Genomic DNA, 288,358 nt, shown 5'->3' with positions numbered 1-288,358 from the left:
CTTCATCTCCTTTGATGCTTTACCAGCATTTTGTTTGTAAGAGCATATGGTGTGTGTGTGTATATATGTGTATGTATACATAATATATACATATAAAACATTATTAAAGCAATTCACAGCATCTAAAGTATGATGTCCCCTTTGTCCCTTCATAATCCTCACATAGGTGGGCAAACAGTAGATCGCCAGATGTTGCATCAACATTTAGAATGGCCAAGCATCATGGAAGTCATACTTCTACAACATCTGGGAATTTATGGTTTTCCCACTGCTGTTCTAACACAACATGGACATAAGGCATGTTGTGCCCTGGAACTCCTATCATTGTGATATAAGATCACAGTGCATGTACCCCCTTTATAATATGGATTGTTCTAAACTGTTATTCCCTAACCATAAGTCCCCTAAAACCTAACAACATAAGTTTTAAGAAGGAGAGTACATATCACTGGAGCCAGATAAAAAAAGGCATACCAACATGCAGTTTATGAAATGTTTAAGTACGGCAGGAAAATTAAACAAAGAAAAAGAAAATATGCTACATTAACAGAGTAGTGAATACTGTCATTATTTTCGCTGTCTAGCAAACCCAAGCTTTTTACATAGCTGGAAAAACTCAAAAATAGCTGACTTAAACAGACCTCTGAACAGAATAACATAGTGCCAGATAACCTTTGGCACTCCCCATGGAATGTCAAAAGTTAGCTATCCTTTAAATAAACCTTGCAGTATTTCATTAAACAAATCATATATATTCGTCAACTCTAAATATCACATCCGTATTACAGAAACCCAAACATTAAACTAACTGCTGTCTGGGACACCTGTTTTTCAAAAGAGATTTCCAGCACAAATAATAGAAGGTAAAAAATAAATTAACGTGATTCTCTGGCTACATCAAATCAGCAAGAATATGAAAAATGTAGGAACTGACACACATGCAGGCATACAAACACTGACACTCATAGACACAGACACACATATATAGAAACACGTGCTGGGTAAATCAGGAACCACACAGATATTTGTAAGATGTGTACAACACATAATGTAGTTAAAGATGGAGGGGTTCAGTAATATGCAACATAGTAATGTCCATCGGTCCTAATAGTATTATATTTATTATGTTATATCTAACATAAAGCCTGGTTCTTATCTTACCATTGCCCCAACAGCTGACTTTTGTGTGCATCGTGTACAAAGTGATCTTTAAAGGCACACTATAGTCACTAAAACAACTTTAGCTTAATAACACAGTTTTGGTGTATAGATCACGCCCTGCAGTCTCATTGTTCAATGCGCTGCCATTTAAAAGTAAAATCACTTTGTTTATGGAGCCCTAGTCACACTTCCTCCATGTGTGTGACTGTATTCAAGTTATCTAGTGGCAGTCATACTTTGAATTAGTCTGAGAAAATTGGTGAACACATAACTGGTTTCATACACCTCCCCCACCAGCCACCATCGGTTTTAATTTGCATTTTATATGGTGGCAAACTAGATGCATTGGACAAGCTAAATAACTTGGACCTGTACAATGTTACCTAACAAATATGTTGTCACCTTAACAAATAAAGTAATTAAAAACACTTGAGAGTTTCTGTGCACACAGGAAACCACATAATCCAAAAATAAACATAAGAGCAATGAATTATCCATGTGGCACAAAACATATGGTATGATGAACAAAATAACATAAATGTTTAACCGACCTGTGTATCAAATATAGACAAATATTTTAAATGACTTACAATAACTATCTGCGCAAAAATATCACAAATTGTCTTCTTATGTCAGGTAGAAATAGTGTGGTTGGGTTGGTGTTTTGTATCATTGTTGAGGATTGACCAGGAGGGACTGGGGCTCCCTGATACATGAATGTTTTAATAGACTGTGCACCTTCAGAATGTCTTGGAGTGTACCAATATCCTGCCTAATAAAACATCAGTCTGGTGATTGCAATTATTTCAATTTGAAATTCTCTTTGATGAAACAGGGATACATCCAACTATCAGACTGGAAATGTGGGGTGCACTGCCTGGCAACATTCCTCTCCGGACACTTATAAGAATCCTGCCTTCTCTGGGGATATCTATTTACTTGGAGAACAGGAGAACCCCTTTCCTTAACATAACATACAGTAGGGCAGGGATAGGCAACCTTTGGCACTCCAGCGTTTTAAACTACATCTCCCCTGTTACTTTGTCATCATAATGGCTGTAAGAGCATCATGGGAGATGTAGTGCCAAAGGTTGCTTACTCCTGACAAAGGTCATTGTCCCTCAGCATCTTGTTATCTAAAGAGGAATTCGTGTTTGGAAAATGTAGCACAGAAAGTTCCCTTCCAATTCATTGCATCTTCTATATAGCTACATTGATTATAACCCAAAGGAGCTCCCACTTCTATATCTCACCAGGGCGTATTGCTAGGCCCACCCTTACAGAGAATGATTGGTCCAAAAATGCAAGTTTACTCACAAGCCATTTCAGAAAAAAATAACTCAATAATATAACCCCTCCCACAAACTTTGTTTTTTACCTAGGAATACCGAGTCTCTCTACTGTAACTGTAGTGTGCCATGGGTAACCTTGCCATATTTATAGTAATCATGTGCTTTCATCCAGCTGGTTTGGCATGTGTAAGTGTAAGTGTAAGTAAGTGTAAGTGTTGAAATCAAGAGTACATTATCCCTAACGATACACAACATAGGCCTTGTTAGCACATCACACCCCTTCTTTTGTGGAGTCTTACCACAATTTCTCAGATACATTTAATTAATGTTTGTAGTTTTATATATACTTTTTCCGGGTAAACATGGGTGAGGCGAATAGAAGAAATCCGTCACCTTGAGGAGATTAAACTTTGTGCCACAGATAGATAACACATATATACAGGATCTCAAGTTGTTTCCTAAAACCCTGACTCAAAGACTGCAATTTCTCCTGGTATCTGAATTCCTCCACATAAGTCAGGATTCATACCAGTAGGGAAGCCTAAGACAACACTATTAGGGTTCTTGAATTGACCCATATGATCTTTTATAACCACAGAAAAAGCATTCAACTAAGTTGACTTGAGTTTGATGATGACCACCCCAGAGATGGGCTTTGGTCCGCATGACAGCACTGAGTCTATGGAGGATCCATGAGATCACGGGATTCTCCATAAAAAGAGCTAATTTCCCTGCAGTCGCCGCTGTTGACTGCTGGGTGAAATGACAAGCTTGATGGCTGTAGCTCCACCGAGTGTCAAGCTTTGTCAGGTGGAGAAAAATACTGAGACAAAGTAGTCTTTAATTTGTCTCAGTATATCTTTTGACTAGGTGAAATTCCAACACAGTCAATATGAGTATTTCCTAAATTCTATCTTTACCAAATACTAATTTTGGAGGGGATGTGGCAGTGCCAGTTTGGGTAATAAAATAATTATTTTTACCTAATCTTAATTGTTTAAAGAAAATGTGTATTCCCCCTAGAGAAGTCATTATAGCCTCTTTATTCAGAAAAAGTGTTTGACTGGATTTTTAGACTGAAATATTTGTAGTGTATTTCTAGCGTTCTTAGGGATTGTGAATTGTTCTGTCTTCACCTATGAGCCACATTCTTCAGACTGATTTCACAGTTGTATGCACTTTCACAAAAGAGAACTCAGGACGTTAATAGAGGGATGATGTCAACAACCTGTATTTTCCAGGATAGGAACCGTAATGGCTGAAATTCAAATTAATTTCAGGCTGCTTTGGAACTATTTAGAAGCCAAGTGATCTCTACCACATGGAATTTTGGGAGTGTAATTCCGGATGGAGCATTTTTATTTATTTTTGTAAAAATGTTTTTATCCTGGACAAGAGGACAGAGAATGACTAAGGCAGAAATAGATTAAATACAGGGAACCATAGTGAAATAATAATTTGGGATAGGGAGGATCAAGAAACTGTTTAAAAAAATGCTGGATGAAAATTAGAGGAGAAAATCTCAAAATTATTTATACATTAATTAAATACAGAAGAAGGCTGCAATTAAGTTTAAAGATCTGTGACAAAAAACGGCAAGTGAGACAGGCAGGGTTATTCACTACACTCCATATTTGAGTTAATTAAAGCCAGATGTCAACATTTAAGAAAAAAATAGATGGTTTTCTAAACTCATCTGTTTATCTCAAATAAATAAATAAAAAGTGTAAACCCTTGAAGGTGAGGGATAACATGACCCTAAACCAGGGCTTGACAAATTTGTTTGGAATCTAGGAGCCAGCTAAAAAAGTTAGGAGCCAGTTTTGTTTAACGGATACTATAGTCACCAGAACCACTACAGATTAACGTAGTTGTTCTGGTGCCTGTAGCCTTTATAATGTAAACACCTACTAGCCACTAGAGAGTCCTGTGTCAGTGCTCTGCATGGAGGCGCTGAATGTTACCCATAGAGAACATGTGTAATATCCTCCCAATGCTTTCCTATTGGAAAGCACTGGCTTAGCTGAGCTCATTAAGAACTCAGCTATGGAGGCACGGTGTGGGAAAAAAGGTGAGTAAAAACACCAATCATGTGATCGGAGGGGGTACCTAAACTCCCAGGTATCTAAACAGACATACACACGCACACACTCACACACTCATAGACAGAGACACAAACACACATACCTATACACACACAGACATACACACACACACACACACACACACACACAGAGACATATATATGAACAAGGGGTCAAGTCCTGGGGAAAAAAGTGTGGGAACTCACCCAAGATCCCCCCCCCCCTTAAAAACAATATACAAAAATTACACTCCTATGCATATAGTGCAGTGCAGGGTGTGTATTATGAATGTAGTGTGTTTGTAGTGAGTGCAGAGTGTGTATAATGCATGTAGTGTGTTTGTAGTGAGTGCAGTGTGTATAATAAATGTACTGTGTTTGTAGTGAGTGCAGGGTGTGTATAATGAACGTAGTGTGTTTGTAGTGAGTGCAGTGTGTATAATGAATGTAGTGAGTGCAGAGTGCATAATAAATGTACTGTGTTTGTAGTGAGTGCAGAGTGTGTATAATGAATGTAGTGTGTTTGTAGTGAATACAGAGTGTGTATAATGAATGTAGTGTGTTTGTAGTAAGTGCAGATTGTGTATAATGAATGTAGTGTGTTTGTAGTGAGTGCAAAGTGTGTATAATGAATGTAGTGTGTTTGTAGTGAGTGCAGTGTGTATAATAAATGTAGTGTGTTTGTAGTGAGTGCAGAGTGTGTATAATGAATGTAGTGTGTTTGTAGTAAGTGCGGATTGTCTATAATGAATGTAGTGTGTAGTGAATGTAGTGTGTTTGTAGTGAGTGCAGAGTGTGTATAGTGAATGTAGTGTGTGTAGTGAGTGCAGAGTGTGTATGGTGAATGTAGTGTGTTTGTAGTGAGTGCAGAGTATGAATAATGAATGTAGTGTGTTTGTAGTGAGTGCAGAGTGTGTATAATGAATGTAGTGTGATTGTAGTGAGTGCAGAGTTTGTGTAATGAATGTAGTGTGATTGTAGTAAGTGCAGAGTGTGTATAGTGAATGTTATTTTACAAAGTTTTGTGTCATCTGCAAACACTGAAACATGACTTTCAATGCTGTCTTCAAGATCATTTATAAACATGTTAAATAGAAGGGGTCCCAGAACAGACCCCCAAGGGACACCACTTGCCACCTCTGTCAAGCTTGAAAATGTACCATTAACAACAACTCTTTGTACTCTGTTTTTAAGCCAATGTTCTACCCAAGAACAAGCATTTTCATCTAGACCGATTTCCTTGAGTTTGAACACTAATCTATACAGTGAGTGCAGAGTGTGTATAGTGAAGGTAGTGTGTTTGTAATGAGTGCAGAGTGTGTATAATGAATGTAGTGTGTTTGTAGTAAGTGCAGATTGTGTATAATGAATGCAGTGTGTGTGCTGGATGAAATGTCTGTGTGTGTGTGTGTGTGTGTGTGTGTGTGTGTGTGTGTTGGATGAAGTGTGTGTGCTGGAAGATGTGTGTGTGGGTTGGATTGTGTGTGTGTGGTGGATGATGTGTGTGTGTGTGCTGGATGATGTGTGTGTGTACTGGATGATGATGTGTGTGTGTGCTGAACATAGGCGTGCGCACGGGGTGTGCCGGGTGTGCCTGGGCACACCCTAATCACACCTCCGTGCTGCACTACCTCTGGGCAGACTGACATGTCGGGTCCTCGGTCTATGACCGAGGACCCGACACAGGAGGGGGCCCGGCGGGTTGCCCACAATGCCGCCGGGTGAGAAGCCCCTCCTGTCCGTCTGCCCAGAGATCCGGCCTCAGTCTGCAGCTCCGCCGGGAGTGAGCTGCAGACTGATGTGTCTCGCGATCTCCAACCTGTGCGTTGCCGCGGCAACGCTCTGCCTGGAGATCGCGAGACTCACCGTGTGGTCTGCAGCTCACTCCCAGCGGAGCTGCAGACTGAAGAGAGAGTGCGCCCACTGGACCACCAGGGAAGGTATTTAAACCCCCCCTCTGCCCCCTGTCACTCACTGCCCCCCCACCCTGCCTCTGCCCCCATACCCCCCAACCCCTGTCCTTTTACCCCTCTAACCCCTATCCCTACCCCTCTAACCCCTGTCACTACCCTCCTAACCCCTGTCACTACCCCTCTAACCCCTGTCACTACCCCTCTACCCCCCTAACCCCTGTCACTACCCCTCTACCCCCCTAACCCCTGTCCCTACCCCCTTAACCCCTGTCACTACCCCTCTAACCCCCTAACCCCTGTCACTACCCCTCTAACCCCTGTCACTACCCCCCTAACCCCTGTCACTACCCCCCTAACCCCTGTCACTACCCCTCTACCCCCTAACCTCTGTCACTACCCCCCGCCCCGCATTCTAAATACACACACACACACACTCGCTAACAGAAACACACACACACTAACAGACACACTCACAAACAGACAAACACACTCACTAACAGACACACACTCACTCACTAGCAGACACACACACTCACTGACATACACACACACTCACAGGCAAACACACACTAACAGACACACACAGTCACACACTAACAGACACACACACACACTAACAGACACAGACACACACACACACTAACAGACACAGACACACACACACACTAACAGACACAGACACACACACACACTAACAGACACAGACACACACACACACTAACAGACACACACACACACACTAACAGACACACACACACTAACAGACACAGGCACACACACACTAACAGACACAAACACTGACACACACACACACACACTAACAGACACAGACACACACTAACAGACACACACACTAACAGACACAGACACACACTAACAGACACAGACACACACTCACCCACCCACATTAACACATTTTTTTAAAAATTATTTTTAACACATTTTTAAAAAAAAAAATGTAACACGTTTTTTTACATTTATTTGTAACACATTTTTTTAAAATTTATTTTTAACACATTTTTTTTGTATTTAACACCCCCCCCCCCCCCAGCCTCCTTACCTTTGGGGATGCTGGGGAGGGGGGTGTCTCTTCCTCCCTGGTGGTCCAGTGGCTGCTGGGCGATCGGGCGGCACTGCCTGGCGGGCGGCCGGCGAGGGAGCACTTCCCCTGAGCTGTCTGCTCAGCTCCCTCGCGCGCCTCAGAGTGAGGCTGGGAGCCGGAATATGACGTCATATTCCGGCTCCGCCTCCCAGCCTCACTCTGCGGCTGGCGAGGGAGCTGAGCAGACAGCTCAGGGGAAGTGCTCCCTCGCCGGCCGGCCGCCAGGCAGGCAGTGCCGCCCGATCGCCCAGCAGCCCGCCGGCATGTCTGTTAGCCGCAAGGCTAACAAGACATTTGCCTTGGGCATTTGGGGGCGGCTTTTTTTGCCGCCCCCTGGAAAATGGCGCCCAAGGCAAATGCCTTGTTTGCCTCGCGGCTAATACGCCCCTGGGTGGAGGGAGCCGGCCGCTGCACACAGTGGCCCAGCACACACTGTGTTCCCTCTCTAACTCTCGCGAGACTCGCCTGCGTGCTGTGCGGAGCGTTGCCATGGTAACCCGGGGCAACGCTCTGACAGCTGCGGGTCTCGCAAATGTGAGACAGAGCTGGAGAGGGAACACAGCTTGTGCTGGGCCCCTGTGTGCAGGTAGCAGGGCAGGTCCTGCAGGATCACTAGCGGGAACGGTGTTCCTGCTTTGGAAAAAGTGCAGGAATGCCATTCCCATGCGTTCCTGCAGGACTCGAGCCCTCGATATATATATAGTGTTGCACAGATAGTTGTAGGAACCGCACTCAATCCCACCGGTGCTCTGGAGCAGGACCAGCAATCCCAACAAGCCAAATACAAAAAATAAGTTTCCAGGCACTCAAGTGTGGAAGCCGCAGGCAGAATTTAATGGAGCAAAAAGAGCATCAATGTTTCGACCTTCACAGAGGCCTTTGTCAAGCTTTTCTAGTCGCCATGACAACCTGGTGCCCGGCATTTGTCGAGCCCTGCCCTAGACTGCAAGGATCAATGTGTTTGTGGTATAGATCCTACCCTTCTTTTGCGCTGATATATGGGCAAACACAAGGCATGTGACAGCTGACACCTTGCTAGGTTCAGCCCACAGATTTAGATGCTTGCACAACTGACCACGCATTGATTGCCTAAAAAGACCAAAAGGCTGGTTGTCAAGAATCCCAGCAATGGATGAGTTAGTAGGGAAGACTCAAGGTCAGTCCATTATTACTATTCCCAGATATCTTGCCAACAAGTATTTTAAATTAACAGGTAGAGTAGGAAGCTATGTCATAAAAGTAATTTGTTTGGCAGATGTAAAGCTAAGGGGGCATGGCTTGGAGGGAGCCGAGAGCGGCCGCATACTCATGGAGCTGCGGCACTATCTCGGCTTACACCGGCAAAATACTGCCTAAAACTCAGCAACCCGACCTTGCAACACACTCTGATACCGGGGAAACCATGGAGAAGCGCTCCAAAAAGCTCAAAAACAATGTCAGGTGAGAGGAATCGGAGCATTGGGGAACTTTCCACCACGCGGCCTAAATCCAAGATGACACCGCCGCCCAACATTTCCTTCTCCTCATCCCCCTCGAGGACCTAATGGATGCCCCTGACCCTATACCAGAGGCATCATTGCTGACACCTAACCTGCAGACAGAGGACCGGGGTGTGCCGGACACCAAAGATGACATTATGGACCTCATGGTCAATATCAGGGCCTTCATCCACGCAGACCTGGCGGTGGTCCAGGAGGAAGTGGCAGCGGTCACAGATAGGGTCAAGGCGACGGAGGAAGACATATCCACCCTCTCAAAACGCCAAGCTAGCTCAATTGAGCAGATCCAACGATTGCAGACCTCACTCATGGCAATGCAAGCAAGGCTGGACGCACTTGATGATGCATGCCGGCGCAATAATCTAAAAGTCAGGGGCATAGCGCAGTCCTATACAGATGGTGAATTACCACACTTCTTCAGGCGCCTCTTCTCGGCCCTACTGCCCCAATGGCGCACTAAGCACGCTCCCACCAACAGTATACATCGACTCCCTAAGTCCCCAAGGGCACCGGTCGCAGCCCCCAGAGACGTTCTGCTCCACTTTCTAACTTTTCAGGATAAGCAGGTGATACAAGAAGCGCTCAAATCCAATACCCCACTTGAGTTTGAGGGGAATCAACTTACCTTCCAACAGGACCTCTGCAGGGCCAAATTGGAGTAGAGGCGCTCGGTTCAAGGTGTCACAAAAACGCTCAGAGAGGCAAGAATTATCTACAGATGGGGACCATCCCACACCTTAATCGCCACTAAAGACGGCGCTATGTACCGGCTTACAACCTCAGAGACTTCCATCTTATTTCTCACGGAGATGGGCCTCATATAGCACCAGACTCCCAAGCCTGCTACGTGCAACAACTGGGATGTGCAGAACATCACCCCCAACCTCAGAGGCTTCCATCTTATTTAACCGAATGTTTCTAGTACTTAACCATACTCTATCGCCTGGAACAAACACCGGTGCTGCCCTTCTACGTTTGTCAGCGTGTTTTTTAACCAGCGTAGAATTGTGCAGAAGGATTTGTCGAGTTTGATCCCACAACTCTCTTAAATTGGCAACATGAACATCCACCGACGGTATCCCTTGAGAAGAAGACTCCGAAGGAAGGATGGAAGGATGAAAGCCATAATTCAAGAAAGGGCTAGAATGCGTAGAATCACAAGTGAGATTGTTATGTGCAAACTCCGCCCAAGGAATCAAACCGACCCAATCGTCCTGGTGTTCTGAAACGAAACAACGTAAATATTGTTCAACTTTTTGGTTAGTGCGTTCAGCAGCTCCATTGGACTGAGGATGATAGGCAGAGGAGAAATTCAATTTGATGCCTAGTTGGGAGCAGAATGATCTCCAAAAACGGGAAACAAATTGGGAGCCTCTGTCAGAGACAATTTGGGAAGGTATCCCATGCAAACGGAAAATCTCCCTGGCGAATATCTCCGCTAATTCGGGCGAAGATGGGAGTTTAGGTAAGGGAATGAAGTGAGCCATTTTAGTAAATCTGTCTACCACAGTGAGGATGACAGTCTGCTTTTTAGAGATAGGCAAATCAACAAGGAAGTCCATTGCCAGACAGGACCAAGGCTTTTCAGGAACCTCTAAAGGGTGCAGAAATCCGCATGGAAGCAAATGGGGTAGCATGGTCTTGGTACAAACTTCACATGCCCCGATGAATTCTTTAATATCCTTGCGTAAGTCAGGCCACCAAAAATCTTTAGAGACCAGCGCATAAGTCTTGCGGATGCCAGGATGCCCAGCCACCTTGCTGTTATGGAGACAGCGTAGCACCTCCAGTTGGAGAGCGGCAGGAACGAAGTGTCGATCCCCAGGAGTCTGTTTGGGTGCCAAATGCTGAAACTTCATGATCTCAGAAAGCAATGGAGAGTGAATCCTGAGATTCGTGTTCGCGATGATATTCCCCTTAGGAACTATGGAGGACAGAAGTGGTTCAGTTATAGTGGATGGTCCATATTGACGAGACAAAGCATCGTCTTTAGAGTTCTTAGAACCAGGTCTATACGTAAGTACATAATTAAAGTGAGTGAGGAACAAAGCCCAGCGAGCCTGCCTGGCGGACAAGCGCTTAGCCTCCCCAATATAAGACAAGTTCTTATGATCCGTTAGGATAGTAACAGGGTGTAGTGTCCCTTCCAGTAAATGTCTCCACTCCTTTAAAGCCTTAATGACCGCTAACAGTTCCCTCTCCCCGATGTCATATCTGCTCTCAGGCCCAGAAATTTTTTTAGAGAAGAAACCACAAGGGTGTAACGGTTTATCCACCCCTAACCTTTGAGACAGAACAGCCCCAACTCCTGTCTCAGAAGCATCGACCTCGAGAAAGAAAGGCAGAGTCGGATCAGGATGAACTAGAATGGGAGCTGAGGCAAAAAGTTCCTTGAGAGTCTTAAAAGCACCAAGAGCTTCCTCAGACCAGAACTTAGTATCAGCCCCTTGTTTGGTCATATTGGTAATAGGCGCAATGATAGAGGAGTAACCCTTAATGAAGCGCCTATAGTAGTTGGAAAAACCAATAAACCTTTGGATAGCCTTGAGTCCTTTGGGCAAAGGCCAGTCTAAAATAGATTGGAGTTTACCAGGATCCATTTTAAAACCTTCCCCAGAAATCACATACCCAAGAAAGTCTACCTGATACTGATCAAAACTGCACTTCTCCAATTTGCAGTATAGACCATGTTGCAGAAGTTTGTGTAACACCTTTCTGACCTGTCTATGGTGAGTCTCAATCTCCTTAGAGTGTATTAGTATGTCGTCCAGGTAAACAATAACACAATCATGCTGAAACTCCCTAAGTACCTCATTAATCAACTCTTGAAATACTGCAGGAGCATTGCATAGTCCAAATGGCATAACAGTGTATTCGTAATGGCCATACCGGGTATTGAATGCCGTCATCCACTCGTGACCTTGCTGGATTCTCACCAAATTGTAAGCCCCTCTGAGATCTAACTTGGTGAAGATTTTGGAGCCCTTAAGACGATCAAATAACTCGGTAATCAGTGGGATGGGATAGGCATTTCTGACAGTTATTTTATTCAAGCCTCGGTAATCGATACAAGGTCTCAGGGTGCCATCCTTCTTCTTAATGAAAAATAACCCCGCCCCGGCCGGAGATGAAGACCTCCTGATAAATCCCTTTTCTAAATTCTCCTGAATATACTCCTCTAGAACCGAGTTTTCCTGAACAGACAAAGGATATACATGGCCCCTCGGAGGCATAGTCCCGGGTAGAAGCTTAATTTTACAGTCAAATGACCTGTGTGGCGGCAAAGAATCGGCATTCTTCTTGTCAAACACTGCCCTTAAGTCTAGGTAAAGGTCTGGTATTTGTCTTTCTGTGGACTGAGTAGGATTCTCCTGTATGTTAATATTAGCTAATGGAGAAACCTTGCACAAACACCGATCCTGGCAGCCCTGGCCCCACGAGAGTATCTCCCCTAACTCCCAATCAATAATAGGGTTATGTTCTTTCAACCATGGGTACCCCAGAACTATGGGAACGGAAGGAGACGAAATGAGCAGAAGAGATAAATTCTCCACGTGTAGGATACCAACATTTAACTCAATGGGTATGGTCTCACGAAAGATAACAGGGTCTAGTAGTGGTCTACCATCTATGGCCTCAACGGCCAAGGGTGTCTCCCTTAGCTGGGATGGGAAATTGTTTTTACTAGCAAAGGCTTGGTCGATAAAATTCTCAGCAGCACCGGAATCTATCAAAGCCATAGCCCTTACTACTTCCCTCCCGCAAGTTAAGGAAACTGGTAGCAGAAGCCTGTGATCTTTATAATTAGGAGTAGAGGACAAAATAGAAACACCCAAGGCCTGTCCTCTAGAGAGACTTAGGTGCGAGCGTTTCCCGGGCGGTTAGAACAGTTTGAGAGTAAATGACCCTTAGCTCCACAATACATACACAAACCCTCTCTTCTCCTGTACTGTCTTTCCTCCTCAGAGAGGCGGGTATACCCTATCTGCATAGGTTCAGGAAGCAAAGATACCGTGGAGTCAGGACTTGGAAAAGCGGGGGCTAACCTAAAAGAAGGTCTCCGGTTCCTCTCTCGAGTGTTCTGTCTCTCTCTTAAACGTTCATCTATACGAGAGATGAACGAAATTAAATCCTCTAAATTCTCAGGGAGTTCTCTGGTAGCAACCTCATCAAGGATTACTTCAGATAAGCCATTCAAAAATACATCCATATACGCCTGCTCATTCCACTTGACCTCTGATGCCAGAGACCTGAACTCTAGTGCATAATCCACCAGTGTTCGGTTCTCCTGTTTCAGACGCAACAGTAATCTGGCTGCATTAACCTTTCTACCTGGAGGGTCAAATGTTCTTCTAAAAGCAGCTACAAAGGCGTTATAGTTATAAACTAATGGGTTATCGTTCTCCCATAATGGGTTGGCCCATCTCAGAGCTTTCTCAATAAGTAGGGTGATAATAAATCCTACCTTTGCCCTATCTGTAGGATAAGAGCGAGGTTGCAATTCAAAATGGATACTAATTTGGTTTAAGAAACCACGACACTTCTCAGGAGCCCCACCATAGCGTACTGGGGAGGTAATGCGAGAAGCACCCACTGTGGCTACCTCTAGACCTGAACCGACAGGAGAAACAGGGGTATTACGTATCTCCTCTGGTGGGTTATTGGCACGAGATAATAGAGCCTGTAGCGCAAGCGCCATCTGATCCATTCTGTGATCCATGGCTTCAAACCTAGGATCAGGAGAAGCAAGCTGACTGTTTGTACTTGCAGGATCCATTGGCCCTGTCGTAATGTCAGGATCGGGACAGGGATCCAACACGCAGAGTACAAACAGTAGCCAGATACGTATACCGGACCTTAGAATGGCTGGACTAACGTAAGTAGTACAGTATAGAATGGTCAAAGACAAGCCGAGGTCAAGGGTAACAGAAGACAGGTAAGCGAGAGACAAGCCGAATCAAGGGTAACAGAGATAAGCAGAGTAAGGTAAACAAGCCGGGTCAAAACCAAAAGGGATAATAGAATACACAAGCACTGAGTGACTAGAACAAGCTAGAACCACGACAGGGCAATGAGCTAATGAACGAAGCTCTGTTAAATACCCTGTTCAGAGCAGTAACCACGCCTCCGAGGCGTCCTGATTGGTCCTGCAGCAATTGAGTGACAGGTCGTTCCGGAGGAGTGTCCTGATGACAACTTCCTGCCTAGATGCTGTAAAAGGCAGTCACTCCCTCGCGGCCGGCCTTGCATGACCGGATAGACCGTGGGGAAGGGAGCCATCAGGCCGTCTGGATGGAGGAACAGCTAAGTCTCTACCTCTTTCGGAGGTAGAGACCGCAGGTACCCTGACACATCACCCCCTTCGTACCTCGCCCAAGAGTGGACACTGGCTGAAGCACTTGTTCCAGTGGGGATCCAATTCATCGGACTAAGTGCAGTCCCATGGTCTCCATATTCACCTACAAGTTCTAGTTGTCGTCTATAAGTGCCTGTATTACATGTATCAGTATAGGTACTGGTATTCTCCCTTTTATCAATGTAATTTTTATCTTTATTTTAATTATTTTTTCTTTTTCTTACTATGTTCTGGTACATATGCCATGTCTATGATGCCTGCTCACACTACGCCTAGTGAGGACCTCAGAGAATCTGTTAAGCAAGCTTGCACTACCCCCCCCCCACCCCACCCCACTGGGTGCCCAGGGGACACTGGGCACTATATTTGTAACTACCACAGCCCCCACCATAATATGGCAAAGTGACGCACCACATTCTGGCATGCATTCAGCATTCCAGTCCTTAAAGGACCACTATAGGCATCCAGACTACTTTAGCTCAATGAAGTGGTCTGGGTGCCAGGTCCCTCTAGTTTTAACCCTGCAACTTAAAACATAGCAGTTTCACTGTGAAAATCACAGTGAGAAGACACTGATGTCCATAGGAAAGCATTCAGGCAGGAGGAAGAGAGTTCCCCAGCGCCGAGGGAGCCCGGCAATGGAGAAAGGTAAATGGCTGAAGGGGTTTTAACCCCTTCAGCCCAGTGGGATGGGGGGCCACGAAGGTTGGGGGGACCTAAGGACTACATAGTGCTAGGAAAACAAGTTTGTTTTCCTGGCACTATAGTTTGTTTTCCTGGCACTATAGTGGTCCTTTAAGGGAACTACCCTGCTTACCACACTTAACAAGGAACTTTAGGAAGTGGCGCCACCCTGGGCATCAGTTACCTATATCCCCCCGATAAGTTGGATCAATAGCCAATACTATGACAGCCACTGCCTGACTGGTATTACAGCCGAGGAGCTCTCAGCGTTTGTTCTAAAGTAGTTACACCCAAGTTATATCTCTGTTATACTGGTTGGCTCAGCCAAGTATTATCGTTAAAATAATTTATCCACGATGTAATCTCAGTGGCTCCAACATGTTATATCCCAACTGCTATATCAATACGCTACCATACCAATGTCGTTGTCCACATTAATACCATTAACCCAAAATTGTGCCACATCACTAAGATGCTGACCAATAATTTTTGAAATGTTGTCTTCTGTGTCTGTATATGCTGTTGGGGCATTGCATGCTAAAGTGTCATGACTTTATGCACAGCAAAAATAAAGAATTTAAAAAAATAAAATACTAACATTCTAGGAGACTGTTGGAGGATTAACCGAAGTGCTCACAGATAAACAAATAATATTTATTTGTGGTTGCTGGCACAGGTGGAACAAGAGTAAATTGCTGGCCTCGGAGTAAATTCTTGGACTTGCAGGACCAAATGCTAAATATTATTCAAGGATACCTTAAATCAAAATAATTCAACCAGTCAACTTCTTTCTTGCACGATGCCACCATTGCCATTGAACAGCACAACTCCACCTCTGGCAGTGACACTGGGAAGTCATAAGCCAGCCTGTAATTAGAGTTCCTGGCTGGATAATGTCAATTCTGTGCAAATGTTTGCTTTTTCTGTGAAGTATGTCTCTGAATTTTTTAATTCACTGAAGATTTCTCTGATGAGCAATGTCCCTTCATGTTTCCCCTATTAGAAAGACAGATGGATCATGATTAGTCCAACATCCTGCAGAGACCTTTAACTATGCTGCCATGCACAATAGTGCCCCCTATATTAAAGGGACACTATAGTCACCTGAAAAACTACAGCTTAATGTAGTTCTTCAGGTATGATCTATAGCTCCCTGCAGGCAATCTAATGTAAACACTGTATTTTCAAAGAAAATACAGTGTTTACATTGATTTATGGGAAAACCTCCAGTGGCCGTCACTCAGACGGCCACCAGAGGGACCTCCTATCATGCAGGGCCCTAAAAAGGCCCTGTACACGTCAGACGTATTAAAATACGTCTGACGTGTGCAGGAGAGAGAAGGCACTGTGTGCGTGCCTTCTCTCTCCAGCCTGTCAGCAGAGGAGGGGGGCGGGCAAAGACCGCGAGCTGAGCTGTCAGTCAGCTCGCAGCCGCGCACACCGCGCACATGCGCGGTAGTGCGCTCAGGACTTCAGAGGGCGTCATGGATGCCGCCCTCTGAAGCATGGGCGCATGCGCACAAGGGAGTTGCTCCCTGCTCGCGCCCGCCTATTTTGTCATTTTTACGAAATAGGGGGCGCGGCTTTACGAGGCTCCCGGCGCTGGAACGAGGTGAGTAAAAGACTCTGCCTGGAGAGTCCCTTTAATATTTTCATATATAAAGTGCCAACATATGGCACTGTTTTTTACAAATGGTTAGACAAAATATACAAGTAAGCAATGACAAACGGAGCCAGAGGGTAACAGAGGTGTGTACACAATAATAATTATTGCCCAAATGGGCGTTCTGAGTGGATGAATGCTATGTTTACATTTATTTTACTTTGCAATTCTGCATATCACATGCGGAAATTAGATCTGTAGACATAATTTTAATAATTTATGTATTTTTATTTTTTTCCTCCCTCAGCGAGGTTCCTATGCAGTACAAGCACAAAGAAGTATGTACAGGAGAGGTCTGTCAAGTGTGTTCTGAGCTAGTTGGGGCACTTTGAGTGCCAAGAAGATTTTGGCTGCTATCTCACTGGGTCATGTGGCTTGCCCTGCAATCTGAAATTAGCCAGCCCTTCTTGTCAAAGAGTTACTTTGTGTTTGGATGAAGATAATTTTGTTTCCTGTTTTAGCAAAACAATATCTGTATAGTTTACAACATTCCTGACTCCTGTACTACCCTACCTTTAGCACATCCCTACCAGAGCCAAAAATACATTTGTAATGGATAAAATCAAATACTGAGCATGGTTTTACTCCAGTGACTTTCAGCAGCGTGGGAACACTTTTATAAAAGGTCTGATGCCCCCAGGGCTCATGGCATCAATGAGATACAGAAGATTGTGGCAGACACAGCACAGACAAATTGAGGTCAAACTCAGACATAGGGACCTAGATTGTGATGAAATCGAATCGGCCATCGCCTGTCTAGTTTGAATATCAGGCCACGTATTTAGGTTATCCACAGGAGTTTTGATTTCATTTACATTGGTATAAATTGCAACTTTTATTGGCTTATTAATTAATAAGGTAATATTTCCTCATAATACCCTTTAACCCCTTAAGGACCAAACCTCTGAAATAAAAGGGAATCATGACATGTCACACATGTCATGTGTCCTTAAGGGGTTAAACATTAGTACATCTACTCTTTCTATCATAGGGTTTGGGGTCTCTTTTATTGAAAACAGTCGAAATTATAGTTACCAAGGTAAAAGTTAATTTTAAAAAAATAAATAAGAATTTGGATGAAGAACAAAAGTCATAAACACTGCCATTCTCACCTTTTTTTTTTTTTTAACAAATCTGTATTATATTATGTCATAAAAAACACTAAATGGGGATTGACGCTAAAGGCCTGCTGATTCAAATACGTAGATAATGTATAATATGGAGATGACACAACGATTGATGACGGAATGTTTGTACTTAATCTGCATAAATAGATTTTCTACATACATCCAGTGCTTTCACAAAGAGTTATGTAGAGTCCTTGCTGTGCATTTTGTTTTTGATAAATATCTTATGTACTGACATTAGCATGTCCCATCCCGCCATGTAACCTGTATGGATCACATCTGAACTCTGCACTCCTTCGTCCTGGAATGACATCTTACATTCAGATTTTGCCACTGCACGAATATCTGATGCCAGATTCTAGGGCGTCAGCTAAATATGCAGTAATGGTAACTGGGGTCATTCTTCTTGTAATTGGACTGTTGTGTCAGTTTAGCGTATTCATGCACAGACCTTCTGGCAATACAGAAATGACACACTGATTTTGCCTCATTAAGCCCCTCTTGCTAAGTGATCATTGCCCTGTTGTGTTTCCTGTTACCTGAGATCGTGTTTTTTGATTGTGTATTGATTACTGTTTTGTTTTTGTTTATTTTTTATTTGTGTTGGTTATCATGATTTCTATTATACAATTATTTAGATGTGTGTTTTCACCTTAGGATTTTGGTTTTCATAGTATGTCTTTCAGTCAATTTCTCCCAAATACAATTAGACTTAAAAAGACCTTTAGGAAGTCCTTGTGGTTTTATTTAATAAAGTTTTGGGCTATTTTTTAGGATTGGATCTATAGTGTATCAACTGTTTGTTGGGAGTAAAATAGAATTGTACTTTCTTTTTGGCTGTATTTGTAAATGGTGTGAATTGGAAAAGGATTTGGTGTGAATCCAGACTAGCCTCATGTCTGATTTAGTCTACATGTTTACTGACAAGGTAAAGCCATGAGTTCAGTCCCAATCCTATTAGCGGCATAGATCATTTATATATTAGGTGAAGTTTACTATGCAGACCATATTCTAGATTTCTGGCATCCATTATTGTGATCATTATTGTTACTTTCTGTATCCTTCAACTTTTTCCTTTGATATGACTATCCTTTTTCTTTTTCAGGCTCAGTAGAGTAATTATGTTAAAGAACCACTAAACCATAATATAAAGTCACAATAAAGTGGTCTGGATGCAATGGCCCTGTAGTTTAAGTCCTGAAATGCAAAACATTGCAGTTTTGTACATTTATACATTGCAGGGTAGAGTGGCCAGACTTAACGAAAGAAAGATGAACACAAAGTCCCAAAAAAGCCGTAGATAGGCTTACAAATATTCAGATTTTTCCACGTCATCTCTGCGACTCCGAAAGCTATAATAATGGGGTCTCCTAAATGAGATGGTCACTTTAAGAGCAGTTGTGTCGCCACATCATTTGAGCTTCAGTAGGACATGACTAATAAGCGGACATAGTAGGCGTGTCAGCAACGGGAATGCAAAACAGACTGTAGGAATCATTTGTGATTTGTGCATGTGCATACTTTCACAGTATCAAAAGTTATTTGATGTAAATATTATATTCACCATAATTAAGTAATTTTGAAGTCTGGAGGTCCCAGGTACAGTCTTACCTTAAATGAAAATAGTGAAATAGTTTTTAAATAACTTATCCCCAAAGTTCTCTTGACAAAGCTCATCCACGTGGCCCCGACACTAAGGCAGAAACTGTTCCCCTGGTCTCTGGTGATAGGCTGAGAGCATTGCCCAATGAGAGAAATGTTTTAGTACCTTTAATTGACATAATATATTTAATTTATATATTCAAAAGAACAGTTATAAAAAAGTGCCAAGTAATAATGTGATTTATTTTCTGTAACACTTATTATCCTCACACGATCAATGGCATGGAGTTGTGAAATATGTGTCATAAAATAATACCTATTATTCAGCCTTCATCTGAAATCAAAGTAAAACTGAGCTACAGTAATTATCACATTCTTAGCAGATTGTTGCAAAATAATATTTTAGCATAAAAAGCACAATAAGTTAAATTAAATATAATCTTTTTAAAAAAAAATGAGAACAACATTTGATTACAGCTGTCTTTAAAAATATGTAGATTTTCTATTTGTTTAATAATTTCACTACAAATAAATAAACAAATTTTTTTAAAAAACCTGGGATAACAAAAGTTTTCTGAACTTCAACTAGTTTTATGTGTTTTTTGTGCTCACAGTCATAATTAAAAAAAATTATTTAATGCAGCCTAAGTTACAAATCATTGTCAACTTATCAACCAGGTAAATTGTTTATGGTTGTCATTAATCATACAGTATTGAGATCAATATGCACGATTGTGAGTTTAATAACAAATAAAATGGCAATTTAACATGCTTTACAATTACATTGCAGTCATGATGAAATGTTCCATTAACCTGTTCCAAATTCTAAGTTAGAATGTTAATTGCTGATTGTTACTCTATTTAAGTCAATTAATTCATTATATTAATTATATTCAGTAACCCTTAATCAGGCTCTAGAAACACAAAATCATTTTATTTGCTACACAAAGTAGGTATGGCAAAATCTTTAGGTAAAAAAGAACAAATTCCAGGTTTACGGGGATTTAATGCATCCACTACACACATTGCATCCAGTGTATACATATTCTGCATCCACAACACACACTGCATCCACAACACACACTTTACACACACTGCATCCACAACACACACCTTAAAGTCATCAGAAATAATTACCCCTGGGGGCGGGGCCGGACCGCCATGCTGGCAGGTCGCACAACTGAAAGGCTCCTGCAAATTTTGTCAGTTTTGTCCGAAAAACACGAATTAAATACTTACTAAAAATTACTGAACTTAGCGGTCCTGCATGAGCAGACATCCTGGTTCCGAGGAGAGGCTTGCTGCACAGCTCTAGTCCCTCGGCGGGCTGCACTCTGTCTTTGGCAATGGGGAGCACTCGGGCAGTGAGTGGAGTGGACGGCCGCCACCCTGCTATCCTGCCCACCAGAGGTCTGAACGAAGCATGAGGCTAAGGGAGTCCGGCCCTGTTCCCCCCCCTCTGGGCCGGCGGGGAGTGATCCCGGTCCCTACCCTGGGCCCACCAGCATATGGATACACCAGCGTGCCAGGCGGAGACAGTTCAGACCTAACACTCGGAGGCCGCACTAAAATGGCGGAGACCGCATGGGGAGCAGCCCGAGCTACAGGGAATAAGGAAGTACCTGCCTCACACCAACAGACAGCCGACATGGGCCACGAGGAAACCGGCACATACCTGCTGAGACCAACTCCGGGTCCAACCACACAGTGCATGAGCAGCCGGAACCACGCTGACTCAGGGCTAGCGGCAATGCATAGGACCGGCGGGGGCCGGCAGCAACGACCTATCGGTCCAGACCACCTAAGCAAGCTCACAGAAGGAGCTCCCCCAGCGACGAAGCCCGGTAAGCTGAGCCTCTCAGAGCAACACACGGAGGCCGACGCACTCAGACCTGCAGGGTCCTGGCTCCCACCAGAGGCAAGCACATGACTACAAATCGCATGTACACATCGTGGGGACTGTCTCCAAGCCACTTGCCTGGACTGAGCCTAACATGGCAATACCTTGGTTCCCGTCCCTCTGCTGCCCACATACTTCACAGGCAGAGCCCACAGCGAGAAACCTCTGACTTTTGTCTGGCGGCTGGGGGGTTAACCTAGGGTGGAAAATCCCAAGCATGACTGCAGCTCTCATATATTGTATCTCTAACCTAGTAAGATTGGTCCCCTAAGCATAGTTTGGCAACTAGTAAGCTCAGTAGAATATAAAGTTGGAAAGTACAACTGGATGTAGGCACTTACCTGCCATTAGCATGGAATTTAAGCTAGCGTATAGTCTGCAGCACTTGGTTTAATTGCATGTGCCTATACACGTTGTAAACTCATCCTTAAACCTAAACTTAGCTTGCATTCACGACTAAAATGTTCAGATATGTATTAAGACTGTGGTTTTGATGCTTCGTTACTTTTACTACTGATCGTTCAACTTGTTAGTACAACTATGCTACACCTTATTAATATAAAATGAGGCTGACACTCATAGGAGATGCTATATTGTGTTATCTTGCTCCCAACCTGTACACAAATGTGCATTCCCTACTCTTTATTCTGTACCCCGTCTTATCAATGCCTCAATAAAAGAAAGATTGAAAAAAAAAAGAAATAATTACCTCTAAATCCCTTTCCTCATATGTTAAGGTTAGGACTCTATCAAATATTCTGTACTCTGCCCTTGGGTTTTTACGTCTAAGATGCATTATCTTGCACTTATCCACATTAAATGTCAGTTGCCACAACTCTGACCATTTTTCTAGTTTACCTAAATCATTTGCCATTTGGCTTTTCCCTCCTGGAACATCAACCCTGTTACATATCTTAGTATCATCAGCAAAAAGACATACCTTACATCAAGATCTTCGGCAATATTACTAATAAAAATATTAAAGAGCATGGGTCCAAGTACAGATCCCTGAGGTACCCCACTGGTGACAAGACCATGCTTCATATATACTCCATTGACTGCAACCCTCTGTTGCCTGTCACTCAGCCACTGCCTTACCCATTCAACAATATTGAAATCCAAACGTAAAGATTGCAGTTTATTGATAAGCCTTCTATGTGCAACAGTGTCAAAAGCCTTACTGAAATCTAGGTAAGCAATGTCTACTGCACCACCCTGATCTATTATTTTAGTTACCCAATCAAAAAAATCAATAAGATTAGTTTGGCATGATCTCCATGGAGCAAACCCATGTTGTCTCTGATCTTGAAATCCATGTGATTTTAGATGTTCAGCAATCCTATCCTTTAACATGGTTTTCATTACTTTCCTCACTAGTGGAGTAAGGCTTACTGGCCCATAGTTGCTCAACTCCTGCCTACTACCTTTCTTGTGAGTGGGCACAACATTCGCTAACTTCCAATCTTCTGGGACTACTCCTGTTAACAATGATTGGTTAAAAAAAGCCCCCCCCCCCCGGGGCGGAGCCTGACTACCGAGCGGTACAGACGCATCTGACATGAGCTCCTGCCGAGCGGGCATAATCCGGGGCAAAATCAGCGGCTATATAGCCCCAAAGTCACCCAGGGGTGCGCCACTCACATCGGGGGTGCCCCCCCGAACCCAACGATACCACCCCAGGGCCTGTCGAGGCCAGGAGCACGGAAACTCAAATGCGGCCTACTGGGACTGAAGCCGGGGAGAGGCGGCCGCTCTCCCTAGCGCGAGAGCCCTTAAGCGATGCCACTTCAACTCACCCCCCCCTTTGGACCGGTGATGGAAAGCAGGCGAACCAGCCACATGACATATCGGGAGAACAAGCACACAGGGCACAACCAAGATGGCCGCCCAGCATGAACATAGAGAGCGGAGCACCCGCGCCCAGGTCCCCCCTGGAGACATTTGACATAGTCATCAGGGATACTCTGCATAGCAGAGGAGCTAGTCACCACCAAGCAGAAAGAACGGTGACCTTGTGGATACGGCCTGCAGCACGACGCAACTATTACAGGCAGATACCACAAGCATCCAAGATGGCCGTCCGGCAACACAGATACCGAAGGGCCCTAAGAAGGAGAACGGCGCTATGTCTACCGGGCGCGCACTTCCACCCGCGACTTAAACCAACCGGGAATACAAAACAAGCAACGCAACAGAATAACACAACCGACCAAAATCCCGACATGCTGCGCAGCAGGAATCGACTTTACCCAAAGAACATCGCCACACAAGTTACTGTGCAGCAAAGCCCACAGCAAAAGGTCAACATACCAGCAGCACCAAAGGCCTTAAAATGGCGACGTGGGGGAACACATCCACTGCCCCAACGACAGGCAACCCAGACACCTGGAATCGCAACAGGGCATGGGAGCACCCCAACCAAGATGGCAATGCAGATGGTCAGCATGATGCTGACATTTCCCCAGCTGGGTATAGGCTGAGGGGGAATTCGGCGACAGGGAAGGCCCAGCAGACCTTGCTCGCACCCCTCCCTCACAATTAAGGACGCATTCCAGTTCCTTTTGCAGCCTCCACAGCTTGATCTCCACAAGACCCAGCACAGGCCGGTGTACCCCTTTATGCCTGACACTTTTCCTCTCCTGCTATTACTATGCTAGTTATCTTCTATGTATATACAGATCATCCTCTAACCTAGCTTGTTTCACACTATGACTTATGTTTTATATTGTAGGATGTGCCACTAAACATATAGTTGCTTTATGATTCTGGCAAGCATGACATATTAAGTCACCAACAGTGTATTGCACCTCCTAGTATACACTGAGCTACATCCTGCACTTACTGCTAATCTTAAACAATAAGAGGCACATCATAACATACACCCTTTAACTTCAATGATCCCACGCAGACGACACACAGGCAAACAATGTCCTGCATAATGTACCTGTATGGCTGATGCTCTCTGTTGTACCATCCACCAGGGCCACTAATTTACCTACGATACCTACTATGTTTATGTTTTTTCAGCCACATCATTTTAATCTACTCAGGTCGCCTATATCTAAAATGACTGCTTGGTTTACTCGTAATTACTATGTTATGTTTAACTGCTTAACTAGCTACAATACCTTAAATATAAAAATTTGTGCTAACCCCTCAAATGATGCAAAGTAATGTCTGTTTTCAATGCTACTCAACATGTATCATTAAATGTACTGCAACCCTCGCATTCGCTGTCGTGGCGATGCAGGATCCACTGTAATTTTATGCACGAGCAAAAATATATAATAAAAAAAAAAAATCCCCCCCCCCTAAAAAATGGCCCCATGGTGAGGCATCTATTAACTAGTGGGAGGACATGTCCCCCCGAGCCTCCACCCGTGCCCCGCAAGTGGGGGCTATGCAACTAAATGGGGCCAACTGAGTGGCAGGTGGGGGCCCTGAATCAAAATGGGGGGGGACGCATGTTACCCGACCCCCCCAGCCCCCACCCTGGAGCGGCAGGTGTGGGCCTTGAATGAAAATGGAGGGGGTCTTTTTTTTTTTTTTTAATTCTTTATTTTTATTGCGCAGGTGAGTACATACATAGCAATAAACGCCACAACAGCGCACATGTGGGTATATGCAAGTAAAACTGTGGCAGAGACATTTGCGCATTTTACATTTTTAAGTGGAAGCTTTAACAAAATTACGTTGGTAACAGGTGAATTAGAACATAATGCCGCTTAAGATCAATGGTTATACATTCCAAATAATGTTTAAGTATATGCTAACTAAATTTTAGTGTAGATAGTTTGTTAACCTGTGATGATGTTCTATGCTTATAATGCTCTATCAATCTTAACATTTAAGGGGGACAAGCTTAGTCTAGTGGTTAGTCTCCCTTCACAGGGATGCTGGTTAGTACATGCTTAAATTCTTAAGTTGAACTATATTGCAAAGTGAGGCAACTGACATGCAATGTACATTAAGCTAAAGGAACTGAAAAACAGAATCTAATACATTTGAAATAATACCAGGAGCTTGTCATTAAGAATCGCATGCTCCGCAGGAACCTCATAAGCTCAGCTCTGCTGTCGCAAAGTTCAGTGACCATTCGTCCACCGTTTAGAGGTAGCCTATGGGTAGTGTCATTTAGCCATTGTCAGTGGATGGGAGACCGACAGTAGGTGGATGCCCATGACCTGAGCACGTAATGATGGCCGTGTGGCTGCTCCTCCTCCCATCCGATAATGCAGCTGTGGGTTAAAGAAGCACTTAGGAAGAAGTGGATTCGGTAGCAGTTGATCAGTCCTGGGTTCAGATCAGAGCCTTCATCCTACTCCCAAGCACGGAAACTGGAAGGTATTGTCCAAGGGGAGAGCCTGGCTATGGCTCCTTGTAACAGCTCTCTCGCCCCCGACCCCGTGAAGGGTCCGAGTTGTACATCCATCCTCCATTGTGTAGATCTCTTTATAGGGAGCTCGGGAGTCAGGGAGTCCCGTGTGGTGGGTGGCAGAGAGGGGGCGATGGGTGGGCTCACCCTGGCTCAGGCGAGAGGGATAGATGGCGCTCGAGGGGTTTGTCGCTTTTTCCCGCCAGGTCCTTTTGCGGTACGTATGATTTGGGTCTTTGGTTGCTGGGACCACTGAGTGAGGGGTAGTTTGGGTCTTGTTCTGTGGCTTTTGATCGTGCATTTCGGTTTTCAAGGGGCACAGCGCTGGTTCTCGCCTTGTTGAGCCTCGGGTCTGTTGCAGACTGGAGGCCGCCCTGGTGCTGCGAGGGGGGTTCCACTGTAGGGTGCGTCGGGTGGTCAGGCGTATCCACGCCGCCACCTCTCTCATCGCCTGCCTGTAGGGTTGCCTCCGGGCTTTGAGTAATGCCCAGAAATAGTTGCGTAGCCGGTCAATGCAGGCCCCTGTGTGCTTAGGTGGTTTAACAATTGCATGCTGGAACTCAGCCCTCGTCCGCGCCGCCATCTTGGCTGGGCCTACAAGGTCCCGCTGGATTGAGGGTTGTGTCGCTCGGTCAGGTGTGCTTGTGGGGGTGATCGACCCCTGCGAGGACCGGGATGACCCCCGCCGGTCCAGAGGGGGGGGGTAGCAGGGCTGCGATGGGCTTCCGTTTAGGAGCTTGACCCACACCAGGAGATCGGCCGCCTCTCCCGGTCCTCAGGCTCGGCTCTGGTATAGGCCGCACGGTCAGTCTAAGTTGTGCCGCGGCACATCGGTACCGGACAGATGTCATTTTGGTCCTGGTGCCTTCCTGCGTTTGGTACCGGTCCCTGTTTGCCGGTAATGTGTGTGTATCGGTCGGTAGCTTAGCAAGTTTGCTCTTTGCTGCAGGAGCTCTTAAAATATGCGACTGGCCATGTTGGCTGTCAGGCCCCGCCCCCGGAGGGGGCCTTTTTTGAGGGCCTTGAATGAAAATAGGGGGGGGGGGGGGAGGGCTTTTTGGGGCTGAAAAAGTTTTATGAAAATGAAGACATCAAATGGTGTTTTATTTATTTATTTACAGGCATTTAGATTTATGGCCTCCCCCTCACTATTTTTAAGGTGATGGGGTAGGTAGTACTTTATTTTTTTGGGGGGTAGGTGGGGTGACTAGGGGCTTGGTGACCCCTAGTCACCTGGGTTTTGTTTTCTTCAGATTTAGCCCCCACCTGTCGCCCATGGGTAGGCGCTGGGGGGATAGGACAATAGGTCCCCACTTTTTTATTTAGGGCCCCCACCGACCGCTCAGGGGTAAGGGCAGGGGGGAGGACAATAGGTCCCCCTCCATTTTCATTTAGGGCCCCCGCCCAACGCTCATGGGTGGGGGGTGGGGGGAGGACAATAGGTCCCCCTATTTTCATTTAGGGCCCCCCACCCGCCGCTCCCCGTTTAGTTGCATAGCCCTCACTTGTGGGGCAGAAGTGGGGGCTCGGGGAGACGACACTATGTCCCCCCCCCCACTAGTTAATAGGGGCCTTTTTTTTTTTACATCAGTGAGCAGCAATTTTTCTTGGGCAAAGGACACAAGGAGCTAGATATGAGAGACTAATAGGATAAGTAGATGAGGTGGCAGGTTCATCACCTGAGGCTGTAACGCATTACTCCAGTGGTATCATATATCTCAGAAGCATAACATTATGACAACATGCCTTTATACCTACACTGCCATTACAGCTGCTAATAATGTGATTTGTATGAAGTGTTATATTAACACCATATTTTAAAACACTGCTACATTTTGTTTTGATTTTGTTATAGCTTTTCAGTCATAAAGGGTTATAGATATAATATATATATATATATATATATATATATATATATATATATATATATATATATATATATATATAAATAAATATGTTAATGTATTGACTTTATTTAAATTTTGTAAAACTTTTTTTTAAACTTATTTTTACTTTTTCACCAGCAGGGAAACTGCCAGTCAGTTCAGGCAGTCCCCCTGCTGGTAGCACTGTGGACATCTATTGTGGCCATGTGACCGCTCTAGGTCACATGGCCCCTAGGGGTCCAAAATTGCAGTGGGGGGGACTGTCTGGGCTAGCCCCCCTCAGAAGAAGACCGATCTAGTGAACCAGACTGTTTCAGGCCTCTTAACCCTGCAATTGTAATTATTGCTGTTTTTAATAAACTGCAATAGTTTGCAGGGTTAACTCAAACCCCAAAGGAAAGCATTATCCATTGCTATGGGGGAAGTCCTGATGTGAGCACGACGTTTGCCATGCATGCACATTGGGTCCCCCTGCCGGCTGATGTTAGCAGATCCTGAACAGGTGCTGGAATAAGGTAAGTGACTGGCGGGTTGCAGGGGGGCATAGAGGAGGAGAGAGGGGGTCACTATAGTGAGCTATGTGACAGGAAAACAACTTTGTTTTTAAAGCACTATAGTCTCCCTTTAACATTGCCTTTACCTATAAAGTTAAGTCTGCAGCATTATAATTCCTAGCATACCCAGAGCTTGTTTTAGTGCTTATTGAAAAGAAGTCGTTAAAGGAAAGTGTGGTAAATAATATCCCCTGTTTTTTCGATGCATTATAAGAAAATGGTATGAAAAACCAAAACACAAAATACACATAGCATCAAAGCTTCTCTTCCTTCACTGTTTATATTCTTTCACAAACCATGAAGTTCAGTAAAATCAACCAGAGAAACTAGAAGGTAAAAATTATTTCTATTCTTTTTTTTTAAAAACATTCTAAAGATCATGCAAAAAAAATAAAAAAGATAAAGACACATTCCTGCAAAGTGTTCCTCAGTGCACTGTTGAGTTTATGTGATAAGTAGTTTATCTCCAAGAGAAGTTTCACTCACACTTTGAATGAGATGAACTGCTCTGAACAATGTTAGTTTCTCCATAGTTATCCATACTGTGAATACTATGAGTTTACACTTACGTTCATGTATAGTGAACCAGACTATGTTAAGGTCTAAGCAGAGCACGCTACTCACGGCCACATCTACTGACTGGCCACCACTTACCATTTACTGTTTTGCAAACTCAATGAATGGACAGAAAACTGCAGATTTTCCAATTGATATACGTAGTAGGCTTTAGTCATTAAACATACTTAAATATATTATTTTGTAAATAGAATGCATTGTGTACATTGCAAATGTCAGCTTTAGTCAGACAGGGGGCACATTTTACTGTCTAGCATGGAAACCTTCAGTGAGAATTGCCAGGAAGTCAATGTGAATTTTTAAATTTAGGACAAAATAGCCAATAGCCAATTTAAATTCCCAGCAATTCTTATTTTAGTGAATAACCCTGCTTGTTTTAGCTACCTTAGCTTGTTTATCGTTGTTAAGCTCGTTTACCGTTTCCAATGAATCTCTGTGGGAGGCGTTAAAACTTTTGGGAGCCACTAATTACAGGTCCATAGAGGTTACATTTTGTAGCATGGAAACAAACCGTAATTGCTAATGACAGACATTTTGGTGATTGCAAGCTTGTTGCTTAATAATTTTAAAAATTAACTCTCAGCCAGTTCACAGTTAGGGAGAATTTTATTCATTGGTAAAACATTCTTTATGTAGAGTGTGTACAGATCTTCCTGTAGAACCCTAAGATAGTTAAATAAAATATTGTTCACTGATAATTCATAGATATGGAACCCCAGTGGTCATGTCACCGTCAGGGGTCTTTGCAAATTATGCATTATCCCCAGATGATTATGGTAGGGTGTGGAACTGCACTCTGTCCCTTTAAGTAGTATGTAGCCGGGTGCAACTTGGACAGTCTTATCCCCAGATGGTAACAGTTCCACTTTAACCCCTTAAGGCCTAAACTTCTGGAATAAAAGGGAATCATGACATGTCACACATGTCATGTGTCCTTAAGGGGTTAAATTCCCTTTGTAAACTCAAAAACATAATTTCAGAAGTAGATACAGATGAAAACAATAGCAATCCTACAGTTCTGACAGATAATTTGGGAGGTAAATGGAACTGCAGGTTAAAGGGAAACTCCAGTGCCAGAAAAACGATCCCTCCCACCCACCAATCCCCGGTTACTGAAGGGGTGAAAACCCCTTCAGTCACTTACCTGAGGCAGCGGCGATGTCCGTCGCCGCTGTCTCCGCCTCCGCGACGCTCCTCCTTGTGATTGCGTCGGCCGGTGGGCGAGACTGATCTCGCCCACCGGCCGAGGAGACCTAATGCGCATGCGCGGAAATGCCGCGCATGCGCATTACGTCTCCCCATAGGAAAGCATTGAAAAATCATTTCAATGCTTTCCTATGGGGTTTTGAGCGACGCTGGGGTCCTCACACAGCGTGAGGACGTCCAGCGACGCTCTAGCACAGGTTTCCTGTGCTAGAAACTAGGAAGTGACCTCTAGTGGCTGTCTAGTAGACAGCCACTAGAGGTGGAGTTAACCCTGCAATGTAATTATTGCAGTTTATGAAAAACTGCAATAATTACACTTGCAGGGTTAAGGGTAGTGGGAGTTGGCACCCAGACCACTCCAATGAGCAGAAGTGGTCTGGGTGCCTGGAGTATCCCTTTAAGATCTAGTTGAACTTAAATTCCAGGGATATGCTGGGGATGCTCACAAAATGTTGGTAATTCAGAGTCAGTGAGTATCTCTGATTCTTTTAATTTTGTAAAATACATGTTAAAACACCCCAAGAATCAAAGGTCTGCCTAATTTTCTCTCCCACTCCTTAAATAACTGTCTTTGACAATACTTGTGTCCTATGCATGTAATTATGAAATGTACAGTGCATTGTTATCCTTTTAAAATAATGGCCATTTCTTAGAACACTATTCAAAAAAGCAAATATAGAGCAAGCCACTGTTGTCATGTATCAGTATATTTCCTCAAAATATTTTTTTTTAAATGTAGAAATTTTGCCAAGTTTTTGCAGACGACTTTTTTTTTTTTTTTTTTTAAATTCTTTATTTTTCTTGTGCATAGTTGAACAACGAGCGTGTAGAGCCACGACAGCTTCTACATGCATTTTCATAATATTACAAAGTGTGGCAGGTTAGACGGCACATTTTTTTTATATTACAAGAAAATATCATACGATTAGACATCATGTTTATAGTATAACTTGCTAGGCTAACCATGCATGTAACAGAACTAGTAGCTCTTTAGGTGATGCGTGAGTATCTCAGTTGTGGTGTGACATATAGGCATTAAGAGCCCAGGGATTGTTTTAACTAGATATGAAGTTAGCAGAGGTAACAGTGGGTGAGACGACCTTTTTTAAAAACTAAAAATAACAAATATTACAAGCAAGGAGCAATCACGTTAAAACCAAGAGTACACAAATTTTTCTAGGTCATGTAATCCCTTTCACTCTCTTTAATTAGTACACAAAATTTAAATTCCAATGAGAGTTCATCCTGAATTCTATCATAATGAGTTTCTACCTGTTTCATCTGCTGTGGGCTTCTCTTACTGCATATTGAATTTGACAGGGTCTAAAATGATAAGGGATGCTGTTATTGTTTGTAGAGGTTTACCAATTAAAGGGTTTCTCCAACCACCATGGCCACTTCTGCATCTAGAAGTGGTCATGGAGATAGGAGTTTTAATTAGCTATATTTTAGCTTAAAATGCTGCACACCCAGAGATATTTGCACTTTTCGGATTAATTTCGGAAATGTGGACATTTGGATGCTTCTGAATGTCCGAAGTGCCGAATTTCGGAATGCTGCACCGAACCAAATTGCCGAAGTTCTGAAGTTCCGAATTTCAGAATGCTGAACTGAAACGAATTTCAGAATTGCGGAATTCCGAAGTGCCGAATTTTGGAAGTGCTAAAGTGCTTTGGATTTCTGAAAAGTGTCAAAACAGGAGAGGGTTGGGGTTAGGGGTTGGAGTAGGGGTAGTAGTTGGAGTAGGGTTAAGGGTAGGATTAGTGAATTGGTAGAGTAACCCTAACCCTATTCCTAACCTTACCTCTAACCCTACCCCTACTCCTAAACCAACCATAAACCAACCCTACCCTTAACCATACCCTAACCCTACCCCTAACCTAACCCTACACTTACCCGAAGTCCTGAAGTCCCAACCGAAGTTCCGAAGTGTTGAAGTCCCGAATTTCGGAATGCCAAACATAACTGAATATTTTTCCCATGCACATCCCTAGTGCCAGGATCCAGTGGCCTTTTCTTGCACAATTCTATGCAAAATGTTTGTCTGTCATCAGCATGTACAGAGCTTCTACCATTGAAGCATGCATTTCCCCTCCCTCCCTCTTATATCTAATGCCTCCCGACTGTCCCCACTTCCTTATACCCTTAACTTACTGTTTTTTGTTGTTGTTGTTTTTGTTAAATATACCCTGCCTCCCCTGTCTCACACTCCCACACTCCTTTACCTTACTGGCTTAGAGAACACACTTGGTCTCTGAGTCAATGAAACGGTTCAATCAAATGCTTTTCTATCGGGGCCATGTCCAGCCGCCCCATTAGATATGATTGCACTGTGTAGCAGGCACAGGGATCATTCAGGAGCGCTCCCAGCATGGCTTGGAAGGAGCCTGTCAGTGGGCAAGTCATGTCACTAGTGAAGCCGCTCTTGGGCCCTTCCATGCAGTTCCAAACCCCCCAACCCCTCAACAGGTGAGAGGTACACATTAAAGTGTGGTGGGGGGGACCAAATCAATAATACTTAATAGAGCATTACTTGTTAAAATAACTGAATACTTAAAAAGTGTTGTTTTGAAAAACAAAGTGAAAAAATATTTGTGACCTTATCTGAAAAATTGCAAAATAGGGAATACCATATTATTTATAAAATGTTTTATTCCCATCTGTAAATGATGAGCATATAATTGAAAAATAAGATTGTTGTAAATATGTGTAATCTTATTTTTTTCAAACAAACTCCTATACCAATCTACAATCAAAAATGTTTTTATATGTCAATGCACTTCCAAATAAATCTCATGCTATCTTTCTTACATAAAGAACCTGGTTGTGAAGGGGATAACATTATCCATTGTATCATCAAATGTCAACAAAGGGTCAATTGCTGGGTTGTAACTTCCTCACTTTTTGAAAATCTAAACCAAACAGGCATCTCTTCCTTTTTTTTGCCCTCTTATAATCATGTGACTTTCTCATCTTTCAGAGTGTGTGGGAAATGTATTTTACTCTGACATACAGATTTCACAATCCTTTCTGCTGTGATTACATCAGTAATGAGCAGTGACGTCTCTGCTTCCGTATAGGACACATCTAACTCTCAAATAATGTCTGTCCTTGTTACTGTATTAGGAACTGAGGTTCAACACAAGAAATGAACGCAGTTCCAATTATGTGATCTTTGGTTCAATATAATTTTAAAAGCCTATAACACTGTAGGACTACGGCAGACACATGATCCCCTTAATGGCTAGATATTTCTTAATGGTTATAGAACTCTGGACAAAATCTGGAAGTATGAACCTGTCTCAAAGGCTCTGCATAGAATTGTGTATAACATATTAAAAGAGAAACTACCAACAATGAACAAGATTCATTATACCTGAGTAAAACAAACTTGTCACAAGATTTGGACCCCATGGCTAAAGTATCTCTTCTTCTTAAAAGAACACTGTAGGGTCAGGGACACAAACATGTATTTCTGACCTTATAGTATTAAACCCACATCGAATGGTAAGTTATTTTTTTTTTTTTACAGGTTCTTAGTTAATGGTCCCCCCCTCATTATTTTTAGGGTGAGGGGGGTAGGTAGGGGGATCATTTTTTTTGGGGGGGGGGAGGTGACTAGGGGTTTGGGGACCCCTAGTCACCTGGGGGGTAATTTTTTTAGGGCCCCCACCCGCCTCTCAGGGGTGGGGATGAGGACAATAGGTCCCCCCGCTATTGGTATTTAGGGCCCCCACCCGCCGCTCAGGGGTGGGGGCCAGGGGGAAGGACATTAGGTCCCCCCCCTTTATTAGTATTTAGGGCCCCCACCCACCGCTCAGGGGTGGGGGCCAGGGGGGAGGACATTAGGCCCCCCCCTTATTAGTATTTAGGGCCCCCACCCGCCGCTCAGGGGTGGAGGCCAGGGGGGAGGACATTAGGTCCCCCCTTATTTTACTGTAGGGCTCCCACCCACTGCTCAGGGGTGGGGGCTAGGGGAATGACATTAGGTCTCCCCCTATTACTATTTAGGGCCCCCACCCACCGCTCAGGGGTGGGGGCCAGGGGGGAGGACATTAGGTCCCCCACTTATTAGTATTTAGGGCCCCCACCCGCCACTTAGGGGTGTGGGCCAGGGGGGAGGACATTAGGTCCCCCCCTTATACCAATTTAGGGCCCCCACCCGCCGCTCAGGGGTGGGGGCCAGGGGGGAGGACCTTAGGTCCCTCCCCTTTTTAGGATTTAGGGCCCCCACCCGCCGCTCAGGGGTGGGGGCCAGGGGGGAGGACATTAGGTCCCCCCCTTATTTTACTGTAGGGCTCCCACCCACTGCTCAGGGGTGGGGGCTAGGGGAATGACATTAGGTTTCCCCCTATTACTATTTAGGGCCCCCACCCACCGCTCAGGGGTGGGGGCCAGGGGGGAGGACATTAGGTCCCCCACTTATTAGTATTTAGGGCCCCCACCCGCCACTTAGGGGTGTGGGCCAGGGGGGAGGACATTAGGTCCCCCCCTTATACCAATTTAGGGCCCCCACCCGCCGCTCAGGGGTGGGGGCCAGGGGGGAGGACCTTAGGTCCCCCCCTTTTTAGGATTTAGGGCCCCCACCCGCCGCTCAGGGGCGGGGGCCAGGGGAGGACATTAGGTTTCCCCCCTTATTTTACTGTAGGGCCCCCACCCACTGCTCAGGGGTGGGGGCCATGGGGAGGACATTAGGTCCCCCCATTACTATTTAGGGCCCCCACCCACCACTCAGGGGTGGGGGCCAGGGGGGAGGACATTAGGTCCCCCCCTTACTAGTATTTAGGGCCCCCACCCGCCGCTCAGGTGTGGGGGCCAGGGGGAGGACATTCGGTCCTCCCCCTTATACCAATTTAGGGCCCCCACCCACCGCTCAGGGGTGGGGGCCGGGGGGAGGACAATAGGTCCCCCCCATCATTTTACTTTAGGGCCCCCTCCCGCCGGGGGGGGGGGGCTATTTTTTTTTTTTTTAAACAGTGAGCAGCCACAGGTTGCTCACTGTTTACTAGACATTCCCCTACTCGCGGTATAGCAAGTAGAGGCAAAATTTACTAATACTAAGTCATTTTACTTAGTATTAGTAAATTTGTCTGAAAGACCAATTTAGATCTTTCAGCCTTTTGGTAGATAACTCCCTAATACCGTGGGAATTAGGGAGTTATCTACTAAGTGGCTGCAATAGAAGTGCCGAAGTACCGAAATGCCAAAGTTCCGAAGTTGCCGAAGTTGCCGAAGTTCCGAAGTGTTGAAGTGCCGAAGTCCCGAATTGCCGAAGTCCCGAATTGCGAAAATTCAAAATTTCGGAATGACGAACCGAACCGAAAATTTTCCCCATGCACATGCTACTGAAAAGCGGTAACACAAACAATACAAAATCAAAACAAAACGTAGCACTGTTTTAATATATGGTGTTAATATAACACTTCATATAAATCAACTTATTAGCAGCTGTAATGGCTGTGTAGGTATGAATGCATTTTGTCATAATATTATGCTGCTGAGATATTTGCTGCCACTGGAGTAATGAGTAACAGCCCCAGGTGATGAACCTGCCACCTCATCTCCTTATCATATTAGTCTCTCATATCTAGCTCCTTGTGTCCTTTGTCCAAGAGAAATTGCATATTTGGAGTACAGCCCATATAAAATATTGCAGCCAGGAGGAAATATACCTGGAACACAACCAATCAAGTGATCTTTGAACCTGTGAGAGCTCATTATCTATGCAATTTTGAAAAGCTTTTTAAATTCATGGTTCATATGAATAACAGAACTAGCAGCACAAGTCAAAATAGAGAAGCATTCAGTTGAATAGATGGAATGATTTCTGAATAGTCTACTATTGTAGTAAAAATCTGCACGCACCTAATTAGGGCAACCAAATAGAATTAACAGAGAAAGGAAAACCGGATGGATTTGCTCGCGTTAATGTTATAATACAGTGCAAGACAAAACAAAATCAGGAACATTTGCTCAATTTGTAGTTCAGGGGTTAAATTAGAATTATAAAAAAAGATAGTGTTTGTAGGTATAGTTAATATTTGAGAAACTTAAAGGACCACTATAGGCACCCAGACCACTTCAGCTTAATGAGGTGGTCTGGGTGCCAGGTCCAGCTAGGATTAACCCTTTCTTCTATAAACAAAGCAGTTTCATAGAAACCAGCCTCTAGTGCAGGGTTAGGCAACCTTCGGCACTCCAGATGTTGTGGACTACATCCCCCATAATGCTCTTACACCCATAATGCTGGCAAAGTATCATGGGAGGTGTATTTCAAAACATCTGGGGTGCCGAAGGTTGCCTATGCCTGGTCTAGTGGCTGTCTCATTGACAGCCGCTAGAGGCGCTTCCGCGCTTCTCACTGTGATTTTCACAGTGAGAAGGTGCCAGCGTCCATAGGAAAGCATTGAGAATGCTTTCCTATGGACTGGCTGAATGCGCGCGTGGCTCATGCCGCGCATGCGCATTCAGCCGATGACGACGACAAGGAGGAGGAGAGGAGGAGAGGAGGAGGAGAGTCCCCCGCCTGGCGCTGGAAAAAGAGGTAAATTTAACCCCTTCCACACCCTAGAGCCCGGCGAGAGGGGGGCACCCTCAGGGCACTATAGTGCCAGGAAAACGAGTATGTTTTCATGGCACTATAGTGGTCCTTTAAAGCAGTAATATCACAGCTGTGATTTTTCCACAACTTGATAGCTTAATTGTAACAATTTTTTTAAGCTCTTAAATATTTTTTTTTTTTTAATGTTCGTCTATAACTAGCTTTCCTGGCACTGACAAAGCATACTACGCAAACTAAATTAACCTTCAAAGTGCCATAAGTGTGGGCGTGTTTGTGCATCTGGCATTTTGGAAGAAATGACTGAGAACAAAGTGGCATGTACAGATTTCTCTGCAGATACTTTGAAAACGACCAAAGCTTCATGGGGCAATGACATTGCCCTATATACAGAAGGTCTGTGGAGGTCAAGTGTGTTATTTTTTTGGGTGGTAAGGAAATAAGAAACTGTCATAGTTAGAGAACTAATAGTAAAACTTAATAATTATATATAAGGATTTAATTTTATTTAAAAAAAAATCTTATTATGCAGATCTTGTTGATGTTCTAATTGCAAAACGCTGTTACTGTTACATTCTGTCAACTTGAAAAATTGTACTCCATCAGTTTCATATCTCTCTCTGTATCTCTCCTTCTGTCTCTCTCTCTCTAATATAGTATAATATATATATATATATATGTATATATCCCATTGTACAGCGCTACAGAATTATATATTAAATATATACACAAACTAATGGCAGTAATCATTTGGAACCACACGAGGCACAGCTGAGGAGACAGTGATCTATTGATTGACAAATTGAAACATATCTGCTAAGTTCATCTAAAATGCTTTATAAGCATACTTATTAAATCAATATGCATGAAATATATGCTCTTTAAATATATACTGATGAGCATATGGTTAGACTGGCTCCTAAACATATTTTGATGGACACTTAAGAGATAATAGAATTCAAAATAGCCACAGATACATTGTTAAAACCAATTATATTTCTCCTTTAACAGAAATATTTGCAAATCATATGATGCATGCTGACCATTGTAGGATTCAAACACACTGGGGCATGTTCATTAAACAGTAAACCGAGGCAGGGTTGGATAAACATAGGGGCTAACAGAGCTGCAGCTCCAGGCACATAAGCCCATTGATACGAAAAAATACAATTTAAAAAAAATATATATTGTGCAGAGGTAATGGAGAATGGTAATTTGGGTGGGATGCAGGGGGAACAAAATGTTTGACTAGTTGACTAAAAAACAATGAATTAAAATGACTTATTGCACAATACAAATATTCCTGCTGCTTTTGTCACTCCAACAGTCCAACATCCTCCTGTCATCATGTGACAGTGTGGCATATCTCCTTTTCTGTTACACTCATTCCATTTACTTATTTCTCTGTCCCAGGCTGCTTACCAGGAACAAGCTTCTGCCTGATGGTAAGAAAGGAAGAAGAGGAGTGGACAGCCCTGAACAAAGAGGATTCAAAGTTTGTAATTAGTGAGAAAGAGGAGACAAGGTCTGTGTGGCTGGTAAGATGGACAGATAGACTGTGTTGAGAGACGGAAGAGAGAAATTGACATAGTGTCATGGCAACTTTGTTGCAGCGCATTCCCACAAGGTCATGGGAATGCCGCCAGCCACTACCCTTACCTCAGTAGTGTCTGCATTTGAAACGGCCTGTCTACAGCTTTGTATGGCTCCATAAGTCTCCCTTGTTTTTGATGCCCGCAAACATGTGTACGATAGCACGCACATTCTGACATAATATGACTACTGTGGGCAAATCAGAGCCCTTCTTAGGCTATTTAAACCCAAAATAGCACATTTTCGGTGCCCTGAAGTGCTTTCCAGTTCTATTTTCGTGTGTTTTGACCTTGGCTTGTTCTTTGACTATTATGATTTCTGTATCCCTTGACTTTTGTTGTGTGGGCATGGCTACAAAGGAAATGCCCCAGACCCATAAATACTTCAGCTTTGCATTTGCACATTGCCCTGTTGGGGTTTCCTTGTGATCGCAATAGTGCATTTTTTGGGGCGTGTCTGACTACTCTGATCTGTGTGCTCCTTGACCCAGCTTAGCTAATCAATACTGTATATTCTGTAATCCATGAACCTTACTCGTTTTTCTTGAATCAGATATATTACCTACTAAATGCATTGTTCTAAGCATGGCCACTCTAAGGTCTTATAATACGCTAATAAACTTTGCTCTTCTCTTGATAAGCGTAGGTTTATGCACTGCATGTAGGGTGTACATACATATCTTGACAAGTTGTCCTTTTTTTTTTTCTGGTGTCCCAAAATATGACATTAAATATGCTTGGACAATGGAGGGAACTGTAGCCCTGGTTGGTTGAAATGCAGGGGACTCATGATCCTGGGGCACATTTATGTCCGGTTGAACCCCTATTCCAGCCTACTACATGTCGCTAGTGATACACATGTCATCACAGGCACACCTGTTTTGTCTTTCCAAAAATAGGGGGTATACTCATGTACCCCTGACAGAAAACCTTGTCCAATTACATAGGTCAGTAATGTCGCCAGTTCAAGACAAGGCTCCCTTCACTTTCAAAACATTCCAAAAAATGTTTGTCTAGTATAGTATGGATACAATCCTTACGCCATATTTCACAGGCCTTCAAAGACTCTGGCATTTCATAACTGGTCTTACAAAGGGTAGAACTCATTATAAGCCCACTTAACTCACCAAGACCAACTCCTTTTTGCAGATCTTAGGACTCTCTGCACAAATATGGTCTTTAAGAGGAATTGTTCACGTACATCTGGTGGTATAGGATATAGATCCTACTTGGTCTAGTACTCCATACCTATGGTGTCTTATGGTGTGATTGCACCTGCTTGACTGCTCCGACTATTTCTGTTCTTACGTTATCTGTTTTCTTTTATTGCTATTTACTTTGTTTGCGTATCTGCAGAGAATGTATGATGTCATTTCTCTCCTGAACTCGACTCAGAGGTTATTCAGTGATTAATTGCAGCCATGATATTTTGCATTCAAAGGTCAATAGGGGGCGGAGCCTAGCAGCCGATCTTACTGGTCGCACACACAGTGAGCTCCGTGAAACAAACCTTGCATAAAGATATAAGCCTGAATTTTTCATGACAAAATCGACGATCCAGAATCAGGAGACGACCAGCACCCAGCCCGGTTGCACCCAGACGCCTCTTGGACTTATCAACGCTACTACGGCCTACTTATTGGAGCGGTGTGGGAGACGCGGCCGATCTCCCCGCCGGCCCATCTGCTGCCCAAGTGAGCGCCGGAGAGGCTCCAGATCCCCCCCCCGCCAGTGGGGGTTATCCTGGCCCTAGCATACAGGCTCTGCGTACCTGTTAACAGTGAGCAGACGACCAAGCTAACGAATCCACTAAAAGAAACTTGTCCCTACACAGCAGCCAAGATGGCGGAAGCCAAGCTACATACCCTACCACGAGGCCTGATAGACACCACGCTAACCCGTCTGGACGCCATCTTTGCGGCCTTCTGGGAAAAATTGGAGGAGAGGCAATGTACAATGATCGTGCCGCAAACCTCACCCCTTGAAGCAGAGCACAGCATGCCTACCACACTGCCTCGAAAGAGAGATGGAGGGACAGCCTGTCCTCCACACATGAGCCTGACCCGTGCAAAGCCCAAGACCCGCTCCCGCATCCCCGGTAAGGGGTCCTTGAGGGAGACAATCCCAAGACTCAGTCCACAACTGCGGAAGAAGACAAACAGCGGCTACCCCGCGACCACATTGCCCACAGCACCAGGAGTGCTCGAGGAGGGGGGAGCCGCACAAGGGACCCCAAGGCAGCGGGAGACCGACAGAAAGGTCAACAGCGGACCAGCATGCGAAGAGCCTGTAAATCAGGCATGAGAATCTCTTACCAGACGGCAAAACACACCGGAGGGCGGGACACATCCCTCCACCTGACTTACCATCAAGGTATCCTCTTACCGGGACTTACCTCACCGGGCAGGACAAAAATCAAGAAGAGCCTGTTCCCATATCCATGCCGAACGACAAAGAGAAACGGAGTTCCGACATATGGCTGTTGGAGACCGGGGCAGATGCCCCCTGAGGAACATTTTATTTGGCTACCGGGACTTTACCTGACTGGCATAGGCTGAAACTAGTGCATTCCGCAACCTGTCAGCCACAAGGCCTCGGGCTATATGTGCCTACCAACCCATTAACACCCAGCGGTACTCTCCTCAGTTACATGCCCTTAATATGTTTATTCATGTCTCGCATATGTTTTTTCTTATGCCTATCCTAGGAGCCCCAATATATATGTATGCATTATTATGATGTGCTGGACTCCTGACCCACAAGCTTCCCCATGGTAGCAAACAGGGAAACATGGAACCACTCCGAACACTGCCCACTTTTTAATGTTTATAATGTTTGAAGTTTACAAGTGTAAGGGCACCCTCAAGCACCAGGGAATAAAATTTCAACCCCTCCTAGGCTAGACAGGGGTAACAAGCTTGCCGTTAAAATGGTGTTCAGGGGCCTCGCCCTAGCCTCTCTCGGCATGATTAGCCTATATCTAGCAGCATATTAACACCCACTACACGTTCCACAAACATGTATATCCTGATGTTAACATGTACTTTACTCTCGACTATCAATCGCATAACTCCACATATAAGTGTCACTTTAAAATAGTGTTTAGGGGCCTCATCCTAGCCTCTCTCGGCAAGATTAGCCTGTGTCTAGCAACAAATCAACACTTACTACACGTTTCAAAAGCATGTATATTTTGATGTTAACATGTACTTTACTCTCGACTATCAATCGCATAATTCTACATATAAGTGCGTCTATGATCAGTATCTCTTAAAAATGCGCTGTTTCTCTAATATAAAAATGTGCATCGAATTCTATGCCACAACTGTTAAATATTGTTTCCCCCAAGCATGTCCCTGCCGTTGGGGCACGACATGAATGAATGTTATGTTTAAACTCATGCACAAAAAAAAATAAAGAATTAAACACAAAGGTCAATAGGCCTAATAGTTTTTTATTTCTTGGGAAATATGTTTAATACATCCCCTTTACTATTTTTCTTTACACAGTAGCTACCTACCCTTTATAGTTATCCCTTCTACTTTACCAGATAACAAATAACACTTAGCATACAAGTAGTAGATGTCCCTTATATGATAATTGATGTTAAAGGGACACTATTATCAACATTAGCTTAATGAAGCAGTTTGTGTGTATATATCTTGCCTCTGAAGTTTTACTGCGCAATCTACTGACATTTAGGAGTTTAATCACTTTTGTTTTTGTTTATTCAGATCTAGCCACACCTCCCCTGGCTGTGACTCACACAGCCTGCAAAAAGTGGCTTCATCTTCAATCAGATGTTACTTCATTAAAAGTTTTTATCTCCTAGTTTGTAATTTAAACTTTAATTACATACATTCAGGCAGGGGCGGCTCAAGACTTTGCGAGGCCTTAGGCGAAACTCAAACATGAGGCCCCCCCCCACTAATATCATTAGTGATAAAAAAAACTAGGGGTTGCCTCTTATGTGCATAAGGAGCTGTACATATATTGAAGGGCGAAGCTTTGGATACAGAGATGTAATCTCTGTATTCATCTTCAGAGGCTTGCATTGTCGCAGCTCCCTATGCTGCTGCGTTGTGAGCACTTTGACTGTAGAAATGGCATAATTTGCTAATCATTTATATACGATTGCTGGGTATGGTTGTATAGTCTGGGGGGCTGCCTGTGGCCTTTGTGCACTTTGTCTATGGTGAAGCTATGTTTTATAACTTTATGTGTATGATGATTGTCTTCAAGGGTGACTGTGACAGGGTGAAAAGGGTAAACTTAGCAAGGGGATGACAGAGTCAGGGAGGGAGAGGGTGACAGGGGTCAAAGTGAGGGAAGGAGGGGGTGACAGGGTGCTGAGTGAGGGGGTGATAGGGGGCTTAGTGAGGGGGTGACAGGGGACAGAGTGAGGAAAGTAGGGGGTGACGGGGGACTGAGTGAGGAAAGTAGGGGGTGACGGGGGACTGAGTGAGGGAAGGAGGGGGTGACAGGGGACAGAGTGAGGGAAGGAGGGGGTGACAGGGGGCTCAGTGAGGGGGTGACAGGGGGCAGTGTCAGGGGGAGAGGGGGTGACAGGGGGCAAAGTGAGGGAAGAAGGGGGTGACAGGGAGCTGACTGAGGGGTGACAGGGGACAGAGTGAGGGAAGGAGGGGTGACAGGGGGCTCAGTGAGGGGGTGACAGGGGGCAGTGTCAGGGAGGGAGGGGATGACAAGGGGCAGAGTGAGGGAAGTCAGGGGTGACAGGGGGCTCAGTGAGGGGGTTACATGGGACAGAGTGAGGGAATGAGGGGGTGACAGAGTGAGGGAAGGAGGGGGTGGCAGGGGGCTTAGTGATGGGGTGACAGGGGACAGAGTGAGGGAAGGAGGGGGTGACAGGTGGCAGAATTAGGGAAGGAGGGGGTGACAGGTGGCAGAGTGAGGGGGTGACAGGTGGCAGAGTGAGGGGGTGACAAGGGCCAGAGTGAGGGGGTGACAAGGGCCAGAGTGAGGGGGTGACAAGGGACAGTGTCAGGGAGTGAGGGGGGGACAGTGTCAGAGAGCGAGGGGGTGACGTGGGGCTTAGTGAGTGGGTGATAGGGGGCTTAATGAGGAGGTGACAGGGGGCAGAGTGAGGGGTGACAGGGGGCAGAGTGAGGGGTGACAGGGGGCAGAGTGAGGGGTGACAGGGGGCAGAGTGAGGGGGTGACAGAGGGCTGAGGGAGGGGGTGACAGAGGGCTGAGGGAGGGGGTGACAGAGGGCTGAGGGAGGGGGTGACAGAGGGCTGAGGGAGGGGGTGACAGAGGGCTGAGGGAGGGGGTGACAGAGGGCTGAGGGAGGGGGTGACAGGGGGCTGAGGGAGGAGGTTACAAGGGGCTGAGGGAGGGGGTGACAGGGGGCAGTGTTAGGGAGGGGTGACAGGGGGCTTAGTGAAGGGGTGACAAGTGTCAATGTCAGGGAGGGAGGGGGTGGCAGTGTGAGGGAAGGAGGGGTAATAAAATAAATACAATTGTATCCCTGGTGGTCCAGTGTCCTGGCTCCCTGGTGGTCCAGTCTGCAGCTCCGCTGGGTGTGAGCTGCAGACCACATGATAGGAGTCTTGCGATCTCCAGAAGTCAGAGCGTTGCCGTGGTAATCTGCGGCAACGCTCTGATTGGCTGGGGATCACGAGACACTTCAGTCTGCAGCTTAGACCCGACGGAGCTGCAGACTGCAGGCTCGCTCTCTGAGCAGACTGGAGGGGCCTCGCACCTGGTGGCAGTTATTCTTGGGGGGCCAAGGCAGCTGCCCCATGGGCCCTGCTGCCCCGATCTATTTATTTCCGTTCCACTCACATGGGCCCGCTGGTGCAGCCGGGGGCCCGCACACTAAGGAGGCCTCCTGCAATGAAACGTCAACACTACAAACAAACACACCTCATATTGAATCAGAAAAAGAGATGTCCCCTATTGTTCCAATGAGTGCATCATTGCTTCCATTGTCCTTTCCTTGTCATCCCCTTTGCTTTGTGCTATGGCGGCTCAATCCTAGGCACCTTGCGGGGCATCCAGGCATTAATAAGACCATTTCTGCTGTCTCTAGATTTTTTTGGTGGGATTCACTCAGGAGGGATATCAAGGAATGGGAGGAGGCCTGTTCTGTGTGTGCAGTCTCTAAGGTTCCTCATAAACTTCTGTGTGGATTGTTACAGCCACTTCCTATACCTAGTGTTCCATGGTCCCACTTATCCATGGTTGACCGCTTTTCCATGATGGCTCACTTTGTTCTGCTGAAAAAATTGCCATCCTCACAAGACCTGGTTCTTATTTTTTATACGAGAAATTGTCAGGCTACAAGGCATTCCTCAAAATATTGTTTCTGACAGATTCTCAGTTTGTGTATCGGTTTTGGAGGGCTTTTAATAGTTGGGCATTGAATTGTCATTTTCTTCTTCTTACCATCCCCAAACCAATGGGATGGCTGAGAGGGTTAACCAGTCATTGAAATTGTATTTGCATTGGTTTGTTAATAGCACACAAGATAACTGGTCCAAACTACTACCCTGGGCCGAGTTTGCTAGGAACAATGCTACCCAAGACTCCTTCGGACATAGTCCATTCTTTGTTAATAACGGTCGTCATCCTACTGTTCTACCGGCTGTTTTCTCTGACACAGCTATCCCTGCTCTGGATGATCACCTCACTGCTATTCGTGATACTTGGACCAAAGTTCAGTCCGCTCTCGAAACTGCGGCTGCTCGTTTCAAATTTAATGCTGATGAGTCGGTGAGAGGATGTGGTTATCATCGCACAACATTAAACTAAAAGTTCCTAGCATAAAGTTTGTCCCAGATTACTTAGTCCATTTTGTGTCATTCGGAGGATTAATCCTGTCTCCTATTCTCTGGCACTTCCTGCCACCTTACCTATTCCCAATACCTTTCATGTTTCCTTGCTCAAACCACTTATTTGCAATGGGTATACTGTCCCAAGCATTCCCCCTCCCCATTGGTTGTTTCTGGACAGGTGGAGTATGAAGACTCTTCCATAATTGATTCCATGTTTTCTCGTGGTTCCCTGCAGTATTTGGTTGATTGGAGGGGGTGTGGGCCTACCGAGCGTTCTTGGGTTCCGGCTTCTGACATTCATGCTGGTCGCAAGATTCGTTCTTTCCATGCCAAGTTTCCTCTCAAACCTGGTCCTGCCCCTCCCTCAACAAAAACGGAAAATACCCCCTGACATACAAGCAACTACTATGCATCTGTTGAAAATTTGGGATAGTAACAGAGAAAGATTATGCTCGGCGCATCCATGGGCATTAGCAGCCCCAATAAAAACTCTACACGTTTGTAATAATACTTTCCCCTATCAATTTTGGAAACAAAAGGGAATAAAACACATTTTTCATCTTTTTACAAGTAATGGGCTAAAATCTTTTTTAGACCTGCAAGCAGAGTTTGCACTTCTTTTACAATTCATCTTTGCATATCTCCAGATAAAAGCACTCCTCTCTAATAACCAGATATTCGTAAGGCATGAAACATTTCATACTTCAGTTACGAAATTCGAACAGTTATGCGCAGCTTTATGTCCACCAAAGAAAATATTATCTATTAGTTACGATAATCTGATCAAGTCACAAGAACCAAAGGTATGGAAATTTATGTCAGAGTGGCAAAGTGATATTCAAGAACCTATAAATCAGGAAGAATGGGAGAAAATTTTCACAATACATGAAGGTTTATCTTCATGCGCTTCACATTTCGAAACATCACGCAAAATTCTGTATAGGTGGTATATGGTACCAAGCCGCCTCCGTTCAATATATTCGGATGCAGAGGATACATGTTGGAGATGTCACCTACACAAGGGTACTATGCTGCATATATGGTGGACATGCGATAAAGTAAACAATATGTGGAAAGATATTGAGATGATGATTCAAGAGATTACAGCATGTAATCTAGAACACATGCCAAAGTCATAATTCTTAAAGCTTTTCCAGACAATATATCCAAGTCAACACGGAAATTGATTTTTCTACTTCTATCTACAGTATCCACTTTAAAGGACCACTCTAGGCACCCAGACCACTTCAGCTTAATGAAGTGGTCTGGGTGCCAGGTCCAGCTAGGGTTAACCCATTTTTTTTTATAAACATCGCAGTTTCAGAGAAACTGCTATGTTTATCAATTGGTTAAGCCTTCCCACAAATCCTCTAGTGGCTGTCTCATTGACAGCCGCTAGAGGCGCTTGCGTGATTCTCACTGAAAATCACAGTGAGAGCACGCAAGCGTCCATAGGAAAGCATTGATAATGCTTTCCTATGCGACCGGCTGAATGCGCGCTAAGCTCTTGCCGCGCGTGCACATTCAGCCGACGGGGCGGAACGGAGGAGGATCGGAGGCAGAGAGCTCCCCGCCCAGCGCTGGAAAAAGGTCCCCCTTTTCCCCTTTCCAGAGCCGGGCGGGAGGGGGACCCTGAGGGCGGGGGCACCCTCAGGGCACTATAGTGCCAGGAAAACGAGTATGTTTTCCTGGCACTATAGTGGTCCTTTAATCGCTAAGAATTGGAAATCCTTGGAGCTGCCTTCTTTACAAGAAGTTAGGACTTTAATGACTTCAACGGTAGATTACAAACTCATTATGTGGAATCAGACAAAAAAAGGGAGACTGAGTACGGCTGAACCCCATAATCATTCTAAACTATCGACATCTACAAGAATATAGAACAGTGAGATAGGAAAACATCTTTTTAATTGTTTTTTATTTATTTCTTTTTTTACATTTCTCCTCCTCTTCTGTCTCCTTTCCCTTTTCTTTCCCCCCTCCCTGTTTTATTATCAGGTAAGATTTTTGGGATGTCCTCATGTAGAGCTATGATTTATTACTATAACGTTCAATAAACGAAGTAACAGTAGAGAGGAAAGCAAGAATTGCTTTCATACTATTGATTATTCTTACAAAGTAGTAATCCTTAGTTAAAAATTTTCATTTAGACCAATTTCTTTGAGTTTGAACACTAATCTATTGTGTGGGACTGTATCAAACATCTTGGCAAAATCCAAATAGATCACATCCACTGCAACACCCTCATCTATACGTGTACATACTTGTGTAAAATTTAATTAAGTTAGTTTCACATGACATAGGCTTCCTAAAACCATGCTGATTTTTGATCAATGAATTCTTGAATATTATCCCTTAATAACCTTTCAAATACCTTCCCAGCCACAGAAGTTAAGCTCACAGGTCTATAATTTCCAGGCAAGGATTTTGAACCCTTTTTGAGTATAGGAACCACATCTGCCTTCCTCCAATCCTCTGGTACAATTTCTGAAAGAAAAGAATCTTGAAAGATTAAATACAGAGGTTCACTTATTTCTACACTTAGTTCCTTAAGTACTCGTGGATGAATACAGTCAGTACCAAGAGCTTTGTTTATATTAACTTTCTTGAGTTGCTGCTGCACCTTGCCTTGAGTCATCCAATTGCAATTTTTCTGCAGCAATTATTTGCATATGTATAGCCAGAGGTTCTTCCTTAATGAGGAGAAAAAGTTGTGTAAAATTTCAGCTTTTTTCCTGCATTAACTAATACCCCCATCCTGGTTTTAGTGTACCTACACTTTTTTATTTTTATTTTTAGAATTTATGTACTTAAAAAATGCGTTGGGATTGGTTTTGCTCTCATTGGCTATCACTTTCTCACTTTGTAGTTTAGCAAATTTTTGCACGCATTATTGGCTTCCTTATATTTATTATAGGATGCTTCTGATTTGTCCGATTTAAAGGCTTTAAATGCCCTTTTCTTATTTTTAATTCCTTGATTCACTTTCCCACTAAGCCACATTGGTTTCAATTTGTTTCTTTTATATTTATTACCCAATGGTACATACTGAGAAATGTACCTTTTTGTTTGAAAATATGCTTATCCTCAGTGTTCTTTTCACTAAAGAGTTTATGCCAGTCAATAATTGTAAAGCTGCCCTTAACTTATTGAAATTGGCCTTTTTAAGATTATATGTTTCATTATACCCCCTGTGATTTTGCTTTTTTGAGTTTATTTCAAAGGACACAATTTCCCAAGTGCTCACTAACTTGAATGTTGGTCAAAAGATCAACATTGTTTGTTAGAACCAGGTCCGGATAAGCATCCTTTCTAGTTAGTGCTTGTACAAGTTATGTCATTTAACATGTTCAAAAACCTAATTCCCTTTGCTGAACTACTAGTCTCTGTCCCAATTTATGTCCAGGTAATTAAAATCTCCAATAATTAACGTGTTACCTAGATTTGCAGCTTCCTCAATTTGCTCAAACAGCTGTTGTTCCTCATTAATATTAACATTAGGTGGTTTATAACATATCCCAACTAATAATTGATTTCCACTCTTATGCCCCAAGCAGATATTTACCCATAAAGCTTCCACATTTTCCTCATCACATTCCACTTGCTTGAAATTTGACTTTAACCCGTCTTTGACATACAAACATACCCCACCACCTTTCCTGTTTTTTTCTATCCTTCATAAATAGTGTGTAACCATTTAAGATAACTGCCCAGTCATGTCTTATCCCACCATGTTTCTGTTATGCCTATTATATCATGTTGTTTAGTGTATGCTATTGCCTCTAGTTCCCCCATTTTGTTATTTAAGCTCCTTGCATTAGTAAGCCTACATTTGATATTATCACAAGTCACTTGTACTTTTTGGGAATTTTTATTAATATTACATACCTCCTATGTTCTGTTCTTGCTCCTACCCCCCATCTCCAACCCCCTTGTACTGATCTTAAGCCCATCTCCTTTCTGTCCTGTCTCCATTTTGTAGATTATCCCCCCCCCCCCCCACCACCACCACCACTAGTTTAAAATTTCCTCCAACCTTTTACCCATCCTGTACCCCAGCACTGCAAACCCTCTCCCGTTTAGGTGCATTTTTGCTTACACTGTCACAGGCGTACTCTTCACACTACTTTGGTATCAGTTACACCTTTTCATGTGCGATTCAAGAGTAGTGAAGCGAGGCTGTAGTGTCGCATCTTGAACATAAAATAAAGACAGTAGAAACAGATTGAAACACTCTACGGTTGTTGTCTGTGTGAAATGTCACTGTCTGTGATCTAATCGGACTTTCACTTTGCTTTCTCTTTATAGTTTAGTCGCGTGTTCTATTTAGTGTACATATCAGCTATTGTGTAGTATACATCAGTTTTTCTTAAAACAAACATTGATACGTGATCAAGGATTAGCTGTGTTTTTCTGTAGCTTTGTTACATCACATCATTAAATGAAAACAAAGTAAGTGAGGAGGCAGTTTGAGAATATAGTGGAAGGTTATAGCACTTTATAGCACTTATTTGAATGAAAAAGATAAGGATATATGCTGATATTGTTAATATTTAACTTTCTTTGTATTAATAGGTGTTTAATTTGAGATGTGGAGTAATTTAAAACAAAGGTTGAAACTCAGATCCGCACCTTCAACATGCGCAAAGAAACTGTCTATCTTATCATGAACATCTCTACATTATTTTGTTTGCTTGTGTTAGGATCTGCGCATGCTTTTATCCTATCTCTCGTTTCGTTTCTTGTTTGTATTCTTTTGTTACTCAGTTCCAACTTCCTGCTCTGTGTTTTACTTCCCAGCCTAGGTCTCTTTCAATCTGTCTACTCTCTTCCTCCCATATCTCAACTGTACTGCCTCCTAATCATGTATGTCCCAGCTTCACTACTCTGTCAATCCCTCTTATTGTCCCCAGTTTCTATTCTCCCCAGGTCTTACTCTTAAGATCCTGTCACCAGTTTCTCTTGTCTGTTTTTAACTTTTTTTTCCCATCTTTTCTTCTCTCACTTTTACTAGATTCTTTTCTCTCCATGTCTCAGCCTTACTGTCACCATTTTCAGTTGTCTCTGTCTCACACGGTCACTAGGTTCCTCTCTCTCCATGTCGCAGCCTTACTGTTGCCAATTTTCAGTTCTCTCTATGTCTCCCATTGACAGGATGTTGCTAGGCTATTTTGCTCCTTAGGCAATACTAGCTACTTGCACCCTCGCCCCAAAACTAAAATGGCCAACTTTGTGTTTATCTTTCTCCCCTAACTTCTTTGTATGTGTCTTTCTCACCCAATCTATTTGTGTGTGTCTTTTTTCCACTTACCCAGCCTCTCTGTGTCTCTTCCCACCAGCCTATTTGTGTGTTTTTTTCTCCCACAGCCCCTTTTTGTGTCTCTCCATTCCAGCCCCTTTGTGTATCTAGCCCCTCCAGCCTGTTTGTCCCCAGACCCTCTGGGTTTCTCTGTGTCACCTTTCTTAGCCCCTCTGTGTGGTTTTTATTGTCCCTCCCGGCCCCTCTATGTGTCTCTTTGTCCCTCCCAGCACCTCTGTGTGTCTTTGTCCCTCCCAGCACCTATGTGTGTCTCATTGTTCCTCAAGCGCCTCTGTATGTCTCTTTGTCTCCCTCAGCCCTCTGTGTGTCTCTCTTTGTCCCACCCAGCCCTTCTGTGCACCTTTTTATTCCCCCAGCCGCTTTGTGGTTTTTTTTTCCTCCCTAAGCCCTCTGTATGTCTCTTTGTTCCCCAGCCCCCTTCTGTGTGCCTCTTTGCCCACCCCCACCCCTCAGTATGATTTTGACCTACCCAGCCCTTTTGGGCACCTTTTTGTCTCCCCAGCCCTTCTGTGTTTCTCTTTGTCCCCCCAGCCCTTCTGTGTGTGTCTTTGTCCCGTCCCCCCCCCCCACTCCATCACTTTGTGATTTCTTCCCCACACCTGCTTAACTTCATGTAGCATGGCCAAGCAGACCACAGTAGAGGATGTTTTGTTTCCTCTACCCAGTCTAGTCACCATTATCAGTTCTCTCTCTATCTCACACTGTCACTAGTTTCCTTTCTCTCTGTTTCAGTGCTATTGTCACCATTTTCAGTTGTCTGCACACCTCAGTCTGTACTATCCAGTTTCCGATCTCTGGGCTAGATTTCATGCAGGCCAGTAAATCTCCAAGTATTGTCTTTCACACTTTTCATTTAATAAACATGCACCTGTTTACCGTAAACAAGGAAATGTGTCAAGTGCAAACTCGTATTTTCTATGGTTTTGTTACATTTAAAAAAGAAAAAGAAAAAAAAAAGCAACATGTGAGGGAATCTGAGAAAATAATTGGCAAGGTAGAAAATCTATACTTTTATCATCTAACAAACTTGAAAAAAAAAAGTACAGTAAACTGCATCATAAAGCAGCTCTGTTATAAATTGTATAAAGAAAATTAGTCCCTACATTTCCCTTGTATAACTTTAAAAATAAGCATGATTAAAAACAAAACAAAAAAACAGGGCTGGGGGTATTTTGGACATGCCAAAACAAAGAATAAGTGGCAATGCCGTTTTAAACATATATTGTATAGTTACATGGATATTCTAAGCACCAGAACTTAGTTTAATGAAGTGGTTGAAGTTTTGGTGTATAGATCATGCCCCTGCAGTCTCACTGCTTAATTCTCCATTTAGTAGTTAAATTACTTTGTTTATGCAACTCTAGTTACACCACCTCTCTCTGTGGCTCAGACAACCTCCATTAAAAAGTTATTTTGTTAGCTCAGAGTGTTTACTTCAGAAGTTTTTATCTTCTCTGCTCTATTAAATGAACTCTAATCACACAAAATAGGCTGCTGTAGGCTTTGGCAGGCAATTAACATAGTATGAGATTCTAAATTAATGCATATACAATATACATATACATATATAATTTGTGCATATACCGTATATACTCGAGTATAAGCCGAGTTTTTCAGCACATTTTTTGTGCTGAAAAACCCCAACTCGGCTTATACTCGAGTCAGAGTCTGTATTATGGCAATTTGCATTGCCATAATACAGACAGGGGGAGAGGGGGGCTGGCAGAGCTGTACTTACCTTTCCTGCAGCTCCTGTCAGCTCTCTCCTCCCCCGCGCCGTCCGTTCAGCACCTCGGTCAGCTCCCAGTGTAAGTCTCGCGAGAGCCGCGGCTCTCGCGAGACTTACACTGGGAGCTGACAGAGGGAGCTGCACAGACCGCGCGGAGGAGGAGAGAGCTGACAGGAGCTGCAGGAAAGGTAAGTACAGCTCTGCCAGCCCCCCCTCTTCCCCCACTGAACTACCAATGACACTGGACCACCAGGGAAGGAGCCCCCCTCCCTGCTATGTATCAAGCAGGGAGGGGGGACGAAAAAAAATATAATAAAAAATTTTTTTTTATAATAATTCCATTAAATAATAAAAATAAAAATATATAATAATATTAAAAAATACAAAATAAAATAATTAATAATATATCAAAATGCCCACCCCCACCAACACATACACAAACACACACTGCATCACACACACTCACACTTCATTCATATACACACACTGCACTCACACACACACACTGCACTCACACACACACACTGCACTCACACACACACACTGCACTCATACACACACTGCACTCATACACACACTGCACTCATACACACACACTGCACTCATACACACACACTGCACTCATACACACACACTGCACTCATACACACACACTGCACTCATACACACACACTGCACTCATACACACACACTGCACTCATACACACACACTGCATTCATTATATACACACTGGAAATAAATATTCAATTAATATATACACACACACTGCACTCATACGCACACACACTGTACTCACACTGCACTCATACACACACACTGCACTCATACACACACACTGCACTCATATACACACACTGCATTCATACACGCACTGCATTCATACACGCACTGCACTCATTATATACACACACTGTAAATAAATATTCAATTAATATAATTTTTTTAGGATCTAATTTTATTTAGAAATTTACCAGTAGCTGCTGCATTTCCCACCCTAGTCTTATACTCGAGTCAATAAGTTTTCCCAGTTTTTTGGGGTAAAATTAGGGGCCTCGGCTTATATTCGGGTCGGCTTATACTCGAGTATATACGGTACATTGTGCAATAAAGGAAGCCAAAAAAGGTGTTCTCTTTTTTGGGACGTTTGTAGAGAGGATGTATGGGTCACAGCCAGGGGAGGTACAGCTAGTACTGCATACAAATGTTATTTAACTCCTAAACAGCAAAACAGTAACAAAGGGGCATGATCTTTTAACCCCTTGGGGACCCGGCTCTAAACGCCGGCGGGCGGCATATCACGTGCACGACGTCCAATATACTTACCTGCTTGCCGGCGATCCCAAGCCGGTTGATCGTGATGGGGGGACTTAACTGCCATCCCAGAGAGTCCCCGTGCTGCCGATCCAGCACTCCTGAGCCATGTGATTGCGAGGGCAGTGTGTGTGTGTGTGTGTGTGTGTGTGAGGGTGGCAGTGTGTGAGAAGTGCAGTGTGTGTAAGGGGGCAGTGTGTGTGTGTGAAGGGGCAGTGTGTATGAAGAGTGCTGTGTGTGTGAGTGGGGCAGTGTATGTGTAAAGGGTGCTGGGTGTTAAGGGTGCTGGGTGTTAAGGGTGCTGGGTGTGAGAGGGGCACTATGTGTGAGAGGGGCAGTGTGTGTGAGGGCTGCATTGTGTGTGTGAGGGGGCAGTGTGTGTGAAGGGTGCTGTGTGTGTGTGTGAGGCTGGCAGTTTATGTGTGTGAGGGGGCAGTGTGTGAAGGGTGCTGTATGTGTGTGTCTAAGGTGCAGTGTGTGTGTGTGTGTGTGTGGTGTAGTGTGTGTTTGTGAAGGGTGCATAGGGTCTATGCCGTGTGCTGTGAAATTCCAAACTACCCACTAATGAGCGGTAGGAATACTTACCTTTTAGTGATGTCATGATTTGTTGGACATCTTGCACAGGTCACACCCCTTTGTGTGTTCTGTGCAGGGTGTTGATGGTGTCCAATAGTATTCTTTCTAGCTCTGTATAAGGTCCCACCATGCTGGGAATCATTGCCCTGTTGTAATTCTTGTTAGCCCGAGAGTTTGTTTATTATTACTCTGTTTTCCCTGTTGCTGACCTGGTTTCGTAGTTTGATTATTCTGACTCTCTGTATCCCTTTGACTTTGGCTTGTTTTCTCGTTCTTGTGTACCTCTGTATTCCTTGACCTAGGCATCCTTTATTACTAAGATTTCTTGCCTTTTTAGGCATACGTTAAGTCCGGCCAATCTGAGGTCCGGTATAAGTATACTGTTCATCCTTCTATTTTGGCTAATATCCTTCTCCCTGTGTGTAGGGGTTACCCCAATCCTGACAAACAGCCATAGAGATATGCTATATATATATATATATATATATATATATATATAAAAAAAATATAAAAAGTTATTAAAATAAGTCTTTACTTGCCTTGAATCCAGTAGTGCTGGGCAAAGCTTCCAGTACTGTTTTCCACACCCTCTTATGAAGTGATGGGAGCTGCACAGAGGTCCAATCAAAGGCTTCTCATAGAGATTGGACCATTTAACCATTACAGAGCGCATGCACATGCTCTAAGCCAGCAAAGGGAGTGGGAGAGGAAGTGAGGAGGGTGGGAGAAAAAATATAGGAGAGTAAAGGGAGGAGGCTCTATCTGCAAAGGGAGAAGCAGAGAAGATCTGTCGCCAGCGTGCAGTGTGCACTGACAACATATGTAAAATATGCACAGAATTGACATTTGGCAGTCCAGACAGAGTTTAAGGCTGCCAAATTACATGTGCCATCCCCCGGCACACAATTGAAAATAACACTGGATGTGCAGCTTTTCAAGCGGAAATGCTTCACATCCAGACTCCTACCACCACGACCACTTCTAAAAGCTGAAGTGGTTGTGATGGTTGGAGTAACCCTTTTAGCATCTCCATGCATAACCTGTAGACTCTAAACATAGGTCCTGCAAAGATGGCAGGACTGAAATATAGAAGGACTTCTAGTGATGGGAAAAAGGCTTTGTCTTTGGAGGCTCCTGCGGTGTAGACATCAGTGTTGCACATAAGCAACAATACAATACTTACGTGGGCTACTGGCAGATGAAGCACCAGGAGCTGAAGAGGATCCCACAGCAAGAGACGGCAGCAGCCATGAGGGACAGGTTCAGGTACTGTTAGTAAAATTATCCTTTCCGTGCATTCCCTGACCTCTGTACTGCAAATGGCAAAATATGCAAAGACCCCAGAAGTTGACAAAACCGCTTTAAGTTTATATTTGCTTCTTAAAAAAAAATTTAATAATTTAAATCACAAAAAAGCATATATTAAATTGTGGTCGTGTTATAGTAGTGGAGGTGTAAGTCAGTTGTGGTGTGCTGAAACCGAAGTTTGGGTAGGCATGTAAAAAGAGGGCCCACCAAGTGAATGGTTTAGTAAAGGGAGCGGTGGGTGAACTAACCCAGGAATTTATAGGCCGGTTAACCCTTCCTACAACTACAGGCTTCGCCTATAGCTCAGCCTTCTCATTTACTATGTTAAGTACTATTTAACACACCACAGTGTGTTCTCTGCTAGTTAAACCATTACTGTTTAAAGGTACATTGCTTTCTAGTGGTTGAAATAGTTTGTGAAATGGTTTAATATATCACGTTAAATTCACCAGTTTTCTAGAGTTCTCTTTTAGACTTTCCTTTTTTTGTTTGTTAATGCAGGGGGATATTCCATAGTTTATCCTATATACTAAATTGTATGTCTTAATTTCTAGTCTAATACAGTATTCTCCAAAAATTACTTCTGGACCATTCCCCATTGGACCAAGATAATACCCTACATATCCACTGGTGGGGATTATACCATCTAGGCACAATAAGTTGGAGTTATTATAAGCTCCACACACTGTAAGTGCAATTCGATTTCTCTTTTTTTCTACTCCACTACAAACATACTACACTATGTTAGCACTCTGTCCTCTTCTTGTTACATACTGTCACAATGACCCGGATTTTCTCCGAGGCGCTCCTTCCCTCCCTCTACACAATAATATGTATGAGTATAATAGGATATTATAATTGAAGTTTTATCCTTTTGTGACATCTAGTGGCTAAACACTGTATTACGTATTTAAGTCCAATATTCTCTGATGATGAGTAGCAATATAAGCCTGTATGGCTATATTATTATTTGGATGTTACTAATATTTTGATGGCGATATAGATATTTAGTGTTATATCTCTATTCATGAATACAGTCACTAGCTAGTATGCTTCTTGTCAAGTAACAGAGACTGTAAAGATTTTTAACAGTAGTAGTCACTAAGGAAACTCCAATCACAAGATAGAAATCTTTCACTTTCTCCTTAATGGCATTTTCTGTTGTCCACCGTTTGGTATTTTATTGATCTTAGCTGGCTAAATAGATTGTGTTCAGAGCAATGTGCACTTGTAACAGAGATCCATTTGTCTTATGCCTAGTTAGTACATAGCCTGCCAGAAAACCTCAGAAAGCAGGGCACATTAAGAATCAGATGTCTGTCTTAGAGACAGTGTAACTCAAATCTAAAAAGGTAGTTACCAATTTGAGGTGTATGATACTACAGGTAGCGATGTTCACATGATCAGGAGAGGAGTACGTGGAGTTAAGTGTAACTCTACTCACCCGGTCCTCGAGCCAAACAAAACCGATCCTCCTCTAAACAAGCCGCATGCCGCTTGATCTCTCTCCTCCTCCTGAGCAGGACGCGTGCTGCTTGTATCATGAGCACGCTCTTTTATGAGCAGTAGGAACCCCAAGTGATTTTAGCCTCCCATATGTCTGTGCCATTCCGTCGCCCCATGCACACACATTTGGGGGCGCAGACATGACGTGGCCCAATCAAATGTTACTTAAAGGTATTTAAACCTCCCTAGCCCTGTACACTGTGCTTTATGTCCCAGTATCGTTTAGTGCGTTCCTTGAGCTATTGTATTATATTCTGGCATTGTTACCAACTCTGCATTTGACTTGAACCCCTTCCTGTGTTGTTTGCCTGTTTGCCTGTTTACCGTGTATTTGACTCTGACTAGTTTTCGTTTTCGCTGTCTCTCTGTTAGCCTGACTGTGGCTCTTACTGACAACACTTCTCTTTCTGTCTCATGTTAAATCCAGCCATTCTAAGGCCCGGTTATACGTTATTTCCTTGCTGTCCTAGACTCTGCATGTTGGGTTATCACACCATGACAGCATATACGTGAGAGACGTTCCTACCGGATTATTTCTATTGCCAGGTATCATCTCCTCATTGATCTATACAATAAATGTTTATAAGTTTGATGTCAGTTTTTAGCCTTAGTTTATAATCCAATTTGTGCACAGGTTAGTAGATCTTCCTGATTGCAGGTGCACATTTGGGGCTCTTTATTGACCCTCACCTGCAATTACCTGTTTTCATTGGTATGTTTTACTTTGTCAAATGAACTTTGACTTTGATTTAAAAGTTGTGAATACTAGTGTTTTATATCACTAGGCCATTTGTAATTATTTTTAATATCTGCAAGATTCTTCTATGCAAAATTCACTACTCCCGGTCTGGTTTAAAATTTTTATGCAGGTTTTCAGTGCACTGAAGTTGGTTTAGAATTTGCATTAGAATGAATTGAATTTTCCTTAAGTATAATCTGTGCTGTTGGTTTAACCAGTATTCTGCTATTTGATCCCTTGTGGACCTTATGTTTGGCAATCCCTTTAATGTTTATCACGGATGTCATTCTCTTGGTTCTTAAGGTGTTAGGGATCAGAATTTCCCACGGATTCCCCTATTGCAGCGTTTCCCAATTGGTGTTCCACGAGAACACAAGTGGGGTTCTGCCGTAATTTTGGCAAACAAAATGGCCACCACGATTTGGGCCGGTCAGGTGCCGCTGATAATTGAGGCGGGCGGCGAGGGAGCACTCTCCCCTGCTCAGCACCCTCACCGCAGTGATGCTGGAGTCGGAATATTATGTCACTCTGGCCCCAGCATCACTGAGGCGTGCAAGGGAGCTGAGCAGGAAGATCACTGCTCCCTCGCCGCCCGCACGCTAGCCACTCAGCCCAGAAGCCACACTGGACCCCAGGGACCGCACACCAGCCGCTTAGTCCAGCAGCACCACTGGACCCCAGGCCGGCCGCTCAGCCCACCAGCCCCACTGGTCCCCAGGGAAATAGAGATGCAATGCCAGCACTCCCAAAAGTAGGGAGGCTGGGTGGAGTGAAACTTTAAAAAAGAAATAAATTGTGTGTGTCTGTTAAGGAGTTTGTACGTGTGTTCGGCAGTGAGTGTGTTTGTGTATGTGTGTTTGTCACTAAGAGTGTATGTGTGTTTGTCACTAAGAGTGTATGTGTGTTTGTCAGTGAGTGTGTATGTGTGCTTGTCAGTGTGAGTGCATGTGTGTTTGTCACTGAGCGTGTATGTGTGTCACTGATAGTGTATGTGTGTATGTGCTAGTGTGTATCAATGTGTGTATGTTTGTGTCTGTGTGTGTATATGTCAATGTTTTTATGTGTGTCTGTGTGTTAATTTGTTTGTGTACGTACGTGGCATACTTACAGCAATCATATGTGCATACATCCCAGCAATTAAACATGTATATGTGCATACATCCCAGCAATCAAACACCAATACAACATGCAAACACAAACATTACATACAAAAGCCCCTGGATTCAAATTTAAAATTTATATACAAACACTCAAACACATTTACTACAAATAAATGTCCATCCGCATTTAAAAGCTAACACTACATCCAAACGCACCCCTACATGCAAATGCAAACATTACATACAAACACACCCCTGTATCAAAACTTTAAAATGATATACAAACACCAACTGTACACACAAAAGCACACCATTACTAAGTACTACTATCTGTTTACTACGGCGGCAAAACTATTTTGGTGTTCCATGTTGTTAGCGCATTATGTCAAAGGGTTCCACACGAAAAATGAATTGGGAACCCCTGCCTTATTGTATGTTTTGTCAGGTGGAACAATATAATTTATTTTCTGTAATAAGGTTTTCTCTCTTAGGCTTATATTCACCATGTAATATTGATGCTGGGTATTGCAAGTATTGTAATTGCCAGTGGAATGTCAATTTAGTCCCCAAACCACTCTACCAGGTTTATTAATACATGGAATATTTAACTTGATACCAGAACAATAGGGGAAATATCTGGACATGAAGTCACACTACTTCTTGCAAGTTCTGATGTTAAAGGGAATTCATCTGGGTGTCCTACTATCTTGACTTTACAGCCAATATGTGGCTTTAAGTTGAGGAGTCATCCTGTTTAATATAATATAATATTGTAGCCTTTTTGTGACAAACATTTGGCTGATATTTTTCACATGGTCTCTGTACCTAGATCCATATAAGTGACGTTCATATCCTGATATTGATGCAATATTTGTGAATTTTATGCTTGGACTGGTGCCACTATATTTACAGATTAAAACAGGCTGCACTAGGATTTTAACATCAATAATGACTGCCGTAAGTCCTTCTGCACTATCTGAAGGTAAGGTCGGCGTAAGTATGTGGGGTTGTTTTGTTCTCATAACGACAGTTGAATATCTTTGGCAATACTGCTTATTTATGTGTCTGTTGTCACAATGTATCCCGTTCCACTGGTTACCACCTTTTTATTGGTGTCCTGCATATTGCCTGCTTATATTAAAGGATCACTATAGCGTCAGGAAAACAAAGCAGTTTTCCTGACACTTTAGTGCAGGATCCCCCTCCCGTGGCGCTGACGGTGTTAAAACCCCTTCAGCAGCTTACCTTATTCCATCGCCGGTGACCTCTCCACCCCCGACTGGAGCGGAATGCGCATGCGCGGCAAGTGCCGCGCGCGCATTCAAACAGTCCATAGGAAAGCATTTCTCAATGCTTTCCAATGGACGCTTTGGATACAAAATTTGCATCCAGCGTCGCAGATGCGCCACTAGCGGCTGTCAGGAAGACAGCCACCAGAGGTTGGCTTAACCCAGAATATAAACATAGCAGTTTCTCTGAAACTGCTATGTTTACATGCGAAGGGTTAAAACCTGAGGGACCTGGCACCCAGACCACTTCATTGAGCTGAAGTGCTCTGGATGACTATAGTGTCCCTTTAATCATCAGTCTCTTTATTTTCATTCTAACGTGTTATAATTTCTACTATTTAGACCTTTGAATGTATGTCCTGACGTTGTTGGCCTACATTTCCTACTCATATTAGTAGTTGCCACGTTTTCTATGGTTCATCATGGTATTCTTTCACAACTTATCTGAATTATGTGCTCCTTCTTGCCTTTGCCTAGTAATATCTAATATTTGTTTTATTGGATTCTACCTCTCCTCTAATTTACATTACTGTATCAAACAACCCATTTACAGTATGAGATGAAGGTGAGAGTCTGATATTTGCAATATGCAGTTATTGTTGCAGTGTTTTAATAGCATACTCTCCTATTTCTCTACTAGGCTCTGCCTGTTCTTAAAGGCAGGTATTGTTTTGTTGTTTGCTGTAGCTACAGATAAGTCGTTCACAAGACGAGACAAAGCAATGAGAATTCTGTCTTTAATCAATACATACATTTCAGCTCCCTGTTTGATAGCCGGATATGACTGTTTTCATTCAGCAATGTCTGGAATTTCAGAGCTTGTTCCAGACTGGTATCTGGAATTTATGTCTTTAATAAGGTTCTGATTTTAAAGTGTCATCCATTGGTTATTCCATCTATATTTCAGAAAGACACTTACTTCTGTCTTTGCCAAAATATGTTTATAATTTCTAGGCTGTGCCTTTAGGTTTTGAGGAGGTTCTCCATAGTAACACATACTTATTTCTTACAAAAGTTTGTCTTGTATGCGTCTAGACTTGTTCCTGTTATAGGTTTGGTTATCATGACCTTAATTCCAACCTGACACTATAATTCTCTAGGATATTCCCTATATTTAAATACCAGGGGGTTGTGACCAACAGTCTCTGGGGTACAATGACTTGTATGAGCAGATATTATGACAATATCCTATTGATTCTTTTTTGTCTTTTGATAAGGCTTATTTGGTTTAATTATGGTCAATTATGTTTTCTATAACTACTAACTGTATTTGAACTATGCCCCTCCCTCTATATTTATATACTGCTCGGGTATTGGGTAAATGCTACCATGTTCGATCAGGAATATGGAAAATTGTTTCATACTTACCTTAATTTTCTTTTCCTGATCATTACGTTCCAAACCATATACTATGTGAGTTGTGAAGCTAGTTACAAAGACTGCCTGATGGGAAGGGGTTGGGTCTATTTATACCAATTTCAGAGTTCTATTTCCTGTCCTTTCTGCTGTAAGGGGAGGCGCTAATCCATGAGTAAATGCTGCCATGAATAATGTTCAGAAAAAGAAAATTACCATAAGTATGAAACAATTTTTATTAATCTCCCTCCTCCCCAAAAATGTTGGACATGAAGAGTCATGACAAGTCAATAGAGCTAAAAACTTACTTCCCATGCTCCACATTTTAAGAATTACTTTAATTTAATTAAAACGTAAAAAATAATTGATTACATCTTGTTAAAATTACTTTAAAAAATATAATTTCAAAGAAAAAAGCAGCAGCGACATCTTTGAACATTAGAGTCTTTAACAGGAGCTGACAATATGAATCTCCCAGTCAGCAGATGCATCCAGAGAAAGACTCTCCATGGTCAGAAGACCCAGCTTGTGGCTGTAGGTGAAGGTCACTTGTGTCTTCTCCTTTCCTATTGTAGAACACACAGAGGTGAAACATTGGTAAGTAGTTGTAAAAACATTGTGAGTAGAAGAATGCAAGTGCGACATTTGTAAATTATTTATATCTTTATTAGAGAACAAAGTAGTGATGATGTACTTGGTATCACCTCACTTGGGATGAAAGCCTATGAATGCACCGCCTTTTCAAAATAATAGTACTTCTCTTAAGAGGATGCCAGTCCTTATATTGCATTGAAAGCACTGTGCAGTAATTCTATATAGTTCACATGAAATGAGTAAAGATCAGGAATGGTACTGTATGGGATGGATTGTCAATCCCATTTATTCATTTAAATCTAAGCTTCCTCGGCATGCCGTCAGAGAGACAGATTGGGTGTGCTCATAACAGTGTCCCCTTGGGTGAAGAAACATCACAACCAACCAATGCCACTCCTCATCAAAAGAGACATGCAGAACAATGTAATGAACAAACCCTCAGGATAGTGCATATGAGAGAAAATGTAGAAAGGAGATGCAGCCCAAAGGCCTAAGCATGAAGGGAGAACAGAGTACAGGAAAATGATAGCAAATCTGAACTTCACAAAGCAATCTGTTCCAAGGTTTCTGTGTTTACTGCAAATCCTCAGAACCTACATATTCTTTGATGAGCTTTCCTCAAACCAGGAAGTGAATAAAACTTCTAAGCCAATCCTGGCATATTGATGTCACAGATTCTGCTGAGCCTATTCAGCAAACCCCTACATAGAGGATTGTGGAACATGTAGTTCGGCACTAGATGGGAGTTCCAAACATTTTGGAAGTGCTCTATGTGTTAACAGTGTGCCCTCTTTTACAATTTATAAAAATGTTAATTTCAAGAGCAATCAACCCATTTATATAGGTTGTATATTTCACCTCGCAATTGTCAGTCAGAAATACAGGTGAATGCTCTTCCTGATTGCTTTTTGACTCCGCATAAAACAGAACGAAAAGCTACTCACAAGGATCATGGCGATTGCTACGTTTACACCCTGTCCCCAAATCCTAAAAGGATTGATGGCACTGCTGATCTCTTGGAAGACAGGGTTGTTGTGAGTCACCCTCTTGCCGCTGATTTAGAGATAAGTTAACCTTGTTTTTTTACAGAAAGGTTCCAGATTCCAAACACAAAAAGCACCTACGGACACACTTCCTCAGCATGCTTTAATCCTTAATCACAAGAAATGTCTCTAACATTTCAGGATGGATGGAGGGAGATAGTTCACTTGATGAAAAGTCTTTTGGAACCAGGAATAATTGATATTTACATGCTGGTTCCATTTGGGCCTTTTTGTGGACTAATGGAATCTTAGGAAAAGCAATTAAATCTATATCATAAAAGAAAACGAAAATGTGTATGTGTGCTGTTCCTCAACACTAACCCAATCCTCCTCTTCCACCTCCCCAAGCTGTATGAGCATATCACTTGTGCCTACATAACATCATCTATCGTTTGTGCGTCCTGTGATTTATACACGTGTGCAGGAGGTTCCTTCATTTTGTTTACTCCCTCCATTAATAAAGTAGAAAAAAAACACCACGTGTCTTCCAAAGTATTAAAATGTTTCTTTGATGTCTTTTTTCTGTTTCTACTGTTTAAAAAAAAAAAAAAAAGCTTTATGTCTCTGTGCTGTAATATTACCTGACATTTGAAATCCTTATCATTCCGTTCAAAGTAGTCACTAGAATGCTTACTCATATTCGAGAGCACTTACACATGGCTTCTTGCTCAAGCTTTCCAAGCATTATTACATCCAAGGATAATTAAAGGTAAAGTACATAATTGTAATAACCCATTTACTTACTCTTATAACAGCAATGTCCCATAAGATAGCAAAACAGAATTCAGGCCATTGATCTTTCAGGTGAGCTGCCTTTGTGCTATAATTTCCATATATACGTTCTGCTGGAGGTTTGTTAAATATTCAGAACACTAAAATAAACTGGCACAAAAAAAATCCCCCCAAAAAACTCCAAGATCAGAATGCTTTTTTGAAAGCCTTGTAAATAGGAATTTCCTACCTGGACTGATGATGTTGACCTCAGAAGGCATTTTCTTTAGACCCATTACCAGCACCTTCTTCAGGATACACTCTCTAGAAAAATGCCCCGTGTTTTTGGCAGACCTGATAGACATGGCAAATGGAACACAGGTTTTTTTTTTTTTTTGTGACTAGAATATTCCCAAATATTTTAAAATGTGCATCACTGTTCTACATGTACTTAAAATATCAAACACTTTGCAAACTCTAAAGATATTTCTGTGTGCCGACTTCCCTCGTTCCCAGCTGATATGGGCAAGACTTTAGGGATGTCTAGGTGACATGGCTTTGCACAAAGCAAAAGGGACTTCATCCCCCATATGTTAATATTAAATTTAATAAACTGCTCCAGATTTTATTCAATACCCAGAAGCAATAAATGAGCTAACTGGCCATAAAAATTAACTTGTACTGAGGGGGCAAACTGAATAATGAGTTTCCTAGTCACAAAATGGGAAGGTGCATGCACTGATGGTGCAATAAAGTTTCTGTTACCCTGTTCACTACTTGTGAAAAGCTCTATATAACCAATGGCCAACATTGCCATGTATGTGTGAATTAATGACTGTGTTGGCCACTTGTTACATCAAAGTATTGTAAAACAGAGCTATAGGTATTTTACTAAAGATATCATGTGCAGCAGAGCCTTAGAATGATTCAACCAACTAATCCTTGATGTCCCAAATGCAGTATAATAAAAAAGAAAGTAATGTAAAACTGGGAATAAACAAACCAGTCTTCAGGCTTACTATTTTTGTAAACTGCAGGTCTGTTCTCTGCTGGAGATGTGATTAACTGCAGCCAGACTGTTACTGTAACTGTTTGAGCTCTGGCTATATAGTTACATTACGTATATGGGGAATTCATCTTTGACACATATGGTGATATGCCTGTAAAATGAATCAATTCAGTGATATGATTCAGCATGGTTTACACAATAATACGTGAGTTTACAAGTTAACAGCATACAAAATAAGGTGAACTAAAAACTAGTTAAACAACTAATCAAGGTTGTTGCACTTACTTGCATGACAGGACATTTTTCTGGAAAGTAAAATGCCTGTAAATGAACATTCGATCGTGCTGATACTTGAAGGAATGTCCATCATCTACATAGAGCTCTCCTGAAGCTGAACCCTTTGAAAAGAAGAAACATACCATGTTAAAGAAACACTATAGGGTCATGAACACAAATATGTATTTCTGACCCTATAGTGTTAAAAACACTATCTTGTCCCTCTGTCCCCCACCCCACCCCTCTTTCAACCCTACATATAGCTTGCCTTATTTCCATTCTGCTGGTGCTGGCTCTGCCCCTTATATGTCTCCTTGGCTGACATCATCAGAAGTGATGATCTCAGCCAATCCAAATTCTTTCCCATAGAAAAGCATTGGAAAGTGTGGAGATCAGCACTGCCCCAGGAAGCACCTCTAGTAGCCATTTGAGGAGTGGCCAATGGAGGTGTCCCTAAGTTGTAATGTAAACAATGCCTTTTTTTCTAAAAAATACAGTGTTTACTACAATAAGCTGTAGTTGTTCTTGTGACTATAGTGTCCCTTTAATGTATTTTGTGATTAATTCATTTATAGGATAGGCATATACAAAATGCAACGTATACAATATGATGTTTTAATAACACATACACAAACAGACTTGTTATAGATATATTACACTACAATGCAAAACAGATCTCAGTCAGCTTCAGCGTGTCTTTTGAACCTTTTTGGAAATATGCTAACAACCGTTTATCAGCCACAGGTCAGTTACTGGGACAAGTTTCAATAAAAATGACATTTATGTAAATGATGAATTTTACAAGTACTGTAACTAGGGGCATTTATGAACAACAATGCCCTGGTTCCCCCTGTATATAAGAGCACAGTATAACGATTACTATATGACCCAACACGCACAACTATGTAACACAAAATGAACAAGGACAACGTATACCGGGCCTTGGAATTGTCAGACTTAACGTAAATAAGAATGGTCAAAATACTAGCTGAGGTCAGGGACGCAGAAAGAGACACAACAAGGAAGCATGCCAAAAGTCAAGGATACCAGAATACGGGAAAGTCAAAATACAAGCCAAAGTCAAAATACCAAAAAGAACTAGAACACGAACATACTCTCTGACAACCAACTAGTGGAAACCACATAAGGGCACTGACAAAATGCTATTTTTGGTTTAAATAACCCTTTTGAGGCTGTAATTGGCTGTACCTGGCCTCTGACCCCAAAACATGCGTGTGCGTCTATGACGTGATGTCGCACACACGTTGGCGCCATCTTTGTTGTGGGTGAAGGTAAGTTTTCTATTTAAACCGGAATCGCAGCGGCCGGCGTCCCTAAGAACGGCGCACTTGCTGGGACTGGAACGAGAGGAGATCGGGCAGTGATCTGCCGCAACGCAGGTAAGTAGAAAACATTTCTGTTGGCGTGGCTGCTTAGTTTATGTGCAGCCACGCCGACAAAAGAGCCAGGTTCCTTGACAAACAGAAAGCAAGAAAAACGTGAATTGGTTTATATTTCGTCCCATGAGAAAGTGAAAAGCACTGACTGTACATCATGTTGTGGTTTATTTACAGTGTAACCCTGGTTTATGCACTTAAAGTACTTTATATATTTCACCATTAGTCACATTGTTGTATATTGGTGTTGAATTGCAGAGGAAGCTCACACAAGTGTCTAACTTTATGGCAGTTTTTATTATTTATTTTTAAATCTAGTTCTATCAACGTGTAATAATCACTCTTGAGCACAAAATATTTTTTCGTATCTATTGTATCTTCCAATGATTGCCTCTTTTGGAATTTCTGCAGCAGTAAGAGCTGATTCAAAATTATTGCTTTGTTTAGGACATTGATCGTATCAGAAAAAGGGTAACATTTACCTTTGAGTTCAAAGCAACATGCAGCTTATATGGTGTTTCCTCCATCCAGCCTGTTGACTTGCCTACAGCTGTGTGCATGGGAATGATGGAGCCACCTCGTTGATAAACTGGGATCTGCAAATCAAGGAAATGGTTTTATAGCAGGAATGCCTAAAAGGTAAAACCCTAGCCATGGCATTCTAAAGTCGTGCAAAGACTGGTCAAAGCTTCATGGAAGTTGTAGTTCTACTACGTCTAGGGATCTACCTTTTGGGCACGCCAGCATTATAGGAACAAACACAATAAAACTAGTCTAAACGTAAGGGTGCATACATCATACTTCATATTGTAAACTTAATAACTTGTGCTGTTTACCTCATCACAATAGATAATCATTAGATTTAGAATACTAATGTATAATAATCAAACATTCTAATGCAATTAAAAGTAAAAATGTGTTAGCCTCATTCACCTCGTCCAGTGTTACACCCACTTTCTGTTTACGCTGCCCCTTGATGCACTTGTAATTTCTGAAGTTATACCAGAGCTGCAGAATGACAAAAAATAGAGGATAAAAGAGTGGATCAGATAAGTTGTTCGGGTACCATATATCCTTGTTAATCTCTTTATTATAGAGTTAATTTAAATAAATATACATTTATATGTATTAGGAATGCATATCTAGCACATTAGCTTAGGATAAATTAAAGGACCACTCTGGGCACCAAAAGCATTTCATGTGAACAAACTGAACTTGATTGACTTTAGTCTTTTTTCAACCTTCACTACTATGTAACTATGAATTGATTATGTTGCTTGGAGTTCAGATATAATGCTTCAGAAAAGTATATATTTTCTAAAGCATTACTCGCTATGAGCTGCTGAGTGCTTCTGCATTTACAAAGAATATGAGACGAGAACTCCACTTAAGTCTTAAACCGTTACAAAACGGATCAACATTTAAAGGTAAGGAAGTGCCACTGAGCTCAGGGCACCGTAACCATATCATTGCATTGCAAATTTACATGATTTTATTTTTAAATCTAAATAAATAAAATTAAAGCAAAATCCACTTTTTTTTCTCATAAAACAGGTAATGAAAAAAAAAACCCGAAAACCTTTTGCACAGTTCCTGTTGTTACAAACCTTAAAATGCATTTCTTAATAGTGATGGTGCTGTCGACATGGCCAATTTATACAAAACGCAAACATAGTAAACTGTGTGTATGTATGTGCACAAGGGCATTTATTATAGAGTTGGAATTGTTGGGAATTTGGTGTAAAATCAAATTTTACACCAAAATAGCTGAACAAAAATACAATTCTCCAAGTTTGCTATGTTTTTAGTTTTGGCTATTAAAAGTTGAAATTCACTTTGAATTCCATAATTTGGTGAATAACCTGGACAAGTATCCATTTGTGGTTTCTTGACTTTGCACAGAAGCTCATCCTTTCCTTGTTATACCTTGAAATAAAACAATTTGTCCAGCTAGAGTGGAAGATCTCCAATTTAGTACACCCTGCTTCCAGAGATTCTTTAGTAAGCATCGGATAGGATATCAACATCATACCTCTTTAGGGCCAGGAAACAGCACATCTAAAGAAGAAACTCCAGGAACCAAAACTGGGGCAACCATCAGAGCACTACCTGCGAGAGACATGCTGTGTGTTCGATTAAGTTTGTCCTTTACTTTCTATTTAATAAAATTGATTTTTACATCATAGAATTGAAAGTTGCGAAAATGGAATTCTTGTCTAGTCCTATGTACAACTGTCTTGCTCCAATGAATTCTATTCTTCCATTCAAATTACAGAGACTACATTTGACACAAGACACATCATCAATTTCTCAACAAGGACTTTAGATTATTTCACATGCAAAACAAAGCAACACCCACCGGAAACAGAAATTCTCCTCTCTCTGAAGTTATTGGCAGGGACTTTATGGTCTTAAATCCATTACATTGTTGTCATTTCTTTCCTACAAATCTTACCTAACATGTACTGGGTCTCCACTCCAAATGTTTCCGGATTCTTGGGAAATTCTACCCAAAAGGGTCTGTGAGTAATGCAAAGAAACAAGTTATTTTACGGGGGGGTGGGGGGGGGGGGGAAGGAGGGCAGTTGTAGGAGACAATGCTTTAACTAACGGTACTAGTAGGGAAGCTCACCTCATCACCAGTTCAGCAGACACATGTGCCCGGTAAAAGAGTAGGTACAAGTATGGAAGCAAAGTGTATCGCTCCTCTATTGAGTTCCTTATCAACAAAGTATTGCCTTCACCAAATAGCCAGGGCTCACGGCGCTTGCTGTCACGAATAGCGTGAGCACGAAAAAATGGTTGGAAGGAGCCAGCCTGATACCATCGGACAAGGAGCTCAGGTTCTGGGTCACCAACAAAGCCGCCAATATCAGCTGTGAAAATAGCAAGAAGCATTAGGAATAATCTTTATGCTGCTTGTTAATCCATGGAATGCACGGCAGACAGAGCAAGAACTGTCTGAGAATTGCAGTATATGCACAGCGCTTTAAAAGCCTACATCGACAGAGCTGTACAGCAACTCTACATGTACATGGAAGAGAGACTAATACGTAGTGTGAAAACCCTAATGAATAAAATTTGTCCAAGTTATTACAAGCTGCTTAAATGCTTCCGTTAAACTTGGAAAACTAGCTTCATTCACATTCTTTTGTTTACTTATTCAAAACTTACTATCAACCAGGTTCTATAAGCAGAGTAGAGCTTTTAACAATAAGCTGAGAGCTGCACGACATTTCCCCTAAACTACAAGTTGTGTTTAATATATGTCCCATATCGCACTGGTTCAGCATTTATAACAATGGGATGACCTGGATTGGCTTAGAGGTAATTTCCTGGTCTCTGCTGAAACAGCCAATGCTGAGGGTCTGTTTCGTAAACAGGACATTTCGAAGTATGCGTTTTTCCTCCTTATTAAATATATTTCAAGGCATCTTTTGTATATAGATTCTTGGGGAGAGGTGTGGAAATATTTGGTTTTGAATCCTATATTTTATATTAACAACAACAAAAAGTAAATTTATGTACACAGATGGAACACATTTACATATGCACTCATATACATATGTATATTACAAAATATACTAATCTCGTCTCCCACTTATTTCGCATAACTGTGACATTTTCATTGAGCCTGCACTGTTTGACGTTGTGTACAGTGAGTTTACAGGCTCGGGTGCATGTGTGCGAATGTGAAGTCTTTACCCATAATCCTTTGTTTGCACAGTCTACATATTATCAAGAGGTACGTGTGTGTCTTTTACCTCCACAGAAGGAAATACCGGCCACACTAAGGGAGAGAAGCATAGGAATCGAGATTTTAAGATATTCCCATTCTGCCTTGTTGTCTCCAGTCCAAACCGCACCTGAAATATGTTAAATCCGGTTTGGGGATTTCTTTCCATAAACAATTAAGAAAAAAAATAATAACTATATAAACACAGAAGACATATGTTTTCTAAACACAGACATAAGGCAGATACATGAAACAATAAAAAGTAAGGAAAAACAAAACAAACAGGTGTGACATTTCATCTCCACCCCTAAAATTAACATTTCTTTTACTCTTGCAAACATGTCAATATGTGAGTCATATTCAGCTGAAAAATTCTGTATTTAGACAGAGTCTGATCAAAGAACACAGAGTACATAATTCAGTAAGAAACATTTATTTACTGATTTTTCAATAAATCTGTGAAAGAGAATTGTTATCACACCCGCAGGTACTCTATGAAACTATATCACAGAATCTGCACTGCAGCTCACATATTGCTCAGCACTGATAGAATCTCTTGCATTTCTATAAAAAGATTTGACACATATACAGCATAACAAAAACTCATTGATCAGCTCCATAACACTGATACACACTCTGATACGGTGTGAGAACCCGGTCATGAAAATTACCATCTCTCTAATCTTGCTAAAAACTGTCCCCTTAGTGACTGCCGCTCTCTCATCCCAAACCCCCTTCCTGCTCTGTCTCCTTGCTTCTCCCACCCAGTCATTCAAAATCACTTTCTTTTTTTCCACATCGTAAGTCTCAGATTCTATTTAACCCACACAGTTATGTAATATCCAGGACAGACCATTTATTCTTGACATTTATGCCACCTTTTCCAGTACTGGTGCCACCATGTCATGAGCTATTTCCACATATTATGTGAAAATGGTCACACTCACCATATCTCTGTGAACCCGCAAAAAAAGATCTTGTCAGTACAAAGGGTCGTTCCTGACCTCCAGACCGCCGAATCAAGCCCTCTGAAGTGGACATTTGCTATTGAGCAAGAGCTTTAAGGTGAGTTACATATGCAAATTTGTTATTTTTTAAATGTATTGTTGTATATCCATATTTGTGTTCAATAAATGTTTATTGTATTGATGATTGATACAAGAGGTAAAAATAAACTTAGCATAGATACAGTAGCACTGTATGTTACATGACATTAAAATAACATACAATGCAGACAAATCAACAGGTTGCATTAACAAATCTTACAATCCACCCCATAGATAATTCCACATCTCAAATACAAGGTATATATATACATATACGTTAAAGACTTTGCAATACAAAATGTAGGGGGGATGTACTTAGATCAAATATCAGTCTGACCTATTAAAGCCTTTAATTCAGTGATGAGACTCAGAATGATTTGAACGCTCAGGTCATGTTGCCTATTCTTCTTCCTCAATGTTCTGTCCACAATGGCTAATCACAATGGCTAATCATACAGTTATTAATATCACTCTGCTATATTTCGCTGTGGCTTAGCTTATGTGTGTAGCACACATTATAAGAGTGAATATTGATCACTCATTACTGTGCCTTGCAGGGCAATGCAATTCCGGTGTTCAGTGTGCCAAACAATTACACAGAAGAGCATAGGGTGTGGAATGCCTGTGACACGTGGCATGCACCTAGCCATGGATATTCTGATAGGCATGCTTTTGCTTATAAGAAAGAGATCTGAAAGATGCTTTGTTCAGAGGTATCTTAAAATTCTTTAAACGGATTAAACACTTATTACATAGTACAAGCACAAAGTTTAAAATTTACTTTTCATTTATTTTTTTGTAAATTGATCATAGATAATAGATCATATACATTGTGTGGATTTTTAAAAATGAAACTTAAAGAATCAGTATAGGGTCAGGAACAAAAACATGTATTCCTAACCCTATAGTGTTAACACCACCATCTAGCCCCTCTGGGCCCCTCATGCCCCCATAAATATAGCAAAATCCTAATGTATTCAAGCCAGAAGCTGTAACTCTGCATGCTGTTTGCCTAAAAAAAAAACAAGCAGTCTGCTGACATCATCAGAAGTGGTAGCCTGATCCAATCACAATGCTTCCCCATAGGATTGGCTGAGACTGACAAAGAGGCAGATCAGGGGCAGAGTCAGCATGATTCAAACACAGCCCTGGCCAATCAGCATCTCCTCATAGAGGTGAATTGAATCAATGAATCTATATGAGGAAAGTTCAGTGTCTGCATGTAGGGAGGAGACACTGAATGTTTGGATGCATTTTAGGCAGCCATGACCCAGGAAGGATCTCTAACAGCCATCTGATGAGTGGCCAGTGAAGTTATCACTAGGCTGTAATGTAAACACTGCATTTTATCTGAAAAGACCGTGTTTACAGCAAAAAGCCTGAAGGTAATGATTCTACTCACCAGAACAAATTCAATAAGCTGTAGTTGTTCTGGTGACTATAGTGTCCCTTTAAATAAAAGTATTTATTTATTTATTTTTAAATGCACTTCTCTTCCATGCACAGTGGAATTCGGATATAATCAGCGCAACTGAACAAATCTTTCTTCTGAGTGGCTGCTGGCCATACATGTTTTCTGTAGCATTTTATTTTGCTGTAATTGCATTTAAGGTTTTAAATATTTAAAACTAATTCTAAAATGGCTATCTCCATGATGAAAAACAATAATAAATTCAAAAAGAAATTATGGCTCAATTTACACAATTTTGATTAATTGAAAATAATAATATGCTCTAAATCATGGGTCGTCAATCTGGGAGTCAGAGTGGGAACTCTGTGTTTCAGGATTCTATGTGGGCGGTAGTGATTTCCTCATTTGGAGAGATTGGGTGGGCGGGGGGGTGCGAGCCGGCGGTACCCCAGCGACCGGGTACCGCCATCACCATTTGCGGCCCCGGCGGCAAACCACCGGGGCCGCTGTCCAAGGGGTCCATCGGGTGGCCCATGCTGTCAGGGCCACCCGATGGATGTGGATTGTGAGGGGGCCTGGTCAGCGCTGGGCGCTTTAACAGCGCGACCGGGCCCCCTGTGATTACATCACAGAGCTGGGAGGAAGTGACTGCACGTCACTCCTCCCAGCTAACACTGAGAGCCGCGCAGGAGGAAGACCAGGGAGTCAGAGTGGGAACTCTGACTCCCATCCACCTGAGCCACCACTGGACCCCAGGGAAAGTAACCCTCCTGCACCTTAAAGGTAGGAAACAGGAGGGTGACTTAAATATAATGTGTGTGTGTCTTTGTATGTATGTCTTGTGTGTGTCTGTATGTGTGTGTGTGTCTTTGTATGTATGTGTGTCTTATGTATGTATGTGTCTTGTCTTTGTATGTATGTCTTATGTATGTGTCTGTATGTATGTGTGTGTGTCTTTGTATGTATGTCTTATGTGTGTGTCTGTGTGTATGTTTGTATGTATGTGTCGTGTGTGTGTGTATGTGTGCCTGTCTGTTTGTGTGTATGTGTCGTGTGTGTGTGTATGTGTGCCTGTATGTATGTGTTTGCCTGTCTGTTTGTATGTCTTGTGTGTGTGTCTGTATGTGTGTCTTGTGTGTGTGCCTGTATGTGTGTCTTGTGTGTGTGCCTGTCTGTTATAGTAGGCTATAGTAAGTGGGCTACCTAGCTTAGCCTTCCTACTGGGCATTGCTATAAGTAAGGTTAAAAAATAGAAAAAAGGAAAAAAAAAAAAGGTGGGGAGGGGAATTGAGGAGGAAGAGGAGCAGAGCTGACGCACAGATGAGAAATCATATTATGCGCAAACAGAGAAGTCGTCTGAATATCACCGAAAGAGGAGACCTTCGTTTGTTACTTACGAAAATCGAACCAGATATCAAATATTTAGTCTCGCAACATCAACCTCAAGGATCTCATTAATCACTAGTAAAGGTAATTTAAATTTACTTTATTGTTTTCTCATTAAACTTTATAAAGTTAAAAACATTATAAACATGCATTAAGTAGAAATAAAAATTGAAATATATATATATTTTTTTTTAAACGCCCTCCTTTCTAAAAAATATTCCGCACTTGCGCGAAAACTGGTGGGCGGTAAGGAAATTTTTCCATCAAGAAAGATGCTTTAGTGGGCGGTAGGAAGAAAAAGGTTGACTACCACTGCTCTAAATAATGTGCTACAATAATAATTTATTAAGAATTTAGGTTGCAAACCAAGTTTAATGCACCTTTTAGCCGATGTGTTCAGAGCCATGTACACGGTTTATTTTCTAAACTAGTCAGTCTTACCTGATAGAAGCCATAGAGATTATGGACATCCCGGTGCTCCCAGCTCAGGTGATGCACTGCATACTTTGGCATGGTCATCTCTGGAGACTCAAAGACAGAGGGCTCATTCATATCATTCCAAACAAAAAGAGCATCAGTGGAACCCTGGGATAAAAGCGGTATAGCCGTAGTATTAAATGAAATGCAGCCTAATGTCCGTGTTAGGTTTCAGCTTATAAACAGACATGAAATCTTCCTAATTCTATCAGCATTTGCAAGCATTCTAAAGCATTTTCCAATAGTAGGAGAGGACTTGTAACTGCGTGTAGGGCCGACTTGTTGACATGGAATAGTGCACTGTACACAATGGGGTTATGTATAAACAGAAATTCTGGGTCAAAATTCTAAAAGTGGAGCAATATTTTGCCGGTTACCATGGTTACTACTCAACTTTGAAAACTTGCTTTTGTACAATTACTTTAGCGAATAACCGAGTGTACGTTTATTTTATGAAGGTGTTATTTACACAGTGGGAATATATTGGGCCAGAACAGCATTTAAAATTTCTCTAATTAAGCTAATTAATTTTTCCAGCTTGGCTATTTTTGTTAAAATTTGTAACAAGACACAATTCCTATTTTAGTAAATAAACATTTGTATATTTATTATTTGCCCTACTAGGCAATGTGGATATCTATTAAGGCTGTTGAAATATTGTTCCAGGTTTACAAATAATAAGCATACAAAAGTATGGGCAATGAATACATTAATAAGAGAATATTGCTTGAGACATTTCCGAAATTTCTATTGAAATCAGCCCGTTTTTTCCAAAATGAAATAAAGAGGACACACTCTTCGCACATCAAGCTTTTCAGCAATCTAAAATGCTTTATGGGTTCTGGAGTGCCCCTTTAAATTGTAAAAGTGAGCAAGTTAGAAAATACAGATATATTTTCTGTTGCTCTGTGATATGAACATAACTAACTGAATGGTGTATCGGAGATTTAAAAAAAAACAACAAAAAAAACCCCACCTTTTTCTCACATTTAATTTTAGGAAATGCAATATATATTTTTTGTACTTACTCACATCAGTGAACAACTTAGAATACAATCTGCTGGTGTCCAGCTCCACCTAGTGGAATACTGTGAATAACCTAAAGGGACACTATAGGCACCCAAGCCACTTGAGCTCATTGAAGGGGTCTGGGTGCACTGTCCCAAGTCCCTTAACTCTGCAGTGGTAATTGTTGCAGTTTTAATAAAACTGCAATAATTACCTGCCAGGGTTAACTCAACCTCCAGTGGGACATCGGCGCTCGATAAAGGGGTATTTAACCCCTTCTGCACTACAGGGGGACGGGGAGGGGACTATAGGGAGCTTTGTTTTCCTGGCACTATATTTTCCCTAATAAATTAAACAAAAAAAGCATATATAGGTGTGGCCCAAAATAGTATATGGGATAATTAAATCAAAGATTTTAAATTATATTCCACTGTTCCAATTGTATAATGTTATTTTTATATAGATAGACACTATTTAGCTCAGCTAGTTTTCCTTTTATCAGCAACCTTATCTTACGGGATTCATGCTGTCAACATAGGCAGGGTGCTGAATGGGTTTAAATGATGGACCCATGTGCTGTAGGAAATTGTTGGTAGAACTTGATGAGCACCTGCACACTTGTATACACTCATACTAACGGTTTACCAGAGACTTTCTTCGCTGATTTCTAATTTATTTTATTTTTTATTTAATCAGAATTTGAGCAAAAGAAGAAAAAAACAAACAAAAAAAAAACTATATCAAAACCCCAAACTTACTTTATAGGCATCTAGTGCAAATTGAGAAGAGTACCAGTCTCGGACGGCAGGGTTTGTGAAGTCCAGATAACTAGAAGAACCTAAAAATGAATAAATAAAATAAAAAAAATAAATCAGATATTAGTGCAGCGCTGGAAAATCTGTTAACACCGCTGAGAAGAAATGAACAGAACTCTGCCTCTCCTTGATGACAATATTCCCTAATTCTACCATCCGTAAGACTGGCAAACCCTGTAACTTTTCAACCTTTGCTGGTGTTATGGTCAAGCTCCATCAGAAGGTGAAAACAATGCCATGTTTGTCCTGGCAGCATTGGTTCTGATGGACTTCAATGGTTTTCTTGGACACATTTCTCCTTTCAAGTTCATTACGTTAGGACAGAGACAGAATCTCACTTCAGCAAATAAAAGAGGAACCACGACCACAGACTTGAGGGGCTAAATACAACAGACTGTTTATTTGCATCTTACAAACTTGTTAATTACTGAGCATTCTTAATAATTGGCACTGCACTGTATGTGGGTTTTTATGGCCTTTTTGGTCATGTTCAGTTAGCGGAATAGACTTTATATCCGTCAGGTGTAGGGTGTTTATAATATGTGGTGTTGTTTTTTTTGCAACTTTAGTGTGCTCTATGTTATTTGTTCACTACTATTGTTAGATACACAGTGTTATAAAGTGTTTGTGGTGCTGTAGAAGCTATGGGGTATTATATCCTGAACAATGATTTGGTATGTCAGAAAAGAAGAATGCTAAATTTAGGGAATTGATTGATGAGTGTGTGCTATATGAAATTAATATAATATTTTGGGTAATTCTTGAGGGCACCGTCATCTAAACAGTTGCCATATTTGTATTGATATATTTTTAAAAAGAGGCTATGTACTGCCACTTTTATTGATGGGACTTATTTTTTTATTTTTTTATTAAGCCAACCTTATTTTAGCAGATTGCATTAGGTCGTCTGTGTTAGGTTGTTAAATGAACACTTTAACATTAGGAACTATTTATATTCTCAGGCCCATTCATGCACCCACCCCACCTCTGCTGGCTGAGATCATCAATCTCACAGGAAAGCACTGGGAGGCTATGTGCCTGTGCAGCAAATCACAACAATGCAACTATCAGCATTTCCTCATAGAGATACATTAAACCAGTGCATCTCTCTATGAGGAGCATTTAGCATCTCTATGCAGATCATGGAGACGCTGAACATTGGCCCTGCATTATACACTGCTTTTAAGTGTAATAAATGATTATATATCACAATGTATGGTATTATGAGTGACTATATATCAAAATGCACTGCTTTTAAGAATGATAAATTACAATGCATAACAAGGCAACACTATAATTATCCTCATTTATAAGGGAACCAAAATTTAGCGATAAATATATTTAAAAAAAAATAATTTAGGTTAAAAGGGAACAATGCTGTGACTTGTGACTGCTGCTTTACATCCCATTTTTTTCCATTTGTAATAATACACTTTATTATTAACAGTGATGCTGATTCGCATACAACAAACAAACAACCCAACTCTAATTCCAGTTCCCCCTAACAGGCTTCAGATTAACAAGCCTAATAATGGGTTAAATCTTCCTCTGCATCTATCATATCTCGGTTTGACAATCATCATGCTATATCAGCCCTTTTACAACCAGCTGCATGTCACGTTTGTTACCATAATAAAGGGGCAGAGCCCATGTTATCTTGAAGGAGTTAAGAAAAATCTTCTAACTGAATCTCTGTTGTCAATCACTAGAACAATCCACAGGCCTAAAGCACTTTAGCTTGATGATGTGCTTTATGCGTAAAGAGTGTTTCCTGGTAGAGACTTCACGTTGAGCTTTTTAAAGCTGTGTTTAGATCTACCGCCAATAAAAAAAATGCATTATTAAATACATACATGTTTTCATTGGGGATATATCTACTAAATAGTGTGTTTTTTTTCCATTTTGGAACTGGAGTGTCCTTTAACTATACTAAACAGCAGAATAGTTCATGTTTTATTATATTTTTTAACTAGTTTTAAACGGCAGAGAGATTTAGACCAAAAGAACTGAGCGGGAGTTAATTCTCCAACTAGGCTATTTAATTCAGCTATGGTATTTTGGTCTAATATTTTCAATTCCTTTGCCAATTATTCTAATATCCTGGCTTAGTGTATAATTCCCAATAGCTCACAGAAAACTGACGCTAACGTCTTATGCATGCTCTTTATTGTCCCTGCTAATCAAAGTAAATTAATATAACAGAGTTTGTGGATGTAAAATAATTCTAACCTGGCCAGCAGGTTCCAACAAAGTCTTCCCCATTTCTGTCCTTCACAAAGAAGCCTTTTTCCTTGGCTTCTGCATACAGTGAATAATTCGGATCAACTTTAATGTGAGGGTCAGAAATGACGACTAACTGAAATAGAAAGAAAATACTTGAAGTAAATGTAAACAGAAGTAAAACAATATATTCTGTATGGTAATGGCTGCAGTATTTACCACGGCAGATCTCTGTGAGGTTACAATGCCGTGTTACTGTGTGTTCTACAGAACCTTACACTTCAAGTCTACCATACCTTGCGTTTCTTTTCTTGTAGTTTCTTCTGCATCTGAAGTGGATCTGAGAACTTCACTGGATCCCACGTGAAGTATCTCTTCCCATCAGTGTGTTCAATGTCTAACCAGATGACATCGTAGGGGATGTGGTGTTCATCAAAACCTGAATCCACTGCTTCCACGTCTGCTTCATCCTCATAGTTCCAGCGGCACTGGTGATAGCCCAGGGAAAAGCGAGTTGGAAAAGCCTGGGTCCCTGACATTGCACACAAATACATGACAGATCTTAAAGGATTACTCCAAGCACCATAACCACATCTGTGTTTTGAAGTCATCATGGTGCAAGGACCCTGTGTGTGCAGCATTTCAGAATGAAATGGCGCACATACTGAGATATTTCGTTAGCCTAATTGGAACAAGAGTACCGGTAGGAACACCCTGAGCTGCAGCTACAATTTGCTTCTCTTCTGATGATATCCTGGCAGAGAAGCTGGGGAGAAGTAACTGCACTTTTTCTGTTTCTTCAGCTCCTGTCCTCATTTGTAGATGGCTGAATTAGAATGGCAGCAGCTGTATACACATAGATCTGGAAAACCACAAAGTGGAAGGATCTCTTGTTCCTAAGAGTACATTCTATAAACTAGGTTTCAGGTTTGGTGGGACGGAGAAGGACCACAGACAATTACCGCCTTTACAGAGTGCTCGATTTTGTTATAAAGGTCCAAAGTACACAGCCAACAGGATCTCAACCAAGATGGAGTGATAGAGGCATCCGGCTGTGTCCAGCAATGTCTCTCACAATCACAATTATCCCTGCAATCTGTCCTTCTAAGGGGTATTAATCAGTCCTCTAAATCTTCCAGTAAAATTTACTGGATTAAAAAAATCCAGTAATCACATCTGATCTTTGGTTTTTGATATCACATCACGCACACAGGATTATTCACTAAACTCCAAAAATTGTAAATATAAATGGCAAAAGTGAGGCAAAAAAAAGCTGATTTGGAAAATAAAATCTCTAACTCAACCATAGTCATAACTTGGACGTATTTGCCTCAGTTTTCCGGTTTGGATTTAATTTCTGAAAATGATGAGCTTAGTGACTAACCCTGACCGTGTTAGAAGATTGGAAATTCAGTATTAAGTAGAAATACGGCAGGCTTTAAAAGCAGCAGCATAGAAACTTGTGTTCTCATAATTAATCTTCCTGTCCTCATTTGTTCCCTTCCATAAAACCAACAGATTATTAATGACTCTGGTGTGATTGAACACACGCTCTTACCCTAATGACTTTGATAAGTATATGGTTGAACAAGCTACCTACATGTTTTTTCTCTCACCCTCCAATAAACTATGAATTAAAGAAAACAAACAGCATGACTATTACCTGTGAGCTGTGCATACTGATTAAACACATCCTGAGGAGCAGGACCCAATAACAAGAACACGTCCACTATTCCGCTCTCCGACATCCATCTAACATCCACCATGGGCACAGCTTTCTTCTTCCGTGTAACTGGAGCAGCTTGGGAGAATTCAGTCTGAGCAAGAATCATAGAAATCATTCAAATATAAAAGGGAAAGCAAAAAGTTATTAAAAAATAATAATCTCACACTAATGTGTGAACATGCTTTATAGAAAGTGAGTTAAAGGGTTCCTGCAAGCATCATAACTCGTACAGCCCACTAGGGGTTATGATGTAAAGAGTACCGTGGCCCTGTATCCCGGTAAAGGGACTAATCGTTTTGCCTTTTTACCTGGGTCCCCAACGGGTGTTGTGGGTCCTATCTACCCTGGTGACACGTATCCAGCTTCTGAAGATCTGCAAAAATCGGATGTCCACTCCATTCATTGACTGAGAGCATCAGCTGACTACTCAGAAAATAAATGCAATCTTGTGCATAGGAATATCCACAGAATTTAGATTAACTGGCTGATGACTCCTCAGTGGCGCTGCTGGAGATAGACTTACACCTCTGGCATCAGAGAGGTTCAACCCTGTACAGTCTCCAGACACCATGACCGATTCATATCACCGCAGTGATGCTTGGAATAACCCATTTCTCATACCATGTATTGGTATTGTAAAGGCTGTAAATGTCTAAACTGGGTTGGTATATTTCTATTTTAATTTGATGCTTGTCTAGTTCCAGATTAACACATTTGTTTGCGTTTACATTTTTCTAATACTGGTCAAATAGTAGGTTCTGCAATGCACATAAAGAACATCAATGTTGGATTGGTGAGAATGGACTATTTGATACTAACAAGTCTATCCCTTTGTGCATCAGCATCCCATGGAAATGATTATGAAGCCAAATTGTTTTAGGTAATATCTGGCATGTTTTACCTGCAGAGCCGCTTTATAGTGTGTTTCCACCATCGTTTCCGAGGAGTTGAGCCAGAAAATCCCGCAGGTGTGGGAAGGTTTGTGTGCCAAGAGCAGTGGCACAGATCCATATATCCCCATTTTATTACAGACACTGTAGCCAAACACATCCAGATTGTACAGACGGTATACCTCGCTGTCCCTGGGATAAAGATAGAAAAGACATGGTTTTATTTATCTCTATAGTGTTGGTAGCTTAGGATTGACGATTTGTACATTGTACAGCAGTAAGAAGATACTGTCTAGGTGGCTGGTGTCTTATTACGGTTGTGGGCTCTCCTAGTTTGCCGAGCTTTATTTTGTGTTTCAAACTATTTTATCGCAATAAACAATAATTTTTTGTGTGTCCACCCTTTTGAAGACATTTGTCTTTTAGGTTCTTAGCTTCACTGTTGGACATCCAACAGAATCACAATGCTGCAAGTAAGGGTCTCTTGCATCCATAAACTACGAGAGGTGGTTTTAGGTAGGACATTTGGGAGCTTTTGCATGAACTTTTTGGATTTTGAGTACCGTTATTTATATTAATAAAGAGAGAAGCCCCTAAAATTGTTTTATTTTGCAAGGTGTTTTTTGACAGAAGAACTTCCACGACACTTTTTAAATAACCAAAATGGTCTACATGAAAAAAATAAAGTACACAGTGTAATATGCCATGTCCTGTTGTTAATCTGAAGGTTAATCTGAATTGTTAATTTTATGACCTGCTAAGGAACAGATGATTGTTATTATGTCCTAATATGTAAAACCACAGAATTTAAAGAGGGTGTACTTTCTTTTTTACATGACTGTATGTAAACATATAAAAATAGGGAGGGGGGGCGGAGCCTAGCTTCCTAGCAGAGTGGACGTGCAGCACGTTAGCTCCTGCAAGCCAGCCACTAAAACGGGGGATATACCCCAAATCACCGCACGCACACCGCTGGGAAGGTGACTACAGAGTGGGGGAGACCCAGGAAAACGTTTTGATACCAAACTTGTACCCGCAACTCACCGGGTCCTTACGATTCCAACTTGAGGCCTAGCTGCGATCGAGCCAGGGAGAGGCGGCCACTCTCCTGGATGGTAACCTTGCAGATGGCAACCTCACCGTACTCACAGCCGGCCAGCATTGCCTCCGATCACCATGAGGCAGCAAGGTACACCTAAGATGGCGGAGGATGGCGGCCAGCACAAGCGAACACAGACCCTATGCACCAAGCATCCCCAGCACAGCCTGAGTAGGCCACCTGCACCAGGGGTAAAGCCAGCTCGTAGAGCTCACACACGGAAAATCCCTGCCAGAAAGAAAACTTGCCGACCTAACCTACCCGCAACCAGCTCAAGCACCCAGGTACTCCAGCGCCCTACGGAACGTCAAAGTCACAGCCTGACCGTGGTGAGGAGGGACGGTAGCGGTGGTTGTTGGGGGACAGCGATGAAACACACAGCCTGTACCGGTCCTGAAGACCCTGACAGCCGGCCACAGCGTGACCTGCTGGCGAAAGGCATCGGATGATCACAGGACTGAGAGCCCAGTAATCTTTCTAGTGCTGCGCTATTCCCCTCCTTTCTCCTTATGGAACAAGAAGCCACTAATAAGCATGCATAGCTTGTAGCCAGTGGACCCTCTCGGGGTGGTGATACTCTCAGTTATCAGCATGTTTTTAGCATGGTTTTTGTCTATGCTTTTCTTATGTTTTTTGTTTACCTTTGTGCCGTGATAAGTAGCAATTACAGCACCTACTAGGCAGCAGATCGGATAGCCTGTTACTAAATAATCTCTCAATGACATACCTGCTAGACGAACAACCTACTTGTTTATTAACTGCTTAATGCAAACACGCAAGACGCATCAGCATGTCTTAAGCATTACACTCACATACCCACTCATGTCCATACCTTACATACAAGTATAGTGCTGTACTGCACACACCAATCACGCTCTCAAGTAGCCTGTCATTTAATCACCTAGAAAAGCTGAGCCCGGCTGCCTGGTACTCATGTAATACTCTCAAATGTTTAAACCGTATTACACACTCAGTAGGCACACGAGCAAGTTATCATTTTTATTTTATTTTAGTTCCTTGTAGACTTTTAAGAATCGACTATACGTGGTAACAATGTTTAAAATATGCCTATCTTTTAGCCTGTATAGTGTTACTGAAGTAAGCATGACTATTATATTACAAAAAATGTGCATTCCTGTAATATGCCTTGCAATGGAAACTGGTATCTACCATGTCTGTTATGTTTGTTATGCTGCTGTGGCACCACAGACCAGCTTGTTATTCTTGTTACATAATTTGACTCTTAAAAACAAAAAATGTGCTATGTTATCAATGCCATACCAATGTTATATGTATACGAAGCTGTCGTGGCAGTGCACACGTGTGTATTCCTATTAAGCACAAATAAAATAAAGATTTAAAAAATAAAATAGGGAGGTAGCTGAATTTTGTTCTACTACCTACAAAAAAGGTTATTTATATATTACTATGCACAGTCTATTTAAATGTAACAAAAAAAAAAAAAAAAACAGTCAACCTGTGATGAGTTGAGTTTCTCAAAACATCACTTTTTTACCATACAAATTGCATCTGATTGAGTCAAGGCTCAGTAGCTCTACTGATCCTCTCAGATTTGGTGAGTGGATAGGCTACTACCTATTAAGGCCCAGAAGTGTTTCTGTTTAGAGCCTATATCGCTAAAAGGCTGTGGCAAATGTGAGTTTTACATACACTCACCTTATGGTTTAAACAATATTGCACTATTTGTATTTCTTTTTATCTTTACTCTATATGTACATGGCGATAATCCCTTGAATATATGAGGCAGGATAAGTGTTCATACCATAAGTGCTGCACTCACACTTTTATGTTTTATGTGGTGGGGTTTATCACCTAAAGATTGAGTTGAAGTTTGTTTGTGTTTTTCTGGATTTTTCGGAGTGTTACACAGCTGCTCTCTTTTTTCACATATTGTTTTATTTAAGCGCCTTTTTCAGCACACCAGTTTGTTATACAAAACAGTAATAAATTTCATAAAGAAGGTATCTTACCAGAGACGGTGAAACAGCAAAAGTAATTTCATGAATCACTACCCTAACTCATACACACACAAATATATAGAACCACACTATAATCTCACCCACAGTCTTGGAGTCTGTGTGTATCTGCATGTTCCGGTATCCCATACACATGCTCGAAGCCATGAAGTGAAAAATCAAGGCCCACAGACGTTAGACCTGTGAAGAATTAAGATATGACGATACATTTTGGCAGTTTAAGGAATCAATATTTGATTAATTGAAACAAAGGATGACTTACTACGGTCTCCAGATTCTTCTTTCCAGAGTCCGAACTCTTCCTGTTGTTGGAATAAAATTGTACGAATCAATAAAGATGGACCTAACAGTGAATACATGCTAAAGTGAGACACAGTGATGATCAGATGAAAAAAAAAATGTTCTGGAACAAATGTCTGAGGGGCAGGGCTGGTGATGAGTAAGAGAGACTTATTCACTAAATTGAGAAATCCAAGTTCATTCAAAGAGAATTTCAGATTTTAGGTTAAAATAGTTGAATTGGAAAATATTCTCTAAGGCAGTCAGGATGCCAGTTCTGCTACTTTGGCCTGAAACTTGAAATTCACTTTGAATTCTAACTTTATTCTAACTCATGTCGTGAAGTTGGAAAGAAGGAGCATAGGGTTAGAAGGCACAAGAGGACAATCTCACGGACAATATGGAAAGTATGGGAGAGGAAAAAAAAAGCTAAAAGGCTGGTGGGATAAAATGCTGAGAGGAGATGGAAAATGCTGCAGATTTAAAGGATCACTCAAAGCACCATAACAACCTATATTTGTCGCATACACGGAAACAATATAGAGTAACAGACTCAGCACCTCTACCCTGCTGCAAGATGAATTCCGTGTCTGAGGAGTCACTGCCAGACCCAGGAGAAATTTGTCAAACTGTTCTAAATTGGTTTGACAAATTACACTGGGATGGCGCACAGGTACTCCTAGCACCATAACCACTACAGTGGGTGTGGTGGTTTTGGTGCTTGGAGTGTCCCTTTAACTATGGCCAGTTGCTACTATAATAACAATTAAAAACATGATGAACAATTCACTATTGAATTAAGAAAAATATATCACCCCACTGAATGTATAAACAAATAATTTATATACTTGGTCATAAAATTACAGATGATAAATATTACAGAAACAACGGGAATCCCTAACCTGGTATCAGTCCATAGTAGTGGTAGCTGCCCTGGTAGTGAACTTTACCTTGGAAGAATCTTGTGGTGCATCAATATCACCTTCTGTAGCCACGCTGTTAAAATATGAAAAACAAATAAAACAGCAGATTAAGAGATATAAATACGCCTGTATCAAGTCCCAGAAAGTCTCAATACAAAGAAGGCAAGTTTCCTGGACAAATAACGGAGACAAAATACAGCACACGCATTCAGACTGAGCTCTATTTCTCTGGAAATAAATGTATTTACTCACAGGTGGGCTGTGGTCGTTCTGTATTTTTCTAGCAGTCATATCTTATTTACCCAGCAAATACATTCTATATCCTTCTTAAACGGAAAGTCACACAAGCAGAACTATGTAACTCTGTTGTGCTTAACTGCACTTCCCTACCTTCCCGGTGGTGATGAGACTCCAGACTCAAAGTACAAAAGGCCCTGGGAATTTATACTGAGCAAGGCCTTTTCCTCCTGTGTTACAGTGACGGAGAACGGGTGGGCGGCGATATGCAGCTTATACAGGCCATTCTGGTAGTCCAAAACCACGTTGTCTGATTCCTGTTTGGATACACTAAACCTGAGGATGAACAGCATTACAAAACATTACCACGCTTTTCTTGCCATGATCTCAAGTTTTCACATAAAACACCTGCAGGTAACTAGTAAACTATCACATTTTAACTGCAAGCAAATAAGGCAGTGGTTACCACTAGCATGGGGAGGCCTTGAACATGACATTCGACATCTGTCCACATAGTAGCCATCAGTGCTACTTTTAAATGCCAAGACAGTAGATGAGCACTGGCATAAATAACAGATTAGCTGTCACAGCTGAAGCTGGTATCAGAGCACATCAAGTATATAGTGGCAGCAGAAGAGAAACTAGAAAAGCTACAATTTCTGGGGAAATTGTGTGAAGTGTTCTTGCCTCCACCAGTAGTCTACAACTGGAGTGGGCGTAGTAACTGTTATAATTTATATAGCACATGTAATTGCAACGTTGTTGCCCAAAGTGCTTCACAGTTACATTAAAACATACATTTATAAAAACATTAGCAGGTGACATCACCTGCTGCTCCAGCCTGGCACAGGTCAGAGTATTTTGGCGGTTGCCATCTTCAAATGGTCGTACATCCTACAGTGAAGAGCTTTATATTGTGAGAATCACAAGACCCAGACCTATATTTTGATGCATAGTATGTCTCTGAAATATTAAAAATGAAGGCACAGTCGCAGTTTAGAAATTGCCCTTCAAATTTGAGCTGGCTAGAGTGGAGGTTCAATGAATGTCAATGGACGGCGTGAGTTGCAAACAAATGGTCATATTGTGAAAACTATCAGGACTATGGCTTAGCTGTGGACATGCTTAGTGGCAGCAGGGATAGCTGAACGTTTTGATATAAGATTTGTGTAGGTGGGATTGAAAATGAGGGAGTGGTGGTAGTTTAGAAATCATGTCCTGATTTTTCAGCTTTTGCCAGCTCCCACTCTAGTTTTGAACATTCTGCCATTCATTCCTATGGGACCAATTTCGCCAGCCAGTTTCCTCTGTGTGCTTCTCATAATCCTGCTGCAAGCCAGCTGTCAGGTGTGCGTCGCGGCTCTGTCAGGGCTGGCTGGAGGGAGTTGTCTGGCAGTCCGATAGGGGTGTGCGGCTCTTTACCTTGGGGACCATTTCTCTGTCTCGGCTGAAAGGTACGATTTTGTCTGCGGAATATCGCATGCCTTTACTGCAGAGCGAGTGGTGGCTTGCGAGTGGTGGCTCGCTGGCTTCTGGCCCGCTAAGGCGCTATAATGCCAGCTGGTACCTGGTAAATTTGCTGTCAGTCTTGTGCGCGGGGAGAAAACTTTCCTTCCCTCTACCTTCAGCGCACATGGCATCTGCCATCTTGGACGAAGTGCCCAGGCCGCCGATCAGGGTGGTATCGTTGCTGGGCCTTGGTTGTGTAGCAGCGGTTGGGGTCCCAGGGTGAGGACCGGGATCACCCCCACCGGTCCAAAGGGGGGGGGAACAGGGCCGGTTCCACTCAGGTTTGGGCCTCAGGTCAGGCATTGTTAGGCAGGATAGTGGAGCAGCGGCCGTCCGCCCCACTCACCGCCGGAGTAGGCCCCAACTGGGGCATCGAAGATTCCTCCTCCAGGGGACTGAAGCTCGAGGAGCCAGCCTCTCCCTGGATCCCGTGCCCCCTTTGCACCAATGACCATTGCTGTCGGTCTGCTTTTAGGTCGATATTCTTAGATTTAGAGGGTTATCATTCTTGTAACTGTCCAGTTCGGCGGTCCGGCCCCGCCACATACATTTATTTTTATTTTTTTTAATTCTTTATTTTTGTTGTGCAAGCGGTACAAACGAGCCTGTTTTGCCACAACAGCAGTCACAGGCGAGATAAATTCTTACAGTTGCAAACATGGCAAATAGATAATCTGCACAATTTTATATTAGTAATTAGTCATTAATCAGACGAGGCAACAATAAAAGATATAGCGACATTAACTGAAATAACACAAGAGTCTTCAAAGCATGTTAGATATCCCATTTTCTCTTTATATGTAACTAGGCTTAATTTAAAGAGTATCTCGTGAGAGTGAGACAGCCTGTAAAGTATGCTTGTGTTGCAGGAAGATCGTGTGTGCTAGGTCAGTGTCAGTACAGGCTGAGATAGATACTGAGCATAAACAAACTAAATAAACAAATCAACGTTAGTTATACTTTAGCTGCTTGTCTAAAGATAAGTCATAGGGATTAAAAATTAACGCAGGCATAGAACGATAAACGATATACGACAAAGACCTTGCGAAGTAGTCGTTAGCCCTTAAACAAGGTCAATAGGCCTGATTAAGTTTCGTGAGGCTTACACATTGCATATGCATTTCGTTTCGTTATTTTAAGAAGGTGGTTCAATGCAAATTCTGAATAGCATATAAGCTTTTTCTAGGTTAAACGCTTGCTGGGAGGCATTGTGAAACAGAAACCAGGACTGCTAAGTCGCCTATGCTATGGTAGGTATAGCATGAACCCATGTTAAAACAGAGCGGTATCAGGTTACAAAATAGAGCATAGTAACGTTATGTTATGAACGGTTAGACTAGGGAGCGTCATATATTGAATAACATTGCTAGTGTTTGCCTATATTGTAGGTCTACAGCACTATCCTCTCTAGGCATGATCGGTCTGTGTTACAACTGGACATCACTGAGTAGTAAGCCACTGGGGACGAGTGTATTCAGACATATCATGTTAAACATTTCTGTGGCATAGGAGGTCGCACCTTCTACATATATACATCTATATCTAGGTAACAAGCTTGGCTGGCTCTTTATATTATTAGAGTAATTTTGTAAGTAAGTCACATTTAGTAGTGCTAAATTGGCTATGCCATTGTGGTTATGTAAAGAGTAAACTGTTGTGCCAAGGGTTAACTGAGGCATTAAGTCACTGGTGATTGGTGTCGATATATATTCGGCTTTACCATACCGGTAAGGGTGATGGTGTCACGGGGGCATAGTCTGCCGGAAAAAAGCTTCGAGCCTCTGGGACTGGGTACGTAGTTGGTGTGGGGGCTTGGAACAGTCCATGCTAAAAGCCCAAGTACCGTTCAGCCTATTCCCAGCATCGGTAAGTCCTGGGTGCTGTTGCTATCCGTCTCTCCATTTCGGCCCTTGGGATCGGTGTCCTGGCTTCGGGGGTTTGCTCCTGTAGTGCTCTGTGGGGTGCATGGTCGCGTGGTTACTTGCGTGGAAGTGTTGCCTGAGAGGAGCTGATTTTTGCTGCGCCAAGTGCCGGGATTACGGTCTGGTAAGGAACTTGCGTGTGCCACTTGTTGTGTGGTCCCAGGATTGCCTTTGTGCGAGTGTGAGCATGTGTCCATCAGGTGTGTTGTCGTTCCCCACCTCGTGGCCCGACTGCTTTGCCGGGCGGCCTTCTTGGAGGCTTGCGATACCCATCTGTAATTGCTGCGTCGTGCCGCTGGTCGTATCCACGAGGCCACCAATTTGTCAGCTTGGCGGTGAGTTACACCCCGGCTGTGCAGGGCGCCCCTGAGACTGGCACAAAGATGGTCAAAGGCCTCCAGAGTGGATGTGGGTGGTTGAGCGCGGGTGCTCTGTTTTCCAGGCCTTGGCTTGGCGGCCGTTTTGGCTGGGCCGTGCTTGTCAGTTGCCCCCATATGTCGTGTAGCGAAATGCTTGTGTCTCGAGCTGGTCTGTATGTCCAGTGGGGACCAGGATGTCCCCCACCGGTCCAGAGGGGGGGGGGGGGGGTAGGTTATCGTAGAGTCGCTTGCGGGTTACTACGACAAGGAGAGCGGTTGTTCCTCCCTGGCTTCAGCCCGAGTAGGCAGCACATGTGTCTTTGCGTCTCCGGCTCCGACGAGCTCCAGTGTGGTCTCGTTGGGTTCAGCAGGGCACCCCTGACGTGGGAAGTGTACCCTCGGGTTTCTGTGGGCTGTGTAGGTGCCACTTTTTCCAGGATTCTGCCCGTCGGGCCGGAGCTCGTGTTCGGCACGTCTGCACGGCTCAGCAGTCAGGCTCCGCCTCCCCACATACATTTATTTTTTAACACATGTGTGTTCCTTTTTAGTTTTATATTTAGAGATCACCCCACATATTTATAAATGAAGTAAATTCACCTTACTCCCAGCAGTCAGAGAGTCTCCATGCCACAAACTGCTCATCCCACTAAGATCATTGCAATCAAAAAATCCTAATCTCTTGTTCAGTTCAAAGCTGCCCATAGAGTAGTAGTGGGAAACTATGGGACATGGAGACACCAAACTTTCCCCAAAGAGATATAGTGATTCAATTAATCTCTATGAGAAGATGCTGATTGGCCAGCAAGATGTTTGGCCCCCGCTTGGTTGAACTCATCAATTCTGATGATCTCAGCTAAGGAAGTGGATCGGGCGCGGGGCCAGTGCTGGCAGACCCGCACGGCGCTGGAAGAAGGGGAGTTTTCTACTTATATAAGGGGTACAAGGGGGGCTGCCACCTAAATAGTGTTTTAACACTATAGGGTCTGGGATACATTTGTATTCTTGACCCTATAGTGTTCCTTTAAAGAATATTGTAGGTACAGTGTTACTAATTGCGTACATATTATTCTTATGGAACGCTAAAAGTACAAGACCTCACATAACATATCCCTAAAAAGTGACAGGCTTGGGATTTAGTATACATGAGACTTAAAACTGCCCATAAAAGGCAAAATTCACAACTTGTCTGCTTTTCCAACGTGGACATTTTGGCTTTAAATGAGCAATTCACTAACTAGACAGTTCTCCACATATCCTGATTTAGCGAATAAACCCCACAGAACAATAAACCTACTTGGAAAAACGAAAGTGTCACCATGTGTATCTTTATAAGGAATTCATTTTTTATGAGAACAGTATGACTACAATGTTATGTGCTAACTAATCCTATTAGGAATGCACTGAGCAAAACATCTGAAAGAGTGAATCATAATTAATATTAAGTTTAATATATATTTATTTATATAATAATTACATATTGTAACAGACAGAGAGATGCATAATTAAATAAGCTAGCACAAAAGCAGAAACCCATGGGCTTTAATCTAATTGTGACGAAAGTACCTTCATCACTGGGTTTTCGAGAGGCCTGCTTGCCAGCCTCTTGCCCTGTGACTATTGCCCCTTTAAAGTATTGGGTCTTAAGGCACTTGGGACAGAACCCTCTGTTCCGGTATTGCATCGTTTGCCTTAATTGCTTGGATTTTACATTCTCCCTGGTGTATTCGTACATTGGTTCGTGCAGTTCTAACTTCTATTATAGCCAGGATGATGTTGTGCAAACATACAAACAAACTGCAGAACGACCGACCACCTTGCATGGGGAGTGTGTGGCTTGTTAACCACCCAGAAGCTGTGGTTAACTGCAGCTTAATTGGCGAACGGCTGGGTGGTCGGCGTTCGTATGAACGAACACGTGGCGGCGGCCATCTTGTTTAGCCGAACGCGCTCAGCAGTGTTTTGCCGTCGAACGCCTGGAACTATTTTCGGCTACTATTTCCACGAACTGAGACTTCTACCTTCTGTGCGTTCGGCTAAATCCATACGAACAGAGCGCTATTCTAGGAGAATAAACTAACGAATAAGACGATTGCAATGAAGTTATCCGTTTGTGCAATTTGTACCTTATTTGAAGGAGAAGATAGACCGACCGCACGGCTTAAATCTGTGGAACTATTTTGGGCAGGAAAGCCATGCTTGCGATCAGTCAAATGTGACTTCCATGGAATTTGTGAACCCCTGCTCTGATCTGGGTGATTTTTGGATATGTTGTTCGCCCAGATCAGAGCTATACAGGGATGTAGTTGTAGGGGATATGTTGTTGTTGTTTTGGGGTGTTTCTGGACTTTGGGTAAAACTGTATATTATCTGCCTGTGATAAATAAGTTAGTCCATTGAGTTTGGCAATTGTATCACAGGCAGAGGGGAGGGTTGTGGTGAGGGTTGTGGCTGTGGTGACTTTGTGTCCTGTGTTCCACAAGGTCCACGTGGGTGGTAACCTTGTGGGGAAAACTGTATTTAAGAAATGCCCTTGCACTCAATAAATCAGACCCGTTCTACCCTTCATGAAGTCTTGGCTCATGTTTGGGGGATTGGAAAACTACCTACACTCTGGGGATTGCTATAATCACTATACTCCCCAGAATAAGCTCTTGTAAGAGCTTGTTCCTGTTCCTGTTCTCTGGATTACAAGAGAGGTCTACCTACTGGATGATGGATCCTGGTCTTGGGTCTAGAGTGGGTGGTAGACGGCGAGACCCCAACCAAGCTGCGGTGGTTCGTGGGGTCTTCAGTGGTTATGGTGTCTAGTGGAGTGCTTGGAGGCCTCGGGAAGCATTAGGAGCATCCGTCAGCGGAAGGTGCCCAGTTGGGGTGCCAGGCGTTCTGTTACACTAATAATATAGCATTTTCCTATTAATATTTTTATTAGTATTTATGTAGCGCCCAGGACATTACAATTATAATGTTATTATTATAACGGTATTATAGCATGATTAAAATAGGATTTAATTGATAACAAGTAATTTCCCATACTGGGTATTAACAGGGATAGTAAACTTTCTGTTCTCTTTATATATGAAGACTTAATTAGATCAAAATACCAAGATTATTTTTCCTTTGGTTATAGTTAATGTTACAGCAAATACGACACACAAAATGTTAGTATTTACAAAAGTGATCGAGAACAAGCCAATATTTCCAGAGCAGAAGTGTGTACCGCTATACAAATATAATAATGTTTTGGTCTAACCTTTCAGTGGCTGTCTCTTTAATTAAGACATCAGAGACCTCGTATCTTGTCTTCAACGGGGAAAACTCTTTAATTTTCAGCCTCACGATACCACCTTTCAGTGCAATGACTTGTAGCTGATATGGAACCTGCAAGAAAAAAATAATAATGTTTTTGGTCAGTGCCCCTTATAGACGCTTAATGCTTGTGGTTTAAAGTGTTACAGTTATGCTTGTGTATAAGCACATTTATTGCACACTTACGTTGGTGTCCTGGTGAATGATTTTGAGGGAAGCACCTGCATCATCAATCTTAAAAGTGTCCAACTGAGCGTGATATAAAGACTGGCCAGGGAGTAGGAGTTTCTGCCGTCTGTATGAAAACCATTTATTAATACTGAACATATCACGAGTAGTATTGTTTATTCATCACATATGACTGCTCAATGAGCAGGAAAACAATAAAATCAGAGAGCCATGTTGGAGGACCTATTGCCACATACACTAAAATGTCCGATACTACATCTAAAAATGTCATCATTAAATAAAAATAATAAAAAAGAAAAAGCTTAAGAGACACCCACCAAGATTAGCCAAAAATGGAATTCTCACTCAGAATGTCTATACCATCTGCAAATGAGACTGTCCACAGTCTAGAACCAAAATGCCATACAGGTCCCTTACCATGAAAGATACAGCCACCTGAGGAACTCTTGTTTATCACAAGCTTCATCAGTGAGGTACTGCTGCTAATCCTCTACTTGCTAATCCCTAAACAAGTTGTCCATGTCTGGTCGGAAGCAAGTTAGCATTTTTTTTAAATTTATATACATTTGCTTATGGATCTACTGGCATAAAGCCAATGTCTTTACTCTGCATTCATACTGCTAAACGGTACTTATAAACCCGAGTTGATTTCATTCATCAGTAATGGTACAGAAGATGGAAGTTACCAAGACAAATATGGCAACAATATCGCTCCTAAATTACAACATAACCTGCAGTACAATGCAGTTTTCAGTAGTATCTGGGAAAATTCGAAATATATTCAATATATATTATTGTAGAAAACAATTTACCTGTAAAATCCAATCTGATTTGGTGTCTTGAATTTACTTTTGTTCTCGGTAAGCACTCTGGAATGAAATAGATAAAGCTATGAAAGTGCTGGATTTATACTTAGTATAGTATTTTGGAATTGGGATGTAGTTAGAAAGTGTAACTTTATATCTAATGATAACTCTGAATGTACCATGATTTCAGTAGACTCCTGTATACATTATTGGGCTCTGTAAGAGTGAAGACATGTGTTTGAACTCTTGTTATATTGCAACTTTTATTCTAATAATATAAGCCTTTGCTATTACCTTCTGAATCCCGCAGAATTATGCAGTGGAGTTCAAGAAAAGAAAAGGGTTAAGCAGATCAGCCCCGCAGGATTTCGGTGGAGGCACCCTTATATGCCCCTTACAACTTGTGAGTGTTACGTTACTTGCCAGTATAACGTATACTACAGGGGTGCCGAATAGGTAGATCCCCAGATGTTGTAGAACTACAACTCCCTTGGAATAATTTTAGAATGATAAAGCATTATGTAAGTTGTAGTTTCAAAACATCTGGGGATCTACGTTTTGGGCACCTCTGATATACTATAAGAGTATAACACTATTGTATGCTTTTTTTTCATCCTCAGCTGTATCTTCATCTGTTTCTATTGATATTCACTCGATTGAAAGGTACAAAGGGCAATACTGTCAACAATGATTAACAGGTGCCAAGAAGGTGTCACTCAGTTTTAGGATACAGCAGTGTAGATTTCTGCATGTAATTTTATTTGCTAAACCTCTCAAACGCATATGGAAAGCTCCAAGCATCAAAACCACAACAGCTTCATATAGTGGTTTTGGCGCAGAGATGCTGTCCCTTTTCGCAGACAATGTAAAAATCCTGCAATTTCTGAGAAACTACGGAAAAAGTGCAGAAGAGCTGCTTGCTCCTTTTAGACCTTCGACTTTTGAAAGGTCTTCACGTTTGTGAGATTGGTGGAGTCTGGTGATTACCACACAAGGTCCATAGATCTCCAACACTTCTTTATGAAATGCATCTTATTGGACAATACATTATCAGGCTTGGTGATCTTACATTGGGAGGATCAGGCTGCTGAGTAAAGACTATCTTAGCACTGGATTACAGGTAAATGTATTTATTTATTTTTCTTATATTTATTTAACAAAGGACGGGCAGTAATCTGCACTGAGAAAAACAAAATCTACTCCAACATAAAAGACATATATTCAAAATTAGAGTAGATAAGTAGAGGATAAGTAAAGAAAATATTAGATATCCTGGTAAGTGACAACTTACCAGGATATTCACATCAATTACAAATATTTTTACATGTGACTGCTGGTGTGCAGATAATTGTTCAATGGTTGGCTTATTATTAATAATTGACTATATTTCTCTATCCAACACTGAAAAAAATTGAGAACTGGAGTATGCTCAATAGAAGGGAATCTTTAAAAAAGAAAAGCTATTAAAAAGTACAAATAAACTGTAGATTATAGCCCAGTGAGAAATACATGCTATTAACTTCTAACTTTGAAGACCTCGGAAACAAAATAACACAGTAAAGCTGTTTTGCAAACAATTAAAGGGTTAAAGGTTAACCGTTGGAAATAAAATGTAGAAGTGTTAAAGATTAACCATTGGAAATGAAATGTTTAAAAACAATAAAATTTCTATATAATAATCGTACAACTTCCCATTCCAAAATAACTATAACTCATAATGCACTTACCCCTGAATAATGTCATCGGCTTCAGAGGCTTGAGGGGGAAGTGGTGCAGACTCCATGGAGCTCATAGTTCAGTGAACCCGTTTAATGGTTGCGTCCTCGTTCTTCTAATATCAGCAGTGACACCTAATGAACATGTGTGATATAACACTTCATTATGTCCCTTCTCTGGGTGTGAGCCACATTAAGTCAGACAGACTAAGTGGTCAAAAGTAAAATAATGAATTCCTATGCTATATCATAGAACAAATACTATTGTGCATCACTGCATATCACACATTGGACTTTAGAAAGTTCCCAATGTGCACAGAAACTGAAGAAATCGTGTTTCCACAACTATCCCAGAATTCCCAGCTTGACATGCAAATGAGCAGAGATGCACTGCGTTTCAGACTTCATCCTGCAAAAGTCCTTTTCATCAGGTTGATGATAACATTTCTAGCAATTAACATATTTATTAATCTACAGCTGGAAAGCAGATTAAAACTTCTGGGATACACAGAATAATAAGGATCGGATGTTTCTGTACCATAATATCTTATGGGTTACTCCAACCATAACTGGTGTTTTGATAAACCCTGTTTTTTGTGAAACGTACCTGCAATTCTGTGCTGAGGCCATGTTTTCCCGACAGACCAACCCTCTGTTTGTGCCATCATTCCACAGCACTGCAGGGGGAGGCATGGATGAGAGAGGACTTAAGGTGACACAGGGAGCGGGGGCTGTTTCCCCATTGGTTGTCTGTCACCAGCATGTTATCCATACTGACAACAGATGACAATCAATTCAAAGATTTAGGAACTCTTGCTCGGGATTGAGAATGAAGCAGCTGGAGGTGGACTTTTAGCTCCAGTATCAAAGTTAATTATTACTGTATGTGTACAGTTTCTTACTGAAACACTGAACATGCAGACTCGAAGCACCATGACCACTTTAGTGTAATCCCACATCCCAAACACTAACTCTACTTTGAAGGCTAGGGTTACTGAAACAAGCCATATTTTAGAGTATATGGTTAGTGTATAATTCATGGCATAGAGTGAGCTGGTATTGGGAAGATAGGTGTATGAGTTTCAATTTAAAGGACCACTATAGTGCCAGGAAAAATAACTTGTTTTCCTGGCACTATAGTGCCCTGAGGGTGCCCCCACCCTCAGGGTCCCACTCCCGCCGGGCTCTAAGGGGAGGAAGGGGTTAAATCTTACCTCTTTTCCAGCGCCGGGATTCTCCTACCTCTTCTTCCGTCATTGGCTGAATGCACATGCGCGTCAAGAGCCGCGCGCACATTCAGACAGTCTCATAGGAAAGCATTCTCAATGCTTTTCTATGGACGCAGGCGTCTTCTCACTGTGAAAATCGCCTCAATGAGACAGCCACTATAGGCTGGATTAACCCATTTGTAAACATAGCAGTTTCTCTGAAACTGCTATGTTTACAGCAAAAAGGGTTAAACCTAGATGGACCTGGCACCCAGACCACTTCATTTAGCTGAAGTGGTCTGTGTGCCTATAGTGATCCTTTAAGATCTGGTTACGGTTTAGGTAAAATCTATTTAAAATTGAGTATTATAGTGAAGAAGCCAATTGTTTAAGTTTGCCTTTGTTTTTAGGTTAGTGATTATTAAACCTACTTAAAGGATCACTCAAAGCACAATCACAACTTTACATTATCTCTTAGAGAGGCTTGGAACTACAGAAATTTGTAAAAAAAAAAAAAAAAAAAATGTTGCATCTCTAAGCCTGTCAATCAGGCAGCCGGGAACAAATGTTCCTACTTGCCCATGCAAAAGGGGTAGTCTAAGCACCAGAACCACGACATGTCAGTGTAGTGGTTATGGTACTAGTAGGCTGCAGATAAAATCTGCCAGTTCAGGGTCAAACTATTTTCAAGATTTTTGACTGAAACTGGGGGTCCCTGATACCCCCCTCTGCCCAGCCCCTGCTTGCAGGATCACTAATGTGTAAGGTTTTTTTTTTTGTGTTACCTACTAATCCTTAGAATATTTCTATGCTAATCACCAAATGTATCTCAGTTAGTTGTACTCCATAATTATGATGCTGCAGCTGTTGCCTGGCTTAAATCAAAGTGAGCACGCTGTGACTTCGCTCTCTTCCGCCAGTACGTCACCATCATCCGCTTTCCACTCTTTGTTTCCTAAAGTCATCAGCCTTTGATATTCCACCATTCTACCGTAGCACCTCTTCTCTTGGTAACTTTATTAAAAAAAAAAATCTCCATTCTTTATTACTTTACTCAATGCTTTCCTATGGACGTTCTGCATGCTGAATGCAATTTTCGCATTCAGCGTCGCAGAAGCTCCTCTAGCGGCTGTCAGGAATTAACCCTTCTCTGAAACTGCTATGTTTACATCTGAAGGGTTAAAACCTGGGGAACCTGGCACCCAGACCACTTCATTGAGCTGAAGTGGTCTGGGTGACTATAGTGGTCCTTTAACCCCTTAAGGACACATGACGTGTCTGACACGTCATGATTCCCTTTTATTCCAGAAGTTTGGTCCTTAAGGGGTTAAGCAAGTGGCTGCATAACATTTCTCATACAAAGACAGCAGAAGTAGCCATGGAAATAGACAGCATATAGATATATATATTTATATAAACTTAGAAGTGAAAAAGTGGCAAAAGTGTAAGATTGACACAAGGTACAGGAGAGATAGATAGATAGATAGATAGATAGAGGGGGAGAGTTTGCAGATCTAAGGCAAAACAGTAGCATTGAGTATTACTAAATTGCATCACGGTGGGCGTTTCTCTGCCACAGACATGCTGGGTCCCGGCACAAAGGGCATAATAGTGGCAACATTCCATTGGTGGTGCTCTTATGTCCAATGACACCTGAAACTATAAAAGTGAACTAATAAACTTCTGTCTCTCCACTTCCTCATCACTTTCCACGCACTCTTCTTAGTAACGATATTACCATTTCCATAACTAACCAAACGTATTTGACTTTATTGGTTTCAATCCATAGTTTTGAAGCATCATCAGTTACAGGCACATCTACCTCAAACCTAGCATTTTAAACCCTCCTTGTTCACAAGAAAAACTAACTCATTACCTTATTTACTGTGATGACAACTGAAACAGTCTACTTATCTATTTACTGTATTATTTACCAAAACAATCTACTTATCTACCTTGCTGTCAAAATTGTAGAAAAGGTGCAGCCACCTGGCTCATCTTACTTTCAAAAATCCTCATCTTTTAATCTTTAATTAAACCATGCCACTCCCGTCTGTAGGATCTTTTCTCAAGGTACCTCTAACCTCTGGAATCCACGGCCATACAATTTTAGAGATTCTCCCTATAAACAAACACTCCCTTGCAATTCCTCATTTTAAAGAGGCTTACATGTCCTTCCACTAATCACTATTAACAACTATGGGATAATAATTACTCATTATTTGTAATGCATTATAAAGATAATGCCTTAAAAGGACACTCCAGGCACCATAACCACTATAGTTCACTACAGTGATTCAGTGAATTGAGGTATCTTATATTGCTCTGAGCAGAGCAACAGTCTATAGCTTGAAGTTCTCTCTCTTGTGAGAAGAGCTCAGCCCAAGTTGTGTGTGTCATGTGTAGACTCTGCATGTAAAATTCCCATTCTGGGCTATCCAATCGACAGCTCTGAGAAAAAGGCTTAGAGTTACAGTGATTTTAAGGCTCATGTTAACCTCTTAGTCCCTGACCATTGGGAACATGCATGTGACGTCAAACGCACATTCCAATGTCACCTGCTCCCCTGCAACCAATCCTAGAGTATCTAAGGCCCCTTACGGACACAACTTCTGGAATAACATGGAATCATGACGGAATATATCCGTCATGTGTCCTTAAGGGGTTAAACCTTTTTTGACCATTTCACAGTGCCCTGTTGTGGTTTCCATTGTGGTTAACTGCGAGCACGTTCACGGTATTGTTTCTTGTGTATTTTGATTTTGGCTTGTTATTTGACTATTTTGACTACTGTATTCCTTGACCTTTGGATCGTTATCTGACTATTCTGACTTCTTTATTCTTTGACCTTTGGCTTGCCTACCGTTTACATACACTCGGTATTCCTGACCTCAGCCTGTCCTGCACTCCCCCCCCCCCCCCCCCAGGTAAAATCCCGCCGTTCTAAGGTCCGGTAATACGCCTTAGGGTTTTCTTTATTTTTACTTAAATTCTGCATGTTGGGCATATTAGTGTATCCTGACATTGGAGCACTGCCAGTATGAATGGGTCGGGCTAGTAGGAAGTGTGTAGGAGCCAGGGACACCTCATTTATTATTAAATTGCTAAAAAAAAAATAAAAAAAAATGGTTGAACACTGAATAAAGGGACAGTGCCAAGGAACTCCAGGCACTATAACCAATAAAAATACATAAAAGGGTTATAGTGACTACTTTGGCCCTTTTAGTTCCTTTATATCAGAAATCTAATCAAATGACTTATTTGAATAATCTAATGCTTACCTTACCTTTCTTTTGGATTATAGTCTTGAGGTCAGGGCTATCTTCCCTTCTTTTCCAACAAGAAAGTACTGACCTAACAAGCCACGTATGTCACCTGTGAGTGGTGGAGACCTCCACAGAGAAACACGCTCTATCCCTTGCAGAGCTCCAGCTGGAAGTGCACACTTTAAAAAAACAGCAAGCACTCATAGAACAGCATTTTGCCAGCATGGAGGATACTAGGCGCCATAGTAATTTAAAAATCGGAGGACACTCCTATACACACACTTACTGCAGAGGCTGATGGGGGTCTTACTAACGCCCAAACAAGCAAAGAATATAGCCTTCGACAGACTCTTCATAATCCCAAAAACCCAGAGAGTACCACCAATGGTACAAGGTGATATGCTTGGTGATACGCTTCCGCAATGTTGCTGACAAGATGATGGTTCAGGCTGCTCTCAAGGGGAAGGCCCCATATACATTTGAAAACATGGCTCTTACATTCTATCAAGATCTCTCGGCAGATACCTTGCTTTGGAGAAAATCTATAGGACCTTCTACTGCCCAACAACCTTCGATATAGGTGGAGCTTGCTGCGTTCCCTACAGATCCAGCAAGGAGAAGCTACTCACACAGTCCATGATCTGCAAGTAGCAGGAGTGCTCCTGAGCTCCTTAGGTCTGCCAGAGGGCTCACTGCCGCAACCTGACCTCCCCGGATCTTAAGTAACACCCAGATGGGACCAGACTAAGATCAAGCCGGGCATACTCCAGGGGGCTGTACCAGACACTTATGCCACGGCCACTACATAAAGCTATGGGCCACCTGATTGACACCAGATGGTTCTTTATATTTGAATGAGTAATATGTGGCGTTCAAAGTTTGCTTCCGTTTTTTTTTATTATTAATAGTTTTTACACTTATACCTTTTCGCTTTGAATTATGCAATGGAAGCCTAGAAAAGGCATACCCTGCTTCCATACGCTCTGGCTCATATTTTCTCTCCCCCGCCTACTCACTCGTCTTAGACGAAAGGCACTTACTAGCGGAACTGACAGGCGTTAACAAACGAGCTATGCCTGTTGCCTGCAGTTCCTTGGTTTCCCCGTACTGCTGAGTAGCCGGACAGTCAACACACCCATATTCATCCTAGTTTCTTATTCTTTTACTCACTTTTTTCTTTTATTTTCTTTCTCACATGCTGTGCTTGGTTTATCACTCTGCATGCAGAGTTTGTAATTGTAGTGCAGTTTTTCCCAAGGCTTACTGCCACTCATTTTAATAATATAAAAACTCGACTCAAGGGTTAATTTGTATAGACATTTTTTTATTATTGTCTGCACCTGCATTTTCTTCTTGTATTTCCTTGTCTTATGTTTCATTCATAATCTGAACATGATTCCTCACACTCATGAGTTGATTATAAATAAAGAATTAAAAAATATATATATGCCTTTTGAAACACCGTGGGTTGTCTTCTTTAAGAAATGGTATGCCGTTGTGGTGTAGTTGGAATAAGCAACCTGCTAAAATACTCCAAAATGGGACATGGACAAGTGTCAAAATAACCTTAGGTAACTAGCCTGTGATGTCTACTTTATATTATTATTGGTATTAGTATAGCGCCAACCTATTTCACATCGCCTTCCAATATTCTGAATGGGGGAGATTTAACAATTAATTAGACATTTACAAAATGATACAGGAACAATAGGTAGATGAGGACCCTGCTGAAACGGGCTTACAGTCTAGAGCAGGGGTAGGCAACCTTATAGTAGTACTGTGCCAAAACAGAATCTGGAAGTCCCTTTGTGTGCCAGTCCTAGGTTTTTAAAAATTGAGGTGTGTATGTTGCTGTATTATTATGGGTGCTGTAGTTACTTTGTAACCTTTTATTTGTGCTTATGCGGGCTTGTAATAACATATTGTATAAGTTCATGAGTAGTTTGTGGTATTGTTTGGATTGCCAGTAGTGATGTGTTGGTGAGTACTGTGTTTGTGTGTGGGCTGTTTGTAATATTTATGTGAGAAGGAGGCTTCTTCTGCAGCTCTGTGTATATCTAGGAGTGTGGATGGCTTCCCTGGAGTCTATTGGGCCCAGGCTGGCTATGTACAGATCAAGGGCAGGAGCTTCCCATTCACATATGCAGGGAGGAAGTGAGATTACTTCCTGTAAGTGCTGCAATGTGTACATTGAGGATTGAACCTCATTACCTGCAATCACAGGTTGGTTGGACTAGTGAATATCTGAAGTCCCACTGGGACTCCTTATAGGCCAGAGCCTGTCTGGCTCTGGCAGCCTTGAGTGCCGTTGCTGACCCCTGGTCTAGAGTATAAATATATACTTTCAGGTGGCAATTTTGTTTTCTGTGATTGCTTTTAAACTGATAAGACTATCATACCAACTTCTAAAGTTATTTCACATAGAAATTTTATTTTAGGCATTTTGTGACCTGTAACTTTCAAAATAAACTGAAATCCTACATTTATTATGTACTCTATAAATCAAGACACAAATTAATTTATTTTGAATTATGTTTTCTAAGCTGGACATATTATACACACACATTATTATCGCCAAAACTTAAAAAAATAAAAATAAAAAATTTAAATAAATGAAAATTTATATATGTATATGTCACATCAAATTAAAGCCCTTTTTGTCCTCTAAAGAAAACGGTATATAATATGTGTTAGTGCAATAAATGAGAGAGATGCAAATTGTGGTTGAACAGCAAGAAATGCAAAAATTGCTTGTGTCCTTAAAGGTAAGTCCAGCTTCTGAAGCTGTGTCCTTAAGGGGTTAATTGCTTAGCTTTAAAACATATATTTTAGATACCTGTACTTGTATTACCAGTCCCTTGCACGGCAGGCACAAGAGTGCTTCCTGCTGATTGTTTTAGCAGCTTTGTAACCAGGGGTTCCTTCACTAAATGGTAGAGAATAGAAAGTTGAGTTGTTAAAGGAACACTATAGGTTCAGGAACACAAACCTATATTTCAGACCATATAGTGTTAAAGCCACCATCTAGCCCTCATGGCCCTCTCTTGCCTCCCTAAATAAAGTATAATTTTACTTGTATTCAAGTCTGCAGCTGCTGGCTATGCTTGTGAACTGCCCATGTCTGCTGACATCATCAGAAGTGTTGTTCAGAGCCAATCACAGTGCTCCCCCATAGTATTGGCCGAGACTGTAAATGAGGCAGATCGGGGCATAGCCAACACAAGTCAAACACAACCCTGGCCAATCCGCATCTCCTCATAGAGATGAATTAAATCAATGCATCTCTATAAGGAAAGTTCAGTGTCTGCATGCAGAGGGAGGAGATACTGATATGTTGCTGTTGCTCCTGCAATCTCACGCAAAAAAAAAAAAAAAAATCCTGCTGAGCAGAACCGGTGACCCGACTTCTTTTGGCTCCTAAGCGACTCAGGACACAGAGACCTACGGGATGACACCTCTTCCGAGGTCATACGCTCGGGTCCCGATCATCCAGCCATTGAGGCCTACACACGAGGCGGACATGGGGAGACGGCCGCTCTCCCGCCGCCCAAAAACACTGCAAGGCACAGCTTGAGCCACCGTTCCACCCCCTATGGACCGGCGGGGGTTATCCCGGTCCCCACCAGGCTGAAACCACCCCTGTACCTGGTGCCTCTCGAGCAGAGCCGCAGAGCACAACCCAAGATGGCGGAGTACCCAAACAAACCCACGCTAGAGGACCACCTAGCGGCCACACAAGCAAAGCTGGACCTGATCTTCAATAGATTCTGGGCGCAACTGGCAGAGCGACAGGCGAGCGCACCGAACCCAGACCAGCACATGACAGAACCAGCAAATACCCAAACCGGCTCGTGTGGACCCGCAAACTGCCCCAAGCTACCAAACACCCAGACAAACCTGCGACACCACCGCAGGAGACCAAGACCGCGGAAACCACGCGGACTGGACACCCTGCAGAGGGCCGCTAAAACCAGCAGGAAGCAGAGAGCGGGTTGAAACGCCGGTAGGCGCCGACCTCTGGTGACTCCAACAACCACAGCCCCTCCAGATGGCAGATCAAGATGGCGGCGCACCACGAGGCGCCCAGATGAGGTACAGTCTCACACGCTCCCTAAACGTAGTGCCTCACATAAAACAGGTCCATGGCAGGGAGTACAACAACCACCCCATAGACTGGGAATTGGATAAGCGGATAAAAAGACCCGGACTGCCTGCTGGCCAGCTCCGGTGATGACGCTGGCACAGATGAACCCTCAAAATCCTACTTAAGCTGGCGGACTCCTGTAAATAAGCCTGCAACTATGGATATGGACTTATGCCTGTAAATAATTGCACCAACACTGACTCAAACTATGCTTAGCCAGGCACACTACCTAAAGATAACATAACAAGATATACACAACGCACTAAGCCTGAAACACACTCTAATACGCTACACTAGCAAACCTTAGGGCACAGACACCCACTTCAAGCAATGAAACACACTATAATACTTCCCCCTAATGTAAAGGGGTATAGAACGTTAAACTTGATGCATACCCCTAGTCTGCTACTACACTTACGCTTGTTCACTCACTCAGTGCTCACTTGTTCACTCACTCAGTGCTCACTAAGCCAAAGAGATTCTCTTACCTACCGATACTTATCGCTATGTTACCATTACACGCTTGTAAATATACTAACAAAAAAATGTGCAGTTCCTACTAATGCCATGTTACTGATATCCTATACCTGTCTTGATATGCTTGATAGAGCGGTTGTGGCATATGAAGCTTGTTTGTTCACATTTGCACAATAAAAATAAAGAATAAAAAAAAAAAATTCAGTTCACTACAATTCCAATTAGGTTTATTCCTTAGAGTTACACTTTAGTACTAGGAATACAAAAATGTATTCCTAACAATAATTCTTTTCTCTGCCACCGTGCCCCCCTCTGGGTCCCCGCTAGGGGGTTGTAAAGGGTTTAATAACCCTTCATTCACTTACCGGATTCCAGCTCCGATGGTCACAGCCTGTCTCCTCATACTGGTGGGGGAACCTAATGTGCATGCGCGGCAAGAGCTGCACGCACATAAGGTCTTTCCTATAGAAAATAATTGCCTCAATGCTTTCCTATGGGGTTTTCTCCCACGCTGGTCTAGCGCCGTTTCACAGAGTCAAACTGTGTAAAATTCCAGGAAGCATTGTATAATGTTTCCTATGGGGGAAGTCCTAATGCAAGCGTTGCCTTTGCCGCTCATTCGTATTCTGTCTCGCCCGCTGAGGAGTAAAGTTGGACGTCGATTTAGTGCTTTTTAACCCCTTCTGCGCCACTGGGAGCTAGGGAGGCACTATAGGGAGGTGTAGTCCTAGGAAAACAACATTGGCTTCCTGGAATTATAGTTTCCCTTTAAGGAGTGAACTGTACTGAATTGAAAGCCAGATCCAGAAATGTAAGCTACAAAGTGATTTAACTCCTAAATGGCAGAGTATTAGGTAGTGAGAGTGCAGGGGCTATGACCTAGGCACCATAACCACTTCATTAAAGTAAAGTTGTTTTGGTGCCTATAGTGTCCCTCTAAGTATCTCTGTATATCTTGTTATCAGACAGCCCTGTCTGTGTCAGTGACTGCCTGTCTATGTCCCTTGACATGTCTGTCTGTCTCTCTGAGACTGTCACTTGCCTCTGTTCCTCTGCCAGTCTCTCTCTCTGTCTCTGGCTCACACAAACACTGTCACACTCTGGGAGCAGCGGCTGCTTCCGGTCACATGGTGCTGGCTGTTACCGGAAGTGACGTGTGACGGTCCGGTTCGGTTGCAGAGATGGCGGCTGTGGGCAGCCGGAGTGTCATGGTTCTCCTACTGACAGCTGGGTCCTGGCTGCTGCAGGGAGCCCGGGGAACCGACCCCTCCCGCTGGAGGACGGAGATACACACGGTCAGTGCTTACAGGGGCCCTTATTATAGGGCCAGTGTATAATAATAATAATGGGATCTGACCCAGCAGGCAGGGCAGTATAGTGCTTACAGGGGCCGTTATTATAGGGCCAGTGTATAATAATAATAATGGGATCTGATCCAGCAGGCACGACAGTATAGTGCTTACAGGGGCCGTTATTATAGGGCCAGTGTATAATAATAATGGGAGGGTAGTATAGTGCTTACAGGGGCTGTTATTATAGGGCCAGTGTATAATAATAATGGGAGGGTAGTATAGTGCTTACAGGGGCTGTTATTATAGGGCCAGTGTATAATAATAATAATAATGGGAGGGCAGTATAGTGCTTACAGGGCCTGTTATTATAGGGCCAGTGTATAATAATAATAATAATAATGGGAGGGCAGCATAGTGCTTACAGGGGCTGTTATTATAGGGCCAGTGTATAATAATAATAATAATGGGAGGGTAGTATAGTGCTTACAGGGGCTGTTATTATAGGGCCAGTGACATAATAATAATAATGGGAGGGCAGTATAGTGTTTACAGGGGCCGTTATTATAGGGCCAGTGTATAATAATAATAATAATAATAATAATGGGAGGGCAGTATAGTGCTTACAGGGGCCGTTATTATAGGGTTAGTGTATAATAATAATAATGGGATCTGACCCAGCAGGCACGGCAGTATAGTGCTTACAGGGGCCGTTATTATAGGGCCAGTGTATAATAATAATAATGGGATCTGATCCAGCAGGCACGACAGTATAGTGCTTACAGGGGCCGTTATTATAGGGCCAGTGTATAATAATAATGGGAGGGCAGTATAGTGCTTACAGGGGCCGTTATTATAGGGCCAGTGTATAATAATAATGGGAGGGCAGTATAGTGCTTACAGGGGCCGTTATTATAGGGCCAGTGTATAATAATAATGGGAGGGTAGTATAGTGCTTACAGGGGCTGTTATTATAGGGCCAGTGTATAATAATAATAATAATAATGGGAGGGCAGTATAGTGCTTACAGGGGCTGTTATTATAGGGCCAGTGTATAATAATAATAATAATAATAATAATGGGAGGGCAGCATAGTGCTTACAGGGGCTGTTATTATAGGGCTAGTGTATAATAATAATGGGAGGGCAGTATAGTGCTTACAGGGGCTGTTATTATAGGGCCAGTGTATAATAATAATAATAATAATAATGGGAGGGTAGTATAGTGCTTACAGGGGCTGTTATTATAGGGCCAGTGACATAATAATAATAATGGGAGGGCAGTATAGTGTTTACAGGGGCCGTTATTATAGGGCCAGTGTATAATAATAATAATGGGAGGGCAGTATAGTGCTTACAGAGGCTGTTATAATAGGGCCAGTGTATAATAATAATAATGGGAGGGTAGTATAGTGCTTACAGGGGCTGTTATTATAGGGCCAGTGATATAATAATAATAATGGGAGGGCAGTATAGTGCTTACAGGGGCCGTTATTATAGGGCCAGTGTATAATAATAATAATAATAATGGGATCTGACCCAGCAAGGAGGGCAGAATAGTTCTTGCAGGGGCCATTATTATAGGGCTAGTGTATAATAATAATAATAATAATAATGGGAGGGTAGTATAGTGCTTACAGGGGCTGTTATTATAGGGCCAGTGATATAATAATAATAATGGGAGGGCAGTATAGTGCTTACAGGGGCCGTTAATATAGGGCTAGTGTATAATAATAATAATAATGGGATCTGACATAGCAGGGAGGGCAGAATAGTGCTTACAGGGAACGTGGCAGCAGGGGCCATTATTAAAGGGTTACCACTGGTATTATAATAATAATTGGAACTGATCCAGCAGGGAGGGCAGAATAGTCCTTACAAGGGCCATTAGTATTAGTATAATAAAAATGGGAACTGACCTAGCAGGGGGGCAGAATAGTGCTGAGAGGGAACGAAGATAAAATGCTTAAATCAATAGCTTTAAGGCAACAGCTTTAAGGAGCAGTTATCTGGTTTGGACTGAATTTTATCTATTTAAAGCAACATTGACAAAGGGTTATGTCGTTTAGGGTAACAGGTAGAGAATGAATACATTCTGATAGGCCACATAAATACATTGAGGCAAGAAGCAATGAATGGCCAGTCTTGTGATGTGTTGCAACAGGAGAGTTATGTTTGGTGCAGCAGGTAACAGAGGGTTAACACTTGGTACAGCAGGTAGAGAAGGGTTAAATACTTGGCACAGCAGGTAAAGTAGAGCTTAGACACCTGGCGCAGCAGGTAAAGTAGAGGTTAAACACCTGGCAGAGCAGGTAAAGTAGAGGTTAAACACCTGGCACAGCAGGTAAAAAGGGTCAATACTTTGTGTAGCAGGTAACAGAAGGCTAACATTGGTGCAACTGACACGGAAGGGTTAACCTTAACCTGGTTCAGAAGGGTTAACATTGGTGCAGCAGGTACTGAAGGGTTTAGCTTAGGATATTGGCCACAGACAAAGAATAGGGTTATTGTGTGCACAGCAAGGAGAGGAAGCTTCTTCTGCTTATTGGGGCAACATGCGTATCAGAGTGGAAGTGGTTTCATTTTTAATTTGGGTCAAACAGAAAAGAACGGGTAGATTGTAGGTAGTCTGCAAATCCAGTGAGGTATGCACCCTTTTCTTTTTCCTATTTGTTGTTTCATTAAATTTATGCTTAATTCACTTTGTGCTTTTTCAGCTCCGAATTCACCAATATAATATTTATTCTTTGTGCGTTATATTGCCCATTGTAAACGTTGTAGTTTAGGTGACCAACATCTGTTAACCAAGACAATGCATCAACTTGTCTTCATTGTTGGGTCTTTATGTTTCTGCTTCACATTTTGTTTATTTTTATTTATTGTTTTACACCTTGGATGACTGGAATCTACATCGAGTGCATTTCTTGTTTATTTGCAAATATTGCCCGCATGAGTTATCAGCTATTACTAGTATGTAGTAGGCTTTCAATACATCTAGAAGTACAGCTCAGTGTACCTGGAGGGGGGCTGTTTTGCATCTTGGGTATATCAAAGTCCTTTGTCAATGTGAGGATTGTTTTACCTCTATGAAATAACCCCACATCCTGCATGCTAATTCTACATCTTTATTTTCCTTTTAAGGGCTTACATCAGGAGTTCCCAATAAGTAGATCCCCAGATGTTGCAGCACTACGTTTCCTATGATGCTTAGCATGCCTCTAGAATACCTTTATAATGGCAAAGAATCATGGGAGTTGTAGTTTTAATTTATCTGGGGATTTACCTTTTGGGCAGCCCTGGCTTTACATGGTTTATAAAGCTCACTTTCTTTACACTGCTGTTCTAATATGGCTATATAGTCGAGAGGAAAATGGTTAAATGAACAGTAAGACATGCATTCAAACAGAGAAATGAATCTTTACAAGTAAATGGAGCAATAAAACTTGCCTAATTTTGTATATAGCGGCTAATAAGCAGTGCGGGATGAAAACACACTCACACCCAGAGATATTTATTATGAGTTCATTAAAAAAGAAGAAATTGGGAAACCTAACAACATGAGTGAAATCAGAGGTTTGTTTTTCCCTATTGGAAAAGGAAACTACTAGACATTATTCAAATAGATGTGTTAACCTCTCGTTCTTTACTCCTTAATTTCTTGAACTGTAATTCACTGAGTTTTGTTATACTATTCAGTTATAGAATAGTCATCCTTACAGCATGAAGGTGACTGCCTGTGTTCATGATAAGTTGGTATATCTAAAATCTCTGGATTGCTATGCCTAATATTGTGTATTTTTATCTCTTGTTGACAACTGATGTTTTAACCCCTTAAGGACACATGACAGAAATATTCCTTCATGATTCCCTTTTATTCCAGAAGTTGTGTCATTAAGGGGTTAAGACTGCCTTGATAAAATGAGAATTGTCCAAAGGGCTAAAATATATTCTCTCAATATAATCCCTTTATATAGGTGCAGCATGCGCGGCTACCCAACTCCAAGTATCCCTCAATTCAGCGCTCATCTCTGTAGTTGTTCCTGTTACAAGGAGAATTTAAATACTTTTCCATAAGGAAGTTTTTTTGTGGGGCTGTTATAGGGTCTTTCCATTATTTGATCCTTCTTACTAATGCGGTCTGGCTTGTTCTTGGAGAATAGGCTGTAGTCCTGTATGTTCTTTACATACCTCTTGTACTTTGTGTGGGTTAGTAGATATGTTTGTCGTGAAGTGGGTACTCTGTCTGGTCTGAACCCAGTAATCTAAGGAATGGTCTCTTGCCTTTTGTTCATGCATGCATGTGTACAACCCCAATTCTCTTAACTGAATGAATATTTCTTAAACTATGGAAATATTGACCTCCAAAAGGAGGGGTTTACTTTTTGTATGCTGGTTGGGAGTAATTTCGCTTCAATTTAAAAACCAACCACTTTTATTAATTAATCCAGTATTGTATATTTGTATAATTTCTAATTATAATTTATATAAAAACATTGTATCAGTATTTTTTGCCATCAAGAGTATCATGGATTGTACTTGTTTATGTTCTTGCATGCTATAGCTATTTACCAACTGCCAAAATGAGTACTCACTCTCTCTTATTGTATTTATTTATTTATTTGCAGAATGAGTTTTTCAGCTTTGGGAAGATCCTTTTTCGGAACTCCACAATTTTCATCAAATGTAAGTACATAGATCCAATGATTTATATGTGGGTTTATGCATGCATAGCGGCTTATGAATGTATCATTATTAAGTGTCGTACAGACTTCTTTGGGTCTTTACTGATATTCTTTCTTTGTTTTATCTATTGTTCATGGGGAGGAGATGGATTATGTTCTGCTACATTGTGCCTGTATGTGTTGTCTCTTATGTGTGCATAGGGGCCACATCGCAACACATATAATTAAAAGAACAGCTCCTTAACTCCCTAATTGCCATGCCCCTGGAGTATTCCCTGCAGTTAGTTCATATTCTCCAAATAGGCATTTACTGCACGTGGAAATTTTTATTTGACAAATTTCCACAGACAAATACATTTGAGCAGGTTTTCTTTGTTAACATATGGAACAAAATGAATGTGTTTGTTTTGTGCTATCCTCTTTTTTTAAAGTGAGATTAAACTTGTATATGTACGTTTTGCTTCATTAGTAAAAGGGCATTTCAGAGGCCAATAATATGACTTGTATGTTCCAATGTTGAAACCCAGATTTCACCATCATATGTATTTTCAAAATATGCAAAGTCACAAGTAGGTGACAGATACTCTTTAAAGGGACACTATAAGCTTCTAAACTACTACAGCTTTTAGGGTTTTTGGGGATATATTGCAAACAGTCTGTGTAATGTTTCCCCCCCCCCCACCCCCCCAAACCATTTTCATGCAGTTTTAGGAAGAGGAGAAAAAAAGGGCCCCAGTACCAAAAGTCTAGCATCTTACATTATTTCCAATAGCATAGAACATTCATTTTCTTTTGATCTGCTCATAGCCTAGTGCTCACATATTATTGCTGTACATAAGTTGGGCTTTGGATGCTGGGAGAACATAATTTTTTGTCAAATTGCTCAAACTGTTTGACATGCAATGGAGGGAAGTACAGTGACTAACTTCTACAAAAAGCTGTAGTGCCCAGAAGACTACCCCCATGCGTGCCCCTGGGGCAGCGACCGGGGATAATACTCAATCTCGACTGACTAGACTCCCCCCTGCAAACCCCCCCCCCTTTTTTTCTCCCCCTTCTCCCCCCCTTCCCTCTTTCCACCTAAACCCAATCCTACCTGGCCCCCGACTAGACCACGATGCGGTCAAGCACCACTAGCATGGCACTCACATCCGATACCCACTCCAGACCTACGCAACTCTGCACCACAAACACCTCACAACTTAAAGGACCACTATAGGCACCCAGTCCACTTCAGCTCAATTAAGTGGTCTGGGTGCCAGGTCCATCTATGATTAACTGATTTGTTTACAAATGGGTTAATCCAGCCTCTAGTGGCTGTCTCATTGACAGCCGCTAGAGGGGCTTCTCACTGTGCGCATTCAGGTGATGACGACCGAAGGAGGAGGAGAGTCCCTAGCGCCGCGGGAGCCCGGCGCTGGAGAAAGGCGAGTGAGTTTGTTTTCCTGGCACTATAGTGGTCCTTTAACGTACAACCCACCGCAGACGCAGTTACATGTCAAGCCTATTCAGCGGAAAACTGTCATTAACGCTACTACAATGTTACTGCAATGTACGTCCCCCAGATCCAACCACACATGTTAATTCAACTAGATACACAAAACCCCAAAAGAGATCCACATACTCTACTCAATACACTGACTGCTACCATCCTCACAATTTACTCTAAACACTGACATGCCCCCATTCTCATATCGCCCACAAGAGTTTGGCACACTGTTGCCTCCAGGGGCTATTTATTACACTACTGTAACTTGCTGTCTACTTTTAGCCCCATACTAATTTACCATGGAATAACGATGTTTCTCGTTTTACGCATACAATTAGTTTTGCTGTAAGCTTTATCGCTTTTCTAGATAGGCATAACTTAAATAAGTTGCAATGTAAAATGCCTTTTCTAAACCTAGCAAAAATGCAGCTGCCCTACATGCTTAGACCTAATTAGGCGCTGTTATACTGCACCCATTTAAGATTTATTACATGTCTGACCGCTATATCACCTTTGCCATATATGCCTAATACAAAAGTGTTATGATTTTGCTTTCTCTTCTTAACGTAATGTATAAATATATGGCTCTAACCCTTGCTACATGCATACACAGAATAGATATCCAGATGTTGCGAATAGCGTACCATTGCCCATGCCGAAACTGATGTGCAACATGTAATTGGCAATTGGCGTGACTTTTGCTGGACATACTATGCCTCTGCGCAGGCACCAGAGTTTTAATTTGTTAAACCCGTTTTATGTCTGCTATAATTCTGCATGCAAAATAAAAACTATTTAACACAATAAGCTGTAGTGGTTATGTTGCATATAGTCACTGTTTAACATGTGTTCCTTACAATGAATTTTACAATGAATTTTCTCAATCTTCTGCACACCATTGAGGCTTGTTATAATGGAAGCTTCTATTCGTCTTCCTCAAACCCCACTCACTGAAGTAATTTACGCTAATCCTTAGATATGTTTGAATGTTGTTTATATCTTCCCTGTAAATCACGAGCTCTGTTTCCCTCCTGGCTGTAAGCCAGTCTCAGGACCTACCGTAATCATACAATACTTCTTGATAATTCATGCTTGATTGCAGGTTATCCGGCTGTTCCACGGGTCTCATTTATTTATTTATTTACTTTCTCTCTTAGTTGAAAATGACCAGAAGACATGCGATCACTCTCTTCGTTATAACATCAGTTGGTATTTACGGCAGTGCAATTGCTATAATGAAATCTCTAATTTTGGGGTAGGTACCCAAGACTGCCAAAGCATTGCTGGTACAAAATGATATATAATGCCTATGTTCATGGAAAGTAGTAACCTATATTTTAAAAAATGAACAAGATGGAGTATGACAGTAGGGATATGGAGAGGCAGCACAAAATATCAGCGACAGCCTGTACCAGACCAATTTAGCTTGTGATACACAGCATCCATTATTAGTACTTACTACAGCCGTGTCATGTACCATCAGAGTCTCATTTACAGTACTCACATGACACCCATAAGATAAGCAACCCCTGACTTAAAACCTTATTATATACATTGACAAAACATAAAGCTTTAAAATTCTACCCTCTGCATAGAGTACCCAAATCACATAGCTCTTACATGGAATCCATGCTAACTTTAGTATTTAACTTTTACTGAATTGCGAAAAAAAAAGAGGATGTGTTGCAATTAAGTACATACTCTTTATTTCTTGAACAACACTTCATAAAAGTACCGTATCTTCATAGATAAGAGGATTTATCGAGACATATAGATGGGACATGGGAGGCAAGGCTGTAAGGACAAGGTTAGGGCTCAACCAGTTAGAATTAGAATCTTTTGTAGTGTGCTGTTATAAGTACATTGTTAGACTGTGACTCTTAGTTTGCTAATGTTAGAATGTAACTGCTGTAAATGTAAAACCTAGCTGTTTTTGTTTTGTTTTTACAGAACTTGTTTTTGTTTTTTAAAGGAACACTATAGTCACCTAAATTACTTTAGCTAAATAGTGTATAGATCATTCCCCTGCAATTTCACTGCTCAATTCACTGCCATTTAGGAGTTAAATCACTTTGTTTCTGTTTATGCGGCCCTAGACACACCTCCCCTGGCTATGATTGACAGAGCCTGCATGAAAAAAAAACTGGTTTCACTTTCAAACCGATGTAATTTACCTTAAATAATTGTATCTCAATCTCTAAATTGAACTTTTTTTTTTTTTTATATATAAATCTTTATTTTCATTTTTTTTTTTTAAACAAATTCATTCAAGTGACGACACAGCTTACAACTGTATAGTTTTTAAACACGGTACAAGAAATTATTTTCCAGTGACAGAACAATAAATAATAATTATAAGTACCAGTCAGACCTTGCATTAGTAAGCATCTTCATTGAACAGTATTCTGCTGTATCTTACATCCTTGCATTCATACAGACATACATATCATACATATCTCCATAACCTTAACCATACCTCCTGCCCATTCTCTCATCTACGGATAGCTATCTCTGTGGGGGGGGGGTTATATTGTGGTTGATAAATCTAACCCAAGGGGCCCAGACTTCATTATATTTTTCTCTAGATATCTTGGCTATCCCAGTTTCCATGTTGCGTTGGTATTCCATTTGTATACGTATCTCCTCCCATTTTAACCCGCCCATTTGTCTCCAGTTTCTGGCCATAACTATTTTTATTGCCATACAAATGTGAATCCAAAGGATTTTTACTTTTGTATTGCTTTTTGGAAGGTCTAAGTGGAACAGGAACATTTGAGGGGTAATCTCAGTCCGAACATCAAACATAGAGTCTGCCAGTTCCACTACGATTGATTTCACTGGTTTCAGCTCCTCACAGTCCCACCAGATGTGGGAGAATGTACCCAGCTCCCTACCGCATCTCCAGCAATCTGGTAGGAGTGTGGGTTGAAATCTGTGAAGACGAGTAGGGACCAGGTACCAACGGTATACTAGTTTAAAGTACACTTCCTGTATATTCACCCCATGTATGTATCTTTTTACTGCTTGTAGGCCCAACTGCCAATCCTCCACTGAGGATGAAAAATCAAGTTCTTGCTCCCATTTATACATTGCTGGCGCTTTGTCTATTTGTCTTTGGCTTCTTGCGAATTGATTGTATCTGGAAGCGATTTTTTTTTTATAATGAGATGCTACAAATTGGTCCATTGGGGAGCTTTCTGAGAAATCCTTCCCCATAGTGAAGGATTTTATTCTTAAATAGTTAAAAATTTCCTTCGCTGGGAGATTATATTTAGATTGTAGTGTTGGGAATGGCAGCATTTTATTGTTATTTAAAAGTTCCGCTATTCTTTCTACGCCACCGTTTTCCCATTCTTGTATATTTATGTCCTTTATATAGAATTTTAGGATTGTTAGTGGGGCGTTTAATGATATATGTTTTGTTCCATATTTCTTTTTCAAGTGCTTTACGGTGTAAATCATTGTATTATTCATTGGGTTGCTAGAACTTATATTTTTTAGAAGTTCACTGTCGCACCACCAGAGTGATAAAGGTTCCAAACCACCAAGATCTGATTTCTCAATGTCTAACCAGTTTGGTCTAGCCGTTGTGTAGTTGTCACACTTAATTAGGTGTGCCACCATATTATTCATATATGATTTCTGTATATCTGGGAAACGGATCCCCCCTTCTTTCCAGTCTCTCTGTAGTATTTCCAGTGAGACTCTAGGTCTCCTATCTTGCCAGATATAATTTGATAGTTGCCTTTGGAGACCGCGTATCGTCTGGTATGTCACCCTCAGCGGGAGATTACTAAATAGGTATGTCAACTTAGGAAGGAGATAAAAGTTTACTGCTTCGATCCTACCCAACCAAGAGAGTTCCAATCCCTGCCAATTTTTTAAGGTGTTCCTGAAATAGGTGGAAATATCAGTGTAGTTGAGTTCTCCAGTTTCTCTATAATCTAGAGAAAATTTTACCCCTAAGTATTTTATATTATTTGTTTCCCAGTCGCATTTAAAATCTTTTTTAAGTTTATCTAGACCTGGTCCGCTCAGGCCTTTTAACAGAATCTGTGTTTTCTTTATATTTATTTTATAACCCGAGTGTGTACCAAATTCGTTGATAAGCCGAAATACGGCTGGGATAGATCTAGTAGGATCTGCCAGGGTCAGTAGGACATCATCTGCATATAATGCAATTTTATTCTCGATCTTATTCACCTTTAACCCGCTGATGTCTTCATTCTGTCTGATCGCGGCTGCCAACGGTTCTATGGACAGGATATATAGCAGGGGTGCCAAAGGGCATCCCTGTCGCGTCCCATTTCTAATAGGGAACCAATTTGATTGAAACATATGTCCTGATACTTTTGCCTGCGGATCCTTATATAGCGCCAATGTGCTCTCCTTAAAGAGACCCTCGATGCCGAAGGCCCCCAGTACTTCTTCCATGTACTTCCAGTTGACCCGATCGAAGGCCTTCTCGGCATCGAGGGTAACCACCGCAAAGGGAGACAAGCTTTGATCTGCATGGTATAGGACATTCAGTAGTTTCCTAATATTATCAGATGTGCCCCTGCCCTCTACAAATCCACTCTGATCTATATGTACAATATTAGGTATAATTTGTTTTAATCTGTCAGCCAAAATTCTTGAGTATATCTTAATATCTAGATTTATGAGAGAAATTGGTCTGTAGTTTGAGGTATACGTAGGGTCCTTATCTGACTTAGGGATTGGTATTATAGTGGCCTGGAATAATTCCGTTGGGATGGCTTTATGGTTAGCGAGATCTTCAAATGTTCTTAGTAAATATGGAGAGATTATGCCGCTTAGTTTTTTATAAAAAATTAAAGAAAAGCCATCTGGGCCTGGTGCTTTACCTGCTGTTAAAGCTTTAATGGTATTGCTAATCTCCTGAATGGAAAAAGGGGCATTAAGTTGGCTTAATTTCTCCCTTGATATGGTTGGTAAACTCAATTTCTCCAAAAACTGTTTTGTTTCACCCTCGGATGGCTCGTCAAATTTTATATTATATAAGTTTTTATAATAGTCTTCGAATGCTTTAGCAATTTGAGTTGGAGAGATCATTTTTTTGCTTCCAACGGTTATATAATTTATAGATTGAAGTTTATTTTTGTTTTTTAATTTATTTGAAAGACTTTTCCCTATTTTATTATTTCCGTAGTACCATCTCTGTTTTAGAGTTAACATGGCTTTGTCAATCCTTTCTTGAGTTCTAATTAATATTTTTCCCCTAATCTCTTTAATGCCCTCCAAGATTTTATGGTCTATGGTAAATTTGTGTATACGTTCTTGTTCTGCGATATAAAGCTCATTAAGCTCTTTTCCTTTCTGTTTTTTTATAGTAGCACCCATTTTTATGAGGCATCCTCTAATATATGATTTAAAGGTACACCATAGCATGGCATTGGAGACGTCCCCTGAGTCGTTACTTTCAAAAAATTCTTTAGATTGAGTTCGTAATGCGTCTACACTGATTTCTGATTTTAATAGATTTTCATTAAGTCTCCATTTATCTCTAGATTTATATTCAGGGTTGTTTTTTATGACTAAACTTACAGGGGCATGGTCGGACCATGTTATTGGTCCAATTGACACTTTCTTAACTCGCTCCAGGATTTCAGGTTTTACCAAATAATAATCAATTCTAGTATATGTCTGGTGAACGTGTGAAAAAAACGTGTAATCTCTTCCGTCTGGATTAGACGTTCTCCAGGCATCATATAAACAGTTTTTTGCCATAATAGTCTGCATCTTTGATAAGCCTGTTCTTTGCTTACCATCTATGTAAGCGGACTTGCTTCTATTCCTGTCTGTTTTATCATCTATAGTGCAGTTAAAATCCCCCCCTATAATTAAGCTACCAGACGACACGCGGTCAATCTTTTGCATCAGATTTCCCAAAAACCTATATGGGGATTGGTTTGGAGCGTAGACGTTTACCAGGGTATACAAAATATCATTAATACGAACAATCACTATAAGGAACCTACCACCCGGGTCGGTCTCCTCGTGTATCAGCTCGTATTTTAATCTATCTGAAAAAAAGATTGCCACCCCTCTTTTCTTGCCCTTTCCCACCAGGTTGGATCTATGAACCACTGGGAATTTTTTATAATTCCATAGTTTGGGCTTTAAGTTAGACCAGTGAGTTTCTTGGACGAAACCAATATCTGTTTTATTATCAGACAGTAATTTATACAGATATCCTCTTTTCTGACCTGAGTTTAAGCCCCTTGCGTTAATAGTTAGTATATTTAATGACATATTACCGCAGCTCACCCCACACCCTCCACCCCTCTATCCTCCCCTCACGTAGTATCCGACACACAACCTCATTCATACTCCCACCGGTCGGTCCTATAGATTTGGACCCCATAGTGGAACTCCAACTTTCTAATGCCTCATTCAAACCATAATATGAAGTACTCTGGGTAGTCTTCATATTTAACCCTGCTGCCGTCGCAGGACCCTGGACCAGGAGAGTGGGCCTTTTGTTCTTTGTTATGATCCCTCTAACCTTCATATTGTTCTGCCCTTCTTTTCCCTCTTTCTCTTCTCTTTTATCTGCTTCCTTCCATCCCCTTCCCTTCTCCTTCCCTTTTCTACCTTCTCCTTTTCATTTCCCTTTCCCTTTCTTTTTATCAAGTCTATCTCTGAAGGCATAGTTGTATTCTTTCGTTATTATCCTGCACGAAATCTGTCCCCCCTCTATTATATATCTTCCCCTTTTTTTTTCCCTTTCCTTACCCTTTTTTTTCCTTTTTTTTTTTTTTGTATTTCCTCAAGCAATTCTATCCTCCTGTTTTGTCTTCTAATACTCCTTTCCCTGGCTCTTGTCTTGATCTATAATCTATAATCTCCCCTCTCCTCCTTTTATATAGTTGTGAGCTTTTATCCATTGTGAAACTCGCTCATTCGTTCCTTTCTATACATATACGCATCAATCATTACATTCTATACATATTCATTTTATAATGTGTCCATAGGTGTAGCTTATGCTTTATACTCATTATCCCTTATATTACTCTATATACAAATCATCATACTTGTGTCAATTGTGAAACTCGTTTCATTCATTCCTTGCTATTCATATACGTTTTGTAGTGTGTTTATAAGTGTAGCTTATACTTTATATTCATATCTCTTATATTGCTATATATACAAATCATCATTAACTTGTGTCGATTGTGAGACTCACTTCATTCATTCCTTTCTACACATATACATTTTATAGTGTAACGATAAATGTAACTTATACTTTATGCTATAGATTAAGTGTGACTTATACTTTATGCTCATATTCCCTTACGTGAGTATTTATACAAATCTACCTTTGTTACTCTATATGTGCTGTATGTCAGTCTATAATTATATAGACTTCTATATTTATATGCATTGTATGCCTGAATGGGTGACTCCTACACCGTGCCAAAAAACCTTTTAACACCTTTTCTAGTGAAAAAAAAAAAGGAGAGGGGAGAATTTGATTTGACTAAGGGATGAGTTCCAAACTTATCATCTTCTGTTTTAGTGCCAAGTTGTCTCTGAAAGTATATGGTTTATCCTTGAAGAAGACCATAATTGCCGTCGGAAACAGCCATTTGTATCTTATGTCCTTGTTCCTGAGGATAACCGTTTCTTCAGAAAAGGTTCTTCTTGCTTGTCTTGTCTTCTGAGATAGGTCCTGATAAACTTTTAGATGGCTCCATTCTTCCGTGTCAAGGATCCCGTTCCGTATCTTCTGCATTATTTGGTTTTTCATCCAAAAACTCGAGAAACAAACCATGACATCTCTTGGATAGGATTTGTCGGTTCCATTAGGTCTAGCCAGCCTGTGGAATCTTTCCAAGGTCTCGGGGCCCAGCGTCTGTCTAGGTAGTATTTTAGAGAATAGACTGATCAAGTGCGAGTATAATTCTTCTTGTGAGATTGATTCCGGTATACCTCTGACTCTTACGTTGTTTCTCCTGGAACGATCTTCTAAGTCCGTCAGTTTCTTCTCAGTGTCCTGCAATCTCTTTTCTAGCTGTATATTCGATGTTTTAATTTGTTCGTATTCCTCTTGGATTTTTTGTAATATAATTGCCTGGTTAGTAAGTTTTTCTGAGAGAGTAGCAATTTCTGCTCTGACATCTTTAGAGTTGTTTTCAATATCCGCTTGAATCTTTTTGTATAAGTTGTCTAACATTTGAGTTAGCAGTTGTTGTGTCAATCCCTGCGAGTTTTTTGACAGATGTAGTGAGTCGTCCTCTGATATGTTTGATATTTGAAGGGCGGAGAGCTGAGCGTTTTCTAGCGGTAGGGACTTGCGTTGCCTCTCTAGGTCTGTGCTAGGCACTTTAGGTGAATAAAATGTGCCTATTGTTGCCTTCTTTTTGTCCATGTTTTGGACTTTATCTTTATCTTTTTTTGCAGGCATATGTGCTGGACTTCCAGTTTAGACTTTATGCTCCGCTGGAATTTGCTGCTAATGAGTATTTCCTATGTCGGTTTTAGCGGGTGTTCCTTTCCAAGTTGCTATACCGTGTATATCCCTTTAATTTATCTCTTATTTGTCTCTTATTTATCAGAATATACCGGGTATGTCCCTTTAAGTTATCTCTTATTTGTCTCTTGTTTATCAAAATATGGAGTAAAAAAAAAAAAAGAGAGAAAAAAAAAAAAAGAAGCAAAAATCTTTCCTCTCCACTGCAGCACCAGTTAGCTGCAGTTAGCTGACCCTTTAAATTAGCTCTGATTTCTCAGATGTAAATGTAGATGTGGAGTAGAGGTTTGGTGGCAAGCAGGAGACCAAATACGGTTTTTATCCACGGAGATTAATTAATTAAATGGTTAATTCGTATACGCTGAGAGAATGTTACTCTGGCGAAGTCGTTCTTCTATATACATACACAAGTACCATCAAACTGTAGGTATATACTTATCGCGCTCGGCGTGAGCAGCAGAAACAGCCCGGTAATAGACCCGTTTTGAACAAGATGAGGAACTTCAGGGGGGGGTAAGGATCAGTGACAGGTGAGTGCCCCAGAGTTACAGCTTTAATTTGTATCTCTATAGAGTTTTTAGCAAAACTTACGGCAAACCTGTAGAGGATTTCTCGGAGGAAGAGATGACAGGTGGGCAAGTGGATACCTCAGCTACAGCGTCACAATGTTGCATCTATGTTGCATCTATGTTGCCTCATTCCTCCGCAGCAGCTCACAGGATCCACGGCCGTCCGTAGCAGATAAACTAGGTGTCGGTGTACCGACCTTAGTCTCTCGGCAGGTTAGTAAGAGCTGCTCAGCCTGTAGCTTGTACCACGCTACTTTCAAATTCTCGGCGTTCCAGCGTCCCGGCGCTCTCACCGCCCTGATTGCTCCGGCTGCTGCATTACCCTACTTCCTGGTCTGCGGGATCGCGGCTTACGTGCGCTCCGACGTCACACACTGCCCGCGCTCTAAATTGAACTTTAATCACATACAGGAGGCTCTTGCAGGGTCTAGCAAGCTATTAACATAGCAGGGGAGAAGAAAATCTTAATTAAACAGAACTTGCAATAAAGAAAGCCTAAATAGGGCTCTCTTTACAGGAAGTGTTTATGGAAGGCTGTGCAAGTCACATGCAGGGAGGTGTGACTAGGGTTCATAAACAAAGGGATTTAACTCCTAAATGGCAGAGGATTGAGCAGTGAGGCTGCAGGGGCATGTTCTATACACCAAAACTGCTTCATTAAGCTAAAGTTGTTCAGGTGACTATAGTGTCCCTTTAAACAATTTGCTCCACCGTGATGGAGCCGACCTTAATATGTCAGTTTAATATTCATCTGTGTTTATGTCATTGCATTTAAGACTTCCTAGTCCTGCTTCAACACATAGTGTGGTCTGGTTTGATCACAGCAGAGTTATTTCTAATGAAAACCGTTATTTGGCTGTGTAATTAATCAGACTGAGTATTCTCAAGCTAGAATCCGTGTGCAGAGTATAGTTATGTCTAAAGTAAGGGAAAATTAATCTCCAAGTGCCAAGGTATAAGTTAGTGTTTCCATGGCAACCCGGCACAAGAGACTTGTGTAAAAGTAAGCTGTATCAGTAATAACTCACCTGTAATTCAGTTTAATTCATCATGCCTTTCTTGGTGATGGCTTCAGTGAATAACACAGACAGCATTCTGTACACAGTATTTGCTGTTCTAGACTGTGGAGAATGATGTAGGGATATAATCTTAAACCACTTTTTAATAGCCCAGACCAAATTCATATTTTCTAACACAGTTGGGATCCAAATAATTGAATGGCATTTGCTTGGTGTTCTTTATTTGTACATTTACTTACATGGCCCATTCTTTAGCTGATGTTTAATTTATAACAGCGCCTTCATCACAATCTTCCCATTGTCAGGGGGCCCCAGTGCACGTGAGAAGGCAGTTCTGCTACAGTAAACATCTTATTATAGGCAGTTGTCTGGGGTCAGATGATACGATGTGATTAACTGCTTATTCCAACAATTGGAAACCACTGAAATAGCATGTGTCTTCCCCCAGGGGAAGTGTCTGTATAAATAAACAGACTTGTGATATAGCTACACCATGCTTCAAACATGTGCATGTCTAAATAGTGCCTTATATAGTTGTTGTTGTTTTTTTTTTCCTGACAGATATTTGTGCAGATGAAGATGTTTAAAGGTTTACTCCAACCCTTTTTAATTAAATATTTTAGTTAAATCGACAATGCCCTATTGGACTTTAATAATTAGGTTTCCTGAACCGGGGAGGGCTAAAAAAACAGAAAGGAGGGAGAGCACATTAAAGATTCCCCTTGTACAGGGGAAGGCGACGCTGCTACAGTAAACATGTTGTTATGGCCAATTGCCTGGGGCAAGAAGAATATTATGTGCTTATTGGGAACAACTGAGATAAAGTGATTCTCAGCCTAGAGGAAGTGTGTATATAAACAGGCTTGTGATATTTCTAAAATTTGCACATCTAGATAGTGCCTTAAATAGGGTGTGTTTTTCTTCAGACATTTTGTGCAGATGAAGATATTTAAAGAGGGGCCTGCAAGGGTAGAAATTGATGTCGTCCGTTATTGTGCGCGCTGACGACAGACTTTAAATTCATTGTTTAATTGATGTTTTATCCTTAATGTACAGCGTAGTGAAGAACATGCATGCCACGAACTGACTAAAGAAATATTTTACACTTCTAAAATTATATTGAATGCTAGATTAGCAAAAATGTTACATTGTTAGTGTCTACCTGCTGCTAGGTAACTTACACATTTTACTGATCTGCAAGTACATGGCACAAAATGTCAGTTTTCTGTGAGTGAGTGAATGGGCCTTGCTTTGGTTGTTTGTTACTCATTACTGCATATAGCACATTGTCGTTGGGTGTAAGGGAAGCTATCGGTTGCTCTCTGCTTCGTGCCGATACCAGAACCTGATACTCGGCTTGTTTAATGAAGTGAGTGCACCCTCACAATTTTGTTTGAGCTATTCGTATGGCACACCTCCACGATGGCTATGTGACATCACATGATCAATAAGGCTTCATCCAGTGATACTGATGGAACTTCAAAAATGGGTGTAAGATCTGTGAAACACCAAGGCATGTCAGTCCTTAAAGTGGCAGGTCTTAACAACATACCTCATTAGAGGTAAAAGACAAAGGACCATTTAATAGGGAAACACAGTCAATAAGCAAGCCGGTGTAAAGGAACCAAATAAACGTATGCATTTACTCACTGCTTTGCTACACTAATAATTCACACACATTCACTCTACATTCACACACATACTGATGCACTAAATAAATAAATACCACAGATTCACACACAATTAGACTCTGCCTAAATACACGATTATTCTCACACACTGTTCATAAAATAAAGCCCTGCATTTATACACTCACTTTGACACTCTGCACACTGCACCAGGGATAGGCAACCTACAGTATACTAGATGTTGTAGACTACATCTCCCTAGGTGCTTTGCCAGAATTATGGCAGATGTCGTCCACAATATATGGAGTGCCGAAGGTTGCCTACCTCTGCACTACACCAAACACTACTGCATTTGCTACAGAAGTAGCTCATCTTCATTCAAACACACTGGCTCTACATAATTGTTTTCATTCACATACACACTGGATCTTTACAGATAACTCTTCTTCATTCACATACACACCCCATAAATAACACCTCTTTATTCATACACACACCAGCAATCTGCATTCACACACTGACTATTCATAAATAACAACTCCACATTTACACACACAAACTCGCACAATGCACAAATACAGCCCTGTACTTTCTATCCACTTATATACCATGCATGAATGAAAGCCAAAATGTAGGTCATGCCTATTTGAGATGTTGATTGACTGATAGTCTTGGCTAGTGGATTAAAACTGTACTGATTTAGAATATAGATGCACATCTACGTTATATAGATATTTACAGCCTAAATTATTGAATAGGCTTCACCTTTTAGTTATTGTAATTATATTCACGGAATTTCGAAATACATATCCGGTCTTATAGTTATCTAAGCTATGTGTCCAGTGTAGGCATGCATTTGTACAGTGTTAACATCCAGATTATTTTTGCTTGTAAAGGAAGAGCAGGCTCAGGAGTACATGATTTCCACTTCAGTGATGCGAGAAGGCTGGACTGGATCCTATGCCCGGAATTCATTCGTTGTCACCAACTGTGAGGAGCTTTTCAAACCTATGGTATGTCTTTTCACTTTGTTGTGTATTATTTATTGTGAACTCATGTTAGAAGACTTGTACATGAAAGAAATGGAGAATTTTTAAAGTCACGCGAGGATCAGTAAGGGAATGTTTAGCTTTGTATACCTTAAAGGAACACTATAGGGTCAGGAACACAAACATATACATATGTATGTATTCCCGACCCTACAGTGTTAACATTACGATCTAACCCCCTAAATAAAGTAAAACATCTCACCTTCTTTCCAGCTCTGCATATTGAATCACTGCATCTCTATGGGGAAAGTTTAGCGTCTCCATGCTGAGCGTTGAGACGCTGAATGACAGTGCTGCACACAGTGCTGCACTGACACAGGAAGCACCTTCATTGGCCATTGGAGGTGTCCCTAGGCTGGATGTAAACACTGCCTCTTCTCTGAAAAAGTTATAGTATGGTGTGGAACTGCACTCTGTCCCTTTAAGTAGTATGTAGCTGGGTGCAACTCGGACAGTCTCAGTACCAGAGACCAAATGCTGAGTAACAAAATAGAAGAAAGGTCCAGGCACTCCAAGGTACAAACCAGGCAATTTTATTGAACGCACTCCATCACAAGCTTGACAAAGACCGTGTAGGTCGAAACGTTGTGATGGAGTGGGTTCAATAAAATTGCCTGGTTTGTACCTTGGAGTGCCTGGACCTTTCTTCTATTTTCTCTGAAAAAGACAGTGTTTACGGCAAAAAGTCTTCAGGGATATGGTATAGACACCAGAACAAATACAATAAGTTGTAGTTGTTCTGGTGACTATAGTGTCCCTTTAACTGTTTGATCCTATGCTATTTCAGTATTTACTATGGTAAGTAGATCAGCAGAGGTAAGAGGGGGAGACTTCTTATCCAGTGAAATTTTATCCATGCACTTTCCTAACTTACCACTGGAGTGCTTTTTCTTTTTTTTTTTTTAATATTTAATCTTTATTGAAAAGCTTTTTTCTATTTTTTCTCCTTTTTTCTTCCATTGTTTTTTTTTTTTTTTTTCCTTTAGAGAAAAAGGGGTTTCTAAAGCACTTTCTTTTTTTATTGTGTGCATAGCTTTGTTGTGTGTGTGTGTCAGTAGTGTACACACCAATGTACATTTCTTGTAGTGTTTGTAATTATTTTTCATTACAAACTGTTTATATGTAAACATCTCTTCTGTTTCTATTCCAAGCAATTCAAGGGATTAATTGAACCAATGCCGCTCGATGATGACAAAAATGAGGTACATACTTTAAAAAAAATTCTTTATTATATTCAAGGTCTTTGAAATGCATGGATTGTGCTTTTAAAGAGGAAGTGTCACTTCCATGGAAGTGACCGTTTCTTCTACCTTCACCCCAGTGAACTCTATGCTAGCGGTTATAAGGGTGAGCGTCTACTGAGAATTAACTAATGTGCTTACTTTGCCCTGCAAAGCATGCAAATGAAAATAAAAATATATATTAAAAAAAATTAAATAAAAACAACTATAGAGAACTTAAAAAATATTTTAGCAAAACCTATCGCTAACTTTTAGTGTAGTGTTGGAAAATATTGGCAAAAATAGCCAAATATTGGGGGTTTTGTGAGATGGAGATTTATTTATTGATTTAATTATTTTTTTCATGTCCGCATTTTTTCCCACATGTTACAATTTTGTATTTTTTTTAACTGCATTGTATATAGACCCCAGTCCATCCTGCAAAGTCATATCGCGTTGCAGTTATAAAAGTGTTTTAAAGTAATAGTTGCCAACTAGTGAACGCATTGCTTAGCATTTCTTTTTCCCCCCAGAAAAAGGAGAATGAAACCAAAGCACTGCATATTGAAAATAATGTAAGTATCAGTCTTGTTTTCTTTGCATTTAGGCTGGGCTGCTTTAACTGTACATGGCTATTGCATCGAAGAGGACGTAAAGTTTGTGTGGTGTTTGTCTTCTGACAGTTTAGTCAATAATATTGTACCTCTTAATATAGAATCTTTTGGTCAAGAATTATTCAAGGACATGAACAATAAATGTATTATGGTTTTTTTTGCCAAAAAAAATACTTTTTTTTTTTTTTTCTTAGTGCTTCCAGAGCACTCTGAGCACCACAACCACTTATGGTGCATTGAGTCTGGTGGGGGGGGGGGGGGGGGGGGAGTGGGGGAAGAGGTGTTACATCTGCAGCTGCATTGATAATGGGAAATTGTAGATTATGCTAACGTAGTGTACCTATAATCTTAATTTTAATAATGACAGGAGGCGAGTATTTTGCATAACTTTCTTTACTTTATGCCTCCAGCAGCACAAGTCAATCAGAAAACTTTAAACCAATCAGTAACCAGCATCACATCTATATAAAGCCCTGACAGTCACATGATTTCCTCTTTCTTTGATGCGAAAACAGTCCATTATAACGTCAGGGAATTCAAATAACAGTCCTGAGTAACGTGTAGAACATAACTTGTAACGAGGCTTGAAACCTTCTAGCTTTATCTTGATCTTTATCTTTATGATGGTTACTCTGAAAAGAACAGAAATACGTGAAAGGTGATGGAACCCAACTGATGTCCACATTAAATCCAGTATTATATGTATCTATATTTATATTACGTTAATATACTAAAACATTAAACAACCGTAGAATACTTTAATAATCGCCACGGCTGAAACACCCGTCAACCAAATAAGCATCCCATAAAATATACTGAAATATCCAAAATCTTATAATTAGACTGAAGATGACAACCAGAAAATAGAATTTCCCAGAGTATAGGGAGGGAAACAGGGAGGGAAAATACTCGCCTCCTGTCATTATTAAAATTAAGATTATAGGTACACTACGTTAGCATAATCTACAATTTTATCACATGACAGGAGGCTTCGTATTTTGCATTTTTAAAGCTGTGGTATGAGCGAAAAGGATGCGTGTGTGGTTGACGAAAATATACGGAAGTTGTCTCGCCGCGTCCGATTCGCCACCCGTAAAAATTATAGAGGCCGCCCTGAAGGCCTGAGAAGCGGCCGTGCCTCGTACCGAATGAGTACCTAAAGCACGTCTCCACTCCCGTTAACGATAACCACCAGTGAACCCATCCAGACAGAGTGTTCATGGAAACTGGCTTGTATGGTTGTTATAAATCCTGCAGATGTCTTACTGTGTCAATCTAAGTGATGTCGGGATCTCCATATAACCGAACACCGCTATAACTGCACAAAGACGGGGAGACCGCCGGGAACCGGGTAAAATGCGGACGCGAAAGGGATTAGTTCTACGAAACATCGTAGACGTCCTCCCTTCTGGTGATACCGAAAAACCATTTACGTCGACCTCCAGAGTATCTGATACCCGACGAAAAAAATCTAACGTAACGTGATTATGACTGACGGTTGACGGAGGGATAGGTTCGTGGTATCAGACTAGTTCCGAAAACCCCAATCAAAGTCTCACAACAGTGAAACTTTAACTCATGGTTCTGGACCGTACGTTACCCCGTGGAAAAACGACCTATGAAAAGGTTCTTGATCGACCGGAGTGTCGTGAATCGTACTATGCGCTGTCGAACTAACGGAGCGGAACCCGTTAATGGAGCGGTCGGATCGTGTCGATCGGCCCGTCGTGAAAATTATGAGCAAGATTCAACATCGAGGTAGATAGGGGTAGTAAAAAAGACCGTAGTCCCTTTCCATACCCCAGTGACTTCCAAGTGTTCCATGTGGATAAGTTATTTCGGGGAATACCTGTTGTCCATGAGTCCCATGACTCTAGTTGGTTGCGATAGTCCCTTGACATACCAGTCTCCCTTGAAGGACACCAATTCACCAACTCTAGCCGCCCCTGCATTAACAATTGATGATGATGTTCTCCCTTTTGATCTGCCCGAAGGCAAGTTAGAACTGAAGAAGCAGAGGATGATCCGAATTAAAGACAAATCATTCTAGGTGTCACGCTTAGCTCCTTTACCTCTGTAATGAGTGCTATCGAAGTCCTTGCCATTCTGATCCCAATTTCATAGGTGTGCCCGGATCTCAGGCAGCGAGCTTTCAGTCGATGTCTGGCCTGTCCGTGAAGTGGTCATGGGAAATAGTCAAGGTACTATGGAGCCTTTCCGCCATATCCGTCGCATTTCCTTACGAAAAATCGCTATCGCTGATGTGGAAAAAGTGCAATCCGTCCAAGGTGGAATCTATTCCGAAGTAGAGGTATGTAGTTACTCGGAGCTGGAGTCGAACCGACTCCGCTCTGTTCATTATGAATCCCAACAATTCCAGAAACTGTAACAATAAATCTCGTTTGTATACGCAGTTAGGAATTGGGCTTGCAAAGGTCAGCAAGTTGACTAGGTATGCTACAGCGGATACCCTTTGCTCCTCAGTGCGTCCTGACCAGCTTCCAAAACTTCTTGAGGTACTATGTGAGCCAATAGGTAAGTGTCCTTTCAAATCTTACCTTGCAAAACCCTTTGGAGGAGCAGGTCTCCTAACAGGTGTATACCTTCCTTCTTGAGATGTCAGTACGTCCCAAAGCCATTGGGTTGGCCTATGTTGATGACTAGGTGAGAGTCTCCTGTCTTCTTCTTTACTACTTTTACGTGGACCTCGGTCTGATCGGGGCATAGATATCCCTGTAGTGACACCGAGCTCCCTGTTGAGGACTATCTTGTACGTTCCTAGATGACATGGCCATTCCATCCTGAGCTTGTTTCGTACTTCTTTTCCCCGAAGCCGGAGGTTGGCAAGGTGTGCCCGGTGCTTCGGCAAACCCCTTTCGGGTGATCCTGGGTGTCTGGTGGTGCGCGAGTCAACCAAGGTTTTCCAGTGTGCCAAAGGAAACTTTTCTTGCCAGGCGGATTCTGTCACTTTCCCTCTTCCGATGAAGACTCTCCCTTCTCTATGATTTCCAGAGAAGGGGGGGGAGGGGGGGGATGGAGTCCTCGTCCCCTGATGATGGAGTCTGAGATGTTCAATGTGTAGGATGTTCTGAGAGACGGTTCCGCTAAGTCGTGGTTTTCTCTTTCCCCATTGGGGAAGTCGCGTTGGGCCATTCCCATGGTGCTTAGGTGGTAGGATGCCCGTCTTGTTAGTCAGCCCCCTGGAGAGGGCTTCTTCACTTGGAAATTGTTCGGTGAATTGAGGGAAATCCGACCTGTTGGTTCACACCCTTTCGGTTTGTGGAGTCAGGATCGTATAACAGTACGCTTATTGTCACTCAGTGTGCCTCTGTGTATAACCGGGGTCACCCAGCATTTTGATTAATTGGTACCACTTTCGCAGGATCTGGGCAGTTGTCTGAGCATGAGGACACTCTCCGTAGGACCGGGACGTACCCGGGTATGGGAGACGTGAAAGTCTCCCTATGTATAATCCAATGGTTCATCCTTATATGTCCTAGAATTGTGGAGTTTGGCGGTATAGTGGGTTCTCCTTCTCGGTTAAGGGAAGGGCGTACGGGTCCTCCAATTGAAACATGGAGGTGTCGGCACACATGCCTGTAGTGTGCCCTGGTCTTGTTGGGACCCTCTTCCGGTCTGTGGGGTACCGAGACAGGTGTCAGGTATGGTAATACACTTATAGTCACTAGTGGGTCTCCACCTACAGCTGGGGTTCACCCAGAACTGTTTCCATCAATACCACTTAGAGATTTCCTGGAGTGGCCTGAGGAGGGGGTCGCCCTCAATAAGACCGGGATGAACGGTCAGAAATGTCGGGACGTAAGCCCGTATGGGGGTACGGTAGTCTCCAAATTATCCAATGGGTCACCCTTATTGGATATAGTACTGTGGAGCTTTGGCAGCACCGTGAGCTCTCCTTCTTGGTGCTGTCGACATACCTGTATCCATTGTGTAACAGATCGTACTCCGTGGTTATCAGCCCGTCCAAGGGCGTGGGGATTAGACCTCAATATCTATATGTCCCTAGCCATTCCGGGTCTAGGCTGGGTTCTCTGACTTCCTGAGGTATGTCTTACCAGTCCTCCTCCTCCGAGGGCAAGTCCTCTGCCCTCCATTCGTCTATGATTTCTAAGGACAGTGGAGATAATGGTTCCTCATCCCCTGATGGGGGTCTTGTGGAGTGTCTGACACAAAGGTAGTATGATTCTTCCCGTCTGTGGGGAGACAGAGTATACGTCAGTGCGTATGTAGCTACACAGTGGCTTCCACCTACAACTGGGGGACACCCAGGTATCATGTAATCAGTACCACTAGGAATTTGACTAGTGGTCTGAAGAGGGGTCACCCTCTTATCGACCGGGGTGAACGGTCTTAAATGTTGGGCCGGAGCCCGGTAATGGTCAGGACGGAGCCCGGTAATGGTCGGGACGGAGCCCGGTAATGGTCGGGACGGAGCCCGGTAATGGTCGGGACGGAGCCCGGTAATGGTCGGGACGGAGCCCGGTAATGGTCGGGACGGAGCCCGGTAATGGTCGGGACGGGGCCCGGTAATGGTCGGGACGTAAGCCCGGTAATGGGAGGTATCGAAGACCTCAGTACGCTTTCACCCTTGTGTATGGAATTTTGTGGAAATTTTGCCATTGTGGATTGTGCGTACTTCGTTATAAGCCCTAGATTGGGCGTGGTGGTCACCCTTTGTAAAACAAAATTGTCATTTCGGATAATGCCAGATTTTTTGTTGTTGTTGTTTGTTTGTTTGTAATGATTTCTGGGTAGTTCTTCAGTGGTTTATACCAATCCTCATTGCCTTCTGTGGGTGTTCACCTGATTGGGCAGTGCAGCCTGATGGGAGTTGTTCCTGGTTTGGTGCAATATAATCCCAATGGTAAGTTACCTGCAGTGGCCCTTTAGCACAGAGTTGCAGGGGTTAACTGCAGTGAGAAGTGTGCTTAGCCTGATGGGAGTTGTTCCTGGTTTGGTGCAATACAATTCTAATGGTAAGTTATCTGCAGTGGCCCTTTAGCACAGAGTTGCAGGGGTTAACTGCAGTTAGAAGTGTGTTAAGCCTGGTGGGAGTTGTTCCTGGCTTGGTGTAATACAATCCCAATGGTAAGTTACCTGCAGTGGCCATTTAGCACAGAGTTGCAGGGGTTAACTGCAGTGAGAAGTGTGCTTAGCCTGATGGGAGTTGTTCCTGGCTTGGTGTAATACAATCCCAATGGTAAGTTACCTGCAGTGGCCATTTAGCACATAGTTGCAGGGGTTAACTGCAGTGAGAAGTGTGCTTAGCCTGATGGGAGTTGTTCCTGGTTTGGTGCAATACAATCCTAATGGTAAGTTATCTGCAGTGGCCCTTTAGCACAGAGTTGCAGGGGTTAACTGCAGTGATAAGTGTGTTAAGCCTGATGTGGGGAGTGTGTTTAGTTTTTACACCTATATTATGTGGCAAAACTTTATTTCCGACAATGTCCAGCATTTTGACACTTCACCTTTAAAACTAGGTGAGGTGTCCTGTGGGTAGGACCAATTTATTCAGGTAACTCTTAATGGCACATAAAACATTTATAGAAGCAGAAAAAACTATGTGCCAGTTCGTGGGAATCACGAACTGGCGAAACTAAGATGGCCGCCCAGGATCTCGCGGTATCGCGAGATCCAAGATGGCCGTCGTTCGCGCGCAAAATTGCCGCGCAGTCCGCGATCGCGGCCCGCGATTGCGGTCCGACGGTATCGGTCGGTGCCCCCTCGCGCCCCCCTACCCACCCCTCGGTACCCTGGGACTCTTGGAGAAGCCTGGTGGTCCCGCGCGATCGCGGTAAAATGCCGCGAATCGCGAGGGACAAACAGGCAAGCAGGCAGACAGCAACAGATCCCAGCAGGGGAAAAAACAGTGGGGAAAAAAACACCTTACAGTCCAGGGAGAAGGATGGGTACAGCAGAGAGAAGTAGAGGAGGCAGATGAAAGAGGGGGGCCCCAGACAGGGGGGAAATTAAAAGGTACAATGCCAAAACAATTTAAAGAGACCACAAAATAAATTTGCATTATATATATAAAACAGTTGAGAGCTTAATACTCTGACCTGTGCCTTGGCTGGAAGCAGCAAAGAAAGAGGAAATCATGTGACTGTCAGGGCTTTATATAGATGTGATGCTGGTTACTGATTGGTTTAAAGTTTTCTGATTGACTTGTGCTGCTGGAGGCATAAAGTAAAGAAAGTTATGCAAAATACGAAGCCTCCTGTCATGTGATAAAATTATTAATTCTCAGATGCAAATTGATCCAAAATGGTTTGACAGAAAACTGGTTGACAGCGCCCATACTCATGAGCTGTAATTGTTATGGTGCTTAGAGTGCCATTTAAAATGTATTGTGCCACTCTGAACTTACATTTAGATCTCTACACCGAATGTCAACATTAGAGATACATGTGCAGTTTCATTTTCTACATCCTACATAGAAATGAAAGTGCCACTCTAGATTCTGTATTTGGATGTATTTCTGGGGTCTCTTGGCCCCCTTTACACAGTAAAAACTTCTCTTTATTCCAGCGCTGTGCGGGTCCATCCCCAATCCACCTCTTTAGCTGACATCATCACAATTGAGTATCTCGGGCAATCCAATGCTTTCCCATAGGAACTGTCAATTCTGTAGTTGTTCCGGTCTCTCTAAATAACCTTTGAACTATATATGTTCTAGTAATTTGGCTAGCACGATATCTAGATGGCTTGCTATATTTTACAAAGTGTTTACATGTTTAGCAGTCCCTTCATTCGGTTCTCTCTTCTCTCCGTGCAGTATCTCTAACCTGATTTATTTTCTCAGGACAAACCAATGAATGCCATCGTGCAGACATGGAAGGATGGGCCGTATATTTTCATAGTTCATGTTCAAATACAAACCGCTCAGGAGCCGTCTCCAAGAAGTAAAAGAAGTGATGAGCCTCAAGTTCCAGTTATCACCACTACTGCAAGTGCTAAAGAAAAGTCTTTAAACAGTAAGACTTCATAATACAAGTGTCTAAATATTAAAGGACCACAATAGGCACCCAGACCACTTCAGCTCAATGAAGTGGTCTGGGTGCCAGATCCATCTAGTGTTAACCCTGCAGCTGTAAACATAGCAGTTTTTGAAAATCACAGTGAGAAGACGCTGCCGTCCATAGGAAAGCATTGAGAAATGCCTTCCTATGGACTGATTGAATCCACGCGCCGCTCTTGCCGTGCTTGCGCATTCTGCGCTGACGTCGGAAGAGGGAGGAGATTTCCCCAGCGCCGAGGGAGCCCGGCGCTGGAGAAAAGTAAGTGTTTAACCCCTTAACCCCTCTTGAGCTCGGCGGGAGGGGGACCCTGAGGGTGGGGAGGACCCAAAGACCCTATAGTGCCAGGAAAATGGTTTTCCTGGCATTATAGTGGTCCTTTAATTTATAGGATAATAAATTTATTTATTTATTTTTTCTGTAATCTCATACTCTTCTAACAATTTTTTTTTTTTTTTTAAATCCTCTGTTCCCCCACAGTGATCGTGGAAGTGAAAGGACCCTATGAATACTTGTCACTAGCTGACTATCCACGCATGATTGTAAGTAAATATCTGATAGAATATAAATCCCTTTATGGATCGACTGTTCGTATTAGGAGGTGATTTACACACTGACAGATTTTTAGCATAAGAAGCTTTTTTTCAATCAAGTTACGCGTGTTTACTCTGATTCTCTTACTTTACTTACAGTTTTTCATGGTGATGTGTATCGTTTATGTGCTGTTTGGTGTTCTTTGGCTGGCCTGGTCTGCGTGTTACTGGAGGGACCTGCTCAGGATACAGTTCTGGGTGGGTGCTGTCATCTTCCTGGGCATGCTGGAAAAAGCCGTCTTTTATGCCGAATTCCAAAACATCCGATATAAGGGAGAATCTGGTAAGATGCTTGGATTTTTTTTTATCATGTTGGTTTTGCTATGTGACAGCTACACAAAACATTCAATTTCCCCAGGAACTATTTTTGAAGACTGATCAATATTTCAGACTTTTTCAACAACTCAAATTTTAACATGTTAAAGGACAACTATAGGCACCCAGACCACTTCAGCTTAACCCCTTAAGGACACATGCCATGTGTGACATGTCATGATTCCCTTTTATTCCAGAAGTTTGGTCCTTAAGGGGTTAATGAAGTGGTCTGGGTGCCAGGTCCAGCTAGTGTTAACCCTGCAGCTGTAAACATAGCAGTTTTAGAGAAACTGCTATGTTTACACTAGGGTTAATCCAGCCTCTAGTGGCTTTCTCACTGACAGCCGCTAGAGGCGCTTCCGCGATTCTCACTGTGAAAATCACAGTAAGAAGACGCTGGACGTCTATAGGAAAGCATTGAGTAATGCTCTCCTATGGACTGTTTGAATGCACGCACGGGTCTTGCCGCACATGCGCATTCAGCGCTGATGTCGGCAGAGGGAGGAGAGTTCCCCAGCACAGAGGGAGCCCGGCACTGGAGAAAGGTAAGTGTTTAACCCCTTCAGCCTAGAAGGGGTGGGACCTTGAGGGTGGGGGGGACCTAAAGACCCTATATTGCAAGGAAAAAAAAGTTTGTTTTCCTGGCACTATAGTGGTCCTTTAAGAGCCCTGGATGCTCCCTGCTTCCATCACTAGTTGGTCTTTGTTCGCCCTATTCTACCTTGTAACACCCCAATCATTTATTACTAGTCGTTCTCTCTAGTCTAGAACATCTGCTGATAAATAGGGTTTCAATTCCCAACCCTATTTACAGTAATATTTAAATAACTACTTATCACTCACAATAAAAAGGTTTTATTTTTTTTGACAGATTGAAATTCCATTTTGTGTCATCTCACATCCTGTGTGTTTTGGGCCATACAGTCATTTGACGTTTTGTTTCCCTCTTGTTTGGCAGTGGAAGGAGCCGTTATTCTTGGAGAGCTGCTTTCTGCTGTTAAGAGGTCTTTAGCACGCATACTTGTAATCATCGTCAGCCTGGGTTATGGTATTGTCAAGTAAGTGAGCTGAATGTCTTGGCCTTTAATGAGTGGATATGTGTGCAATTTGTGTGGTGCATGGGCTATTTGTGGTATTGTATGTGTGTTGGGAACTGCTTGCAGGGCTGAGCGTGTATGTGGACTGTTTGTTATATATGTATGAGGTAGGTATTTTTATTGTGAATGTTTGAGGTGTTCCGTGTATGTGTGTGGGATGTAGGCTATTTATTGTGGCACAGTTTAATATAAAATAAAAATTTGATTAAAAAAAAAATATTGAACATAAAAAGTTATTTTAAATGAGTGATTAAAACAATACTTATACAGAGTATAGGAAAACAAAGCGCCACATCAAAGGAAATGAATACCACCTGATAATACAGTATCTATAAAGGAAAAAAACTGTACATAGCGTTATACAGGGGAAAGTGAAAAAACTCATAAGACGTCTGGAAATTCAGGCTCGACTCCCCGCAAAATGGGTTATGTGCGGAGTAGATATTCAGCTGGCAGAAGAGGGCAGTACGTTCAAGCTTGTCTCCACTGAAAGTGGACCTGGAGCAGCAAACTGCAGGAGGTAGATGAAACAGCAAATAGCAGCCTGGCAACAGGAACAGAGTAACGGGAGGGGAACAATGAAAACAAAGTAAACGTCCCGCAAATAAAATCCAACGCTTTTCGGCCGTTGTATGGGCCCTGAGGAAGTCCATACAACGGACGAAATGCGTTGGATATTATTTGTGGGACTTTTACTTTGTTTTTATTGTCCCCCTCCCCTGTTACTCTATTCCTGTTGCCAGTTTGCATGCAAGATACAAGTGTTCTTTACCGACTGCAAGTACTGACCACAGGTTCCCTGGCGCTGATAGTTGCGCTCTAACCTGGCAGGCGTGAATGCAATGCCAGCACATGTGTACATTTTTTTATAGCATTAGCAAAATATATAGTGTTCTTTCTTTTGAACATAATCTTGTATTCCCATGACAGATCGTATTTAAACTGAGGCAGAATAGGCAAACAAATGAAATCACCATAGACAAAAGTTCCTGGGTATTTTCTAGGTCGATAAAATAGATTATTTAACTTCCTTTTTTTTTTTTTTTTACCGCAGGCCGCGTCTTGGTGCTACGCTGCACAAGGTCGTTATGGCTGGAGCGCTCTACCTACTGTTCTCTGGCATGGAAGGCGTTCTTCGAGTCACAGGCGTAAGTTTATTAACAGGTTACCCAAACAATATAATGGGTCGATATCTTTTAAAGCAATCTATTGGTATTTTTTTTTCTCTTCTTTCTCAATCAAACTCTATCTAGTCTGTAAACAGATGATTTTACAATTAATATTGTGTTTGTGGGGTATTTTTTTTTTTAATTTATGTTTTTATTTGTGATACAAATAATCGCCTTCCACTAAATATTCCACAAATAAAAATGCGTGCATACATTCTCTCTACTTTTATGTACTAGATTGAAAAATACTCATCTCGGGAGTCAGAACTCCTGTATTATTAGATAATTAAAGTGACAGGCAGAAACAAAATATCCACGCAGGTTACATATTAGAATGTGACAGATGTCTGTGCGATATACCTGACATTGGCTTTGCTTTTTTATTTTTCTAGTGTGCTCTTCATCTTTAGCCATTTCCGCCAGTGCTTGCTATGTTTGATAGTCTAGTTATGCAAACAATTAACATATTATTGAAGATGTGTTCTGTTTTACCTTCAAATTTAAATATACAAATATTCAACGTTGAAAAAATACTAGATGCGGACCATGCATGTTTATTTGGTCTGCTATCAGAGAACGAGCCGGTGTGAAATACACTGATCCACTTAAAGTGAAACCAACTCGGCTATAACTTCCCCATAGAGCACTGCTACGTACAGTGCTAAAAATCAAAACAGTGGGTATGTCCAGCTTGGCTGCGACATCTTATTTTCTGATTGCATATTTTTATGCCTGTACCATTCTTTTATTAGGGGCATTTAATATTGTTCTCAGTAACTGGCATGCTGCCAGAGGCAGAATATTGGTGACATTTTTATAAAATATGCTTATTTTTTGGCTACTTGTCAATTGAAGAATGTATTGATATGTTTGAGCTAAATAAAGCATATTATATACATGCTAAATACATTCCATGTCCACACAAACTATGTTAGAGAGACACTCCAATGCCATACCATAGCGTAAACTACCATAACCACTACAGATTATTATAGTAGTTAGATGCTAGAAATCTATTCCAACATAACTTCTCCAATATAATAAGCCAATGTGTTTTCTAGCAGACAGCCACTAGAGGTGGAGTTAACCCTGCAAGGTAATTATTGCAGTTTATAAAAAACTGCAATAATTACACTTGCAGGGTTAAGAGTAGTGGGAGTTGGCACCCAGACCACTCCAATGGGCAGAAGTGGTCTGGGTGCCTGGAGTGTCCCTTTAATTACATACAGGAGGCTCCTGCAGGGTCTAACAAGCTATTAACATAGCAGGAGATAAGGAATTCTAAATTAAACAGAATTTTCAATAAAGGAAGTGTAAACATTAGATGACTCTTCACATGAAGTGTTTAAGCAGGCTATAGAGGTCACATGCAGGGAGGTGTGATTAGGACTGCATAAACAAAGTGATTTAACTCCTAAATAGCAGATAACTGAGCACTGAGACTTCAGGGACATGATCTATACACCAAAACTACTTCATTAAGCTAAATTTGTTTCGGTGACTATAAGCATCCTTTTAAGATTTCACAGACCGATATTCTCTTCTAGCAATGCCTTAACCATTAGCTCTACGTCATCTCGCAAGCTTGAACTCATTCCATTCTGGACAAACACTAACCTCTGCTTTTCCCATATCCCTGACATTAATTCATTGTGCTCTCTTTACTCCAGCATTACTTCAGTACCATGGCAATAATTGCAAATGTGAGTCTTTCATTGATCGATGCCTGCATTATCTTTTGGATATCCTTTAAGACACACCATCTTACGAGTACTTTCTGCTGACTGTGTTCCTCCAGTTTTACAATCAGAATCTATCTATGTATTTTTAACACTGCATGTGCTTGTGCTTATCCATCTGTAAATCCTGAAAAGGCGCAATAAAGCGGTGAGAGTCACATTGGAAACACCAAGACTTTGGTGGCTGCAGTTTGGGTTAGTTGTGATTGCCAGCAATATAGCTCAGCATACCATGAATCCTAATCTGTAACTGCAGCAGTACAAAGGATTAACTATTCCCAGATCAATCTACAGATGTGTTACTTTAACATTTACAAATACATTGTTATTCCCTTTCCGTGCTTGGTGTATAGGATTGTGTCACAGAGCTTAGTACTTTGATTATTGCTGATGTGAATTTAAACTGAACTGTACTAGATGCAGTTATAAATGATTGTCTGTAAACACTCTATGGTTTTCCCATGCTAAATGGCTTACTAAATTACACAAGTGGCTTTCAAGCAGTCCATTAAGAATTTTCATCTTAATGGTCAAATCATCTGCCCTTCTCTTTAAAACAAACAGGTTTTTTCTTAAAGGGACACTGTAGGCACCCAGGTCACTTCAGCTCATTGAGTGCAAAGTCCCATCACCCTTAACTCTAGAGTGGTAATTATTGCAGTTTCTATAAACTGCAATAATTACCTGCTAGGGTTAACTCCTCCTCTAGTGGCTGTCTACTAGACAGACGCTAAAGGGACTTCCGGATTCTTAGACGTCTTTTGATTGTCTAAACGACGCTGGATGTCCTCCAGCGTCGCCGTAATTAAACAATGCTTTCCTGTATGCAGATCCTAATGCTAGCGCATTAGGTCTCCCCTACTGCCAGACTTCGGCGGGGGAGGAGCGCGGGCGGAGCTGAGCCAGCACAGAGGGACAACGACACTGGACCCAGGCAAGTGACAGAAGGGGTCTTGACAAAGGGGGAAGGAGGAGAGGGCCTTGACAAAGGGGGAGGCTATAGTGCCAGGAAAATTAGTTTGTTTTCCTGGCACTATAGTTTCCCTTTAAACCATGTGGGATTTTAGGAGCTAAGATCATGTTGGGTTGAGATGTTGAGAGAACGGACATCTCTGCAGTACCTACTGTTTGATTGTAAATATATGCAACAAGCTAGATATCCACGTACATTACTTTTTATTACAACCAAAAACCTTCACAAATGCACTAAATTAAAAGTGGGATTTTTTAAATTTATTTTTTTGTTAGATCATTTCTAACTTTGTAACTAATGAAGTAAATGTACAATTACAAGCCGGGACAAATTACACAGTTAGGTAAGTGGAAAGCAAAAAGTAATAGGCACTCACTATAACTTAATAGGTCTATTTATGTGGGCTGCAGTACACAATACAAGGATTCCCAAACCTCGTGAATAAACAAATAGTAAAAATGAAAATGGCGTATACCGCGCCAAAATATTATACGTACATAAATCTTCAGATGGTACTTTAGACCTCAGAATAACAGGGGGAAAAAACAGCAATAGTGAAATACCGTATATTATGATACATATCAGAATATTAGTACTATATGGGATCCACTCACATTTGATTGAACTAGCTAAGAGCTCTGCTGTGTTGCGCATGGACGGTACAATCCCCGTCTAAGGAAATATGGTGATGTAGGTAATATCGGTGCTCCAAATGCAATACAGTATGCGAGGTATATATGGAGACAAATCTAAAGAAGAAAACTCCAATGGTGAAGTAAGAACTGTATATATGAAAAGAAGATAAGGTATTGTACTTACATTTGCTAGAGCAAGACTTGCTCTACTTAAAACAGCATGGTTGGTATAATCCCCACCTAAGGATATGTTGGTACCAGGAAGCAAGATAATAAAATAAAAAAGCAAATGGCTATTAAAAGCAAGCTATATTTTAACAAAATAATAGTAACATTATTTAAAAAAAATATTACAATGGATGAAGAAATCTCACTTGATGCGTTTTGCCTGTCCAAGGCTTTTTCAAAAGTGTGAGATAATCTTTACAATGCTTGGTTTATATTTGGGAGTCTTTAGACAATAAAGACTTCCATAAATAAACCAAGCATTGTAAAGACTATCTCTCACTTTTGAAAAAGCGTTGGACAGGCAAAACGCGTCAAGTCTAAACTACCATCTGAAGATTTATGTACGCATAATCTTTGGGCACGGGATACGCCATTTTCATTTTTACAGTTAGGTAAGTATCTGAAATTATATAAAGTGTTTGGTGTTTTTCACGGTTTGCATCTAATTGCTGTCTATTTGTGCAGATGTTTTTATATTTGAAAGAAATATAAAGCCAGTTTATTCCTACTTATAATTCAAAGTTAAAATGTGTTTTTGAAAGGTCTACATGTAAGAACTACTAAGTTTCATGTACTTTGATATATGTATAACATTGTATACTTTCTAGTTCTAAAGCTATAGCGAGCAGATCTATACCAGTCTTTAATGTGTGGGTTACTGGTGGTGTCTGTGAGTTACGACTCTTTATTATTCCCTTTGGCTGGTGCCATTCCTCCCCTGAACCCATGTTGCTGGTACTGCAAGCTATAGCCCCTGACCCACACAGCGAGGCAGCTTCAAGGGTGTCTCTTCAAGACACCCTTGAAGCTGCCTCGCTGTGTGGGTCAGGGGACATGCTATCATTTGCTTATCTTGTGTTTCCTCCTTTTAATTCCTGTGCTCCGTTCTTGGTTTAGGCGCAGTCTGACCTTGCCTCCCTGGCTTTTATTCCTCTGGCTTTTCTTGACACTGCCTTGTGCTGGTGGATATCCTTCCCTGACCTTTTTTTGTTGTCTCTGCTTGTATTTCTGTTTGTTTGTCTCATTTTATGATCCTTATCGTTGATTCCTGGTCAGTAATATGGTAACCTGGTTTAACCAGAATTAAGAATTGCTCTAGTAAATGTGAACGTTTTCGTGTTCTCAAAACTTTATGCGTTTTTTGTACCTCCACTAATTTTCCAAAAATATTGTTAACTATATGGTCACATATTCTCGCCACAACCTAGATGCCAAGTTCCCCTCTTGGTAATTAGATGCAGTTGGATTACACACCCAAACAATGAAAATTCCCAAATAGAGATGGCCTGTTCTATCATATCATCATGTTAGAAGTGCATTGTCTAGTTTGGTGTTTAGTGTCCTGTTCAAGGAGACATGATGGCATACTAACATAGCTTCCCTATGAAGTCCACAGATGTCTTTAATAAACTGCTATCCAATCACCACATCCTGGTAAGCCTTCTTAAATTCATGGTTTCCACATCTTAAAAACTACACTTGACTTCATCACATTTTTAGTGCTCACTTATATTTCCTCAATTTCTTATAGTTTGTGAAGTTATTCAGTAGATTGGTAAATGTGATGGATATGCAAGGGAGTTGTAAATATTAGGATTATATAACCAAGCGGGAATAACATCTAATATCACATTGTTGGTGGGGCCGGCCAGATGTTGTAGAACTACAACTCCCATGATGCTTTGCTGGCCTTTAGAATGACAAAGCATCATGGAAGCTGTAGTTTTAAAACATCTGGGGATCTACCTTTTGGGCACCCCTGCTTTAGTAGACTGTGCGCACAAATTAACTATATTGTGTTCACTGTATAGGTAAAGTGTGCTTATGCAATGCCTGTCTCCTGGGCACAATCTACTAAATTCTGTACACGAGTACAATATTTTCATAAAAAATGAATAAAAATGGCATGTTACCTCTGGGACTTTATAGGTTACAGTTAGTTATTATGTCTTGTTGTTTTTATAATTTAGTTTTAAAAATAGTGTTGTTTTTCTACATCAACCTCTACCCGTCCAACTGACAGTGTTTCCCTTTTTTGCTCCATTAAAACTGTAGATCTGTACATGGGACACAGCAAAGGTTGCTGCGGCTATATTTCAGCTGTTTACTTACCATAATGGAAACTGAGCTACCACTCCTCGATTTCCTGCTGTACCCATTAAACACAGTTGTGTGTGGATTCAGGAGATACGCTCAGCACTGCTATGGTTCGTTAACAGAGCATCTTGATTGTCTGAGTCACCTCTTTGATTAGACAGAGCTCGGGGATATAAAACAAATGCAGTACCTCCGAGTGTGAGCGTGTTCTATTCTTTTTAATTTAATTTTGCATATATTTTAAGGCCTTGTCTGTATAAGGAAAGAATAGGTCACCTCCAACCCACTATGTCCCTTTAACTGACACACTTGTAAACGCAGCAGGGAAAATGTGTTTGTAATTGTATGTATGTGACGGCCTTACGACTAATCTGATTGTCTGAGTTACTATATAAGTGGTGCAGACAGAGTTTAGTTTGTCAGTTTAGAACCCGTTTTCTGTGTCAATAGATGTTTATATTTTTGTGTGTGTTTTCCTGGTGATCGCATTTTCCTTAACCCATCGACACATCTTCATAAGCCTCACACAGACCATGAAGCTGCTGAGACTAAGAAGGAACGTGGTCAAGTTGTCTTTGTACAGACACTTCACCAACACGCTCATCTTGGCTGTTGTAGGTATGTTTCATCTCATAACTCAAACACCTTTGCTTACAAAGCTCATAACACCAATTATTTTCTGATGCAAGCTTACATGCAGGAGGATTGTTTGAAAACCTGTAGCCCCCAGGCACCTATAGTTGCATAGTTACAAGTTCATTGTCCACCAAGTATTGTAGAGTTTCCCTTTTTTCAATGTGGATCGGATACAAGAACCCATCTTGGTTTACATTGAATGGGTCCGAGTTCCTGGTGAAGTTCTGAATTTAGAAGACCTGTAAATCTTTTAAGGTCATTACAAGTTAGCAAACCTAAGGTCCAACAGTAAGATGTACACCACAAGCGTTCTCTTCTTATTGATACATAAATAATGTTCATTAATATCCCAATATGGAACTCATCTCAATGAGTCTTAAATGAGTAGCCTCCATAAGAAAAAATAATATAATATATACTTTTACTTACAATATTATATTGATGAGAGGTACTTGCCTCTCTAGAAAATATAATGAACCCTGCCTATTACCTGCTGTCAAAATCCCGATAGTCACTGTATTTGCAATTCAACATATTTTGTTTTGCATGGTTTGTGTCTCACATCGGAATGTGTCGTTAAAGGCTTGCACTGTTCGGTATAAATGGGAGTCATCTGTTGCTTGCAGATGTCCGTTTGAACACCCAGAAGGATAGATTGTATCAGTTAACCCCTTAAGGACCAAACTTCTGGAATAAAAGGGAATCATGACATGTCACACATGTCATGTGTCCTTAAGAGGTTAAAGTAAAAATCGATCTTCAAAATGTTTAAATGATTTATTTTTACAGCGCTCCAATTCTTAGATCTAGTAATAGATGCTGCAGCTTGGTAATACTGTGTATCAATAAAAATGTAGTAATTTGTCTTATTTTCTTTTTCCAACATGTAGCATCAGTTGTATTTATTGTATGGACTACCATGAAATTCCGTCTGGTGGATTGTCAGTCGGTGAGTTGTAACAATGTATTGCCTATTGTTTTCTGGCTTTGTAGACATTCACATAAAGCTTTATAAACTAGGTCCACTAAGACTATATAGAAGGTTAATAACCCTTTATAAGGAGCAAATGTGTTGTGTATAGGTTGACAGGTTGATGCTAACTGTGTGTTCATCTGGCAGGATTGGCAGGAACTCTGGGTGGATGATGCCATCTGGCGACTTCTTTTCTCCATGATCCTTTTTGTTATTATGGTCTTGTGGAGGCCATCAGCAAACAACCAGAGGTGTGTACCATATAATCTTCACTTACCTATGATGCCAAAAATAGATCCTTATGCTTTACGCTGACTCTGTCTCCGCCTCTTTCAACATCATCATTAGGCCTTCCCCACAGGAAAGCAACAAAGCAATGCTTTCCTATGGGCATTTAAAATATGCTGGACGTACAGTGTTGTTTCACAGAGTCAAACTCTGTGAAACAGCAGGAAGTGCCTATAGTGACTGTCTAGAAGACAGCCACTAGAGGCAGTCTTAACCCTGGAATGGCAACATTGCAGTTTCTCTAAAACTGCAATGTGTTCAGCTGCAGGGTTAAGGGGACTGGAACAGTGCATCCAGACCACTTCAATGAGATGAAAGTTGCTTTTGTGTCTACAGTGTCCCTTTAAGCCTTTAGAAGCACTTACCTGTGAGTAAAAATAGCTATTCAACCTTTTATTACTACTTTTGTTGTATGGTTCCCCTCCCCCAAAGCAGCATATAGTTATATTTATTCTGTTTGTTAAAGCTGGCTGAAAAGTTAAATGGTATCCTCATGGGAAATACCAAATTGCAAAATCCTAAATAAATTTCATATATAATAAAAAAAAAAAGAGAAATGTACAAAAAATGGTTTAATTCAACAAAAATCTGATACTAGGGTTATTGCAGTAATTGAGAGCCATATTACTATAACCTGCTTGGTAACTGCAGTAGTTAGTCTTTGTAGGTTATATTTGCTCACTGATAAGAAAAAGTATTCTACTAGTTGTTCAGTCTAACTTTTGGAGAGTAAGGTAACTATCATTCGTATCTCTTTCCAGGTTTGCCTTTTCTCCACTAACAGAGGAAGATGAAGATGATGAACAGAAGGAGCCAATGCTAAAAGAAAGTTTTGGTAGGAACTTGCAGTCAAGACACCACGAGCCACCAGATTTTCTACATAAAATCAGGAGCCACGTCTTCTACATATAATCTTAATAGACATTGGGAGCCACCACATCTCCTACATATAATCCTAATAGCTCTCCATCTGCTTATTTCACATAGCGAAAAGTACTTCAAATTATAGTTGTAGCAATGGCTCATTTTTGTCCATATTTAGCCATGTAGTTATGAAGAGATGTTTGACATGGTGTCCATTATTGGTTACTATGACATTTACATAGATTGATACACATTAATATGGCCATTAGTGACCTCTAATACAAGAAGCTATGCTTTGAATATTTTGAAATATTAAAGAACACTCCAAGCACCATGACCACTACAACTTGCTGTATTGGTTATGGTGCGTTGGTGCCATTCGATTATAAGTAAACTGTTTTAGAATGGTTTGACTTCTACCTGCAGTCCGCCTCTCTACTACTAACAAAATAGAGTAGGCTCTTGGTCTGAGCTAAGCCCTTTAGTTCCGTACCTAGCTCATTGGCTGAAAGTGATCAGCCAATGAGTGATGTTGATTTAGCTCAGGAAAGGTGATGGGAGCTTCTGGATGTTAGTCGTTATTGATAGAAACAGGAAACCGTGTCATAAGAGCTCAAATTGTAGTAAAACTATTGCACTACATACAATGGGAGGGGGCTGTAAAGGTTATAATGCTTGGAGTGTTTCTTTAACTGCACTGCTGCAGCCCCATATTTTAAATTTGTGTTTTTCATAATTTAAAATTTGTCAGTTTTTATTAAATTTCTTTCTTGCCATAGAGGGTATGAAAATGAGAAGCTCAAAGCAAGAAACAAATGGAAACCCTAAAGCAACAAAAGCCGTAAGTATGAACACTGAAAGGTGCAGTGTTTGTTACTAGGGAAATTACGTGATCAATGGCAAATGTGGATTAGGAGTAGCAGCCCTGTATATATGTAATCAGCCCTGTATATATGTAATCAGCCCTGTATGTATATATGTAATGCTTTTTCCTTTAAAATGATTTTCTCAAACTTTCAAAAACAGAGCCTGAAATGAATGTGTAACACACCCATTGTTAGTTTTATTGATTATTTATCATTTCTTTTCTGTTAAATTTGTATTCTGAGTGGGACCTGTTTGCCATCCTGGTTCTATATCTGATATACAAGTTGGCCGTATGTTTGTATATGTGTGCAATCTGGATATAATATGTCAATGTATACAGGGCTTCAAATTCCACGCCACAAGCCAGGCCTTTAAACGTACTTGCCACTGCCAATTATTTTAACAAATGCTGTCTCTGGCAGGAGGAAGATCTGAAGTGGGTAGAAGAAAACATCCCATCTTCTGTAACTGATGTGTGAGTATTTCTGTGGACACTACAGGTCTCTTGTGTTAGGTGTCCAGTATTAATCCAGAGAAAGAATCCTTTGCAGAAGATTATACCATGGCGTAACTTGTAGCGTTTTTTTGCTTGACAAAAAAACAACAACCTCTTAGTGACGAGGATAACCTACATGTATTTATTAATTCATTATTCTTTTTGTTTTGTTTCCCCCCCCTCCCCCCCCCAGTTATTGCTCGGTGATGTTTTCTGATCTCTTTTCTAAACTGCAATTGAAGGCCGCACCTCATAAAATATAATTTCATCTGTCATAACATTACAATGAAATTTCTAATTTAATGACCGTTTTCTTTGCTAGTAGTTCACAAGTAGAAAAGCTACAGCAAGCATGTCAAACTCAAAGCCTGGCACGGGCCACATAAACATGGTTTAAGTTCATGTGGGCCGCAAAAAAAAAAACCCTTAAAAAAAGCAAACAAAAAAAAAAAAACCTTAAAAAAAATACCAGCATCCCCCTCTAGTAAACCACAGCACCCCCCTCTACTAAATCATAGGCCCCCCTTCCTACTAAACCACAGCACCCCCATCTACCACCCTGTGCCAAATCTAAACCTCCCGCTGACACACACGCATACTCGCTGACAGACACACACGCATACTCGCTGACAGACACGCACGCATACTCGCTGACAGACAGACACGCACGCATACTCGCTGACAGACACACACGCACGCATACTCGCTGACAGACACACACGCACGCATACTCGCTGACAGACACACACGCACGCATACTCGCTGACAGACACACACGCACGCATACTCGCTGACAGACACACACGCACGCATACTCGCTGACAGACACACACGCACGCATACTCGCTGACAGACACACACGCACGCATACTCGCTGACAGACACACGCACGCATACTCGCTGACAGACACACACGCACGCATACTCGCTGACAGACACACACGCACGCATACTCGCTGACAGACACACACGCACGCATACTCGCTGACAGACACACACGCACGCATACTCGCTGACAGACACACACGCACGCATACTCGCTGACAGACACACACGCACGCATACTCGCTGACACACACACGCACGCATACTCGCTGACAGACACACACACACGCACGCATACTCGCTGACACACACGCACGCATACTCGCTGACACACACACGCACGCATACTCGCTGACAGACACACACGCACGCATACTCGCTGACAGACACACACGCACGCATACTCGCTGACAGACACACACGCACGCATACTCGCTGACAGACACACATACTCGCTGACAGACACGCATACTCGCTGTCAGACACACATATACTCACTGACAGACACACATATACTCACTGACAGACACACATATACTCACTGACAGACACACGTATACTCACTGACAGACACACGTATACTCACTGACAGTGACACACACTGACAGACACACCATTTAATTTATTGTTCCCTACCTTTAGGAGCTGGTGCGGGGATCTTCTGTCTGGAGATCTCCTTCCTGCACGCCATCCTGCTCCTCACTGCTCCCTTGCGCGGTTTAGTGATACCGGGTGCCGGAATATGAAGTCATATTCCGGCGCCCGGCTTCACTACAGACGGCGCGCGGGAGGGAGCAGTGAGGAGCAGGAACGCTGAGCTCCCTCGCTGTATCCTCCGTCCCTTCCTCCCCAGCCGGGAAAGTGTTAGCAGAGTAGGCACCTGCAATATGGAGAAAGCAGGTGCCTATTTTGCTATAACACCAACATGTACTTGCGGCTAGACGGGCCGCAAAGATGGTCCTTGTGGGCCCCATGCGGCCAGTGGGCCGCGAGTTTGACATGCTTTATCTACAGGGTTAGTAGATCAAGGTTATTCCCTAAAAGTGAGAATTTACAATTTTTAAGGACAAAGTAGCAGAACTGAACACAGCTGACTTGGAGAATTTTCCCAATTCGGCTACTTTGACCTTAAATTTGAAATTCACTTTGAATTCTCACATAGAAACATAGAATGTGACGGCAGATAAGAACCATTCGGTCCATCTAGTCTGCCCAATTTTCTAAATACTTTAATTAGTCTCTGGCCTTAACTTATAGTTAGGATAGCCTTATGCCTATCCCACGCATGCTTAAACTCCTTTACTGTGTTAACCTCTACCACTTCAGCTGGAAGGCTATGCCATGCATCCACTACCCTCTCAGTAAAGTAATACTTCCTTATACTGTTTCTAAACCTTTGCTTCTCTTCAATTTAAGACTATGTCCTCTTGTTGTGGTAGTTTTTCTTCTTTTAAATATAGTCTCCTCCTTTACTGTGTTGATTCCCTTTATGTATTTAAATGTTTCTATCATATCCCCCCTGTCTTGTCTTTCCTCCAAGCTATACATGTTAAGATCCTTTAACCTTTCCTGGTAAGTTTTATCCTGCAATCCATGAACCAGTTTAGTAGCCCTTCTCTGAACTCTCTCTAAGGTATCAATATCCTTCTGAAGATCCGGTCTCCAGTACTGCATACAATACTCCAAGTGAGGTCTCACCAGTGTTCTGTACTAAAAGGGGTTTTTCCCTAAAATTCTCACTTTAGGGAAAAACCTTGATAGTATCACAAGTCTGGGCAACATTTCCTCCAACACAAATCATTAGGTGCATGGCTGTGGAAAAGAAGACTAACGAGTCAAACAACACTAATGGCAGCCAAGTACCTTGTCTTTTTATTTTCCTCACTGTGGCTTCTATGGTTATTTACATACCAATGGTCTCTGTTCTATGTGCTACAAAGATCATCTACAGAGACAGAATAGTGCTGGTAGGAACAGCTCCTCAATTTGCATTGGTGGGAAGAAGGATCGGGTCTTCTACACAAGTGATGTCAATTCTCAGGCATTAGATGTAGCTTATACTGAATTCCTACAGACTTAGTCTAGTCTTTACAAGCTGAAAGTGAACGGAACTGCAAAAACAAAACAGAAAATAGATTACACCGACAGGTTCTCAAACAAAGGAATGCCGTTTCTCAAGCTTAGAAAGGAAGGGATATAAGGGCAATGTTTTAGAAGGAGGATCAAGAAGGCGAAAGTGAAACCTTAATGGAACAAAATGAACTAATGCTCTGTGTCTTATATAGGAAAGCATTCAGTATAAATATTCTGATGTTCTCATGTGCTTACAAAGCCAATACAGCTGAAAAGGGTAGAAAACCATGTTTTTGCAGAATTAATTGTACAAGTTGTGCTTACTGTAATACACTAGTGTTTTGGTTTTGCTGTGGGAAATATGCAGTGGTGGGGTCCAGCCTTTTTACACACAGTTTTTCTAGCAAGTGTATAGATTTGGAGAAAAACTATAATAATAAAAAAAAAAAAAAAAAAAAAAAAATTTATTGTGTCTGAATTGCTCAGCGGACACTCAATGCTGAGGACTTGAGAGACAAGGAGAGCAGAAGAGAAGGCCCCTCTGCTCTCCACCCATAGCAACCACAGCGCATGTGTTGTGGTTGCTATGGTAACTCGCAGGCTAGGAAGAAAGGGAACAGAGTGTTCGAACTTTCCTTGAAAAGTCCCCAGTGCTACCCAATTGTCCCTTGCTGACGAGCACATGGCAAAACACAGTTTGGATTGTGGAGTGCAGGTTTTTGACAGTTATATATATATATATATATATAAACAAAAATGAAGACAGGAGCACTCTCTTGGATTTCCAAAATGTATTTCAAAAAACGTTGATGTGGTGGTGATTTTTTGAAATACATTTTGGAAATCCAAGAGAGTGCTCCTGTCTTCATTTTTGTTTATACTATTGCTGGGAAGCACCCGGGTACAAGTTACTGGTGTATAAATTTGTTTTAGGTTGAGTGCCAGAGGTTGGACATTTTTATATATTTATATATATATATATATATATATATATATAATATGGGAAATAACACACAGATCAGCTCTGTACAGTCTGGAGCCCTAATCCAGGTCAGTACCAGGAAACCAGGACTTACAGAAACATTGTGGCAGTCAATACAGGAAAAGAAGGGAGTCTAATGTAAGGGAAGCACTCTCTCTGTAGCCCTTCACATGATACAGATCAGTAGCAGAGCTGTCCAGTGAGCAGGCAATCTGGTTTTATTTATTGTGCTTAAAGAGGGAACTGCAATTGCTATATCAATAACTTCTGTCTCTTGTGTTACAGGGCTCTCCCTGCATTGCTCGATTCAGATGAGGTCAGTATCTTCCTTTTTCAATTTACTTTTAGCTGCCAAACCAATCTCATGACCCATGGTCATGTGCTGTGTCTAAGTCACTCTGGCTGTTGCTGTTGAAAGGAAATAGAATACACAGTGCTACATATTAACTCTGTGGCTCCTGCTAATTCTCAGAGGGGTTAGTATGCTTAAAATTAGGATGTAATACATTTTAGATGTCTTTAGGTGCCTTCAATTTGTTGGAGATTTTTTTCCCCGTCTCACTTTTCTTAGGTTGTGTTAGTCACATTAAAATATTGTTCAGATGCGATTCATACAGGAGCAGCAAATAAATTTTGCAAATTAGAGTAAGATCAAAATGTAGCAAAAATAATCACTCATACATAAGTACCAGATCATGATCACAGGTAATGTAATGGAAAAGAAAATATTTTTTTTACAAAAATGACTTCAAAAAAGCAAATATATGCAGTGTTTAGTCCTTGATGAAAGACAAATCTTTCACAATATAAGCATTTGTTGACACTTGTGCCTTGCGCACTATGAAGATCAGATAATCAAAGCATATAATCTTGTTCTGTAAGGCAAATCTTGGTGTCTGGAATATACATCAATCACTGCCATTCTAAAATAAATATATATTTTTAAAGGCCCTACATATATCGGTATTAAGGTGTGCAAGGCAGCACTAATGATGCGTGCCAGATGATGGAGATATTAAAGTGTAGAGGCAGTTTACTTTATACATGGGAAGAATGGTTAACACCAGTCAACGGAATTTGCACAGTTCCTTATTAAATGTTAAAAATGGCTAGTATACCAGCTTCCCCAGAACCCAGCTTACAGTAGCTGATCTCGATTTTGGAAGGGTGGGGCCCATTTCTAAAACTTATACTTCTTTTATAAAAGTTTATATATTTATATATATATTTTTTAAACTTTCTTACACAGGAGCGCATGATCACCCACTTTGAAAGGTCAAAAATGGAATGAAAAAAAGATTTGCAGGTGAAAAAATGGACTGCGTGCTCTCTCCCTAGAGATGGTCCAGAATAATGGATTTTTTAGGTCCGTGACCCCACTGCGAGATGGAGGAGGACCAGCAGTCCTTTGGAATTATTTTTTCCCCCTTTAAAATGCGAACTGATTTACATTGCTCTGCCCCCAAATTCTGTTTTCCTCTCAAGGACTGTAAGCGCGATACAAAGAAGCATTTTATCCACACTGCCCATTATTGAACATGTTTCCAAGACAGAATCTACAGTATGTTCTTTGAGCGCCAAAGGAATGTGGGTGGCATTGCGCCCCCAGCTGGTGAGCGGAGAGTTTATCCTTGCTTCTGCACTTTAGGGTTTACATGTTTAAATTAACAATATTCAGCAGGAGACTTGATGCATTCAGTTTGCATTCTCTGCTAGTTACATGGCTTTGTGATTAGGGTGAAAGGCGAGGTGGATACATTTTGTGTGCTTTGTTCTGGCTCATTTTGTTTACGAAATACACACTTAACGTTTTGGTTTGCCTTTCTAATGTGCATTTTAACAAAAACTAGCATCAAACACAGAGGTCCTCTTTTGAAACTGTGAAAAGGTAATCTGAAGACTTTGAGTGTATATCAAAGAATTAAGCTTTTATGTCAGCATAATGAAGACATATTGACAGAAAGCTTGTTGAGAACTTTAAGTGAATTCCGTTTGGAAGAGTTCTGTTTGGAAACTGCGCTGAGATCACTTCTTACTGCTACTTCATAGGTCAACAAAAAGATAACTGGAAAATCCACAATATTCACGGAAAAAAGTAACCACTAACTAAACTACAGAAGACGTTCTCAATTTGGGTCATGTTTAACTTCTGCAAGGTGATGGAAAACCAATAATTTAATAGACTGGGCTACACATTCTTTGTACATCTAGCTTAAACATGGATTTTATTTTAATTTTATTTACTGTTTGACATGTTTTGTGCTTTCTAAGTCTGTCATTTTTATAAATATAAAACCCAGGAAAAAAAACCTGATATTTCTCTCTTCCTTTATTTATTTACCTGTTTACAAAGATGGTAAATAAAACAGACACTTATGAGAGACTAACATTTTTATGCCTTACTTGTGATCCTTTCCTCACTTAATGTTTACACTAAACTTTGCATCGACAAGAAACTTTTCAGGGATAGAACCTTTTATTTTTATTTATTTTTTTGCTTTTTGTAAGGCAATATCCAGGGCTTAAAATTTCCTTTTGCCACTAGAAATTGGCAAGTTACAAATTAAGGCCTTATGAGTAGATATACACCCCTGGTAAGTGTGCCATGCACCCTGACAAGTAACTTAAGGCCTGGTTAGTAGCATAGGAATTTAAATTTTAAGACTTGCTGATAAGTAAAGGGACACTATAGTCACCAGAACAACTACAACTTAATGTAGTTGTTCTTGTGTCTACTGCCTGTCATGCAGGCTTTTAAATGTGAACACTGCCGCCTAGGGACACCTCTAGTGGCAGTCACGTGCAGCACTCACGTTCAGCGTCTCCACGCTATGCATGGACATGCTTAATTTTCCCCATAGAGATGCATTGAGTCAATGCATCTTTATGAGAAGGTGCTGCTTGGTGCAGTGCAGCATTTTGCTGCACATGCCTGATAGCCTCCCAATGCTTTCCTACGGGAAAGCATTGGATAGGCTAAGAGCATCAAGTTTGACGATCTCAGCTAAGGGGCCGGAGCGTGGGCAAGGCCAGATGCAACTGGACTCGCGTGGCGCTGGGAAAAGGTGAGTTAACTTTTTAACCAAAGGTAAAGGTTACCTAAACTGGGGGGCTGGCGGCTTTTTGGACCTTTCGTGTCAATAATACATGTTTGTATTCCTGGCACTATAGTGTTCTTTTAAGAAAAAGTGTGGGTCATTTTCACATTGCACAGTCAAGGTTTCATGTAGAGAAAAGTACTCTTGCAATAAAATCGAACGAAACGTTAATAAAGGTATATAAAGGAAGCAAATGTGCCATAAGACTAATACATGCATTTGGTCATCTTTAGTACACATTAAAGCTCCTGGCTAAATAACGTGCTTAGCATGTGTGATGTGCTCTCTTCTGTCATTAAAAACAAGAGATTTACTTCTACCCAAGTTTCTTGGAATTCTGATCAGCTGACCCTATCCTATAAGTGCCTGCTCTCATTTTCAATCAATGTTTCATGCACAATGCAACTAGTGGTGTCTAATCTACTGAAAACATGAGTTAAAATGCTTTGGTGTAGGGTTTAATATACTTGTGTGATTCTAATTGGTTTATTTCAATAAGTGAGATGATTCTAGCAGCTTTGTTAGTTTTAGTGTGAAAAATTAGTGAGCAAATAGCTTTTTCACATACATATGCCTGCTTACTAATTATGGCTAGCTAAAGAATTGCTGAGCAATCTTATTATGCGTCGTTTCCACTGAGCGGTTCACAAGGGTTAGAATGGTCCAGCCTATTCATATGAGCATTTCCACTGCAAGTCGGACCGGCAGGGGGCATGCAGGATTTAGACTAAATGCCTAGCGCGTCATTTTCCGTGAGCATTGACGTTTTCCTGTCCGCCAATCAATAGATTGTATAGTGTGACGCCAGTAGCTCTGCCCAAACCGTACTGTACCATTTCCTATGGACCTACATCTGAAAGGGGCCAAAGAATGGTGCGGTTTGGTTTGGTTGTATGGCCCACTTTCCTAATGGAAACACTTAAAATAGCATACCAGACCGTACCGACCCAAACTGTACCGCTCAGTGGAAACGGGGCAATAGACATCTACTACAGAAGGCACATCATCAATCTGAAAAAGTGGGACATTCATCAGATGTAAGCATATTTTGTTTTTTTTCTTATATAATAGTATATGGCATTATTAAAATACCCCCTCCCCCGAACAAATGCTCAAAGAGCTTTTGAAAAATACTTTTTTGCTTGCGTTAATACAACACACTCCCGTATGACAGCACGGGAGCCGCATCAATCTTTTCATACAGTAGCCTTTGAATGGACATTTTTACCGACTCTGGGCATGCGTGCACTCTGAGTCGGTGAAAGGTGGGAAAGAAGCAGGAAGGAGTATGGGGATTTAAAAAATGTAAATAAAAAAAAATATGAAAGGGTTAGGGAGGAGAGACAAGCTTATCTCTTGCAGGCTCTGTCTGTTGCTAGCATGCACTACATGCTGATGAGACATTTTTATGCGCAGAATTGACAGTAGGCCGCCTAAGTCACATGTGCCGGGGTGGGTGCAACTTGCTAAAAAGCAGAAGTTGCCATGGTGGTTGGACTAACTTTAACAGTTCTTGATGATGGGTAACAAAGTCCACAATCGATTAGATAAAGTTGGGAATTAATATTGGAACTAGATCGTATAAATCCACATACTCTCTGGGAGGTTGGCGCATAACTGCAACCAGAGCAGATATCTCCTAAATTAACTGATCTACTTCTTAAAGGTTTTGCCAATTGATTACCTCATAAGTTATCTGTGGTAGATGATTTACTCAAGGTGGAGTTTCTTTTAATATTCCTAGAATGAGGAATGTTTACAACATTTTTATAGAAGAAGAGGGAAAAAAGGCTTGCTGTTGTAGTTATGATGCCAGGATTGCTCTATTACATACAGGGGTGTATGTGTGTGTTGGCAAGATGCTGAGATGTGCACGCACACGCACAGGTACAGACACACTGATACAAATACCCATTGACATACAGATTATTACTGTTTCCTACCTTTTCGGGACAGAAGGGTGTTGGGAGCTAGAAGCTGGCTCTCCCAGTTGTTGTTCTCTCCCCTCCCCAGCTCTCACTGTCTCCCAGCACTAGCTGCTGTTAATGGGCCGCAACACACGACTGGTGATGTGCCCTGATGACACTTTCCCATTGGGTGGCCCTAAGTGCATGGGTTACATGATGTGCGCCCTCAGGGTGGTTGTCCTGGTGCGGCTACACTAATAGTAGATATGCCACTAAGCCTACCTGTTTTGGAAATGTATGATTTCTTATCTTGGATCCGCCAGGCACAACACCCTACCTCCGCTACTAATGCCGGAGAACCGGATGTTCCTAAACAGGAACTCCCGTTATCTCTCCTGAGCTGTAGTGGTTATGGTGCTTGGAGTGTATTTATGTTTTTGGGTTGTTTTTTTTACAACAGAATTGCAACCAAACCCACAATTATATTTATTACAGGCAAATATGGTTGAAATTTGGTTATGTCATTAGGTACCATCCGGTGTCATCGTTATATCACCATAACCACTTAGCCAAGCACCATAACCACTGCAGCATGGTTTGAAAAATATTCTGTTTTAAGTGCGCGGTTTAGCTAATAGACCCCCCAGAGTGAGCTGAGCTGAATAAATAGATATCAGTTTACCATAACTACTACAATTCACACTAATCTCAGCCACATTATGTACACCAAGTGAAAACTATGACTTTTGCAAATTAAGCTCTTCCATGGCCTTCCCACGGGGCGGGATTGAGAAGCAGGGAGGGGCTCCGAATCAGGAAGAAGCAGCTACCCAGGCTGCCCTAAACCGGGGTGCCCCTGCTCGCTTGCCTACCGGTGTACCTTCGAACGCCCCGGTCTCGCCTTAGCCTCCCTCGCCGGTCGCTTGGTCGTGGCGGTCGGCCATTATTTCAGGAAAGCCCGAGGCTAGGCGGGGGTAGTAGGCCGCAGTAACCATGCACGACGCTTTCGAGCCAGCTGCGATCGTAACAAAGCTGCCCCTCCAGATAGAATGCATGTCAGCATGGGGTAAGTGCTAGGGGTGCTTTAAAGAGGGGGCTAAGGAATGGACAAGTTTTACTAGCCACTTTAGTAGCCATTTAGTGGGGGTTAGGCGATTTTACACAGAGGGAGGAGAAGGGGCACTTGTGGGGCAGAATATAATTATTATGTAGTCCTATTTCATTTTACTCCAGTATATTTGCCTGTTAGGATTCATATGTATCAAAGTGTGATTTTACTGATCTGTTTAAACAGGTTAGTATATACCACCTTTACCATGTAATGTTCAATCACAACAAAGGCTGGATCAGCATCATGGGAGCTGTAGTCCACAGTTGGTGGGGTGCCATAGGTTAGCTGTCCCAATTAATATTCTCTGATGTAGCTGATCAGTTTTGCTTATAGGTATCAAACACAACAACATCATGGTTTTTATTCAATATATTACTTAATAAATAGGTTTAATGTGTTTCCAAATGTATTTTTGTTTAGCTACATATATCTATGTGAATGTGAAAGGGAAAACAAGTGACTTTGATCAAGGCTGGACAGTCCCACCTCTGCACTTGCTTGCCTGTCTCAAGTAACTCAGCACTTTTTGGTGAACCGTGCAAAAAATAAAGTGTATCCCACAGATCCTTGCACTGCAGACTGAATATTTCAATGGCTTACATGCTGGGTGACAGATCCAGGTCATCCATATACAATTGTATTCCAAGTGATGATCCACACACTGTCTCCAATTAAAATATAACTGTTATTTCTTACATTAAATGAAGAATGCAGATGCCATAAATTGTCAACGGTTTTCCTCAGGACAGTATATATATATATATATATATATATATATATATATATATATATACACACACAAACAGTGTTTCTTGGCACTCACCCTTTCATGTGTATAGTTCAATTTAGGCTGGGTGCAATCCCACATTGAAAATATATAAACAGAAATAAAGAGATGCACTCCAAGGACTTGGTAGATGAAAAAAGGGGTAGTTTATTCCAAAAGGTATAGCATTAAAAAATAGCCCAAACGGGTCAAAACGTCGGCTATTTTTTAATGCTATACCTATTGGAATAAACTACCCCTTTTTTCATCTACCAAGTCCTTGGAGTGCATCTCTTTATTTCTGTTTGTTTATATATATATATATATATATATATATATATATATATATATATATATATATATATATATGTGTGTGTGTGTGTTGCATATTACTTTAACTTGAATATTTACTGCTGATTGCAAAGGTTTCAGCACACAATGTTTACTTTTTGTGATTCCATTAACTTTGGACGATTTTAGCTAGCTCTCTCGCTCGCTCTCTCTCTCTCTCTCTCTCTCTCTCTCTCTCTCTCTCTCTCTCTCTCTCTCTCTCTCTCCTTTTTTAATTTATTTTTTAATTTAGTGTTTGCTGTCCTCCAATGTGATTCCAATTTGTGCCACAAATTACCTCACCAACGACGGCACTGGCCAGCTCCATTCATAATTGTCCGTGCCCTGAGATTCTAAAGCACTTCCCAAAAGTCTGAATTTGAGAATAGAGTCAAACTCAGTTCTCAATCAAATGCTTCTCTTAGAAGCTTGTAAAAAAGCACAGCAATATGTATCAACCTTCTAATGCTTCCTATTGAGAAGCAAAGGATTGGCCGAGATCATCAATATTGTTGATCTCACCCAAGGAGGCAGGACGAGCAGCGTAGGGAGTGTTAAAAAGTTCACTCATTTTTTTTTATTTTTTTTTTAAGACACAGGGGCCTACAGACACCTAAGCAGTTAGGAGACTATGGCATCAGGAATACACATTTGTATTTCTAATGCTATAGTGTTCCTTTAAGATAATCTTGTCTTGGTGTTTCGAATATCCCTTTAAGTCAATCCCAGAACAGGTCATTTCATCTAAACCAATTGCATTAAAGCTGTACAGCAAGCAAGTCAAAGTCTAGCACGGGCCGCATAAACAAGGTTTAAGTTTTATGTGGGCCACAAAAAAAACCAACCGTTTATTTTGAAAAGTACAGTATAAAAAAGCCACAGCACTCCCCTCTACTAAATCCCAGTTCCCCTCCTATACTAAATCCCAGCACCCCCCTCTATCTAACAAGCAGACTCCACTCACATTGCCGCTGCCAGTATGCGGCTCCGGAATCTGGCCTCTGGTATACTCCAAATGGCGCCGTCCGCACCCTGTGCCAAATCTTATACTCCCGCTTCTTCTTGAAACCCTGTGAAGGTGGAGCACGTCGGAATGTGACATGGCGTTGCTTGCCTCCATGCACCTCCAGGTACTCCACTGTCCAGTCGCAGCCAATGCAACACTGACCAACACACACACATACATTCTTGCACACACATCATTTTCTTTAGTGCTCCTTACCTTTGGGAGCTGATGTGGGGCCTCTCCTTGGGGTCCATTGGGGATCTTCTATCTTCTCCTCACTGCTCCCTCTCATGCAGTTTAGTGGTGGCAGAATATGACATCATATTCCATCGCCCGGCTTCATTACAGACGGCACGTGCAAGGGAGCAGTGAGGAGCAGAAACACTGAGCTCCCTCCTCCCGGCCGGGTAAATGTTAGCAGAGTAGGCACCTGCAATGTGGAGAAAGCAACTGTACCAAAATAATTTAAAAAATTAAAAAAAAAACATCTGTCCTTCATAAAACCTTGTTGATTATTACTTTACGTTGCTCACAATACATTCCTAGCCCTTCAAATTGCTTCCTAATTATAGATGTTAAGCTCACAGGTCTGTAATTTCTTAGATGAGTTTTTGATCCCGTCTATGTATGGGCACAATACAATATCTGCTTTTCACCAATCCTCTGGAACAGTTCCTGAAGACAACAAATACTGAAAAATCAAAACACTTGATTTGTGCTCAAATTCTTTTCACTTCAGCTGAACCATCAATCCGTCTCTTAAATCCCAGGCGGATCAATTAGTTCAGCTACAGATTAACAGGAATTTGATTTGTTTATTCCCGATGAAAAATATTCACATACAGCAGCCATAGGCTGCTCACTGTTTAGTAGACACGTCCCTACTCGCAGCATAGCGATTAGGGTCAGGAGGGAGATTTTAAACTCCCTTATTTACAAATACTAAGTCATTTTTACTTGGTATTCGTAAAGTATGCTGAAATACCAATTTTGATCTTTCAGCCTTTTAGTAGATGGATCCCTAATTCTTGTGGGAATTAGGGGGTTTATCTGCTAAGTGGCTGCAAGATGCTGCCGTGGCCCAGTTTAGAATTTCATTCATTCGAATGATATTCCGAACCAAACAAAATGCGCAAATTTTGTCCTAACACGAATGGACAAACTTTTGGCATTCTGTTAGGACGAAATTCGGTGAATTCGCCAGCGCCCTGTCTAAATGACAGGAGGTTCGAACGGCAAATGAAACAACACGAGAACACAAGAGGAGAGGTGAGTATTGTGGGAAAATTTCTTTGACCACAGGAAATGGAGCGGACTTAAGCTCCTCCTTTGGTCAAAGAAGGTCAAGCGTAGGAAAAAATACATAAGACAAAGTAGTCCTTACTTTGTCTTATGTTTTAAAGAAAACTAGATCGCAAAGGAAGAACAGATTCTGAGAGAGAGAGAGAAAAGGAAACAATTGGGGAAATGTAAGTTCAGCATTACAGTGCCGCTTTAAATCTTGCATAGGGTGTTGGGATGTAAGAGTTTATGATTTCAATAATTAAACAAGTATCATTGTGTTACTCATGTTACCAAGCTGTAATTTCATTTTCAGCCAAAAACTAAAAGCGCTCCAGTGAAGGCTTAAATGTAATTTACACCCAAAAATTTTTACTATACACATACAATTGAATAGTATTAACTTGTCTATGATGTGTGTTTGATGTGCTCTGTATATACATTTTATTTTTTTCAGACGATCATCTTATTGTTGGGACAAAACAAGGACATCTATTGGAGTACTCTGTTAAAAAGATGCAGGGTGAGTATATATTTAAAGAAAAAAAATGATATATGTTTTTTAAATCTATAATGCATATACTGCTTCTTATTCTTATGTTTGGGTGCAATTCACACGCAGTCATCTTGCATTGCTTTGTGATTTGATCTAGGAATGTATTTTAAAGTTTTTATCTTGCCTTGCCCAATGATTAGGTGTCTTTGTTGGAACACAGCAATCACATGATCCTCTTTCCAGTTCCCCAAATAACCGTAATTAGAAGGTAGTGATTAGCGTGGAAGACAAATGTTTGTGTTCGCAAGCGATAAGGAAGCAAGGCATGAAAAGACCAACTGGTTAGGAAAATATAGTTATTTGATATGTGCTTCACAATACATTGTATTATTTACATTATTATTTTCTACAATAAATCATCTCCCTAATCCTTGCACATCTCTAATTTTCTCTTAACCATTTATTATATTATTACTAAAAGACGATATGCATATCAAACATCTACAACTAAACTTTTTTCTGCCAATTGCGGCTCTCCCGCAAATGCGAATAACACAGAGCTTGTAGACATGTGTGATGTAATTGGCGTGTTGTTAAGAGACTTATAGAAGAGTCATATTCTGCTGGTGAAAAAAAAAAATGCTAAATCTGTTTGTTTGTTTTTTTCAAAACTTGGGGAATTTCTTTTTCACCTTTCAGCCAGTAGTTGACATTGCTGATGGGATCTCTTAGGTTTCTGGTCGTCTATCAAGCTCACAAAACACACTTCATTGTGGCCGAAATCACAATTTTGTTGTTAAACAGATGTTCACACCAGTGTGTCTAATGCAAATTTTCTATACATAATTAAAAAGAAAACAAAAAATGTTAAATGATCATCCCTGCCCCCCAAAAAAGAATGTGTGGTAGAAAGCGGCACATGCTGTGTTGTATTCCCCTTTAACAGGTATTGTAGCTATAGATTTTGTGCAGGAAACATTTTATTTGTAATTTTTTTAAAAACAAATTACAGAAGCCTCCTTCACCACAGATCCACACCCCATTGATTCCTCTTTCCATGAGGAAGTGATGAAATATCGAGCAGACAGTGTTATCACTGTCTGTTCCATAAACCACTGTGTAGGTCTTATTGCAATGAATATATGATTTTATGTGTGGTTTTTTTTTAATATACTTTAATAAGAAAATATAATATGAAGCTGAGCAGTCCCGCTGAGGAACATCTAACATGTGTGAGTTAATGACAGTACAATGTCCCTTTAAACACACAAAAAAAAATGGAGGCAAACTGTGCTCATATTGTCCCTTCCAATTCGTGCTACGCCTGTTTAGACCTTTTAGGCCAACAAGCAATTCCTTCATTTCTGCGTCCACATTGATGTGACTCTCATGCCTCATTGTTCACACTCTTTTTGGTGCATAAGAGTGAGGAGAACCAATTGAAACTTATTTTCGGGACTTTAATTGCCTTTTTCAGTAGCCAGACGCCGTGTTGTGCTTGTTCTATACCCAGTAGTGAGTTCCTTATTTGTCTGAATTTTTTTTTTTTTTCCATTTCCCTTGGCTTATTATTAGTTTCTCCAATTTCTCTATTCCTTTACATCTGGCTAGTTATACAGTTCAATCCCAATTCTCTCCATTCATTGACCTTGTGTGGTGTTTTGATAATTCCTTTAATATCACCTTCCGTCTTTCCATTAAGCCTGGCCACTTTAAGAACCAGAAATATGGACTATCCTGCAAACTCTATATCACGTTTGTGTTTTGCGTGCTAGGGTCCTACTTTGTTGTGACAAGCCACATATTTATGTTTTCTCTGCCATTCACAAAGAGATCTGAATATTAGATATCTATCTCTATCACCTGATACACATATACAAGAGTATTATTTTGGATTCTTTGTCCACAATACCATCTTCTTCCTTACATCAGGAAAGTTCTGCAAACTGTTTATAGTTTGGGGAATGTGGGGGCTTTAAAACATGCGCCTATAAAGCCTTTAATAAATATTATTCTGTTTCTGCTTTTGTCCCCTTGATATTGCCTCTAGTGTCCCCCCTCATCTTAGATCAATCTGATGTACCTATTAAAGGTTATAATTTATATTCTGTGACCATTGAAAATCTGTAGTTTTCCATATTCCAAAAACACGAGTACATGTTTTACCATAATCCATCTTTCCTGGCTAATCATGGCAGCATCACTTATGGGTAGCTCCACCCCCAAAACAGGAACGGGACAGGAAAAATGCAACCAATCTGAACAAGACTGAAGGCATAAAAGGTCCCTCCTCCTCCTATCCACAGTCTTTTTTGTTTTGTTTTCTGTTTTTTCTGGACAAACATTTTTATTCTGTGGCCACCTTCCCATGTGTACCATGGGCTTCCAGATGAAGTTCAGCCTCTCTTTATCTGAAGAACTCAGTAGTCAGCCTGCACGGGCAGGACTAACTGAGTTAGGTACAGATTAGTATCTGTACTGCATCGTGGGAATTTGGGTACTTCCTTTATTCAGAGTTTGGGCTAATCATATTTCTATTGGATGTGGGGTCGGCTGTTGCCTTAAAAATTCCCCTTGCAGGAATATCCCCTTGATCTGGTTGCAGAGAATTTTGGAGAAGCCAGGGTAAGTGGTAATTATATTACCCTTTTAATTTTCTTTTTTTTCCCCTTCCTTTATCTCTGATGTCTTATATATATTTAGCTCTTTTTCTTACCTGGGAGTTTTCTCCCTGTTTCCATCAGCTTGGCGCCTCTCTCCTTACTGTGTTACTGCCGGCGGATGTGCTCTACTGTGCTTGGGTTTCCAGAGTAAGCGCAGTAGCGGCGGCGTCTGTTTTTCCGTCTGCTCATGTGCGAACTAGCTTTTGCGCTTAAAGTGATATCGCGCCTAAAATTAAAATAGCAAAATCCTTAAAAAGACAGTACTTCAAAGCGTTTTCAGCATCCAGTGTCGCGGAATTAATACATTTTTCCTGAGGTTACCCAGTTAAGCTGCCTTATCCTGTCTAAATTCTTCCAAAAGTTTTATTAACTTTTAATAACTTTTTTAAAAGTGTAATTCTTGATGATAATTTTTTCTCAGATGGCTTCCCTCTCTGCCTCAAGATCACGTTCTAAAAGACCTAGGTAAACCTCTTTTTTTCATATATATCGGTGTAAGGTGGGGGGGGGGGAAGAGTGCCATTATAAGCCTAAAATATATTATATATTGGCCTCTCTTACAGCCCAGAAAGATCGCAAGACAATTCTCCAAGAAAGTATAAAGAAAAATTGAACAGATGTACAAATTGCAACCAAGTGGTACCTAATGGTAAAAATCTGTGCAGAACATGCCTAGCGGAAGCGGCAGAAGAATGGGAGAAGAAACGTTCTCCTCAGGATGATCTTAAAAAAGTGGATCTCAGAAGCTATTGCAGAAGGCTTTAAATCCACGTCAGAGAGAATTGTATCTTCAAAACGTCCTAGAGTGGAAAGAAGTTATGCAGACTCCGATTAAGACTCTGATTTGTTAGAAGATTTCTCAGAAGAATATGAAGAGATTACCTCAAAATTCCTGGATTCCAGGGCTGTGGATAAGCTGGTTTATCTGGTCTGAGACACCTTGAGAATTCCGGAAGAAAGTACAAATAAAGAGTCTGACAGATACTTTGAGGATCTTTAAACTAACAGACCTATGTTTCCGGTACTGTAGATGTTATCCATGAAGAATGGAATAGACCTGAGAGAAAAGACATCAAAATTATACCCCTATGCTCATGAGGACTGCAAGTCATGGATTTCATCTCCGAAAATTGACGCAGCAGTCATTCACATGGCGAAAAGAACAACTCTTCCCATAGACTCCATGGCGTATTTGAGAGAGCCGATTGAAAAGTGCTTGGACACCAATCTTATAAAGGCCTATCTGGCTCTGGCCTTGCATCCAGCGATAACCCTAACTACTTTATCCAGAGTTCTAAAAGTCCGTAAAGAACACCTGATGGAAGGCCTCAAAGATTTTAAGTTAGCTACTGAATTTTGCTCAGAAGTTTCCCTGGATGTTACCAAGATGATAGCTAAAAGCACGGTTATTTTTGTGGCCTCAAGAAAAGCGTTCTGGCTACACTCTTGGGGAGCAGATTATGCTTCAAAGGCCTCCCTATGTGCTCTCCCTTTTCAGGGTGATTTACTTTTTGGAAAAGTACTGGAGGATGCCATTCACAAAGCGGCTAATGGGAAAGAGGCTCTTCTCCCTCAAGGCAAAAGAAGATTCGGTGCATGAAGTTCAACCGATACTTTCGGGACAGTAGAGCATGTAGGCCTGGAAGGGCTAACTGGAGAAGTTATCAATCAACCTCATCTAAACCAGCTAGGTGAAGAGGATCTAGACCAACAAATAAGAGCTTCTCAATGTTTGCAGGTCCAGGCAGGTGTTCTAGGAGGCAGACTTCTCTTCTATCCAGTTTGGGCCAAAAGCATTCACGATTCCTTGGTCCTTTCAATTCTAAAGGAAGATTACAAGATCAAATTCAACTATCCCAACAAAGAGGGACTTCATTCGTTCACGGGTAGCCAAAGGGAAAAAAGAAATGGCTATGAGGAACTGTATTTCACAGCTACTGGAGAATCAGGTGATAGAAGAAGTTCCTTGCGAAGAACATTTCAGCTCCCATTACTCTACCATATTTCTGTCACCAAAGCCTCTGGAAATGGAGGCTAATATTGTATCTGAAGACCTTGAATACAAAGTTGAAAACAAGAACATTCAAGATGGAGTCAATCGCTACTATTCTTCCAAATATAAAGACTGGAGACTGAAATCCCTATTCACAACAGTCATTGCAGGTTCCTGAGATTTTGGATCTCAGAAAAACATTACCAATTGTCTACAAGAACATGGTTGGTTAATAAATACGGAAAAGAGCTTGTTAATTCCAGCTCAGAGAATGATTTTCTTGGGAGCAAATATAGACTCAACTCTGTCTTCAGAAAGAATGGAAAGAATTATGAGAAAAATCAGGAGTCTACATCTAAAGCATTACATATCTACAAGGGATTTTATGAGCCTATTGGGATCTCTAACTTCCACGACAGGCCCAGTGAAGTGGGCTCAGTGGAGGATGCGCTCTATTCAGATGCAGTTTCTTCACCAGTTCAAGGCAAAAATGGGCGACTGAGATCAGAGAATTCATCTTCTTCCGTGCATATCAGACTATCTGATTTGGTGGACCAGAGGGAACTTGTCTCTAGAGTTTCCAATAGAAGAACCAACTTGGATAACTATAACTACAGATGCCAGTCTTCTAGGTTGGGTTGTACACTTAGACAACATATGGATTCAGGGTACATGGTCTACGAAGGAGAAAAAGCTTCATTCGAATCTGAGAGAACTAAGAGCAGTTTTCATGGCTCTGCGGGGGTTTCGTCATCATATGAGGAATGCTTGGATAAGAATCCAGACCGACAATAGGGCTGTCTCCTCGTATGTAAATCGCCAGGGCGGTACCCGAAGAAAATCTCTTCTAAGAGAGTTGAGTCCTATAATGAATTTTGCCCAATCCAATTTACAAGGCCTGAAAGCAGTATACCTTCCGGGGCCAGACAATGTGTTGGCAGACTACCTCAGCAGAACGATGGTTCAACAAGGAGAATGGAAGTTAAATCAAGAAGTTTTTCATTTAATTTCTCAGCCGTGAGGCAGACCTCAGATCAACCTGATGGCTTCATACAAGAATGCTCAGGTTCCCAGGTTTCACTCTCTCCATGTGGATCATCTTGCAGCCTTGTCCCTCCCATGGGAGTTCGATCTGGGGTACGCGTTCCCTCCCCTACCGATGATTCATAGACTACTAAGAAAGATATGGGAAGAAGGTCAAAAAGTGCGATCATCTATATTTGGCCAAGGAGGTCTTGGTTTCCTCTCCTCAACAGGATGAGCCTGGAACATCCTTGGCCACTACCTCAGAGATCAGATCTACGATCTCAGGGACCGGCAGTTCATCCCAATCCCAACCAGCTGAACTTGGGGGCTTGGCTCTTGAAAAAGAGAGACTCCTAGCACAAGGTATTTCTGAGTCAGTAATTGATACTCTCCTAAAATTCAGAAAAGGTTCAACATCAGTTTGCCATCATAAGATATGGGAGACATTTTTCGTTCCTGGTCTAAAGATAATGCTATTGATTTCCTTCATCCTAACAGCATTAACGTTTTACATTTCCTTCATGCAGGTCTGAATAAAGGGCTGAGCCTAAGTATACTAAAAGTTCAATCATCAGCATTGTCAGCCCTACGCAACGTTTCGTGGACATCAGATCCACTGATTTCTAGATTTTTTTAATTTTATTTTTAAACTGGCATCCGTATCATACCACCGAACAGGAATTATTCTCCTCCTTGGAATTTGCGTATGGTGCTAGATGTTTTGTCGCAAGCCCTTTTTGCTCCATTAGATGAGCTGGGTATTGTCTTGTTGACTTATCAGACTGTTTCTAGCGGCTATAACCACGGCAAAACGTATGTCTGAAATTCATGCATTCTCCTGTGATGAGAACCATATTCAAGTTTTCCATGACAGGGTAGTCTTGAGACCTAAACAAGAATTTCTACCTAAGGTGGTCTCTAATTTCCACATTCTCTGGGAAATTGTTCTTCCTTCTTTTCATCCATCTCCTCCTTCTCTTTCAGAAGTGAAACTTTATCAATTGGATGTCAGACAATGCCTGATTAAGTACCTAGAAGTGTCTCAACAATTTTGAAAGTCCCAACACCTGTTTATTCTTCTGATAGGGGCCAGAAGAGGAGAAGCAGCCTCTGCTTTCACTAAGAGGCGTTGGATTTTGAACATAATAATCAAGGCTTATCAATTAAAAAAACCTTACTCCTCCGAGTAGAAGACTCGCTCCACAAGGGCTTTGGCAACCTCCTGGGCTAACTGGGCAGAGGTTTAATCTGAGGACATCTGTAGGGCAGCTACCTGGTCTTCTCCTATGACTTTCATAAAGCATATTATTTGGATCTGGCTTCTCCTTCTACGGCCTTTGGTAGAGGTGTAGTATCCTATGTGGTGTTTGACTTATAAATTTGTTGCAGCACCATCGGATTTATGAAGAATCTTTTCCAATCCCTATATTTGAGCTTGAGTATTACACATAAGTGATGCTGCCATGATTAGCCAGGAATATAGAGAATTTTATCATATTTACCATAATTTTCTTTTCCTGGCTATTATTCAGCTTTTAAACTAGACTGTGGGGTAGAAGGAGGAGGAGGGACCTTTTACGCCTCCAGTATTGTTCAGATTGGTTGAATTTTCCCTGTCCTGTTCCTGTTTTGGGATGTGATGCTGCCGTGAATAATAGCCAGGAAAAGAAAATTGCGTAAGTATGATAAAATCTTCTGTAATTTGTAATATTAAAGCCTTCAAAAATCTGTTTTGTGTTGATTCTACCTCTACCAGAATCCTTTATTTTGTTTTATTTGTGTGGTCTGTGCTTATATGTATTGTTTTGTTATTTTTAGGCTACACGTATGATACGTCATTGGTGAGGTCCACCAAAAATTTTGCAAAGAGGATTCAGCAGGTAAGGGGTCAATGTAACATTATTCAATTTTCAATATTTCATGGCCATTTGAGGCAGACTACGTGCTGTATACAAACACTGCAATGTCCTTGCACACACCATTACTTGCACAAGCAAGTGTGACTTTTTGTTGAGGCTGCAGAGGAGTATATACCGAATGCCTTGTGAACTCTTAGAACACAGATAGATTGGCTTACATACTAATCAATTTGTTTTTCATTCCAGCTTCATGTAATCGCTCCCTTTAAGATTATAGTCGGTTTGCTTGGTAAGTTGCTGTATATTTTTCCTGCAAGCAATCTCGTGAGGTTTGCATATTCCATACATTTGCAGAGTCGATTAATGGCTTCTCACATTTTCTTTTTGTCCTTGTTGCTTTAGATAATAATGTCTGCGTCCATGACTTGAGCACCTTCCAGCTAATGACCACAATAGCTAAGGCCAAAGGTGCGACTCTGCTCTCCTGTGATTTCAAGGTGAGTTGCTTACGGGACTTCTAAACTAGACTGTATAATCCATTGTCTGTTTAAAGCACCTGTGGTTTATTTATTTGCTCTTACGCCGCCTAAACAAGAGAAGCGATCACAGATGTAAACTGTATCCATTGCAATCAGTAATACCTTACAGTATCAACCTGCAATATCTATCTCCTTAATCATTGGTTTAGACTAAAGACATAATTGTTTTTATTTCACATATTTGTCTGTTAGATTATTCTACATTTGAGAATTGAAATTCTAGAAATAGAACGGATCTGAAATTCGGTGAGAAACCCATACTCTTACAGAAAAGACCGTATTTTCCAAGAATCCTTTAGTATCAGTAAAAAAATTTTTTTTTTTGGCCTGTTTCCTGTTGATATTTATTTTTAAGAACTTTAATTCTTAAAGTGACTGTCACCTCAAACGTACCTGTCTCCTATTTTTTTCCTCATCTCTTCCTCTTTCAGAATCTCTTCTTCTTTTCTTCATTTCTGATCTATGTATCTTTAAAGCATAAGACAGAGAAGGGACTACTTTGTCTTATGTATTTTTCCTATGCTCGACAATATCGAGAAAGGGTGAAACTGAAAGGGACACTAAAGTCACCAGAACGACTTATTGTATCCCTGCAGGCTTTTTGCTATAAAAACTACCGTTTCAGAGACATTGCTGGCTATTGACACCTCTAGTGGCCACTGCTCGGAGGGCCACTAGAGGTGCTTCCTGGGTCAGTGCTGCACACTGTGCAGCACTGACGTCCAACATCTCCACGCTCTGCATGGGGATGCTGAACTTTCCCCATTGAGATGCATTGATTCAAGAGGAGATACTGATTGACCAGAGTGGTGTTTGGCTCTGCCCCGCCTCCAGAAATAATCAGAATTAATGATCTTAGCCAATCCAATGCTTTCCTATGGGGAAAGCATTGGGTTGGCTAAAATCGACAAGGGGGCGGGGCCAAAAACAGTTTTGGCCAGTCGGCACCTCCTCATAGAGATGCATTGAATGCAGACGCTGCTTACTGTGCTGCCCTGAGCCAGGAAGCCCCTCCAGTGGCCATCTGAGGAATGTCTGAAAAGGCGGTATTTACATGAAAATGCCTGAAGGGAGCTATTATACTCACCAGAACAACTACATTAAGCTGTAGTTGTTCTGGTGACTATAGTGTCCCTTTAAACAGCAATTGGATAAATACTTTCAAAAACACAACATACAGGGATATAATTTCTAATTAGTGGGGTAATGGCTGCTTGATCCAAGGAGACATCTGACTGCTATTTTGGGGTCAAGAAGGAATTTTTTCCTAGTTTGTTGCAAAATTGGAAGTGCTTCAGACTGGATATTTTGCCTTCTTGGATCAACAGCAAAAACATATGGGAGGAAGGCTGAACTTGATGGACGCAAGTCTCTTTTCAGCTATGTAACTATCTCTGCTCTACAGTGAATAATCGAAGACCATCTCAAACGTCTATATTTTTATTTATTTTATTTATTTTACATTTATTTATTTTTCTTTTTAAAGTTTTTTATTTTTATTTTTTTGCAGTGCATATGAGGTTAACATACAGGCATGTGGTACCCCAAAGGCATTCCACTTGCGTAGTTCAATACATAGATAACAATGGGGTATAAAGGAACATTGCACATTTTTATATTTTTTTTTAAAAGACAAGAGGATCAAGTTTGGCGCATGCTAGTTAGGTAAGTATAGAAGTCGCGAGTGTATATATGGTGAACACATTAATCAAACTGGTCAGACTAAGACAACTAGCTATGCCATAAAGCAATGTAAAACAGTGAGGAGGCAGCGTCAGCACCGCTTAAGATGTAGAGTACATGAATGATGGTCGCCCATTACAGGCTTAAGTTGTATTATACAATGCGTGGGCTCTATAAACATATAAGCTGGTGGCCCTGCGGTCTACATTACATGCTGTGGGAACATCTCCAGACTCTGTTTGCAGTGTCGAGTGTCATCCCATAAGTAGCTAGGCTAGAGTGCCATTTCCCTGAGAAGGGGTTGCCTAAAACAATATTAAGCAGTCGCGTTAAGGGGTCATTCCGAATGAGCTAATGCTACAATAAATAGGAGCGTCAAACATATTTACATAAGGTTATCCACCCCAGACCCACTTTGTGTCAGCAAGATGAAAGTCCATGGCTGTGTATCTAGTTAAGTGGCAGAGTGATGGCAGGGTGACAGAGTAATAGTGTCCCTGTAATGTACCAGTGATTCAGTCCCGTGCCTGCCTCAGGTGGGGAGAGATCTCCGCAGCCATGTTGTTTTCCCTGTGTGATGTCGCTGTCGGCTGCTGCTCGGCTGTCGGAGAGGGTCGGCTTACATGAGGTCGTCGCCGGGGCTTCATCTCCCACCGTGAGTTTCTCTTCCGTGGTTTGCCGGTTTCTCTGCCTCTCATGCCATCCTGCCGACAGTGCGCGGCTGACGTGTCCGCTTTCTCTCAGGCTTGGGTGGCTCACCATGCGGTCTCCGCCATTTTAATTGCGGCCTCTGCATTTTAGGGAAGCTCGGTCGCAGCCAGGCGTGCTGGTTTTTCTGCGTGTTGGCAGGCTCAGGCTGGGGACCAGGATCACCCCCGCCGGCCCAGAGGGGGGGAGGGGGGGGAGAAACAGGGCCGGGCCCCCTGAGTCCCACGCTTCACTCTCACCTCTGGCCGGGCAGGATAGCTGTGCAGCGGCCGTCTGCCCCGCTCACCGCCCGAGTGGTCTCCATCTTGAATGACAGATATTCCCCCTCCGAGGGACTAAAACTTTTCAGCAAGCCTCTCCTCGGAACCAGGGTGGATGCTTGCACTGGGTCGCCGCCGTCGGTTGTTGTCAGGTAACGATAAAATCGGATTTTTATAATAAAACTGAGACAGTTTGCAGGAGCTGCACCATCGTGCGACCGCTCAGCATGGCGGCCCGGCCCCGCCCCCCCCTTAAAGTTTTGAGTCAATGGTGAATCCTCCACTTTAAATGTCTTAAATACAGTGAGCCTCGAAGCAATTTTTCCCGCTTTTCTTTTTTCTTTTCACCGTAAAGTATGGCATATGCATAAGGTTGTGGTGCTTGGAGAGTCCCTTTAATATTACGTAGACATTGCATGATTAAAAAGACAGTTTGTGGGACTGGAAAACCCCACAAACCCAGAGCTGGATGACTCGAGTCAGCAATGGATTAGGGAAATTTGTGAATCTTTTTCTGACCTTTTTAGAACTACTCCACATTTTGTAACTTGTATGTTTCAAAAGGAACATGATGGTAAACATAATTTTTACAGACTAATTAATGTCACAAAACCTTCTTCTCTATGATTGGATGCGCCCCCCCTTGAATCAAAGGTTTCTTTATTAGAAGTGTCAGCAAGGTTTGGTGTCTTTATGCAGGCCGCTATGACGTCTTACTAAAAGATCTGCCATTTCCAAAGGTCTTAAGAAGGTGGTGACTATAGTGTACCTCCAGTCTTGCGTCACTAGAGGTGTATTCTCAGTAATGGCAATGTTTCTATTTGTCAGGGGAAAGGGACAGTGTCTACACACCAACACCACTACATTTAAGCACCACTGATTTATAGACTGTTAACAAATGATTGTTCTCTTTTCTTTGTACAGCGCTCTGAGACTGGGGAGGGAAACTTGAGAATGTGTGTGGCTGTCAAGAAAAAGTTACAGTTGTATTTCTGGCAAGATCGTACATTTCATGAGCTTCAGGTAATCCTACACTGCTACTTCTATAGGGAATATCCGTACCCCGTTGGATTGGAGTAATTTAGAGCACGTTCTAATTAGTTTGAGCAATCAGACATATTCTATTGGATTCCATGTACAATTTCCCACATTTCGGGTTTTTTTTCCCCCCTAAAGTTACTCTGTGTTCTTTTTTTATAATCCACCAAATAAACTCAAATAATTAAATAAAATAACTCCACTTTAAACAATATAAAATAGTCGGAAAGGGACACCTGTCAGTAACTGGCATACCAAACCCGGTCTTTGAAAAAAATATTCCAATATGCTTTACATGTTGGAAAATGTGTAAAAGTTGGAGAGTCAAAATATATAGTTTTTTGGTTTTTTTTGTTTGTTCCGCCTCCCTTGTTACTGCTATAAACTTTCACATTGCATATTGTATTGTAATGTTCACTATTGAAGCCCTGAAGTATCACAAAATCATCATCTTGCAACTCTTCCCAATCTCATTGTTTGATTACTTTTTGCAGGGGGACTTCAGTGTTCCAGATATTCCTAAAACAATGGCATGGTGCAATAACGCAATCTGTGTTGGATTCAAGAGAGATTATTACCTGATCAGGGTGAGTGACGGACGGATATGTGGAAAAATAAAAAATGGAATCTGCAAAAATAATAACATTTGCACTTGGTGACATCCGTGGCATTATTTTATTTCATATTGGTTTAATATTGCATTCAGGTACAATTTAGCTTCCTGAAGTGCTGTATGTGTAAAGAGTGCCATAACTTGGAAGCTGCAAACACACCTGGAGCCATGTGGTGCCTACTTGAGGTTACTTTAGGTATTGAGCAGATTGATGGCCGACTAGTTTTTTTTATATGCTGGTGAGTTTTGTAGCATGTCTGAATTCTGGTCAGTGTCTCAGCCAACAAATAAGTCACACATAATCCTAATACTCTGAGCTTACCTCTTAAAGAGACACTAATCACAAAAACAACTTTAACTTTATGAAGCAGTTTTGGTGTATAGATCATGGCCCTGCAGTGTCACTGCTCAATTCTCTGCCATTTAGGAGTTAAATCACTTTGTTTCTGTTTATGCAGCCCTAATCACAACTCCCCTGGCTGTAACCGACACAGCCTGCATGAAATCAAAATGGTTTCATTTTTCAATCAGATGTAACTTACTTTAGAAGTTTTTATCCGGCTCTGTAAATTTTTATTGCATACAATTGGCTCCTGCAGGGTCAGCAAGCTATTAACAGAGCAGGAGATAATACCAGGGCCGGTGCAAGGATTTTTGCTGCCCTAGGCAAAATCCTAGCCCCCCATGTGACATCACAATGCCCCACCCGTGTGATCTGCCATATGAACTAAAGCCAGTACTGTGTTTACATTAAAAAGCCTGCAGGGACAGGCTATATAGACACTAGAACCACTTCATTAAGCTGCAGTGGTTCTGGGGACTCTAGTGTCCCTTTAATGTGAGTTAAATTAGAGATTAGTGCCATGAACAATATACTAGATTGCCTACTTACAACCAGATGAGGATGATGATGGGCTCTGGCTGCAGGCTGGCTCCACTGGTCTGGTGTAGAACAGTATGTCTGGCAGCTGTTTGTAACTGTCACAAAATTCAATGTTCTGGGAGAGCGGGAAGCAGCACCATTTTTTTGGGGCCCCTTACACAGCTCAAGGTCTGTGCCACAGGGCCTGATGTTGAGTATGACCATAAGTCCACCTACATGTTCCACCCATTAGTTCGCTCACAGGAAGTGGAGTGTGTAGGGGATGTGTTATGTGTTCTTGTAGAGGATCTAATGTGAGTGCTTATGGAATGTAGTGTATAGGGATACCAGTTTGTGTAGTGGAAGCAGTGTGTTTTTGTGTAAGTGATAGAAAGCAGTGTGTGTTTGTATATAAGGGATGTATTGTGTGTTTCTGGTTGTGTGTAAGGGATGCATTGTGTGAATCTGTGGTTGTATGTGTAAGGGATGCAAGGTGGGTTTCTGTTTATGTAAGGGATGCAGTGTGTGTGTGTCTATAAAGGGTGCATTGAGTGTCTGTAAGATGCGTTGTGTGTGTGTAAGGGATGCATTGTGTGTTTCTGTGTATATATAGGGATGCATTGTGTGCGTAGTGTGAAAGAGAGAGTTTTGGGGGTAGCATAGGGGCTGAGTACTACCAGCCCTTTGTGCTTCTTCCCCCCCGGGTTGGCAGACAAAGTTATAAGTAATAGATAAATAAATACAATAAAAGTAATAGAATAGTCCCTCTAGTGGTAGATTTGAATAATACAATTGCAGGGGGAGATTATAAATGATAATAATTAGTACATATTAAAGCGCCAACAAATTCCGTAGGGCTGTACAGTGGGATCTAATAAAGGTTATATTTTAACTTTCCATATGTGTAGGCAGTCACTTCTTGCTTCTTTCTCCAATATTTGAGGGCATACACTGCTTGTGGTAGTGGTTGTGGTTTCTCTGACTCCCCCTTCTCTCCATCTCGGATAAAATGTTTACTTTAGTCTCATGGTAAACTAGGGTCAGTAATGTTAAGCTCTACTATATGAATTCTAAACATCTGTCAGGGGAATATTCTTGTAGTTGACTCTAGTTATCAGATTTTTTTTCTTTTTTGTTCCTGCAGGTAGATGGAAGAGGGTCTATCAAGGAGCTGTTTCCAACAGGGAAACAGTTGGAGCCCTTGGCCGTGCCACTCAGCGATGGAAAGTTGGCAGTTGGGCAAGATGATATGACTGTTGTGGTAAACGAGGAAGGGATATTTACAGCTCAAGGTTCCCTTAACTGGACTGACATCCCATTGGACATGAGTGAGATTTGTTTTAAATAAACTTTTATTGAGTTCACAAAAGTTATTATTCTTCCAACGCAGGGGAGAGCAGTGAGTAACATCAGTAAATATTAGTAAGTAACATTTGTACGTTAACATATAGGCTGTTAAAACTCTGAATCATTACATAAGAATGTGGTTGCTGTTGTCCAGCTTAGGGTCCTGGTGAGATGTGCTGGTATGAAGTACTTTTTAAAAGTCCTGCAGTACTAAGCCACCTCGCAGGGTTAGTTTCAAATGTGCTATTCTGGGCGATCTTTCCCTCCACACAAACTTGTGAACTTCAGCCTGAAGAGTTTTGAAGAAAGTTTGTGGCGCCTGGATGGGCACCATCCGTAATCTGAATTGTTCTCTTCAGAATCTCCCAGATTTTAAATAGTTTATTTGGAGTTTTGATACCTGCCCATACACCTCGAACTCTGCATTCCTGCAGTGATGCGATTGTGTCAGTAACTATAAACAATAAGTCGTATACATATGCGAGGATCTTGTGTTGAGTCTGTTCCACCTGTAAGCCATGAATTTTAGGAAGGTCTCGAGCGTTAAGGCTAACAGAAGGGGGCATAGCGGGCACCTGTGTCTTGTTCAATTAAGTATCCGGAGAGGGTCAGTTAGTGCCCCATTAATGCGTAGTCTGGCATGAATACAGGGCAGCTACCCTCGATAGAATCTTTGGCCCCACTCTTATTTCCCAAAGTATGCCTCTCATGAGCCTCCAGTCCAACCTATCAAAAGCCTTTTCCGCTTCCATGGACAGGAGAAGAACTGGGAGCCACGAGCATTTTGCCATCAAAATCAAGTTCAGGGCTCATATGGCGTTGTCCTGGACCTCTCGGCCCAGGTTAAAATGGGTGAGATTTGGTGAGCCCAACTTAGAGATCTCCTCAGCTGAATACAGTAGAAGATTACTTTAAGAAGTGTGCGCCTTTTCTTCTGGTGAAGGTGTGAACGCACTTTGCTAAACAAATATAGGAACGGTGTGACAGATGTCTCCCTGTTCAGACACAATGGTACTATCATATCCACGTCATAGGGAATGAGCCCTCTGAGCGACTTGGGGGCTGATGGCAGTGTATTGGAGAAGAGGTAAGTATTGAATATTTCCTTAAGAAACTACAAATATAATTTTTAGCTTTCTGATTCCTTCCCTGCATGATACTTGCACATCCTTCCTAAACGCTTCCTGTGTAAATTCTGTTTATTGCACACTGCTTAATTTAGAATTTCTTATCTCCAGCTCGGCTAATAGCCTACAAGCAGGAGCCTTCTTTGTGTGGTTAAAGTTCCCTTTACAGAGCAGAAGATAAAAACTTCCAAAGCAAGTTAAAGGGATTCTCCAGTGCCAGGAAAACATCTGTTTTCCTGGCACTACAGAACCCTGTAGTGTGCCCCTCTCCCTCCCACCCCTCATCCCAAGTTGCTGAAGGGGTTAAAACTCCTAAAGTGACTTACCGGAGTCCGGCGCTGGTCAGACTGCCCTACTCTCCTCCCCTGCCGGTGGGAGACCTAATGCGCATGCACGGCAATGGCCACGCACGCACATTAGACCTCCCCATAGAAAAGCATTATTCAATGCTTTCCTATGGGGATTTCAGCAACGCTGGAGGTCCTCACATAGCGTGAGGACGTCCGGCGTAGCTTAAAACACTTTTTGTGTTCTATGAACACGGAGAATCCCTCTAGTGGCTGTCTAATAGACAGCCACTAGAGGAGGACTTAACCCTGCAAGGTAATTATTGCAGTTTATGAAAACTGCAATAATTACACTTGCAGGGTTAAGGATAGTGGGAGTTGGCACCCAGACCACTTCAATGGGCAGAAGTGGTCTGGGTGCCTGGAGTATCCCTTTAAAGGAGCACTATAGGGTCAGGAAAACAAACATGTATTCCTGACCCTATAGTGTTAAAACCACTATCTACCCCCCTTTGCCTCCCTAAAAATAGTAAAATCTTACTTGTATTCAAGTCTGAAGCTACTGCCTCTGAATTTTATCTGACATCATCGGAAGTGGTTGCCTGATCCAATCACAATGCCTCTCCCATAGGATTGGCTGAGACTGACAAGGAGGCAGATCAGGGGCAGGGCCAGCACAATTCAAACACAGCCCTGGCCAATCAGCATCTCCTTATAGAGATGAATTGAATCAATGAATCTCTATGAGGAAAGTTCAGTGTCTGCATGCAGAGGGAGGAGATACTGAATGTTTGTATGCATTTTATGCAGCCATGACCCAGGAAGAATCTCTAACAGCGATCTGAGGAGCGGCCAGTGACGTTATCACTAGGCTGTAATGTAAACACTGCATTTTCTCTGAAAAGACAGTGTTAACAGCAAAAAGCTTGAAGGTAATGATTCTACTCACCAGAACCAATTCAATAAGCTGTAGTTGTTCTGGTTACTATAGTGTCCCTTTAACATCTCATTGAAAATTAAGCTATTTGTTTTCCAAACATCCAAGCGGCAGTCATCACAAATGTTTAGTTGCCCATTCATTTACAGGGCAGGTTACATTGAAAAGGTGAAAAAAAACTAAATGAGGTCCCCACCCACAGTTTCCACCCTCCTAGATTATAAAGGGTAATCCCACCCTGTGCTTCCCAGTGTTTACCTGTCCTTAAGTCAGGTTAGGTAGCAGAGTTTTCTGCCTGCCCTTGGTACAATAGGTGGAGCCACTCACATTTATTTGGGTTTTGCACAGACGTGGTGAGGGACTGTGGCTTCCAGAGGGCTCCATTTGACTTTTGTGAAGGATTGCTCGTCCTTCATTCATCATAGTCTATGGGACACACAATGGGCTCCTCTGTTTAACTCCTTTATCACATCAGCACAATCTGTGCCAGGTGCCACTGTATGCACGGCAGCGAGGCTCCGTAGGTGGAAAGCACACTGGGATGGTCTTGCATTCCACTTACGGATTGTAGAGTGCTACGCGCAAAACTATTTTGGCACCTGGAACCTATTGTCAGAATATTTAAACCCAGGATTAACACCCTCCGGGTGTGTCAGACTAGTTACCATGTGCTCCCAATAGCCTACCAACACACCAGACGCCTGTTAAGGTGAGATAAGTGGCTTTTACCTTAAGGTTTTTTTTTTTTTTCCTAACTAAGTTCAGTTTTGGCTATGTGATTGCCTGGTGCAATCCACATCAGCCTTTGTGTGTTCCACCATTTTGTTCTCCACCCATCAATTAGGCATGGTTGTTACCTCTTTTTCCATAAAGAAGACATAAGAACAGTTGAATTTAGTTCTTTTTAAGGCTAGTAAATGTTTTTGTTCCAGTAAGCCTTTTTCCCAAAATGTTAGGCTTTTTCAAAGGCGCTGTTATTCACTGAGAAAAAAGCTTTACCCTGTGTAGGCTGGTCTGAGTGTTGCAGTGAGGCTGGGTTTCCTATGACTGTGAAAGCCAACCTGATTGTGGAACACACTCACCGGTTGCTCTGTGTCTCCAATAACCAGAAAAGGAATGTACACATAGGGTGTGATTCATCTCCTCTACCAGCAAATGCATGTGCACGTTATGCATGTTCTGTTTCGGTGCAGAATACCCACCTAAATACATCTAAACTATCTAAAAATGTCTGCAGTGTTCACACCACTTAGGTCTGTGTGTTTTTGTTTCTTTAAACACGCTGTCTAAACCACAATATTCTGTAATGCTGCACAATAGGTAAACTAACAATCCTAACAAAAATGATTTGATGTATGGGAATAGTAGGTAAGGAGGTTTCTAGCCAAACAAGCTTGCAATCTAAAAAGTTCAGGCTTTTCCTTGGATAAAGTAAATTCATCTACCGTTTATTACCATTAACTGGAGTGTTTTAACTCTGTATGCTGCCAATCTAAATTATTGGTGGAACTTTATTCTAACGTGGGTATCCGAAGTTGTCTGATTGTCAGATCCCCTGCTGTCTGTGCAGAAAGGAAACATCACTTTAACCCTTGATTATAACTCGGATCACATGTGAGGTGCGGCATCAAGACAAGAGTTGTTGGATTGAGTATTTACCATCAGGTAAATAATCTAAGTTTTGAACCTAATTTTTCTACTAATGAAGATATAAAATTGAAAGCCATGGTTTTTCTATGCTGGTTTTATAAGGGTTAAATTGTTAACTACTAAGACAACTAAGTTACACCTGCATTTAATTGATTTCCCATTCCTGATATATCAAATTCAGATCAGGTGAAAAGCAATGGTTCTGGTACTTGGCAATTAAGTTTTTAGATCCTCGTTTTTTTTTGTCTACAGTGCCCATTAGCAAGTGAGCCTCTGAGCATTTAAACAGCAGCTTGCGAACCTTTCTGTGGATTTGGGGTTTCATCTAAGCTGTGCTATTGATAAGAGTAGTAGTTTCTCGCTTGTAGCAATCAAATGCATGTTTTTTTTTTTGTTTAGTTTATCGCTTCCTGTTTTTATAAGCTGCTGTTCTGTATGATATACGTAATTTCAGTATTTGTTGTAAATATTAATGTGTGTAGTCTTTAAATGGGATAAGTTGGCTTAATTATGAACTTGCCCTTTCCTTTTACAAATGCTATGTTTGCAACTTTATTTAATCTGCCGTTTTTTTGTTTTGTCTTTATTTTATTTTTTAAGCACGATCTATATTATAACATAATGTATATCTGTATTATATACACCTAGGCTCACATTTTAGGCTATAAACATAACAATTTATGGATGTGTATTCCTGTCTAGTATGAAATCCAGACTTGCTGGTATTACAAACTGATAGCTTTTTATTTTGCTCTATGACCAGAGTGGGCATTTATTGATTTTTTCCTAGTTTCTTTTAATAACGTCCACTCACTCTCCATGGGTCATGTCAAATTTATAGCATGACTATCCAGCATGGCCTTCTGGGATTGGTATTTGAATTGGAAACTGTCAGCCAACTAATGTGTGTTGGGCTAAAACTAGTTAAGTATTTTAGTTTTTCTTGGTTAATTTGTTTTATCAAAACCAAACTTGTGTTTTCATTTTACCTCATCTGTTTATATTAAAATACCCTGTCTTACACCACAGAGGGTCTGGTAGACGGCCACTAGAGGTAGTATTAACACTGCATTTTTCTGAAACTGCAATACTTTACATTGCAGGGTTATGGGGAAAGGGATATTGCACCCAGTCCAAACATGTATTCCTGACCCTATTGTGTTACCACCATCTAGCCCCCTTTGGGCCTCTCATGCCTCCATAAATATAGTAAAAATCTTGCTGTATTCAAGCCTGAAGCTGTAAATCTGCATGCTGTTAGACTCAGAAAAACAAGCAGTCTGCTGACATGTGGTAGCCTGATCCAATTACAGTGCTTCCCCATATGATTGGCTGAGACTGACTAAGAGGCAGATCAGGGGCAGAGCCAGCATGATTCAAACACAGCCCTCGCCAATCAGCATCTCCTCATAGAGATGAATTGAATCAATGAATCTCTATGAGGAAAGTTCAGTGCCTGCATGCAGAGGGAGGAGACACTGAATCAGAGGATGCTGTGCACAGTGCTGCCCTGTGCTCTGCTGACAGCAGATCTGAGTGGATGGAGGCATATTATGCCTCCATCAACTCCTAAGTCCCTCTGATTCACCCTGAGTGACTGCAACTGGAGGTGTTCCTAGCTTTCAATGTAAACACTGTATTTTCTCAGAAAATAGTGTTTACATGAGAGAGGCTGCAGGGAGCTATCGTTCTCACCTGAACAACCTCATTAGCTGAAGTTGTTCAGGTGACTATAATGTCCCTTTAAATGAGATGCAGTGGTCTAAATGCCTACAGTGTCTCACAGCAGGGAGATTGGATTGAGGATAATATTTGTGCTATAACCTTTCAACAACCGATGGACTAATCTTAGTCACTAAACTAGAAGTTGTAATAGCATCGAAATAGCATGGTCTTATTTGGCATGGTTTTGCTCCCCATTCACTGTTTAGTAAATAAACACCCAAACGTCTGGGAATATTGTTAATTTGTTTATCGTTGCCATATTGCATGTGGTTTTCTATATTGGAAAGGCTTTTCATCCCAAGGAATGAGTTGACAACCAAATTTTAAGAGTTTCCAGTGTGGCTATTTTTGCCTGAAGTTTGCAGTTTGTCTGCCCCTTTCACTGCCCCAAGTAGTCTATTGCATTGATCTCGTCATGTGCGGTCAGTTAACTTGTCTTTCTTTCCCTATGCAGATTATCAACCTCCCTATGTTATCGGCGTGTTGCCAAGGTACGTGGAGATTCGCACAATTGATCCACGGCTGCTGGTGCAAAGTATTGAGCTGCAAAGACCTCGCATTATTACATCCGGAGGGTAAGAATTTCAATGATCGCTGATTAGGGGGGGTCTAAACCGCACTCTACAAAACAATGTCCTGTTTATTTCAGACCTGAACACCTGTTTCATGCTTGCGGTCAGGCAAAAACCACTATAGCTGCATTGGTTATTTTCTTATGATTAAGTCCTGCTGCTGTTCTTTGGTAGTTTTAGTGCTACATTTCTGCTCAGCTTGATACATGCCAGTATGTACTAAATACTACACACCCTCCAGACATCAAATTGGGCTTCTCCTTGCACTCCGACATATGTGAGCATCTTGCGTCACCATTTCTATCAACTGGAGTGGCTGAAGCTGCTCGATCCAAGAGTGATGGGTGTGTAAGAGTGTCCATTGCTTGGGCTTCTCATTGACCCGGGAAGTCCACTAGGAAAGTGCAAATACCAAGGACTGACTCTTTGTTTTACTTTGTATATTCAAACTTACTCCTGGGACATCTAGCCTTGAAAACCTGTTTGAACATTGTGTGTACTTGCTGTATACATTTATGTAGGTGCAGCATTGTTGCCTACAGACAGACTAACAATAATAACGATGATGATATAAAGTGCGGTGTATTTCCATTCACTCTTTTAGTCTCTCTCTGTGCTTAATTTCTTTAGACCCAACATTGTGTACGTGGCCAGCAATCACTTTGTCTGGAGGCTGGCTCCTATCTCTGTTCCCACCCAGATCCAACAATTGCTCCAGGATAAGCAGTTTGACCTGGCACAGCTGCTGGTGGTAAGGAAATTTGCCTGTTTTATAAGCAAGGGAAAATTTGATGTCTTTGGTGAAATGAGCCATCATCCAGAAAGTATTGGATGTAATATCAATGCAGCTCAGTGTTTTATCCATCGGATGTCATTACGGACACAATTTGTATTCTTGGCATATCAGACTCGTGCCTGCTCAAGCATGCTAGGCTGGTTGTTTGAGAGACACAGCAAGCCAGACAAACTTTTCTACCTTGTGAAGGTCTTAGCAATGAAGTACAGCTGGCATTACTCTGGGTGAGCAGCTTGTCCATGTTTTGAATTACCCTTTATACTTAAAGGGACTCTAGTCTCTAAAACAACTTTAGCTTAACCCCTTAAGGACCAAACTTCTGGAATAAAAGGGAATCATGACGTGTCACACATGTCATGTGTCCTTAAGGGGTTAAAGGACCACTCCACACTCCAAAAGCACTTCAGCTTGCTAAAGGGCTTTATGGGTGAGGGGTGCCCTAGTTTAACCCCAGTTTATAAAAGTGCTGATTTCTCTGGAAAATCTAATTTTATATATATAAAATAAATTAATCAGGGAACTCCCACCTGGCTGTCAATCTAACACCCCGGAAGGATTCCTTCCTACTGACATTAGCTAACCTGAGCTATGGAAGTGGTAAGCACACTCTACGTGAGTATGCCTGCCTCCCCCCTCCCTCACAGACCCCAGACCAGTGCCTCTGTTGCAGACGGGCGCTCGCGCACACAAGCCGATGCGCGTACATGCGATGGTGTGTGTGCACATGCGTGACCACCAAGTCAGAGGCTTCTCAAGAAGACAGTCTCTTCCAGGGAACAAAGGGACGGCTTACAAAGGCCGCAGTTCATAAGTATGCATGTATGCATTGGGGGTAAATCTACTAAACATTTTTTTTTTTTTTATTTCTCCTTACTAGGTGGCAGTGGAATGCTCCTTTTAATGAAGCAGTTCTAGTGTATAGATCATGCCTCTGATGTTTCACTGCTCAATTATCTGCCATTTAGATCGCTTTGTTTCTGTTTATGCAGCCCTAGTGACACCTCCCTTAGCTGTGACTGACACAGCCTGCATGGAACCAAAATGGTTTAATTTTCAAGCAGATGTAACTTCCAAAGCTTTTCTCCTGCTCTGAAAATTGAACTTTAATCCCACACAGGAGGCTCCTGCAGGGTCTAACAAGCTATTAACAGAGCAGATCAGAAATGATTAAACAGAATTTGCAATAAAGTGTAAGCATTAGATGACTCTTTACAGGAAGTGTTTAGGAAGGCTTTGTAAGTCACACGCAGGGAGGTGTGCCCAGGGCTGTATAAACAAAGTGATTTAACTCCTAAATGGCATAGAATTGAGCAGTGAGACTGCAGAGACATGATCTATACACCACAACTGGTTAATTAAGCTAAAGTTATTTTGGTAAATATAGTGTCCCCTTAAGGGGAAACTAGAAATATGCAAGATAGTTAAAGAGATTACCCCCTAAGGCAATGATTTCCAGCACTGTCTGGACCAAGCCACAGTTCAATGAGATTTTTTCCAAAGCACACATTTCTTTTATTTCTTAACCTTCAGATTGTAAATGTTACTTACATTTTACTGCATTGCTGCAGGACGGATATACATACCTCTAGCTAATTAGATGAACTCATTCTACTTGTTGGCTACTGTCCAGGAAGGGTAACTTGTTAACAGTAAGTGCTATACGACTTCTTACAGAAGCCCAGACTCTGGCAAAACGTCTTTACATTTTATTTGACTCTTTTTAGTGATTGCTGTAGTGCGATTTGCTAATCCGTTTTTGTTTGATATGTTCTTAGAGAATGAAGGGCGATGGAGAAAACGAAAAGAGACAACAAATCCATCATATCCAAAACTTATATGCCTTCAACCTCTTTTGCCAAAAGCAGTTTGATGAATCCATGCAGGTTTTCGCCATGCTGGGCACCGGTACGTTTTTATATAAATGAGGCAGCTATGGTAAAGGTTTGTCGGGGAAAGGGGTTAAACACATATGTCTTTGTCCTAGATCCTACCCATGTAATTGGCTTGTTTGCTGACCTCCTACCCTTTGAATACAAGAAGCAGATTCAGTACCCTAGCCCTCTACCTGTATTGGCTGCACCAGAATTGGAAACCGCTAACTTGGCACTCATCGATTACTTAACTCAAGTGAGCAAGAATGTTGCTGTGGACATATGTCACATCCTATTTTTTTGTTTTGTTTTACACCTGACTCTGTGAGCAGGAGTGTGATCGTGGTGGTTGTTAATATAATGATTAGATCAGACCGTCTATTTTATCGCTTTATTAAGTTCCCGTCCAACAAGTAACATCCTTGCATTCTGAGAAGGAAACTGAATATGTGTATAGAAGGAATAACTGTGCTGGGACTTGTGAATAAACCTATATTCCTGGTTTTTCTTGAGTTCTGCATACAGCTCAGTGGCTAGTATGGAACCCCTTATTCTTGCACCAGCTGACCGGTTCCCCAGTTATTGCGAGCATACCTGATGTTACCAGCAGGGAACTAGCCCCTGCTGGTAAAATAACTGTATTATTCCACCGGATATTTATAGATATAGATATAGATATCAGCTCGGGACTTTCCTCAGGGTCTAAATAGCAGAACAACGTTGTTCTGCTATATAGTCCCGAGCTGGGACTGAAACGTTGGTCTTTTTACCCGGGGGGCAGAAAGTTAGACTACATTGATTACTGATGTGATTGTAATGTAGGCCTTCATTATTTCTGTTTAGGTTTTAAGTATTTAATGTGATAAGTGAGTGTGTATACACACACAAGCAATAATGCAGCCATAATCAAACAATCATGTAGTGTGTTTGTGTACATATACAGTGTTTTTACAAAGTATTCAGATCCCGTTTATTTTATGTGTCATCCCTATGCTAAGATTGTTTTAGAATTATCATTTGTTTTTCTTCCCACATTAATCTACACTCAATACCCCATAATGGCAAAGCAGACAGATTTTTGAGACCATTGCAAATCTATTCAACAGAAAATAAACTGACCTCACGTTGGCATATGTATTCAAACCCTTAACTCCGTATTTAGTTGATCAATCTTTGGCAAGTATTTTTGAAATAGTCCGACAAGTTGTGCACACTTAGGTTTGCATAGTTCCTGCAACTTATCTCAAGATCCTCTCAAGCGGTCAAGTTGGACTGGGGTCATTGGTGGACCGCTATTTTCTGGTCTCAAAGTTGATCCAGAGAAATGGGATGCTTTTGAGCTAAATTTCAAATACCATAGTTGAAATTCTGAATACTTACAGCAATGTGATGTGTTTTTGTGTAAAGATGAAGGGTGAAGATTTTTTTAAACCACTGTAGCATAAGGCATCAACATTGACAAATGTGGAAAAATAGGTTTGAATACTTTCTGAATGCACCATGCATATATGTTTCTATTATAGATAATAATCTACATATTTAACTTCTTAACAGAAAAGAAACCACCTGGTGAAGAAGCCATATGATTCTGAGAATGATAGCCTTTGCACAACTACACCTATCATGGAGGGGACCCCAACAATCAAATCTGCGTCAAAACTCCTTCAGATTATAGACACTACCCTGCTCAAGTGTTACTTGCGTGTGAGTATCATATTGCAATCACAGTTTTGTTTTGGGTGTCTACTGTTCCCTTGAAGCATACAATACCTCCCATGATGCTTTGCTAGTATTATGAGTAAGAGCATTATGGGGGATGTAGTCCACAACATCTGGAGTGCCAAAGGTTGCCTACCCCTGCCCTAGATAATGCTGCTACTGTTTGGCTGATGGATTTTTACATTTATTTTTATTTTTTGTTTACCTTTTAGTTTTGTGTGTGTATGTATATATATATATATATTATAATATATCATTTTGCATGTTTCTTATATAATGAAGAAAAATTAAAAATTAAAAAATTAAAAAATGTATGAATGGTGGCTTGACACAGTAGCTTACTGGGCAGAAGATGAATGGGACAATATGTCCCGGGGTAATCATGCATTGAGTCTATCTTGTGTGGGAAGGCAACTAACTGGACATTTACATATCGACATGGCGCTCTTGTGTTTCCTAGAGCAATTCGCCTTTGGTGGCACCACTTCTGCGGCTTGAGAACAACCACTGCCATGTGGAGGAGAGCGAACTAATCCTAAAGAAGTTACTGAAATTGAGTGAGCTGATCATTCTGTACGAGAAGAAGGGACTACATGAAAAGGGTAAGTCAACAATTCATGAGAACCGTGTCTTTTTTATTATAGAAATCAACCTATGGCGCTGGTTTGGGAGTCTTCCCATGTGAGGTCATCCATTCTTTCATTGAGACTTCTTGCATAGCTTAAAAGCCACTTATACGTTTTATGAAATAAGAATATCCCTTGTTTGTATCGAATCCAAAGGATCCGCTGCATGGCAGCAATGCTCTCCACAACCAATCGGTCAGCCAATCTTGATGCTTCAATAGTGGTTCTTAATGTGCAGGTGTTTATGGGAAATTTTAAAAAGTTGTTGCCTTTTCAGTCAGTCAACCAGTTGAATTCAGTGATAAATTATAGAAAACCACTCTGGCATCTGAATGGTGGTATGCATTGGCTTCCATTTTTTTCTTTTTACACAATTGGTATAATTAGTATTATTTTGCATTGTTTGTTTCTTTTCAAATAGTTTTTTAGGTATTTAATATTTCTCTTTAGAATCCCTCCAATTATTGGGGGGCGGGGCCAGGCCGCCGAGCAAGATGGTCGCATGTCAGACCAGCTCCTGAAAACTCAAACGAAACGAGCAAGAAACTCAGGCTTTTGGCATAAAAACGGCGGTATACCTCATCGGGTGGAGAGTACCAAACCCAGGGTGAGGCTGGCCTGACTGGTTTCAGTCCCCTGGTGGAAGAATCCTCACTGGCGCCAACGAGGCCTATTCCGGCGGTGAGTGGAGCAGGCGGCCGCTGCCCCGCTATCCTGCCCATCGGTGCTCAACCAAGGGCCAGACCAGTTGGGAAATGGCCCCGCTCCCCCCCCTTGGGACCGGGGGGGTGATCCCGGTCCTCACCCCAGCATGCCCAGACCACCCAGGGAGCAACAACAGGGCCGCCCTGATCCGACTCCAAGACGCAGCAGTCAAGATGGCGGAGGCCATAGGTGACGGCGCCAAAATCGGCAGCGAGGTCCAGAAGTGTCCCACTCAGCTTCCCCTGCAAAGAACATACCTGCGGGCCGACCTGGTAAGAGGCGACACTTTCATGCTGTGGCCGTCAAGGTGCATCCAGCGGGAATCACTCGCGAGAGACCCACACTCAAGCCACACACTGCCGGTCCGAGGGAACGACAACTCACATCACGGCAGCACAGACCGGCACAGGGGGCTCCCACTCATCCCCTAAGAGGCACTGGCTGATACCAAAGAGACTGGGACGCTATGGGCTGAGTGCTCGCTACTGCTCAGGTTCCTCCACTCTAACTGGACTCCCATGACTGTCTGCCGCCATTACCTTTTCCCTATCGGTTTCCTAGCCTGCTCACACGGGGATATGCGGGGAGAGATGTCACAGATAGGTTCAGGCTTGCTTGGATCTGAGCCAGTCCGGGCATATTTATTCCCATTTTACAGCAGAGAAACTATTTATGATTTTACTGTCTGCATTCTATGTCTCATAACATGCATGTCTATATTAAGCTTTTTCTGTCATATGGTGGCAGTACCAGTGGGTTTTGCTCCTTCCTGTGGACAAGCATCTAACAAGCTTAATTAAATCAACAAAACCCCTCCCCCTTGCCCTATAAGAAGGGCTATCCGGCAAAACCAACCTCAGTTTCCTTTCTTGTCCCGAGAGGGAAGGACACAGCATCTGGAGGGTGAGACACACAGGCTGCTGGTCTGGGGGATTCCGGTCTGAGAGCTGCCCGGGCGGTTAGCTGAGAGACCATGCTACCTCCGTTATGGTTACGGAGCAAATGGATACATTGCCTCTTATGCCGAGAAGGTTCCGGCGAATACTTTCTGGAGGCGGTCTTGATGACCTGCGCACAGCGGTGGAACGCACGCCCGGGAGGTGATGCGTTCCACCAAAAGTTTCCGGTGGTGCGCATGCGCATGCCGAAACTTTATTTAAAAAAAAAAAAAGGCGCGAAGTTTGATGCTCGGCATAGATGAAGCTGTGCAGTACCCACTGACAGCATGGATGCTTGCCAGAAGTGGTACGCCGTGTCACCAACCCCCCACACGGTTCAGAGGCATTTTGAGGTGAGGTAAATTAATCTTTCCTTCAAAATGATCTCTGTAAAAGTTTAGACACTTCATTTGCAAAGTGTGAAGCCACGTGGTAAGAAGAGGACGAAGATGACGGTATATGTACCCACTTTATGCACTATGATGAATTACTGTGAGCAGTATAGGTACTCTCTATATGCTCTATGACGAATTGCTGTGAGCAGTATATGTACTCGCTATATGCACTATGACGAATTGCTGTGAGCAGTATATGCACTATGACGAAGTGCTGTGTGCAGAAGATGTATGCAATATATACACTACGATGTGTTGCTGTGAACAGTATATGTAATCACTATATGTTCTATGACGAGTTACTATGAGCAGTATATAAACTCACTATATGCACTATGATGAATTGCTGTGAGCAGTATATGTACTCGCTATATGCACTATGACGAATTGCTCTGAGTAGTATATGTACTCACTATATGCACCATGACGACTTGCTGTGTGCAGAAGATGTATGCAATATATGCACTACGACGTGTTGCTGTGTACAGTATATGTAATCACTATATGTTCTATGACGAGTTACTATGAGCAGTATATATATACTCACTATATGCACTACGACGTGTTGCTGTGAACAGTATATGTAATCACTATATATTCTATGACGAGTTACTATGAGCAGTATATATATACTCACTATATGCACTACGACGTGTTGCTGTGAACAGTATATGTAATCACTATATGTTCTATGACGAGTTACTATGAGCAGTATATATTCTCACTATATGCACTATGACGTGTTACTATGTGCAGTATATATTCTCGCTATATGCACTATGACGTGTTGCTGTGAACAGTATATGTAATCACTATATGTTCTATGACGAGTTACTATGAGCAGTATATATTCTCACTATATGCACTATGACGTGTTACTATGTGCAGTATATGTAATCACTATATGTTCTATGACGAGTTACTATGAGCAGTATATATTCTCACTATATGCACTATGACGTGTTACTATGTGCAGTATATATTCTCGCTATATGCACTATGACGTGTTGCTGTGAACAGTATATGTAATCACTATATGTTCTATGACGAGTTACTATGAGCAGTATATATTCTCACTATATGCACTATGACGTGTTACTATGTGCAGTATATGTAATCACTATATGTTCTATGACGAGTTACTATGAGCAGTATATATTCTCTCTATATGCACTGTTGTGTTGCTGTGAACAGTATAGGTTACCACTATATGTTCTATGACAAGTTCTGTGAGCAGTGTATGCACTCACTATGGGCACTATGACGAGTTGCTGTGCACAGTATATGTACCCACTATATGCTCTGTGTGTGTGTCTAAGATGACTCGGCCTCAGAAGGGTACACACTATAAAGTCCTTGTATAAGGACAAGAACCTCTTTAGATGTATCCACTAGATGCTCTATGTCGCATTGTTTTGTTATCCACTCGACCTTAGTAGATGCACCCACTATATGCTCTATGCCGAGTTTGAAGTGTGGCCTCCGCTTCATTAGTTGTATGCACTGTATTCGTTAAGAATGAGAACTCAACCTCCGTGCATGCTCTGTTAGGAGTTACTTGAGGACTCAGCCTTAGTATATGCATCTACTATATAATCTGTCGAGTTGATGGGTGGTCTCAACTTCAGTAACCACTATAGGCTATTTTAGGGGGGTTCTTTTCCTTTTATATACTCTATATATAAAAAAAAAAAAGCCTCACTAGTTTATGGGATATAGGTATACTCTATATGCCTTATGTATGAGGTACTGGGAAGACAGGGCCTCAGTATATGTCTTCACTAGTTTCTCTATGGATGAGTTACCAGGAGATGTATGCTCATTAGCCGGTATAGAGATGGCATCTTCACAGTAGCTCGTATATCTATATCTATATCATCTCCACAGGAGTTGCGTAACCCCGGTATATGGCATAGGTTGTGTAGGTATGCTTTCTGTTCATACAAGATTCAGTATAGGTTACTGATTTCTCTGGCAATTTGGACGGTTAACGAACACACACAATGTAGGTGTTTTTTCATCAACACACTGCAGAACAGGATTAACCTCTGCCCCAGTCGTTTCAGAAATTGCAGTGGTCTAATAAATTCCGTTACTTGTAGCAGGTGATTAGCGTGTAACCTCGGTACTGTCTAAAGAAGTACTGTTGTGTATATTAAGGCGATTATTTTAATTTTTGGAGATCAGACTGAGATCAGATCAGACTGAGCATACAGAGGGAGACCGACATTTCCCCAGCAATCCATATATTCTATTGCCTATTCATAAGAGTCCCTAGATCTCGTAACATGTTAAAAAAGAAATCCCACTGTTTTCTCTCCCCGATCATAGAAGAAGGGGTGTTGGTAGTAGCGGATCCAATTTTCAAATTAGATAGAGTTCATTTACGGAAGTCTGTCTTCCGTCTAATGTCTTCTGGGTATCGCTACAGATGCTCTTTTTTAATCCCCTTCATGTTTCGTGGTAATGATTAAGGGAAAATCCGCAGATTCCAGGGGTTGTAAGGTGTATTGCCACCCTTCATCTCTTCATTCCGTAGATATGGCAGAAGGCTGTAAATTTTCATGCGCACTCTTCTACAGGGTTGGTACATCAACCGGCAGGGAGGAACCGGTTAGGCGCTCTCTCTCTCTCTCTCTCTCCTGCATGCGGTTATCTTGCTGAGGTGCAAATTCATCTAGTAGATTTTTCAGTAGTTCCTTTCAGAGGGATTGACATAGCCGTCTAGCTCAGAGAGGGTATTTGAAATTAGGAAGTTTGGTCCTTATGTCCGTGTAATTTGACTCTCTGGAGTGGAAAATTGTTGTTCCAGCCAGGGCTCTGTTGACAAACTTTTCAACGACCAAGTCACTTCCTGTTTCACTACAGGTCCCTCGGTGATGGATTACTCTCTTTGTAATGTGTCTTACTTCCGCTTACGTTTTTTCTAGTTGTCTTAGAAAATTAGGTCTATCGGAGCCTTATCCTGGTTCTTATTCCATGCTGAGTATAAAGTTTCTGATTCCCAAACGTTCGAAGCTCTATCGGTCTCATGATGTATAGGGATCTACCCTAGTGGTTCTGTAGAGTTTCAGGTTGATAGCCTGACTACGGCTAGGTTTCTTTTTCATCATCTAGGTCTGCGGGAAGATTTGTTTGGCTATGTTGCTTGGCAACTATATATCCTGTTTAAAGGTCTACTTTCTGATAAGGGTTAGAAATTTTGGGGGGGGATTTTGGGAACACCCCTGCTGGTGTGTTTCATTCGTCTAAAAACCCTTGCTTTATGTCTTCTGGTTTTTTCTTGTTCGGCAGGCTTCGGCGTTTTCTGCTTTGAGGTCCAGGCCTTCAAGCCTGAGAATCCTGCTGTTCTTAGAGTTTACATCCAGATTTTAAGCTTGAGGTTTTTTGTAATCTGCCAGGTCCAGACATCCTCCTAGAGTTCTGTTTTCCCTTCCTGGTATTTTTGTCCTTGAATTTTGATATATTTTGTTAAATTTTTTTTTAGGTAACACCCGTTCGATCCTGTCAAAGGGTTTCCCTTACAAGTTTTGTTTCTCCAGGACACCTTCTTGGGGGCCATCTTATCGGCTAATATGTTCAGAGAGCTTCAGTCATTTTTCATCCCCAGATGATTTTTCAGTATTGCTCATGGTCACGGTGGTTCTTCACGCTAAACATTTTTTTTTTTTCCCTACAGGTTGGTACTAAGTGTAGCTTGAAGGAGCTTTGTGATGTCTCTTTTCCTAGGACTAAAGAGCTCAGTTATTCTGGTCCTCTGTTTGTTAGCCTCCCATAAAAGGTGTCAGGATACAGTGATTCCTGCAACTCTTTTGTTTCATTTGACTCAGGCGAGTATGTTGGTTGGCCATTTTCTCCCGGTGGTCTTCAAGTTCCGGCTTCTCTCAGGACGCTTGGAGTATTGGCTGCCTCTGGGCCAGTAAGAACACTTGTTTTTTTCTAGTGGCCTTCTGTTAGGCACCATCTTGGGCTTCCATTCCACATTTTCATAAAGCTCTACAGGTTAGAGATGTTCTCATCCTCTGAAACTGCCTTTTAGGCGTATAAGTTGCGACCTACGGTGACATTGAACCCGCCCTAGTTAAGGATCTTGCTATATCCCACTGGTACTGCCACCATATGACAGAAAAAACAGAAATTTTTACTTACCGTAAATTCTTTTTTTCTTAATATGGTGGCAGTACAGCTTCCCTCCCTCTATTTTACATTATCTTGATTCGCATGAGTTCTATTTGGGATTTTTCTTGCTACTTACTGAGGTTGGTTTTGCCGGATAGCCCTTCTTATAGGGCAAGGGGGAGGGGTTTTGTTGATTTAATTAAGCTTGTTAGATGCTTGTCCACAGGAAGGAGCAAAACCCACTGGTACTGCCACCATATTAAGAAAAAAAGAATTTACGGTAAGTAAAAATTTCTGTTTTTTGCAGCACAGGAGGTCAGATAAGCATTTTATGTAGTACCATGGGCGAACCGAAAGCAAGCTAACATTCCAGCATGTACTGATCTTCTCAGTACACTCTCACCTCTACCTAAGCTCACCCGCAGCATTGTTATTTTATCATTGTTATAGCTCCCACTCATCCCCTAAGAGGCACTGGCTGATACCAAAGAGACTGGGACGCTATGGGCTGAGTGCTCGCTACTGCTCAGGTTCCTCCACTCTAACTGGACTCCCATGACTGTCTGCCGCCATTACCTTTTCCCTATCGGTTTCCTAGCCTGCTCACACGGGGATATGCGGGGAGAGATGTCATAGATAGGTTCAGGCTTGCTTGGATCTGAGCCAGTCCGGGCATATTTATTCCCATGTTACAGCAGAGAAACTATTTATGATTTTACTGTCTGCATTCTATGTCTCATAACATGCATGTCTATATTAAGCTTTTTGCAGCACAGGAGGTCAGATAAGCATTTTATGTAGTACCATGGGCGAACCGAAAGCAAGCTAACATGCCAGCATGTACTGATCTTCTCAGTACACTCTCACCTCTACCTAAGCTCACCCGCAGCATTGTTATTTTATTTTATGTCAATGATTGTTATTACGCAGCTAAGCACTTACAGCACAACTAACTGAGAGAAAGGTACTCTCCTTTGCTAGCCTTAGCACTTAATGATTGTTAAACGTATGCTGATTCTGATAGCAGTCTATATGCCAGACAACCCTCAGTGAAACAAATCGTAACCTTACATACACTGGTGTTTATGCTCCATTTGCTAAAAATACCAGTATTAGCGACGAATATAGCGGGAACACCACATGCTTAAGCTCATTAATCTACCATTATCATTAAAAAAATTGTGCATGCCTTACAGTTGCCATATGTGAAATGTATGTTGAATTTGCGCACGTGACTGCTATTGTGGCACCACGGCTCATCTGTGAATTCTTGCACACAAAAATAAAGAATTAAAAAAAAAAAAAAAGAATCCCTCCAATTATTTAAGCAGGCCTGTTGCAACACCTGTCATTGGAGCCTATGCAACACCTGTATGTGTTTTTGTAAAAACTATATACATCTGGTTCAAGCCAAACCAATTGTAATTTTACACATGAACTGAAGTGCCATTTTTTGACCTTTAACTAAACTTTGAGCAGAGGCACATCAATGAAAATGATCTGCTTTTTCCAACATTCCATTTAAAGGGATAAACAAACCAATATCCATGCCAGGAATAGCAGAACTGCTGTTATCTCAGATCTTGGTGCTGTTTGTTAATAGTGACTCTTTGTTTTAGGTAGTATGATGCACGTTGACGCGTTTTAATTTTTTTCCATGGTAGCATTACAGCTCCTGCTAGAGCAATCTATGAAAGCAAACTCTCCACTAAAAGGTCACGAGGGGACGGTGCAGTATCTGCAGCGATTAGGTAAGTAATCAGGCTCTCTGCATAAACTTGTTTTACTATCATGACTTTTGTGGGGAGAATGTGAACAGAACCCATGATATCAGAAATGTGTGCGAATCGATCATTTGCGTGGCAATGAATAGCTAGGTACCTAAAAAGTAAAGCAATCGCCATGGAGCCCAGGTGACTCCTTACACTTTTGCACCACTTTTTAGAACAGGGCACGTTTGATAAATCTCCTTCGTTCTATCCATGCCATGTAAAAACATTTAGGGCCCCTTACACAGTGCAGGGTCTGGAGTCCACCCCAAGTCAACCCATAAGGCCTGCCACCCATTCCACCACTGTGTATGTAGTGGATGCAGTGTGTATATATAATATATGTGTGTGTGTGTATATATATATATATGTAGTGTATGTAACACAAAATAAACTATTTGGTACTGCAACGTCAAGAAGACAAAAAAGGACTCTATTGCCTTGAGGATTGGGTTGGTAACCTCTGGAACCTGAATCCTGCCATACATTTGAGTCTTTTTTTTATTTTATTTTTTTATTCCTGTTCTTTATTTTTTGGTGGGGGCAGGGGGTCTCCATCTCCACTGGAGAAGGCATGCAAAACGTGGAGAGAAAGATCTTACTAGTGTACTACCTGTACCCTCTGATGGCGGCCCTGGCGCACATACCTTTTAACAGAAATATTTGGGTTTCTCACAGCGCCATTTTTACTAGTGTAGTGGTCATTTTAAAATGACATGGGTTGTTCCAGTGGCTGCTCCTCCTAACTCTCATTGTTAACGTTAACGAAAGTGCTCTGTATGGGTTAGTTGATCAATGCTGTCTACATTGAAAAATATTGCCATTGGTAAGTGTAGATGTCCCATTATCCATGAAGCCATTCGGAGGCCGTCTCTAGGAGCTCAGACAAACTGCGGTATGGTTCTTGGGACACTCTACGCAGCATAACTACTAAAGCGAGCTTGGTGTTCCTTTAAAAGAAAACTCCAGGCCCCATAACCCCTACTGCTTGCTGTCAGCAGACCCTCCCAGTCACTGAGCTAGCTCTGCTTAGCTTAGAAGAGCTATTAAAGCTCGTAGCAGGAGCTTCTAGTTCTCCAAGCTGCTGAGAGCAGGCCGGGAGCGACACCCAGCGGATCCCAGGTAAATAGTTAAACTTCTGCTAAACAATATGACTACTTACACAGGGGGTGTGCCGTAGCACTCCTGACACCATAACCACTACAGTGCACTCATTTACTATTATTTTATTTTTTTATTTTTTTCATTCATGAATCTAAACTGTCTGCGTTTTTATCACAATAACATAATGACTTGTCCGTGTGAGATGAGACCATGGATGGAGGTTTCCTTGCAGTTAATGATCGGTTAATAATGTGTATGCAATAATGTTAAATTGTCATAAAATGTGACTTTTCAACAATTCATCTACTCTGCTCAGTCTGGAACTTTGTATAAAGAGTGCAGCTTTTATTCATTGTGTTAATTATCTTGTCTCTACACCGATGTGTTTGCTCTGCAGGATCAGAGAACCTTCAGCTGACGTTTGAGTACTGCGGCTGGGTGCTGAGGGATTATCCGGAGGATGGACTAAAGGTAACGGGTTCATCTTTTTACAAAAAAAAAGCTAGGACATCCCCTTCAAAGTTACTGTTGTTTTGAAGAGTTTAATTGTCTTCCTTAAATGGACACTCCAGACCCCTAAAGCACTTTAGCTTGCTGAAAAGCTTTGTTTGAAGTGTGTCCTTTTTCTCACTTTGGAAAAAGTGCAGATTTCAGTAGAAATTTACTTATACTGGTCTTCTCACGTTCTTTACAAGCAGACAACAGGTAATGTTACTTCCTGGTTTTGTTAGCCTATTTTCACTGAACTCAAGAGGCAGCAATTGCCCAGAGCACCTGCCTTACAAAGACTTCTCATTGAGCTGCATTGGGAAGTCTGTGATTGGACAGCCACAGAAAGTCTGGGCAGGGTTAGAAGGGGAGAGCTTGCAAAGGCTGCAGACAAGAGATCTGCACTTTTTGCAAGGTGTTTTAGGTACAACTTCAATGAAATTAATGCATGCAAGTTTTCATTTGGGGTATATCTAATGGTGATTTTTATTTTGTATTTGGGCATTGGCGTGTCCTTTAATAAAATGTAAGCTGCTTCTACACAAGTCTCTATATTCATTTAAATAGATACATAATAAACATCCCTGTGTTGCAGTGTGTGTAATTGTTTTAAAGTGTACCAGTCGGGATGGGCCGCCCTCCACTATTGAACTAAAAGCTTCTTTAGCAACTATTCACATAAGCCTTTCCTGCTTCAAACCTATAAAGGGGCTACGTTTTAGATTATTGTCTCTGATTTAAACAATAGATGGCACTGGTGTTAAAGATGGATGCTACATTTTAAAATCTCGGTTAACCACTTACTGACCAGTGACATACAGGCTGATCCCAGGAAATATGCACCCTTAGCCAAAATCTGATGCATTGAAGTCTTGTAAATCCAACCATACAGTAAGGACAATGACAATTCTAATTCGATCAACTCCCAAACCCACCTGAAGGCCAACATTTCTTTGCATTACCTTTTTTGTTTCCTTGAAAAGCAGAGGACCAAGTGTCGCCACCCCTAAAGCGTTCACCCGAAGCTTACAGCACTTTAAGCACAATTTCTTTTTTTTTCTTCTTCTGCTAAAACTTTATCTACGTCCAAAACTGGACCTGTGTGTTGTGGCGGTCCATCTGAGATCTGTATTTTTATGCAGAATGTGAAAGGTCTATGACTTATATGTGCTTACATATAGGGAGTACGTTGTACACTTGCATGTTATGTTATGTTTTTATTCTGAATGTTGCAATAATCTCCATATGTTTTCGAATACTAAAAACCTGCAGAATTTAAGGTTAAAGGGACACTATAGTCACCTGAACAACTTTAGCTTAATGAAGCAGTTTTGGTGTATAGAACATGCCCCTGCAGCCTCACTGCTCAATCCTCTGCCATTTAGGAGTTAAATACCTTTGTTTATGAACCCTAGTCACACCTCCCTGCATGTGACTTGCACAGCCTTCCATAAACACTTCCTGTAAAGAGAGCCCTATTTAGGCTTTCTTTATTGCAAGTTCTGTTTAATTAAGATTTTCTTATCCCCTGCTATGTTAATAGCTTGCTAGACCCTGCAGGAGCCTCCTGTATGTGATTAAAGTTCAATTTAGAGATTGAGATATAATTATTTAGGGTAAACTACATCTGTTTAAAAATGAAACCAGTTTTTTTTTTTCATGCAGGCTCTGTCAATCATAGCCAGGGGAGGTGTGGCTAGTGCTGCATAAACAGAAACAAAGTGATTTAACTCCTAAATTACAGTGAATTGAGCAGTGAAATTGCAGGGGAATGATCTATACACTAAAACTGCTTTATTTAGCTAAAGTAATTTAGGTGACTATAGTGTTCCTTTAATTATATCCTTATTTTTGTCATGATAGATTTTCACAGAAGATTTAACAGAAGTGGAAAGTCTGCCTCGAAATCTTGTACTGGCCTTTTTATTGGACAACTTCAAAGACTTGGCTATTCCTTACTTGGTGAGAAACTTTGGAACTGCACGTGGTCTAATACACAAACCAAGGGTTCAAATGTAACTGATTTCTTGCATGTTACGCAGGTTACATTGTCATACTGTGAAATTATGTTCTAGTGCCACACCAATATATTTATAAGTCGCGGGTGTGGGACTGAAACTTAAATTTTCAATGTAACTTGCAAAGATCACAATAATACGGCTCGGATTTTAGGAGCGTACAAAGCGTACAAGAATTGGTTACTGTAACAGCGTGCCTTCCAAAATGCACTGGGAAGAGTCTCATGTATGTGTTGGCAGATTTAATATTATATGGAAAGAAAGGGTCTCTGAGACAATATTAGAATGGATTGCCAAATTAATGCCATCGTCTGTGCGCCTATTAAAGGAACACTCCCACTCTCGTAACTACTTCAACTCATTACTTCAGTCTTCCATTCAGGGGTTAAACTGTTTTGCGCCAGTTTTTAAGTGACCACAAAAGCTGTGACCTGTCAGTTTATGTATGTGATATAAAACATGTAATGCACTGTCAGACTCCCTTCCAAAATGATCGGCAATAGATAATGCAAAGGTGTACAATTCCAAAAGTGTTTTTTTTTTTTCTAGAAGCTTTTAATTATAATTCTAAAAACACATAAAGCTGCATTCTTGAGATTCTTCTCTTGTTTCTTAATCAGATACCAAACAGTTATGTTGGGTATGTGAGTTATATTATTTATGTATTTTATTTTTGCTAAATTCGACATTGGCACTGAAATCTAGAATTATTCTCCAAATAATGGCTTCCTCTGCCTTTCCAGACCCCTTTGAGATTGTAGATGTTGGTAATTTCTTCCCTTTAAAGGGATATTGTCACTTTTTTAGTTTGAAAAAAATATATTAAAAAATTCTGTATTTAGTGTAATAAAACGACACATATAGAAATCCTCACCAGATTATTCTGCAGCTGGGTGCCTCCATTTTGGCTCCCTGTTAATCATTCCTATGCGATCTGTTCTTTGCACTTGGCAGTCAGGGTAGAGCGAGCGAGCATGCAAGCTTGTAGAAACAATGTCTCTACATCTCTTCATTTACAATGGCTTGGCCTTGCCTGTACTGAATTATGTCATGTGCTAAATCCATCTAAAATATAGATTTAAAGGAGAATTGAGCGTCTCATGAAAATCTGGAAAAAAAAAAACATGTAATTTTTAGTATTTTATTCAGTGGTGTAAAGTCCCAAAAAGTTAGTTCCCCTTTAAAAGAATTTGTTCAATGGCTTATGGGTTATTCATAAAGATATCCTTGGTATGTATGTCATTTGCTTATTGTAGGAACATATTATACTGACCTGGGAAGATCAAACACCAGACTTCCACAACTGTCTGATCAAGCTTTACTGTGAGAAGGTTCAGTCTCTGATGCAAGCGTTGCCTAAAGGTACCCTGGATATGTCAATGTTTCCTGCTTGAAAGAGTGGTGATTACATTTTTAATGGAATAAAAATGTAATCTATTAGGGTAGCAAGTGTACTCATAACCAGTATAATAATTGAAACACATTAGACTTGGACAGTTTGAATTTTTAACATGTTGATCTGAAAAAAGAACAGGACACACTGTGTTGTTTTTTTTTTGTTTATTATTATTATTATTTTATTATTTATATAGCGCCAACAAATTCCGTAGCGCTGTACAATGGGTGGACTAACAGACACATAATTGAGATCAGACCACTGGACGTACAGGAACAGAGGGGGTTGAGGGCCCTGCTCAATGAGCTTACATGCTAGAGGGAGTGGGGTATAGTGACACAAACGGGTTAAAGTAGGGGAATTAAATAGTTTGTTAGAGAAGGGTTTATTGAGTGCTTGGTAGGTCATTTTTGACAGTTGCAGGGAAGGAGTCAAGGGGTGGGGGATGAGAAGCCTGCTGACAGTTTAATTGATACGCTTTAACGAAGAAGTGAGTTTTCAAAGATTTTTTGAAGGAGTGGAGGCTGGGTGAAAGTCTGATTGAGGAGGGAAGTGAGTTCCACAGAATAGGTGCAGCCCTAGAGAAGTCTTGAAGGCGAGCGTCAGAAGTGGGGATCCGGGCAGAGGATAGGCGTAGGTCTTGGGATGAGCGCAGGGGTCTAGACGGGACATACTTGTGTATGAGGGAGGATAGGTATGTTGGAGCAGCATTATGTAGGGATTTGTAAGCAAGTGCCAGAATTTTGAATTGGGCCCTATATCTAACTGGAAGCCAATGCAGGGACTGACAGAGCGTGGAGGCGTGGGAGGTGCGACCGGACAGGAAAATAAGCCTCGCAGCCGCGTTCATTACAGATTGCAGCGGTGCAAGCTGGGAACATGTAAGACCGGTCAGAAGGGGATTGCAGTAGTCGAGGCGAGAGAGAACAACAGCATGAACCAATATCTTAGCCGCGTCCGGTGTTAGATATGGGCGGATGCGCGCTATGTTCTTTTTTTTTTTACCAAATATAATGACTGAAAAAAATAGCCAAAATAGATTTTCCAGTTAGTGTGTTTTGGCTCCCTTCCTGACCATTTCCTAGTTTATCGAAGAACCCTGTGTATTTATTAATCAAAGGGAAGTGACCAAAAAAAGGAAAAGTGAGCGAGAGAAACGTTGGTTTATCTTTGTGATCCCTTCAAATACTTTTTTTTTTTTTTTTTTTTTTTTTGTGCTTTTCTGTTTGTCAATCCAGGAAAGCTGGGAAGAACACCCAAAACCATCTGTGTACATTCAAATAATGATGAAAATGATTGCTAATTTGTAATTTAAAAATGTTAGTTTTATTACCGTTAATTATGTGACAATTTGCAATGTTATGCCCTGTATTGCAGTCATGGAATTATAATCAGTTGTGCTCTTTTTTTTGTATGTGATGTTACTTTACATTCCTTTAGATCGAGCTGTCAATGAAGAAGGAAGCAGTGAATCTGTACCTGTTGGAGAATTGGGAGAAATTAGGAGGAAACTCTTAAATTTCCTGGACATATCTAGCTGTTATCAACCTGAAAGGCTAATTAGCCACTTCCCATTTGACGGTGAGTGAAGGGGGATGGACTAAAATTCTTGGTGAGGATTAGACGTTTCTTCATAGATCATAAACCAGAAAAGGCTGCAATGTATAGAACTTCTATAGAGACTTCTATTCGTCTAGTCCAGGGGTAAGCAAACTTTGACTCTCCAGATGTGGACTTCATCCATATTGCTGGCAAAGCATCAAGGGAGATGTAGTCCACAACATCTGGAGTGCAGAAGGTTGCCGACCCCTGATCTACGTGAAGCCATTATCTGTGAACTTTTTAAATCATGCTGCCTATTCTGGGGGACCATATAATATCTTTATTTCCATCTTGTGCAGGGCTACTGGAAGAGCGAGCACTTCTTTTGGGTCGGATGGGCAAACACGAACAGGCTCTGTTTATTTACGTTCACATCCTAAAGGACACTAGCATGGCAGAGCAGTAAGTTCCCATTTCCAATGCAAAGAATTTGTGTGTATTAGAAGAAAACCTTGGCAAATCACAGCACATGAAAGACAAGACAATGAAGGGATGCAATCTGTCATATTGATTGGGTTGATGTTTGGAGATAACCTAATAAATCAATACAAATAACTGCTCACCTTTATACATACCAAGGTAAAGCTCGCCTGAAGCACACGCTGGGAACAGATCTGTGAAGACCTTTTGCCTAATTATTTTACCTGGTCAGGTCCTGATGGTTGTCTCCTCTTTTCTCAAATACTAATCTCAACTGTATACATGTGATTTTATTAGTTTCCTTGTAACAGTGACAAGCTGTTTATCGGAGATGTTTCTATGAATTATTTTCGGCAGACCTAGTTGTATTTTAGCAGTTGGTTACAGCCATGGCTTTATACGTACTTATCTGTATTAGAATGGGAGATTGCCAAAAAATATGTGCAATAAAACTGCAGAATATCACAAAAGCCAGTGAGAGAGCTCAGTGGACTAATGCATCATCAATAGAATCTGTTCAACCTTTCCGAGGTCGATTAAAATGAGTACCATTAAATTGGGTAATAGTAACATCCCCAGGACGTACTTGGAAACCAGAGCAATCTAAATGTACCTTTCCTGGTTAAATACTTTATTATTAATATAGATGCACAGAGCAACTAAAACAATCGGTGGGTTTTTTTTTTTGTGTGTGCTAATGCACTTTATCTGGGGAATACGAAATCCAACAATATGTTTGTGTCAAATATGATTTATTAATGGCTTTGTTTGCAAAATATTACTTTAAAAAAAAAAATATATATATATATATATATATTATTGTAAGTAATCCACCAGTAACTGTTTATACTGTGTTAAAATGTGTCTGCACTGAATATTTTCGCTTTACTTTAATTTTCAAAAATGATTAAATACTTTTTTGAGCTTAATTAAGATATCTATATTCCTGTCCTTTTTAGGTACTGCCATAAACACTATGACCATATGAAAGATGGCAACAAGGATGTAAGTATATTTAGCGCTGCGTATGTGTGCTCTTTATCCAGAGGTGTTCAATGTATATTTTCCTTTTCTGCTCTGCAGTTCGTTGTTGGCGTTGCATGTTCGCTCTTATCAAATCACTAAAAAACAATTTTATATAATCTCTCCTGTTTTAATATATTCTCCGTGGTGGAGATACCCATAATCTATATTTGGCTCTTAAAACACTGAAATAAACCAATGGAGGCTCAGAACCTATTTTTTTTGTGAATGAAAGCTGTGGGTAGGTACCACTCCCCATATCTAACCGCTAGTGTCTGCTGCAGACCCCTGGTATTGGGACTGCGAGGAATGAGCAGAGTGGCTGCGCACATAGCCATCCTTTGTAGGGGAGGACTGACTGGCAGATTTATACAAGTGCCTGTTTGTCTTGAAATCTGCACTTTTAGTAAAACAAGCTTGCACAGACTTGTAGTTAAACCATAAGACACGTTAGAATGCTGAAATGTTTTTTTGTTTGAAGAGGTCCTTTAAATTGATCAGGTGTAACTGACCTTTCCTCTTCCTCCATTCTACAGGTCTACCTGTCTTTGATAAGAATGTATCTATCTCCACCGGACGTGCATTGTCTGGGCCCAATCAAATTTAAGTTGGAAGTACCAAGGGTAAACATAGAGGCAGCACTTTCGGTTTTGGAGCAGCATCATGGGAAACTGAACACCACCAAGGTAATAAACCTATCAAAATATTAAGAAAGAATATGGATCATCATCCCGCTGGAAGCAAGGAACTTAATGTATTGCTCAAAGTCAGTGGCTCTCAAACAATCCAGGGATTATGTATGTCGTTTTTTTAATGCCAATGGAGATACTGACTGGTTTGGTCGGTCTCAAGGACTGGTTTGGGGACCACTGCTCTAGGTAGCCAACCTATAGCTATGAAATATAATTGCATAATTTTGACATTTCTTGAATGTCTGGTATAGTTAAGACACTAGGGATATTTTAATTGACTGTCCTACATGGAAGAGGATTGGATTGAAAAATAACTTTGCGATTCTTGGAGGTCCAGCACAGATTGTCTCTATGGTCACCTAAACCACAGTCACCGTGAGATTTTATTAAATGCTCCCAGACCATTGAAAAGAAATGACTGATGTATTTTGCTATTATCCAGGTCATAACATTGCTGCCAGCAAACACTCCAATCCAGGACATCCAGATCTTTCTGGAGAAGGTGCTGGAGGAGAGCGCACAGAGGAAAAGGTGTAATCAGGTTCTGAAGAATCTGCTCCATGCAGAGTTCTTGAGGGTAAGTCCTCCACCACATAGCAAGTTTTGCTTAATCTGTGCCGGGTCACATTTAAATATTTTAATCGTTTATTAAAGTGCTGTTTGACAGAGCCTCTGAGTAAAGAAAATAGAACTGTACAATTTAATAAATTGTATCTTATGGTTTCCAAGATCCATGGTACTAGACCTACCAAGGATTTCCATTGCTAGTTGGCTAAAACTAAAAAACTTCTGCCCATTTTGAGGGTACCTCTGCCCCTCTGTATCAATACATTTTTACCACGGCTCCTTGTTTAACTTCTTACCTCTGTGTTTGTGGGTATTGGTCTCAAAAGGACTAATTGACTTCTATGCAATGAAGGCACATGGAGCCCCCAAGCAGATTACCATTTTTGGCAGTTGCAGGGCCTTAATGCCCAGTTTTGTTTCTTTTCCTTTTCCTATTCTTCCACTTTCATCCTGTCTATACGTTGAACTGTGAATAGGTGGACGCAAACCTTGTGCACAATACTGTTCTCCCAACTTTGGCCAAGTTACGGAAAAGCCTGCCTTGGTCATGGCATCACTACCAAATGTTTGGGACTAGTGATTATACATCACGCTTGATTTGCTGGGGTAATTCTGTTGGCTAGTTCTGCCAACTGTAAGATTGTATGCGGTAAAAGCATTGCATTAAATGGTGTATTAAACTCTGCATTTAGTGTTGAGTTGGTGACCTGTTATGTGTTTGGTTATCTCTTGCAGGTTCAAGAGGAGAGAATTTCACATCAGCAGGTGAAGTGTGTCATCACAGAGGAGAAGATTTGCAGTGTGTGTAAGAAAAAGATTGGAAACAGGTGAGTTATGTCACACGCAGTAGAAATCAGTGGAGGCTCAAGATCAACAGGTTTTAATTGGTTTGAATAGAATTCTGTGCATGAATCACATGTACGGCTGGGCTATGTGCGAGAAGCATAATAAAGCTGTACAGTATGTGACTGTTTCTTTAACTATTCCCAAAAGCTGTTATCCTAGGTTAGTGTGGCTTGTGAGCATTCCGCTCCAGGATGCTGGCTCCCAAATATTATAGCTAGCTTTACTTTCTTGGCAATTCGTTTAATAACGTCCTTGGTATATAAAACCTTTCCCATTTGTTTTCATAAATGAAAACTGTGGAGTAAAAAGGCTATAGATAATTCAAACAAATGATTTATATTAAAAGTTTTTTTTCATTGAATAGTTTAGTGGGTCTGCCTAACCAAGACAAAAACTGTAATTCCATGAACCTCTGCACAGCAGGAGAAGCAGTCTTAAGCCTTCAATAGCGGGCCCAGTCAACACTGCTGTCTGTTTACCCAAATCAGATTCACTGTTAAGTGAGCTTGGCTATGTGCGGCAATCTGTGGTCTTATTCTCTCCGCCCCTTCCTCCGCTTTTTTGTCCCCCCCCTCTCCGCTTTCTTGCCCCTACCCCCACATCCTCCTCTTTATTTCACCCCTGCCCTTCTTTTTCCCCAATCATCTTTTACCCCGCTACCCTCTTCTCTCTTGGCTGACAGGTCTGATTCGGTTTTAGAGCAACCGTCAATTATATTTTCTCACCGCAGTACTTATATATGTATTATACAAGGACGAGTAGTGCTCCAGTCAGTCACTTTTTAAATGTCTAAACTTGCTTACAAATAAAATGTTGCTTGGTTACCTCATTCATTCTTACATTCCACTTATGCTGGAAGGATAGGCCAATAACCTTCATGTTGTTCATGTTTTGACTGCAGTGCCTTTGCTCGGTATCCAGATGGCATGGTTGTGCATTACTTCTGCGCCAAGGACGTCAGCTCTGATACATGAAAAAGGTTGGCATGGAATGACTGTCTTTAATGCTGTAAAAAGAACTCTGCAGGGCACCTGGAAGCGCTCACTCTGGGCTAATGAGCTGGATACTCTGACACAAGACTGTACAATCACGCTTGTACATATACCGCCTTTAATGTTTTGCACCATACTGCACAGAGTGTTTTTATTCTTTGACCCCTTTTCAGGTCTGTTATGTAATCAGGTCATATAGCCTGAACTATTTTTTTTTTTTATGGGCAGAGGCGTTCTAAAGGTTTACATGAGACTGACTGTGCTTGTGCCAGGGTTGGCAGTGACGTGAAGAAGAGCCGTTGAAAGTAAGGTATTAGTGAATGTCTGCACTGCGGTTTATTGACGAAATTCACCAACGACCAACATCTGAAACTTCCTTAATGATAACTGATACACAATTGTACATATGTTACGGATTTATGTACATATTGATCTTTGTTAAGCCCTACTAAAAAGGCAGCTTAACCCACTCATTGCATTGAGGTAACAATGGAAACTTGGAAGCCTTTTTAGAAACGAGGCATTTCAGTGGATGAATTAGCTGATCTGTTCTCGAACTTCAACCATACAACCTGCTACAAGAGACTGAATATCTCTGATACACTTGACAAAGTTAACATCTGCACTAAGAAGATTAATGGTACATAATAGTATTGCTAATTATTTAAACACTTTAAATGGTAGACTTAATTTGTTTCATTATTTGTGTTTTTCAAACTGTCTGTCACTACATTTAAATATTCTAGTTTAGTCTCATTACCTTATTTGCTCTGTGTTAAGGAGAATTATTCCTGGTTTTTAAGGAATTATTAATCTGTTCACTAAACTGCGAATTGTGGAATTGACTAGGGAAATGCACAGATTAAAGAGACACTTTAGTCGCCAAAACATCTTGAGCTTAATGAAGCAATCTTACTGCTCAATTCTCTGCAATTTAGGAGTTAAATCACTTTGTTTATACAGCACTAGCCACACCTCCCTGTTTGTAACTTGCACAGCCTTTCTAAACACTTCCTGTGAAGAGTCGTCTAAAGTTTGCACTTCCTTTATTGGAAATTGTTTCATTTATAATTTATTTCCTGCTCTAGTAATAGCTTGCTATACCCTGCAGAAGCCTCCTGTATGCAATTAAAATTCAATTTACACACCAGGAGATAAAAACTTTGAAAGTAAGTTGCATCTGATTGAAAATGAAACCATTTTGTTTTCATGCAGACAATGTCAGTCACAGCCAGGGGAGGTGTGGCTAGGGCTGCATAAATAGGAAACCAAAGTAATATAACTCCTAAGCGGCAGTGAAATTTCAGAGGTGTGATCTATTTACAAAAAAATGTTTAAGCAAAATTTTCCTTATTGACTATAGTGTTCCTTTAAAAGAGAACTCTGCATTTGACCCATTCTTTTCCTGTATTAGATAATAGGATATGCAAAAACAACTGGTCCATAATAGAAAAAGAAAGTTTAAGTATTAGTTTGCTTTTTTAAATCCTGGAATTGGCAATGTCTAGTCCAGAAAGTGATCATCCATTCAAGATGCTCCAATATGTATATCTGACAAACACTGACTTTCTCCCATAATATCTTGCAAAGCCGGAGTTTCTGGGAGTTGTAGTTAAGTGATCAGCTTTCTACTCCTTTAACCCCTTAAGGACACATGACATGTGTGACATGTCATGATTCCCTTTTATTCCAGAAGTTTGGTCCTTAAGGGGTTAAGCTTCCTGGTGCAAAGTACAGCTGCCGGTTAGGAAGGATTGGGGAGAGCGAGTAGTTATGGTGAAGAACTAGTTTTAAATTGCTACGGTCACATTTTTCCTAAACACAGAATCTTTGGAAAAACTTGTAGCCTGCATTGGACTTCCAATGGTTAGTCAGGACATCACATACTGTAATATTAACAAGGATGTTTTTTTAGAATGGAAGAGGTTGGACGAGGAGGAATTAAAATGCAAAACCTAATCTGTTCAAACATTAACTTAAGCCAAACGATATAAACTTCTGTAAAGCTTTGCAGATCTCCAGTGCATTTCTTAAGCCAGGGTTCTCCAAACTCTGGCCCTCCAGGTGTTGCGGAACTACAGCACCCATGAAGCGCTGGCATCTATTTCATTCAAAGAATCGTGGGAGTTGTAGTTCAGTAACATCTGATGGCCAGAGTACAGCGAAGCCTGCAAGCCAAAATCGCACACGTGGAAAAATTCTTCACCTCTGCCACTTCCTTTCTTTGTTATTTTGGCGCAGGATTTGCAGTTTCTTTGTTCTCCACAATGCCAGTTTAGTGAATAAGCCTGTGTTGTAAAGCAGGTTTCCAATTATTCAAGTTCTGGAATAATATAAGCTTTCCCTTACTATCCTTTCTCTGCATGTACTGTCGCTGCTGACACTAAAGATTTGCCGGCAAACTACACATAACCGGAGCAAACCAGTGAAATGCACGGTGTCCAGCATCTATTTAACATGCATTGTTGCACATATTTTAAAAGCTGTAATGAGTCTGCAATATTCTGTCGAAACAGCTCTTTAACTAAAATGTTTCTTTTTTTTTTCCTCGGAATTAGCTCAGTGAGCCATTCTTCAACTATAATTTAACCTGATTTCATTGGAGAAACTTCACTAGATACTTGTCGAAGTCAATTGGGTTTCCATTGTACTAGTAAAGGTTTCTCTGCTGCAGTCCACGGTTTGTGAGTAGTTTGCTGGGACCCGATCAATATCCTGCCTGTTTCAATCATTGGGAACCAACTGAAATCCCACTGGAACCCAATTGTGTCTCAAGCTGAGGTTTTAAATTTATGTCCTCCAGATCGGGGATCTCAAACGCTGCCTTCCAGATGTTGACAGCCTACAACTCCCATGCTTCTTTGAATGCAGTAGATTCATGGGAATTGTAGTTCAGCAACATCTGTGTGCCTGTTCTAGACAGAGACAAGCTTATCGGACCGGTTTACCCTGGCTCAACGCTGAAGACTTTACATCTTTTCCTCAATTATTAAAGCGCCATGTGTTTATTCACAAACCTCCAAACTTGAATGAATTGAAAATTGAATGTCATGGCATTATTTTATCCTAAATATTGCAATTTGGTGAATAAACCTCTGCACTTCAGGTCAAGCTAGTTACATCAATGTCTTATGTATGCATGTTACAGCCTGTACGAACTAATTACATATTCGTCTCGCTTCACCCCAAATTGACTAAAGGGCCAGAAATCGTATTTTTCTTCTATAAGATTGTAAAGTTATTGTATCAACTAGAACTCCATATTGCAGGTTTTGAAGAAAATGTTATTTCGTTATTAAATGGCTAATGATGGTATATATCATTGTAGCCACAATATATTTGCTTCATCTTTCTCCAGTTACTGTAGCTGCACATTCTTACATCTTCCCTTTGGAACGTTATTGTAGCCTGGTTAAATATTACAGGAAAAAACTGTATGTAGAATGTCTGCTCTATTTTTAAAATATATATTTATAATATACTGCGAAATGTAGATGTTTTTTTTTTATTAGCGATGCTGCTTTGAGATTCTGGTTACTGTCCTCTGCGTTAATTGGTGAAGACTGAAATTGGTTTCATGCCGTCTGAGTGACTTTAAATCAGGGGTAGATCCCCAGATGTTGTAGAACTACAACTCCCATGATGCTTTGGATGTCTTTAAAATCACAAATCATCAAGCGAGTTGTTTTAAACCCATCTGTAGATCTACCTGTTGGGCACCCCTGCTCTAAATGGTCTTAGGTTGGCGATATTGAGCCCCAGCCTTCTAATACACATTGCCAAGAGGAGAAAAAAAATACTTTAAGGTCGGTGTTGTCAGAATTTGGCTATCTTTGCCTAAAGCCTTCAGGTTGTTACACAAACTGTTCATTCATTTTCAGCTGTAGACAGAAGTTGGGATACAAGGTATGAGGTTGTTCTAAAAATGGAGCAGTTGGTCCTTACGAATAAATGTCTTACAGAAGGTAAAACACTTTGTTTGTGCAAAGGGAAGTGCCTTTTTATTCACACTTTTAAATAATTTTTGAAGCTTGCATTATTTGTGTAAATTATCTTTTTTTTATTTTTGCCCCTGTTTTTGACTTGGTTAAAACATAAGAATCAATCCACTTAATCACTTTTTGGCTCCGCTGTATCTACAGTCTACGCTGCCAGAGGTGCTGTTTTGAGCTTCACCCCTTAAAGCAGGCTTCCCCAAACTCTAGCCATCCAGATGTTACTGAACTACAACTCCCATGATTCTCAGACTATTTAATTCATAGAATCATGGGAGTTGTAGTTCAGCAACATCTGGAGGGCCAGAGTTTGGGGAAGCCTGCCTTAAAGGAACACTCCAAATTACATAGCCACTACCGCTCAGAAATTCCTGATAAGTGTCTGCTTAGGAACTACTGGCTCTCAGTAATATTGGTAGTGGAGGCGGGAAGTGGTGGCCAGCGACCCCAGAGTAAGAAGTTGCACCATTTGCAAACCGTTTGACTACATACAAAAAGCAAGCTGGTGCTGTTGTGCTGCTTTTGATGTTCCTTTAAGGACCAAATACCACACTGTGCTGTTACTACATTCTTGTCCCTGGATATACCTTGTTCCAAAATGTAATGTTCTACTTACTTGGCTTTGGCACCTCTGTTCACTCCTACAGAAAGCAATGCAATGAGTAAATTCAGTTTTGAAATAGGACGGTTAAAGAACAAATCACTTTGGCGGCAGTGGTCCTTGAGTGGTTACGTTTTGTTTACCTTACAGCATCATATTGTATAATTGTGCTTGCTATGGTTTGGTTGTCCAGCTTAGAATGCCAAAATAAATATCGTCACACAAAAGGAATGACTTACTGTAAAGTCAGTGTTACAGGTGATTGGCACTGAGCATTTGTACTACTGATACTGTTCTCTCTGCACACAAGTACATTCTACAGGGTAAGTTTAAATTCAGGACCGCCCAAATACCTTTTTTGACGCTACATGATTAAAATCCTCATTACCATTTATGTTCTACACCAGGGGTGCCTAAAAGGTAGATCCCCAGATGTTTTCAAACTTCAGCCTCCATGACGCTTTGTCATTCTAAAGGCATTCAAAGCATTATGGGAGTTGTAGTTCTGCAACATCTGGGGATCTACCTTTTGGGCACCCCTGATTTAGACCAATGCGGTGCATCTGTCATTGTGGCACCATGCCATACTGCCCAATGTAAGTGCATTACCACTGTTTTAGTTATTCGTGTGGTTCCTCAGCTTGTAACTCACCCTGTATAATCGGAGGTAGACACAAAAATGGATCACCAGCTACAGTTAAATATGTTTCCAATAGAATTTCACCTAAAGGAACACTCCAAGCACCAGTGATTTCCTTTGAAACACTGACCATTTAACGAATTTGCTGCCACCATCTTCATTGGAGCGTATTAAGCAGCCCTAACCAAGAGTGCCGGTCTGGATAGTGTCAGTTCTGTGCATATTAGACATCCGTCATCCGCGTGTACAGCAGGCTGGTGACAGGCATTCACTAGCAGCCCATTTCCTGCCACCAGCCTTCCTTCCCCACCAGCGAGGGGGGGAGTGGTGACATCCACAGAAGAGGATCGGGCTGAGGGAAGAACCTGGAACAGACTAATGTTCTAGCTTTAGTTGAGGTTAATCTCACCAAACTGTGTTTTTATTAAAGCTCATACAACCCTCATTAATATGACTTCAGCACTTGCTTTCAAGCCTGTTGAAAAAATTTAAAGACCCCATGAGCCATTATTATGTAAATGTAGTTATGTATTCTAAGCAAATGAAGTTGCTTGTGAAAACTATTTCAAATATTTTTAGACTAGGACCATAAATTGGCTTTGTAATTTTTATTTAAATTTGATTAAAGCTCCTTGACTTATAAAGTACTGTATTTTTTGTGCACCCCAAATAAGGAATTTTGCTTAAAGGGACACAATAGTCACCAGAACCACTAGAGTTTAATGTTGTGGTTCTGGTGCCTGCAGGCTTTCAATGTAAACGCTGCCTTTTCAGAGAACATTACGACCTGGCAGCCACTAGAGGTGCTTACTGGTTCAGTCCTGCACACTGGGCAGCATTGATGTTCAGTGTCTTCACGCTCTGCATGGAGGCACTGAATGTTCCCTATAGAGATACACTGAATCAGAATTAAGGAGAAGCTGATTGGCGCAGAGCTGTGTTCTGATGCACATGCGCGATGGCCTCCTAATGCTTTTTTATGGAAGCAGGGCCAGCCATGGAAAGACTGGCGCGTCGATGGAGAAAAAGTAAGCTTTTAATAACCTTTTCAATGTGATCTAAGGGGGGCTGGTCACCTAAACAGCCACTCCAGTACTATAACTTTTGGAATACATGTTTGTGTAGTCCATAACATTCTATAGTAGTAAATTATTAAATATATTAATACACGGTTGTATTCCTACCCCTGTGGTGTTCCTTTAAGTTTTATTTGGGTGATTTAAGAATATCACCAGCATTTACTCTCAACATGGTTATTAAAATGACTAAGCAAATAAAGTCTCGCCCTTTTTGGAATGTAGTTTAACACCTTGGTTCCTCTCCAACAGGAGTGGCAGCTGGTCCAGAACAAAAAAATATTTCAGATTTTCCCACAATATACAGAATGAGAAATGTATGCATGAGAAACATTTAAATATAAGAGAATTTTAATTTTTTTTTTAAGCTCTATCTGCCCTGAATTATTATTTTCAACACACAAACATAACAATGAAATATCCATTAGCTGTAACTAGGTTGACCTTGAATGATGGTGTCTAGAATATAAGATGTTCAGCTTACTTTACTTGTAATACATTATGTTGAAGCTATTTTTTTTTCCACCCCTTAATTTAAAAAAAATAAATGAAATCAAAAAATTTGGATAAGAAATATTTTTGTCTTCCTTAAAATAACACTGAATCTGTAATCTGTTACACAGGAAATCCGGGATTTGTAGGATTTTATAGCATGTTGTTTTCCAAGGGCAAAGTTTATTCAAGGCACGGTTTATGCAGCACAGCACTGTTACAGGATCAAACTATGTGTTTAGAAAATTAGAGGCACCCAGACCATTTCATTGAGATGCAGTGGTCCTGTAATGTAAAACATTGCTGTTTTGGAGGTACGGCAACGTTTACATTGCATGGCACTGATGGCCATTAGAGGCCGCTTCCGCACCCACAAGTGAGTTAGACTCGGTTCATTGCCATTCAGTGTCCTCCGGCATTGCAAATTTCCTTGATGATTTTTTTGGGGGGAAGCATTGGATTCAATGAGAAGCATTTGAATGATGCATTGCAGTGATTGCATTTAAAAGTTCAATTAGAACCACTGCAGCTGTCCTGGCCCGGCCCGGCCCATTTTCCAGGTAATGGGGCAAACCGTTTAATAACGGTTTGCCCACCTTACTATGGTCCCTGGCAGGTTCCAAGGCTTGGTGGTGGTCTGGTGGACGCCAGGGCCAGTGCCATTTATTGGCTGACGTTCTGTGCAATGACATGCACAGAATTGAGAGTAGCCAGCCCACATCTCTAATACTGGGCTACGTAATACAAACATAAACATTAAGCACTGACACTGTCCTATTAGTGGTTCACAGCAACAATCCGGCCAAGGGTCTCTTCTTGGTTAAAGTAGTAAATGTTAATAGTTGTGCTTTTTGATTCCGAAATAATGATTGCATATGTGTGCAACGGCGACATAACTCCTGACAGGTAACAGCAAAAGTAATTACAACTTTAACTGGCAGGGTGGCGGCAGGTAAATTGTGTTTTTTTTTTCTCTTAATTTACATAATTTTGTTATATTGGTAATCCTGGTCTAATAACCATTTTTTTTTATTTTTTTTAATAAGTTTGGCTAACTGTGACATTGAAACCAGTTTTTAACTTTAAGACTAAAATGACAAGGTTCTTGTAGAGTTTACCACAACCGTATATTTAATTTGTCTTCCAGATAAACTATTACAGATGTAAAGTGTAGCAATCCTAAACTGGACTGACCAGTGCTCGGTTGTCTTCGTGTTGGTACTTGCACTGATTATAGTCCTTGTCTGTCAGTCTGCTCAATGAAGAATTTCAATTATTGGGGGCAGGGGAAGATGGTTATGCCCTAATCAATCATTTCTGGAAGAATTGTTGCTTTCCGGAGACAAGTGATTCTCATGCCTTTTTTTCTGAGGACCCTTTATAAAGGGGGGGGGGGGGGAGGGCAAGGATCATTGCATCTGCCTATACTGACCTATGCTTTGATAAAAATGCAAGCAAATGACAGATTTTCAGAAATTTGAGTGTACAAATATTGACCCTTCATAATTCTCAAACAATTATTGGCACAGTCCGCCATGCTGAATATTGAGTTGCAGGAGAACCATCTTACAACAAGAGGTTCTCAAGATTGGTTACATTGTTATCGCACAGTGAAATAAAGGAATAGTGTGACACATGTCATATTCGTCTCTTGGCATGTCCGCATCATGGGGTACAATTGGCCTGGACGAGTAGGGGGAGCACAGGATTACCCCCCTCCCCCTCCCCCTTGCCGGTACTGGAATGTTCTTAAAATCCTAGTAATTCTATATGAATTACAGGAGCAGGAGGAGGATACAATCTGGAATTTTGCCTAAGGTGAAAAACAAAAACAGATCTGCATAGGTCATAACTGTCCCTAATCCTTTATCAGATAATTCACTACAGCAAAAATTTAAAGCGAATTTCAGGCCACATAGCTAAACTTTATTAGATCAGACCTGGAGAATGTTTCTGGTTGACCTACGTTGGCCTAGCCTAGCATATGGAATTAACCTTAAGTTTATTCATGAAAACTTGTAAGGAAATCCAAATGGAAAAATTGAGGCCAAAATAATTCAGCTGTAACTATGGCTGAGTCAGCAAATATATCATAACCATTCTGGCTGAATTTCTTGGAATTCGTAGTTCAGTGAAAAACCCTGTAATAAAGCCGCGTCCTGTCTTTCTGTCACCAAGGTTTACACAATATACCATTATTGGTGTAATAATCCTCATTTAACTGTATTGTGGGGGCAATTAATGGGGTCTCCTGTCATATTTGTGACTGAAAATGAATATCTTATTGTACAATAAGATCTGGTTACTGCAGATATTCAGGAATTGCCAAAACCTTAGCTTTAACTCCCCAGTCTTTGCAGCACTACAACTCCCGTGATGCTTTGACAGCTGGGAGTCTACCTGCACTAAGTAAGCAGTGACAGACAGTAAGCCAGCCAGCTAGCCACGCCCACTCCGCACATGACGGGCGGGAGTGTCTCGTAGCCCCGCCCACTTACCTGTGCAGCCTCCCCATGTTCTAGTTCCAGCCCTCTCTCTATCCCCGCCCAGAACTCTGACTTGCACTGAGACAGACAGCGGGCTAAGATGCTCCGCTCCGCTGTGAGCCGCCTGCCATGTCACGCCTTACCTGCCCTGGCCGCTGTATTCCTCCGCCAGAAAGAAAAAGAGGACAAGCGGCGGCGACCCGAAAGGAGACCAAAGAGCTGGAGGGTAAATCACAAGGGGGCTGGGTCTAGGTAATGAGGGTGGAGCCGAGGGGGCCAATCACCTGTCAATGTCTGTGATTGATTGAAGGTTTACCTGGGCAAGTCCAGGTGTTTCTGAACTACATTTCCCATGACCCTCAGCCTGCCTTTCGGCTGGCTGAGCATCATGGGAGTTGCAGTTCTATTGAGGGCCTGAATGCAGTAAGTGATAAATGACACTGTGTGCCACTTGCCCTTTTTTTCACATGCTGTTATCATGCAGCAATTAAATGTTTCCTCCCAGCAAGCTGCCTGCTTTTATAAGAATGTCTATTTAAAGAGCCAGCACAGCTCCCTATAAGCACTTTAAAAAAAAAAAAAAAAAAATGTAGTACAGAAAAATCTGGGGTGCCACTGATACCGGAGAAACTGACGGAAGCCAAGCACAGAGAGATGGACACAGGTTTCTTCAGGAAGGAAGAGATTCTTTATTGGATCACCGATCGGGACTCAGAGGGACTAGCGTCACCAAAATACAGCAAAGTCTGAGTACTGAATACATAGAGTACATTCCTTATATAGCACTGTAGCTCCTCCCACAATTAACTACACCCACACATACCCTTAACCTATTTAATGAATAGAGTCTAAACTCATCCATCCGGTCTAACCACGTGGCTCATCTGATACAAAGGAGAGGGACGCGTAATTCCAGTTCTTACATTCCTGCACCTGGTCAGTACAGTGATGACAGTATCTTAGCTACGTGTAATTAACCAACTGATACTACAAACACATATACATACATATGCCTTGTGGCAATCTTAGCCTGCTAAACTTGTATTTTACTGGAATTACATCACATTCCCCCCTTTGATGCCTCTGATATTTCACAATTACTTGAGGCATCACTTAACCTTGGTTTGCATATACCTCAGGTTACCATGAACCAGACCAGACTTATCTTATGATGTGAATCTTCAACATTCATCTTCTTGCATTGGTTCTCCCTGATCTAGAGCCTTATACTTATATATCGCCATTATCTGTGCAGCAGCCTTCCTCTCTGCTATACTTCCTATCAGGCTTTGCACAGACCTAACTACTAAGGGTATAAGACACGGTAGGAGTAGACACAACAGTAAAATCAGTAGGACTCCACCTACCACTGCCTTAAGCCCTCCAAACCACTCATACCAGCTACCAAACCAACTACTTGGATTGTACCCTTTCCATACCTGAGTAGGCACATGCACTAGTTTAACCATATGGCTAGTAAGCTCAGCTATTGCTTGCCCTTCGTCATCTATTTGAAGACAGCAATTGCTCAGGTTAAACTTCCCACATACACCTCCCTCTACTGCCAAAAGGTAATCCAAGGCTAATCTATTTTGGTAGACTGCTGTCCTCATCCTGGTGTTATGCTTCGCTAGAAGATTGAGCGCTTGTGATGTCTCATTTGTGATAATCTCAACCACCGCCTGTAATCTTATAATACGGTTGAGCATATAAATAGGGGTTCTATAACCAAAGGTACCATCCTCAGCCCACGTGGCTGGCCCATAATAATCTATGATACGCTGGGGAGGCCATTCATCATCTTCCCAGGCGCCTATCTCTATGGGTCCCCTTTTCTTCCTATGATTCACATCATACACTTTAACACCTAAAGTCTCACCTGTTTCAATCGGTAACAAGAAGAAGGATGGTTTGAGCATACCCAACACACATGCCCCTTCCCAGTCCTGTGGCAGCTCCGAATAGGCTTTCTTACCACAGATCCAGTACAAATTTGCTGGGGCTCTCCAAATAGATGTGATGGATAGATCAAACCACACATCCTTTAAATTGGCATATCTAGCAAACGGGTTAGATGGTTCTGAGACATTTGAAGCCGACCACCAAGTTGTATTCTTTGTATCATCATCATAAGCTTTTTGCCCTAGACAAGTTAATTCTCCTACAGAAGTATTATACATTATTCCTTTCCTTGCTATGCAAACATAACCTATGATGGAGGTCTTTAATCTCCACTCAGATTTACCTCTAACACTCATATGATAATCGGCTTGTGTAGATATTAATTGGTCAACTGCCTCAGAACCGGACATTACCTCCTTTGCTTCCCAAGGCCATTGGTCTCCCATGTTAGTACCTCCACACACATAGCAGTTGGTAACATTAAGACTACCGGCAATACTTTCAGCTAGGTCAATGAACAGGTTTTTAGCGTTATGGGGGATCTTATTATCTATACTCATCTCTTCATAAAAGGAATGGTATACTTGATGAGTCTGGGAGGATACCGTATCAGTCTCTATTCCTATAAACAATAATGTCCCAGGATCTAAACCCGTCCCGTATATCTGAAACCCAAATAAATTTCCATACTTATCTAAGAACTTGTCGGGGTTATTAATGAGTATATGGACTGGGTTGCATTCCATAGACTTACAATAAGGGCTAGTCGGCAACTTAGTCACTATCATGTCTTTGTCTACTGTCTGTCCCCAAGTTGCCCACCCCACACAAGACCAATATGGGCAAACGTTATAATCTCTATTTGGGCATCTAGGACTTACATATTTATTTTTGCTACTGGGACAAATATATTTATCGTTAGACCCATACGTCCTCTCCCATCTAAGATCCCCACATACATTCCACGGCTTTCTACCACTCGATATCGCTTTACACGCATCAAATAGCAGAACACCCGAAGAATGTACGGATTCTAACACCGTTTTATTAATTAGGGTCCCCTGAGGATCTCCATTCCTGAGAGTCAACCAAATTGTACGAGGTTGATACTCTGGACTGAAGCACTTAGGTTCTCCTACTCCTAAATGGCACACACTATAGTCTATATTTAGGTATCTACATCTTGATACCTCTCCTTTACATTCGTATTGTGAATGCCAAATTAGGGTTTGGGAAATATGGTTACCTGTTCTCGTAGTCTTAATGCATACCTCACAGCTAGGAGTGTCGGTACCTCTACCTTCCTGAATATAAAAACACATATAAATAAACACTATCAAAAGCACATCTTTCGCCGTCATCCTCAGTCTTCGTCCGTGCGATGGCGCCTCAGCTTCCAGGATGTGAGGGGCTGCAGGGAATGGAGTTCTGCTCATCTTCACAGGTGTCCCTTCGAGACTTTCCTGGCTTATACACTATGTGATGGTAAGCGGACAGGCTTTATTATGGCCTTCTCACTCACACCTGTAACAATAAAATTTGTAATCCACAATAATTCCTCGTTACTCCGACTGAGTAGTGCGTTTTAACCGGATCTTGCAGGGATTCTCTGGATCTGCTGTAACTTGCCAAGAATCGACTGCTGCTGGTTTAACCCTGGAGTGATGTATCCACGGAGTCACTTCTGCTACTTTTATTGCTGTAGGGGTAGACAAAAGAACAACATAAGGACCTCTCCACTTGGGCCCTAACGGTACATTATTCCACTCTTTAATCCACACTTGGTCTCCTGGATGATAACTATGAACAGGGGGATAAATATTCACAGGTAATCTATCTTGTACCCATTTCTGTACCTCCTCCATAGTCTTACCCAACTCTACAACCTGCTGCCGGGTAATTCCTTCTCCCAACTGACTCAAGTCCCCCCTTAAGTTACCAAGTACGGGAGGTGGTCGCCCATACATGATTTCAAAAGGAGAGAGGCCCATCCTTCTGGTAGGGGTACTGCGGATTCGCAATAAGGCTATAGGTAAGAGAACGTTCCACTTAAGTTGGGTTTCCTGACACATTTTAGCCAACTGGTTCTTTATAGTTCTATTCATTCTCTCTACCTTACCAGAACTCTGGGGTCTATATGCAGTATGAAGCCTCCACTTTATACCAAGCATATGAGTCAGTTGTTGTAGGCACTGATGAACAAAAGCTGGACCATTGTCCGATCCTATAGAACAGGGTAGTCCATATCGGGGTATTATTTCTCGTAGCAGGAATCTTACAACTTCTCCTGCTTTCTCTGTACGAGTAGGACATGCTTCTACCCAGCCTGAATAGGTGCACACAATTACCAACAGGTAACGATGTCCACCCGATTTAGGCATTACTGTAAAGTCTATTTGTAGATCGGACATGGGGAGTCCCCCCATAAACTGGACTCCTGGTGGCTTTACTGGTCCTTGTCTTGCATTATTCTTAGCACACGTTACACATCTGCGTACAATGGCCTGAGTCAAGTTGGACAATCTTGGTATGTAGAAATGTTTTCTAAGAGATTCTTCAGTACTGTCTCTCCCAGAATGTGTCCCGTTGTGATAATTTTGGACAATTTCTACCGCTAGTGATGCTGGTATGACTATTCTTCCATCTTCTAGCTGATACCACTTGTTCTCCAAATACTTTCCCGGTTCAGTCTTTAACCACTCCTCTTCTTGAGCTGTATAAACTGGAGTCCATTGGGACAGTGGAGTTGGTATAAGAGCAGCTATATGCCCTACATACTCCTGTCTTCCTGATTCAGCAGCACGCTTAGCTGCACTATCTGCCATCCGATTTCCCTTGGTTACATCACCATCTCCTCTCAGATGCGCTCGACAATGTATGATACCGACTTCTTTCGGCTCCCACACTGCTTCCAATAGTTGTAGGATTTCAGCTGCGTACTTGATTTCTTTGCCTTCTGAATTCAGTAGTCCTCTTTCTTTATACAAAGCTCCGTGGGCATGAGTGGTTAAAAACGCATACTTAGAGTCCGTATAGATATTTACTCTTAAACCTTCAGCCAATTGTAACGCTCGTGTTAGTGCTATTAATTCTGCCTTTTGTGCTGATGTTCCTTTCGCCAGTGGCCGAGCTTCTATCACCTTGTCTATTGTTGTCACTGCATATCCTGCATAGCGGATCCCTTCTTTCACATAACTACTGCCGTCGGTGTAATATTGAACATCGGGGTTCTGGATGGGAAAATCACGAAGATCTGGTCTACTTGAGAATACTTCATCCATTACTTCCAAACAATCATGTTGACTTTCAGTAGGTTGTGGCAAAAGGGTAGCTGGATTTAAGGTGTTTACAGTCTCTAAATGCACTCTTGGGTTTTCACACAACATTGCTTGATACTTGGTCATACGGCTATTACTAAACCAATGATTTCCTTTGTAATCCAACAACGTCTGTACTGCATGTGGGACTCGTACATAAAGTTCTTGACCCAGAGTGAGTTTATCGGCTTCAGCTACTAGCAGGGCGGCTGCAGCTACGGCTCTTAGACAAGGTGGAAGTCCGCTGGCCACTGCATCCAGTTGCTTAGACATGTAGGCAACAGGTCTTTGCCATGATCCCAAGTACTGTGTCAATACTCCCACAGCCATTCTTCTTTGCTCGTGTACATATAAGTAGAATGGTCGTGTGTGATCAGGTAGACCTAATGCTGGGGCACTCATCAAAGCCTTCTTCACATCTTCAAATGCCGTTTGCTGTTCTTGGGTCCATAAGAAGGGGTCGTGCTCTGTACCTTTGATGGCTGCGTACAGAGGTTTTGCCAGTATCACATAGCTGGGAATCCATATCCTACAGAAGCCTGCTGCCCCCAAGAATTCTCGCACTTGTCTTCTATTCTTGGGTATTGGTATTTGGCAGACAGCTTCTTTTCTCTCTGGCCCCATAATCCTTTGACCTTCAGAGATATGGAATCCTAGATACTTGACAGTTGGCAAACACAACTGAGCCTTCTTTCTAGACACCTTGTATCCTGCCTTCCAGAGAATGTGTAGTAGATCGTGCGTTGCTTGCTGACAGATTTCTTTTGTAACTGCTGCTATCAACAAGTCATCTACATATTGTAACAATACACACTCTCCTGGGATGGACTCGAAATCCAATAGATCTTGACTTAGGGCTGAACCAAATAGGGTAGGTGAATTTTTAAACCCTTGGGGCAGTCTTGTCCAAGTCATTTGGCGTTTTGAGCCCGTTACAGCGTTCTCCCATTGGAAAGCGAAAATACATTGACTTTCTGCGGCAATTCGGAGGCAAAAGAAGGCATCTTTGAGGTCTAAAACTGTGAAGTAAGTAGCCCCGCCCGGAATTAAAGCAAGCAGGTTATATGGATTGGGTACAACTGGATGTATGCTAACAACCGCATCATTGACTGCTCTTAAGTCCTGCACAGGTCGATACTCATCTGTGCCGGGCTTTTGAACAGGCAGCAATGGGGTGTTCCAGGGGGAAGTACAGAATTTTAGGATACCATACCGTATGAACTTATCCAGATAGGATTGGATGTTCTTCTTAGCCTTCTGCGGAATGTGATATTGTCTTAGGCTCACTGGATAAACCCCATGTTTCAGTTCAATTTTTATTGGTGGAATATTGCGGGCCAGTCCTGGTGGGTTGTTCTCTGCCCAAACTCCTGGTATGTTAAACAATGTCTCATCACTCCTAGGGTTTTGGCTAGTCAACACTGTATAAAGTCGCCACTCTTCTTCCTTTGGTACGGATAAAGTCATAATACCTGAAGGTCCATTAAACTTTAAGGATGTTGTTCCATTTGGTAGGAACGTAATCTGCGCTTGTAATTTTGATAGCATATCACGTCCCAGCAATTGGACTGGACATTCAGGCATATAAAGGAATTGGTGTTTTACTACGTGGCCTCCCAATGTACAGAGTCGACTTTTAAGAACCGGTTTTTCAGCACTTCTTCCAGTTGCTCCTATCACAGTAATAGTCCTTCCAGATGGAGGAGCAACTAGATTAGTCACCACTGAATGTTCAGCACCAGTGTCGATCATGAACGCACTCCTTTTCCCCCCTATTGATACATCGACCATAGGCTCCGCTCGACCAAGGGGGAAGGAGCCCGGTCGGTATCAATAGTCCTCCATGACAGTGTCAGCCAATCCTACAAAGTCCCTACCTTCTCTATCGCGGGACCTTTGCGCTGCTGGAATATACCTGTCTTCCCTAACACTTCCTCTGTTCCCATTACTCCCTCTATAACCATTACTCCCTCCGGGGCCTCCTCTACCTCTCGCTCTACCTCTAAAGTTTCCGTAGCCTGCCCTGGGTTGGTCTCTCTCGTACTGCTCTCTTTGCGGACATTCGTTCCTCCAATGCCCTTCTTCCTTGCAATACGCGCATTGATCCCTACTCAAAGGCTCCCTACTCCATCTATTATTGCCTCTATCTGGGCCCCGTTTATCTACGCCTGCGATCGCTACCGCTAGCATATCAGCCTTTTTACGCATCTTGCGCTCTTCCTCTTTCTTACTTTCTGTATCCCTGTTCATATAGACCTTATTTGCTACCTCCATTAGTTGGGTGATGGACATACCTGCAAACCCTTCTAACTTTTGTAGCTTGCGCTTAATATCTCCGTATGCTTGGCTGACAAAGGCGGAGTTAACCATTCGGGAATTGTCTGCGTCTTCCGGATTAAAGGGGGTATACAAGCGGTATGCCTCCAATAATCGGTCATAAAAGACACTGGGCGCTTCATCGCTTTTCTGGATCACCTCAACTGTCTTCGACATGTTAATGGCTTTCTTTCCTCCGGCTTTCATGCCAGCAATTATAGCGTCTCTATAGGCTCTGAGTTGAACCATATCAGCACCATTTACGTTCCAATCGGGATCAGTGTTGGGATAATGTGTTGCGGCCCATGCTGCTGGATTAGCTTGGTTCAAAGCACGGGCTCTATCCTCTAATGCTTTAATGGCTGCTTGATTTATTCTTGTCCTTTCCTCATTGTTAAATAAAGTCATTAATAACTGCTGGCAATCAGCCCATGTCGGATTATGTGTCTGTACTATTGAGGTGAACAGATCAGTCATGGCTTGTGGTTTCTCAGTATACGAGGAATTATGGGTCTTCCAGTTTAAAAGGTCGGTAGTGGTGAAAGGGACATATACGAAGACAGGGTCAGCGTGTGCCATTTGACCTGCGGCATCGATATAAGCTGACCCGGGATTTAAGCGAAGAGGCATCTGATAGTGCTTTAATTGTTGGGCACCAGTCAACTGTCGGGTTTGGATGGGGCTACGTAGGGAAGCGTCAGTCATGGGTTCCGGTCGGGGAGATATAGGGTATGGGGATGTGGGAGGTTGGTTTTGGGAAAAGGTAGTGAATAGAACACTTCGGGCCGAGCTAGATGAAGCTTGACCGGAAGTCTGAAGTGGCGCCAAATCAGGATATTCGTTTCTAATGGGGGTGGGTTCTGGTTCCGGAAGGGGAGATTTAGTATGAGGGGGGGTGGATCCTGTACTGGAGGAGGAAGCGGAAGTGGATGAGGGTAATGAGGGAAGGGTTACAGGACTTCCTGTATTTGCGTCACTTCCTCTTACCGGAAAGTAAGGGGGCGGCAAAGGGATCTCGGACTCAGGGGGCGTGTCCAAAATGGGCCTAACACCAGCCCTAGTGGACGAACAAGTCCTAGCTACCATGAGGCGACACTGTTCCTCGTGGCATGTCCGGAGCCATTTTGGCGAGTCATTTACGGCCTGTCTCCAACAGTCAATATAAGGAAACTGGCCGTAAAGTTCAGGCCTACCCGATACAGCCACGTGTAAGCGCTGTACCAGAGTTGGATCCAAACTGCCACGTGGCGGCCATGCCGCAACCAAAGTAGGCCACTCCCTAGTACACAAAGTGACCAAACGTACAGGAGACATCTTTACCCCAAAATCACAAACTTTGAATCCCTTTTTAAAATTCTTAACCATACATCCTAAGGGATCCGGAATCGTTGACTGCGACGCACCCATACTTAACAATGGAACGTCGTCGACAACGAATACTATACACGCGTACTATTCAACAGTCACACCCGTTTCCTCTGGCAACAGCACCACGTGGTACGGTTACCAAGTGAAACGTACACAATAACAATAAACACTCAGGGAATTCCCGTACACACACAGCTGTTACACCAGTCACTATATAATCAATATTATGCCCTTTGGCGTAACTATACAGTCACCCACGCTATAATTCTCTATATACGAATTACCCGTCTATAACACACCCCAGTAACATCGTCTTTTACAAATAGCGGTTACAGTACGGTTAGCATAGGTCAAAGCACAAGTTAAGGTCACAATACAATTATTAGTGGTTATGGTGTTAAACATGCAATGGACGACAATGATTAGTACTTATTATATAATGTCAGTAAATATACAGGGTTATGGTACCGTGCACTATAATACAGCAACACACTATTAACACTCTCGCTAGACGGCTGAGCTCGCGCTATCTAACAAGATATACACTTTACTAAACAATCATTAACACATTTACAATTCCCAACTAAACTATTGGCCAGTACCTTGAATGGACTACCTAAAACTATATACACCCGTTTTGGTTAGCCACACTGCCCAATCACCACATATACATAGCGAGCTAGAGAACCGAATTTACACAGGCGCCTCTTAGTCGCACTATACAACGAGCTAGAGATCCGAATTTACACAGGCGCCTCTTAGTCGTACTATCAAAAGTCTAGTGGGTTCCAAATTTACACGCCTTCCCACTTAGCCCAGATAGGATGAGAACTAGCGAACCGAATTTACACAGGCGCCGCTTAGTCTCCCGGTCCCTCCGACCTAGCGAACGTAATATACACCCTAGAACGCTAGTCTAGACAAGACACCGGTGTCCGGCTAGGGCTATTTACACCAGGACCCCGCCTGACTAACCAAATCAAACGGTCTGACTAAAGAGCGTTCGATCGAGCGGTGCGCCTTCGCTCCTTCCCTCCGACAGAGGGGGCAGATACACAGATTCAAAACCCCTTTGGGCCTACCGCACAATCGGTATACCCCTAGTGGGTCCTGCCGTCTAAAACAGCAGTTGTCTTACCTCCTCGTTCCTGAACCTGAGTTCACACTCATCGACGGGGACACCCCAGCACTTCTCACGTAGAGGCCGATGATCTCCTGGACAACAGACCAGTGGCGCCGAGACGAAGGGAGGTCCACGCAGAAGTTCAGGGGTGCAGCCGTAGAGAACGTGGGCAAAGATAGACCGTCTCACGCCTCTGCCTCTCAGCTACCGTTGAACGATGAGCTTCCCGGCCAATGCACCAAATGATACCGGAGAAACTGACGGAAGCCAAGCACAGAGAGATGGACACAGGTTTCTTCAGGAAGGAAGAGATTCTTTATTGGATCACCGATCGGGACTCAGAGGGACTAGCGTCACCAAAATACAGCAAAGTCTGAGTACTGAATACATAGAGTACATTCCTTATATAGCACTGTAGCTCCTCCCACAATTAACTACACCCACACATACCCTTAACCTATTTAATGAATAGAGTCTAAACTCATCCATCCGGTCTAACCACGTGGCTCATCTGATACAAAGGAGAGGGACGCGTAATTCCAGTTCTTACATTCCTGCACCTGGTCAGTACAGTGATGACAGTATCTTAGCTACGTGTAATTAACCAACTGATACTACAAACACATATACATACATATGCCTTGTGGCAATCTTAGCCTGCTAAACTTGTATTTTACTGGAATTACATCACACCACGGCTAGCTTTCACTGGTTCTTTAGAGAGTCTGAATTCACAAAGTGAGAAATATTTTATTTATTATCTATTTATTACTGGAATTTATAAGGCGCCAACATATTCCGCAGCCCTGCACACTTGGGGGGAAAAGACAATACAATATAAACCGATACCAATACAAAAGGCAGAGGCCCCCGTTGCCCGTGAGCTTACAATCTAAATGTATTTAATGTACATTTTATTAATGAGGAAAAACACGAAGAACTATTTGCCACGTTTTACAAATAACTAGGGGTGCAGCCAAATATCTGACAAGACAGCGGGGTTCCTTATAAACACTTGAAATCTTCAGCTTTCTCAGTTATTGTCTTTTTTTTTCTCTCTCTTATGTTTTGCATCCTAAGGGAGCCAGTCCAGGAATTATATGTGAATTCAAACTGAATTTCAAATTATACGGAAAAGTGATTCAATTGAAAACTGGGATTTAGGGAAGTTTATTTTTTTTTTCCCCCAAGTCAACTATTCTGGTGTAAACTTTGTAATTCCCTTGTGACAATTCCTGGTGGTTTGAGTCATCTCCAGTGGCCAACCATGGATGCTCTTCAGATAATTCTATGTATTAATCTACACATGTGATACAAATGAAATCCGTTCCAAGTATAATTTGTCACCTACACAATTTGCAAACTACTGGTTTCGTTTAAAAGATTATATACTGTACCCGTGTTTCACCAACTCTGCTCTGAAATTGTATTTTAATTATAAACAGGGTTGTTTATTAAACCAGGGCGTGAAACGTGAATGTTCTATTTTCTAGGGCAATATAGTCCTGGTGGAACAAAAAACAAGTTACAGATTTATTTTTACAATTGTGAAATTTTTGACTAAAATGTGCATTTCACTGGTAATTTCCTAACAAATTTTGGTTTTAGGGAATAATCCTGGAAGTGTTTTACCGGGGAAAATATTTGTAAACTTTTCTAGTTTTCATATTTGTCCTGGAACGCCAATATAATTTTACACATTTTATATGGAATATAAAACAATAGAGAGTTACACATTACAAATCATTCTGAAAATGTTCTAAAGAAATATCTATTCATTGACCAAGTATATATTTACTTATACATCTTCTTTATATTTATTTTTATGCAGATTCTTTTATATTTTGCATTTTTTCCACAATATATCATTTTTATTGAAGTTCCAATTACATGGAAAAATATACCAACTGAAACATGACAGTGTACTCTAAAGAGTTTAAAGGGTTATTCCAACCTCTTCTAATTTTTGAAGTGGTTATGGTAATAGGAGTCTAGATGTGCAGTGTTTCTGCTTAAAACACTGCCATCCTGAGATATTTTTAATTGAATGCTGGGGCAAATTGCACTCCCAGCACATGTGAATTAGGCAGTCTAGAACTCTGCTCCAGGCTGCCGAATGTCAATTCTGTGCTTAAAAACTGGCCAATCTCATTCGCTTTTTAAATTTTTAAATCCGGCCTCACTTCATTTTGCGCTTATTTGAGCCAGTCAAACCCTCCAACCTTGGCTCGGGTCTCGTGATGTTAGATGGAGGTGCGCCGAGCAGCCCCAATGGCTCCTCCCAGCACTGGATTAAGGTAAGTAAAACATTTTAAAAATGCTGCTTTAGCATATTTGTAGAGGGGACCTATAGAATACTGGGCACTATTCTATCAAACATGAAAAAGGGTTGGAGAAAACCATTCAGCTAAAATAGAATAAATACATAGCAGATTGTTTTAGGCTGCTTTGGAGTGGTAATCATACAATAGGTCTAATAGTCAGAACCAGCGATCACAAAACAAACAGTCATATATAACATAAAAGACCTGAACAGAGCAGAATTAACTGTAAGTAGTCCCTAGGTAGTCACTTAGGGCCCAGAGTTTAGATAATAGCTACGAAACCAGGAATTTGCTTGCCCCCATCTCTGTGTGAAAAATGCATTGTGGGTCACAAACAGGTAAACCGCCTCAGGCCCCATGGAGTCTTAATCCTTCACTGGATATGAAGAGGTTGAATGGCACCAAATATGGGAAAAATGTTTGGTGGGGGTGGGGCGGCATCCTTACCTTTCTAAAAGGAGGTCATGGGTTGAGATATTGGCCCGACCATTTCTGCCAGACCTTCCTAATCCTGGGCATATTTCCCAAAATACGTGATAACATCTCCTTGTAAAGCCGAGTCGCCGTCTGTCTGTCTATAACTTGCTTTCATCTTGAAGCAATGCATATTTTTGCTGCTATCAGTATGTGCATAGTGATACTTATAAGATAGCCTCGACATGGCGGGGAAACATGTCTAAGAGGAAAATGTATCATCTCCCGCATAGCTGATCATAAAGAGGAAAGCTTTGGACATGACCAATATATAACAAGATATGTCTACGTTGTGCTGTCCACATCTCCAGCTTTTGTTTTAATGAGCTGTTTTCTATTTAGATTGTCCATTTGTGTCACTTAGCGTTGTGTGATAGGTCTCCTATAATTGTCCTGTATCTATCCTCTTCAGTACGTGCAAAATGTAACAATTCATCACGGAAAGGCTAAATGTGTGAATTTGCAATTTTACTCATAATGTTATATGATATAGTAATTTAACCCCTTAAGGACACATGACATGTGTGACATGTCATGATTCCCTTTTATTCCAGAAGTTTGGTCCTTAAGGGGTTAAGAGTTGTTGCACTTAAGGTATAGTTGCGGGACAGTTTAAAAATAAAACTCAACTAAACTAATTTTGGAGGTATTGCTGCAGTTCGGCTAACTGGTCAGAAGTTTGCAAGTGTGTTTGTGGTGGAATCTCGGTAAAAATAAATTTAGTAGGCCGAGATTGCCACGTGGTATGTGCACGTGCATATGCTGATGTATGGGTCGGTTGGTTGCACGTTGGCAACGATACAATCAGTAGTGTAAGGAGCATGTGCAGGAATACAGGATATACGAGTATTCCCCTCCTCCATTGTGCTGGGCAAGCCATGTGGTCAAACAGGAATTTAGTCTCTATTCGGTTGATGGATAAGAGTATGTGTAGGTTGAACTGATTATGGGAGGAGCTACATGCTAATATAAGGGACCTACACTCAGTGGCGGATCCAGGGGGGGGGCAACGGGGCAATTGCCCCCCCCGAGAATACCGACGGTCTCCCTCTCCCTCCCCGCCCTGCAGTGTGCGTACGGACCGGAGGAGAGATCACAGATCTCCCTCCCCGGTCCGCAGGCACTGTGCTGGCGGCCGGCAGGGGAGGGAGTGAGAGGGAGGACCCGGAGGTCAGGCTGCAGCTCCTCCGGGTCCTCCTCTCGAGAGATTTGGAGCGTTGCCGCGGTTACCACGGCAACGCTCCAAATCTCGCGAGAGTGAACTCTAGCCCGGGAGCGTGGGCTAGAGTTCACTCTCCCCACTGGGACCACCAATGAATCGCCCACTGGACAACCAGGGAAATGTCCCCCCTCCCCCCAGTAAAGGTAAGAAGGGAGGAGGGACATAGAATATTTATTTAAATAAAAAAATATATATATATATATATATATATTAAAAAAAAAAAAGCCGCCATACACTTATATCACACACACACACAGCCCCCATACACACACACTGCCCCCATACTGCCCCCCATACACACACACTGCCCCCCATACACACACACTGACCCCCATACACACACACTGACCCCCATAGACCCGTACTGCCCCCCATACTGCCCCCTCATACACACACTGCCCCCATACACACACACTGCCCCCATACACTGCCGCCCCATATACACACATTGCCCACACTCACACATACACTGCAATACTCACACACACACACACACACTGCAACTGTTACACACACATACTGTCCCACACATACACTGCATCCCTGACATACACTGCCGCTCTCACACACGCTCACACACTGTCCCCCTCACACACACACACACTGCACCCCTTACACATTGCACCAGTCACACACACTACTGCTCCTATGCACTACTACACCCCATTTCCCAGCAGACTTCAGGTAAGTTGTCAAACTGTTCTTAAACGGTTTGACTACTTACTCTGGGAGGGGGTCCCGGCACTATAGACACCATAACCACTACACTGAGCTGTAGTGGTTATTGTGTCTGGATTATTTCTTTAACCCCTTAAGGACCAAACTTCTGGAATAAAAGGGAAGCATGACATGTCACACATGTCGTGTGTCCTTAAGGGGTTAAATAATCTACAAGTGCCCCTCCCGAGATCAGGCTCTGGATCCGCCACTGCCTACACTGTATGATCAGGGCTCAGACTTTGCTGTTTTTTGGTGACATTAGTCCCTCTGAGTCCCGGTCAGTGAATCGAATAAAGATCTCTTCCTTCCTGAAGAAACCTGTGTCCATCTCTCTGTGCTTGGCTTTCGTCAGTTTCTTTCTTGTTAATTTACTAAAACCCAGTGTTTAGACACTAGATAAACAGATCGAGCCTTTTTTGTACTTATCTATCGATAAGATGGATCGATGTGAATAGATAAAGAAATACCTCTCAAGTAACCTAGCCTACAATACTCCAACAGTTCTCCCAGATGCTAATGTTATGTTACTGTAGTAAGTAAAATGTCTTGTAAACATGTATGTGGGATGTATGTATGAAGTAAGGGCATTGTATGTGTTTCTTTGTTTACTGTTCTTTTGTTAGACAAAATAAAAAATATTATATTAAAAATAAAATAATAAAACCCAGTTTTAGTAAAAGAAAAAACAAATTCACAAATTTTGGGCAGATACGTAAATAAGTGCTGTTAAAAAAATTAAAAATAAAAAAAAGGAATATTCTTTAATCACATGTGAAAAAAATAATCTCGCAACCTTCCTATGGACATCTGAAAGCCAGCTACATGGCTGTGTTAAATTCTTCTTCTTTGTAAGAAAAAATCTAAAATCCCAAACACTGGCCAACTCTCTTACAGGTTGATTTACGAAAGGAGAATTGTCAGGGATTCAAAGTGAATTCAAACTGAATATCAAATTCGAGGCCAAACTAGCTGAGCTGCAAAGATAGTTGACCTGGAGAATTGTTCCAGTTAAGCTATTTTGGCCTTACATTTTAAATACTCTTTGAGTTCCTGGAAATCCTCACTTTGTTGAATAACCCTTTTTGGAGTTTTTGCTTACGCGTGACCCTGACTGCGGCTGACAGTCACAGGATATGACTCTTGGTTTGGCATACCTTATGCTGGTTAAAGTAGTTGCACAAGTACACTTAAAGAGGAATGAACCAAAGTGAGTCTAGTATGGACTGGATACGAATACAGGTCTTACTAGTCAAGTGAGTGGAGCGCTATATATTCACACTTACCCTGACTTAGGGTTAAATCTCAGGTATATGTTGATACATGAAAGTGAAACAAAAACAATACAACACAATATAGTGTAAATCTGTAGATAGCGAGGATATTGTGATAATTTGTCAATAATCAAACTCACATGGATTAGAGCCTCAGAGAGGACAGGCTCAAATCACTTCCACAGTAGTGTCGTATGGAGACACTGCACTCTTTAACTGGAATGGATTTCCTCAGGGAGAGAAGGAGAGAAAAAAGGGAGAAACCTCCTAGTGTACTATGTTTCAACTTGCAATTGCACATACAGTAGTTATGGTAGTGCTCACCTTATTTTGAGCCAATGAGAACCTGGCTCTAGATGGTAGACTTGGGTGCCTCTGGAGGGGGGCACCTACCCTTCTTTAGCAGCAAGATAGGATAGAAAGCCAATGGGATGCAGTAAAAAATAAATTTATTATAAGTTTAAAATCAAAAGATAATAAAATAATACTGTGATGATAAAAGATAAATGTAAAGTCCCAGTTGATGGCTTCAGCTCCGAGACGCGTTTCACCCACATACTGTGGGCTTTTTCAATCGGGTTTACTGTATCCGTTGCCTTGCTGCTTAAATCTGCCGTTCTTTTTTTCGGTGAGCGGTCCTTCATTCTCATAGTCCAATCGGATTGCTGTGTGTAGTGAGGTGGAGTACCTCACCTGTAATCCATTAGGGTGATCGGGAGTGGCGCGGTCTCCCAGTCCGCGTCACTTCCGTATTCACCGCGGCCATTTTTCTTGTGGGTAAACACCCTGAGTTGGAAGCCGGAAGTGACGCGGCGGAATGAATCCGCTCGTCACTTCCAAAACGAGCAGGTATACTGGCAGATTTTTAAAAAGTAGCTTGCCCATACTACCTTATAGGGAACTTCCAATCTCACCACACATTTCCAAATAGGGGCGAAAGACAAAAAACAAAGGGGAAGAAAATAGAGAAAAGGGACATGTGAATATATTATACATAATTCATCATATAAATAATGACAATGTCAACTATAAAAATATAAACATAACTTTTTTTTTGTTTTTTTTTTAAATATAACCCGATGAATTCTGGTCCTCTTTCTTCTATTTCCAAGTTTTAAAAATACTGGGATATAGAAGATAACATAGAGGGATATAAAAAAAATACATATATATACAAAAAAATATATATATGTAAAAAGAACATCTCATTATATCAATAATCCCTCCCTTTTCCTTTCTCATTCCCCCCTTGTTTCCACATAGATTGTTGACATTCTCATTTACATTACATATACATAAAGTGCTATATTTAATGATCAATATCCGTTTCCAGAAAAGAACAGATGGAATGAAGAAGTTAAATGAAATGGCATATTTCAAAGTCACTATTAAGACCTCCTGGGGTTAATGTGTTTAGATTGAAAATCCATTTCATCTCCATCTCATCATTTCATCTCCATTTTTTTTTTTTTATGAGATCGTCTCCTCTCCAATTAGTTTTAACCAGTTGAATACCAGTGAACTGTAATTTTGTGGGGTCCTGATTATGTTTCTGTTTAAAATGTAAGGACAGGCTATGTTTTTCAAAACCTTTTTTTAATATTTCTTATATGTTCTTGCATACGAACTTGAAGAGGCCTTGCAGTCCTACCTATATAGCCTAGCCCACATGTACATACTATCAAATATATAACTCTTTTGGAGTGACGTAATTAAATCCCTAATATTATAGGTTTCTTGGGTATGCGGAGGGTTTTGGAATTTCCTAGTCACTCTTTTCTTACTTCCCGTATTCTTACAGGCACCACATATGCCACACGCATAGAATCCTGGGGATTAATTAAACAAACTTTGTGTAGATTGATTTTGTTTAATATGGTTGTGCACTAGATTATCTCTCAGGTTTTTCACCCCCTGTAGATAATCCTAGGGCGATCAGATAGGATTGTGTTTAAAAATGGATCTTCCTTTAAAATTGGCCAATATTTGTTCACAGTTTTCTTAAAAATATGGCTTTTTGAATTAAAATCACATATAAAAGATACTTGGTTAGTGTCCTTTGGCCCAGTAGATGGTTTATATTTAAGCAGGCTTAGTCTGTCACTTTTCTGTACTTCTTCAACCGTTTTTTTTCAAGAGGTTTTCTTGATATGATATGAAGTAAGGGTATTGTATGTGTTTCTTTGTTTACTGTTCTTTTGTAAGACAAAATAAAAAATATTATATTAAAAATAAAATAATAAAACCCAGTTTTAGTAAAAAAAAAAAAACTACCTAGTTCACAAATTTTGGGCAGATACGTAAATAAGTGCTGTTAAAAAAAGTAAAAATAAAAAAAGGAATATTCTTTAATCACATGTGAAAAAAATAATCTCACTACCTCCCTATGGACATCTGAAAGCCAGCTACATGGCTGTGGTAAATTCTTCTTCTTTGTAAGAAAAAATCTAAAATCCCAAACACTGGCCAACTCTCTTACAGGTTGATTTACGAAAGGAGAATTGTCAGGGATTCAAAGTGAATTCAAACTGAATATCAAATTCGAGGCCAAACTAGCTGAGCTGCAAAGATAGTTGACCTGGAGAATTGTTCCAGTTAAGCTATTTTGGCCTTACATTTTAAATACTCTTTGAGTTCCTGGAAATCCTCACTTTATTGAATAACCCTTTTTGGAGTTTTTGCTTACGTGTGACCCTGACTGCGGCTGACAGTCACAGGATAAGACTCTTGGTTTGGCATACCTTATGCTGGTTAAAATAGTTGCACAAGTTCACTTAAAGAGGAACTGTCATTCCTGCCTTGTGTTCCAACAGAAACTCTGTCAGATGGTGGGTAAATACATCCTGGTTAAGGGCGACCATCTTGGTAAAACCATATACACTGACAAACTTCTATGCCCCTAACAACACACAGGATAGCTTCATGAAGACCGCTATTAGGGTTTTGATGTATTTCACATAGGGCTGCTTGATATTAGGAGATGATTTAAAAATTGCGCAGTATCCGTCTCTCGATACCTCGTTAGAAAGGTCATCTATCTCACACTCTGTTGCCAAGACTTTCCACAAACACACCCCGAGGATAGAGACTACACAGTCTATTTAACGTCACATAAGACAAATTCTTGATTGAATTCATTATTTTTTACCTACTACAACTTTACAGACCTAAATGGGGTCCAGATTGGCCCCGCGACGTGGATGGACCATGCACCTGTGACGATGGTCTTGACTAATCTGCTGTGTCCACTTAAAACATCTAACTGGAGACTTGATGAGACTCTTCACTCTGATAAGACAGTGGCTGGGGAAGTAAAGATGAGACTGACCCAATATTTTGAGGAAAATGACACTGGTGACCTTTCTCCTCTGGTCCAGTGGGAGGAGCATAAATGCATTATAAACTTATGAGAGGCTTCTTGCTAGGGGAACAGCCCTGAAATGGGTCCACACTACACAGCACAGATCACTCACCTCTTTAACGCAATACATACCCTAGACAGGGCGCACATGCAGTCCTACAGTCAAAGACCTTTATTCACACTAATGCTAACAAAATTCTTCTGGCCCGCATGATTAGCAAAAAGAGGGCCTCTATATTCATAGTAAAGTTCAGATCACCCACCAACGGATTGCATTACACACTCGATGGTGTAGCTGAGACTGTTCGCATATAATACGCAAACTTATATACCATTCTCAACTGAATTGAACTGTGATGTAATATACTAAATATTTAATATAGAATTAAAAGACAAGACTGAATTAAATTTGTGATGTATTTTTCCAAGTCTTCAATATCATTTTAAAAGAAAATGACGAGTCACATGAAGATAAGGTAACACAATTTATGGTTTGTTGTCAATGTGTTATTGACAGAGTATTCACAATACTGGATAGGTTTAGCGTTATCTCAAAAGCTTTGGTCCTACATTTAGAAAAATTGTTACCCTTTGATAAACTAGTATTATTACTCCTACCCATGGAACCACAAGACCGAGGTGAAACACAGCTTTTATATTCTTTTTCCCCGGTTAGTGGGTATGTTTTTTTTGTTTTTTTTGTTTGTTTGTTTGTTTTTTCGTGTGAGACTGAGGGTTCTTGGCAGATCATAATAATGGAGATTTCATTATCAGAGGTATCTTGCAGACTGTTTTTGGAGACATCCTCCGCATTGCTGTATGTAGCCAATGTAGAGTGTTAAACTGATATATCATTTGTTAATTCTTGATCACGATTGATAAATTAAAATCTAACATGGATGAAACTTTGTTACAGAAAGAAGTACATCCCTACTATGACTTGAGTGTGAAGGTTATCCGAGCACGCAATATACATGGAGCTGACTTGTGTAAGTGACTGAGTTTTATTGCCTTCAGTAAATCCAGAAAAATCACAAAATACCTGATTTAATTTGCATATATGCTAGTTTTCCTTCATACGGCTAATTCAGGTTTTAAAATGCAAAAACTAATGACTAACGTAAAGAAAAAAAAAGAATTCACATACCATTTTCACATTACACATAAAGCGAAAAATAGTGTTCTTGATAACGAATACATATATTGATTTCAATATATTTCACTTTTTGCTCCTTATAGTTTTGTTATAGTGTGTGCTTAAATACTTTTTTGTTATAGATTTTTCTCTCTCACGTCCGCTGTATAATATACCCTTCTATTACCAGTCGAACTTGTTCTGTTCTAATCTTTCCCCATTGTTTACCCCTAATTTCTTTGCCCCCAGTATCGGAAGCTGATTGCTATGTGCAGTTGCGTCTTCCCACTGCATCCCCCTTGACCTCTAGAACAGAGGTCATATATAACTCCAGTGACCCGGAATGGAATGAAACCTTTCATTATCGTATTCACGGTGCGGTCAAGGTGAGGACATGAGATATTGCATTTGCTAGAATAAAGAGCAGTACACACCACTTTTTTATTTTTTTATTTACATTTTTTTAAACCAACATATCTACAGATACTGATATCCTATACATATGAAGATATATTGCATATTAAAAAGAGTACATTAATCACATGTACACATTTATAATCCGTGTTAGAATGCAATGTGCCTTGTTTCAAAATGTAAGAGAACTGATTTTTCTAACTATATTTTAGTATTAAATAAAACTAATGCCTGATTGCCTGTGTGTGTGGTTAGAAAGGACATATAATAAGTACAGTTGCCTGGCTAAAATTAGGCATCTCTGCTATAATGGATGTAGTCCGCTACCATAGGAGCTTTGTAGTAAAGAGGTTAATTCAGAAAAGGCAAACTTGACACTTATAATTGATCTAACTTTGAATTGCATTTATTAATGTATATTTAAATATTAATCAATGGAAAAAAAATTTTTTGTAGCATATTCCCTTTAATATTTTTTTCTTCCACTTTATAACTTTTTTTTTTATATATATATGTTTGTTATTCCCTTCTTTATAGAACATACTTGAGTTGGAGCTTTATGACAGAGATGTTGTGGTCGACGATCATCTGTCCTCCGTAGTGTTTGACATAGGAAACATCAAGCCTGGACATACCGTCAAGAGAGACTTCATGCTTGACACAAAAGTATGTGTGTGTGTGTGTGTATATATATATATATATATATATATATATTTTTTTTTTTTTACTATTTGTGGACATGTACATCTAATAAGCTTATCCATGCATTCTTATCTGTTTCCCTAGAACAAAGAGGTATTAGAATTGGAGTTTTTTCTCAAGGAAAGGTAAGCAGTATGTGGTGCACATTACCATTATCACCGCCAAATTGATCTTCATAACGATACTCAGATATTATTGACATGATTGTTTGTTTTCCAGCGATGAACCGCCCACCAAGGTTATTACCAATGGAGTCCTTGTGGTGAGTGCTTAGTTCATGCCTTACTGATATACATTTAGTTTGTTTCTTGGAATTTAAAAGAGTAACAGTTTATATATTAGATGTTATGTAGCTTCAGTAAACCGGACCAGACTACATTGGGGTATGCAACTTAGGATGAAAAATTAAAAGTGCTGGTTATGATGGCAACATAGAAGTCCAGGAGAATTTGTAGAAAATAGCACCTGTTTTTATATACATTTTTATATATTGGCAATAACTTTCCCTGAAGATTCGTGGTACTCTAATCATGATAATCACTATAGCTCTCTGTAGTAGTTATGGTACCAGGTGAGCCATGCCACTATCCAACTGTGAAGAGTTACCATGTTTTTGAACAGCTTAGTCCAGCCTGGCTTCATAGAGATGTCCAGATAATGGATGACCCAACATGCAGAATGAAATAACCCTTAAGACTACGATTGATCCGAATGGACCTTGTGACCCCACAACATGCGTGTGTGTCGATGACATGTTGATGCACACCTGTTCACGCCATTTTTAAAATGGTTGGATAAGGAGCTATAAGACAGCATGGGGATGCAGCGTCCAGGGTCCTTTTAGAACGCCACACTGGCCGGTGGCTTGAGCACATGTGGATCGGGCAGCGATCAGGTAAGTTTCAATATTTACAGCATGGCTGCACCTGCCGGGAGCTGTGACAAGAATTAATTGGCTGAGTGCGTCGGCTGACATCTCTCAACCAATGAATTCCGTTGAAATATGGACAAAATTGATACAATTTAGGTGGAAGGGAAATTCCACTTTAGTGAAATCTGTGAAGATGGGCTGGCCTGTGGGCTCCTGGGGGACCTAGATAAGTGTTTGACACTTAAAAGGACACTATAGTAACCTGAACAACTTTAGCTTAATGAAGCAGTTTTGGTGTATAGAACATGCCCATGCAGCCTCACTGCTCAATCCTCTGCCATTTAGGAGTTAAATCCCTTTGTTTATGAACCCTAGTCACACCTCCCTGCATGTGACTTGCACAGCCTTCCATAAACACTTCCTGTAAAGAGAGCCCTATTTAGGCTTTCTTTATTGCACGTTCTGTTTAATTAAGATTTTCTTATCTCCTGCTATGTTAATAGCTTGCTAGACCCTACAAGAGCCTACAAGAGCCTCCTGTATGTGATTAAAGTTCAATTTAGAGATTGAGATACAATTATTTAAGGTAAATTACATCTGTTTGAAAGTGAAACCAGTTGTTTTTTTTCATGCAGGCTCTGTCAATCATAGCCAGGGGAGGTGTGGCTAGGGCTGCATAAACAGAAACAAAGTGATTTAACTCCTAAATGACAGTGAATTGAGCAGTGAAATTGCAGGGGAATGATCTATACACTAAAACTGTTTTATTTAGCTAAAGTAATTTAGGTGACTATAGTCAGTTGGATGGCATCAAGGGCTCATGGCATGCTGTAGTAGTTATGGTGCATTGAGTGGCCCGTCTAAGTTCATGTTAGTAATTGGTGTATAAAACATTTGGCTTGAAAGAACTGACAATGACACAGAACTAAGTCTAGTTTTAACATTCTCACAGGCTCATCCCTGCATGTGTGTTGAAGGAAGAATCTACAAAAATGAAAAACCATCGTCAGAGAAAGGTAACTAGTAAACAGGACTTCATAAACTGGAAGAGGTCATCACAGTCGTCCATCCTGCTATAAAGCAGTAGGTCAGCTAGGTCCAAGTCACCCTTCACTTAGTCTAAAGTGGAATATTGAGCGCCCATGTGTGCTTTTACATTTGAATTTTCAGTGCGTGAGCGTTACAGAGCTAAAACAAAACTCTCCGCTTCTGAGACTTGCACTGTGCATATGCTTGAAATTAGAAGAAGCCACTTAAATGTGGGACTAGAGCGTGTGTTGGTATTTAACATCCTTTCCCAACACAAAGTTTACAAAATCATGCTTTTAGACATTCACATGTTGGCCAGCAGGTGATCTAGGCAGAAATGACTAATCTAGAACCAGCAATAAGGAATAGTCAGCACTATATTTTAAAGGATTTGTGAATCCGAGTATAATATATCCATTATTTTGAGGTACTACATAGAGCAGGGGTGCCCAAAAGGTAGATCCCCAGCCCAGTTGTTGTAGAACTACAACTCCCATCATGCTTTGCATGCCTTTAGAATGACAAAGCATCATGGAATCTGTAGTTTGAAAACATCCGGGGTTCTACCTTTTAATCACCTATGATATAGAGTTTTTGGAAAAGCAGAGATACTTGATCTGACTTTTTCTACAACGTTATCTTCTATAACAGGTTGCAATGCTGTAAAGGCAGATATGACCTTGTTTCTAGTTCAGTCTGGAACCCGGCTATCAAACCAATTACATTAGATTACTCCTGGGTATAGAGTATAAAAAAATCTTAAAATAAGTGTATACTGAAGTGTATGATGAATTTCTCCCCTCCTGCACCGATTACACAAGTAGAGACTCACAGACACAAAATAAAACACACACAGACTCACAGCCACCAAATAAAACACACACAGACTCACAGCCGCCAAATAAAACACACACAGACTCACAGCCACCAAATAAAACACACACAGACTCACAGCCGCCAAATAAAACACACACAGACTCACAGCCGCCAAATAAAACTCACACAGACTCACAGCCGCCAAATAAATCACACACAGACTCACAGCCGCCAAATAAATCACACACAGACTCACAGCCACCAAATAAAACTCACACAGACTCACAGCCGCCAAATAAAACATACACAGACTCACAGCCGCCAAATAAAACACACACAGACTCACAGCCACCAAATAAAACACACAGAGACTCACAGCCGCCAAATAAAACACACACAGACTTACAGCCGCCAAATAAAACTCACACAGACTCACAGCCGCCAAATAAAACACACACAGACTCACAGCCGCCAAATAAAACACACACAGACTCACAGCCGCCAAATAAATCACACACAGACTCACAGCCACCAAATAAAACTCACACAGACTCACAGCCGCCAAATAAAACACACACAGACTCACAGCCGCCAAATAAAACACACACAGACTCACAGCCGCCAAATAAAACTCACACAGACTCACAGCCGCCAAATAAAACACACACAGACTCACAGCCGCCAAATAAAACACACACAGACTCACAGCCACCAAATAAAACACACACAGACTCACAGCCTCCAAATAAAACACACACAGACTTACAGCCGCCAAATAAAACACACACAGACTTACAGCCGCCAAATAAAACACACACAGACTCACAGCCGCCAAATAAAACACACACAGACTCACAGCCGCCAAATAAAACACACACAAACTCACAGCCGCCAAATAAAACACACACAGACTCACAGCCCCCAAATAAAACACACACAGACTCACAGCCCCCAAATAAAACACACACAGACTCACAGCCCCCAAATAAAACACACACAGACTCACAGCCCCCAAATTAAACACACACAGAATCACAGCCCCCGAATAAAACACAGACTCACAGCCACCAAATAAAACACAGACAGACTCACAGCCGCCAAATAAAACACACAGACAGACTTACATCAACAAAATAATACAAACAGACAGACTCACATCAACAAAATAAAACACACAAACATGCTCATAGCCATCAAATAAAACACACCCAGACAGACTCGTAGCTGCACATAAGTGAATACATTTATTTTTTATATACACAAATGAAGGGGTGTGAAATATGGACCAACGATTGGTTTTATTATTAGTAAATAGGGGTGGTTTCATTAAGGAAGTGAAAGCACATTTGCCCTTTTTGGACTCATCATGAACTAATGAGGAAAATGTGGGTTTTAGGCTTGCACGGAGTCTAACTCAGCTAAAAAAACTTTGTATGCATTACCAAAATATTATATGTCCCTTCTGTAACTACTATTTACTTCACAACAGTATGCAGAAGCTGACTTGGTTTCTATGTGTCTGTTTTATTTCTACTCTCTATATTCTTTTTCATCTCTCTCGATACCCCTAACTATAGCTTACTGTAGAGAACCGGCAAACTCTTATTGGGGGAAAGCCAGAGAAACTGGTACAATTGTATCTTTTATATTAAAATGTTATTTTCAAGTACGTTTCATATATGGCCCTTGCTGGATGTAATCATTATTAGATATTTTAGGAGGCTGAAAATGTTAATGTCTCCATATAACCTGCAATGAGAGCAATGAGAAACAAGGAATTAAATGTAGCTGAGACAAGCGGTTGAAGGATTGAAAGGAGATAGAAGGCATGAAATAAGCAACTTTGACTGTATGGTTTTTTTGTCTCTTATATTGTTCCAGGCGACCGGCTTTTGAAATTGTCCGTTCCGGGTTCATGTGAGAAGCAAATGTGTGTTCAGCACTCATCAATTACAGAAGAGGGGGTGCCGTTTGTGTTCCATGCTGATAGAGACATGAGCCCCAATCTAGATGTGAGCCTACAGCAAAAACTCCGAGTTGGACAGGTAGGTGGCATCGGAGAACATGCCCATTGCCCATAAATAAACAGAATGTGATGAACTCGTATTAATTGCAACTTATATATGTAATACCCCCTTAGGATGATCTAGCTCCTGAGCTCGACAGAAAAACTCTATTAGTGGGTGAAGCGTCCCTACCTATTGCGTCACTTCCTCTTGGTCAGGAGGTGGACATCAGTCTTCCTCTCTCCAAGGTAACACCATCTTGTTGCCATCAGTAAATGTGGAATGTTGGCTCCTTCCAGTCTTTTTTTCTGAGTGTGTGTTGTGTTTTTGTTTTGTTTCAGGATCAAAACCTGGACATGAGTGTGAAAACTGAGGAGAGGTGAGGGTAAGGGCTGGCAAGTCCTCCAAGTTTATTGCACGAAAATGAATATACCATGAGAAGGGCAGAGGTATTGCCATTGGGTATCTGAAAATGCACTCATATAATTTGTTTTATTTTTTTATTCTGGTTTCTGGGGTCAGCTGTCAGGAACTTGATATCCGTCTTGGTTTTGAACTGTCAGATGGAGAGAGAGACTTTCTAGGGAAAAGGAAGAAGGTGGTCTCTCACTGTCTAAAAGAAGTGTTGAAGCTTAACAGTGATCCTAATACAGAAGAGGTAAGACATTTTAACTGGTATGTAAGATTTTATTTTATTCTATTGGTCATATTTATAACAAAATGTGTGACATCCTCAAATGGCTACTCCATCCAAAAACAATGTTTTTAAAAAAACACTGTTTCTGTTCAGAGTAACCCTTCCTATACTGGTCCTCCCCTAACCCCCCCAACGCCTAAAAAAAACGAACAAACCACAAATAAAAACCAAACCGCTAAATATTACCCCCTTACTTGGTGAGGCTATTTGTACCTGCAGCTCAATCTTCCTCCAATTACATAATTCTCCCTCGTCCGAGTGGGACAGATGTAAAGCAGGGAAGGTGTGGGTCATTGGCTATGTGGCACCGGCATGCTGTACATGCTGATGCCAGACACCAATTTTGCACAGAATTCATATTAGTCACTCGGAACCCCTGTTCCGGACATGTTAATTATGCCCCATATATTGAAAATAACTTTAAACTCAGCATCACCTGAGTGACACTATCAGAGTTATCCACTAAATTCTTAGAGGCACACTATAGGCAGCCAGATCACTTTAGCTGAGTGTAGTGTCACTGTTCCCCTAACCCTGCATTGGTAATTACTTCAGTTTCTGAGAAACTGCAATAATTAGCTTGCAGGGTTAAGACGACCTCAAGTTGCTGGCAATCGGAAAGCTACTAGAGGCACTTCCTGCTGGTTAGGAGTCAGTCAATTCCCCATAGGAACGCATTGCAGAAATGAGGCCCTAAAACGCTTGAGGTGTTCGCCGAATGCGCATTAGTGCCCCCTATCGAGTGACGAATAAGGGGGCTGAGTACCGATCCACCGCCAAGGAACATCGATTCTGGAATTGGGTAAGTACAGTAAAAGTATTTTGACCCTTACTATGCGGGAAGTCAAAACATGTCAACATTTTTTGACTACTTACAATTGGTGGGAGGGTGCCAGGGCCCTCCTGGCACTATAACCACTATAGTGAGCTCTAGTGGGTATGTTTGTTTGTTTTTTGTTCCTTTAAAAGTAGGCTTTTCTGAGCATTGATTTAATATACATTTTTTTTTTTTACTTATTATTATTTTTTATTTTTTTTAACAAAATAATCAAATGGAAAAATGCAGACGTTCTCTTCCAACAATCATAAAACCCATCTACTAGTCTATTGTGGATAAATATTCTCTGCTGATAGGTTCCAGTGGTTGCAGTTCTGGGCTCCGGAGGTGGCACACGAGCTATGACGTCATTCTATGGGAGCCTGCTTGGACTTCAGGATCTCAAGATTCTGGACAGTGTCACATATTTGTCTGGGGTGTCTGGGTCAACATGGTATGATCTGAGAATGACGATAGTCTGTTGGTTGAGCACAAAAGCCCAGAACAACAAGACAATGTTAATTGATACTTACATTTTTTCCTAGGTGTATGTCTACACTTTATAGAGACCCTGACTGGTCAAAGAATGATCTCAGAGATCCCATTGGCAACGCAAGAACTTCAGTTGCGGCCAGCAAGGCTGGAGCCTTCTCACCGGAGAGGCTGAGACACTGCATGCAGGAACTTACGACCATGGAGAATGATGGCCACAAAGTCAACTTCACAGACTTATGGGGTCTTTTAATTGAATATTTTCTGCATCAGGAGGTACACAGAACTTTATGGCAAGACAGGAGGCTTCATATTTGCGGCCTTTATTTTCAGAAGCCTTTCTGCCTAATCTCTTTTCAGTTCCCCTTTTTGCTCGACAGTTTACTTTTATTAAGCCAGCTCTTCGCAATATTCAGGCATTTTCCAGAGCTCTCGGAGTCCGGCCTCTTCTTTGCGTCATAATTTTTATGGCACAAGGTTCCCGCATTGGCTCCAAATGCCAGCGGCCATTTTAAGAGTACTTTCCTGCGTTTTGTTTTTTTTCCCTAACGGTTGGCACTGCTCTGTATAATTTCGGTTCACATTTGGTTCCCCGAAATTCTCTGAATGTCAACGAATTTGTAAGAATTTTTCAGCGAATTTCCAATGATTTTTGTTCCACAGCTCTCATTCACCAAGAGTAAGGGAAGTTCAACCAGTGAATTGTTGAGCAACAAGGGGAACTGAAAAAGGGATTGGAAAGAAAGGCTTCTGAAAATAAAAGCCACAAATATGAAGCCTCCTGTCTTTCATACAATTTAGATTATGCGATCACAGAAACTAGAATAATCCCTAATTAACGATCACCCTCAATGTGACTCATAGAATGAGCATAGAATGAGCAAGCTGATTCAGAGTATCACTGCAAGTACACCCAGCTTCATAAAATTACACCGATCCAGCCTTACACATTGTCAATAATGCAAATATACAAACAGAGGAGTTTATACCAGAAAGCAGGAACGGGCATAAGGTAGCCAAGCATCATGGGATTTTTTGGCTTAGGTCCTCTAGCCGCCTTTGCCTTAATCAGGTGTGGGGAATAGAAAAAGAGATCTGAAATATTTAGACCAAATGTTCAATTTGGGAATATAGTTGAAGCATTTTTTGAATTTCTGTAATTTGACTTTAACTTTTTAATCAGATTAAGATTATCAAAACTTTATCATGAACTGGGTTTGGGGATATATATATATGTGTGTATATATATATATATATATATATATATATATTTTTTTTTAACAGCCAAGAATTCTTACAACTTGGCCTCAACCTATGGTTTAGTGAGTCGTTTCCATTAGACCATCAAATTCACACCTACAATATAGGAGACTAAGTCACGTATGTGCTGCAAAGTGGAATTGCCTATAAAGACTTTTAATACACCCCAAAACAGCAATTCAGATACTAGGCCCACCCAGAATGGAAGATTTTGAGGGTCTATTGAGAACAATACTTGCAATGTGTTTTAGGCGAATCCAGCGAAGCTGTCGGACCAGCAGGTGTGTGTGTCAAGCGGTCAGAACCCTTACCCAATATACGCCGGGGTCAATGTCCGAGTCAACATTAGCGGAAGAGAGTTTGCAGGTGTGTACTGAGAACGTTCTAAACCAACCCATCAGAAAATTCACTTGGGCTTTGACTTGCTACATGACCACTATGATCAAGCAATATTGTCTGCATCACCAAAAAGCCAGAATATGAGGTCCATGTTGCAGAAGGAAAGGGAACTTACAATGGTTTTACGCTACTGAAAAAAGGCTTTAGCTTGGCTTTTCCATCTGTCACTCCAAGAGTTACTGGAACTCCGTTCTCATAAACAAAATCCAAGTGTTTTTATCCCTAGGTTAAGAATTTTTTTTTTTTTTTAAAGATTAATCCTCCAATAAAGATTCTACTAAGCAACATGTAATAGTATATCGTGATTCAATACAGATTATACATGAGAATTTTTCCTTTTAATATGAATGAACTAAACGTGAAGTTTTAATTACACCATATTTTTGACTGTAATACAGATTATATCCTGCACAGCACATACTTCTTAAGATTGATGGACAGTTCAGATATATTTTAAGGTCCTTTAAAGAGTCCATTATCCTAAATGATGGTGTGGTCTGATAAATAGATCACTTTCAGACAATGAGATTTAACTACCCATGTCTATCCATGTATGTAAAGGACCCAGCCCTGAAAGATCAGGCTCGTAATATATAATATGGCCTCCAGTTATGTGTTTTAAATGTATTCTTCCGGTAAGAAATGTTTCAGTGCCTTCAATACCTTCATAAAAATGTTTATCTTATTAAATTGTAAATATATTTGATTTTATCTGTTTGGGGATGGTGGGTGATGAAGACCAACTGGAATCGTGGTCAGTAACCAAAAAATGCCCATGTGAGAATAACTTAATGTTAAAATATATATTGAGCTTGTCTAATTAACTTGACACTTTAATATCTTTTCAATAGTTAAATACCAATTACTTCCCTATATTCTTTCATCCCCTTCAGAATGGTGCGAGTTTACACCCCATGAGGTTGGATTCCGAAAATATGGAGCCTTTGTACGCACTGAAGATTTTGGTAGTGAATTTTTCATGGGGCACCTTATTCACAAAAGAAAGGAACCTAAAATCTGTTACCTGGAAGGTGAGATTTGTAATAACGTATATCTCAGTAATTTTACATGATCATGTGGATTTATTTCTGATTTTTAGTAGTACTATTAACATTTCTTGAGTTGTAATGCAATATTTTGCAATGTTGCTTGTAGTATTCACTGCTGCGAAAAACCTAAAAAAAAAGACAGAAGTATATAGTGTGATACTGTACATTATATATTGAATAAATAGCAATCACGCCCTCATGTGGTAAAGAGCTATCGGGCTTGCTATGAATCGTTAAGCAGGAGCAATATAATCTCCACTTCGGATAGCAATGCAACTGGATTCCTAGACAAAACCAAAAAGGAGGGTACAGTTTGTGGCGCTAGAGAACAGCTGCTAGAACACACTAGTGGGGTTTAATCACGAAAATCCCACAAAAACCAGAACACAACAATACAAAAAAGTGTGCAGCGCATGTAATAAATTCACAAAGATAAATATCAGTGGTGCTTCCACCTTAGGTGAATGTGTAAATCAAATAAAAGTAAGGATAAATACCCCAATGTAACAGATGTCAGTAGGTATTAGGCCTGTACATAAAAAACAGGAAAATCATAGCATAATACTGCAATGGTAAGTAGATCTAATATAGTAGTCTATATAGTCCAACTCACATATGATGGAGCCTGTTGACAAAGGAACTGGCTCAGGTAGTGTCACTTAGAGAAACGTTCTTAGCTTGATCTAAGATCTATTCTATACATTGAGGATCAAGCTCCATCCTTTTGGAATTCATCTAAGAACGTTTCTCTAAGTGACACTACCTTTTATACACCATACGCCATGCATGCATGATTGTTCTAGCTTTTCAACAATGGCGACCCTCCAGTAAAACCCTATTTCCATGTGTATGTTTCCGACACCCCACTACTTCCCAGCTGCAGATGGCGCATGTTGATTATGCCGCTCATTAATTGGGTGAGAGCATCAGCTGACAGCTGTCAACCAATGAATATATCTATGTGCAGCTAATTATGCCTCAATGACGCTGCCAGTGGTGGAGTTACACCTCCTGCAGCAAAGTGGTTATGGTGCTAGGAGTAAACCTTTAATGATTAGGAAGGAGTGGTGAACCATATGTGTTTCCATACTTATTTGTTTTAGGATTTAACTCATGGCTAGATCAGAAAGCTGGTTAGAAGGTTTATTGGTGCACGTTTATGCAGTGTGATTTTGCATTTTGTTTTCTGATCACAATGGATCACCCTACTCATTTATAGGTGTATGGGGAAGCGCATTTGCTGCTAATCTGGATGAGATATGGGCTCAGGCAACTGGCACGGGAAGCCGCATCTTTAGCTCTCTAAGTGATGTCATCAAAGTGATAGGTAAGCAGATTTTTAAAACGTTAGCGTTCCACTCAAGTTATAAAACCAGAACATGAAACACTGGACTTGTGGTCGTTTTATTAGCTTATCTATGAACATTGTACATCTATATTTCCAGATGGCTGTAGAAAATTACACTTTCGAGATTCTCGACTGCAGACTCGTCTCGTGATGCCAGGAGGAATTGTGTCTAGCATTTTCCAGGATTTCTTTAAGTCTCGGTTTACCGCAGGCGAACGCTATAACTTCACACGGGGGCTTTACCTCTACAAGAACTACGTAGGGGCCCAAGAGTTTGTAGCATGGAAAGGTAATAGAATCATGTCTGATTGGGACCCGATAATGTTGTATAGTTTGTTATAATTACATTTATTATCATGTAACGTTAGGAAATATTTGATATCCTATTTTCTTTGCAGTGATGTCAGTCACATCGTGCTTAATTTTGAATATTATTCCAGTGTTTTTTTTACCTTACATGAGACTAGTTTCACCCTTTTGGCGTTGCTGCATCAATTATAGGGTGCTTATATTGGGATAAATTACTAAAACTATCACTAGAGCAATAGGTGTCTGCATTGCCTCTTTTAGGAAATCACCCCGATGCTTTCCCAAACCAGCTTACTCCAATGGAGGAAAACCTCTACTTAGTGGATGGGGGCTTCTCGATTAACTCACCGTTCCCATTGGTCCTGCAGCCAGAGAGGCACGTTGATGTCATTCTGTCTTTTGACTACTCGTGGAATGCTCCATTTAAGGTGAGTGATGTCTAGGGATTTACTGCTTGGGAGACATGCCATTACTCTACCTGTTAGTAATTCCTTAAACAAAACTTGACCAAAACTGAAATTCTGGTCTTTCCTCCCTCAAGTGTTGTTACTCCTGTGTCTGTCTCCCTCCAAGTCAACGGTGCTACCATCAACTCCACCACGCAGGCTCGCTGCCTAGGTGTTCTCTTTGACTCCGACCTCTTCAAGCCTCATGTTCAATCTTTTGCCAAATCCTGTCATTTCCATCTCAAAAACATTGCGCGCATCCGTTCCTACTTAACGCCAGATGCGACTATGGTGTTGGTCCATTCCACTGTCCTTTCTCACCTTAACTACTGTAATCCTCTTCTCAGTGGTCTTTCGTGCTCCCAACTTGCGCCGTTACAGTCCATAATGAATGCGGGAGGGAAGCTCCTCTTCCTGTCCGCCCGCACCTCCCATGCCTCACCCTTCTGTCAGTCCCTAAATTGGCTTCCTATAAAATATAGAGCTCAATTTAAAATTCTGGTTCTTGCTTTCAAATCTCTACATAATGCTGCTCCCACCTATCTATCCTTACCTTTTGTGTCATTTTACCCCACTCCCTCTAGCATGTAAGCTCATTGAGCAGGGCCCTAAACCCCTATGTTCCTGGGTGTCCAACTTGTCTGGTTACAACTGCATGTCTGTTCGTCCACCCATTGTAAAGCTCTGCAGAATTTGACGGCGCTCTATAAATATCATCATAATAATAATAATAATAATGAAATAGAGAGGGACGGAGCTAGCGGCACACTGCAGCGGTCGCCATTTACCACAGCTCCGACAAGCCAGCGTGCAAAACCGGCCCAAACACGGCACCAACAGCCCATCTACTGAAAAGAACCGCAGGGTCACTCTCAGGACTCCCGGCGGATCTCGCAGATGCCTTTTTTTCAAAAATCGGGCACCAAACGCCGAACCAAGGGATCCGGGGCCTACCGCACGAGTGAATGCCACCTAACCAGGGAGCTGACTTCGTGGCTCGGCGGGAACTCACTACTCTACGACGCCGACTTCCACACCACGGAAGAAATGGGGTGGAAAACCCACAAAGCGATCCCGAGCACCCCCAAGCCACAAAGGGACATATGCAGCATGCTGCAATCCCCTCCGCCTGCACGGACCCAAGACATGGAGGCGACATCGCCCGAGGGGTCAGAGGACGAAGACTACACTCACAGTGTGATTAAGGCAGGCGCGGGAAGCGCAAGTATGCACACCCAGGATGACACGGCACCGGCATCGAAACGAGACATCCAGGACATGCTGGCCGGTCTCCAAAAGAACCTTCAGCACATGTGGCAAGCTGACTTAAAAGGGCTGGCGGCAGAGGTACAGGCAGTAACGGCAAGAACCCAGGCCGCAGAACAAGAGGTGAGAGAAATACGCCAAGACATCATTACCCTTAAAGACACAGTCTCCCAAATACAATCCACACAAGCAAACACCATCAAGCAATTGGCTATACTGGATGATAGGGTCAGGAGAAAGAACATTAAAATCAGGGGGGTATCAGAGGTGGTATTACTGGACGAACTGCCCCACTTTATCAGACGCCTGGTAGCTGCACTCCTCCCCAACAGACAAGCGAAACACTTCATGTTTGACGGAGTATATCGCATTGCAAAACCGCAGCAGGCACCGAAAGCAGCCCCGCGCGACATCATCCTACGATGTCAATCCCTGACAGACAAGATAGCCCTGATGATGGCCATCAAAGAGAAAACAATGAAAGACACAGAAAAATTACCTTCTTTCAGGACTTGAGTAGAGACACTCTCCTTTGGAGCAAAAGCATGCAACCCATCACGACCACCCTGCAAGCAGCGGGCCTCAAGTACAAATGGGCTACTCCCAGGACACTATGGGTGACTAAAGATGACCTACATTACAAGATCTCCAATGTAGGAGAAGGACCGGCTCTATTGACTACTCTGGGACTGTCCACTAACACCAGGGCACCAGCCACAACTCTGCCGGGACCGGCAACCTGAAACCTGCATTGGTCACACCAGACTATTACTCTTATTTTCATTTACTGTTATTATGTTTTTATGCTATCTATATTCAATGTATATCGCACCCTGTTTTGATATCTCTTTTGAAGACGACCTAAACCACACATAACCTGGTCCGCTGACCCACCCTCACTGGGTGACACCGACCATACGGCCCCGTGACGATGAAACGACGGCCTAGGTTCAACTAGTGTGCTTCATCCCCCCCCCCCCGAATGCCCAGGGTTACAGGGCACAGCCCTCTAAGGAGCCCCCACAGTACATCACATAAACTGAACTCCATCTCATCCCGCACTCACACTTAGACGAGACATAAAGGCTTAGATCCTACCTGTTACCCACCAGGACACACGTCAAACCACACAAGGAACTAAATGATTACCAAGGCCATAACCTGTGCCAGTGTTCTAACATAGTCGTATAGTCCCCTCGGGATGACAACAGCCACATAGAAACACACCACTGGCATGTCCGGATCCTCGCTACAACCACATAGCCCACACCAACACAAAATGTGCATAACTCGACTCGGCCCAACACATAAGTCGACTGTATTGTGAATGTTTTATTGTGCATCTAATGTTGTGGCATGACTACTTTTCTATGTACTCGCTGAAACTGCACCAAAAATAAAGAATTACAAAAAAATAATAATAATGAAATAGAGAGGAGATGGGATACAAATAAAGGGGATATCCAAGGCACTGGGCACAACTGAGCATAATTCCGGTTAGATTAATTGTGCCATAAGGTGACAAACCATAAACCTGGGATGCCTGGTATTATATTCTGCATTCACATGCACTGACAGTATTCAACATCGCTGCATTCACACACAGACACTACCCACTACTTCTTCATTCACATACACGGACACTACTCAGCAGACATGCATTTACACACAAAAACCCATGTGCTACACAAATACAGCCCTGTGTTTACCCTTACTGACCTGCCCTTCTTCCCTGATATTATAACTATTAGCTGTAGATTATTGTTTATTTTCAAGCAGTGTTTAAAACAAGGTGAATTAATAGTTTGGCACTTTAATAATATTCACTACCAGTTAACAAATAATGATTTGAGAGAGAATTTTAGTAATAACTCCATGTTTACCCTCAGGTCCTGGATCTCACACAGCAGTACTGTAGGGAGCGAAGAATCCCATTCCCTGATGTAACTGTGAGTGAACAGGATAAGGAACAGCCAAAGGAATGTTACCTGTTTATGGACGAGAATGACCCAAGATGTCCCATAGTGCTTCACTTTCCCATGGTCAACAAAACATTCCGAAAATTCAAAGCACCAGGTATCTCTCATGAAATAAGGACCATGTTGTGTTATCTCTACCAAGTTTCTGTTTTTGTACTATATCCTGTATATTTTTAATGTTTGTTAAATATTGTTGTATTTGTTGGCTTAGTTATCTCTATAAATACCATCATTAACCCCTTCTCCCCATGTTGATCATTCTTATTAACCCCCACATTATCTTCATAAATCCCTTATCTTTTCTCCGTTTATTAACCGGGTTCTCCAGAAACCCACACAAGTACACTGCGTAGGTTAGGTTATAGTCACTTCAGCTGGGTATACTGTGACAAAAGCACCTTCGTCATTGGGATTTGGAGAGGCCTGCTTGCCAGCCTCCTACCCTGTGACTATGGCCCCTGGGATATATTGCCCTTTAAAAACACTATTTGGGCATATTGGATTTTAAAGGCACTGTTTCTGCCCCTTGGACTTTTAACTGGAACAGATTCAAACATGTGGCGGCGGCCATCTTAAATTGTCCAGCAGAGTTTTGCCGTTGAGTGTATGGAACTGTTTTGGGCATGGGACCATGTGCACGGTGGGAGAGTTCAAAGAAGGGCTACTAAACTGGTTCATGGATTGCAGGATAAAACTTACCAGGAAAGGTTAAAGGATCTTAACATGTATAGCTTGGTGGAAAGACGAGACAGGGGGGATATGATAGAAACATTTAGGGAATCAACACAGTAAAAGAGGAGACTATATTTAAAAGAAGAAAAACTACCACAACCAGAGGACATAATCTAAAATTAGAAGGACAAAGGTTTAAAAATAATATCAGGAAGTATTACTTTACTGAGAGGGTAGTGGATGCATGGAATAGCCTTCCAGCTGAAGTGGTAGAGGTTAACACAGTAAAGGAGTTTAAGCATGCGTGGGATAGGCATAAGGCTATCCTAACTATAAGATAATGCCAGGGACTAATGAAAGTATTTAGAAAACTGGGCAGGCTAGATGGGCCGAATGGTTCTTATCTGCCATCACATTCTATGTTTCTATGTTTCTATGTGGGGCAAAAATAAGACTTCCAGGAAATTTCTGAACCCCTGAACCGATCTGGGTGATTTTTGGATATGTTGTTCACCCACATCAGGCTATATGGGGATGTGACTTTCGTGGGGATATGTTGTATTTTGGGGTACTTTTTGGGGTTTGTAAAAATGGGAGGGTCAGACATTGCTGTATTGTTTTGATTGGTTTGTGGTCGTGTGTTCCATCAAGCCCAGGGGGTGTACCTCTGGCCTGAGGAATCGTATAAATTGTGAGTGCTGGCTTGCATTAAACTGACCTGTTCTACCCTTCATGAAGTCTTGGCTCATGTTTGGGGGATTGGAGAACTACCTACACTCTGGGGATTGCTATAATCACTATACTCACCAGAGTAAGCTCTTGTAATAGTTTGTTCCTGTTCCTGCCCTGGTCTGCCTACTGGAAGCTGGTCCCTGGTCTTTGGGCCCAGAGTAGGAGGAAGACGGCGAGACCCCAACCAAGCTGTGGCGGTTCGTGGGGTCTGCGGTGGTTATGGTGTCTAGTGGAGTGCTTGGAGCCCTCGGGAAGCACTAGGAGCATCCGTCAACAGAAGGTACCCAGTCGGGGTGCCAGGCGTTCCATTACATATACTTATTTATATTCTTTAGTCTTTTTAGAAAAATAATAAATCGGTTTTCTCCGTGATTTCCTCTTTCTGTATCTCCTTTTTTGCTCTAGTAATAGAGCTGTACATGATGCACAGCAGAGGTTTCTACAGTAGAGAGAGAGAACCAATAAACGAAAACTCCCAGAATCCCCTGTGTAACCCATAAAGCAGTCCTGAGCAGTAATCTCTTGGGATATGCACCGCACTGTTGTAGAAGGTTAATGGAACAATATGAGTGACCACCTTGTCCAGACAGAACTGGCTTCAGAAGCCACAAAGCTTAACGAATCAATATTTTCTTTTTATTTTAAATGAATATACATGTATCTAAATTCATGTTGTCTATAATGTGTTTTTAAAAAAACAAAACAAAAAAAAACACAAGTATAGGTCAACTAATGGTTCTCAATCTTTTTGTCATTGTCAGATATAGCCATCTTTAATGTGAAGTGTCTTGTGAATATTTGTTTGCTTTTTGTATCTGGGCTCGCTGCTTTGATTGTATATTATTATATGCACGTGAAATATTCTGTCCTCTTAACTCTTTATCTTGTCTCATGCTTATCACAGGGGTTAAGCGGGAGACAGAAAAGGAGATATCGGATGGTGACTTTACCTTAACGGCAAAGGACTCTCCTTATCGGACAAAGAACTTCACCTATGAGCCAAATCATTTTGATCAATTAATCGAGGTGAATCGGTATAATGTACTGAACAACCAGGATCAGATATTGAAAGCGTTAACGGCTGCATTGGAACGCAAGAAACGTAAAGCAGCCAGAAAGCACTAAAAACGATGAATTGTTTATTTGAGGCTAAATTCTGTGATTAATCATGCTTTTAGTGCCAATCTGTTCAGTATCTACAACCACATTTTAATATTCACAGTATTATTGTCTGTCCCGGTCAGTAAAATGTCTGTCCCGGTCATTTAAAAAAAATAAAAAACTAGGTTAATGCAGTAATTCAGCTCCAGTGGGTTTGATTCTCAGTCCTTTCTAGTACTTATTGTGCAATAAATGTATTTAAAGTGTGCATTTATTTGTATTCTTGTTCTTTTTTTTATTTTATATGTCATGTCAGCTGTTGCAGAACTACAGGGCAGTTTGCCTTAATAGGAAGAGTGCATAGCAGTTAAAGGGACACTGTAACTGCTTCATCTCATTGAAGTGGTTATAGTGTCTGGAGTCTCCTGACACCATCCTTCTATTCAGCAATAAATTGTTTTTAAAAGTTTAATGTTAAACAAGAGTTCTCAGTAGCCCACCCTCTCTGGGTTACTTGAGCTAATGTATTTTACATTCCGGTCAGTGATGCAATTAAAATGAATATTAGAATTTTTATAGCACCTACAGAGCTTCACAATTATCCATTGGGTGTATATATATATATTTAATAATAATAATTGAATTTAATGACAAAATTATGTTGACAGAGATGGTGGGCCCTGCTCAAACAAGCTCTTTATCGAAAAGTTCAGAGGATCCACTGTTTTTCCTGTCTTGGTATACAAACGTTCTATGGAAGCCACGAGTTCTGTGTCTACAGAGAGCAGGCTTTCCGGGGATAAGGTTACTATAGCAACCACTGCTGGAAGTTTATAGACTATGTAAAAAAAAATGGATATGTAACTAGTACAACTATACCATGTATAGATTGCTGTTCTGGGACACTGAAAATAAACTCTGTATATGGTTTACAGAAATATTGAGGTGTAATAAGTATGCAAGATTATTGATATCCTTGGTGCGGCAATACTTCCCATATGTTCTGAAAAATGTGTAAAGACTTAACTTATAGCAAACAAAATTGTCTAGGGCAAAAAAACAGCAACCTTATTAAAAAAAAAAAAAAAAAAGAACACATTGTAAGTTGCAATTGCAGAGTCTTTCTTCATGTATCCCCCCGTAAGTTCTATTAAGCGCACTTTACAGAATTAGCCATGCAGGCTCCTGTACAGGGTGGGTTGGATGAGGCTGTTGAAAGGCTCTGTGTGGCAGAACGACTGAAAAAAATAAATCGTTTTTCTACTGGGTGATCGTTGAAGGAAGGAGGGGAGGAAAAAACGTAATTTGTGTTAAAGGTAGACTGTAGGCACCCAGACCACTTCAGCTCATTGAAGTGGTCTGGGTGCAATGTCCCATGTCCCTTAACCCTATGGTGGTAATTATTGGACCACTAGAGGGACTTCCTGAATTGAAACGGACCTTTATTACGGTATCTGACACTGGACGTTATGCTCTGCATGAGGATATATAGTGTCAGATTTTTCCCCATTCGAGAGCATTGGACAATGCTTTCCTATGGGGAAATCCTAATGCGATCGCGACCATTACCGCACATGCACATTAGGCGGAGCCTGACCCAGCGCGGCGGGAGTGGGGCACTGTAGGATTCTATAGTGCTAGGAAAACATCTTAGTTTTCCTGGCACTATAGAATCCCTTTAAAGTGATTATTTTGCTTTGCAGAGCATTGACATACAAAAAATGTTCTACGTATACATCTGGTAGTTTTTAGTACTTCTGTAGATACCTAGATAAGTACATACTGTGTAGGAAGGCTATTACAGGAACTATAACCAGTTTTAAATATTAATAGATATTTTAAAAAAAAAATTTAAATGTTATATTTATACTATTATTGACCTATACCCAGAGGTGGTAATTTAAAGGGCACTCTAGGCACCAGAGCTGACACTCTCTTAGCCAAACAAAAATAAAAAACAGTAAAAGCGCTTCCAATATTTGAATGAATGCGTTTAATTGAACATCTTCAATTAAATTTATAGTTTATACGTAACACCTGCCATAGAACATTTTTGCGTTAACTTAACCTTTAAGTCTTAAAGGGACACTATACACCATAACCCCTTCAGCTTATTGAATTGAACAAAAAACATTTTCTGTTTGGGAGATATAATATAAAAAGGACAGGTAGCTAAAGACATATCTTTAAATTTAGTAAAACTAAGCTAGCATTAACCCACCCTTTGCACATATATTTTCTCTGCGGATGCTTTGAGTGGCCCAGCACAGATACTGTCACCCAATCAATGAAGCTTCCCTGTGCACTGTATGAGGTGTAAGGCAATAAAAAAAAAAAACATTAACTTTCAAATTAACAATTGCAGATAGCATTCCACCTTGTACCCTGCTGGCAATGCTTGCTGTTTGTTTAATTATACAGTCTGTGTGTCAGTAATAGTTACTCCCCAAGCTGTCAAAGAACCATGTGCTGCTGGAGAAACCAATAGAGATTCGTGAAGCATGATGGGTGAACCTTTGCGTTCCAAGCCTCATTCTGAACCCGGAACTTATTCTATGTGCATGCTGCACCAGGAGCTGTGGATTGCACCAGCCAGCCAGGGGTGAGTGCTGCATTGGACCTTTAACCACCCAGCCTGTGGGTCACTATATGGTCTGCTAGGAGCTGAGTTTTCTACTTTTATTTTATTATTGGTTTCTAAGCTTCATGTTTTTACCTGGGGCTAATACAAGAGCAATGAGTGTCCTGTACCATGTTGCCAGTTATATTTACATCAGGCTTTTGAGTGAGTCTCATGGCTGTGTGTCTTAAAGGGTCCATATACTCAGAGGGTTTGTTAACTAAATTCAAAACTGGGGTTAAATAGTCAAACTGTAGCTCTGGTGGAGAATTTGGTTTTTCTTTTTTAGTTTCAGTTTGGTTATTTGACATTGAATTCAATACAATTCGGGATTTAGTAAATGTAACCCCTGAAGGATTTGAATTGTCTGAAATTATAAGCGCGTTCAACGTGAAAGTAATATAGGGCAAATTACAATCTACAGCAAGAGGGAAAACAAGATAAAAGTACAAAATAAAGATCTGATCTAAACCTAAAGCGAGACTCTGGAAGAGAAAGCAAAACTACAAATGGTTTAATAGAATGTAAGCTCATTGAGCAGGGCCCTCCACCTCGCTGTTCCTGTACGTCCATTTGTCTGGTTACAATTATATGTCTGTTAGTTAATTTTTTTTTTTTTTTTTAAATTCTTTTTTTTGTCAGTGTTGTAGTTTGACATACAAGTTTGCCCTGTCACAACGGCAGGTGTAAATCAACATCAATACAGATCATACTATCTCATAAGCAAGGGAAGCGTTACATATTATGCGTGTTCAAGGTGAGATAGGTATTCTGTGTCACATGCGGTTCATGGCTGTATTCCGCTTTGCTGTGGTTGTCGTCAACACTATTTTTTGTTTGAGATGTCATGTTGGCATACAGTTTGGTTAGGTCCACAGTCACCTTTGGCGTCAAGGGTTTAGCCCGTCGGTGGTGCCACCTGGTGATGGCTATAAATTGGTTACGCTGTGGTGTGCTGGGGGTCTTGGGTCAGTTGGGGGTGTATCCGTATAGTTGGATTCAGGCTGGTTATCAGTGACCCATCTATATGTGGCGTGTCAGGCTCGGTTACAGTTGTCGCCCGTTTCTCGTTGAGTCTCTGTCAGTGTTTCATGTAGGTCGCTGGGTTCGTGTTAGTCCGGTTGTGTGTTAGCTTGTTGGTGTCGGTGCGGGCGGGTGTTGGGCCCCTGACCTGGAGGAGGACATGGGGGGGGGGGGGGGGGTAGTAAGACGTCATGTGATTCGTGGGAACCTACCATGGGTCAAGTGGGTCTGCTTGGTTGAACCTCCTGTATTGAGGTGTAGGTCATGGGGCTTCACCTGTCAGTCCCCGTACTAGTGGTGCGGTTAAGTATTACATGGGGTCGTCAGGTGAGTGGTGGGGTAGCGGGTGCCGAATAAGCATATATACAAATAAACATAAATGTAGGTAAATAACAACATTTTAAAACGAAAAGTGATAAGGTTAAGTGATCTCAATCGAAAGTCCCTTCTTCGTCACTAATGTCCGCATCAGCTCCTGATCAGTACCGTTACTCATCATAGCGTCCTATGTTACAGGTGGTGGTACAGCTTGGGAGCGCGGGATGAAGGGTATAACAGTGTTCAGGTCCCAGGATCTTGCTGGTTGTTCTGGCGTCACCGGTACGGCTGATATGCCCAGTTTTCGTAGAAATGGTGCTGCTTCTTCCATGGTGTGCAAGGCATGTACGGCACCGGCTTGTGTGACTACTATGGAATTGTCCGCTCCCCATCTATACGGCAGGCCTGCCGAGCGTAGCTGGGTAGTAACGGGTCCGCATGACTTCCTCCACAGTAAGGTAGCCCTTGACAAGTCTTGAAAGAATAGTAAGGTGGAGTCCTCAAAGGTAATTGGTGTCTTGCCTTTAACAGCTTGCAGAATATGTATTTTGTCTTGGACGGTGTGGCATCTTAAAATAACGTCTCTGGCGAGGTTGGATTTCGTGTTGTTTGTCGAGGGGAGACGATATATACTTTCAGCGTTCATTTTGCGGGCCACTGCTGGGGGCAGTATAGTCGCGAGGAGGCGCCTTATATAGTGGGGTAGTTCCTCTGCCGATATCGCGGCCGGGATCCCCCTGATTTTTATGTGGGTTCGGCGGTGTCGGTCCTCCATGACTGCAAGTTTCCCCATTAGGAGTGTTTGGTTCCGTTGGAGTTGGAGTATTGTGTCCTGTACTGCAGTGATCTTAGTGTGTGCGTCTTGTACGTTGTCGGTGACTGCTCCCACTGTCTCCCTGATCTCTCGCATCTCAGATTTGAGCTTTGCGGAATCTGCGTCCAGTAGTTTGTGGATACTGGCAAGGAGTAATTTTAGGTCCCCCTTTGTGGTCGGGGCAGAGTCATCGTCGGCAGCTATATTTAGGGGCGCTGTTGTCACTATGTTTGGTAGTACCTCTGTTTGCCTTCGTTCCGGCTTCTCCGACCTCTCCGGCCTCTCCGGTTCAGATTCGGCCTCACTTTGGGATTCTTCCGGTGGCGGAGGAGGTTCGGGTCGCGCCGGTCTTTGGAGCATGGCCCCGATGTCTCTGTTGGCGGGCCCGGTAGCCGACTTCTGCGATCTGCGGCCCATGGTTGGGTCGTGTGACAGCGGCTCTGCTCCTGGCTGGTCTGGGAAGTTTCTCCACAGGAGTGACTCGAGGTCTGTGGTCGTCAGCGGTCGGTAGGCCTCAACTCGGCGGCGCCGCTTAGGTAGCCTCTGCGGCTGAAAAAAAGGCATCAGCCGGCTCAGCACAACTTGCTGGATCAGGGTGAGTAGGATTGCAAGGTGGATTGTTAGTATTTTTGGCTGGATTTAACGGATTGAGGGTGACTCGGGAGGAGGTCAGGAAAATGGCGTCTTATCAGGTCTGCATGCAAGCTCCGCCCCCCTGTTAGTTAATTTTTAACTATATGTTGTATGCGGTTTTTATTTTTTTCTCTCTTAAAAGCCTGTTTATATTTTTTTCCAGGAAAGAAAATTAAATGATGTCTAAACTTCTCCTTACATACCGGCTTGGATGTGGCCTGATATGTGGAACAGCTGCTGCGGTTGTAATTTATTTGGTCTACAGGAGGAGTTCTAAAAAGAATAACACATTGCTCTCCAAGCAGGCTGGGTACTGTATAAATAAATCATCGGACCGCAGCACTAATCCATCAACAACACACTCACAAGGTGAATGGAAGGTCGTTCTTATTTAGGAATACAATGGTTTTAGTGGTCAGACATTTGTTGAAGAATTCTACTAGTTATTTAGACGCAGAAGGTTGTTCATTCCTCTGAATACTTTAGGATTGCAAAATATTAGGACATTAATATCGCTTTGCATCATAGCTTAAACTATCTGAGTTTGGCAATTTTAATAATGTTAAACTGCAATATAATTTTTTTTTATTTTTTTTTAGTGATGAGTATATATAATTTTTTTTTTCATTTTCAGCTGCGTTGGGAGAGGCGGTTAACAAAGCTGTGACACACGGCGAGCAGTTGGAGTTGCTGAGTCGGTTAGACGATGTTCTTTCGACCATTACTGTGTTGAGAGAGGAGGTTGAAACCCTTCGGAACAGCCTCCACGAATTAGCAGATGATATAGTTGAAGAAGTACGGTAGGTTTCCTTTTTTTTTTTTTTTAAAGATGCCACATTCACCTGTATAAAGGATTTTGGAACTTTGTCCATATCTCTGTATTCCAAAAGTATGGAAGAATATAGAAAATTATCATTTAAACAATATGGCTAATTGGATGAGGTATTACAGATAATACACGTTTATTACATTCAAAATAAGAAGAATCCACATAGACGTGTTGCTAATATAATGAATGATGTCTTTACAGTAAGTAAGCAACCCTGTACATGACTCCGTAAAATAACGATAAATGCATGCAAGGAAATTTTAGAGCAGGGCTGTCCAACCTGCGGCCCCCCAGATGTTGCTGAACTACAACTCCCATGATTCCCTGGCTATCTGTTTAATTGAAAGAATCATGGGAGTTGTAGTTCAGCAACATCGGGGGGGGGGGGGGGCGGCAGGGTGGACAGGCCTGTTTTAGAGCAAGAATAAATATTAAATGATCAAATACCATGGTGATGTATAAAAGATCCGTTTTAGCTCTCACCTTAATTTCTTGACGTTGTTCAGTTTATATCTAAATTAAGCAAATTGGTACCTTAATCCCACCATCCCTGTTACTAGAAGGGTTTTTTACTAAAGTGAGAAAAAAAGGGAATTTCAGGTTAAAAGACAAAATAGCTGGTTTACAGATGTTTTGCCTTTTAGCTATTTTGGCCTTAAAGGGACACTATTGTTACCAGAACAACTACAGCTTATTGCATGTATTTTGGGGAGTAGAAACATTCCCTTCAGGCTTTTTGCAGTAAACAGTAAAACTCAGAGAAAATGCAGCGTTTACATTACAGCCTAGGGATACCTCCACTGACCACTCCTCAAATGGCTAATAAGGGTGCTTCCTGGGGAAGTGCTGCACAGTGTGACTTACATTCAGTGTCTCCACCCTCTGCATGGAGACACTGATCTTTCCTCATAGAGATGCATTGATTCAATTAATCTCTATGAGGAGATGCTGATTGGTCAGGGCTGTGTTTGGCTTGGGCTGTCTTTGCCCCTGATCTGCCTACTTGACAGTCTCAACCAATCCTATGGGGAATCATTGTGATTGGCTCAGATAATTACTTCTGATGATGTCTGCCAAGCAGGCAGATCAGAGGCAGAGCCAGCAACTGCAGACTTGATTAAAAGAAAGATTTTACTATATTTAGAGGGGCAGGCGGGCTACATGGTGGTTTTAACACTATATAGCATCAGGAATACATGTTTGTGTTAAAGTTCAATTTAACTTTTAATTCTAAACAATTCTCAGTTTAGTGAAAAACCCAGAAAGTCTCAAACATTGTGAGGGATCATCAAGGTATATCCAGCATTTTGAATAGGAGAGTAAGTGTAATTTGTTTAAAAAATACCCTGCATGTTTGTATAATGGACGCAACATTAAGTCCATTTTACCAGACTAGGCACTCCCAAGCTTTATGAACTATTCCTTCGTGATGTTCCCATATTCCAGGGTGATAGTGCACTTGACATTATTAGACAAACTCAGACTTCTTCTATGGCTTCCCTTGTCACTGGATTTACAAATTCACCTTTGTGGGAATTTATGGAGCTATTACGGGGATACCGCCAATCCTTGGTACTCAAATTCAAAGGATGTTTAGTTTATCGTTTTTTCCACCTTATGCTTATTAGTGAAATGGTATTGGTAAGAGGCTTGGTAAGGAGCTAAGATTTGAGAGAGTTCTTGAAAATTGTAACGGAGGGAGACTGTCCAAGTTTATGTTGTATTTACAACCTTCGGACAGGGGTAGGCAACATTCAGCACCCCAGATGGTTTGGATTATATCTCTCCTGATGCTTTTACCAGCATTGTAAGAGTATTATGGGAAATGTAGTCCATAACTTGTGGTGTGTCAGAGGTTACCGTCCCCTGCCCTGGACATTAGCAGTACTAAGTATTAATTTCAGATATTCAACATGAGTTGTGGATGGGTCTGTAAGCCAGACTGGGGAAGATGGGATTTATGTAGCATGATCAGATAGATGAGTCTGCTGCGAACATTTGCATTGATTGAGTTTTCTTAAGTTCACTTACAAACCACATTTTGAATTCCATAGTCTAAGCCAAAATAGCTACTCTAAAAACATACATGACTTGGAGATTTATTTCCAATTTGAACATTTTGCCCTAAAATCTGAAATTCACTGAATTCGAGGCAAATTACACTTTAGAGTATAACTGTTTATGTCCATATCTATTCCAAATGCGTGTTGTATGGAAAGGTGGCTGTAGGGGGACTCCAAAACCTGTAACCACTTCAATGAGATGAAACGGTTATAGTGCCTGTTGTGTCCCTTTAAGTATATATGTTAAAAAAAAAAAAAAAGTATTTTAAATATGAAATAAATGTTGCCTGTAATGGGAAAAGAACACACATAATACTTTCAGGATCTAAACGTAATCTGTCAATTATGTAGGTCACAAATAGAGGAAAGCCAGAAGGCAGCTCGACGCCGGCGATATCCGTTACACAGAGAGAGGACGGATTCAACAGGATCTAGCTCAATATACTTCACAACCAGCTCTGGGCCAGCGAACACAGATATTGAAAGTGAAGGAGGGTAAGGAGTTGGCAATATAAATTGTCAATGTGTAAAGATTCACGCTCCGCTCAGTCAATTGGATTTACCTTTTAAAATATAATAATCAGATTTTTTTTTACCTAATTCATTTTATTTGCTCTTTGTATCATATTGTTGACATTTAATGTCCTCCGTTGCAGTTGATGACCAAATAGTGTTTTTTTTTTTGTGTTTTCTTTTTTAATCTAGAAGTGCAGTATATTTTCATGTATATTGCGTATATCCGGTGTACACCTGAGCTTTTGCAGAATTGCAAAGCTTATGGCAGTGTTAAGGCTGTCAGAGCATCATGGGGATTGTATTTCTGCAAAATATATTATTATTGATTTTACCGGAGCAATTTCCATAATATGGATGAATTGGCCAAGAAAATCTGGAGTGGCACCACGTTAGGAACATGACAGCAGCTGATCCTTGCCTCCACTACTGATGATAGAGAGATGGAAGCTTCTAAGCAGGACCTCCGTTTGCTCTCCTGAATTAAGCAGTGCAGGGCTGAGAGGGTCGTCAATCGCTGTCAGACAATTAACTAAGCCCTACACTGTTTCCAGATCTTCTGGCTCTCCATTATCAGTAGTGGAGGTGAGGAGTGGTGCCTCGTGGACCCTGCAAAGAAGTTAAACCATTGTAAAAGGTAGAGCGTACCATCACCACTGCAGACATTTTTTTTTTTTTTTTTAAGGCCTGGGGTTTTTGTGCTATATTCTATTTGTACCAGTTGACAGTAAGGGTGATTAGTATAAATGGACACTATAGTCCCCAGAACAACTGCACCTTAATGTAGTGCTTCTGGTAAGTATAACCAGTCCCTTCAGGCTTTTTGCTGTAAGCACTGTCTTTTCAGAGAAAAAGGCAGTGTTTCCATTGCCCCCTATGGACATGTCCGTCCAGCGGCCGCTCCTCAGATGGCCAATGAAGGTGCTTCCTGGGGCAGTGCTGCACACTGCGCTCTGCATGGAGATGCTGAACTTTCCTCATAGAGATGCATTGATTAAATGTATCTCTCTGAGGAGGTGGCCCGTCCTGCATCCTTGCTGATTTCAGCCAATCCAGTCCTTTCCCTATGGGAAAGCTTTTGGTTGGCTGAAATCTTTCAGTCTTCTCATTTATTTTTCTTACTCCCACTACCTACTCCCCCTGTTAATGGTGCTGACTTTTACCATATATGTTTCAGTTGCTTTGCTGCATTACATCTCCGATTTTTCTTATCACCATACAAAGCTCTCCTCTTTCTGACAAGTTCATATTATAACTCTTTTTATACTATTGTACAGCGCTGCGGAATATGTTGGTGCTTTATAACGGATAATAATATAGGAGCTCTCCTCTATATTGGAGCACACTACCCTTTTTTTATTTCTTTGCAGTATTCACAATCTATCCATTCCACATCTATACATTTCTCCCACATCGTATCAGTCAATATTTCCTTATCAGTCTCCATCTTTCCCACTACAACAGATTCCTTCTCTACGACCAGATCAGCTCCTAATTTCACATGTATCCCCTTCACACTCTCATCCCATCATTTCATATCTGTGTACCTTCTGCCATCGATGCTGGCTTACCGGATGATGTCACGGGGCATGTATTTTTGAGAATTCAGTGCATGTTATTGTAGGTGTATTGCCTACGGTTTATGAAGTTCTACACTTTACTCTTGTGAGCTTTTACTCTGGTTTCATAACGTTTGTCACGATTCCATCTACCTTTGTAGCTACACTACAGCAAACGCAGAATCCGATTATGACCGTGAGAGTTTTAAGGCCAGCGAGGAAGAAGATGAAATAAGCTGTGAAACCATAAGGACGATACGCAGGGATTCGGCTGACCTCACGTCAGATGACGGAGATCTTACCCAGACCCTTGACTGTTTTGAAGACAAACTGACACTATTGGTTCAGAAAGTAGATCAACTTTACAATGGAGATTCGGAGCAGAAAAAAGATTCATTCCAATTGCTCCGCTGTAATAAAGGATCGGTAAAAATATTTTTATTTACATTTTTTTTATGTCACACTTTTTTTTTTTTTTTTATATATATAAAGGCACACTGTATGCACGATAACCAGTACAGCTTAAATGTAGTGTAACCACTGCCTTTTTTTATACAGCTGCCTAGTCCCACCTGTAGTGGCTGTCACTCAAACAGCCACTAGAGGGACTTCCTGGGTTCAGTCTTGCAAAAATTGCTGGACCAATGTGTTTACTCAATGAATCTCTAAGGAGATGCGGGTTAGCGCAGCGCGGTGATTTGCCATGCATGCGCAGTAGCTTCCCAATGCTACAGTGTTTATCTTTTGCACCCATTCAATTTTTGTGAACAGCCATTTATTGTCATGCGTTAACTTTGCTAAGGTTGGTATAGATATAATCTACAGACTGTGCTGGCAAATTTACCAGCAAATGTATAAATTAATACTTACCTGAAATGAATTTGCAGCTCTATAGACTTTCTCCACACATGCAGCATGGCCCTTTGGACTGAAATGTGCATCTGAATATGCAGCCATCCCTCCTTCAAACAATACAAACTACAACCCACTTTTCCTAGGGGTCAGATGCATAGTAGTGATGTAGAATGCCATTGCTTCATTTAGTGACAGGGTGTTTGCTTTGTAATACTTTTTGCTGCTCTCCTACAAGTATCTATTACTTATTGGAGTGCTCTAAGCTACAGAAGCTCTACAGCTTGTACAATGGTTATATTGCCTAAAATCTCAGGACACCATAGCGTAGTTTTAGATATATCTTTACCACAAATAGGACTTGATCACGGTCTGCCTAGCTGCATTGCTAAAAAATTAACACTCAGAGTTCCGAGGTGACCACCCCCAGCACTCTCAGCCAGTCATCTGTTTGTTTGTTTTTTGTACTTGACATTTTGGTGAAAAGCACAGACTGGCATCTAAATGAACCCTGCACAGCCCAGTGTGCTGTCTGTCCTTTGCGAGAGTTGCTGTTTTCTGCTGGTTTATTTTTTTTATTTTTTATTTTTGTAGTGCATAGGTATAACACAAACAGGCAAGAGGTACCCCAAAGGCATTCCTCCAGTTTTTCCACGCAAAACAGGCGGCTCCCAAGTTTAACATGCACAATTTTAAATTTTAAACAGGTGTAGGCATACTGAAGATTATGGTCTATGTATATGAAACAGGCTGAATCTAACCGATATGCCACATAGTAAGAAGTAAGAAAGTAAGTGCTTCTCAATTTAGGACAGGGTATAGACCAGCTTAGTAGTTATAGTAGACATGGCTGAGTGAGTGGTAATGCTGGTCACATGAGGGGCTAAGCATACATTATAACAAGATTTTGTATTAAACAAGCTTAAGTTGAGCTTTCGTTAACTAGGGTAGAAAAGCCTAGTGTATACATACTGATTGAGTAATAGCAGGGTAGCATAAAGTGGACTATGAGCGTAACTCAAGACGTGGAATTATTAGCTTAGGATAGCTACTAGGTAGTAATTATATACGTGTGGTTAGCAGCAAGCCTTTGACAGTAACCAGTAGTCCGCAGGTAAGATGTAACATAGTACCTAGCCAATGCCCAAAGGCAGAGAGACCCAGCTTTCCCTGCACTTAGTCGGGAAGCGAAAGTCCTGTACATCGAGGGCTAGGGAGGCAGCAGCACTCAGGCGACGCCGTGGAGCATCTCTCCCGCCCCAGGCCGGTTGAAAGGCCAGCATCTTCTTGCCACGGACCTGGGAGCTTCTGGGGTCCCGGTCCTCCCCTCCATGGGGTAGACAGGAGGTCTTGGTGGTAAACCGCCATCGGTTGCGGGTGATCCTCCGTCTGCGTGGGTGATGCCGTGGGGCTTTGCCACTGGTGGCCCTCGGCCTAGGTGATCCCTTGCTAGGAGGCTTGTGTGCGGTTGAGGCATGGCTGATCGGAGGGGGTCCACTCACCGCCCGGCCGTCATCCTCCCTGTCATCCTCGTGCCGAAGTGTTGCTGCAGCTTGGCGTGCTTCTAGCTGAGCCCAAAAGCGATTGAAAATTTCGTCTAGCTTCCTCAGTGATAGCTGTGCAGGAGTGAGAGGTGTTGTCATAGACTGCTGAGTGGCTGATTCCCGCTGGGTAAGTCGGGCCTCCATTTTGCGGGCTTTGCTGGGCCGTGCTTTAGGCCGATGCGGGAGACTCTTGTGTGGCCAGGTCGGACCGGGATAACCCCCGCCGGTCCAGAGGGGGGGGGGGGGGGGGAACAGGGCTGAGAGAAAAGCTTGGGATAGCACAGCGTCACACCTAGCGGGGGATCGGCCGCTCCCCTCGTCCGGCGGCCGTACTAGGCCTCACTCCTCCAATCTCCGTCGGACGTGCAATGCACCCGCGGGCAGCAGACCCGGGGTTCCTCTGCTGTTTCCAGAGGCAGGTAAGTCTCTTTTTATGGCGTTTTGGCTGGCTGGTTGGCGAAATTCAGGCTTAGAGGATGAGTTGAGCTCGGAGCTCACACGAGGTGCGTCCAGCCGCCATGATGTCCAGGCCCCGCCCCCTTGTCTGCTGGTTTAGAGCTCGATGCGGTTTGTGTTTAATGACACACCTTGCAAGTTATTTAGAATGGTTTGCAAATATGAAAGGCATTTTGTTTGCCTCCTGATATACAGATGTGACATTTCTTCGGAGGTTTAGATTTTACATGTTGTATGTTTTAGAATTCGATTTGTTTAACCATTTAACCTACAAATAAATTTAGCACTCTAGTCTACCTGGTGATTTTGAAAAATTGTGTTGTCTTTTCTTATTTATTTGTATAGTTCGGGGAGAATCAAGACTTTCTTTGGCGTCTTGCTCGGGCCTACAGCGACATGTGTGAGAATGCAGAAGACCTACAGAAAAAGAGAGCGTACGCTATGGAGGGTAAGTAGGCTGCACTATTCTGTTATGTTCGTGAACACAGTGATCCACTGTGCTCTGGAATTTGGGACAAACCTTGAACTGCTCATATTATTTTTTTTTTGTAAAATACCCATATTGTGTGATCAGAGACAGGTCTGTGATGAAGCACCCAAGTGGGAAAACTGGTGTCAGTCAGGGTTTTTACAAAACTCTGTATTTTTAACAGATGATGGAAAAGGAAGTTTTCAAACTATTAATTGCGGTTAATTCGTTTTTTAGTACTTTTGTGGTTAATGATATTTTATCAGTTTTCAACACTTTTTAGGGAAATAATTTTGATGAGTAAACAGATTTTTTACCATCTTCTAGAATTAAATTATAGACTGTAATAAATTTGAGAGTTTTTCTAACTTTTGGCCTGTGCTAAGGGACCGTTATCAATGCAATCACAATCTAGTATCACAAACTTTTTTTTTTTTTTTTTCCTGCTGGTAAAGAAGAATTGTCTCAAAACCAGGCCTAACCTTGATTTCATTGGTAACTTAGATTTTGTGATGTTGAGTTTGAAAGGCACCCCCACATAATAAAAAAAGGGGAAAGGTTGATGTTGTTTGTATATGTTATCAAGTCAGGAGTTTTTGTGGTGTACTGAAACATTTAGGATAATCAGCAGTCATTAACATGTTAACTATTGAATATGATACTTTTATTTCACCTTTATATGTTTGATTTATAGCATTGGGTTGACAAAGGTAGGTCATTGATCCTTAAAGCATCATAATAGGTTTATTTTTACAGCTGACCATCTATCTTTCGACCAGCCCTGATTAATGCGCTCCTTGTATTGACTTTTTTATTTAACCCCTTAAGGACGCATGACATGTGTGACATGGCATGATTCCCTTTTATTCCAGAAGTTTGGTCCTTAAGGGGTTAAAGAGGTCTGAAGCAAAGGCATTTAACTGGTTACTTGTGAAAAGGGGGTTCTTGGGTTTTCAGAGCTTGTACAATTCATTTTATACAGCAGTACTACTGATAATAATGGTGAAGGAATAGTGTGTGTAATATGCTGTGTTTTTTGGGGGGGAGTTGGCTGAAGAGCACGGTGTTGCAGAACTGATACTGCTTCAGATTCTAGATATTGCTTCTGGTCCTAGAGCTGTTGGACGTTCTTTCAGAGAGGTTTCAGATAACACGATAAACAAAGCGCCGAGGTGGACTTGAGTCAAAAGATGTCTCGTTCCTTGACTACATGCCAGTAAGCTTGCCTATGCTGCAGATGTAACTGTAAAATCAAAAATATTGGCTCATGTTCATAGCCTTCCATGTGTCCAGTTCTGACCAAACTCACATTCTAGAAAAACTAGATCACTTTTTTTGGTAATTAAAATGTTTATTGAGATGATTACAATGTAAGGTAATAAAATAGAGAAAAGGATATGGAAACTACTCCATGTTTGTAACAAGAGTACAACAGTTTGACAGAAAATCGAAAATGAGAAAATGAGGAGAATAAGGAGGAAAAAACCATTAGAAGAAGAGGTGTGAGGGGGCAGTGAGGAAAGGATGAGATCACTTTTTTAACCTGGATTGTAGTCATATGAAAAAGGAATCTTCTGAATAATTTGTAACGTTTAGAAAGTCCTATTGCTTTTATAACCCTTTTAAAGGCTCACCATACAGATTTCACTCCTCTGTTAAAGGAACACAACAGGCTCCCAGACCACTTCATCTCAACCCCCCCCCCCCCCCCCCCCATTTTAACCCTGCAGGAACGGCAATGTTACCATTCCTCTAGTGACTTTCACACTAGAGGCACTTTCATGAGATAGCAGAGTAAAACTCTATTTTAACCAGATTATCTCAGAGAGACCACCTCATTGGTGCAGCTTGACAGAAGTGCTTTTCTATGGCTCTATGAGATCAGCCAAGGAAGCCGGTGCTGTGAGGGAGAAAAGTTAAATAAAATCACAAAGCCCTGGCAGCGCTATCCACGTTGACCTAAACTGTGACCAGGGCACTATAATGTACTTTAACCTTATATATTTCCTCTTGCTCTGGTATGATCGTGATAAATAATCCACTATGCCAGACACCCCCTATGTCCTAATTTCAGAGAATGTCTGTCTGTCTGTCTGTCTGCAGGGAAATTGCAAGCTGAACAAGGTCTAGAGTCAGGAAATGCAAGTGAAGACGGTCGTGCGGAGAATCACAAATGGTAAGTTCTATCTCAGGGATATTTGCAAAGTAATGTTACCAAATCAGTCCACTTTTGGATGTTGTATTGCACACTAAGCTAGCTGGGTTCAGTAAAGGGAACAAAATGCATTTCTGATTATTATAATTTTTTTCCCTTTCCCCAAGATGTTATGTTGTGTTTAAAGTGACTGGTTTGGTCTGTGCACAGGTATTTTAGATAATGATTGTATTCAGTAAGCAAACCGCTCTAGTGTTCTGGGCTTTTTGTGACTTGTTAAAGAAATACCCACTTACTGCTCTTCTGACTTCATCCATTTCAGTCTGGGTTATTTGTATAACTCAGAATGTTTGTGAATTAATTTAAGTGGAGAAACTGCAATTTCACCTGATTTTGGAGAATATTTTTCCTGATCAACTATTTTTGTCTCAATTTTGCCATATAGAATACATTTTTTGGGGAAATAGGTTTAATCAATGACTATTTCTCAAGGAGATGAGTAAAGACACTTTAGTTATTTTATTAAATTCTTTATTTTCATTTTTCAATTTCAAGTTGAAAGGATAACATTGGAGTTGTTACAGTAAACAACAATTTGTGATGTTCAACATAGGTAAAGGTAGTAAATAGGACTCGAGTTATTGAGGTTGCCACAGGCCTGTCTAGCAAGTAGATATGATTTTAACAAGTCACTTGCTATGACTACTATTTACATAATTAAAAATTGTATTAAGTCTAAAGGAACACTCACACCCCTATAATAACTTCAGTTCACTTTAGGTTTTATGGGGCAAGAGTACCCGGATGCCTTCTAACCATCGGGGTATAAACCAGCTAACACTGAGCCTATCACTGGTTGCCTGGCTAACCCTTCCTTATACTGCAGAGAAGAATGGAAGCAGAGGCAGAAGGCCCAACTTAAACCATTGCCAAACTGTTTAATCCCTGACGTTGTAAGGCACTCCTGCCCTCCATAACAGCCTAATGAGCTTAAATGGACACTTTACTGTCCAAATAAAAATAAACCAATCACTTAGTTTAGTAGATATCCCTGCATCTCTTTTTTTCCAAAGCCTTCTAACCCCATCCAGACTTTCTGTGGCTGTCCAATCACAGACTTCCTAATGCAGCTCAATGAGAAGTCTTTGCAAGGCAGATGCTCTGAGCTATTGCTGTCTCTAGAGTTTATCTTTACTGAGCTAAACAACCAGGAAGTAACAGGACGTGTTGTCTGCTTGAAAGCCAAGGGAAGTGTAACAAGGCTAACTCATAAAAGTGCCGATTTCTATTGAAATCTGCACTTTTTGTGAAATGCAAAGTGAAAAAGGGCACTCTTTACACAAAGCCCTTTGGAAAGCTAAAGTGCTTTAGGGATCTGGAGTTTCCCCTTTACCTTTACTTGCCATGGGGGTGGACCTGCTCCCTTATAATGAAAGGTACACAACTTCAAGGTACTATCATGTACTTGTTGTCACAGCACACCAATGTAAACACACGCTTGCTCAGCTACATGCTAAGATGAGTTCCAATAATTTAGATTCATTGTAATAAATAAAGCAAAGGCAAGGTACCAGATGAGCGCTTCACCACTTGAATGGACTAGTTACTATAAAAGTCTGATGCAAGTATATAACCACTCGCTTGTAATTTTCCATCCATGACCAGTTTAGAATATATGTTTGCTGTTTTCTAGGCTTGCCATCCTTTGTGAACAGCTCGCAGAACACGAAAGTATCCACTGGCGAATTCTGTTGGGATGCCAATTTAAGGTTAGATTGTCAACCTGTATTTACAAAAATCTTGGATTGTGAGTTCTAGGAAGATTTAGTTTAATGCAGGGGTCTTCAAACTCCGGCCCCCCAAATGTTGCTGAACTACAACTCTCATGATTCTTTGAATTACATAGATAGCCAGAGAATCATGGGAGTTGTAGTTCAGCAACATCTGGGGCGCCGGAGTTTAAAGAACCCCTGGTTTAATGTCTTGGGAAAATTTTGAAAGTTCTATTGTATTTGGTATTATATGTGAGTTATGCGATAGGTTCCAACAGATAGGACTCATTGCATGTAGTTTAATTTTTCAGAACTAAAACTTGTATTTAACCCCTTAACGCCGTTACGACGTACCATGCCGTCCTGCATTAAATGGGCTTTAAAGCCGTTGCGACGGCATGGTACGTCGTAACGGCTTGCAGCCCCAGGAGGTGAGTTGTACTTACCTCCGCCGCGATCCTCTTCTGGGGGGCTGCCTGACAGCCCAGGCAGCCCCCCTCCGGCAAATGAGGCCCCCGGGGGCCATGTGATCGCTCTCAAAGCGATCATATACATATTATATATATGTAACGTCATACAAAGTGTATTTTAATATTAATACAAGTATATATATTATTAAAATACACTTAGAATGACGTTACATATATATATATATATATATATATATGTATATATTATATATATAATAGATGTACATATATATATTATATATAAATACGTATAAAATAATAAATAAATAAAATATTGAAACAAAATTTAATATAAATTATATATGCAATTTCATTCTAACTGTATTTTGTTATTAATATATATATATATATCGGTAACAAAATACACTTAGAATGACATTCTATATATATCTATCTATATATAAAATACAAATAACCGCAAATATATATATATATATATATATATATATATATATATATATAGATAAATACATATAATTACATAAAAGATTACATTAGTATACACGTAGAATTTAAATACCTATAAATGCATATATATTAAAATTCTACGTGTATATTTAAATAATCTTTTAACGTAATTATATGATTTGATTAATAAAAAATTGATTGACATGCCTGACAACACCGGGAGAAAGTGCAGAAAATTTAATTTGCAAGCACTATATTTGACCCTGTAACTCTCCAAGACACCATAAAACCTGTACATAGGGGGTACTTTTTTACTTGGGAGACTTCGCTGAACTCAAATATTAGTGTTTCAAACTGGTAAATTGTATTACAACGATGATATTTTAAGTAAAAGTGACGTTTTTCGCATTTTTTACAAGCGAACTGCACTTTTATGGTCTATATTATTGTTGTAATATGTTTTACTGTTTTAAAACACTAATATTTGTGTTTAGTGAAATCTCCCGAGAATAACCGTACCCCCCATGTACAGGTTTTATGGTGTTTTGGAAAGTTAGAGAGTCATATATAAGGCTTGCATTTAATTTTTTTCACATTGAAATTTGCCAGATTGGTTATGTTGCCTTTGAGAGCGTATGGTAGCCCAGGAATGAGAATTACCCCCATGATGGCATACCATTTGCAAAAGTAGACAACCCGAGGTATTGCAAGTGGGGTATGTCCAGTCTTTCTTAGTAGCCACTTAGTCACAAACACTGGCCAAATATTCGTTTTTTGCTTTTTTCACACAAAAACAAATATGAACGCTAACTTTGGCCAGTGTTTGTGACTAAGTGGCTACTAAAAAAGACTAAACATACCCCACTTTCAATACCTTGGCTTGTCTACTTTTTCAAATGCTATGCCATTATGGGGGTAATTCTCATTCCTGGGTTACCACACCGTCTTAAAGGTAACATTACTAATCTGGAAAATTTCAATTTGAAAATGGAATGTTTTATATTTGACCCTGTAACTTTCCAAAACACCATAAAACCTGTTAATGGGGGGTACTGTTGTACTCGTGTGACTACAAATATGTGCAGTTTTTTGCAGTAAAACCTAACAGTGTTATGACATTCACCGTTAAAATGTCAGACGGAAATGCAAATTTAAAAAAAATCTTATTTTCTCACTTTTTTTTAATTTTATTCATAATAAATTATGTTCCATATATGAATAGTTAATGATAGATTAAAGCCCTGTTTCTCCTGAACAAAATGATATATAATAAGTGTGGGTGCATATAATATGAAAGAGGGGAACTACGGGTGAACAGACATATAGCGCAAATTCCAGTTTTTGTTTACGTTTTGTTTTGATCAGAACGTGCAGTATTGACTCCGTCCTGAAGGGGTTAAATGTAATATTACTTATTATGTAAAGTGGGAGTTCCCCTTTAAATTCACGCTCAGCATGTTTCTCTGCCAATGATAAATTGCGGTTATGTTTTTTTTAATGTCATGTCATTGCCAAATCACAATGATCTTTTTCAGCTATGCTCTTATACAGGTCTAGGTTTTTAATATTAAGCTTTCCAAATTATTTATCATGAAAATATTCTAGTTTTGCAATATTGATATTTTTTATATTTCTTTTGTTAAATGCTGAAGTTTTTTGTTTGTTTGTTTAAGCATACAAAAATATTTAAATCATTTTGAAAGCTCATCGAACAATATTAAATTGAGGCCATAATTTGAAAGTTGTCTCTTGACTGTAGGGAATAAAAAATATACCAAAAAAAATGGAATTATTAAACATGGTATCAATGCCTTTATTAACCGTATTACTGACATTGCAAAGTAGCCAAATCGTAAAAAAAAAAAATCAAGTTGTTGTAAAGAAATATAAATACTTTGGAAATATAGGCATGTCCCATACTCACAACACTTGTCAATTGATGAAATAGTAAGCTATGTGCAAAACTAATCCAAATAAACACAATTGTAGTAATTTAGGGGGGTTGACAGAGTAGCCTGATAATCATTTGTGATTTTATTCTTAACTTTATAATATATAATATTTTGTATATTTTAGGAACATATTGAAAAGGCAATTTCATTAAACCCCACTGACCCAAGATGTTATTATCTGCTCGGACGCTGGTGCTATCAAGTGAGTACCGATACGACCGGTTTCTATTCATCAAAACATACACCGATAATGTAACGTTTTAATAGAAGTTAAAAAAGGGTTAAGAGGAGAATTAAAAGGACACTATAGCCACCCAGATCACTTCAGTTCATTGAAGTGGTCTGGGTGCACTGTCCCAGCACCCTTAACCCTGCAAAGCTAGTAAAGGTGGCACTATAAGAAGCTATTGTGACAGGATAACAACTTTGTTTTCCTGGCACTATAGTTTTTCTTTTGTATATAGAATTTTGGAGATTTAAAGTAGAAGTCTTTGCTGTTTGCACATTGTTAATTCTGGTAGAATATATGTTGTTTTTTTTGTATTCTCTCTCTTTTTTATGTCATGCAGCTACCAAGTTTATTAACAAACTCATCATCTGTGCAAAACCACTGTTTCTTTAGATCTGTAACCTGGATCTGTCGGAAATAGAGACCATCTCGGGCTTGTTGGAAAAAGTCCCGAAGTCTTCTGTTCAGGAAGCTCTGCAAAACTTTCTGAAGGTATCCCCTATTCTCTGCTCTACCTTTCTAATATAAGTTAACCCTGAGCATTGCATGATATGAGGGTTGCCTATTGATTGTGATGGTGTGCACTATAAGGGAGTCTATCCAACAGACCTACGTCTCATTACTTATATTGAAACAGGTTGCAAACAGGTATGCAAACATCAGGTGAATTCACTTTGAAGGACCTCTGTCCCTCCAGTAAATCTTTATACAAAAAAGAATAGCAGCACATGTGTGAGATGGATGATTAGCTTGGCTAGTATTGGAGCATCATCCGCCATGTGTGTTTGGTTATCTTTGAAACCAAACTCCAAATGCTTATCCAAGTATGCAACTTGGGATTTGCACTTTAAAACCTTTAAAACTGTTAAAGGGACACTTCTGCCCATTGGAGTGGTCTGGGTGCCAACTCCCACCACCCTTAACCCTGAAAGTGTAATTATTGCAGGTTTTATAAAATGGATATGTTTTCCTGACACTGGAGAGCCCCTTTAATGCAAACCTTTGTTGTTGCTGTGTTCTTTTTCCTAAACCATCTACAAAAAAAAAAAAAAACAGGGGGGGGGGGAGGTGGAGGAGAGAGACACACATTAATGCCAACTTTAATGGCAGTGCATGACCACATATACTATAAGTAAAACAATGAATATTACAACTGTTAAAAGCACAAGATCTTCATTTTGGACGAGTGACGAGTACTTAATCTACCTTATCACTTTAATGAATTAACCTGATGGTTAGAAGTCAAAGAGAATTTCAAATGCCAGGCCAGAGTAGCCAAACTGAAAGCAGAACCGACTTAGACAATGTTTCCAGTTCGGCTACTTTGACCTCAAACATGAAATTCCCTTTAGTCAGTAACTGTGTGTATCTGGTTTATAAACCGTCAATAACAAATGGCGAAAAAACATTTTAACTACTTCATTTACCAGAAAATGATGGCTTTAAAAAGGTTACATTTTGACCATAGTCTATACAATTACAGCTGCTTTAAACTCTATACATCATAAAACAGAGAATAACACAAAGAAAGAGAATTAAAAATATATATATTAAAAAAAATGTGTATATGAAGTCATGGATATGGCCCAGAGCCATACCAGGCTCTTTATCAAAAGCTCGAGCCATATCCATTTCTTCATATACACCTTTGTATATATTTTCTTCTGCATATATTTTTTATAATTATCTTTCTCTGTGACACTCGGGTATTTGTTATTCTTCGGTTTATTTAAAACGCTTTAGTGAAGACCCTGTTAAATAATTATGACCCTCTTACAAGGTTAATTCTTTGGGAAAATTAGACAAAAAAAAAACTAACAAAAAAACACAAGTGTAGATACAAACATAGAATGAAATAGAGATCAGTTGTTAAACTTAGGCTATTGTTACAGCTTTGTCAGAATTATTTCACACTACATTATATATTTGGATTTTCATCGGTTGTACTTGTATGTGGCTCACAGGGTGAAATGAAAAGCGAGAGCTCTTACTCTAAAGTTAGAGAAGAAATGATAGATGTGAAATCGGTCCCATCCTTTATTTTTAAACGTTCATTCAGAGATGCATTTTTCAATTTGTGTCTTTCAGGCTGAAGAAATGATGCCTGATTTTTCAAAGGCGTTAAGAATATACATTGCAAAGGTAAGTGAGTATTCTGAGTTAATGTGTGTATGTCAGGGATTTCATTTTAATGGTTAAACATACATTTTTTACATGAACGCCCTATTTGGGCATGATTTACTCCGCCTCCTCTAAAATCAGAAATAACCATAAACATAAGGTTTTTTTTTTTATATGCCTGAGCTGGTAGGCAGACAAGTGCTGTAATGTAAACGTTGCAGCACTAAGTGCAATAGGGACACTGTACCCAGACCACTTAAATTAACTTAAGAGGTCTGGGTGCCTATAGCTTCCCTCAGTGTGCAAGACTGCATCAAAAAAATATCATGCAGACAATTTTTTTTTAATTTTTTTTTTTATTCCAATTTTTTTTTATTTTTATAGTGCATGAAAGATCACAACATTTCTTGTATGGCCACAACAGCCTTAACAAGCGCATTGGTTACAAGTGTACGAGCATATTTGTGGTAGGAAAGAAACTTGTACATAGTTTAGTGAGTTGCTTGGTTCATAGAAACATTGATGAGTTTAGCTTGAGAGTAGCGAGGATAAGGATAAGGACCAGAAGCTTATTATCTAGTGAGCTTGTAGCAATTACGTATAATGAGGAGCGATGCCTGTTTTTGCGTAAGTTGTGCATACATTAATGAAGGCAATCATGTGCCTCCCAAAGAGCAGTAGACTTTACAATTGCATGTTACAGCGAGTCATACAGAGGGTATTACTATGTCTGTGACATTCAGGGCTGATGCTCGTTTGAGGTTTTACAATAGTATGTCACCTCGCAGTGTATGTATAGTGTCCGACGTCTGTTTGCCTCTGACTGCTTGTGGTGAGGATGTCATCTGCGTAGGAGTGGGTATTGGTGTGGTACGGTGTGTGATAGATGTTTGTTGTGGTGGGTGATGCCCCATAAGGTGGGGTGTGTGGTGTTCTGATGTTCCGTGTTTGGAACACAGGGTCTGCTCTGGAGGAGGGAGGGCGGCCTGTGGGCAGCAGGGAGATGTGGGTCGAGGTATCCCTTCAGTTACAGTCGCCTGTAGCGTGGGGTCATGGGTACTGGGGACCTCAGGTAGCAGGTTGGTCCGTGGTGTGTGGTAAGGGGTCTGTCGCCGGGGTTCTGTAGTGTGTGTTTGCTTTGCGTCCCTGACAGGACCCCCGTTCGTTACCTGGCGTGTGGCTTGTGTCGGCCTCAGTCAGGTGTGTGAGGGAGTCTTGTGTGTCAGGTGTCACAGGTGGTTCTCGTGCTCGGCGTTGTCACTCTGGCAGGGGGTGACGTGCGGTCAGGGGTAGTAGGGGGGGAGTGAAGGGGAGGTAGTGATGGCGGGGGTGACCAGGAATTAGTTTGGGTGTGCCTGGGTGTGAGAGGTGGGGTGTGGGCTTCGGGCTCCCGGGCCTGTGCCCGCGTCCCAGCTCCCCCCGTCCCTGGGTCCGGCATCGGCGTGCTCATTTCGGATCCGTCTTTCCGTCGGGACTGCCTCCGATGTTCCGTCGCTCCTGTCTGGGCCCTCCGGCAGGGGGGGCCTCGTGTTTGATCCCGGGGGTTGCGTGTCTCCTCCGGTCCCGGTGGGGGAGGCGAGCCATCTTAGCCAGTGGTACCAGGTGTCGTGGTAGCGCTGTATACGTCCGGCCGCTGAGAGGATCAGCTCCTCGATCTGTCTGATGTCCTCCACTCTGGCTAGCCACTCTCTCAGCGTCGGGGCCGTGGGTTGTTTCCAGTGTGTCGGGATAAGACTACGCGCCGCGTTTAGGAGATGTGGTATCACTGATCTCTTGAATTTAGGTGTGGGGATTGAGGTTAGTTGGAGTAGGTAGGTTTCCGGTGTGAGTTGTATGTTTGCGTCCGTTATGGTCACCATGACAGCGTGAATCGCCGACCAATAGGGTTTTATGTGTGGGCAGGTCCACCAAATATGGAAGAGGGATCCCAGTTCCCTCCCGCACCTCCAGCATTCGGGTTCGCAGGCATCTGTTGTTATGGATAGTTTCTCGGGTGTCCTGTACCAGTGCGAGAGCATTTTATATCCTGTTTCCTGGAATTTGGTGGCTATGGATGCTTTATGTATGAGCGTGAACACTGTGGTCCATTGTTCCGCAGGGAGTGTGTGTCCTAGATCCCTTTCCCAGTATTTAGTGAAATAAGGGAGAGGTGCATCGGTGGATGGTGTAATCTGTGTGCGGTATAGTAACGATATTGCGTGCGGTGGGCTCGGGGGGTTCGTGCACATCATCTCAAAGGCGGTGAGTGCTCGGGTCGCTGAGTCCAGTCCCGGCGTGGTCTGCAGGAACCTCTTCAGTTGATGGTATTTGAAGAGGAGCGACCAGGTGTGCGGGTTGTTCGGGACCAGTTCTCTCAGGGTTGTGCTTGTGCCCTGTCATGCAGACAATTTAAATCCTATCCAATAGCAGCAGTTTTACTTCTCAATGAAAGAAAAGTTAATAAGATAACATGCTTCACACTACTGCAGTGTTTGACATTTTGATTGGATGTGGGGCAGGGATGATGAACATGTAAGTGACATGTGCAGCCAAGCAGAAGCTGCTGATGGTGTTTGTAATATGCAGCTTTGCAATTTACACTTTTTTTTTCTGGGTGTTCCTAGAAGCAGGCCACTGTGGGTGGTGGGGAGACTAAACAAGATGGCAGCACAGTGGCTCATACTAGGGACTGTCCTGTACGATCGGGACAATTGGGGGGTGTAGGGGGAAATGTATGCAATTGTGTCTTATAAATTAAATTTCAGCGTATCTATTCATATATGTCATATCGTGTGTAAACATCTCTTGCATTCTGGATATCTGCACAATGTGTGACATTTGCTGCTGGGTTTTAATTCATCACTGGAGTTACGAGATGTGATCTAACCTGCTGACTCATAACTGGGAGAATACATTTTTTTTCCCCCTATGGTTTTAGAGTGTTTGTATTTATTTATTTAATTCTTTTACTACAGTGTTATAAGGATTTGGGAAACGATGCAACTGCTGCACATTGGTTGAAAACGGCGGCTGAACTCCCTAATATTACAAGAGAGGTATGGAACTACGTATCTTGCCATTAACTGCTTGTCCTCCAGTCTGACTGGGTTATTGCATATTGTCTGAAACCATATGCTCATCCTCGTTAGTGTACATGCATCTCATTGGAGCTATAATAATAGTTGGTGCCTGACTCTGTCGCCAGGTCCCCTCATACCAGAAGGACTTCTTTATAAAATGCGTGCACACAGTCTCAGCCTTAACAGCACTGAGTAAGCTGCTTTTAATTCACAATCTGACTGCAAACAGTCAGAAAAACTACAAACAGGTACTGATATCCTTACTGCAGGGCTGCACAAAAGGTAGATCCCCAGATGTTGTAGAACTACAACTCCCATGATGCTATGCATCGCTTTAGAATGACAGAGCAGCATGGAAACTGTAGTTTTAAAACATCTGGGGATATACCTTTTGGGCATCCCTCCTGGTTGCTTGTAGTTGAAATCATTAGATACTGTCCGTAGCTGAGCTGTGTACATACATTAGATAAGGAAGTCATTTTTCGAGAGTGAGGAGGCGTGGCTAAAGAGGCAGGCTTATGGTGCAACGTTCTGCAAATGTGTCTATAGCTTTAGCATTTAAAAATAAATTATATATATAGATTATGCAATAAAGTCGTATTGGTTCTCGGAGTGGCCTATATTAAACCTGAAAAATCAGGAAGGATGAAAGTTAATGGGACAGGAGAAAAGACTGGAAATTTTATAAAGGGCTTTGGAAAAATATATTCTGTAAAAGCGGAGAATCTGTGGATTGGAATCACTAGGACTGAATTCTAGAGAGTAGGAGTGTGAGGCTAAAACTATTGACGGAATAGTAGGAAATCTGGTCGGTTGTCCTCGAATACGGGAGCTACCGCTAACTTATACAGCCAGTCAAATACCAAGAAGCAGATGATCTGTGCGGGTAAAATTGAGTGCGTTTGTATTAATGTCTGTTATGTGTATAATCATTTCTCTAATTATGCAGTTCAGGAATTAAGTCTAGATTTTTTTTATGTATTAGGATCGAGAAATGTCTGCTTCCATAGAAGAAATGTCGAAAACAACTGAGGAAGTCCAACTGCTATAATTACATCAGAAGCATTTCTTTGGATTGTAATGGGAGATACTACAGATCTGATCGATGGGCAGATCTGCAGCATTTAAATCTGAATACAAAAGACACAAGTAAACTGCATGGTCAGTACTTGGGGGTACTACACATCCTTATCTTAGAATTCTATTTTCCGACCATTGTAATGAACTGTGAAAGGCGTGTTAGCCTGAAAGCATTGTTCTGAGACGCACACATTCTACAGTTTCTGGAATATTCCGGTTTTTAATTGTTACTTTTTTTGTTACACAAATAATTAAGCCACGGTAGTTTAGTTTGAAATTAAAGGGACTCCTGAAAACAAGGTTTTGTTTGAGCAGTTCTGCCTACTTTTGCTGGTGTAGTCTTGTGAAAGTTTGTTTTTATAATCACACTCTTAATATAAGGATAGAATGCCGCCTAATTTAACGTTTAGTTTGTCATGTCAAATTATTTTCATTCTGCTAAATGTTGTACGGAGATGTATCCATTCCAACCACCATAACCACTTCAGCCCATTGTAGTGCTTATGGTGCCCAGAGTGTTCCTTTAAGAATGTTTTGACAACTTACCAATTTGCTGTCGCAAGCTCCCCCAAAGAGGTATGTTTGCTACGCTGAGCGCAGCCCCACATGACGGAGCTTCTGACAGCAGAGTGAATTTGCTTTACCTCCTTTACCAGAACCTGCCTAGGGCCCGGTGGGGTATTAATCTTTCTGAGTACCCTGAGAGTAAAATATATTGAAAGCAGTCCTCGAGCGTATTTTCGCGCATGACAGTAGGAGCAATGGGTTAATCGGCACATTAGTATAATAATTGTGGCTTAATAATCATATTCATTAAAACTGCGCTTTGGTATGGTCAATATTTATGGTTCTAGCTAACGTTGCTGCAAGTTATAGCACTGTTTAACAAACATATAACACGTTTTACTCTAAGCTTAACTTTAGTGACACTATGCTTGGTTACACATAGATGCTTCACCCTTCCGCCCCTATATCACACATGTACAGGTTAGTAAGGCAGGTCCTGTGAGACTAGGAGAATTTCAGTTGTGCCCTATCTTCATTATTTAGAATGACATCGGTATGGCATGTTGTCAAGGTGAGCGTCCTCGTTTGGCTATGATTAGCCTATGCCCTATGTAGGCTTAGTGTGCTCGACTGTCCGCATGTGTTGCGACATTGGTAGGTAGGCATCTGGCATGAGGCATCTAGAGAGTGGAGCCTCGCGGGTTATGTTCTCTTGGTCTATGTTGTTCTGCGTGTGCTGTCTTGCCTTGCCTTGCCTCTCTCTCCGCTGCCTGCTTCGGGCCTGTGTCAGAGCTGGGGTTAAGGTCCCATGGCGGGTCTCAGAAGGTGGGTGGCCTGTAAAGGTGCGAGAGTGCGTGTGTGTGTCCGACTGTTGTTGGTGTCGGAGCCGCTTGTGATCTGCTCTGATTGTTGTTAATGCGGGGTGATAGCCTTTGGATTCTCTGGTCTCGGCTCCGCCATCTTAGCTGCAACGTTTGGGTCACCTTAGAGGTGTTGCAGTGGTCGGGATCACCCCCACCGGTCCAGAGAGGGGGGGAACAGGGCCGTTTCCTCGTGGGACTGGACCCCTGGCTGGGCACTGTTAGGCAGGATAGCGGGCAGCGGTCGTCTGCTCCACTCACCGCCGGAGTAGGCTTCGATTGTAACATTGAAGATTTGAAGTATTTGGGTCAAAACTCTTTGTTTTATGGCTTATAGGTTTCTAGTTTGCAGGAGCTGGTCTCACTTGCGACCGTCCAGCTTCGCGGTCCGGCCCCGCCCCCCCCCCTTATTAGCATTTTAACTGGGCCTCTATCTTTTTGTGTGTTAATGTCATTGGGACCATGCATGCAGACACTGGCATTTATTTTAATTTAATAAATCTGAGACAAGACATGAAAAATGCATAAAGAAAGATTTCTTACCTTCAATCGTTCCTAGTTTGGTGCAAACCCCAGGATCTGCCACTTCTGCAGTGACGTATACAGCAGAACTCAGTCCATCTCTTCCACTGATTTCAATGGGACCAACGTAGCTCCTAGAAAAGTGCGGTTTAAGAGAAGTTTGTGAGTAACTTGTAGTGTGCAGAATACAAACAGGAGAAAATGTATTCGCTCTGTGATCCGCTGACGGCTTGAAATTATATACAAATTGTACTTGCAAAAGTAAATGTTTGTCAGTGGTTTCCATTCACTTGTGCGAGTACCGTACTTCCTTGAATTGGATTTCTGTTAGAAATAAATGAGAAGCCGCCAGTAGGTGAGTGCATAGGGAAAAGATAGTCATCCCCCTTATCCCCATACACCTGGATCTCTCTTTGTCTCTCTCTTATTATTATTAGAAGGCAGAATTTAGTCGATGGTGGTGTGATGCAAAAAATGTGCACCAGGCTTCGTGAATAAGTTTTAATTTTACGTGACTTTTTGTTACCTCGAGCTTTAACGATGGCTCCTATATTTTTATAGGGTTTAATATTCCATTTGTCAGACTGATTATGGGGTTGTTAATGACTTGTTACGTTTGACTGAGTGAGATACATTCAAAGTAGGGGGTTGCAGATCAGTGATAACAGTGAGAGAAACCAGCAAGTTAGATTAGAGCAGAATCATTTACAGAAAAAGTGTTCAAGGGAGTTTGAGGGAAGAGATGTATTGAAGCAAAAAAGTTCTATTGTAGGGAAGTATACTAAATGGTGAGACAGTGTTACCACAGAATTGCATCTTTTTGCCTTGATATTTTCACCCCTGATGTGGAGAAATTGCCATTGTATCACTTGGGCTCCTGTTAAACAGATACTGTACCTCTGTGTATTCTCTTACGGGGTGAAACTCTAATGTGAGAAATGTCAAATTCAACGTGGATTTCAAATTTAAACACCAAATAGTCAAACTGGAAAAAAATCAGTTATACTTCCAGTTTGGCTATTTTGAGCTTAGATTCGAAATAAACTTTCTCTTTGTCAAAGTTTGTTAAATTTGAGAGTGTTTTGAATAGCACAGAATAACAATACGAGCCACTTAAAGGGACACTCCAGGCACCCAGACCACATCTGCCCATTGGAGTGGTCTGGGTGCCAACTCCCACTACCCTTAACCCTGCAAGTGTAATTATTGCAGTTTTTTTTTTTTATAAACTGCAATAATTACCTTGAAGGGTTAACTCCACCTCTAGTGGCTGTCTTCTAGACAGCCACTAGCAGGGCCGGACTGGGAATTAAAAGCAGCCCTGGAAAAAAATATTTACCAGCCCCATAATGCATCGCGCCAGCATAGTGTGCAGATACAGAGTTAGAAAAGAACTTAAAATTAAAAACTATTACTCCAACGTAAAGAAAAGCACTCATAGGCTTCAAAATAAACAAAATTGCTGATTTATTTTAAGCAGACATGCATGTAATCAATGTTTCGGTCCAACTACCTTGACATATTAAGGAAAGCTTGGTAATGGGACTGAAATAGTGAATGTATGTACGGCACAACTGTAAAGAATTGACGTTATCTTATTTATATTGAAGTCCTGTGGGTGCGCGCTTCATTTTAAATATGTTAGTGTAAATATAAAAGGCATTTTTATATTATATATATATATATATATATATATATATATATATATATATATATATATATATATATATATATATATATATATATATATCCAAAGTAAATGGCAGCACTCACGGGTACTTCGTTTTAAAATATAACTTTTATTCCAGTTCCATAAAAATCGACGTTTCAGTCCCTCTTGTGGACTTTCATCAGGATTCAATCCTGATGAAAGTCCACAAGAGGGACTGAAACGTCGATTTTTATGGAACTGGAATAAAAGTTATATTTTAAAACGAAGTACCCGTGAGTGCTGCCATTTACTTTGGATTTATGGACATTTGGCCCTGGTAATGCACCCGGTTTTATTTGCTAAAGAAGGTTAGCTTGTGTGCAAGGTACAACATATATTTCTGTATGTATATATATGTATATAACTAATACACACATTAATATACATGTCATATACCATTGGAGGATCCAGAGCCTGATCCCGGGAGGGGAAAAAATCCATGCACAATAACCAGTACTGCTCTGTGTAGTGGTTATGGTGCAAGGAGTGCCGGGACCCCTTCACAGAGTAAGAAGTCAAACCGTTTAAAACCCCTTAAGGACACATGACATGTGTGACATGTCATGATTCCATTTTATTCCAGAAGTTTGGTCCTTAAGGGGTTAAGAACAGTTTGACAACTTACCTGGGGTCTGCTGGGATATGGGGCTGTAGTAGGGTATAGGAGCAGTGGTGCAATGTGTGAGGGGTGCAGTGTGTGTGTGAAAGGTTCAGTGTATGTGTGTGTGTGTGGGGGGGGTGTAGTGTGTGAATGCGTAGGGTGTGTGGGGGCTGTGAATGTGTGTGGGGGGCAATGTGTGCATTTGTATGGTGTGTGTGTGGGGGTAGTGTGTCTATGGGCCTAGAGTTCACTCTCAACACTGCGACCACCAGGGGAGAGCCTCGTGGGGGGGGGGGGGGGGGAGGAGTCTCCCCTCTCCTTCCCAGTCTCTCTCTTCCCTCTCTGCCTTTCTCCCCCTCCCCTTGTGTGTGTCTCTCATTTCTCCCTCTGTTTCTCTCTTCCCCCTCCCCTTGTGTGTCTCTCTCCTTTCTCCCTGTCTCTCTCTTCCCCCTCCCCTTGTGTGTGTCTCTCCTTTCTCCCTGTCTCTCTCTTCCCCTCTGTCTCTGTCTCCCCCCCTTTCCCTGTGTCTCTCTCCCCCACATCTCTCTTCCCCCCTCTCTCCCCCACATATATCTTCCCCTCTGTCTCTCTCCCCCCTTCCCATGTGTCTCTCTCTCCCCCCCACACATCTCTTCCCATCTGTCTCTCTCCCCCATATCTCTTCCCCTCTGTCTCTCTCCCCCCTTTCCATGTGTCTCTCTCTCTCCCCCCCACATATCTCTTCCCCTGTCTCTCTATTCTCCCCCCTCTGCCTCTTTCTCCCTCCTTTCCCTGTGGCACTCTCCCTCCCCCTCTGTCTCTTTCTTGCACCCCCCCTGTCTCTTTCTTGCACCCCCACCCATTCTCTCTCCCCCTCTGTCTCTTTCTTGCACCCTCCCCCTCTGTCTCTTTCTTGCACCCCCCACCCATTCTCTCTCCCCCTCTGTCTCTTTCTTGCACCCTCCCCCTCTGTCTCTTTCTTGCACCCCCCACCCATTCTCTCTCCCCCTCTGTCTCTTTCTTGCACCCTCCCCCTCTGTCTCTTTCTTGCACCCCCCACCCATTCTCTCTCCCCCTCTGTCTCTTTCTTGCACCCCCCCATTCTCCCTCCCCTTCTGTCTCTTTCTTGCAACCCCCCCATTCTCCCTCCCCTTCTGTCTCTTTCTTGCCCCCCCAATTCTCCCTCCCCTTCTGTCTCTTTCTTGCCCCCCCAATTCTCCCTCCCCTTCTGTCTCTTTCTTGCCCCCCCAATTCTCCCTCCCCTTCTGTCTCTTTCTTGCCCCCCCAATTCTCCCTCCCCTTCTGTCTCTTTCTTGCCCCCCCAATTCTCCCTCAACTTCTGTCTCTTTCTTGCCCCCCCAATTCTCCCTCCCCTTCTGTCTCTTTCTTGCACCCCCCCATTCTCCCTCCCCCTCTGTCTTTCTTGCACCCCCCCCCATTCTCCCTCCCCCCTCTGTCTCTTTCTTGCCCCCCTCATTCTCCCCCCCATTCTCCCTCCCCTTCTGTCTCTTTCTTGCCCCCCCTCATTCTCCCCCCCATTCTCCCTCCCCTTCTGTCTCTTTCTTGCACCCCCCCATTCTCCCTCCCCTTCTGTCTCTTTCTTGCCCCCCCCCCAATTCTCCCTCCCCTTCTGTCTCTTTCTTGCCCCCCCCAATTCTCCCTCCCCTTCTGTCTCTTTCTTGCCCCCCCAATTCTCCCTCCCCTTCTGTCTCTTTCTTGCCCCCCCCAATTCTCCCTCCCCTTCTGTCTCTTTCTTGCACCCCCCCATTCTCCCTCCCCTTCTGTCTCTTTCTTGCACCCCCCCATTCTCCCTCCCCCTCTGTCTCTTTCTTGCACCCCCCACTCTCCCTCCCCCTCTGTCTCTTTCTTGCACCCCCCACCCATTCTCCCTCCCCCTCTGTCTCTTTCTTGCACCCCCCCCTCATTCTCCCTCCCCCCTCTGTCTCTTTCTTGCCCCCCCTCATCTGTCTCTTTCTTGCCCCCCCATTCTCCCTCCCCTTCTGTCTCTTTCTTGCACCCCCCCATTCTCCCTCCCCTTCTGTCTCTTTCTTGCCCCCCCCCCCAATTCTCCCTCCCCTTCTGTCTCTTTCTTGCCCCCCCAATTCTCCCTCCCCTTCTGTCTCTTTCTTGCCCCCCCAATTCTCCCTCCCCTTCTGTCTCTTTCTTGCCCCCCCCAATTCTCCCTCCCCTTCTTTCTCTTTCTTGCCCCCCCAATTCTCCCTCAACTTCTGTCTCTTTCTTGCCCCCCCATTCTCCCTCCCCTTCTGTCTCTTTCTTGCACCCCCCCCATTCTCCCTCCCCCTCTGTCTTTCTTGCACCCCCCCCCATTCTCCCTCCCCCTCTGTCTTTCTTGCACCCCCCCCCATTCTCCCTCCCCTTCTGTCTTTCTTGCACCCCCCCTCATTCTCCCTCCCCCCTCTGTCTCTTTCTTGCCCCCCCCTCATTCTCCCTCCCCCTCTGTCTCTTTCTTGCCCCCCCATTCTCCCTCCCCTTCTGTCTCTTTCTTGCACCCCCCCATTCTCCCTCCCCTTCTGTCTCTTTCTTGCCCCCCCTCATTCTCCCCCCCATTCTCCCTCCCCTTCTGTCTCTTTCTTGCCCCCCCCTCATTCTCCCTCCCCTTCTGTCTCTTTCTTGCACCCCCCCATTCTCCCTCCCCTTCTGTCTCTTTCTTGCACCCCCCCATTCTCCCTCCCCTTCTGTCTCTTTCTTGCCCCCCCTCATTCTCCCCCCCATTCTCCCTCCCCCTCTGTCTCTTTCTTGCCCCCCCATTCTCCCTCCCCTTCTGTCTCTTTCTTGCACCCCCCCATTCTCCCTCCCCTTCTGTCTCTTTCTTGCCCCCCCTCATTCTCCCCCCCATTCTCCCTCCCCTTCTGTCTCTTTCTTGCCCCCCCATTCTCCCTCCCCGTCTGTCTCTTTCTTGCACCCCCCCATTCTCCCTCCCCCTCTGTCTTTCTTGCACCCCCCCCCCATTCTCCCTCCCCCTCTGTCTTTCTTGCACCCCCCCCCCATTCTCCCTCCCCCTCTGTCTTTCTTGCACCCCCCCCCATTCTCCCTCCCCCTCTGTCTTTCTTGCACCCCCCCTCATTCTCCCTCCCCCCTCTGTCTCTTTCTTGCCCCCCCTCATTCTCCCTCCCCCTCTGTCTCTTTCTTGCCCCCCCATTCTCCCTCCCCTTCTGTCTCTTTCTTGCACCCCCCCATTCTCCCTCCCCTTCTGTCTCTTTCTTGCCCCCCCAATTCTCCCTCCCCTTCTGTCTCTTTCTTGCCCCCCCAATTCTCCCTCCCCTTCTGTCTCTTTCTTGCCCCCCCATTCTCCCTCCCCTTCTGTCTCTTTCTTGCACCCCCCCATTCTCCCTCCCCCTCTGTCTTTCTTGCACCCCCCCCCATTCTCCCTCCCCCTCTGTCTTTCTTGCACCCCCCCCCCCATTCTCCCTCCCCTTCTGTCTTTCTTGCACCCCCCCTCATTCTCCCTCCCCCCTCTGTCTCTTTCTTGCCCCCCCCTCATTCTCCCTCCCCCTCTGTCTCTTTCTTGCCCCCCCCATTCTCCCTCCCCTTCTGTCTCTTTCTTGCACCCCCCCATTCTCCCTCCCCTTCTGTCTCTTTCTTGCCCCCCCCAATTCTCCCTCCCCTTCTGTCTCTTTCTTGCCCCCCCAATTCTCCCTCCCCTTCTGTCTCTTTCTTGCCCCCCCAATTCTCCCTCCCCTTCTGTCTCTTTCTTGCACCCCCCCATTCTCCCTCCCCCTCAGTCTTTCTTGCACCCC

At 41.6% G+C, this 288,358-nt stretch overlaps 5 protein-coding genes across 9 annotated transcripts; 4 read left to right on the top strand and 1 right to left on the bottom strand.

Annotated features, from left to right (window-relative positions):
* Window positions 1–61,512: 61,512 nt before the first annotated feature.
* GANC (glucosidase alpha, neutral C) lies at window positions 61,513–105,470 on the bottom strand. The gene is made up of 26 exons (XM_063439250.1): window positions 105,382–105,470; window positions 102,574–102,643; window positions 95,261–95,383; window positions 93,540–93,596; window positions 92,725–92,833; window positions 92,483–92,610; window positions 85,596–85,778; window positions 85,233–85,278; window positions 84,266–84,305; window positions 84,087–84,183; window positions 80,919–81,099; window positions 79,955–80,108; window positions 78,588–78,823; window positions 78,301–78,427; window positions 76,015–76,094; window positions 74,213–74,356; window positions 70,876–70,972; window positions 69,957–70,058; window positions 68,825–69,068; window positions 68,648–68,712; window positions 68,225–68,301; window positions 67,126–67,200; window positions 66,675–66,788; window positions 64,805–64,917; window positions 63,761–63,864; window positions 61,513–61,728 (listed from the first exon to the last, which is right to left on the bottom strand). Exons 3-26 carry the CDS (start codon window positions 95,323–95,325, stop codon window positions 61,610–61,612), a joined length of 2,757 nt encoding a protein of 918 aa, XP_063295320.1. The 5' UTR covers window positions 95,326–95,383; window positions 102,574–102,643; window positions 105,382–105,470; the 3' UTR covers window positions 61,513–61,609.
* A 17-nt stretch (window positions 105,471–105,487) lies between these two features.
* Window positions 105,488–152,669, top strand: TMEM87A (transmembrane protein 87A). Of its 2 annotated transcripts, none has more exons than XM_063440218.1 (20): window positions 105,488–105,638; window positions 110,257–110,314; window positions 112,960–113,057; window positions 124,409–124,525; window positions 125,713–125,763; window positions 126,315–126,356; window positions 133,219–133,390; window positions 133,913–133,974; window positions 134,125–134,308; window positions 135,299–135,398; window positions 136,492–136,585; window positions 138,277–138,350; window positions 142,790–142,896; window positions 143,805–143,863; window positions 144,035–144,138; window positions 144,937–145,010; window positions 145,819–145,880; window positions 146,329–146,381; window positions 150,568–150,598; window positions 151,532–152,669. In XM_063440218.1, exons 1-20 carry the CDS (start codon window positions 105,525–105,527, stop codon window positions 151,571–151,573), a joined length of 1,698 nt encoding a protein of 565 aa, XP_063296288.1. In that variant the 5' UTR covers window positions 105,488–105,524; the 3' UTR covers window positions 151,574–152,669. The 2 variants fall into 2 exon arrangements, with proteins under 2 accessions (XP_063296288.1, XP_063296289.1); XM_063440219.1 differs by lacking the exon at window positions 138,277–138,350 and adding an exon at window positions 141,079–141,149 and having other exon boundaries at window positions 105,489–105,638.
* Window positions 152,670–156,073: 3,404 nt separating this feature from the next.
* VPS39 (VPS39 subunit of HOPS complex) lies at window positions 156,074–208,591 on the top strand. Of its 2 annotated transcripts, XR_010086311.1 has the most exons (26): window positions 156,074–156,353; window positions 160,239–160,304; window positions 167,778–167,839; window positions 168,065–168,107; window positions 168,221–168,315; window positions 171,933–172,031; window positions 172,541–172,633; window positions 174,666–174,849; window positions 181,049–181,169; window positions 181,797–181,917; window positions 183,738–183,867; window positions 183,947–184,089; window positions 185,388–185,537; window positions 186,013–186,154; window positions 194,000–194,086; window positions 195,606–195,679; window positions 197,561–197,659; window positions 198,972–199,077; window positions 200,552–200,692; window positions 201,013–201,115; window positions 202,093–202,138; window positions 202,693–202,842; window positions 203,291–203,425; window positions 204,151–204,242; window positions 205,163–205,893; window positions 207,812–208,591. XR_010086311.1 is itself a non-coding variant. In XM_063440207.1 (25 exons), the coding sequence occupies exons 1-25, from the start codon at window positions 156,281–156,283 to the stop codon at window positions 205,233–205,235; spliced, it is 2,628 nt and encodes an 875-aa protein (XP_063296277.1). In that variant the 5' UTR covers window positions 156,074–156,280; the 3' UTR covers window positions 205,236–206,887. The 2 variants fall into 2 exon arrangements, 1 of the variants encoding a protein (XP_063296277.1); XM_063440207.1 differs by lacking the exon at window positions 207,812–208,591 and having other exon boundaries at window positions 205,163–206,887.
* Window positions 208,592–214,562: 5,971 nt separating this feature from the next.
* On the top strand, window positions 214,563–253,629 carry PLA2G4F (phospholipase A2 group IVF). 2 transcript variants are annotated; one of them, XM_063440208.1, is made up of 20 exons: window positions 214,563–214,769; window positions 234,858–234,930; window positions 235,326–235,462; window positions 236,028–236,156; window positions 236,277–236,317; window positions 236,412–236,454; window positions 238,016–238,079; window positions 240,790–240,953; window positions 241,049–241,162; window positions 241,256–241,293; window positions 241,437–241,572; window positions 242,746–242,882; window positions 242,974–243,196; window positions 244,432–244,546; window positions 245,473–245,610; window positions 246,848–246,955; window positions 247,074–247,265; window positions 247,547–247,713; window positions 250,887–251,073; window positions 253,285–253,629. In XM_063440208.1, exons 1-20 carry the CDS (start codon window positions 214,644–214,646, stop codon window positions 253,503–253,505), a joined length of 2,553 nt encoding a protein of 850 aa, XP_063296278.1. In that variant the 5' UTR covers window positions 214,563–214,643; the 3' UTR covers window positions 253,506–253,629. The 2 variants fall into 2 exon arrangements, with proteins under 2 accessions (XP_063296278.1, XP_063296279.1); XM_063440209.1 differs by having other exon boundaries at window positions 214,604–214,769; window positions 234,862–234,930.
* Window positions 253,630–255,859: 2,230 nt separating this feature from the next.
* On the top strand, window positions 255,860–281,084 carry RMDN3 (regulator of microtubule dynamics 3). Of its 2 annotated transcripts, none has more exons than XM_063440221.1 (13): window positions 255,860–256,083; window positions 259,053–259,258; window positions 259,524–259,689; window positions 262,133–262,276; window positions 264,015–264,279; window positions 267,051–267,153; window positions 269,278–269,350; window positions 271,023–271,098; window positions 274,056–274,133; window positions 274,554–274,652; window positions 276,249–276,302; window positions 279,236–279,316; window positions 280,326–281,084. In XM_063440221.1, the coding sequence occupies exons 2-13, from the start codon at window positions 259,066–259,068 to the stop codon at window positions 280,389–280,391; spliced, it is 1,398 nt and encodes a 465-aa protein (XP_063296291.1). In that variant the 5' UTR covers window positions 255,860–256,083; window positions 259,053–259,065; the 3' UTR covers window positions 280,392–281,084. The 2 variants fall into 2 exon arrangements, with proteins under 2 accessions (XP_063296291.1, XP_063296290.1); XM_063440220.1 differs by having other exon boundaries at window positions 255,860–256,087.
* The last annotated feature ends 7,274 nt before the right edge of the window (window positions 281,085–288,358 follow it).

This window comes from Pelobates fuscus, chromosome 13, assembly GCF_036172605.1.
Source record: "Pelobates fuscus isolate aPelFus1 chromosome 13, aPelFus1.pri, whole genome shotgun sequence".
NCBI lineage: Eukaryota > Metazoa > Chordata > Amphibia > Anura > Pelobatidae > Pelobates > Pelobates fuscus.
The sequence above is the reverse complement of the archived record's forward strand: the minus strand, read 5'-3'. Positions and strand labels throughout refer to the sequence as shown.

What these genes read in the sequence shown, in the direction of transcription:
- GANC (XM_063439250.1), bottom strand. Translation starts at nt 95,325, where the DNA reads ATGAGCTCCATGGAGTCTGCACCACTTCCCCCTCAAGCCTCTGAAGCC. An exon ending in AAAGAGACAGCCACTGAAAG is followed by an intron (nt 85,779 to 92,482) that starts GTTAGACCAAAA and finishes GTTCATCCTCAG; the next exon opens with GTTTAGTGTATCCAAACAGG. An exon ending in GGAGACCCAGTACATGTTAG is followed by an intron (nt 68,302 to 68,647) that starts GTAAGATTTGTA and finishes TGTCTCTCGCAG; the next exon opens with GTAGTGCTCTGATGGTTGCC.
- TMEM87A (XM_063440218.1), top strand. Translation starts at nt 105,525, where the DNA reads ATGGCGGCTGTGGGCAGCCGGAGTGTCATGGTTCTCCTACTGACAGCT. An exon ending in GGAGGACGGAGATACACACG is followed by an intron (nt 105,639 to 110,256) that starts GTCAGTGCTTAC and finishes ATTTATTTGCAG; the next exon opens with AATGAGTTTTTCAGCTTTGG. An exon ending in CATTGCTCGATTCAGATGAG is followed by an intron (nt 150,599 to 151,531) that starts GTCAGTATCTTC and finishes TTTCTTACACAG; the next exon opens with GAGCGCATGATCACCCACTT.
- VPS39 (XM_063440207.1), top strand. Translation starts at nt 156,281, where the DNA reads ATGCACGACGCTTTCGAGCCAGCTGCGATCGTAACAAAGCTGCCCCTC. An exon ending in TCATCGATTACTTAACTCAA is followed by an intron (nt 184,090 to 185,387) that starts GTGAGCAAGAAT and finishes ACTTCTTAACAG; the next exon opens with AAAAGAAACCACCTGGTGAA. An exon ending in GACACTAGCATGGCAGAGCA is followed by an intron (nt 201,116 to 202,092) that starts GTAAGTTCCCAT and finishes TGTCCTTTTTAG; the next exon opens with GTACTGCCATAAACACTATG.
- PLA2G4F (XM_063440208.1), top strand. Translation starts at nt 214,644, where the DNA reads ATGCTCCGCTCCGCTGTGAGCCGCCTGCCATGTCACGCCTTACCTGCC. An exon ending in AAAAACTCCGAGTTGGACAG is followed by an intron (nt 240,954 to 241,048) that starts GTAGGTGGCATC and finishes ATACCCCCTTAG; the next exon opens with GATGATCTAGCTCCTGAGCT. An exon ending in CGTGGAATGCTCCATTTAAG is followed by an intron (nt 247,714 to 250,886) that starts GTGAGTGATGTC and finishes GTTTACCCTCAG; the next exon opens with GTCCTGGATCTCACACAGCA.
- RMDN3 (XM_063440221.1), top strand. Translation starts at nt 259,066, where the DNA reads ATGATGTCTAAACTTCTCCTTACATACCGGCTTGGATGTGGCCTGATA. An exon ending in ATCAACAACACACTCACAAG is followed by an intron (nt 259,259 to 259,523) that starts GTGAATGGAAGG and finishes TTTCATTTTCAG; the next exon opens with CTGCGTTGGGAGAGGCGGTT. An exon ending in TGTTGGGATGCCAATTTAAG is followed by an intron (nt 271,099 to 274,055) that starts GTTAGATTGTCA and finishes TGTATATTTTAG; the next exon opens with GAACATATTGAAAAGGCAAT.